Source organism: Staurois parvus, unplaced genomic scaffold, assembly GCF_062004578.1.
Source record: "Staurois parvus isolate SC_StPar_1 unplaced genomic scaffold, SC_StPar_1.0 ptg000081l, whole genome shotgun sequence".
NCBI lineage: Eukaryota > Metazoa > Chordata > Amphibia > Anura > Ranidae > Staurois > Staurois parvus.
In genome coordinates, this window is record NW_028317877.1 from 3,399,798 (window position 1) to 3,665,766 (window position 265,969).

The 265,969-nt window shown below is 40.4% G+C and overlaps 3 protein-coding genes, 1 long non-coding RNA gene and 1 pseudogene across 7 annotated transcripts; 3 read left to right on the forward strand and 2 right to left on the reverse strand.

Annotated features, from left to right (window-relative positions):
* Positions 1 to 5,430: 5,430 nt before the first annotated feature.
* GNPAT (glyceronephosphate O-acyltransferase) lies at positions 5,431 to 68,802 on the reverse strand. Of its 2 annotated transcripts, XM_089669716.1 has the most exons (16): positions 68,646 to 68,802; positions 54,915 to 55,106; positions 48,065 to 48,241; positions 40,783 to 40,912; positions 37,596 to 37,723; positions 30,455 to 30,530; positions 28,112 to 28,263; positions 27,883 to 28,013; positions 24,835 to 25,058; positions 21,365 to 21,610; positions 16,502 to 16,581; positions 13,285 to 13,425; positions 10,796 to 10,895; positions 9,125 to 9,218; positions 7,949 to 8,010; positions 5,431 to 6,176 (listed from the first exon to the last, which is right to left on the reverse strand). In XM_089669716.1, exons 1-16 carry the CDS (start codon positions 68,673 to 68,675, stop codon positions 6,133 to 6,135), a joined length of 2,007 nt encoding a protein of 668 aa, XP_089525842.1. In that variant the 5' UTR covers positions 68,676 to 68,802; the 3' UTR covers positions 5,431 to 6,132. The 2 variants fall into 2 exon arrangements, with proteins under 2 accessions (XP_089525842.1, XP_089525843.1); XM_089669717.1 differs by lacking the exons at positions 48,065 to 48,241; positions 54,915 to 55,106 and having other exon boundaries at positions 68,646 to 68,798.
* Positions 68,803 to 68,876: 74 nt separating this feature from the next.
* Positions 68,877 to 89,674, forward strand: FSAF1 (40S small subunit processome assembly factor 1). The gene is made up of 7 exons (XM_089669718.1): positions 68,877 to 69,054; positions 73,543 to 73,856; positions 78,063 to 78,116; positions 78,533 to 78,628; positions 81,869 to 81,952; positions 83,862 to 83,914; positions 89,078 to 89,674. Exons 1-7 carry the CDS (start codon positions 68,970 to 68,972, stop codon positions 89,205 to 89,207), a joined length of 816 nt encoding a protein of 271 aa, XP_089525844.1. The 5' UTR covers positions 68,877 to 68,969; the 3' UTR covers positions 89,208 to 89,674.
* Positions 89,675 to 99,755: 10,081 nt separating this feature from the next.
* On the reverse strand, positions 99,756 to 223,793 carry TRIM67 (tripartite motif containing 67). Of its 3 annotated transcripts, none has more exons than XM_089669721.1 (10): positions 221,619 to 223,793; positions 179,030 to 179,125; positions 163,261 to 163,383; positions 159,456 to 159,566; positions 136,079 to 136,232; positions 132,229 to 132,374; positions 116,665 to 116,803; positions 114,823 to 115,126; positions 113,517 to 113,679; positions 99,756 to 112,739 (listed from the first exon to the last, which is right to left on the reverse strand). In XM_089669721.1, the coding sequence occupies exons 1-10, from the start codon at positions 222,522 to 222,524 to the stop codon at positions 112,677 to 112,679; spliced, it is 2,205 nt and encodes a 734-aa protein (XP_089525847.1). In that variant the 5' UTR covers positions 222,525 to 223,793; the 3' UTR covers positions 99,756 to 112,676. The 3 variants fall into 3 exon arrangements, with proteins under 3 accessions (XP_089525847.1, XP_089525846.1, XP_089525845.1); XM_089669720.1 differs by having other exon boundaries at positions 136,073 to 136,232; XM_089669719.1 differs by having other exon boundaries at positions 132,229 to 132,386; positions 221,619 to 223,790.
* LOC149468654 (uncharacterized) lies at positions 161,655 to 199,029 on the forward strand. Its single transcript, XR_016311642.1, has 2 exons — positions 161,655 to 161,745; positions 198,843 to 199,029. It is a non-coding gene; the product is annotated as an uncharacterized LOC149468654 (long non-coding RNA).
* Positions 165,835 to 175,452, forward strand: LOC149468655 (uncharacterized; annotated as a pseudogene).
* Positions 223,794 to 265,969: the final 42,176 nt, after the last annotated feature.

Consider the following 265,969-nt stretch of genomic DNA (forward strand, 5'->3'; position numbering starts at 1 on the left):
GGAATCTATATATTATATTTGCATGACTTTTGCACTTTAAACGTCAGTACCAAGACGTTATTCACATTAATGGATATAGCCCTCCCCAGCGTATGTATTTATGATAACTACACCATATATAACAGTTTGATAGATTGATATTTATATCTTATACAAGCGCTGCATTTATATGTTTACAGGTATACTTTAACCACTTGCCCTCCAGAGGATCCCCCCCCCCCCCTTCCTGACCAAGCAATTGTTTGCATTATGGCGCTGCGTTATTTTAACTGACAATTGCGCGGTCATGCAACACTGCACCCAAATGAAATTTATGTCCTTTTTTCCCACGAATTGAGCTTTCTTTCGGTGGTATTTGATCGCCTGTGTGGTTTTTATTTTTTGCACTATTAAAAAAAAAAATTTTTGAGAAAAAAAAAAAACTTTTTGCTATTAAACTAGGCCAAAATTTATTCGGCTACATGTTTTTGCTAAAAAAAAATCCCAATACATGTAAATTAATTGGTTTCCATGAAAGTTATAGTGTTTACAAATAGCGATATACATACTGGGATTTTTTTTTTCTATTTTTACTAGTAATGGCAGCAATCAGCAACTTAGAGCAGGACTGTGGCGGGCATTCCGACACTAGGGGGAAATGACTTGGTGTCACTGACATCCCCAGTGACACCAATACAGTGATCAGTGCTAATAACAAGCACTGACACGGTATTAATGGCAATGGGCAGGAAGGGGTTAACATGTGGGGCAATCAATGGGTTAACTGTGTGCTGTTTTACTGTGGGGCTGTGTGTTAGTGCTTTAATGTAAGCACACTGCTTTGCACGGCTGAGCACAGCCATGCAAAGCACTGTACAGGAGCTGACAGGGAGAACTGTTTACAAACAGTTCTCCCCTCCATCGGAGATGCTCGGCAATCACCGGGACCCGGTGATTGACAGCCGCTGCCGTGAATAGTGGCGCAATGCAAAATCACTTGTGTGTGTATATATATATATATATATATATATATCACTGAGCTGCCAATGTTTCTGTGCTGAGAGTGTGCTTACTGCACTCTTAGCACAGATACCAAACTGTCAAAGTCGGCTCTCGGTCCAGACTAATGAATCAGTAGTGGCGGGACCAGATCATGTGACGACTGTATCAGCCATTCACAGTGGGCACATGTTTGCTGATCCTTCCTGCCCTCCACACATTCAGAACTTTAAAGGGATGCATTCTGGCTGCTATATCTGGAACTGTGTATACATTTGTTCAGCTGGTGACGGCCTTTCAGTCGCCTGGTCTCTCTCCTCTCAGCCTGACTGACCCTGCCATGTATCCCAGGCTCTGCTGTCCAACCAGCTGAGTATTTCTGCCTCTTATTGATTTTATCTAGTGATGGGCCAAACAACCCCCTGTTCGGTTCGCAGTTGAACATTCGAACCTAACAAAAGTTCAACCGTGAACTTTGAACCAGGACAATTCACTAAGCGGTGTCTTACCGCACAGCATTTAAAAAAAAAAAAAAACTACTAAAATACCACGAGTTATTTTATTAAGTCATGCGGTATTTTAGTAGTGAAAACATGCTTTAATGTTTCAGCGGGGAACCTCACCGACAGGAAAATGTAAAAAGAATTTTAAAAATTTAGCAAAAAAAAAAGGCCGTGGGGTACCCCCCATCCATATCAAGGCCTTCAGGTATGGATTTTGAGGGTACCCCCACGGCAAAATTTAAAAAAAAAAATTGGCATGGGGGTCCCCCCCAAAACCCATAACAGACCCTTATCTGAGCATGCAGCCTGGCAGGTTAGGAAGGGGGGGGGATGAGCAAGCGACCCCCCTCCTGAACCATATCAGGTCACATGCCCTCAACATGGGGTGGGTGTCCCCCTGCTCCCAAAGCACCTTGTCCTTATGTTGATGTCTCATAGGGAAACATGCACAACTGGAGAAAGTTAATCACCTTCTATGTGATGGAGGACGGAGGGGGGGAGGCGTTGGAGCCATCTCCCAGGTTTTTCTGGTGTCAGCATCGACTGTCAGAAGTAACTCATGCAGATAGTTTAAGAATGACAGATATCACTCTAGGTGCTTTGTGTTGAGGCAAGTACACACTATAGAAAGATATACTTTGTTAATTTTTCATTTCAGAGGTTTAGGTAAGGTAAAACATGCAGCCATCCTACTAGGTAAACATTTTAAATGTCATCTCCAAAGAAGAAAAAAGTGCCCAAGAGGTTCTAGGACTGTGATGTGAGTTCATAAAAAGTATTATATACACACTGCTCAGCATAAATGAGTACACCCCTTTTGAAAAGTAAGATTTTAATCAATAGCTCAATGAACACAAGAACAATTTCCAAAATTTTGACTGAATTTTATAGAACATTTGTTTAGCTCATTACATGAAAGTAAGGTTAATAATACAACTTAGATTACAAAAATTTTAGTTTTGCTCAAATTAGTGGCTGCAAAAATGAATACACCCCACAACAAAAACTACTACATATAGTATTTTGTATGACCTCCATGATTTGTAAGGACAGCACCAGGTCTTCTAAGCATGGAATGAACAAGTTGGCGACATATTGCAACATCTATCTTTTTCCATACTTCAAGAATTATCTCTTTTAGAGCCTGGATGCTGGATGGAGAGTGATGTACAACTTGTCTCTTCAGAATTCCCCATAGGTGTTCGATTGGGTTCAGATCACGAGACATACTTGGCCACTGAATCACTTTCACCCTGTTCTTCTTCAGAAATGCAACAGTGGCCTTAGATGAATACACCCCACAATAAAAACTACTACATCTAGTATTTTGTATGACCTCCATGATTTGTAAGGACAGCACCAAGTCTTCTAGGCATGGAATGAAAAAGTTGGCAACATTGCAACATCTATCTTTATCCATTCTTCATGAACGACCTCTTTTTAGAGCCTGGATGCTCGATGGAGTGTGATGCTTAACTTGTCTCTTCAGAATTCTCCATAGGTGTTCGATTGGGTTCAGATCAGGAGACATACTTGGCCATGGAATCACTTTCTCCCTGTTTTTCTTCAGAAATGCAACAGTGGCCTTAGATGTGTGTTTTGGATCATTGCCATGTTAGAAAAGTGCATGACAACCAAGGGCACGGTGTGATGGTAGCATCTTCTCTTTCAATATAGAGCAGTACATCTGTGGATTCATGATACCATCAATGAAATGTAGCTCCCCCACATCAGCAGCACTCATGCAGCCCCACAGAAGGACACTGCCACCACCATGTTTCATTGTAGGCACCATGCATTTTATATTGTACTCCTCAGCTTCGTGACACTATACAGTTTTGAAGGCATCAGTTCCAAAAACATTTATCTTGGTCTCATCATTCCAGAGTACAGAGTCCCAGTAGTTGGTCTTCTTTTTCAGCTTGGGCCCTGGCAAATTCTAGGCAGGCTTTTTTGTGCATGGGCTATAAAAGAGGGTTCCTTCATGGATGCTTTTCCTCTGCAATGTACGTCGTATTGTGTCATGGGAAACAATCACCCCAGTTTTGCTTCCTACTTCTTTAGCTAACTGTAGTGAACTTGCATGGCGCTTTTCTTCAACCATTCTCATCAGAAGATGCTCCTTTTGAGATGTTAAATCCGGGGATGGCCTGGACATCTCTGAGATGGTTGCAGTTCTATCTTTGTTAAATTTTTGTATCACTTTTGCTAAAGTATTCTGACTAATAAGTAAAGCTTTGCTGATCTACTTGTAGCCTTCACCTTTCTTGTGTAAAGAAATGATTTTCTTTCTTAGGCCTTGTGACATTTCTCTTCCATGTGGTGCCATTACTGACAGCATGAAATGGGAAGGGGTTTTCTTTGTTAAGTAACACCCTTTTATAATCAACTGTCTGCTGGACACCTGTTTAAATTAGGCTTACCTGAAGTTGACTTCTTGTTAATTAGGATTTTGTTGTCTAAAATTTAGCTTTTCGCCTAAGACTTTCATTGGGGTGTATTCATTTTTGCAGCATGGTCTTGAATAAATTTGTTATGAAAAATAATTTGTGTGTGCACGCAATTGAACAAATCTTGTTTGCAATCAATGGCCCGCATTTGTGGAGTATTTTGTAGTATAGTGTCCCATAGAAAATGTTGTATCTGAAAGGAAAGTAAAGGTTTTCTGACAAATGTGTTGGGGGTGTACTAATTTATGCTGAGCACTGTATTTCCAATATATACTGTATATAATTCATATATTTTGAATTGGCTCCAGTGATGGACATGGATGAACTCATGTCTGCAGGGTCATAAAAAAGTAAACTAGAAGAAGATTTAAAGGAGAAATACAGCCAAAGCTGTTTTTGTCTGTACTTCTCCTGTGGATCACAGGAGTGCAGTTCATTCTGCACTCCTGTGACCCGTTTTCAAATTCACAATCCACCAGAGTCTGGAGCAGCACCTGGCTCAGCTTCTTGGTGAAGTGCTGAGAGCCTGAGTCAGCAGCTCCCACCCCCTCCACGGCCCAGCACTCCAGTGAGTGCTGGGGGTGTAGAGCAAATAGCGGTGACTGATAGTCCTTGTCTCTGCTCAGAGCAGCTGTGAGAGCTCAGGGATCATGTGACCAATGTTGCATCCATCTAGGTAAGTATAACTGGGCCAAAAAAGGTCCTGTAGATCCATATTGGTTGTGTGATACTATCTAGACACTGGGACTTGGGAGTACTTCCCTGAAACAGATTGTGATTGTTGCTGGTGTTGGGTTACTAGGTGGTGCCCCTAGATTCCTGCTTTGTTAATAGTTGGAACCCTGACCCACGCACATTGACTACTGTGTGCTTATCCTTTGTGTGCCCTCTCTTTGCACTCCTAGTTTGTCACATACTCCTATCTATTGAGCCAAGATTCCTGACTTCTACGAGTACTGCGGTCTTTATGCAGTAGGTGTCAGATGCCTACATTCACTGAAGTGTGCTGTGGTTCCTTCCTCTGACCCCTACATCATGACAGGACTTAGCATTCACCAAGAGTTTGAAGGAAGGAGCTGCATTCATCTGGCATTTCCATAAGTGGCATAAGCCAAACACACTGGCAGTGCTGGAACAGAGGGGAGGTAAGAATCATGGGCCACTGAAGTGATGAGTATACTACCTCTTCTATTACAAGGAGATGTCCATTTCATTTCTCTTTAAACCTAACATATATCTGGTGTGGCCGTGCCAAGCGTGGAAGTCCAGGTTCATGATTTCTCATACATCAGTACACTGTAGACATGACTGCATATTATATCCAAAAAAAAAGGATGCATATTGCTAGTCAAGCATGTCGTTCCTAAAATCACTAGTACATAAAACAAAATTTAAACTATGCCTGAAAAGATACAGTTCCAAAATACACAAATTTATTACCAATTCAGTTCTGGTTTTTATGTGGTTTGTATTAATAAATCACTGAAAAAAAAGATCTGTTATAGTTTAAAGCACACATTTAATTTGTGTTTTCCAGCTTATACCTTTTTAGAGCAGACTGTACAGTAAAGTAGTATTTTATTCCCAAGGTCTTAGAATAAAAGAGAAACTGAAAAAAATACAGTAACAGGGGTGTAATTGAAATAAATATTACATTTTAAGAGCATTTGGGTTACATGAAATAGCAATATTCAACATTAAAAAAAAAAATATTGTATGGATCACTAAGTGATATGAATGAGGACCTGAGTTCAGAGTTCTGTGGTTCAGAAAATGATATATGCATGGTAGTTCCGGTAGTAGGAGAATTTTAAAAAATGTTGGGTGGAGGCTGTTATTTCGATATATAAGCCATCCACAAGCCTTCTTTAGCACCTCAATTTGCTATATAGCCTGTGAAAAGCTCATAACGAAAATCATTGTGCGAAGTAGCAGCAGTAACACTTGATCTTGTCGTTTCTTCTAATTGGCTTTGTTAGGTCATAAATAATGACCTGTCGTAGATGGGAACTAAAACAATTCTTCGGCTTACAAAATAATGCACCATTGTAATCACAATATCACATTATTTTATGGTTCTTTACTTTCAATTAGGTATCCAGATGCATCTTCTTTCATGCTGAAAGCAGGAGTTCACGCAAACGATGCAGTGGTTAGTCCATTGGCATACGCAATTTTGGCACACAAGATGTTTTGAAGTCTTAAAGTCGTGCCACTGGTGGCTTTTCTACTGGCACCTGCAATCCTAAAAATATAAAATTGTGCACTACAATAAACATTGTTTGAATAATGTATTTAAAGGGTAAGTTCATTGAAATTTCAATATTTGGTAGATGGAGGAGAGTTAATTCAGCACCCAACCATTTCTTATATCTCTGGGCCACTCTAATGGGAATATCTCTGCCTTTACACAATTCCCAGATCAATTGAAAGGGGGGTGGGGGTTCCTGGAAGATTTTCAGTTTATTTTATATTATAGAGAATGCAACAGGAAAATCCAAAACATCAGGGTGGTTGGACAGGGCTTAGTAGTATAGTAGGGGATTCCCATCACTTTAGCTCCCAGGACATACATATAAAACACACACACGCACACACACTAGACATTATATTGCCAAAAGTATTGGGACGCCTGCCTTTACACGCACACAAACAAAAATGGCATGGCAGTCTTGGTCCGTAGGGTTCAATATTGAGTTGGCCCACCCTTTACAGCTATAACAGCTTCAACTCTTATGGGAAGGCTGTCCACAAGGTTTAGGAGTGTGCCTATGGGAATGCTTGACCATTCTTCCAGAAGTGCATTTGTGAGGTCAGACATGAGCAGGCCTGACTTGCAGTCTCCACTCTAATTAATCCCAAAGGTGTTCTATCGGGTTGAGGTCAGGACCAGACCAGTCAAGTTCCTCCATCCGAAACTTGCTCATCCCTGTCTTTCTGGACCTTGTCACCTTATGTGTCTGTACCAAGGCCAAACATTCCAGGGTATGTAAACTTTTGATCATGGCCATTTGGGTGATTTCTGTTATCATTATGACTTAAAAAGGAGCCAAACAACTATTTGATAATAAATGGCTTCATATGATCATCATCCTTCAAAAAAAGCTTTTTTTGGCATGATCAGTCATATTTTCAATATCAATGCCAAAATTTCACAATTTCTGCCAGGGTATGTAAACTTTTAAGCACAGCTCTATCTATCTATCTATCTATCTATCTATCTATCTATCTATCACACATCCAAAGGCCCATCATACTCTGGTGCCCATCTAATCTTTGGATTCGCTGACCCCCTAATGTTGTTCCAAAATGTCTTTCCATAAATGTAACCAAAGCATAATTTAGGGTACATCTACAAAACATCAGGTATACACATTGAATAAAAATGCTCTATGTGTGGTGCGGTGTGGTGCCATTAATTCTGAATGGCATCCCAACACAGTGTACAGTACACATACTGTGAGTAGCTGTTGCTTTGCTAAAAGGGTCATACTACATTTTTTGATTGGTTGTGTTGCATTGGCAGCTTATTCATAATGAATGGGCTGCCTTAATGCAATGCACGTTAACGTGTGAACTAAGGCATGTAATGCTCCACAACAGATCACAAATGAATTGGCCTTCCTTCCAACTAGAGATAATTTTTCCAGGCTTGACAGATCCAGAAAGTATTGAGTCCTTCATTCTTCAAGGGACAGGACCCTCACACAGATTTGGAAAATCCCCAGATAATGGGCACAAATTAATTAAACAATGCTTTGTTTGCTAAAATAAGACCATAATGGCTTTAAAAGACTGATATGCTACAGCTCTTAAGCAGCAGACATCTAGTAGTACTGGAAGTTTCTATTGGCAAGCTAAAGCAATGGAGTGCCACTGACCTCACGTTCAAGAATTTGATAAATCTATACTATCCTTGCTAATTGCCAAACTGACCATACATGCACAAGCAATAGATGTATAGGTAATTAAAATATGTTCATACTCATACTCTAGCACTGTATATAATAAACTTACCAAGTTTTCCTGCAAAATCTGCAATTGCAGCCTCATTCACAGTAAAAGTGGACTGTCCTTCACTGAAATCAGATAAGCAAGCAAAAAAAGACAAAAAAAAAAAGAAAATTACATTTTAACAAGTACAATGAATAGGATTTATCGATTTTGTCTGTATGCGTTCTAATATGCCACGCACGTTTGTAAGCTTGGGTTTTGTGAGTTCAGAGAAGTATATGAAATATCTGAAACTTGTGCAGGAGTTAACATTTACATACTGTATACATCTCACAATGCTACAGTTAAGCTGCTAGAATTTCTTGAGAGGCAAGATGTAATCATCCGCTACAGGCGCTGATCCTCACTGATCCTCCGACACAGGGGGCTGACTCCCAGGAGTTGCTGCCCGCTCCACAAATAGACTCTCAAAGAGAAAGGGAACCCACACACCATTTAAAAGCCTTGATGTCAGTTTATTAAACTCTCCATCGTACAGACTGTGCCACCCGGTATGTGCAGCATTTAATACATTTCATTCCAATCAGAGCTTACTCACAGTGGTACCCTATGAGTAAGCTTTGAATACAGAGAAACAAGTTAGAGGCTGCACATACCAGTCTGTAAACCCAAAAGCAAACCCTTATTATAATGCAGCTGCTGCATTCATTTTATTTTTTAGGCTTTTTTCTATTTTCATCTGATGATCAAGCCAGTAGGTCTGTTTTTCAAAAGAACAAGCTCTACAGCAAAATACATCAGTTACAGAGATGGGACAACTCATTTTACATTAGCAGGGGTGCTTACAATGACAAAAAAAAAAACGGTTTGCTTAACAGTTTATCAGGGTGGCTAAAATATAAATTCACATGCCAGCTTCTTAGTTTATTATGGGCATTGCACTGACAAGGTATTTAGGAAGCCAATTTATGTCATCATCATGGATTCTCTATATTGCAGAATAAATGACAAGGGAATACAAGTGCAAGATGAAGACATATTCATTATATATTTACAAGTGGAAACAGAGACAAACTACTGTTGGAAAATCACTAGTTTCCATGAAAAATGTTATGCTTGTGGGTGGCTCAAACTATTTATAGAAAACATAGATTTGAGTGATGTTGGCTGGTTTTAGCTAAGATCACAAGAATGTGAGAAAAGCTGTAAAAGAATGGATAATTAATTCATTATACTTACAGTTTACCAACTTTCACAAGACCCAGATGTACAAATGATGCTAGTGCGTTCTTCTGCATATCAGAAGATAAGGCTTCATAACAAGTAGTGGTTCCTGTAAAATGTAGCATTAAATATTAAGCTAAAGCATCTTCCCTTTTATGAGTTATAATACAACACTCATATTTGCATCAGAACTGTGTCTGCTAACATATAAAAAAAAAAACACATCTAAACTCACCTAGGTGGAAGCAGCATCAGTCCTATGCTGCATCTGTCCCCCACAGCTCTAAAACCGAGAACTGAGTGATCAAAGACCACTGATTGCTCAGTTCTTGGTTTTTAGCGTCAGTCACTGGCTCTCTGCTCTGTCCTTCTCCAGCAATCACTGGAGCACCAGGCTATGGAGTTGGTAGAAGCGGCAGGCTCAGTCTCTCAGCAGCATGTCGAGAAGCTGAGTCAGCTACCGATCCAGTCATCTGGGTAGATCCCAACATTAAAGAGGATCTTCAATACCCCCCTCCAAAAAAAAAAATTAAAAGTCAGCAGCTACAAACACTGTAGCTACTGACTTTTAATATAAGGACACTTATCTGTGCAGGGATCCAGCACTATCCTCACCCAGCTGGTTTTTCACCAATCTTTAGGTCTCCGGCATCTTTTCTACAGGAAGTTAGCTGTGAGTCCTAGTGGCTTTATACAATGCATGTGCGAGCCGAGCTGTGCTTTGTGAATGGTTCCACAGCTTTCTGGGATCTGTGAAATCTGTCAAAGTCAGGTACCTGCTCCCCCCCCCCCCCAAAAAAAATATATAATGTGCAAAAAGTAGAAGTGAAAAGTAGGGGGAGAGGCGGCAGAAAAGTGGAACTTGCCCTTTTGGGTGAAGTTCTACTTTAAAGTCGGGATCCCTCCAGAGTCTGGACCAGCTCTGTGGGCTTTAGCTTGCTGTCGGCTGAAAACAGGTTAGAGGAGTGGAGAACGTAGCGCACTCCTGTGATGCCCAAGAGAAGTACTCTAAACTAGTAAACTAAAAGGAGAAAATAGGGGGAGTTCATTGTTAAGGGTTACCTACACTTTAAGTTGGTATTAAAGGTTGGGATTTAAAAAAAAAAAAAAACAACATGTCATACCTACCTGCTCTGTGCAGTGGTTTTTACTTAGCAGCCACGATCCTTTTCTTCTCTGATTCCCTGCAGGCTCTCCAGGCTCCTCCCCCTTGATGGGTGCCCCCAATAGCAAGTGTACTCTTGGGCCCAGCTCTATGCAATAAGACACAAATAGCTGTGGGTCAGCCCTGCCCCCTCATTGGCTCACTGGCTGTGATTGACAGCAGTGGGAACTACTGGCTCCCGCTGCTGTCTCAGCCAATGAGGAGAGGAAGTTCAAGGACAGCTGAGGCTCTCGTGCACATTGCTGGATCGAAAAGGGGCTCAGGTAAGTATTACGGGGTGTAGGGGGAGCAGCACTCAGGTTTCTTATACATTCATGCATAGAATGCATGAAGGTAAAAAGTCTGCCTATACAAACACTTTAACTGAAATGCTTACTGTAAACTAATATACAGTAGAGCATTTTCTTACTGTAAACTAATATACAACTGGTAGAGCATTTTCTTGGTCACAATTGTTTATGTTCGTGCCTGCGTGAGTCTTACAGTTTATATATAGTGTAATGTAAAGCTTCTGTGCTTACCAGCTAGGATACACTGCATTACAAAACTCCTCACAGTAGATACGTATTGCTGTTCTGACCATTTCTTAGACATGTCCTCTAATAGGTGCCTGAAGGCAAGCTGGAAAATGCAAACGGGTGCAAAGACAAAATGAGTATCATGTACATATTGGTTGTTTTCTAAATGGTCATTCTTTGAAATAAAAAAATAAAATGAAACATGCAATAGGGTTCATTACATTAAAAACATAATGTACTAATGTTTGTTTTTTTTTTTAATGCTAGCAAGTTACATTATAACTTATAACAGAAGATGTTTATATCTCACTTCCATCACATATCACAAAAGTTAGAGGAATATTTCCCAATTTAGGATAATATGCAGAGCCATGCTAATCCTTTCTTTATTTCCCTGCGCTAACTGTCCATCACAGGTTCCTTTTATTCCAACTTACCATAACCATACAATAGCAGTTCTAATTCATATAAGGCAGGCATGTCCAAAGCCTGGCCCGGGGGTCGGTTTAATACGGCCCTCCAACAGCCCTCCCTGCTCTGTGTAATGTGGCCCTCCCACGGCCCTCCCTTCTATGGCAGACAGTCTTCTGCTTGAGAGCAGAGGGCAGTGCGCATGCCTGACTGCGGCGCGTTCTCCCTGGTCTGTGTAAATGCGGCTGTCGCACGGCCCTCCCTTCTGTGGCAGACAGTCTTCTGCTTGAGAGCAGTGCGCATGCGTGACTGCGCCGCGCTGGGAGCAACAGAGGGCGGTGACGTCAGGGCCGGGCTTCCAGCGTGAAGTGTGTTTCTCTTCCCCTCCCGGCTGCCGAGCAGAGACTTCAGCTCCAGCTACCTTTTTCACCCTTCACATTAGTGCAGGTTATTTTTTTTTAAATTTATTTTCAATACATTGTGAAAACTCAGCTGTCAGTTGATCTTAATGTTATGAAATGAAAAGTATGTCGTTTGCAATTAACTTGGCATAAAATAATTTATTTGCATTTAATTGTAATGGTTCAAAGAATGTTCGGGAAAAATGTTCGGCCCTCCACCATGTTCACTTCATCCAATCTGGCCCTCTTTGAAAAAAGTTTGGACACCCCTGATATAAGGCATTGCCTCCAAGTGCTGCAGTCATGATGGCCAGCAAGCCTGCAGTTTGATATGAATGGTTCTACAATATTAGGCTGTATCTGTGTGACAAGAAAAGTGGTTCTGGACAGATAATCGTCCCAAAGGCATAAAGTATTCATTTGCATGGCCCCACCCACTTAGAAGAACGCAGTAACAGTGGAGATAGAGAGCAGAAACACTAAGGGATGAACAAATGAGAAATTCTATGGCTAGCTTAGCAGACACCACACCTGACCTCCATTCAGCTGTTTTTAAATTATTTAGCAACTACATCTGTGAATAAAAGCAGAACTAAACCCTCCTATTCTTTACAGCCAAGGAAGCTGCCATATTCACCTCTGTTTGATCTGCAGTTGCCATGGTGCTGCATATGTGATTAGCTATGACAGTAGCCATTTGATGGCCTGACATTTTGGTTGACAGCACGAGCAACTGTGACTGCCATCATTCAAAGCATACCTTGAATGGAAAAGTTTTAGGTAACAGGTAAATCAATGGGTTTAATTCCACTTTACGGCAAACAAAATGTTTTCTTTTAATAAAACGTTTACTGGCCAACAAACAGTTCAGGCATGTGACAGTTGTATGTCAGGGAATGGGAGCTTAAAATCAGAAGGGGGGGGGTTAAATCTGATATAGCTAGAATTTTAGGCCTCATGCATAACAGAGGTATGATCTAAGAGGCTCCACAGTCACACAGGATTTAAAGATGAAAGTGATACTAAACCTAAAAATGTTTTTTACAATAATGCATTGCTTGCATTTAGGTAAAAAAGTTTTTTTTTTTTTGTCTGTGCTCCCCCTTCCCTGTGTGAAGGGGAAGAGAGGGGAGAAGAAATCAGAGCTGTGCACGGCTGCATCTCCTATTCCTTCTCTTCCTCTTCACACAGGGACTGGAACAGCAGCAGGAGCCATTTGCTGCTGTCAATCAAATGTAGTGAAGAGGAAGTGGGGGGCGGGGCTAAGTCCTGCTGTGTATGTCTATGGAGTGCGGCTCCATAGACACACAGCTCGAGAGAGTGTATGCAGTATGTGTCCCCATAGCAAACAGCTTGCTATGGGGGACACACAAAGAAGAGGAGGTGCAGAGATGGCCAGCGGGGGACCCGAGAAGGGAAGGATCGGGGCCATTCTGTGCAATAACACTGCACAGAGCAGGTGAGTATAACATGCTTGTTATTTTAATAAAAAAAAAAGAAAATTCAGACTTTAGTAACACAGGTACTTCAAAATCGAACAAGATGCTGCGCTTTAGCACTTTTGTTACCTTAGAAATAATTTAGGTCAGCTCCGGTTCACTTTCACAAAAGTATTTACCCCCAATTTCCTACATGAACACATTGAACTTGGTTTCAAGTCCATACAGATATCATACCTACCCGGTATCCATCAAAAAAAGGCTGAAACATTCTCAACAAAAACGCAGCTGTATTGATCCCTTTCTCCGTCATAACCATTTCATGTGGACTGCCTTGAACCACATCACATTTGGATAGCAGAAAGCAGCCTTCTTCAAAATCCTGGTAATGAAAAACGACACTTAGGCTCCGTTCGCACTTGTGTGACTCCAAAGGTGCATCATTTCCAGTGCGACTTTGATGCCGTTCTTATGCGACTTTACATTCTCTAGAACTCAAGTTGCATCAAAGTCACATCAAAGTAGTGCAGGAACATATTCTACGTCGCATAGATCTGAACTGGTGCCATTGAAAACAATGGGCTGTAACTTGCCATACGACTTATGTTTCCAAAGTTGCATGACAAGTCGCACAAGTGTGAATGGAGCCTTATTATGTGACACATATTCACAATTGCTTGCAGTCTCCAAAATCTAACTCAAAATAAACTTAACTGAAGCATAACAAAATCAAAGAACAAAAATGTAATATATCACAGCTAACCAGTCCCTGCAAATGAAGTCCTTTAAAGAAAAAAAAAAAGAAATCTTAAAGCGAAAAGCAATGTAACCATCACATCCAAGAGCGCAAAACCTGCAATATATTACATTTTTGGGTTTAAGTAATGGGATTATTATATTTATTATTTATGTATTACAGTACTTATATAGCGCCATCAATTTATGCAGCGCTTTACATATATATTGTACATTCACATCAGTGGGGCGTACAATCTAAGGTCCCCAACTTACATTCATACATACACATACTGGAGTTTGCATGTTCTCCCTGTGCCTGCTTGGGTTTCCTCCGGTTACTCCAGTTTCCTCCCACACTCCAAAGACATGCTGGGAGGTTAACTGGCTCCTATCTAAATTGGCCCTAATATGTGTATGAATGTGAGTTAGGGACCTTAGATTGTACACCCCTTGAGGGTTAGGGACTGATATGAATGTACAATATATCTGTAAAGCACTGCGTAAATTGATGGCGCTATATACAGTAAGTACCTGAAATGAATAAATAAATAGGGTCAATTTAGAAAGGATACAATTAACCAACCAGCATATCTTTGGAGGGTTGGAGGAAACCGGAGTACCTGGAGGAAACCCATGCAGGCACAGGGAGAACATGCAAACGCCAGGCAGGTGGTGCCGTGGACGGGATTTAAACCTACTAGCCTAGTACTGCTAGGCAGAACTGCTAACCATTTACCCAATTTGTATATCGGCAACAGTTTGCGCAGAGCTTTACAACATGAGGGCAGACAATACAATTTAATACAGTGGGAAAAAGAGGGACCTACTTGTTAACGCTTACAATCTAAAAACATAGAACAGAGACAAGATCATCATTGCAAGTAATGTAAAGGGAGTAGGCAACATCAGTGACATACATTTAAGCTGCATCACCACAAAGCATTGACAATCACCTCCACCTGCTCTTAGCAGATTTTCTTTAATACACTGGGGACTATGGGAAGAGGGGCATAGGCATGGCTCACTCAAATTCCCATCTCCCATGGAGGGCATACGTTTCCTGCAGGATCCTCTAGTTTAGCAAAAATATTTTTGAAACAAGAGCATTCTCTCTTGTGGCAAAGACAAAAATCATTGGAAGAATCCAATAGGTATATTTGTCAGTATGTTTTTTTCCAACCCTCTAACTGCCACCTTTGCTGGACAGCATGGTGTATTACAGGGAGTGGAAAAATAACAGATCTACTGGGAGGATCAATATGTAATAAACTATGTTACAGGAGGACTCTGCTATGTGGGGGGCGAGTGTGTCCCCCAGGGCCGTCTTGCTGAGCAGGCTCGGAGCTCAGGCCGGATTTGTCAGTGGCACTGGGAGCCGTCAGACTGCACAATAGCTGAGTGCAGTGAAAGCAAAGGAAGGAGTGTGTGCTGTGCTCTTTGCCTCCCCCTAGAGTGCAGTACCTGGCTCTGTGAGTGAACAACGAAGTACTGCAACTTTTTATAGGGTGTGCGTGTGTGTGTCTAATTTCAGCTCACTCTGGTCACATGATCCTCTATGTCAGCCAGTGGTGGCTTCAGGGAAGAGAAGAGAGCACTTAACAGCGTGTGTGTGTGTATGAATGTACATATGTCTGTGTATGCATGTACATGTGTCTGTGTATGCATGTACAAGTGTCTATCTGCTGTACATGTGTCTGTGTCTATGTACATGTATGTGTGTTTGTACACATGTGTCTGTGTGTATGTATTTCTGTGTATGTACATGTATCTGTGTGTATGCATGTCTGTACGTGCCTGTGTGTGTATACATGTGTCTGTATATGTGTGTGCGTGTGTGTACATGTTTGTGTGTGCATGTACAGGTGTCTCTTGTTTGTGTGTGTTTGTTGGTGATGAGTAACTCTTAAGGCCTGGCTAGTAGCTCAGGACTTGAAATTTTAAGCCCTGTGCTATCTTATGCTATTAATAAACATAAATGTCATATTTGATTTTGTCCGTAGTTCCTATTTAATATAAGTTTTAGCTTTAAGGGCCCATTCCTGGGTGATTTTTGTGTGGCTCAGTATGGAGCAAATGACACAAAAAAAAGTAGTGTATGCACTACTTTTCAAAAAAATCACTGCACCAAAATGTATGGTACTATCATGCAATTCAGTGCAGGCAAATGCATCTGATCTGGCTTTGGGGTGTTGTAAGGAATATATTGACACCAGCAGCAGATTGCACACCCAGTGTGTTTTGAATGTGGTACAAGAAACATGCAGAGCGTGGGTTTCCCGCTCCGCCTTCTGGTGTGAATAAGCCTTAAGAGCCCATTCACACTTGTGAGACTTGTCAGGCAACTCTGGGGTCCAAAGTAGCAAAACAAATCACACTCCAAGTTTCCCAATGAGTACCATTCATATCTGTATGACTTCAAGTCACAGTGACTTGAAAGCAGCTCCTGCGCTACTTTGGTCTGACTTTCATGCGACTTGAGGGCCACAGAATTCAATGTGAACCCTTCAAAGTCGCATGAAAGTCGCACCTGAATGATATACATTCAACTTGTGTGTGACTTTGTAGAGCACAACAATCATCAAAAGCCAAAGTTGTCAAAGCCAAAGTCATATTGATCCAAAGTTGCATCAAGTGTGAAGAGAGCCTTAGTCAATGTTGATGTGCTCACACAATCATTTTTGTATAATATTACATACTGTAATGCTAAATAATTTTCTTACTTTCTTTTCAAAACCAGGAAAGAAGATGAACTCTTTGGAAAAAAGGTTTCGTAGAAAGTCAAACACTTTGTAAACATCCTCTGAAAAGAAAAAGAATTGTCAATAAATTGAAACAAATCAGCAATTTAAATAAAGACACATGTAAAACATTGTCAGTCCTATTCACAACCTATGTGTACATTTTATAAATTCTATTCCATTTTTATTTTCTGTAACCTCTGAAGCACCCCTAATGATAAGCAGCGTCATGGAACAAACAAGACGACCTGGGAATCATCAGGGAATAGTGGCAAAGTGCAATTACAATCCCGCAGGCCTCTTTATTGATCATGGCTAGCCGCTTCAATACCAGGCACTTATACCCCCTTCCTGCCCAGGCCAATTTTCAGCTTTCAGTGCTGTTGCTCTTTGAATGACAACTGTGCGGTCATGCAACACTGTACCCATATGAAATTTTTATCATTGTTTTCACGCAAATAGAGCTTTCTTTTGATGGTATTTAATCAACACTTAGTTTTTTATATTTTGCTAAATAAAAACAAAAAACTTTTTAAAAAAAACGCACTTCTCTTTGTTTCTGTTATAAAAGTTTGCAAATAAATAACATTTCTTCATAAATTTAGGTCAAAATGTATTCTGCTATATTTCTTGTGAAAATAATAATAATTTAATTTGTATTTTTTTCCACATTTTTCTATTTTGTTATTTTTCATTACATTATTTTTTTCTTTTTTTTACTATTTTTTTTTCAACACACTGACCAAGGCAATGCAATGTCACCATAGTAACATTGAACTACTCTGTGCAAGTGATCAGGATTTTCTTCTTTTTTTTTTTTTTAACACATTATGATTGCGAATACCAATGTACAGTATTTCATTGATATTTGCAATCATTGTTACTGAATGAAACTGATTCATTCAGTCTTTTGTTGTGATTAGCTGTGATTGGGTAAAGCTCAGCACATGATACAGATGGGCTGTGAATGGCCCTGTCTGCATCATGTGACTGCTTTGACCAATCACAGCCAACAACGCAATTGTATACAATGGATGGCATGGCAGGAAGCCATCCATTGTATACAATTGACATGTGATCTGCTGTGACTGGTCAAAGCAGTCACATGATACAGACAGAGCCAGAGTCAGATTGTGCCGCTGTGCGGCCCCGTGAGTGGCTCATTTTGACAGGACATCATAAGACGCCCAGTCACCATGGCGAGTGTCCCGCCTGGTCCTCATTCTGCTATAGGCCGGGAGGGAAGCTGCTAGATGAGTATCCCAGCAATAGTTTCCATACATTTTGTTACAGTTTCAGAGATGCTAGGACAGGCTGGGATTTTATAAACCACATCTGGTATTGTATAAATCACCATGTTTATATTGGCAAGGTACCATACAGGGTAATCTTTAAAAAGGAAGAGAGAAACTGATCAATTTATTAGCTGTAGTTATTATATTGGCAAACTGGCTGAACAAAATGATTGCCATTTTTTGTGTAGCTGGGTGTCACATATGTCCCTGTACCTTTAAGGAGGGGTGTGATCCTCCAGGCACACCTGCCCTTAAAGCAGAGTTCCACTCACGCTGTCAAAAAATAAAAGTCAGCAACTACAAAAACTGTAGCTGCTGACTTTTAAAAAAAACACACACTTACCTGTCCCTTGGTCCCACGGTGTGTCCCCTGCAGCCCGTTTTACCAGCCGTCTTCTCTCCCTTGGCGCTGGCATCTTCAGTGTGGGCACCCGGCTGCGACCGCTTGCGACTTCACAGCCGGGTACCCACTGCGTATGCGTGAGTAGCGCTGCGCTTCCGGAATGGTCCTGTAGTCTTCTGAGACCTGTCATGTGTCCCAAAAGACTACTGGGAGGGAGGACACCTTCCGCTTTCGATCGCCTACCGGACGTGGGAGCAGGTACCTGTCAAATTCAGGTACCCACTCCCCCCCCCCACAGCTGCCAGTCCTTAATGGGGAGCGGGGGACCAGTCTTTAAAGCGGAACTTTCCCTTTTGGGTGGAGCTCCGCTTTAACCTATCCATTGATACATGTTCTCCCACTATAGAGGTTTTGGAAGTTTTAGTTAGGTCCACAGTATACAGAGGACCCTTGATGCGCGACTGTGGCTTACACATGTATTTTCAAATGTGTGCAAAAAAACCCTCAGTTTTTAATGCAAACTATTAGACAGGGCCAAATTGGTTGTTTTGCAGGCTGGCTGGTAAGTGTTGCTGGGAATTCCTGTGTTTGTTTGTGATGTGCATTGCCCTTCCATGTGCACCTTACTGCTATTGCTGGCAATAGGTTGGGACAGTTGCCATTTTTTGTGAACAGAACGTACAGCCTGCAAACTGGAATTTTTGTGAAAACGATATCATATTTATCAATATAAATCATATTATCATCATCATCATCATGGTGGTGGTAAAAACAAAAAGCTGAGCCACATTTTTACCACCCCTCACAACTGCTGCCCCTTATGCTGTAAAGGCAGTGGTGGGAAGTATATATGTTGTGGCCACGATGCTTTGCATTACAGTAAAGCAACAATTATCCCCACAGCACGATGCAGCCTGTCAAATGATCTCTGAAGGGCAATCTGGACACGGATCACTCTTCAGACAGCAATGCTGGCATAAACTAGCCCTCAAAGCAGAACTTCACCCAAAAGGGGAAGTTCCGCTCATTTGCAGCCTTCTCCTCCCCACCTTCACTGCCACATTTGGCACTTTTTTGGGGGGATTGGGTACCTGGTTTTCACGTGTACCTGCTCCCAATTCCGGTTAGATGCGCAGCGGTGATCTGAGCCGGAAGTTCGCCTGCCCCGCCTCCTTCCCCTGCAGCCTTCTGGGACACTTCAGGTCCCAGAAGACTGCAGAACCATTCACAAAACACCGTGCACTTTGCCATGTGCAGTAGGAAACCGGCTGTGAAGCCGCAAGGCTTCACTTCCAGTTTCCCTTACTGAAGATGCCGGCACCTGCACCCGAAGCCAACTGAAGAATCGGCTCGGGTGAGGACATCGCTGGATCTCTGGACAATAAATGTCCTTATATTAAAAGTCAGCAGCTACAGTATTTGTAGCTACTGACTTTTATGGTTTTTATATGGGAGCTCCTCTTTAAGTGACACCAAACGCTATCCTTATTCTACAAAAATAATCCATACGCATCCACTACTAAATCCCCCTGTAATCTATTTTTCATGAAATTATTTCTTACTGTGTTTTTCTACCTCCTTGTAACATCCACCATGAGTTCCCAAACCTCTCCTTAACCCCTCACTTCCATTTGTTTGGAATGAGCAGTAGACATTAGTTGCGGATATATGCACCACTCGATGTACACTACAAATCCCATAGTCCATAGATCATAATCCATCTCGGAAGCAAGACAGTGAAGAATGAATGTAGCCACCCTCTAACAGGAAGTCAGACCACAGAAGCAAATAAAAGTAATTTGGAGATTAGAAGTTGGGTACTTTTAGTTAGGAATACACATGTGAATATTATTTTTCTGTAACTTCAACAGACCAAGGGACTGTGCAAAAAGATGCAAAAATGTAAAGGAAACCTGCATTTTGACAATCAAATAACAAAATGGTATGACAGCCAAGCCCTGCTCCAAATGATACTTGCCTTTTTCATGCTTCCCCGTGACTCTACTGGAGTCCTGAGTAACAGGTTGATATGATTTTGAAATTACATAGTATTAACCTCCCTAGCGGTCTGATTATGTCCATATTTCTGTGCTCAAAGTGGTACATTTTTTTGCATGGAAATATTTATTTTTATTGTAGGCCTGTAATTTTTAGGAATAACTCACTGAAATCTGTCCAAAGAAGAGTCTAGTAAACATCCCGGGTATGTTACAATTTGAAACACGAAAACATAAATTATAATTTATTAAATAATCATAAAAAATAATATAATAATAAATTTAATTCAATAATATAATCAAACCACAAATACTGAAATTTGAAATATAGCGCCAAGTTCGCACATCACTGAGCAAAGTCGCAGAATCGTTTTCAGTGTCTGATGACGAATTTCCCCACAAATCATTATCACTCAATTCTGCAAGTGGTTCTAATTTACTATCGCTGTTCTCTAGCTGGTCTAAAACCGCTTTTGACCTAAAGGGACGCTTTTTGGACGCCATGGACATTTCTCAGTTTCAAGGCAGAAAGAACAGTAAAAATGCAGGCAGGGCACAGGACAAAGCAGTCGGGACAAAATGTATGTGAAATGGTTTGATACAGTAATGTTTTACTATGTGATTTTAGTGTATTTAGTGAATGTTACTTTTTGTCATTTTCAAATTTCACACCAGTTCCGTCCCCTGTACGTCCTGACACTCGCAGGGGACGGAACCCAGATGACAGATGCTGGCATCGGCCGGAGGACATTACAGGGGACACTGCAGGAGGGACATTGCGGGAGTGCAGGACAAGGTAAGTGATCGAGGGATCGCGGAGCAGCGCCGCATGGTAAGCCCGAGTGTAGCTCGGAATTACAACTTGTGGTACTGAAACTTTACCCCGAGCTACACTCCGGAATACCTCCAGGGAGGTTAAAAACCCCACCAGCACCATCAGGCACACAAAGCTGAGAGTTTCTGCACTCCACCAAATTCCAGAGAAACTATCAAGTAGTTAACCACTGCAGCATCTACCAAAAACTGAAATATCAGTTTTGGGTGTGCTGACTCTTTAGAATAGGAAAACTATTTATTCAGGCCCTGCACCCTGAAGATACAAATGTTTCACCAACCTACTGGATTTTTACACAGTATAAAGGAAACCAACTGTTAACTAGAATTACACCTGCTGTTCCTCTCCCTAAACAAAACCAATAGATTTCCTCACCACTCCTGGAACTTTGTGCCATTTTCATTGCCAGGACCACCAGAGCAGGTCTTGCATATATATTAACCATCTGATTCCTGTAGGAGGCGCACATGATTACAGCGACTGCTCTGCTGAACACCAGCTCTTCCGTGAGTACGCCACTTGGGTTGTTGTCAAACAGGAAGACCTCACCATCGACAAGCTTTGTAATGTTTGCGTGAAGGTCTAGACTGGACCGCACCACTTTACTAGCAGACATGTTGTCTAAAGTTAAACAGAGAACAAATTTGTGGATTCATATTGGAAAAAAGGACATAGTGTGGAGTTACAAAGGGGTATCAGATATCAGCTGCAATAGCAATTAGTTGTTTCTTTACTGAAACTAAGCAATTCTTCTATGCAGTCAACTAATATCAGCTTGCCCTCCAGAAGATTTACCCCCCTTCCTGACCAGGCCATTTTTTGCAATATGGCGCTGCGTTACTTTAACTGACAATTGCGCGGTCATGCAATGCTGCACCCAAATTAAATTTACGTCCTTTTGTAATGCTGCACATCAAATGAAATGTATGTACTTTTTTCCCACAAATAGAGCTTTCTTTCAGTGGTATTTGATCAACCCTACGGTTTTTATTTTTTGCACTATAAAAAAACAAAACAAAAAAAAACCCGCCAATTTTGAGAAAAAAAACCAATATTTTTTACTTTTTGCTATTAAACATGTCCAGTAAAAAAAATGTAAAAATCTAATTTCATCATAAATTTAGGCCAAAATGTATTCTGCTACATATCTTTGCTAAAAAGGAATCCCCAAAAAACAGTCTCTGATTGGATGAGGTGGAGAATCGGGGCAGTGATGTCACTCAATGTGAATAATCTTCATTATGATAACCATACAAATTGTAACTGATCTGTGCACATACGTATGTAAGCCTCAGACATGAAATATGAACAAAGCATATCCCTCTATAGTGTGTACGTGTCTCAATGAAGAGCACTAAGTGTCATTTCTGTTTGCTGCTTTGTTCCTCTGCTATCTGCATTATTCAATTCTAACGAGTTTCCCTAATACCAAGAGAAAAACGGTGACAGGGGAGGGAAGCCTGGTGATTGACAGCCTCAGCTCTGTTCTCAGTAAAAAAGGTGTGTCCCTTTCCTCCAATCAGATGTAATTTCAGCTCTCTGCCCCCTGTTTTCAGAGCTGGAGGATCCTGTGTAAATTCTGCACCTTGAATGGGTGTAGGGGAAAGACAGCTATAGAAAGACAGGTACAACTTATGTAGTAGGATTTGTTTAATCTCTTTGCATCACCTGAGGCAAATCACTTCACTGTGTATACAGTATGTAAGGGTTTACAACCACTTTAATGCAGCAAATGAAAGACACATCATGCTTACTTCCCTTCAACATCAGAAGATGTCCAGCAGTGCCATCAGCACAGAACTGGTGGAAACCAGTGGGACCCAGGTACACCCATCTACTGGCCAGAAGTGGTCTTCATGGGAAAATTGTGGCCAAAAAGCCATACATCCGACGTGGAAACAAGGCTAAGTGACTCCACTATGTACACAAATATAGGAACTGGGGTGTATAAAAATATCAGCAGGTGCTCTGGACTGATGAGTCAAAATATGAAATACTTGGCTGTAGCAGAAGGCAGTTTGTTGGCCATAGGGCTGGGCAACGGTTCATTAATGAGTGTCTGCAGGCAACAGTGAAGCATAGTGGAAGTTCCTTGCAACTTTGGGGCTGCATTTATGCTAATGGAGTTGGAGATTTGATCAGGATCAATGGTGTCTGCAATGCTGAGAAATACAGGAAGATACTTATCCATCATGCCATAGGGACTCAGAAAGGGGTGTGATGGCCTCAAATTTAGTCTGTAGCAGAAAATGGTGTCAGGGGAGGGCACAGCCTCAGCTCTGTTCCTGTTTGAAAGGGAGTGTGTCCCTTCCCTCCGATCAGCTCTCATAGCGCTCCTCTCTAAGCTCTGTAGTTTTCAGTTTCAGCTCTCCACTCCCTGCTTTTCAAAAACGTAGACAAGCTTGTACAGGACAGACAGCTATAGATAAACAGGTACAACTTATGTAGGAGAATTTGCATAATCTTTGTCTATAGCCTCAGGCCAGTCACTTCACTAGGTATATGTAAGGGTTTACAACCAATGTAGCCTCCCTAGCAGTCTGATTATGTCAGTATTTCTGAGCTCAAAGCGGTACTTTTTTTTACATGAAAATATGTAGTTTTTTTTATTGTAGGTCTGTAATTTTTAGGAATAACTCACTGAAATCTGTTCGCACAAGAGTCTAGTAAACATCCCGGGTAGGATAAAATTTGAAACACAAAATCATAAATTAGAATTTAATAAATCATAAAAAAGTTCGCACATCACTGAGCAAAGTCGCAAAATCGTTTTAAGTGTCTGATGACGAATTTCCCCACGAATCATTATCACTCAATTCTGCAAGTGGTTCTGATTTACTATCGCTGTTCTCTAGCTGGTCTAAAACCGCTTTTGACCTAAAGGGACGCTTTTTGGACGCCATGGACATTTCTCAGTTTCCAGGCAGAAAGAACAGTAAAAATGCAGGCAGGGCACAGGACAAAGCACTCGGGACAAAATGTATGTGAAATGGTTTGATATAGTAATGTTTTACTATGTGATTTTAGTGAATGTCACTTTTTGACATTAAAATTTCCCGCCAGTTCCGTCCCCCGTACGTCCTGACGTCGCAGGGAACGGAACCCAGAAGACAGATGCCGGCATCGGCCAGAGGACATTGCCAGGGACACTGCAGGAGGGACATCGCGGGAGCGCAGGACAAGGTAAGTGAAGAAGAGATCCCGGAGCAACGCTGCAGGGTAATCCCAAGTGTAATCCCAAGTGTAGCTGAAAGTGCTGAAACTTTACCCCGAGCTACCCCGCTAGGGAGGTTAAAGTACATCTAAAGGCTCCTGTGTGACAGTGTAAATATGTTCCAGGTCCAGTTACTATGTGATGCACAAGCCTCAAAGTGAAAAAAGTGAAAACTTACTTTACCTCTCCTGAGTAAAATGCTTGCATTTCATAAACTCCCACTCACAGACACTGCAGCTCACAGTAGGAGGGTTCAGCAGCATAGGCAGCACTGTCAGTCTAGAAAGCAGTGGGCATGACTAGGTGTGGCCAGCTGCTGATTGACATGCTTCAAGCTTGTAAAACAGCAGTGACAATGCTGATAGCCAGGCCCTATGCAGCTCCTTCTTATCCCACTGTAGTGTAAGCAATGACAACCTACATGAGAGTGAAGCTGCATGGGGTACACTTCATTGGCAGGATCAGCACGTATTTGTGGGACTAAGGGAAAACTAAGTGCAGATTCACTTGTAATTCAATATTGTCGCACATTTTTTTTTTATATAATTGGGAGGTCATAATTAAAATTGTATGGTCTTCTCTGTGTATATGCATTAGACTACATCTTGTGCAAACTATTACACATACATACCAGGCCACTCTAGATATCCCCCAAAGGCCTCCGTTAAATCCTTCAGCCACAAAGTCTTGTCAACTAATAGATTGTAACTGAGTGACGGAAAATTCTGCAGCAAAATGGCGGCTATCAAGACTCCAGGGCTGAGTACCATGTTGGCTATTTGGTGAAGCTCTACTTTATAGGCCACATCAGAAATAAACTTCTGAATATCTTCTGAAGGTTTCTGAGAAAGATATCTAAAATAAAACAGCAAAAATAAAAATATACAGCTAAGGTATTGATCGTATACAACACAAACATAATGGTAATAAAAAGAGAAAAACCACAAACTCAGTGTTGTATTCTGGGTATTTTGGATCCGGTGATCCCTGATGCTTTTGTTAAGGAGGCAGTATCTAGAACTTTGTTCCAAGCCCAAAAGGTGATTTTGTTGTGCTAGAAGAGCCCCTCGCCACCATCCACGCAGGACTGGCTTGCCATTATGCACACTACTCTGCGCTATGAAAAACTCATATAAAAACAACATAGGGGATGCCCGGCTAAATTTGATAAAATATGGAATGGCTGGCTGTCGACCCTTGGCCTGGTTCCAGTGGAGCTGGTGATGCCACGTTTGTTAGGATATGGTTGAGCTCCTTGGTGGGGCTTTCTCCCTAGGACGGATCCATTTTGATTTAGAATTGGAGTAGTCACAATACAGTTCTAGATATGATTTTTTTAGCTTTTGCCCTGTTTACTTATCAGCGGAGGGTCAGGATGCTGCAAACTCTACTGTTTCCCACTTTATAATGTGTTTGTATGATTTCTAAGATTTTGTATCTTTATGCTGATTAATATCTTCACTGTATGCTGTGACTGTGGCACAGGTATTTTGGACTATGTTTCTTTGTTCTGTATAATAAACTTTCTTATTGACTTTTTTTTTTTTTAAAGAGAATGTAATATTTTGCAACTTGCCAGTCCTTAGATTTAGTGGCTGCATTATTTTCTTTTTTTCAGGCTGTTTTTCCTTAAAGGCATTATAAACCTTCCTACATTCACATTGTGTATTCACCCGCATAAGATGTGCGTTGATCATGTAGTTTCATGGTGGCATTAGCTGGCCTGTACACGCAGCCTAAAAGGAAATCTCATCTACCAAAGTACAAGTAACAAGTGGTTACATGGTTACATCAAGCTCACAGCTAAACTGGTGACCTTGGGTCCAGCTTTAAGAGCTGGCAAAGGGCTTTTCAATAAAAGCAATTGGGTGGCTCTAAAGCCGCATAATCACTTTTATGGAGTTTCAAAATGTGCTCCCCTTGCTGGCAGCACTCATGCGGGTTCCCGGGCTCTCCCATTCCTCCGGGAAACCCGGGACCACAGGAAACAGCTTGTATGGTGAGATCAGGAGGAAGTTGGCAAATATACATTCCCTGATCTCTCCTGAACAGATGTGTATTGCGTCTCTTCTGGGATCACAACTGTCATTCCTTGGCTATTGTAGTGGAGGATGCAACTATTCAAAACATGATCTGTGTTTGAACAGCTGCAATGGAGGCAGGGGAGACACTGGGGTCAAATAGACACCAAATGTCTCCATAAACAGTACCTGTCACCTGCCAATGTGATCAAGTAGAAGACTTTTTATCCTACATTAGAGTCCTCTTTAGCTGCACTGGGTGTGGTCGCTTTACTACAGTCATTCAAGATTCCCTGCCTCTTCTCTTGCAGACTCTTATTTAACCAGAGTCACTGAGATTCAATCGGATTCTGAGTGGCTCCAGTCTTTGGCTGATGAGCTTGCCCCTGAGGAGATGCTGTCCACTGCTGTTACTTCCAAATTAAAAGAGACCATTTTGGTTTTCTATCAATGCAGTGTGTGCCTGAAACTAAAGAATCAGCCTGTTGCTTCTTCTAGTGCTGTTTCCAGGTATGGGTCCTTTAAAACTCCTAAGGTCACAAAGACTTTCATGTTGCACATACCTACTTTTCCAACTCTTTCACTACAGGAGGCTGGAAACACTTAGACAATCTGTTTGCCCCTCTCAAGCACACCCAATAGCCTTGCACACATATTAGGAGGATCTTGTATAAAAAGTGCTCTATTCCCAATGTGGACCAGACATTGTGCTGCCTTAACAAGGCAACTGCCATACTGATGTAGGAAGCACTTATCTTTGCAAAGGACACTTTGGTTGAAGGTTTGAAATGCAGAACCTGCATTTAAGAAGCTTTTAATCTGCATGGCCTTTGAGGGATGTCTCTTCAGATCTACTCTTGATATCAATATCAAGTACATGACTACTGATGTGAGCACCCATCTCAGAAGAAGAAGCCTAATTATTAAAATGCAAAATCTTCATCTTCTTCACAGTTAGAAAACATCCTTTTAATTCCTCCACAAGATCTAAAATGCAGTCTTCCTAATCCTTCCTCGGCCTGAAGGTGCACACCCACTTTCCAAAGTGAGGGAGGCGTTTGTTAAACATTGTGGACATTTGGACAGCTTTCATCTCAGTTAGTATCCCAGGCTACAAACTGGAGTTTCACTCCCTGCCACCTCATCAGTTTCTCACCCCCATTCTTCCTGTGTCACCACACAGATTAGAAATTTTCACTGTGCACTCTTGGATCTTCCGGACCCAATTGTCACTACCTCAGTTGTGGTCGCAGAACAATTTCAGGGATTCTATTCCAATTTTCTTACCATTCCTAGACCCAAAGGAGGCATCTGAAAGATTTGTATTTTATTTATATATATATATATATATATATATATATATATATATATATATAAAAATATAAATAAAAATATATATAATTATATATTACCTCCAGCTACATTTTCTTTCCCAACTTCCAACTAAGCTTGGAATCCTTTAATCAAAAATGACAAGATAACTCCATACAAAAACCAGTACCTAATTAATTTCGCTTTAAAACTAAGTAGCTGTCATTATCTTTTGTTTTACCAAAATCCCGTTAACAACTTCCTTCCGATAGGATGTACATCATCTGGCTGAAGTGGTTAAGAAAAGTGTTGGCAGATTCAATAAAAGCATACAAAGAAACAAATACCTGGGAATGAGATTATAGTGGGATCTGTTCAGTCTTCCAGAGGCCAGAGACCTCAAAGACATTGGTTTTCCAAAAAACACATGAATGCTTCCAAAGTTGTCACTAAGAATTTTCCTAGCCTTTAGCAAACCCTAAAAAAAAAAAAAAAAAAAAAAAAAAAAAATAATCACACATAGCACACGCATACATTACAAATGAACAAAGACAAAAAAGGCGCAGATAATCTTACTGATGTAGATTCTTTGGGCTTGGGTACTCCAAGGAGCTCATAAGCATAAAGAGACTCCTCTAGTATTCGCTCATAGCTAATGCTGATTGGTACCAGATATGTATCGAACACTTCCCCTTTGAAAAATGGCTCCATGATTACACTAAGAAGACCTGCAAGAATTGCCCAAATAGATTACATATATAAACAAAAGACAATTCACTTAATAAGCAATTAAACAGAGGTAAGCTAATCCATTCACCTGATTTTGCCCTTCAACACCTCTATTAGTTCATAAGACCACCAAGCACATTTAGGGCCAGCATCAATGGGCTTTGAGCTTGTATCAATGGGAAAATACAGTGTGCTTTTGATATAGGTTACAGAAACTTCAGAATTCATTGACAGGTGCATATGACATGCAGTTGAAATCCTTCTCACCTGCATTTGACCTGCTTCAAGCTAGACTTGTATGCGAGGGAAGCTGCTCTGACCGCAACAAAAGCCCATCAGTACAGGCATAAAGGATGAAAAGCTGAACGTGGAACTCCAAATCGTCAAAGCCCCCCTCCCTGTATCTTTTGTTTTACATCTATGCATAACTGTAGTCCTCCAGCTGGTCTAGTTTTGTTTTCCTACAGGAGCTGATTCTTTTTCCTTGGTTGTGGGTAGACATTCCTTGGAGACAAAACGGAAGTCACAAGTGCTACTTGGTCCTGGTACTGCTAGCCCAGCCTGTGTGAAGATGCACCACCTGGGGGGAGGGGGGTGTAACTTACAGGCTCAACTCAGAGGAGGAAAATCATGTGATTGCAAAATCTTTCTTAACAATACGCTGAAAATTAAAAATATAAGCCCAGCCACAACTAGATTGTTCAATTACTTTACAGGTTTCATTACGATCTCCATTACAGGATTTCTGTTTGTGTTGCCCTTGAATATTTATCTTGTCTAGTGAAATCATTGTCAGCAGAACAGAAAGTGAGAGGAAATGTCTCTAATAAGTAGGAGTTGAACCCCGACTAGGCATGCACGTAATTTATTACACTATGTGTAATCCCAAAAACAAAAAAAGCATGGTACTTTTAAAAGGTGATGACATCTGCAGGAATTGACAACTTTAAAGATAAAAATCACATCAATTGTATTATCTCAAATAATAATTTAATATTTGATATAATAAAATTGATGTCATTTTATTTTTAACCTCCCTAACGGTATGATTATGTCCATATTTCTGTGCTCAAAGCGGTACTTTTTTTTGCATGGAAATGTTTTTTTTTTATTGTAGGCCTGTAATATTTAGGAATAACTCACTGAAATCTGTCCGAACAAGAGTCTAGTAAACATCCCGGGTAGGATAAAACTTGAAACACAAAATCATAAATTATAATTTAATAAATAATCTTAAAAATAATAATATAATAATAAATTTAATTCAATAATATAATCAAACCAAAAACACTGAAATTTGAAATAGAGCGCCAAGTTCGCACATCACTGAGCAAAGTCACAAAATCGTTTTCAGTGTCTGATAACGAATTTCCCCACGAATCATTATCACTCAATTCTGCAAGTGGTTCTAATTTACTATCGCTGTTCTCTAGCTGGTCTAAAACAGCTTTTGACCAAAAGGGACGTTTTTGGACGCCATGGACTTTTCTAAGTTTCCAGGCAGAAAGAACTCAAAATGCAGACAGGGCACAGGACAAAGCAGTAGGGACAAAATGTATGTGAAATGCTTTGATAAAGTAATGTTTTACTATGTCAAATTCATTTCTAAGGAAATGACAGTTTAAAAAATTTTTTAAATCTGCCGCCATTCCAGCACGATGCATCCAGCCGGAGGAGATGGCCGGGGATGCTGCAGGGGACACATCGCGGGAGCGAAGGACAAGGTAAGCGCTGCAGGGAATCCCTGAGCAACGCCGCATGGTGTGCCCGAGTGTAGCTTGGGGTTACCGCTTTTGGTACTGAAACTTTACCCCGAGCTACACTTGGGAATACCGCTAGGGAGGTTAAAGTTATCATACTCTATTTTTTGTTTTTGTGATTACTCTTTTGGGGATGTGGTGTGCTCAATACCCACTCAGGTCTATTTTGTATAGTACACTATATGTATCGACTTTATATATACAGGTATATTAAAATAATTAATTTATTTTTGTGATATAATTAGAAGGTCAAGAAGGGAGAATTTGGATATTGCATGAAACATACTGAATATCAAAAACACAAACCCATACTTTTTCACTGTTGCAGTGTCAAACAGAATATTAGCTTTTTAATGAATACACAATTGTCTATCATGTATCGTGGAAAAAAAAAAAAAAGAAAGAAAGACAAAACAAGACTAAAACATACCAAACTTTGGGTTTAAGGTCTTGCAGGTTCTGCTTCTTTGACCTTCAACAAAGAACTCCACTGGAGCATATCCATTCTGTGGGCGAGATTCTTGAAGTCATGACACAATGCAATTAAATGCAGCAGCTAGTTGCTACATAATGGGGTTGATTTACTAAAACTGGAGAGTGCAAAATCTGGTGCAGCTGTGCATGGTAGTCAATCCACTCCTAACTTCAGTGTGCATGAGGACTTAACTGAAAAAGCTGGACGTTTTGATAACGCTGGTAATGCTAGCTGTGTAAAGTCACGTTAAAAATGTGAGTTTTCAGCTTTTTTTAGCATTTTTGCATTAGCGTTTAACTGCGTTTGCGTTTTTTTTTCAAAAAAAAAAGTAAAAAAATTCTGGTTTGCGGCGTTTTGCCGTGTTTTTCAGTGTTAAAGCGTTTTTACAGCTAAAAAAAACTCCTCTAGAAACCCACTAGTCCTGGGTTTTTATTCCAGTCAAAAAATGTTGATTATAGCCTATGTGTCCATGGACACATAGGATAACATGCTGGGGGGTTTACTGGCTGTAGAAAAAAATGTCAAAAGCCAAAAATAGCCGCTGTAAAAATGTCAAGTGTGCATGAGGTTGCACTAAGGTTTGAGAAAAAAAACCCCAAAAAACTGGAAGCTGGTTTCTACGCAGAGCTTCACCAATTTTGCACTCTCCAGTTTTAGTAAATCAACCCCAATGCTTTACAAGTGTTTATTACTAATAATTAAATGCATTATATCTTATTAACATCATTTTTGGGACAAGTGCTGTAAAGCCAGGTGTGGAAAGTTTATATTGCAGCTGAATTTAATTAACATTTCCGGTAAAACACTGGTTATTCAATAATGTTGCCTGACAAAGTCATAACAAAAACCATAGCAGCAAACACTTCTATGGGGTCAGGAAAAATCGAGTGCTTTGCTGGACACTTCTTTTTAGGCTTGAAACCACTACTTACAAAATGTTTTATGGCTCCATGCCATGTTACTTCCTACCAAGTCATCTGTAATTAATCTAGCGACAACTTTTTTTTCTCCTTTCCTCTCCTCTAGAGTGAAAATTCTTTAACCTCTACACTTCAGCAGGGATATTTGTATGTCCCTATAGGGCAGGGCCATACATACTGTAGAGGTTACAGAATTTTCACCCTAGAGGAGAGGAAAGGAGAAAAAAAGTTGTCGCTAGATTAATGAAGACTTTATAGCTGGCTCTATAGCTGGCTGAATCTGCTGTCAGCTGAAGGTAAGACTTGGGGTACCAGAGATCAAAGAAGAAAAAATAAAGCTGCTTGTCCACTGCCCATCTCCAATAAAGCATTTGTGGCTCATAGTGGGTCAGGTAGCAACAAACATTTGAGATTACAATGAAGCTGCCTATGCCAATGCTTCTATTAATCCAGATTCAAGGCTGAATGAAAGTAAGCAGGTTTTAAAGTTACTTTTTTTAAATGGAACAAGCAGACTCACCCCTCAATCAAGTGCCAGTCCTCTTTTCAGTTGAATGACACCTAATGCCATTTAACCTACTTCCTGTTAGCCCAGGGTGTCACCCCCTCCCTCTCCCGTGGGCACCATCATCCTGCCCCGAGCTTACAGGAGAATGTTGCAGGGAACAGTGCCTCATTACATGGTGCCATTCTCTGCAGCATTCAGGACCTGCCCACTGTCAAAGACAGAAGAAAGGGAAGGGAACCCATGATATCACATGAGTGGACCAAAAGACCTTTTGAAAAAGATATCTATGGAGAACTTAAAAACTTTTTTATATTGGGGGTGCATTGGGGGACCAAAGGCTGACTCAAGGTGGAATTAAGGTTTAGGCCTTGTTCACAACATGGTGCAGAGACATTATTATTACTACAGGTACTTCTATAGCGCCATCAATTTTCACAGCGTATTATATTACATTCACATCAGTCCCTAACCCTCAAGCAGCATACAATCTAAGGTCCCTAACGCACATTCATACATACACATATTAGGGCTAATTTAGGCAGAATCCAATTAACCTACCAGCACGTCTTTGGAGTGTGGGCAGAAACCAGAGTTCCCAGAGAAAACCCATGCAGGCACAGGGAGAACATGCAAACTCAAGGCAATGACCAATGACCCTAGTACCTCCAGGCGCAAGTGCTAACCAATTAGCCATTGTGCTACCCACATTAGTTTTTTTGCATGAGTTCTGCAAGCATGCAATGAAAACAATTGTTCTCTATGTGCCCTGTTCACATCACAACACTAGTATCAAGTATAGATTTTTTTTTTCTGCGCAGGAATCTGCAATGCGTATAAAACTCACTGAAGGGCGCATGAAAACCTGATGCAAACTCGTGCTTCTGTGTGTGATTCTGCACGTTTTTTCCCACCAGTTCTTCTGCCCGTATGGTGTGAATGAGGCTTTAACCACCTCCCGCCTGCCATACAAGCAAATGAGGGACGGGTGGAGGTTCTCTCATTCTGGGAGAATGTCATATGACGTTCTCCCACTCTAACTGCACATGCGCGCCCCCCGGCGGCATTTGTGGCAATAGGTGGTGCGCGGTGTCCCTGGGACACAGCGAATCATTGATCACAGTAAAAAACTGATGAAGTAGGCTCTATTGTGATCAGCTGTGTCCAATCACAGCTGATAGCATGTAAATAGGAAATGCCAGTTATCGGCAGTCCTCTCCTCACGCTGACAGCGCAAGAGGAGAGAAGAGCCGGTAAGCAGCATTCTTTACAGGGGACATCTACACTGAGCATCAGTGCCCTAATGATCAGTGTAGCCCCATCAGTGCCACCTGTCAGTGTCCATAATTGCCACCTGTCAGTGCCCATCAATTCCACATAGATTGGGCAGCACAGTGGCTAAATGGTTAGCATTTCCGCCTGGCAGTACTAGGGTCACTGGTTCGAATCCCAACCCCGGCACCACCTGCCTGGAGTTTGCATATTCTCCCTGTGACTGTGTGGGTTTCCTACGGGTACTCCAGTTTCCTCCCACACTCCAAAATCATGCTGGTAGGTTAATCGGCTCCTGTCTAAAATTGGCCCTAGTATGTGTATGTATGAATGTGAGTAGGGAATTTAGATTGTACGCCCCTTGAGGGTTAGGGACTGATGTGAATGTACAATATATATGTAAAGCGCTGCGTAAATTGACGGCGCTATAGAAGTACCTGAAATAAATAAATAAAATACCAGTGCCTATCAATGCCACATACCAGTGCCCATCACAGCTGCCTCTCAGTGCCAGTCAGTGCCAACTATCAGTGTCAGTTAGTGTCAACTATCCGTGCCGCCTAACAGTTCCAATCAGTGCCACCTAACAGTTCCAATCAGTGCCGCCTAACAGTGCCATATATGAGTTTTCAGTGCCCATCAGTGATGACTGTCAATGGCCACCAGTGATGCATTGACGCCCATCAGTGCCGCCTATCAGTTAAGGAGAAAAATTACTTTATTTACAACATTTTATAATAGGAACTAAGGAATAACTTTTTTTTCAAAATTTTCAGTCTTTTTTTAGTTTGTTTGTTTGGGCACAGTGTTACATGACCGCGTAATTGTCATTCAAATTGCGACAGTACTGAAAGCTGAAAATTGGCCTGGCCAGGAAGGGGGTAAAAGTGCCCGGTAGGCAAGTGGTTAAAGAGATCCTGTCACAAAGAGGCTGTAACTTTTCTCATTCAGGCAATGTGACAGTGCTTGTGAATAGCCCCCAACTTACAGATACTCACCTCTTCAGTGATCTCATGTCGCTTTTTTCTCTACCTCAGCTGGTGCAAAATAAGTAATGTTTTTTGGAGTATGGAGGAACATATGGCCTCCTCCCATGTGACAATACTCATGCTTAGCTCCCAATTACTAGGAGGGAGCGATGACACTGCTCCCTCCAGGTTCTGACAGCAGGCGGCAATGGGTATTTTGGTGCCTGCTGTAATGGAAGAGAAAGTGACGGGATAGCTGGGGAGGTCATTATTGCGAGTTGGCCTTTTCACAGTTAGTGGTGTTAAAATATACAACCATAATGTCCATTTTTTCAATCGTACATATCAATATGTGTTAACAATGAAAAAAAAAACCTCACGGGTGTAACTATATTTGCTGTTTGGCACTGTTACTGTTCCTTCTTACAATACGTGTTTGTCGCTCAGCCAACTCACTGAGAACAATGCACTCTGTGTGGCTGATATCTCAACAGTTGTTAAGAGGGAGGAAGAATATTTGCACTGAGCCAGTAGAAGCTTACAATGGTGGCTAGTCTACACATCTCTGTAGTTAAAGTCGTTTTTGTGTTTATTAAAAGTCAACAGCTGCAAAAACTGTAGCTGCTGACTTTTAATAAGCACACGCTTACCTGTCCCGGGATCCAGCAATGTACCCTTCTCTCCTCCATGGCTCCATCATTTCAACTGTGGACACCAGCCTGTGACAGCTTGCGGCTTCACAGTTCGGTGCCCACTGCGCATGCGCAAGTCGCGCTGCACCTCCTGATTGATCCGGCAGTCTTCTGGGACCTGTGAAAAAGTTCCCAGGAGACTTCGGGAGGGAGGAAGGGGCAAAACGTCCAGCTCACTTCGCCGCAGCAAACAGAGCCGCAAGTGGGAGTGGGTACTTGTAATAACCAGGTACCCACTTCCCTCTCCCCCCAAAAAGGTGCCAAATATGGCAGTGGATGGAGGGAGGCACCAAAAAAGCGGAGCATCCATTTTTGGGTGGAACTTCGCTTTAAGACAACAACTAACATGTGATAAAGCAAGCTTAAAAATGTGAGTCATATAAAAATTTGCTTTAAGTTAAACACTACAATTATACCTAAAATATGAGCTCAGAGAAAACGCACTGTGTCTTCCTCTTAAAAAGGAGAAGTATGGCCAAACCTCTTTTGGCCATACTTCTCCATGTGGGTCAAAGGAGTGCACTTACCTATGCACTCCTGTGACCCAGATTCAGCTGACAGTGAGCTAAAGCCTTCTGTCATCTGACCTCACAGAGCTGGTCCAGGCTCGGCAGGGATCCCGACAATAACATCAGGATCCACCCAGATGCCTGACCTGCAGGCTGGCTCAGCCTCTTAGAGTGCTGTTGAGAGTCTGAGCAAGCTGCTCCCACCTCCTATACAGCCCGGCAGGCAAGTGAGTACTGGAGGGGCAGAGCACAGATCGCATACACACACACACATACATATATACAGAAGATGTTTGCGCTAGATGCGTGATGAAATCCAAATCATAAAATAATTTAAATAAATAAATAGTGATAATGTGTAATAAGCAATGCTGCCACTTCTAAACAAATTACTATAGTCAACAGAAGAACCCTCAAAGTGATTCAGTAGCGCAAAAATATGCATGTGAATAAATAAATAATAAAAACTGAAAAATCATTCAAGCACAAGCGAAAAATGAAATAAAACTAAATAAAAGTCCAAAAAAAGTCTTGTCCACCAAGTGAATCTTCTAATTCCCAAGAAAAAGAAATCACCACGAGCAAGGAATGGCGTCGCCCCTTTTGGATATACACTCACCGGATAGCGATGCCCCCCATTCTCATGTTTGGCTAGACTTATACATTGAATCCAAATGAGAAGGAAAATCGACCAAAATCGATATTGTAACACTCCTCTCTGTTTATCCTCCAATCTCCATGTCTATCATTCCCATGATCAGCTGGCATTACTTCACAGGTTAACAGATTAATAATAATGAGGAACTTATAGCAACATGGATAAACACTCTCCTTCTCCTCTCTCTCCGGATAGATGGTCATATAGGGACAAAAAAGAAATAACCCAATGGAGCAGTACGTAATAACACCTTTAAATCGCTATAAAGACAGCCACTTACAAAATATAAGCAGATAAAAAACCCATAGGTGTTGCAGTGAGATCTAAAACACTGGTGGGTATCAAGGCAATGCTCTCACCACCGCCGGATCCCAAACAATGGAGCTCCCACGTCACTTCCAGTTCCGTCACCTCCGTTCGCCACACAGCCCCATTCTGACACATTTTGCCATATCCAACTTAGTCATAGGGATACGAAATGCGTCAGGCCGGGGCTGTGCGACGACCGGAAGTCTGTGCCAATTTGGCCCTGTGCTAAACACATGCACTCTCCCAAGAAAAAAAAAACCTCTCTAGCAATACACACCAAACTGAGCATGTGTGTCTCCACACGATATATCTTATCAGGAGATAAGAGGGGAGCATTGGAAGGAGGAGAAGATCAGAGAAGTCAGGGTCAAACAGCATTTTTACACAATGCATAGAATTAACACCTTAGGTTCCATGGCGAGTATATCAAGCATGCTTTACTGCATATACAGACTTATTTTACTGTTGTAGGTTTAGTAACACTAACACATGTACAGGGGGGGGGGGAAGACAAAAATGGAAACACTACATGATTTGCAGGTGTGAAAGTGACAACATATTTCGCATTGAAAGTGTAAGTGATGTAACATTTGTTTGCTTCCGCTGTGTGATGAGACACCTAGCTAACCTAGATTGAGCTCTGCAGTCACTGTTGCAGCAGTTGTTTTCTTATTTCGAGTCACCATCCTGTGCAATGTCCTTTTCGGTCAGTTGACCATGGCGACCGCACTTCTGCTCATCAGTCGACGTTTTCCCAAAAACTGTATATGCCATAACTTTTGATACTGTACCTTTCCACACCGCGAATAAATTTGCAGCTTCAGTCACAGAGGCACCAGCTAAGCGGACACCAACAACTTGCCCTCTTTGAAATTCAGTAAGTGCTGACATGGCTCACACGGCAGTGAATGACGAAAGTGAGGCTTCCCACCAGTTAGCTAGGTGTCTCATCACACAGCAGAAGCATAGAATGTTACATCACTTCTGCTTTCAACACAAAACATGTTGTCACTTTCACACCTGCAAATCATATAGCATTTCCATTTTTTCCTTTAACCCCTGTACATGGCACAGCAGACATATATCAGAAGTATGAAATGTTGGGGGTCACATATTCTTTAATGAAAAGTAACAAACTGAGTGTCACGGGCCTTAGTAGCAAATCAAAACATATAAATTCCACCCTCTTTCCTATGATATTTATCACAATGGCAGCTTCTTTGAAAAGTATTGTTAAAGAAACAGATTGTTTCTTATACTGACCCGCAGCATAGTCTTCACATATTCAGCAAAGATTGCCCAGTACAATTTATTTCCTCGAAATGTACGTCGCATGAAAAAGGCACCAGACATACGAAGCAGCTCACCAACAATTTTCATGCTCATGAAGTCTAATAATAGAGAAAAATAGATTAAACAACTCATTACACACAAGAAAGGAACAAACTTTTCTCCCTCCCAACCCCTGACTACTGCTGAAGAGAATCACAAAGGCAACACATAAGCCCTGTGTACCTCAGATTCCAAACACTTCGTGGGTAATTCATTGGAAATCTGTGTAAACAATTAAAAGGGAAAGCAAAGAGTACTTTGTTTATTAACCTTTTCCCGTCCGGCCCATTGCCGATAAACGGATCGCTGTACGGGACCTCTGTATGAGGTCCCGATTCATGTGATCCCTGATTGGCCAATCAGTGATCACATGAACAGTAGTAAACAAGATGTCACTTCCTGACATCATTGTTTACTACTTGTGAGAGATCACATGGCACAAAGCTATTCACAACAGCCTTGTACCATGTGACAAGCTGTGACCAATCACAGCTCTTCAGAGTAATTCTCAATGGCTGCAGGAATGCAGCCAGAAAGAAATATAAATTATTGCTTTTACAACCTTCATGGGTATAAAAACAATCAGTGTTAAAAAAAAAAAAAAAAAAAAAAAATCATCACCCCCCACAAGTAGTACAGTGTCACTGACACTGTACTGCTAGGGTGACAGTATGTAAAAAAAAATAAAAACTACATAAGTAATATTAAAAAAAAAATGTAAAAAAAGTTTTGAAAAATTATATTTTTTTTTCACCAAAAAGATAGCCGAATACATTCTGGCTAAGGTTTATGTAAAAAAAATAATAAAAAACTACATAGGTAATATAAAAAATTAAAACAAAAATGTAAAAAAAATTTTTTGAAAAATTATAGTTTTTTGTATAAACTAATTTGGATTTTTTTACCAAAAAGATAGCCGAATACATTCTGGCTAAGGTTTATGTAAAAAAAATAATAAAAAACTACATAAGTAATATAAAAAAATAAAACAAAAATGTAAAAAAATTTTTTTGAAAAATTATAGTTTTTTTTTATAAACTAATTTGGATTTTTTTACCAAAAAGATAGCTGCATACATTTTGGCTAAGGTTTGTGAAGAAACATTATTTATTTGCAAAATTGTATAAGAAAATCACTTTTTTTTTTCAAAATGTTTGGTCTTTTTCATTTATTTAGCAAAAAAATAAAAATCCCAATGTTGAATAAATGCCACAAAAATAATGTTTTATCTGTCTCAAAAAATGCTAAAAATTTCATATGGGTACAGTGTTGCATTAATATCCAACAATGCAGCGCTCAGATAAAATGATCCATAAAATTCATCACATAAAAATAAGTGCATCGATGTATGACGTATTTATAAACGCATGCGAAATTAGCCAAATGCTCAGTCCAGTATGAAACCACATAGAAAATAAAATGGTGTATTAGTGACATATAAATCTTCAAAGAGGTTATTTATATGTCACTAATACACCATTTGACATCTTTAGACGCAGACTTGCACCCTTATGTGACACTTCCTAAGATTCTAAGATAACCATTTTCTATGTGGTTTCATACTGGACTGAGCATTTAGCTCATTTCGCATGCGTTTATAAATACGTCATACATTGATGCACTTATTTTTACGTGATGAATTTTTTGGATCATTTTATCTGAGCGCTGCATTGTTGGATATTATTGTTTATGAGGGTTGGAGGTTTAACCTTTTTATGCCAGCTGCTATTTATACATTTATACGCTTCTAGCGCTCGTTTACTATTTTTATCGGGTACAGTGTTGCATGACTGCGCAATTGTCAAAGTGTGACAGCGCTGAAAGCGGAGAATTGGCCTGGACAGGAAGGGGGTGAAAGTGTCTGGACTTTAAGTGGTTAAAGCCATTTATGTAGGACCAACAGCAACAGCACACACCAATTTAGACAGGAGCCAATGAAACAGCATGTCTCCGGAGTGTGGGAAGAAATTGGGAGTACCCATAGGAAACCCACCCAAGCATGGGTTTCCTATGGGTACGGTCCCTGGGAGCACGCGGAACACCAATTGCTGTACGGGATCTCTGTGTGAGGTCCTGATCATGTGATCACTGATTGGCCAATCAGTGATCACATGAATATTAGTAAGCAAGATGTCACTTCCTAACATCATTGCTTACTACTAGTGAAATCTGTGAAGGATCACAGAGGTCACATGGTACAAGCTATTCACAACAGCCTTGTACCATGTGACAAGCTGTGGCCATTCACAGCTCTCACAGTATTTCTCAATGGCTGCAAGAATGCAGCCAGAGAGAAGGAGAAAGGATTACTTTTACAGCCTTTATGGGCATAAAAGCAATCATTGTAAAAAAAATAATTAAAAAAATAAAAGTCTTCATCACCCCCCCCCCCCCCCCCCACAAGTACTATAGTATCACTATGGTGACAGTATGTTAAAATATATATATATATATATATATATATATATATAAAAAAAATGAAAATGCAAAAAAAATTTGGGTTATTTTTTTTTTTTACCAAAAAGATAGCTGAATACATTTTGGCCAAGATTTATGAAGAAAGATTATTTATTTGCAAACTTTTATAAGAAAAACACTTTTTTTCAAATTGTTTGGACTTTTTCATTTAAATAGCAAAAAAATTAAATTCCCAGTGGTGAATTAAATACCACTAAAATAGAGATTTATCTGTCTCCAAAAAATGCTAAACAACTCATATGGGTACAATGTTGCATGACCGCGCAATTGTCATTCAAAGTGTGATAGTACTGAAAGCTGGCCTGGACAGGAAGGGGGTGAAAGTATCCGAACTTGAAGTGGTTAAGGAAGGAAATCGTTTTAAATTAGTATGTATTTAAGTATCTATTTCAAACATCTCTTGAGGCATAAATTGTGCCAAAAGGGAAATGTTCAAATTCCATCAGTTGTCACAGAGAAATCAGAGACATGTGGAATGTTGTGTTACTGTAAACATTCATTAGAAAAAAATTAGAACGAGCTATAGCTCCCCCATAGCAAGATTCAATTATGTTTCAATAGTACAATGAGCCTGTAGAATTAAAATGGGATGAATGCTTAAAAATAAATAAATAAATATGCAGATAAAAGGAATACTTGCCCATCCCAGCTGCAATGACAGGAAGTGCAAGGTCATAAGTGTACAATACGTAGGACATCATCAAAAAATCAATGTAGCTCCGATGACTTGGTAGAAGTACAACCGGATGCTCATGAATAGCTTGAGCCAACTGCAAATAAAAAAAAATGTAAGCAAATAGGGATTTTAAACATTTTTTTTGATGTGCTAAATAAAAAAAAAATGCATAAGATCTGTAATACAGTCATGGCTAGAAAATGATAAAATTACATTCCATAAGTAAAAAGTAATATGCAAAGAGTGTGCTTCTAGCAATGGAATTGTGGTATGGTGTGGATTTGGCACAGGACCAGCAAGCTTTCAATACAAAGAAGCTGATGAAATGAGTAGCTAGAATTTGTTCATTTGTGTTGAGGACTGGTTTGGGAACATTAACCTCCCTAGCGGTCTGATTATTTCAGATTTTTGGTGCTGAAAGCGGTAAATTTTTTTGCATGGAAATATGTAGATTTTTTATTGTAGGCTGTAATTTTTAGGAATAACTCACTGAAATCTCTCCGAACAAGAGTCTATTAAACATCCCGGATATGATAAAATTTGAAACACGAAATCATAAATTATAATTTAATAATCATAAAAAATAATAATATAATAATAATACATTTAATTCAATAATATAATCAAACCAAAAACACTGAAATTTGAAATAGAGCGCCAAGTTCGCACATCGCTGAGCAAAGTCGCAAAATCGTTTTCAGTGTCTGATGACGAATTTCCCCACAAATCATTATCACTCAATTCTGCAAGTGGTTCTGATTTACTATCGCTGTTCTCTAGCTGATCTAAAACCACTTTTGACCTAAAGGGACGCTTTTTGGACGCCATGGACTTTTCTCAGTTTCTAGGCAGAAAGAACAGACAAAATGCAGGCAGGGCACAGGACAAAGCACTAGGGACAAAATGTATGTGAAATGGGTTGAAACAGCAATGTTTTACTATGTAAAATTTGTTTGGAAAAAAATGAAATTTTTTTTAAATTTTCACATTTCCCGCCGGTGGCGGCGGCGCCCGTACGTCCCGACGTCACAGGGACAGGAACACAGAAGCCGGATGCCAGCATCGGCCGGAGGAGATGGCCGGGGATGCTGCAGGGGACACATCGCGGGAGCAAAGGACAAGGTAAGCTCTGCAGGGACTCCCTATGCAGCGCCGCATGGTAAGCCCGACAGTAGCTCGGGGTTACCGCTTTTAGTACTGACATTTTACCCCGAGTTACACTCGGGAATACCGCTAGGGAGGTTAAGGCTCAGTTCACACTAGCTTTGTCAGCAGGCGTCAGACAGGCGTTTGGGAAGAGTTTTTAACGCTTCTCAAATGTCTATGAAAATTCTGCACATGGCAGCACACAGCCCTAAGGCTGGGAACACAGGCGTTTGGCTTTTTTTTTTGCCAGAGCAATCATCATCTAATCACCAGCAGTTGCCACTATATTAGTTGCAGACCCCATCAGTCAATAATGGGAACATTTTTGAAAGAGGACACAATGGCAGATATTGCCAGCAGTCTCATTCAAAATGTCCTGTGTCTCCAATCACATCTGTTAAATGTCCATAGTCCCAGACCATCTCCTCTAGTATGGCCCAATTATTACATATACTGAACATAACGTGCAGCCTGTTACTGTCAAGGGCCACAGGTCCCTTTTGTTTCACAAGTTGATTGCCACTATTGTAGTACATTGTTCCAATTTTTTTAAATTGATTGCTTCTATGTGCAACTGCATGAGTAGCGATCACGGGGCGAACCGGGTTAGGATTGCTCTAGAAAAAAATGTGTCCATGTGCACCCAGCCTATTGTAAACCACACAGAAGTTTTGAGCAATTTCAATGAAAGGATAAATTCACCTTTAGAATATGTTACATGTTGTTAGGGTGTAACATATAACATGCTACTGCACTTACCCCCCCCCCATTCCCCCCTCCCTGTGACAGCGGGAAGGAGATCCTGATCTTGTACCTGCTGTCACAATTTGAAAACAGCATAACCGTGCTGGGCTCCGCCCACACAGCTGTGTCATTCATTCACAGTTTCCTGTGAATGAATAGACTACAAGTACCATCAGCCATTAAGGCTGACAGCTTGTAGTTCTCAATGAACTTTGAGGGTACTGGTGAGGGATCTCATAGTTTATTGACTCTTCCTGCTCTCAAGCAACAGCCTATGTGATGTGGGAGATACAAGCATGCAGCTATCCTGAGAACCTGCAGGAGCCTGGCATTACAGGTGCAATGCTCTGCAGGCTCCTTAGGAAAAAAAATAATACATGCATATTTTTTAACTGCAAAAAAAAAAAAAAAAGTGTTATTTTTTGTTCAAAAGGTGATCCTTTAACCAGTTGCCACCCGGCCTATTGTCAGATGACGGCCGGGCGACCAGTTCGTCCCTCCGGGAGGGCATCATATGACGCCCTTCCCAGATTGTGCATTGCCCGCAGGCCGTGCTGTGGCGAGATTGGTCACTGGCTGTGTACCTCGGACATGGCTGATGACAGATCTGTGTACCGGCCCCGTTGCCAGTACCATGTGACCTGCTGTGACAAATCACAGCAGGTCACATGACAGTTGTATACAATAGATGGCTTCCTTTCATGGCATTCATTGTATATAAGTGTGTCTAGCTGTGAACGATCAGTGATCACATGCACAGGCTGGGCTATTCACAGCCCAGCTGTGGCCAATCACAGCTAATCACAAGAAAACAATCTGAATGAATCAATTTCATTCAGTTAAATGCTTGCTTGTACTGTCACCAGTCAGTGTCCCTGATCACCGCCACAACAGTTATATGCTGATGCTGTACTGCACTGGTGACAGTATGTAAAAAAATATTGTAAAAATATTTTTTTTTAATTTCTTCATTTTCCAAAAAATGATTACAAAGAAATTACAACTTCAAAAAACTCGCCATACCTCTTATGAAATACGTCGGACTGTCTACTTTGCAAAAAGGGGTAATTTGGAGGATATCTGTACTGTTTTGACATTTTTGGGCCTCAAGAAATTAGATTGGCCGTCAGTACTTCAGGATTGATCAATTTTCAGATATATCCGATAGTTTGTGAACTCTATAACTTTCCTACAGGCTAAATAATAAACACTGATTTGGGTTATTTTCACCAAATAAATGTAGCAGAATACATCTTGGCCTAAATTTATGAAGAACAATTAACTTATTTGCAAACTTTTATAGCAGAAACAAAGAACAACATGTTTTTTTTTCAAAATTTTCAGTCTTTTTTTGCTAATTTAGCAAAATATAAATACCCCAGTGGTGATTAAATACCACCAAAAGAAAGCTCTAGTTGTGTGAACAAAATTATAAAATTTTAGTTTGGGTACAGTGTTGTATGACCGCGCAATTGTCATTCAAAGTGTGAGAGCGCTGAAACCTGAAAATTGGCCTGGGCAAGAAGGGGGTAAAAGTGCCCGTTATTTAAGTGGTTAATTATTTCAACTAGGTTTTAATCACATAAATTACCAAAATGATGACTGTAACATAATTGCTAACAGTTTTTATCAACATTCACTTAAAGTGATGGTGGTCGATGCCTTGATCTATTCATTTCTTATGGATTCAAAGCTAGTTGAAATTGCCTGAAAATGAAAGTAAGAGGGGTCAGCATTATGGCAAGCATTGAAGCTCACCATACATTTTCAGTCAATTTCAACCACTTTCAGTCGTCAGTTCAGACCTATAGCCTCCATTTGTCCCATTTAACATTATTGTTGATATTGAAAGGAAAAGAAAAAATTTTGGCTTGTCCACAGAAAAGTAAAAAGGGGGGAATTTTCCAATAGACACTAGTTCTGATGACCTGGGAGGCGCAAGGGATTCCCTTAACCACTTGTCCTCCTGAGGATTTACCCCCATTCCTGCCCAGGCCATTTTTTGCATTACGGCGCTGCGTTACATTAACTGACAATTGCGTGGTCCTGCAACACTGCACCCAAATGAAATTTACGTCCCTTTTTTTCCCCTACAAATTGAGCTTTCTTTCGGTGGTATTTGATTGCCCGTGCATTTTTTATTTTTTGCGCTTTATAAAAACGATAATTTTGAGAAAAAAAAACTATATTTTTGACTTTTTGCTATTGTCCAGTAAAAAATAAAAAAAAAAAAAATCCAATTTCATCATAAATTTACACCAAAATGTATTCTGCTACATGTCTTTGCTAAAAAAAAACTCCCAATACATGTAAATTAATCGGTTTGCGTGAAAGTTATAGCGTTTACAAAAGTCGGTATATATACTGGGATTTTTTTTTTCTAGTAATGGCGGCGATCAGCGACTTATAGCGGGACTGCGGCGGGCATTCTGACACTGGGGGGAACTGACTTGGTTTCACAGACATCCCCAGTGACACCAATACAGTGATCAGTGCTAAATAAAAAGTACTGACACTGTACTAATGGCACTGGGCAGGAAGGGGTTAACATGACGGGCGGTCAAAGGGTTTTACTAGGGGGCGGTGTCTGTGTGCTTCACTGTAATCACACTGCTCTGGAAGGCTGCGCTGTGCACAGCCATCAAGAGCAGTGTGCGCGAGCTGACAGGGAGAATTATTAGTAAACAAAAAACAGTCCTCCTCCCTGTCGGAGACCTTCGGAAATCACCAGGCAAGGGCGAGTAATTACCAGCCGGGACCCAGTAATTGACAGTCCCAGCCGCGAATGGCGGCGTGGGTCGCTCGTGCGTGCCCCCTACCCGGAAATGAAAAATCACGTATATATACACGTGATTTTGCGCACCCGTGCTGCCCTGTAGCAGTATTTCTGCTATAGGGCGGACGGGAAGCAGTTAATTTGCAAGGATTTCCTCTCATTCCTTGTTTGGCTATGGGGCAGCAAATGAAGATAAATTTCCCCAATGAAAACACAGATGGCAAAAAAAAAAAATCATATGATAATTTATGACTGCTTTTTGCTTTTGAATGCCTTAAACTAGAACTATAAGCAACTTTTTTTTTCACTATCCAAAGTGAAAAAAAAAGTTGCTTATAGTTCTAGTTTAAGGCATTCAAAAGCAAAAATCAGTCATAAATCATTATATGAAAGGGTACAGAACCATAAAGAGAATTGTATTAGGCTTTAAACATAACTTAACTCTCCTCAACTCCACTTTCTAATTCTTGATTTCTCTGGCTATCATTCTGGACCTCTTTCAACTAGTGACAGAACAAAAATTCTACTATGCATGTCTCATCTTTTATTGGTATTATATAGTGATTGTTTTCACAATTGTTACCCTCCTTATCAAAGTTTACTATATCATTGAACTCTGACCACAGGATACTGAAATGGCCCTGCTATGATGGATCAAACCTTGCTGGATGTATCATTTCTGTTCTATTCTACCTATTATGTGGAAGAAACATGGCATTAACATGTATCAAGTTTCTCTTTGAAATCCAAAACAAAGTATTGCTAATTGCCTGGTTGGCAATATACTACAAATGATACGTTGACCTCTTACTTCCTATTGTACCATGAAGCTTGTTTCACCACAACCACGGCACCCTAAAGTCTATGGTCTCAGAATTCCATGTTTTTGTATTCGGCTATTATTACTAATTTTATTATTATACGCACAACCTGTATCTAATACTATTTTTATACGCCACAACTAGGGATGCACCGAAATTTCAGCCACTGAAACATCAGCCGAAAATAGCCCTATCTGCATTTTGTCGATAGGAAAAATTTAGCCGATACAGGTGCCGAGACAGGAGACTGTGCGTACTGCAGGCGCAGGTGAGAAAGGGGGGTGGCTGAGAAAGGAAGGAGAGGAGCAGTGTACACAGCGACTGGCTGTCGCTATTTGACAGTGCCGTTTTTTTTAAAGTAATTACCAGCTTTTTTTTCTTCACTAGTGCTGTCACTTTCCCCCCAGCTAAAAGAAACAAAGTTTCCTTTTAGTGTATTTCCCTGAGTTAAAAGAAACAATGCTTCCTTTTAAAAGTAAAACAGAGTGCAGCACTAAAAAATATATAAAGTGCAAAAGAAAATGGTCCGTGGTTAATAAATTGATTCATATGAGTAAGTCCCAATAAAGATAGCTGATGAAACCAGGAAACAATGGAAAGAATGTGCACTCACCAGACGCGCATGGAAAATGCGCATATAATTAATATCCACTGGAATCTTTATCGTAGATGAAGAAGGTAAACTTCAATCTGTAGATCAATCAGCCTCTGATGATGTGCTTTGGCACAAAAGGCCTTAGGAGGAACCGACAGAGCATGACGTCATTTCCCGCCCGGAGCCACGAGATAGCCCGGCGGCCATTTTAACTGAGGGATTCCTATAGTTTGACCTACCACCACCAGAGGGACGGAGTTTTGGATTCTGGCTGAGCACCATACCATCCTTAAGGGGACCTCCGGACTTCCTATACATTTTCCCAGGCTGATTGACCTACAGATTGAAGTTAACCTTCTTCAGCTACTATAAAGATTCCAGTGGATATTAATTATATGTGCATTTTCCATGCGCGTCCAGTGAGTGCACATTCTTTCCATTGTTTCCTGGTTTCATCGGCTATCTTTATTGGGACTTACTCATATGAATCAATTTATTAACCACGGACCATTTTCTTTTGCACTTTATATATTTTTTAGCGCTGCACTCTGTTTTACTTGTCATTTTATGGGTACACTGCGATTACCTTTAGTGCTTTAGCTGCTTACTCAGGAGCGCTCACTTTAAACCATTTTATCTGTTTCCAATGCTTCCTTTTAGTTTCTTTCCCGAGATAAAAGAAACAAAGTTTCCTTTAGCTCCAGGGAAAGTTACAGCTTATTCTGTGAGCTATAATGAAGAAAAAGGACCTGTCACTCATATGCGATCACATAGGGGACTATTGGTCCCCTATGGGATAGCAATAAAATCCTAAGTTTAAAAATAAATAAATATATATATATATATATATATATATATATATATATATATATATATATATATATATATACACACACACACATACACACATACATACATACACACACACGAAAGTAGAAATAAAAAATAATAAGAAAAGAAAAATTGGAGCCTCCCCACCCCCTCATACACAGACACTTCGGTTCGACTTTTGGCCACATACATTCTGAATTTTCAGTATCGGTTTCGGCACCAGAATTTTCATTTCGGTGCACCACTAACCAGAACGGTTACTGCTGTCCAGTTTCTTTCTGTACTCTGATATAAAACAAAAAACAATAAAACAAAGATCACACATAAACTCACCCCTTGTATGCCCTCCTCGTTGACACAAACTTTTTGGAATAGTGCTTTGAAGATCTTGCTCAAGCTGAGAGCAAACATTCGAATAGCTGCAAGATTTAAATTTTGACCCATTTCATCAAGGATCTCAGCTGCCTGATCCTGAATAACATCACATGATTCTTCAGATTCCAAACTGATCTGCAGATACAATACAGATGTATCCCAAATATTACACATATGAACCACGGCCTCTTTGCAGCTAGATCATGAAAGCCATATAATGAGCAAAAATAATGCACAAAGTATAGTAACATATTAAAGCGGAACTCCAGCCTTACCTTTAGTCTCGTACAACTGTACAGGCTCCTCTGCTACATTGAAATGACATACTCCGATTCCACTGCACACTGTGGGCTTCTCAGATTATACCTTGGAATGCCCAGTCCTCCAGACTGACATTCACCCATCAAGGCATGTTAATATTTGCATAATTCTCTCAAAAGCTAGCACACGGCTTGCTTCCTTAAACTGAACCTCTCCAAAACCGAGTTTCTTGTCTTCCTCCCAGCCCACACACCACCCCCCACTGACTTCTCCATCACATCCAACAACGCCACCATCACACCCGCCCCGCAGGCCAGAGTACTTGGTGTCATTCTGGACTCCAACGTATCCTTCCAGCACAAAGTCCAATCATTAACTAACTCATGCAGACTCCACCTCCGCAACATTGCCAAAATACGCACGTTCCTAACCCCAGAAACCACTAAACAGCTCATCCACTCCATCATCATATCACGACTTGACTACTGCAACTCCCTCCTCACTGGCCTGCGTCGCCGCTGGGTATCCCCGCTTCAGTCCATCCTGAATACGGCTGCCAGACTCATTCACCTTTCCAACCGCTCCATCTCCGCCACCCCCCTCTGCCAATCCCTCCACTGGCTTCCGATTGCTCAACGGATCAAATTCAAAATCCTAACACTGACGTACAAAGCTGTCCACCATACTGCCCCGAACTACATCACTGACCTAATATCCAAGTACCGCCCAGCACGCACACTCCGCTCCTCACAAGACCTCCTTCTCTCTAGTTCCCTGGTCTCCTCCTCCCATGCCCGCCTCCAGGACTCCTCCAGGGTGTCACCCATCCTCTGGAACTTCCTGCCCCAACCCATCAGACTATCACCTACTCTCCTCTCCTTTAGGCGCACCCTGAAAACCCATCTCTTCAGGGAAGTCTACCCCACCCCCTGCTAACTTGCCGACCTCCTCCACTCTTCCTACCACTCCATCCCCCACAGCTATCTACTCCTGTGTCACCATCCCCTCCCTCCTAGATTGTAAGCTCGAAAGAGCAGGGCCCTCAAACCCCTTGTGTATCACATTGTATTGTTATGTCACATGTTCTGTCCCCCTTTGTAAAGTACAGCGCTGAGCGAACTGTTGGCGCTTTATAAATACTGTATAATAATAATAATCATGGCTTTGGGCTCTTGATAGGGGGTACAGGCAGAGTGTTGTGACATTTTCAGGAAGCTATGCATACAGCAACTACCACCGTCCATGACATGCCTCCATTGCATAGAGAAGCACAGAGACCCAGTGATGATGTCGCAGGGAGTAAATTAAGATATATATATATATATATATACAGTTGTGGCCAAAATTATTCAACCCCCAATGCTGTAAAGGGGTTTAGGGACTATAGTGTACATTTGGAATTGTATTCAGAATCAAATCCTACAAGGACGTTGTAACTACCCAAATGCAACTAAAATGACATCAATTGTTTATGTAATACAGTAGTAAATGGTTCTTATGTGGTTTCTTCATTGCCACAATTATTCAACCCCTTAAAGACTACCACTCTGAAGAACAGAGGTTCATACAGGTGCTTTCCATCAGGTATTGAAAACACCTGTGGATGTCACCGAGCAGCAATCAAGCATAATAAGCACCAATTAGGCAGCTTTAAAATGACTGTGATACTCAGCTCCTTCTAGACATTTACTGGTGTGGTTACAAACATGGTGAAGGCAAGAGAATGGTCCAGGAAGACAAGAGAAGAGGTGATTTCTCTTCACAGGAAGGGCAATGGCTATAAGAAGATTGCAAAGATGTTAAACATACCAAGAGACACCTTAGGAAGCATCATTCGCAAATTCAAGGCAAAGGGCACTGTTGAAACGCTACCTGGTCGTGGCAGAAAGAAGATGCTGACTTCGACTGCTGTGCGCTACCTGAAGCGTAGAGTGGAGAGAAGTCCCCGTGTGACTGCTGAGGAACTGAGAAAAGATTTGTCAGATGTGGGTACAGAAGTTTCAGCCCAGACAATAAGACGCACACTGCGTAATGAAGGCCTCCGTGCCAGAACTCCCAGGCGTACCCCCTTGCTGTCTCCAAAGAATAAGAAGAGTCGACTGCAGTATGCCAAAAGCCATGTGGACAAACCACAAAAGTTGTGGGATAGTGTTCTGTGGACTGATGAAACAAAATTAGAACTGTTTGGGCCCATGGATCAACGCTATGTTTGGAGGAGGAAGAACAAGGCCTATGATGAAAAGAACACCTTGCCTACTGTGAAGCATGGTGGAGGGTCAATCATGCTTTGGGGCTGTTTTGCTTCTGCAGGTACAGGGAAGCTTCAGCGTGTGCAAGGTACCATGAATTCTCTTCAGTACCAGGAGATATTGGATGGAAACGTGATGCAGTCCGTCACACACCTGAGGCTTGGGAGACGTTGGACCTTTCAACAGGACAATGATCCCAAGCATACCTCCAAGTCCACTAGAGCATGGTTGCAGAGGAAAGGCTGGAACATTTTGGAGTGGCCATCGCAGTCACCAGACTTAAATCCGATTGAGAACCTCTGGTGGGACTTAAAGAAAGCAGTTGCAGTGCGCAAGCCTAAGAATGTGACTGAACTGGAGGCCTTTGCCCATGAAGAATGGGCGAAGATACCCGTAGATCGCTGCAAGACACTTGTGTCAAGCTATGCTTCACGTTTAAAAGCTGTTATAACTGTAAAAGGATGCTGTACTAAGTACTAAGATTGAATGTCACTTGGGGGTTGAATAAAACTGATAATGCTGTGAGCACAGAAAAGACATTTGTGGTTATTTCATTATAACTGTTATGTTATATTTGTCTGACCTACAAGTGCCTCTTTAATGTAAATGTAAGCAAGATGACTGAATGATCAAAAGCAATGTCAAACTGGCCAAAACACTCAATTTCAGTGGGGGTTGAATAATTTTGGCCACAACTGTATATATATATATATATATATATAATGAAAACAGAAAGGCTTCATTTACAAATTTCATTAGTATGTTGATGAGGAGGGAAAGGAGGAATCAGGAACAGCAATATTTAAGCAGTAAACTTCAGTTTTAGCCCTGGTTCACACCGGTGCGACATGCGATTTACAAATTGCACCTGAAGTCGCATCTAATGTATTTATAATGTGTTCAAAAGCACAGCGTAGCACAAAATACAATTCAGGAAATATAAAAAATAAAGTGTATTATTTTAGAAGTTTTACATTATTTAAGCCAATTTATATTGTTAAAAAAAGCGTGCAAAATAAACATAAAAAGGAAATAATACAATGTGCTGGGTAGTTAGAAAAAATTCTCAATGACGGGAAATTTTAACTCAAAAAAATAATAAAATATATATATGCATTACATTTTACGAGCACATCCAGTAAAGTCCATTGGAGCCAAAATGTATGACCACAAAACATGCTCCTGTACTTTTCCCAACCAGGAGCTTCAAGCACCACTATTCTGGGGTGTGAATGGGCACCTTTAAATATAATAGAAATTCTAGTGAAGGGCATTAAAAATAATGAAGATCTCCTGCGCTACGATTACGTGATAAATTAGGTGAGTGGGAGCTGCTAGCACCTAACCATATACCACGTGGAAATAAAAACGAACGAAACCAAAATGATGCAGCACTACCCGAATAATAAAATAATACAATATGGAAAAAACAAACAAAGTGACATAAATATATATATGTGACAAAAAATCAGTGGATTGATCCTCTCTGGGGATCTCAATATAAAGTGACTGATTTATTGGCATGTATATATATTTTATGTCACTTTATATTGAGATCTCCAGAGAGGATCGATCCACTGATTTTTTGTCACATATATATATATTTATGTCACTTTGTTTGTTTTTGCCATATTGTATTATTTTATTATTCGGGTAGCGCTGCATCATTTTGGTTTCGTTAGTGATGGGCATTAAAGCCTTTCTGGTGAATCTTCAAATCAAGCATCAAATATGAACAGGGTATTAACTCTGCACTTAAAATGTTTGTATAAACAAAACTTTATCTTTATTTTTGGATAGATTAGTGAAAGGTTAAAACCCAACAGGTTGGAAGATTTATCCTCACTTACCATTCTGGAATTTGCATCACTTTCTATCCTAGTGACACTGGTGATCAGGGCAAACAAATAGTGTGAAACTTGACAGGGGTTCCAGTCCTTCCCTACTCTACCCAAAACAAAAAGTTTGGGCTATACATTACAATGGGTGTAGATACCTGGCCTAGGGAAGATTGGTTTTTTTTTCCCATTAAGCTGGCCATACACTGTTCAAAATATGGCTGAGTCAGCAGTGTGCTGCTGAATTCCAATCACTGAGTGGTGGTCCTAACTCAACAGAAGTTGATCACTTGATCGACTTCGGTCAAAGGGACAAACTGGAAAACTTTTCTTGATCACAGACTACAGCCAATGGGAAGGGGGTGAGGGGAGGGGAGAATTCCTCCATTCACCTCATTTGTGTGGATGAAGGAATCTGTTGATTTTTTTTTTGTTCAGCCCACTGGTTGAATAAAAAAAAAACAAACAAAAAAACCCCTAATCGTGCATAGTGAGCTTTAAAGTGTTACTAAACCCACAACAGCAAAGCCAGTCTGTATATGCAGGAAAGCATGCTTGTTATGCTCACTGTGGAACCCAAGAGGTTAATCCTCTACATTGTGCAAAAAAGGCTGTCTGATCCTGTCTTCTAGGCTCATCATGCTCACTGCTGGTGTTGATTTCAAGAGACCTCGAGAATGTTTTTGTACCAAAGGCAAATATTTAGCGTAATTAAATGAGGCATTCAACTTTAACTACATATTTGTATTGTCAGAGCTGCTGTGTAATCCTGGTTTGCATTTACTTGATTAATCCTCTCAGCCTGTCATTGACTTCATGGTTTCTATCGGATTATGGCGGCTTTTAGTTTTCTGCATAAACTGGCCATACAATTGGTAGATTTTCATATGGATGTTCTTATGAAAAATCTTTGTAAAGTAGGCATTGGCTCCTTAAATCAAAATGCTTTTAGTATAGTATCCTAAATCAAAATGAAATAACAAAAGTGCATAACAAATACATAAGTGCAAAATAATCAATATAAAGTCCAAATGTATCTTGTGGAAAATTCCCAATCGCCCCTTTCTTGAAGATATAATTAGGTAAATACAAATCCAGTGTCTGCTACCCCTCTCTGCCAATCCTTTCACTGGCTTCCACTCGCCCAACTAATAAAATTCAAAATACTAACAACAACTTACAAAGCCATCCACAACTCTGCCCCCAGCTACATCACCAACCTTTTCTCAAAATATCAACCAAACTGCTCTCTTTGATCCTCTCAAGACCTTCTGCTCTCTAGTTCCCATGTCACCTCCTCCCATGCTCACCTCCAAGACTTCTCCCGAGCTTCTCCCATGCTATTGAACTTCCTACCCCAATCTGTCCGGCTGTCTCCTAATTTATCCACCTTTAGACAATCCCTGAAAACCTTTCTCATTAAAGAAGCCTATCCTGCTTCTACCTAGTAAATCGCCATTTATTTCCTCCATCAGCTCATCCCCCACAGCTATTACCTTTTGTATCACTCAACCCTTCCTCTTAGATTGTAAGCCCTAACGAGCAGCGCCCTCTGTTTCCTCTTGTACCAAATTGTATTGGAACTGTAATGATTACCTTCATTTTGTAAAGCACTGCACAAACTGTTGGCGCTATATAAATCCTGTATAATGATAATAAAATAATACTGTCCCCAATCCATTTCCTAATAGAACAGAGCCTTTGGGGCTGCACATGCTCAATTTTGTGTTATTGCTAGAGAGGATTTTTTTTCTTGGGAGGGTGCATGTGATCAGCACAGGGCCAATCAGCGCTGTCCAGACAGAGGGTGAAAGGTTATGCCACCTCACAGGACAATCAGGGGAGAATGAAAACTCCTCCTACAAGCTTTAACCAGTGCTCTGCTGGACACTGATAGACTGCTCTAACTGCTGATGAGAAAAGGTATTTAGCAGTTTATATTTACTAAAATAATTGCATTTCCATGTTCTGTGGGAAACCAGATATGTAGTGAATGTGGCGTCCTGGGTTTAGTAACAATTTAAGTCAATGTGGAGTTACTGTAATATCTAATGAAATTTTAAGGTTGGCACTCCTGCCTTCCAATTTCCCACATAGCAAGCGATTGCTATTGGAACACTCATGTAGGCTTGAACCCATGCCACACTAAGTGCGTGTATTGACACAGGCAGTGCCGCTTGGCCCCGCCCCTTCATCACTGGATTTGATTGACAGAAACAGGAGGCAATGGCTACCGTTGCTCTCAATGAGTCCATTAAGGAGAGAGAGAGAATAGAGCTGCTGCTCTTGGGCACAGTGCTGGATTGAGATCAGGCTCAGGTAGGTATTTTGGGGAGGCAAGGGGGAGCTGCACATAAAATTGTTTTAACCTTAATTCAGAGAATGCATTAAGGTAAAAAAAAAATTTGCCTTTACAACCACTTTAAGAAATAATAGTAAAATAACATTTTAAAAAATTACCTGTTTGATAACATATTGCAGCTGCTCGGAGTGCAACACCATGGTTTTCAGGGCACTTGCCTTGCATGGTACAAGACTTCTGTAGATCACAGGGGAAAAACATTTCATGGCGTATCTCAGGTCACTCGACTGGCGCCGCTCTTCAAGTATATCTTCGAAGACATCCCTTTTCTTGTTTCTGAATTCCCTTTGCTGTCAAGCAAAATATTAGCAGGTGAAATCTGACTTTAACATATCTTTAAATCTTGTGAAAAGTTGAACACTGAATTTGCTGAAAGCTGCAGTATTGTAGCACATGTTGATGTGTGGTACAAGACATGCTGTATGTGCATTGTGGTACAATAGCAAACAAATCCACCTACTCTCTGTAAAATACCGGGTTGTCTCGATATTTTGTTAACTTGTGTTGGTGAGAAAAGTCCAAAATAGAAAGTCCTTTCAGCTCTTGCATCAAACTCAAAAATTGATTTAATAATAATATTGCAAAAAATTAGAAATAAAATCTTGGAACACAGAATGTTTAGATAATGTCCAAAAAATATAGTTATGTTCTTGAGATAAAAAGTGTGTGTATAATTGTGTGTGTGTGTGTGATGTGAATCTGTGGGCTCCTTAGCCCAGCTTGTAAAATGTCCCACTAAAAAAGTCTTTGTTCTGCTCTAAAAAAAAACAATTCAGCCCCCACCTTCTCCTAAAAGTGGGCCGATTTTCCTTTCTGTCTCTTATAGTCCTACAATGATATCCGGTAACAGATGTATTGAACAAACCTTCAGTCTAACTCTCCTCCCCTAGGAGAGAGTCTGTAATTTAATCCTTGGGACCTCTAGTCAGAACTTCACTGACATTCCATCAGTCAGGGGGGATAGGATATGTCACAAATTATATATATATATATATATATATATATATATATAATCTTCCAAAAGTAATCTTAATATAAAGTTATATTGTATATAAATCTCCTAATCAAGAAATATTACAGTATAAATCTTGTATGCTTAACAAGATTCTTACAATACTTTTATTAGTGAAACTTTAGCTCCTACCCACAGAGATGGGGGGAAACGGGGGAGGAAAGCTAGCTAGCCAATTCATGACTAATTACTACCACATATTGCTAGAATGTAGAGAGGAAAACCAAGATATATATCCACATACATACATACATACACATATATATATATATACACACACACATACATATATATATATACATACACATATATACACACACACACACACATATATATACATATACAGTCAGGTCCATAAATATTGGGACATCAACACAATTCTAACATTTTTGGCTCTATACACCACCACAATGGATTTGAAATGAAACGAACAAGATGTGCTTTAACTGCAGACTGTCAGCTTTAATTTGAGGGTATTTACATCCAAATCAGGTGAACGGTGTAGGAATTACAACAGTTTGCATATGTGCCTCCCACTTGTTAAGGGACCAAAAATAATGGGACAATTGGCTTCTCAGCTGTTCCATGGCCAGGTTTGTGTTATTCCCTTATTATCCCAATTACAATGAGCAGATAAAAGGTCCAGAGTTCATTACAAGTGTGCTATTTGCATTTGGAATCTGTTGCTGTCAACTCTCAAGATGAGATCCAAAGAGCTGTCACTATCAGTGAAGCAAGCCATCATTAGGCTGAAAAAACAAAACAAACCCATCAGAGAGATAGCAAAAAAATTAGGCGTGGCCAAAACAACTGTTTGGAACATTCTTAAAAAGAAAGAACGCACCGGTGAACTCAGCAACACCAAAAGACCCGGAAGACCACGGAAAACAACTGTGGTGGATGACCGAAGAATTCTTTCCCTGGTGAAGAAAACACCCTTCACAACAGTTGGCCAGATCAAGAACTCTCTCCAGGAGGTAGGTGTATGTGTGTCAAAGTCAACAATCAAGAGAAGACTTCACCAGAGTGAATACAGAGGGTTCACCACAAGATGTAAACCATTGGTGAGCTTCAAAAACAGGAAGGCCAGATTAGAGTTTGCCAAACGACATCTAAAAAAGCCTTCACAGTTCTGGAATAACATCCTATGGACAGATGAGACCAAGATCAACTTGTACCAGAGTGATGGGAAGAGAAGAGTATGGAGAAGGAAAGGAACTGCTCATGATCCTAAGCATACCACCTCATCAGTGAAGCATGGTGGTGGTAGTGTCATGGCGTGGGCATGTATGGCTGCCAATGGAACTGCTTCTCTTGTATTTATTGATGATGTGACTGCTGACAAAAGCAGCAGGATGAATTCTGAAGTGTTTCGGGCAATATTATCTGCTCATATTCAGCCAAATGCTTCAGAACTCATTGGACGCCGCTTCACAGTGCAGATGGACAATGACCCAAAGCATACTGCAAAAGCAACCAAAGAGTTTTTTAAGGAAAAGAAGTGGAATGTTATGCAATGGCCAAGTCAATCACCTGACCTGAATCCGATTGAGCATGCATTTCACTTGCTGAAGACAAAACTGAAGGGAAAATGCCCCAAGAACAAGCAGGAACTGAAGACAGTTGCAGTAGAGGTCTGGCAGAGCATCACCAGGGATGAAACCCAGCGTCTGGTGATGTCTATGCGTTCCAGACTTCAGGCTGTAATTGACTGCAAAGGATTTGCAACCAAGTATTAAAAAGTGAAAGTTTGATTTATGATTATTATTCTGTCCCATTACTTTTGGTCCCTTAAAAAGTGGGAGGCACATATGCAAACTGTTGTAATTCCTACACCGTTCACCTGTAAATACCCTCAAATTAAAGCTGACAGTCTGCAGTTAAAGCACATCTTGTTCGTTTCATTTCAAATCCATTGTGGTGGGGTATAGAGCCAAAAATGTTAGAATTGTGTCGATGTCCCAATATTTATGGACCTGACTGTATATATGTGTGTGTATAGATTATAGAGAGAGAGAGAGATAGATACACATATACATACACACACACTTTTCCCAATCTAGAACAAATAGAAATATATCAACTCAATTATTCTATTAAGATCCAACACATTCATACATATGTTAGTAATGTTATTAATCAGATATTAGGTTATGGAAAGCTTCTAACACTCTCATGTCACTTCAACACAAGAAATACATACACAGCACAAAACATAACCTATGTAAGTTTTTTTCTTGGCCATCTGAAGGGAGATTTCCCTTCACCCCCTGTCCCATAGCCACAACCAGAAGTGAGAGCAAATCCCTTCAAAGTAGGGGAATCCCTGGTTGCCACCAGAACTAGTGTCTCCATTGGAAGAATTCCTCTATTACTTTTCTGGGGACAACCCAAAATATGGGTTTACTTTCACTTTTGTTGATAATGGTAAACATGACATATAGAGAGGGCAAATCTTCTTAACTGGGACACAGACAGCAATAAAACCTGACAGGTTATCTAATCCCTTTCCACTCTGTCCAAAACTAATACAAGAAAAAAAAGTTTTACTTAGCCCTCAGTCCCCTGGCTCAACTCTTCTTCCTGACGCTCTGGGCTGAAGGCAGGTCCCTCGGTGTCTCATACACAATGCATAGTACTTGATGACCTCAGAGTGCCTGGGATCGTGGAGTGCTTTAGAGGTGCCAGTGGTTGGTCTTATAGTGTGGAGATAGCCCGCCAAAGCCAGGGATAAGTAGGTATAGGTAAGCATAAAAGTCTTTTTTTACTGACATAAAGATTTAACTTTTTCAGTGCATGGGAAGCATCTTTGCAAGGAATTTTTTTTTTGTTTTGCATTCCGGAATATAGAAAATGAGTTGAGGGGCCCTAACACTGCAAGGGTTAAATGCTTGTTATGCATAGAGGGCAGAGGAACGGGCATTATTAGATAACCTATCCCCTACTCTGGAGCTGCCCTCTTCTCCCAGAAGTTTTCATCTGTGGATCATCCTTCAGCATCATCACATACAATGCAGGGCTATTAACTCAGTGTTGCACATGGTGGGGGAGAGCATGCAATCGCAGCTGGTAGCATCTTCGGCTGATTGTACAATCTCTTTTAGATCTACCATCCACTATGCACTACAAGAGCCTGCCTGATTTCATACCAATTGGGTGGATAGCTTAGGTTTAACCTCATATCATAAAGCTTTGGTAAAGTTAAAGGAGTCATATCAAATTGTATAGTGTATGGCCAGCACTGCAGGGGACTGGTCACACGGCTGGAGAGAGCCTGCTGGGATAAGGGAAGTATTTTTTTTCATTCCTCTATCCCTAGACATAATAATCAATTAAAGAATATGTAAACCAAACATTTCATGTTCTTGATACATTCTTGCTGTACCATATACGTGTATGAAAAACATATCCTGTTCTCTTGTATTGCTTCCTTTGTGTGAAATCCCTGGTGTACCTGCCAGTTCCTCTGCTTTCCTATTGAAAACTGACCACACTAGGCAGGGGGGCAAAGATCTCCTCCAGTGATCAGACTCTGAAGACACGCCCCCTCTGCACAATTATTCTGGGAGGACCAGTGTACTGCTGCTTCTCCTCCCCTAGCTCTCGGAGCTCCTTATGCAGCTGAAAGCACATTACGTGATCACTTACAAAAAAGGGAAAAAGGGTAATTAAAATGTTTTTTTTTTTATAGCTATACACAAATGTTTTGCCTTCCATTTATATTTTTAAATAAATGGGTTGTTTCACAAGGTGAGGGTTTACATACACTTTAACTTGTGCAGGGGTTGTACTTTTAAAGCTTTAACCCATTTCTTGCCACTGCCATGAAGGTGCTGCTCCCTGAATTTACAAAAAAAGAAAGCAGTTGACAAGAGCAAACTGCAAAAAGATCGGGATCTAAATCCATAGCATAGTAAAGAATACATCCAAACAGATGCAAAACAATCACTTTATTATGATCACAGTGATCCTCTTGAAGGATTAGCTTAAGACATGGTGGACACACAATAAATCAGACAATAAAAACAGTGTGATTAAAAACAAAAACAAAAGTCCAGTGAAATCACTTGAATAGTAGAAAGAAAGTGGGAGGCTAGGCAACCGACAACAATAACCTTCTGGGAGAAGTATCTTCAATATATGTTGCAGGCGGCAGAGCTGCAGAGATTCATAGAAAGTACATTTCTTATATGATCAAGATGTTTACGCTTCATAATGGGATATCAGCCACCCCTCTCTGCCAATCCCTCCACTGGCTTCCGCTTGCCCAACGGATAAAATTAAAAACATTAACAATAACATATAAAGCCATTTCTAACTCTGCCCCCAATTACATCACCAATCTTGTCTCCAAATATTACCCAAACCATACTCTCAGCTCCTCGCAGGACCTCCTGCTCTCTAGCTTCCTTGTCTCCTCCTCCCATGCTCATCTCCAGGACTTCTCCAGAGCTTCCCCCATCCTCTGGAACTCTCTACCCAAATTTATCAGACTATCGCCTACTCTGCTCACTTTTAGGCAATCTCTGAAAACCTATCTCTTCAGGGAACCTACCCTGCCCTCAGCTTATAATGGAATCTTCTACTCTTCCTACCAGTCCATCCCCCACAGTTACTACCTTTTGTACCACTAGCCCCTCCCTCCGAGATTGTAAGCTCCAAGGAGCAGGGCCCTCCTAACCCTCTTGTATTGAACTGTATTGTCTCCCGTTATATTGTAAAGCACTGAGCAAACTGTTGGCGCTATATAAATCCTGTATAATAATAACTTGCTGTTTTCCATGGATAACAAGCTGAGGAAGGATGAATAACTTCACTTTCCTAGTATAATCATCAATTCTGGGTGTGGAGGTAGCATATGGAGTAACTCCTGGAAAATCAATGATAGCGATGAGTGATATGTAAAGAAATAACCATCTCATAGGTTAGATCAAGGATAATGGAAGGTCAAGGAAATACAGGATAAATCTAATAATAGACCTGCGTGGATAGGACTCAATGTTAGCAATATTGCAAGTATTACCTTCACAGTGTCTCATCATTATTGAAGTAACTTGAGGATGAAAGATGTAGCAATGCTAAGCCAATCACTATCGGCCACTTTAGTGAAGTTGTAGCTATAAACAGCAATAAAAGGGCTTAGATCTATAGTAAATAAACATATATTGGTCAAATCATTGACATATAATAATCACATAGTGATTATCCTTGATCTAATCTATGAGATGGTTATTTCTTCACATATCACTCATCGCTATCATTGATTTTCCAGGATTTACTTCATATGCTTCCTCCACACCCAGAATTAATGATTATACTAGGAAAGTGAAGTTATTCATCCTTGCTCAGTTAAGTTATCCCATCATGAAGAATAAACATCTTGATCATATAAGAAATGTACTTTCTATGACTCTCTGCAGCTCTGCCACCTGCATCATATACTGAAGATACTTCTCCCAGACGGTTATTGTAATCGGTTGCCTAGCCTCCCACTGTCTTTCTACTATTCAGCTAAGTGATTGCGCTGGACTTCTGTTTTTCTTTTTAATCACACTAATTTTATTGTCTGATTTACTGTGTGTCCACCATGTCTTAAGCAGGCCATAGATGGGTCAAAAATCGGCCGAAAATTCGTCCGAAAGATTAATCGGCCGATTTTCGGATCGTTAGTAGGTGAATTTGTTGGCCGTTTTTCATGATTTTGACACTTTTTTTCATTGGTTATGTTGGGAAAAAAACGGCCGATCGACACGGCAATGATGGGCAAATCGGCCGATCTTTTTACCGATTAAAAAAAATGCACATGAGCCGTGACCTGCAAGAAGAAGGAAAAGAAGTAAAAGAAGAAGAAGATGAATACAAAGAAAAAGAAGAACATCTGTATCTATTTGTATCCATTTCGGATACAGATGTTTCTATTCAGATACAAATAGATACAATGTTGCAACTGCAATACTTTTAAATGTCAAAAATAATAGCGACGTGTCCCTGCAGAGAGCTCCGCTATTACATTTAAAAGTATTGCGGTTGCAACATTGTATCTATTTGTATCTGATTAGAAACATCTGTATCCGAAATGGATACAAATAGATACAATGTTGCAACTCTGCTATACGTTTAAAAAATATAATAGCGGAGCTCTCTGCAGGGACACCGCTATTATATTTGCCGGCCGTAGATGGGACGAAAATCTGCCAATTTTTTTTACCAATGGTGGTAACGTCGGCCGAGCCAGTTTTCGCCTCGTCTATGGCCTGTGTTAAGCCCATCCTTCAAAAGGATCACTGTGATCATAATAAAGTGATTGTTTTGCATCTGTTTGGATGTATTCTTTACTCTGCTATGGATTTAGATACTGATCTTTTTTCAGTTTGCCCTTGTCAACTGCTTTCCTTTTTTGTATAAGTGTTCAGTTTAGAAAATCCACACTTTTATATATGGTGAGTCAGAGAAATTTAATGGGTAGTTATACCCTATGATATGGCATTTTGTTTTTTGTTTAAATTCAGTTAGCAGCTCCCTGAATGTATACTGTTGGGGACACAAGCCCACATGGCTGTCAAGTTGGGACCAGCAGCTGTGTGCATTCAGCCACTGTGTCCCAATAGACATGAATGGCACTGCCTGTACGCAGATGCATGAAACACCTGTGCAATGCAGACAAAGATGACCCTCACGTGGGTGCAAGCATAAATATTCCCTGCATGAACGACGCATAATTGCACATTACAATCTATTCTAAACAATGTCAAACTACCCCATAGAGTCCTGTGTACAAACCTCAAAGAAACAGCTAGAAGTATAAGGCTTCATTTACACTTGTGATTGGGGAAAGTAAAAATAGGCAGTTTACCTGTGTTTTTACCACCCCAACCACACCTTTGAAAGTGGCTTTAAAGTCTAAAAGGTTTTTTTGTGCCCTAATATATTCTCTGTATTACGGTAAAAACACGCCATTATCTGTCCTATAGCCCCCATCTCTAAACACTTACATGGCTCACTGCTCCAGTGCTGTCTTGGCTAGAGGAAAGCTCCTCTCTCCCTGCTTTCAGGACACTGACGGCTGCAGAAGCCACAGGCTCCTGCTGCTATCAAGCAAAATCCTGAGGAGGGAGTGGGGGCAGGGCTTACCGGCACTGAGTGTGTCTATGGATGCACAAAGTTCTACTCAGGAGCTTGCCCAGCCAGGTGCCCCCTTAGCACAGGTCTTGCTAAGGAGGCACCTGGAAAAGTTGGCAGTACCAGTTAGGACTGACAGAAGAGAAGGTAAGGCACCACTCTGTGCAATATTGTTGAACAAAGCAGGTAAGTATAACATCTTTTTACTTAAGGGGAAAAAAAAAAAGTCTTTAGGTGGTGTAAACCTCTGGCATGAAAAATGAACAAAGCATATCCCTGTATGGTGTGTACCTATCTCAATCCAGAGCACTAAGTCTAGGTTCACACTATGTGCGATTGGTTGCGGGTGCAGGAATCACAGCTGTTCCCAAAACCAAAATGTGCTGCTCTGTAGAGATACTCAGGGCTGCCATTCATTCTTATTGGCACCCCAACACATCTCAACCCGTGGGTGCAGAAACCGCAGGGAAATTGCATGGTGCAAAAGCATCATGCCATTTTCCGGACCCTGTGTTTCCAAGATGGTATACGAACCTTTTTCCTTTGGTAAATGATGAATGGGTTGCCATGCCCACACAAACGTGCACAGATGTGAACCTATGCCAGGGCTCGACAAATACCAGGCGCCAGGTCACTATGGCGAATAGAAATTATGGCCTGGCACCTGGGCTTTTGTCAGCCGTCCGCTGTCAGGCACCAGGATGCCGATTCACTGATCCAGGGATTTTTAAATATCTTTAAAAATATATATTTTTTTAAATATATTCTTCAGATTTTTTTTTAACAAAAAAAAAAAAGTAATTTTAACATATTTTTACATATATTTTTAAATGCATTCCAAAAATGTAGATTTGTATTTTTAAAGACATACAGTATATTTGAAATGTATTTTTAAAAATATTTTTCATATATTTTGTAATAAAAACAACTTTTCAACATGATATATATATATATATATATATATATATATATATATATATATATATATATATAAACATAATGAATATGGCCAAAATTGTTGCATTTCAAATATTTGGCAAGAAAATTTTTAACCACTTGACCTCCAGAGGATTTACCCCCCTTAATGACCAGGACTCTTTTTGCTACTCGGCGCTGCACTAATTCAACTGATAATTGCGCAGTCATGCAATGCTGCACCCAAACGAAATTTACGTCCTTTTTTCACACAAATAGAGCTTTCTTTTGGTGGTATTTAATCACCTGTGTGCTTTATTTTTCACGCTATAAACAAAAAAGGCCAAAGATTTTGAAGAAAAACTATATTTTTTACTTTCAGCTATAAAAAATATATAGTAAACTCAAAGTTAGTTATAAATGTAGGCCAAAATTTATTCTGCTCCATGTTTTTGGTAAAAACAAAATCCCAATAAGTGTATATTGATTGCTTTGTGTGAAAGTTATAGCGTCTACAAACTATGGTATAGATACTGCAATTTACGCCATTTTTTTGCTATACAGCGCTGCGCTAGGTTAACCTCCCTAGCGTTATGATTATTTCAGATTTTTGGTGCTGAAAGCGGTACCATTATTTTACATGGAAATATGTAGTTTTTTTATTGTAGGCTGTAATTTTTAGGAATAACTCACTGAAATCTGTCCAAACAAGAGTCTAGTAAACATCCCAGGTAGGATAAAATTTGAAACACGATATCATAAATTATAATTTAATAAATAATCATAAAAAATAATAATATAATAATAATACATTTAATTCAATAATAAAATCAAACCGAAAACACTGAAATTTGAAATAGAGCGCCAAGTTCGCACATCGCTGAGCAAAGTCGCAAAATCGTTTTCAGTGTCTGATGACGAATTTCCCCACGAATCATTATCACTCAATTCTGCAAGTGGTTCTGATTTACTATCGCTGTTCTCTAGCTGATCTAAACCCGCTTTTGACCTAAAGGGACACTTTTTGGACGCCATGGACGTTTCTCAGTTTCCAGGCAGAAAGAACAGACAAAATGTAGGCAGGGCACAGGACAAAGCACTAGGGACAAAATGTATGTGAAATGGGTTGAAACGGCAATGTTTTACTATGAAAAATTTGTTTTAAAAAAAATAAAATTTTTTAAAATTTTCAAATTTCCCGCCGCCGCCTGTATGTCCCGACGTCACAGGGACCGGAACACAGAAGCCGGATGCCGGCATTGGCCGTAGGAGATTGCCGGGGACGCTGCAGGGGACACATCGCAGGAGCGAAGGACAAGGTAAGCTCTGCAGGGACTCCCTATGCAGCGCCGCATGGTAAGCCCGAGTGTAGCTCGGGGTTACCGCTTTTGGCACTGACATTTTACCCCGAGCTACACTCGGGAATACCACTAGGGAGGTTAACGGACAATTGCGCGGTCATGCAAAACGGTACATAAATGAAATTTACATCCTTTTTTTTCCCACAAATTGAGCTTTCTTTCGGTGGTATTTGATCGCCTGTGCGGTTTTTATTTTTTGCGCTATAAAAAAAAAAAGGCTGACAATTTTGAGGAAAAAAACCAATATTTTGGACTTTTTGCTATAAAACATGTCCAGTAGAAAAAAAAATTTAAAAATCAAATTTAGTCATAAATTTCTGCCAAAATGCATTCTGCGACATGTCTTTGCTAAAAAAAAAAAAACTAATACATGTAAATTAATTGGTTTATGTGAAGTTTTTTTTTTCATACTAATAATGGCAGCGATCAGTGACTTATGGCGGCAATCAGTGACTTATGGCGGCGATCAGTGACTTATGGCGCCGATCAGCGACTTATGGCGGGACTGCGGCGGACATTCTGACATTGGGGGGTACTGACTTGGGGTCACTGACATCCCCAGTGACACCAATACAGTGATCAGTGCAAAAAAAAAATAACCACTGACACTGTACTAATGGCATTGGGGAGGAAGGGGTTAAGTTTATTATTCAGGGAAAGGGTTAACTGTGTGAGGGGAGTGTTTTACTAGGGGGCGGGGGTGTGTACTTCAGGGATCACCGCTGATTGGGAGAAACTCTTCTGTCCCGATCAGCTTGTCCTGGAGCTGTCAGGGAACTGACAGAAAGCACAGCTACTGCAGCTGTGCTCTCTGTCAGCGATTGCCGCCGATCGCCGGGACATAGCCAGTAACGACCGGCTGTGACACGGCGACTGACATCCGCGGCTGTGATCGGCGGGACAGATAGGGCAGCGGCGTGCCTCGTGCGCACCCCCTAACTGGTTTAAAAACACACGTTTTAAAATGTGGTTTTGCCCAGCCGTGCTGCCCTGCTGCCGTATTTTTACAGTGGCTGGGCGGCATGTGGTTAAAATGTATTTCAAATTTATTTTTATTCCATATGGGCATCTTTTAAATTTTACAAAAAAATTGGGTAATGTATTGCTTTTTTTGTGCCCTAAAATTAACTTAAGTGTATTTTTTTTTCTTTTGCATTTCCTAGACTTCTGTGGTAATATCGTGTGACATAATAATTTGGTACCACCACTATTTTATTCTCTAGGGTGTCTGCTTTCAGAAAATATATAATGTTTGGGGGTTTTGTGTAATCTTCAGGCCTAAAATTATTTTTTAAACGTGTGCAAAAACGCACAAATGGCTCAGGCAGTGAAAGGGAAAAAGGATAAGCCTGGCACTCCCCTTTCCTGACAAACACCCAATCGGTGCTCATTACACTGCAAGGTCTCTTCCCTCCCTGCTAGTCCCCGGGTGCGGTGCTGGAGAGAGGCAGGGAGGGGAGGATGAGGCACACAGTGCAATGGTAAAAATATTAAAGGCTCCAGGTTTTTTTTTACCTTCATACATTCTATGCATGAAGGTAAACAACCGTCTCTGTGCAGCTCCCCCCCCCCCAATTAGGGTTGCCACCTCATCTTTTTAAAACTGAACACATATTGATTACACAGGTTCCATGGCTGATTAAGGTGATAAATAAACTCACTTGGTGCCTTATCTGGATTAAATTAGCCTCAGAACCTGTGTAATCAATATGTGTTTGGGTTGAAAGGGATGAGGTGGCAACCCTACTCATAATACTCATCTAAGCCCCTTCTCGATCCAGTGATGTGCACTAGAGTCTCGGCTATGCCAGGACTCCCTCTCCTCATTGGCAGAGATAGAAGCGGGAGCCATTGGCCTCCACTGTTGTCAATCACAGCCAGTCAGCCAATGAGAAGAGAGAGGGGGCAGGGTGGGGCTGAGCCGCAGCTCTGAGTGTGAATGGACACACGGAGCAGTGGATGCCCCCATAGCAAGCTGTTTGCTGGGTGTGCCCCCCAGCAAACAGCTTGCTATGGGGGCACCCACTGCTTTCAAATATACTTACGTGCCGTGACAGGAGCGCCGGCAGAAGACCCGAGAAGAGGATCCAGGCTGCTCTGTGCAAAACCAATGCACACAGCAGGTAATTATAGACATGTTTGTGTTTTTTTTTTTTTTTTTTTTTTAAATGAAGCCTTTACACCCGGGTCACATCAAGCCCGACTTTGAAATCGAGCGGCTAAAGCAGACCATACATGGGTCGAATTCCAAACGATTTTTTGACTGAAAACATAATTCGTTCTGTAATCCGATGGTGCCAACAATGATTTAGAAAATCGGTCGTTTTTCACGCATTTTCCAGCATGCCCAATAAACAAAATGGGGAAGAACCACGAAAATTGGCCGATGCCATTGCCCCACTAACAGAGCGAAAATCGGCCGATTTATTCTTAGGTCTAATTTTCGAACAAAAAATCATTCGAAAATTGACCCATGTATGGTCGGCCTTACAGTGAAGTCACACAATTTCAAAGTCAGGTGAGATGTCGATTTCAGGTGCGATTTGCAAGACATCTGACATATGTCTATGCAAATCGCACCAAAAGTAGTACATGCGCCACTTTAGAAATCGGTGCGGCTCCGATCAAGAACTTGATCGGAACCGCACGATTTGACAGCTCTAAGTACGGACAATAGGGTGCATACAATTTGCAATTCGCGGGACATGCAAATCGCATGCCAAGTCGCATCCGATGTAACTGGGGTGTTAGATTAAAATCACTTTAAACATTTAAGTCGCCATAAAGCCTCTTTTGTTTTTAAAAGCCCCAGACATTCCTTACACCTCGGTCACATCAAAGCCGATTTTGTAAATCGTGCGACTTACAGTGAAGTCGCGCGATTTAAAGAATTAGTGACCTGTCGATTTCATTGCGATTTGCAAGACATCTGGCACAGATATCTATGCAAATCGCACCAAAAGTGATACATGCACTACTTTAGAAATCGGTGCGGCTCCGACCAAGTCGGAATCGCACCAATATGACCGTTCTAATAGCGGACAATAGGGTGCGACCTGCCATATGATTTGCAAATTGCATGCCAAGTCGCATACAATGTGACTGGGGGATTAAAGCACCTCAGATTTAAATTTTTTTTTTAAGTTTTGGGGTTTTTTTTCTTTTTAATCAGGACAAGTAGACTGGGACCTGGATTTAGTTCCTGGACAATGAGTTTTTTCAGCAATTAAAGATCTTGGAATATTTCTGATGATCAGGCATGCTGTGTGATGGGAAGACATAACATACATGATGGAGGATTCTCCAATCAGACTGCCAGAGTGGAGATCCAAGTACTAAAGGAACAAGAAGACTTCCAGAGCTGTCATAGGAGACCAGCACTCCTCATTCATTCCTAATAGATGGAGGAGTCCCCCACTTACTAAATACGGGGTGCCCACAGCTGCCGCCATTGCTGCCACTATTCCCCTTCAGCGATCTGTCAGCTCAGTGATCATCGTCCTCCTCCTCTCCTCCACACACACCGGGTGAAGTGGTCGGACCCAGGCACAGGAAGAGGCGGGGATCGCTCCAACTGGCAGGGCGAGGGCCATTTTGACAGCTACGGGAGCAGTGCAGGACAAACCTAGTCAGATAGCGAGTGGACGGGAACTGCTGGGGACAGAGTCTGGGTACGGATCGGGGACTTCCGGTTAGCTCTTGTTCCACGTGTTTGTGTTGATGTGTTCCTGGATCTCAGTCCAGTGATGTCCGCTACAATGGCAGAGAGAGAGAGGGAAGGACATGTCCAGGATCAGCTGGATTCCGTTCTCAGCAATCTGTATGATTTCGGTAAGTGAATGACTCCATCAGCAGGGAGCCTCCTAATCCCCGATCTGTGCCACAACCCCAATATGATTGGCTCCTCTTTCCCTGCTGCTCCTTCTAGTAGATGTAAACCCCCAACTAAACTTTATGGGGGCCACACAAGGGGGGAGAAAAATGAACAATTATTGGCCAATTCGACAAAACAATCAAATTGAAGATCGAGCGAGATAAAAATGGCGTGACTGACAAGTACTGGCAGTTTTGTCCTAACCATGCTGATTGGTTATGGCGGGAAAAAAAAATTGTACGTGGTCAGTCAATGGCGATTTTTCTACACTTGTGCAAAAAAAAAACTCCAGTCGACTAGTACGGCTTTTTTTCCACCTCCAATGAACAGCTTGAAAGATCAATACCGTCATTATCTGTCACTGATTGCTCAGCCATAGCATTTTCATCTGGGGTGAGTAGGGGGCCCCATGAGATGCCCCTGGTACTTTTTTCATAGGCTTTTTTGAGTTTGGCCAAAGACACAGGGGCCCCATGATCCCCTATTACCCAGGGGCCCCATGAGTTGTCAGTCCGCCCCTGCATCTGGCTTGTCATTTTGTCAAATCCGACATCATATCTTTCAGTTTTATTTATCCATGTGAGGTCATCTTTATTTAGTTTGCTGAAACATTTCTGAGCACATTTGCGCTTTTTCGCAGTACGTGAATGTATGCCAAACACTCACAGTATATGTTTCTTTTATATATAAGTATGTATTTCTTGCACTCCAGAAATATTCTCATAGATTAAAGCAGAGCTCCACCCAAAAGTAGAAGTTCTGCTTTAAGTCTTCATCTCCTGCTCCCCATTTAGGATTGGCACCTTTGGGGAGTGTGGTGGTGGGGGGGTACCCAAATTTGACAGGTACCCACTCCCACTTTGGCTACGATCGACTAGTCCATTGCTCTCCAAATTGCTGTCCTTTGCTTGCTTTTATCTGGCACTTGGGATGCTACTTAATTCACTGACACCAGTGAAAGGCATAATTCCTCCTAATGCGATAAATGATGGGGCATAGTCCCCCCCCCCCCCCCATGACACCAACAGTGGGGTTCAATGACACCAATGATGAGGCACAATTTCTCCCACTGTCACACAATGATAGGGGATTGTTTACTCCCACTGATGCTGAGACATTTTGTTTTCCCATTGGCCATAGTCCAGCCCCCCTAAAGACTGAAGGACAGTAAACTGGCCCTTTGTTTACAAAGATTGGAGACCCCTGGACTAGGCGATCAGAAGCAGAAGTTGTCCTGTCCCCCCACCCCTCTCTATCCCCGTAGTGTTCTGGGACCCATGACAGGTCCCAGAAGACTACAGGACCATTCACAAAGTGCAGTGCCACTTACGTATGTGCACTGGGCACCCAGCTGTGAGGCCACAAGCTGTCACAGCCAGGTGTTCACATTGAAGGTGCCAGGGACACAGGATGGCCGGTGACCCCGGCTGGTTTGAGCACACTGTGGGATCGAGGGACAGCTGAGTGGCTGTTTTTTAAATGTCAGTGGCTACAGTTTTTGTAGCTGCTGACTTTTATTCATTTATTTATTTTACTTGTTTTAATTTTGACTGTAGAACCGCTTTAAATCCCAACTTCAGGCACAACAAAAAAATATCCATACAGTGAATCTCCCTATCCCGTAACAGGTGACCTGATATGGAACTAAACATTCTCAATCAGCATTAGCTATTTCCAATCCTTATGCTGCTAGTATTAATAAACAGATAGTAAGGTATACTATGTTTACTTTTAAACATTTTTTTTTTTTTTACATTTCCTCAGTTGCATCCTGTTTTCTGGCCTAGGCCAGTGACGTCATACATCCCAGGAGTTTTCATGGGCTTTTTTTTCTTTCATCTGAAGGAGGGGCTTTCAAACAAACAGAAAAGGGCGCACCAACCTAGTGCATTATCCCAAAGCATTTATTTAAAATCAACATAAAATATACTCCCAAATATGTGAATTAAAATCGCTGATTGAGCATTCATTTGTAGTCCAGTCGTCCTAGACTTGGCATAATCCAGGATACATTGGAACCTCACCAGGGTCCCTAACAGCTGACACGTTTTGAAGGTAACCCCTTCTTCATCAGACCCAAAACTTGCTGGCATGTCTGAGCTAAGGACAGATGGATTTCAGGAAATAAATGCTACATGAATCATCTGCAATTATTCAAGACGGCCACTGCCAGAAATGCTAAGGGGATGTTTTTTACACCCGCCGTTGCATAAAGGAGAATAGAGGGTCTGATCGAGTTTGCCTAAAAAACAAACAGGCAGACCCGATCGGAAACGCCTGTGAAAAGGCCCTAAGGCAGGCCATGGATGATGCAATATTCTTTCCTGCAACCACTTGTTGCAGGAAAGAAAATCACTCGATTTCCCTATCAACACAGTCAGTGTTGATGGGGGAGTCTCTCCCACGGAGCTATTGTGTTCTCTGGTTGGGGAAGGGGGGTGCTCAGGGAGCCGTCCCTGCCAGGAGAACACAGTGGTTATTGCTTGTGGCTATAGCCGCTTGCAATAATCTCATGCTATCTGACATGCTGGTTGTACCCAAGTCGATTGATGGATCAACTTGAGTACAATCGTCCTGCCCATACATGGTTAGAATCTTGACCAGTCCTTTCTGAACTGGCTGAGATTCAAACCCTCGTAAGCTTGTGATTGGTCTTTGATTCAACAGGAATTTATTGGTCATACATATACACTGCTCAAAAAATTAAAGGAACTCTTTTTAATCAGAGTATAGCGTCAAGTCAGTTAAACTCCTGGGATATTGATCTGGCCAATTAAGTAGCAGAGGGGGTTGTTAATCAGTTTCAGCTGCTTTGGTATTAATGAAATTAACAACAGGTGCACTAGATGGGCAACAATGAGACAATCCCGAAAACAGGAATGGTTTTACAGGTGGAGGCCACTGACATTTCTTTTCCGTACTCATCATCTTTTCTGACTGTTTTTTCACTAGTTTTGCATTTGGCTAGGGTCAGTGTCACTAGTGGTAGCATGAGGCGACACCTGGACCCTACAGAGGTTGCACAGGCAGTCCAACTCCTCCAGGATGGCACATTAATACGTGCCATTGCCAGAAGGTTTGCTGTGTTTCCCAGCACAGTCTCAAGAGCATGGAGGTGATTCCAGGAGGCAGTTACTCTAGGAGAGCTGGACAGGGCCGTAGAAGGTCCATAACCCATCAGCAGGACCGGTATCTGCTCTTTTGTGTAAGGAGGAACAGGATGAGCACTGCCAGAGTCTTCCAAAATGACCTCCAGCAGGCCACTGGTGTGAATGTTTCTGTCCAAAAAATCAGAAAAAGACTTAATGAGGGTGGCTTGAGGGCCCGACGTTCTCTAGTGGGCCCTGTGGTCACTGCTCGCATCATAGAGCTCGATTGGCATTAGCCATTGGCAGGTCTGCCATTGGTGCCCGTGCTTTTCACAGATGAGAGCAGGTTCACCCTGAGCACATGTGACAGACATGAAAGGGTCTGGAGAAGTCCTGGAGAATGTTATGCTACTTGTAACATCGTTCAGCATGACTGTTTGTGGTGGGTCAGTGATGGCCTGGGGAGGCATATCCATGGAGGGACGCATAGACCTCTACAGGCTAGACAATGGCACACTGACTGCCATTAGGTATCAGGATGAAATCATTGAACCCTTTGTCAGACCCTACGCTGGTGCAGTGGGTCCTGGGTTTCTCCTGCTGCACGACAATGCCCGGCCTCATGTGGCGAGAGTATGCAGGCAGTTCCTGGAGGATGAAGGAATTGATACCATTGAATGGCCACCACGCTCGCCTGGCCTAAATCCAATAGAACACCTCTGGGATATCATGTTTCAGTCCATCCAATGCCACCAGGTTGCACCTCAGACTATCCCTCCCGGAACTCAGTGATGCCCTGGTCCAGATCTGGGTGGAAATACCTCAGGACACCATCCGTCGTCTCATTAGGAGCATGCCCCGATGTTGTCAGGAATGCATACAAGAACGTGGGGGCCATACAAACTACTGAGTACCATTTTGAGTTGCTGCAATGAAAATTCAGCAAAATGGACTAGCCTGCTGCATCATTTTTTCACTTTGATTTTCAGGTGTCTTTGAATTCAGTCCTCTGTAGGTTGATAATTTTCATTTCCATCAAACAATGGGGCATTCCAGCATGATATTTTTCCCCATTGAGATCTGATGTGTTTTTAAAGTGTTCCTTTAATTTTTTTGGAACGGTGAATATTGATGGGCTATATGAAGCTTGATTAATAATCCAGTACACACTAAGCTGTAATAACCCATAACAAACACATATTATTTTTTTCAGCGGTTTGTATCTACCTGTGGATCAGTAGACTGCGGATAATGTAGCTGAGCTAATTATGTATGCAGAGATGTATGTAATTCTTTTTTTTTTTCTGTTTTAACTGTATTTTATTATGTATTTATATATTTTCTGAATGTTGACAGGTGATGATTTTGAGCCTTCCAAAGTGACAATATCTGAAAGTGAAGAAGGCGCTCCACTTGCTATTAAAACAAAAGAAGTGAATGGCTCTGGGGAACATCCACTACCTATTTTGGAAATTCACAGTTCTAGACGGGGAAAGAAAAATCCATCTTTTTTCTTTAACGCTATCAAGGACGAATTGAGCAGCCAGCCAAAAGGCACTGATATTCCGAGCAGTTCTGTCTCAAAATCTCATGTTGAAGTTGTAACATTTGTCAGTCGTAAAGATAAAAAGCAAGCCAAGAGCGGTGAAGTACAAGACAGAGATTCTAAAGTAAGCGAGCATGTAACTTTGTGCAGATATTTTTCGAGGACTGTTAAAGTGTAAGTCTAGCCAAGAGTTTTATGTTTTTTTGCTTTGGATATTGCGAAGGACTGTTGGATCCTCTGTCAGTTTTTTACTACTATCTTGGTTTTTTGTTTTTGCAAATTTACTTTTATTAAAAAGAAGGCAATATCCGTTACAGACAATATGTAGAATTCCAAATAGTAAAGCAGGATTCAGTCCTACGATCAGGTACAAGAAGTAGTAACATTAACAATCAGATCAAATATGCACATCTAGAATTCCCATATCATAGGAACAATTGAGTACTGATGCGATACTTTTTTTTATTTGCACTAACATACAATTTTGAGGACAAGCTTTCGGGGTATGTCCCCTTCAAAGTCCAAGTAGTACTGTAGAAATCACAAAGTTTCAGCAGAATGTTAGAAGAGATGAAGGGAAAAAAAAAAAGAGAGGCTAGAGATAAGATACAGCCCAAGCGAGGGGGGGGGGTACTACACTCACACAGAAGGAGTCAAGCTTCAGCTAATAGTTAGAAAACTTTTGGAAAATGAGTGAGGAATCCCATGTCCAAATTAAGGCGTTATCTCTAACTAAGTTCTTAAAGGAAATTTCAAATCCATCCAGGAAAGAAAAACTTTTGAACTAGGAATGATAATTCTATTTGACACAAGAGATAATGGCCTTAATTTGGACATGGGATTCCTCACTCATTTTCCAACAGTTTTATAACTATTAGCTGAAGCTTGACTCCCTCTGTGTGAGTGTAGTATCCCCCCCTCCCCCCTCGCTTGGGCTGTATCTTATCTCTATCCTCTCTTTTTTTGTTTTTTTTTCTTCATCTCTTCTAACATTCTGCTTAAACTTTGTGATTTGTACAGTACTGCTTGGACTTTGAAGAAAGGGACATACCCCGAAAGCTTGTACTCAAAATTGTATGTTAGTGCAAATAAAAAAAGTATCACGGACAGTACTCAATTGTTTCTGTCGCAAATGCACTAAAACAGCTACAATCACCTCAAACCATATCATAGGGAAACTAAAAAGTGCAGTGTACAAAAAACATCACTATGGAGGATCAAAATGTGTACCCTGGGTTACCGTAGCTCCGGATCCACAGAGTAGCTGACTGTAACTGCCCAATGGGGAGCAGAGTACTGCCCCAAACACTTTTTATTACCCATTACATAATATAACAGGCAGCAAAGAAGAGCTATAGGAGCGAAGATAAAAAGGTGGGGGGGGGATAATTATGGAGAAAAAAACTGGTTCAATCCACAGGAAGGTAGAGGATGCCACCACACTTAATAGGACTCAAATAAAAGAGAGCTTTGCCCTCCTCAGAATAGATAAACATATTCCACAGACTCCATGTTTTTGGAATACACTTCTTCAGGGGTGTGGACATTTTTTAAGAAAGTATTTGTCCAAGGACTAAATCAGGGTTCCAATCTACTTGTCCGTCATGACAATCTGCTTGTCCTGATAAAAATTTTTTGGTTTTTTTTGTTTTTAAAAAAAGCAGAGTCCCTAGAGAATAAATTGGTGGGTTCAATTTTTTTTTTTAATGTAACACAGTATTTGCGCAGCACTTTTTCAAACGCAATTTTTTTGGGTAAAAATACACTTTTTTGATTTTTAACGCAAAAAACACAATACTAAACCTAATTTTGTGGTAAAATATAAAAGATGATGTTACTCTGAATAAATAGATACCAAAACATCATGCTTTAAAATTGTGCACGCCCATGCAGTGGCAACAAACAACATACATTTTACTATCCATAGGCGACATTATGATTTACAGAGGAGGTCTGGTACTGGAATTACTGCCCAGTGAGCTGACATTTTAGGTGATGCATTACATGTGTGGACCGAATGCTGTTTGCATGTGTGCAGGACCGACACATGCGTTTGCCTTTGCGCACGGGGGTACTTTAAACATTTTTTTTAAATTCTTTATTATTTTAACACTGTTGCTGTCATTTTTTTTTTCTTTCTTTTTTGATCACTTTTATTGCTGTCACAAGGAATGTAAATAGCCCTTGTGACAGCAATAGGCAGTGACAGATGCTCTTTATCGAGAGCCCCCCAGATCCCTCCTCTGCCCTTTAAAAGGATTTGATCACACAAGATCGGTGTGATCAAATGCTTTCCATTTTTTAAAAATGCCACCATTTACTTCCGGGGAAACTGGAAGTGATGTATGCTCATCTCTTCCTGCTTCCTATATCAGAGGTGGACAGAGCGGTTCCAATCTTTGTCCATTTTTTTGATCAGCCAGGGGAAGCACCAGATGGTCGATCAGGTGTCCTGGTGCGACAGGACAGCTCACGCTTGTAAAAGCAATCCAGTGGATAGTTAGCCGCTCAGATTTCTTTTACAAGACAGCCGACCATCAGTTCTACTTCCTGCTGCTTGCCCGCAGCAGAGCTAAATATAAGGAAAAACCTCTAGCCCAGTGCTTGGAACTGCATGTCTCAGGCATCGGGCTATACATCCCTGTTCTTGTTTGTGTTGAGAAGTCAGGATTAAGTCCTCCATCTGATTCAAATCTTCTACTTTTTACTCCTGAGCCATTGTCTGATGGATGGAGGCTATCTGGGGTTCTATTTGGGAGATTTCCCCTCACTTATTGTTACAGTGACAATGGTCCAGACAGGAAATGAGGAAAAATCTGCTACAGGGACACACACAGGATATGGAGGTTCTAGTCTTCCTCAGTATTACTAAAAAAAACGTTTCAATTAGGGATGCACTGAAATTTCAGTGGCTGAAACATTTTGGCAGAAAACACCCCTTTCGGCAGTTGGCCAAAATGAAAACAAGCACCGATACAGGTGCTGTAAAAACACTGCTCCTCGCCGCCGCCCGCCGCTCGGTAGTTCTCAGCCTTACATGAGAAACCATTGATCCCGGCACTGGGGATAGAGATGAGTGAAGGTAAGATGGCCGCCACTCTTCTCTATTCCTTTGGAGGACCAGAACGATGTCACTTCCCATTCTGGCCATTTTTGTGCGCTAGATCAATGCTTTTTTTTTTATCCAATGATTTACATTGTAGAGGAGAGATATGGGGTCTTATTGACCCCATATCTCTCCATAAAGAGGACCTGTCACTAATTATTTCTATCACAAGGGATGCATGCATTTCTTGTGATTAGAATAAAAGTGATTACAATTTTTTTTAAATGGACCGTGCACAAAAACCCATTAAATAAATAATAATAAAAAAGTTTAAAGTGCCCCCGTCCCCCCGTGCTCACGTGTAGTGGTGAACACATACGTAGGCCATGCCCACATATGTAAACGGTGTTCAAACCACACACGTGAGGTATCGCCACGAACATCAGAGCAAGAGCAATAATTCTAGCGCTAGACCTCCTCTGTAACTTTACAATGCTAACCTGTAGAAATTTTTAAAGCATCCCTCATGGAGATTTTTAAGTACCGCAGTTTCACGCCATTCCACGAGCTTGCGCAGTCTTAAAGCGTGACATGTTGGATATCTATTTACTCTCCATAACATCCTCTATCATGTTTTACAACCAAATTGGGGTCTGTGTGTGTGTGTGTGTGTGTGTGTGTGTGTGTATATATATATATATATATATATATATAATTTTTTTTTTTTTTAATCGGTGTATTTTTTTCCAAAAAATATATATTCATTTTTAAAAACTGCACATTGCCTTTTCGGCCAAGTGCATTTTGAATTTATGGTTTTGGCAACAGCATTTCGGTGCACCATTAGTTTCAATCTGTGTTGTTGTTGGCAAGTAGTAAATCTGTAGTCTCTAGGAAAGTAAGTAAGGCAAATCTGCCTGGATATAGGTAAAACCTGACTTCTAATTCTAACCCTTCCCAAATCTATACCAAATTTACAAATAAAGTTTTGGCTGGACATACACTTTAAGGCCTCATTCACACGGATGCTGAGGTCCATAGTTGGTGAACAGGCCACGTGTTTTTGCAGCTTGAACCTCCAGGTGCTCTGTGCGGCATCCTGTGTAGGTGTATGGGGGTAAAGCAGCTTTACAGCCACTTGTCCAAATTTCACAGATGTGTGGCTATGCGGCCCTAAACAAACACTGTCTGCAATCCGGGATGCTCACCTGAACGTCTGTCAAAATTTAAATTTATATGTATATATAAATATTTATAATGTATCACATCTTTTTCCCTTTACAGATAATTATTGATTCAAAGGAGGAAGAAAACAATCCAACATTTGATTTTGAAAAGGTATGTTTATGTCTATGTCCTTTGTTTAACTCTTCTTTATATTGATAAAAAAGTCCCCTCTGGGTAACATATGTACTTTGAAAGGATTTTAACATATTTTGTTGGAAATTCCTTCCTTTTTCTGTTCTGAAGAAATAGCCATTTGTTTCACTATGTCCTTTGCTGGCTGATTCCTGAACAGGAGGGTCTGCAATTATCCTTATCACCTGAACAAATCTTAGGGGTCTTTGTATAATTATTCATCCAGTAAAACTGCATGTACCTTCCATTATGTGGGAATTAACTAGCTGTTGGGAGAATGGGGCAAAGTTGAATGTTCTTAAAGTATCTTCTCCTCTGGTTGAATGTTCTTAAGGCATTGTTTTAGCCTGCTTTGTCACAAATGCCCAATAGATAGAAATTTTTTTTTTTCACAGGTACGTTTGGAGGTTCACAAGTTTGGTATCACAGGTTTCAAGAAAGAAAAACAAAGGAAATTTGAACAGGAGAGGGCAATTATGCTTGGAGCAAAGGTAACTATAGACAGAAACCTTGGTGCTTATCTAATTTTCTTATTGGAAGGCCATGCCTTCCCTAGAGTCAATTTGTTATATCGGTGAATAGAGAAAATGTGTTACTGGATTTATCTTTCAATACAGAAATTCTTCTATGGCTCATATACAGGCATACCTCGGTTTATGAATTTAATTAGTTCTGCAGGACTTTTCGTATAGCAAAAAATTTGTAAACCGAAACGCCGTTTCCCATAGTAATGCATTGAAAACCAATTAATCCGTTCCGGAGGTCAGAAAAAAGTAAACGCTACTAAAATACCGCATGAGTTATTTGATCAAGTCATGCGGTATTTTAGTAGTGACAACCATGTGCTAATGTTTCAGCTGTCAGCGGGGTTCCTGAATGACAACTGAATGTGAAAGAATTGCCGGCAATTAAAAAAATAAACAGCGTGGGGTCCCCCCTCCCATCCATACCAAGCCCTTTGGGTCTGGTATGGATTTTGAGAGGAACTTCCACACCAAAATTAAAAAAAAAAAAATGACAGGGGGGTTCCCCCCAAAATCCATACCAGACCCTTATCTGAGCATGCAGCTTGGCAGGTCAGGAAAGGGGGGGGGGAGACGAACAAGCGCCCCCCCCCCGAACCATACCAAGCCACATGCCCTCAACATGGGGGGGTGGGTGCTTTGGGTGAAAAGCACGTTGATGGGGGACAAGGGCCTCTTCCCCACAATCCTGGCCGATGGTTGTAGGGGGCTTATCGGAATCTGGAAGCCCCCTTTAACAAGGGGGCCCCCAGATACCAGCCCCCCCCCCTGTGGATGAGTATGGGGTACATGATCCCGTGACTTATTCACAAAAAACAAAAGTGTGTGAGAAAAGACAGGACATGGTCTTTGACAAGTCCTTTTTTTAAAATAAAAGAATATTTGCAGTAGATCCAACGTCATTCACGATGTCTGCCGCCAACCCGAAAAAAGCATAAAAAAAAAAAAGGCTCCGCTTCCGACGATGTCTCCTAGCAGTCTGCCTGCTCCGGTGGTTTGACAGCTCTTAAATATGTAAGGGGTAGGGCCTCTTGCCCGCAGACCCCCACAACCACCAGCCAGGGTTGTGGGGAAGAGGCCCTTGTATCCATCAACATGGGGACAAGGTGCTTTGGGGTGGTCTTCCCCACCCCCCACCCTTTCCTGACCTGCCGGCCTGCATGCTGAATTTTGCCGTGGGAGTTCCCCTCAAAACCCATACCAGACCCAAAGGGCTTGGTATGGATGAGAGGGGGGGACCCCACGCCAGTTTTTTATTTATTGTGGTGCCGGTTTTTAAATAAATGTAATTACTGCCTTTTTTTTTCTTTACTATAGCTCAAAGATTCAGCTGTCACTTTTCTCCCAACTAAAAGAAAGAGAAAGTTTCCTTTTTAGTTTATTTCCCCAAGTTAAAAGAAACAATGTTTCCTTTAACTCTGGGGATAATGACAGCTAATTCTGTGAGCTATAGTGAAGAAAAAAAAAGCTGGAAATTGCGTTTAAAAATTGGCACCGACATACACTTCATATTGAGAATAAAAATTTGCAAAACATTTGTCAACCGAGGCATTATTTTCAATGGATTTTCATTTGTGAACCGAAAATTACGTTAACTGAGGCGTTTGTAAACCAAGGTACACCTGTATAGTCTTTATTCAAAGGTGAAATCAGTTGGTCACAAGACTAGAGCAGATACACAAAGCTTAAATTTGGAGAAAGTTGCATGTCAGATTTAACAGTAATTCTGATGCTACAGTATATGCTAATTTCCAATTTTTGCATATCTGTTTTCACCTCCCAAGTCCTTTCTGTCCTTTTTCAATGTATTGGTTGGACTAGCTGACCAATAGGTGTATTAAGTGGGTTGAATTAAAAAACAATGCATAGATTCCCCCATTCACTTGAACAAGGTGGATGAAGGAATTCCTTCCCTTCCGAGACATTGAATTGTAACAGTGGAGCTTGGCACTGTCAGAATACACTGACCATTGGCTGTAGCCACTGATCGACAAAAGATTTCCAACCTTTTAATTCAACACAAGTTGCTCTAATGATAAGACTTCTGTCAAACAGGGATGGCCACACATTGGCGGCTACAGCTGTCGATTACCGGGTCCCGGCCGGAGATTCCCTGCCAGCACCCAGCAATTGCTGAGGAACACTGACAGGGGAGAGGTCTATATGTAAGTAATACAGATCTCTCCCCTGTCAGCACCAGCATGCGGCTTTGTGTTGCTCTGCATAGCAGAGCAACACAAAGCAGCATGCTTACATAGTAAAACAGTTAACCCTTTGCCCCAGATTTTAACCCCTTCCTGCCCAGTGTCATTAGTACAGTGTTTAGTACTTTTTATTAGCACTAATCACTGTATTAGTGTCATTGGGGATGTCAGTGGCCTTTAGTTCCCCCCCAGTGTCAGAATGCTATAAGTCACTGATTGCCACCATTACTAGTATTTAAAAAAATTAAAAAAAAATTCCAGTATCTATACTGCCATTTGTAGACTCCATGACTTTCACATAAACCAATTAATTTACACGTATTGGGTTTTTTTTTTTAAGTAAAGATATGTAGCAGAATACATTTTGGCCTAAATTTATGACGTAGTTTGATTTTTCAAATTTTTTTTACTGGACATGTTTAATAGCAAAAAGTCAAAAATATAGGGTTTTTTTTTTTCAAAATTGTTGGTCTTTTTTTGTTTATAGCACAAAAAAAATAAAAAATGCAGATTTGATCAAATACCACCAAAAGAAAGCTCCATTTGTGGAGGAAAAAAAGACATAAATTTCAATTGGGTGCAGCGTTGCATGACCGCGCAATTGGCAGTTAAAGTAACGCAGCGGCGTATCGTAAAAAATGGCCTGGTCAGGAAGGGGAGTAAATCCTCTGAAGGGCAAGTGGTTAAAACCAAAAAGCCTATGGTGGAGGTTAAAATAAGATTTTTATTGTTGTTTTAGGCAGCATAGGTATTAGTACTTAAACATTGTTTACATGAAGAATATCAGTATAATTTAATGAAAGTCACAAGCAGCCTACCTTGATGTGGGATTTTCAATATAGTTATCATCATCATGTGCATTTAGTCATTTTCTGAAATTGGGATTCAATGTCATTTAATCTTTGGTTTGCTTCGTTTTAAAATATGGACATGAAAGCGCATAATCATTTCACATTTTACCAATAAAACTGTAAATGTCCTTATATACATTTTGTGTTGCCAGCCCCCCAAAAGAGAATATGTGAACTACAAAGTTTTCCAAGAGAAGATAAAGGAACAGGAACAAACAAAAGAAAGAAGCCTTACGGTTTGTGAAGCTCATATTACTGTATTTATTTCTATTAATATAATCTTGTTATTGAGAATCTTGTCTCTGTTCTCTGTAGTCTTTCTGCTCATCACTCTGTTGAAGTTGTATATTACCCAATATACTGCTGCAATCTATAGCAACCACTGGAGAATTTTTGTTTGTTTGTTTTTTTTCTTAGTTTTATTTCATAAATACTTTTTCAATTTGCTTTAGTTTCATCCTTTTGCTTGTCACATGTGTTCAGGTCTCTTAGAAGCAAATAGCCTGGCTTGCTGTTATTCAGACCCTCTGGCTTCAGTAGTTTGAGTCAGTGACCTACAGCATGTATGCAGATCAGGAAAGTTGGAGAATCATCGGAAGACCCTTTTTGCAGTTTTATGCTGGGTCACCTATTCAGAGTTCTGAATCATTGGGATCAGCATGACAGCTTGACAACTAGCATTTTCTCAAAACAAGTCAGCAGTGACAGCCCTTTGCTTCTGTCATGACATATTATTTTTCTTTAACCTCCCTGGTGGTATTCCCGAGTGTAGCTCGGGGTAAAATTTCAGTACCAAAAGCGGTAACCCTGAGCTACACTCGGGCTTACCATGCGGCACTGCAGAGCTTACCTTGTCCATCCCTCCCACGATGTGTCCCCTGCAGCGTCCCCAGCCATCTCCTCCAGCCGATGCTGGCATCCGGCTTCTGTGTTCCGGTCCTTGTGACGTCGGGACGTACGGGCGCCGCCGCCGGCGGGAAATTTGAAAATTTTAAAAAATGTCATTTTTTTCCAAACAAATTTTACATAGCAAAACATTGCTGTTTCAACCCATTTCACATACATATTGTCCCTAGTGCTTTGTCCTGTGCCCTGCCTGCATTTTGTCTGTTCTTTCTGCCTGGAAACTGAGAAAAGTCCATGGCGTCCAAAAAGTGTCCCTTTAGGTCAAAAGTGGGTTTAGATCAGCTAGAGAACAGCGATAGTAAATCAGAACCACTTGCAGAATTGAGTGATAATGATTCGTGGGGAAATTCGTCATCAGACACTGAAAACGATTTTGCGACTTTGCTCAGCGATGTGCGAACTTGGCGCTATATTTCAAATTCAGTGTTTTTGGTTTGATTATATTATTGAATTAAATGTATTATTATTATATTATTATTTTGTTATGATTATTTATTAAATTATAATTTATGATTTCGTGTTTCAAATTTTATCATACCCGGGATGTTTAATAGACTCTTGTTCGGACAGATTTCAGTGAGTTATTCCTAAAAATTACAGCCTACAATAAAAAAAACTACATATTTCCATGCACAAAAATGGTACCGCTTTCAGCACCAAAAATCTGAAATAATCAGACCGCTAGGGAGGTTAAAGTGGTTGTAAACTCTTACATATACCTACTGAAGTGACTGGCCTCAGATGATACACAAAGATGAAACAAATCCGCCTTCATACATTGTGCCTGGTTATATGCAGCCCTTTCACCATTACAACTTTGAAAAACACAGATCAAAAGATTTTTCTCATCAGTAGAAAGTAGGGGGTGGGGTAGAGCTAGAGCATAAGAAAAATTGGGAATTATACAGAGCTGAGGCTGTCATTCACCTGCTGTGTGCTAATGGGATGGGGGCAGGCAAGGTGGTTCATCTCCTGGGAGGCTGTGGAGTCGTCATAAACTATTAACAGTGACTCATGCAAATAGCAGAGGAAAGCGAGATCAGAGAGAAATGACACTTGGTGCTTTAGATTCAGGCTAGTACTCTCTATAGAAGGATGTGCTTTGTTTGTCTTCCATGTTAAAGGTTTACAACTACTTTGACAGGGAAATAATAATCTTTTGTTATTGTTTTGTTACATTGTTACTGCTAGTTGTTTTTCCCTAGTTTTACCATGATCTTCCTTATTCTTCAAAAATAGGAAAATATCACGGAACCAGTAAGAAAAAAACAGAAACAAGGACAGAATGTCAGGTGAGCCTGTGTGTGGTTTATGTTATCGTAGGAAGATTGTCCTCCATAATACTATTTAACTGTTTTATTCACACATTATAGATGAATTCCAAGTATGGATAATTTATACATAGCTACATTGCTGTATATACCATACCTGACCAATGACCCTAGAAACATGAAATCACTGAAGCAGTCAATGCTTGTACTCCAGTGATCGCCACTTCCTTTAACCATTTCAAGTCCGGACACTTTTACCCCCTTCCTGTTCAGGCCAATTTTTAGCTTTCAGTGCTATCACACTTTTAATGACAATTGCGCGGTCATGCAACACTGTATCCATATGCATTTTTAAATATTTTTTTGAGACCGATAAAGCTTTATTTTGGTGGTATTTATTCACCACTGGGATTTTAATTTTTTTTGCTATGTAAATGAAAAAGTCCAAAAATTTTGAAAAAAGTGTTTTTCTTATAAAATTTTGCAAATAAATAATATTTCATCATAAATCTTGGCCACAATTTATTCAGTTATCTTTTTAGTAAAAAAAAATAACCCAAATTAGTTTATAACCAAAAATTATAATTTTGAAACTTTTTTTTTTTACATTTTAATTTTATTTTTTTATATTATTATTTGTTTTTTTTTTTTTTTTTTTACATATTGTCACCCTAGCAGTACAGTGTCACCATGGTGACACTACTACTTGTGGGGGGTGATGAAGATGTTTGTTTTTTTTTACATTGATTGCTTTTACACCCATAAAGGCTGTAAAAGCAATCATTTCTCCTTCTCTCTGGCTGCATTCTTGAACTACTGTGTGAGCTGTGATTGGTCACAGCTTGTCACATGGTACAAGGCTGTTGTGAATAGCCTTGTACCATGTGACCTCTGTGATCATTCACAGATTTCACACATAGTAAGCAGTGGTCAAAAGTGACATCTTGCTTACTACTCTGCATGTGATCACTGATTGGCCAATCAGTGATCACATGATCGGGACCTCGCACAGAGGTACCGTACGACGATCGGTGTTCCACTGTGTCCAGAGGACACAGCGGGCACCAGATCGCGGTGCTGCATGCTCCCAGGGTGCGCACACAAGCAGGGGGCAGGGAGGCCGTTTATAAATGGCCACCCGACCCTGCACTGCCACCGTCCGGCCGTTTATATACAACGGCCGGACGTGAGGTGGTTAAAGTCCCATGCTGAGCATCTGACCTCTTGCATTCTGAATAAAGGTCAGTTGCTTGGCACAGGTGTCGGTCAGAGAATGCTTTGCATTTTCTAAATTAATGCAAAGTGTTCTCTGATTCGACAAGATGGAGAGTTGGGGCAGTGACGTTATTATTACATCATATTTAAAGTAAATCTAAACCCATGAATAAAATGTAATATTGCAGCTTAGATGTGACAACTGCATTCGTTTTCTTTTTTTTCAGGCGTTTAGCCCTTATTTTCAGCTGGTGATCCTGCCAGTAACTTCTTGTTCTAGGGTGATGATGCATACTCGCTGTAGTGTGTCTATGAAAGAGCAGCATTGTCACAGTAGAACAAAAAGTGTGTTAGGACTACAAATCACCTCCCACTCTACAATCTGCATAACATGGGGGGGGGGTGGGTTATGTAGCCTATAGGTAAGCTGTAAATGATGGAGACTGCAGCAGGGTGCACAAAAAATGAGCACACTTGATTTCTAGCAGGATCAGCAGGTATATTATGCACTTATCAAACATAGTAACAAACCAGTTTCAATAGTATGTTTAACAGACCAAAAGGGAGCACATACAAGAAGTTAATTGTTGGAGTTTATATACTCTTTCATTTGTTGAGCTAAACCACCTTGGAACATCAAAAGGTGTTTCTGTGTGTGTCCACAACAGAGCAAAATGCTGATCAGTTAAAAATATCTGAACCAAAACTGGATGATAGTTTGTCTGCTAAAGCGTTGTATATCATAAATAAATGCAGTTTGTTTTGTTTTTTTTTGTTTTTTTTTTAAAAAAAGGGTTTTTACTTTATTCATTCTAGTTTTGCCTCTCAGTTCCGCTGATCTCTTCCAGCCCTTTTCCGTCACTTTCGGTTTACATGCATGTGTTTTGTGCTAGGTTCTTCATAGTGACAGCAGTGGATCAGGCTTGTACAACATGTATCAGCATGGCCTCTTATTGCCACTATCCAGGGGATGTGTAAAAGGGTTACAACACAAATGGGACACAGTTGTCACTCCATAATGGGAAGTGCCTGAACAAGGAACCTAATTTCAGGGTCATCTGGTAAAAGTTTAATGAAAGCTGCTTATTTAAAAAGGTTGAAAACAACTTCTGAAATTATATTAATATGGGAAAGCTTGTTTAAGATATGAGTTATTTGGTTTAGATATACAGTACTTTAACCTCTTCCCGTCCAGCCTGATAAACAGCCAGACGGGAGTGCCGCCGAAGCGGGTGGACTTTTCTAAACATTCCCCCGCATCCATTGCCTGTGCACGCTCCCTGGTAGCACACAGCACCGTGATCGGTGTCCAGATGACACAGCGGAACACAGATTGCTGTACGGGACCTCTGAGTGTGATCCCGATTGATGTGATCACTGATTGGCCAATTGGTGATCACATGAATAGTAGTAAACAAGATGTCACTTCCTAACATCATTGCTTACTACTTTTGAAATCTGTGAATGATCACAGAGGTCACATGGTACAAAGCTATTCACAACAGCCTTGTACCATGTGACAAGCTGTGACCAATCACAGCTCGCACAGTATTTCTTAATGACTGCAGGAAAGCAGCCAAAGAGAAGATGAAATTATTGCTTTTATTGCCTCACAAGCTCACTATGGTGACACTGTACTGCTAGGGTGACAGTATATTAAAAAAAATATATATAAAAAAAATAAAATAAAAATGTAAAAAATTATTTTGAAAATTATAATTTTTGGTTATAAACTAAATGTGGGTTTTTTGTTTTTTTACTAAAAAGATAGATGAATACATTTTAGGCCAAGATTTATGAGGAAAGATTATTTGCAACACTTTTTTTGGAATTTGTCATTTATATAGCAAAAAAAAAAATCCCAGTGGTGAATAAATACCACCAAAATAAAGTTTTATCTGTCTCAAAAAAATTCTAAAAAATTAATATGGGTACAGTGTTGCATGACTGCACAATTGTCATTCAAAGTGCGATAGCGCTGAAAGCTGAAAATTGGCCTGGACTGGAAAGGGGTAAAAGTGTCCAACTTGAAGTGGTTAAGCAGAACTATATTCACCTCTTCTCTAGCGATGCAATATCCGCTAGCTGCCTCTCCAGCACTAGTATCCCCTATGTGGCTTCTTCCTGGTTTCGGCATCTTTGGCCATCTTAAAGAAGAAGTTTGGGAATTAAAAAATAAATAAACTTGCATACTCGCATAGGTAGTTGCAGCATCAGTCCAGTGCTGCATCTTTTCCACGCTGCCTCTGAGACTGGTAAGTGAGCAATAAAAAGCAGCTGATCGCTTGGTTCTTCAGTGAGAAAAAAGCCAGTGACTGTCAGTCACCGGCTCTCTGCTCTGCCTATTCACTGGAGTACCGGGCTTTGGAGGGTGTGGGAGTGGCTGGCTTAGGCTGTCAGCAGCTCGATGAAAGGCTGAGCCAGCTGTTGGGCAGGAATCTAGGTGGATTCCGACTTTAAAGTCAGGATTGCTCCAGAACCTGAAAGGGCTCAGTGACATCAGCCATCAGTGGTCTTTAGCCCACTGTCTGCTGAATATGGGTCACAGGAGTGCTTAACTAAGTGCACTACTGTGACCTACAGGAGAAGTAGGGTCAAAATAGACTTTGGCCCTACTTGTCCTTTAATTGGACAGCCCAGGATGATATAACTCCCACTCATGGGCATGGGAGTTTATTTAACCCTGTACCCGGCAGATGTTGGGATTGTACGGTGTACACACAAAGAAGAATACAAACAGGTACTGTAGTTGTGGAAGAGACCTAGCTTGTCCTTTCTGCTATAAAAACCTTTCTGTTTGTAATATTTTTGGAAAATGGCTATTTTTCTGCTTTAACCCCTTCACACCTAAGGGTAAAACAAATCTTAATGCCTAAGCACAATTTTGCAACGTTGACATGTGTTAGTAAAACCGTACATATCATCACAACTACTTTGTACATCCAGGTGAATTGTACCTTTTTTTTTTTTTTTTTTTTTTTTTTAGGACAAATTGAGCTTATATTTGGTGGTAAATGGTAATGGATATCTCCTGATTTTTTTTTTTTTTTTTATTATCAAAGGAAAACTGTCCCAAAATAGTAAAAAAAAACATTTTTTTTATTTAGCTGTGTGTTTCTTGTTACTACCATAACCTACCACCAAAGAGCAACCCAAAATAAATTTTCCAGCTCTTGGCGATCGCAGCGATACCATATATGTGTATGTTATTTGTTGTTTGTACCCGTAGTACAGCCCAGAAACAATAGTGCACATTTTGTTTACCTAAAACACACTGACACCAATTTATTTGGTGTCCCAAACACTTACCCTGGCACTGAACTAGATCAAACCTTGATCTATGTATTTTTTCTTTATTCTTTATTTAATTTTTTAATATTTATTTTATTTTTTTATAACAAACATTTTTTCCCTCTATGCCAGGAATTAGAGAGATACAATGTACCTCTCTCCTCCATTCATAGAGAGAGGGGAAAAAAAAAACATAGGGGGCCAGGCTGTACAGTGACTGATCACTGTGATAGCCAATCAGAGGCTATCACAGCAATCTTGTGACCCAGAATCGGGAGTCCCGGGTCCCGATTGTTAGAATGGGACCTGGGGCTCTCAGTGGCATCCCGGTCTTTGTGCTGGGACCGCGTCGCACTGCGCGCTCCCAGCACAAAGACAGGTACACAAATATGTGGCCCCACGGAAAAAAGCCCAGTTCTGTGAGGCTGCATATTTGTGTTACGTCAGCGTCAAGGGGTTAAGGTCATCAGTCTATACCAGGCCATATGATTGATGAATACATTAGAGTGGCTTGCAGAATGAACAGAAGCTTATTTTAAACCCATTCTTCAGCGCTTTTCTTGTGTTAAATATATGGCAGTGGAGAAGTGATGTTACTTTGGCAAAAATCATTTTAATAACTTGTCACTATATACTGTATTTCAGTTGTTGTTACTGTTTTATTTCTGTGTTTTACAGAAGGTCAAGGAAAGGAAAAGGATCATCAGGATTTGTGCCAGATGGCCAGGTGGGGAGGTTTAGAAATGGTGCGCTGATTCTGAGCAGCAAAGATATTCACAAGATTAAACAATCCAAAATTAGTAAATGAAACATGACTGTATATTCTACACAATGACTGAAGAATGACTCTTCTTATATCGGTGAATAAGTCAGTGCAAAATGTTGCATGAAGCAGGTTACGGAAGAATCAAGAGGAGCACAGAGTCTTCTGTGTGAAGTACTGAAAGTGTTTTCAGGTGGCCTTGCTGAAAAGGAGCAAACTTTTATCATTTTGCTATTGCCTACACTACTGAAGGGGAAGGACTGGTTGTTGGACCTCGTTGAGCATAAGCCTTCAACCAACCAAGCTTTAATGAACTGTTTGTAGCAATCTTTGGAAAATATTTTGGTGACCTACCAACTGGTCTCCTATTTTTATTTCTGTTCAATATAATAGAACTTTTTTTGTCACGACTATTCTGATTTTTTTTTTTTTTTTTTTATACATATCATGATGATTTTATTGAATCATACATTTCTCTTTTGTTCAATAAAGGACACAGCAAATCTTCATAATGGATGGGTTTGATGTCGCCACTGCAGTAGCTGGACACTCGGTGCAAACAAAATACACCCAAGGGGTAGCCCTCTGCTGGTGGCCAAACCTCCCATCTGCAACACAGAGCTCAGTTTTAGCTTAGTGTCTCAGGAGTGAGGACCTACAAATTTTCTTCTTTTTAGCTTTTTTGGTGGCTCTCCATGGCTTTTTGTTCCATTGTTATATTTGTAATAAGAGTTAACAAAAACTTTACTAAAGGGCAATACAAGCCAAGCCAAACAAAACAATACAGAGTTAAAACACATATAAAAACTGTTTTACCTCTAATCCTTTTCTGGATGATGGGGATGCCTCCTGTTACAACCCCATATAGGTCAGTGAGGGTTCAGGATTGCTGCTCAAGGTAATGTAAACATTCCACGGGTACAGTTGTCCTTTTAAGATATTATTTATATTGGAACCACTGAACAGTTCCCCGTGGCTGACTCCTGAACATAGGTGAAGTGTTGCATGTCAGAGTCCTAAGCCCTACACTCTGTACATCGCTATGCACATGGTGCAGACATGGGAAATGTTGTTCCTGCCCAACAGTGGAAAGAACAGCAAGAGCATGTTCATACATGACTCAAATATTATTCTGCTTTCTCTGTCCCCCTGTACAACAATATGGCACTTGTATGGCCATGATGTCTCTTGCTCCCCCACCTATGCACAATTTTGTCCTACACAATGCACTTTTATCCTGCTTTCTTTGCCACCCTTCCTCATTCTAGTCTGTTGACACTGCCCAGACATATATATATATATATATATATGCCCAGTTCTTCTCAAATCTCTTAACAGGTGCAGTGGGTATAGAAAAAAATCCCCCGTTTAAAATATTCACATTTTTTAAAATGCATGATACACATGATACAAATGATACTACCTGTGCCTTAAGTGAAGTTAACCAGTTCCTTCCGGTGGGCTTTAACGCTCAGAGGCTACATATATGATCCCTATATAAAAATTTTCCTGTCCTCAGAGTGTGTGCTCTCCCAGCACAGTTAGTGGGGGGTACAGGAAAGCTCCTGATGCATACATACTCAGGAGCTTTCCAATCATGTGACTGCAAATCACAGCGATCACATGACTGGAATGCCCACCTCCGGGAGGTGATGCCAGCGGGAAGGGGTTAAAGAATATGTAAACTGAGCATTTTATATTCCTGACATGTACATGCTGTACCATGTACTGGTGTTCCTGCCAGTCCCTTTGCTTTCCTATTAAAAACTGACTACACTATGCATGAGAGCACACTGTGGTCAGTTCCGTAGCCATGCTGAGAACTCATTGTGCTCTCCTCCTATGATCAGACTTCGGCTCACACGGGTGTCGTAAATCTCTCTCTCTCTCTCTCTCTCGTTTTACAAGGTGAGAGTTTACATCTGAGTTAACCGCTTACAGACCGCCACCTGTAAGAGTACGGCAGCAAAGCAGGTCTCCTGTGACAGATCACGTATCTAGTATGTGATCCGGCACTTCCGTGTAGGGTGCGCCGGCCAATGACTGACCGCTGGCACCTGCTGATCGGCAGGGAGGAAGACTGGGCAGAGCTGTGTCAAAGTAAACAATACAGCAGGGAATAAAAACCAGAGCATCCCTTAGTGAAAGCACCTCACAGTGTACACATAAACACTGGTTAGGCACACATTTAACCCCTTCCTAGCACGTGTCATTGGTACAGTGACCGTGTATATTTTTAACATTGATCACTGTTTTAGTGTCACTGGTTCTCACAAAGTCAGATTGCCCACCATACTATCCCAGTCCTGCTATAAGTCGCTGATCGCTGCTATTACTAGTATAAAAAAATATGTATATATACCAAGTATAGTTGCATATGCTTATTGGGATTTTTTTTTACCAGAAATATGCAGCAGAATACTTACTGGGCTAAATTTATAAAGAAATTTAATTTATTGAATGTTTTATAGCCGAAAGTAAAAAATGTTTAATTTTAAATTTTTTTTCATTTATAGCACAAAAATAAAAGAAAGCTTTATTTGTGTGAAAAAAAATACATAAATTTCATTTGTGTACAATATTGCATAACTGCACAATTGTTAAAGTAATGAAATGCCAAAAAGCAAAAAATGGCCTGGTCATGAAGGGGGGTAAATCTCCAAGTGGCTAAACTGACGCCCAGGTCGAGCCTGGTCTGAAGATATCCGAACAGGTAAGAAGCTGAGGCAGGCATAAGGGTAGATTTACTAAAGCTGGTTCACTTGGAATCTTTTGCACCTGTGCATGGTAGCCAATCAGCTTTTAACCTCAGGCTGTTCAATTAAGGTTTAGCAATAAAACCTGTAAGCTGATTGGTGTCCATGCAGAAGTGCACAAGATTTTGAGCGAACCAGCTTTAGTAAATAAACCCCACAGGATTAATCCCTACCCAAACTGTGTAAGCCACAAATTTGTCCCACTTTTGGCATATGCGTTATTTGTTGAAGACTTCCTAGCCTTCAGAGTCGAAATGACTTATTTTAGTGGCCCAGGGACTCAAACTTCCTCCTTTTTTAATCTCCATATTTGAAGGTCGAGCTTGTAAGGATTCAGAGGGCTGAACCTTCCCAGGTCAGAAGGTGAGAGTCAAGAGTAATCATCACCAGTGGGTAGGTATTGAGGCGCACTACAGGGAACCACAACCTTCTCGGCCAATATGGTAGGACCACTCTGACTATTATTGCTTCAGTTGCAAGTCTTGAGAGGAACTTTGTGGTAAGAGGCCGGGGAGTGAAGGCATAGGCCTGACTGCACCTCCATGGACATGAGAGAGAATCCACCCCCTCCACAAGGTGGTGGGGGAGGCATGAGAAGAACCTTGGAAACTTGATGTTACTGCGAAAGTAAACAAATCTGTCTGAGGAGGGCCCAAGAGATTGATCATCTGATTGAAGATGAGGGGCTAAAGGCCATTTGTTGTCTGGGAAAACTTGACATAAACCATCTGCTTCTATGTTCAGGTGGTCTGGTTGGTATACTGCTGTCATGTCCGTAAGATTTCTTTCTGCCCATAGCATGGTGGGCTCCACCTCTCTTAGTAAGTATCTGCTGTTGGTATTCCCTTGTTTCTGCATGTATGAGACCGCAGCTCTGTTTTCCAACTTTAAGAACACTGGACAATTCTTGATCTGAGGGCTGCCCAAATTACGTTTGATATGACTTCTGTGGAGGGAAATTACCACATCCCTGAACTCTCTTCACATCCCTGTACTATCTTCTCTAGGCAGTGTGTCCCCCAGCCCCTCATACTGGCATTTTACATAATTATCGTCCACGAGACAGGACATGACGGGCAAGTCTTTGAGAATACTTCCTTCTTGGCTAACCTAAGGGGACCTCTCTGCATGGCAGCAGTTTTCTGGATCACTTTAGAAATGTCATCTGTTGAGTTAGGAATCCCATCTGGAAATGTCTGAGGTGCTAGTGGGCCCACAGCACAAGTGGGATACAAATGAACATAATGCCTCTCAGACTTAAACAGTGTGTGGCCATTAGATGGGAATGAGTCACAACTCTGAGCATTCTCTGTAAAATACTTCATATTTTTTGTAGTGGCAGAGATACCGATTCTTTTGAGGTGTCAAACACTGCACCCTGATATACCATCTGTTGTGTTGGGTACAACTGACTTTTTCTTGGTTGATCAACTAATTCCTCAATGTCGTGAATTCCAGTTCCTCAATGTCGTTATAAGAATATCTTTCTGCACTGTGAGCTGGTCTGGACTTTTTGCTAGGTGCAGATTGTCATCTGGGTATACCCCTCTCAGGGAAGCTGAGACAGATATGAGGACTTTTGTGAATACTTTTGGGGATGTGCAGAGGCAAAAAGGCAGATATTGAAATTGTAGATGGACTAGTGTGACTGCAAATCTCATATACCTCTGGAATGCCAGCAGAATGAGATTATGTAAACGCAATAAGCCACTTTATTAGGTACACCTGTTCAATTGCTTAGTAACACAAATTGCTAATCGGCAAATCACATGGCAGCAACTCAATGCATTTAGGCATGTACACATGGTGAAGATGACTTGCTGAAGTTCAAACCGAGCATCATAATGGGGAAGAAAGGGGATTTAGGTGACTTTGAACGTGGCACGGTTGTTGATGCCAGGCGGACTGGTCTGAGTATTTCAAAAACTGCTGATCTACTGGGATTTTCACACACAACCATCTCTAGGGTTTGGTCTGAAAAAAAGAGAAAATATCCAATGAGCAGCAATTGTGGTTACTAAAAATGCCTTGTTGGTATCAGAGGAGAATGGGTAGACTGGTTGCAGCGACATTCAGATAGTAGGGTCAGAATTTGGCGAAAACAACATGAAAGCATGGATCCATCCTGCCTTGCAGCAACAGTTCAGGCTGGTGGTGTAATGGTGTGGGGGATATTTTCTTGGCACAAGCAAGGTGACCCTAATAAAGTGATCGGTGAGTGTAGATCGGCACCTTCCAATCCCCCGGTTGGACGGCTTGAAAAATAATCTTGAAGCTTTCAAGGTGCTTATAACAATGTAATCTATTCACAGCCTGCATCATCCATTTTTCTTTTGTGCCAAGAATACGTTGGAATAAACATCTGTAGACTTTTTGGTGGAGGGTACCTAATAGCTGCTCTCTGCACTTGTAGCGAGGTCAAAAATTGTTGAAAAACTGTATTGCTTTCTGGGAGGAGGATGACACCTCAGTGTGGGTGAATGAGTTATGAGGTGGCAGGTGTGAGGAAGTCCAAAACAGATTGTTGAGATCATCCAGGGCTCCCGACATTGATTTGCCCAGACTATAGCAAAATGTTTCAACCAGGAGAGTCTGGGCAGGCCTCGAATGAAAATGATTTTGTTGACTCTTGGGGGGGGTAGAAAGGGCCTTACAGTTGTGGCCAAAATTATTCAACCCCCACTGAAATTGAGTGTTTTGGCCAGTTTGACATTGCTTTTGATCATTCAGTCATCTTGCTTACATTTACATTAAAGAGGCACTTGTAGGTCAGACAAATATAACATAACAGTTATAATGAAATAACCACAAATGTCTTTTCTGTGCTCACAGCATTATCAGTTTTATTCAACCCCCAAGTGACATTCAATCTTAGTACTTAGTACAGCATCCTTTTACAGTTATAACAGCTTTTAAACGTGAAGCATAGCTTGACACAAGTGTCTTGCAGCGATCTACGGGTATCTTCGCCCATTCTTCATGGGCAAAGGCCTCCAGTTCAGTCACATTCTTAGGCTTGCGCACTGCAACTGCTTTCTTTAAGTCCCACCAGAGGTTCTCAATCGGATTTAAGTCTGGTGACTGCGATGGCCACTCCAAAATGTTCCAGCCTTTCCTCTGCAACCATGCTCTAGTGGACTTGGAGGTATGCTTGGGATCATTGTCCTGTTGAAAGGTCCAACGTCTCCCAAGCCTCAGGTGTGTGACGGACTGCATCACGTTTCCATCCAATATCTCCTGGTACTGAAGAGAATTCATGGTACCTTGCACACGCTGAAGCTTCCCTGTACCTGCAGAAGCAAAACAGCCCCAAAGCATGATTGACCCTCCACCATGCTTCACAGTAGGCAAGGTGTTCTTTTCATCATAGGCCTTGTTCTTCCTCCTCCAAACATAGCGTTGATCCATGGGCCCAAACAGTTCTAATTTTGTTTCATCAGTCCACAGAACACTATCCCACAACTTTTGTGGTTTGTCCACATGGCTTTTGGCATACTGCAGTCGACTCTTCTTATTCTTTGGAGACAGCAAGGGGGTACGCCTGGGAGTTCTGGCACGGAGGCCTTCATTACGCAGTGTGCGTCTTATTGTCTGGGCTGAAACTTCTGTACCCACATCTGACAAATCTTTTCTCAGTTCCTCAGCAGTCACACGGGGACTTCTCTCCACTCTACGCTTCAGGTAGCGCACAGCAGTCGAAGTCAGCATCTTCTTTCTGCCACGACCAGGTAGCGTTTCAACAGTGCCCTTTGCCTTGAATTTGCGAATGATGCTTCCTAAGGTGTCTCTTGGTATGTTTAACATCTTTGCAATCTTCTTATAGCCATTGCCCTTCCTGTGAAGAGAAATCACCTCTTCTCTTGTCTTCCTGGACCATTCTCTTGCCTTCACCATGTTTGTAACCACACCAGTAAATGTCTAGAAGGAGCTGAGTATCACAGTCATTTTAAAGCTGCCTAATTGGTGCTTATTATGCTTGATTGCTGCTCGGTGACATCCACAGGTGTTTTCAATACCTGATGGAAAGCACCTGTATGAACCTCTGTTCTTCAGAGTGGTAGTCTTTAAGGGGTTGAATAATTGTGGCAATGAAGAAACCACATAAGAACCATTTACTACTGTATTACATAAACAATTGATGTCATTTTAGTTGCATTTGGGTAGTTACAACGTCCTTGTAGGATTTGATTCTGAATACAATTCCAAATGTACACTATAGTCCCTAAACCCCTTTACAGCATTGGGGGTTGAATAATTTTGGCCACAACTGTATGTTTATTTGCTTACATGCTCCTCCAGGTCCTTTTGGAATGCTTACCCTTCCGAGACTGTTGGAACCCTGCGAAAAATGCGCTGGTTCGCCTTAATCTTCTCTCTTGTGGCAAGAGACCTGATTTACCTCCTGTTACGTGAGTAATAGCTTTCTCTAACGTCTCTCAGAAGAAGAATTTGCCATCAAAAGGAACCTTGCACTGGTTCTGTTTAGATGCCGTGTCAGCTGCCCATAGATGTGCATGCAGCAAATTTTCATTGCGTTTCATTTCGGATGCATTTGTTAATTTAAGAATTTCATTTCAGATGCATTGATTGATTGAACTGATTTATTTTTTAGAATTTGTTTCGTATCGTCAGCATTGGTTTTGTTTCATTCAAAATAGCTGGTTGTTAAGGAGCGGGCAGCTGCTCTGTCCTTAACAACCACAGCTCATCTGCTGTCAGTGGGATTCCCCGCTGACAGCAGAATGTAAACAAACAAATACCAGCATTAAAAAAAAAAAAAGGGTGGGGTTTCCCCACCCCCCAATCTATACCAGCTCCTTTGGGTCTGGTATGGATTTTGAGGAGAACCGCATGCCAATTTTTTTTTTTTTTAATAGTGTGGAGCCCCCCCCCAAAATTTATACCACCCTCCTATCCGAGCATGCCAGGAAAGAGAGGGGGCGAGTGAGTGCCCCCTGAACCATACCATGGCCTTAATGGGAGGGTGCTTTGAGGGAGGGAGGCTCCCCCCCCAAAGCACCTTGTCCCCATGTTGATGAGGACAAGGTCCTCTTTCCCACAACCCTGGCCCGGTGGGTGTGGGGGTGACTTATTGGAATCTGGAAGCCCCCTTTAACAAGTGATCCAACCAGATCCAAGCTCCCCCATGTGAATGAATATGGGGTACATAGTACCCCTACTCATAAACCAAATAAAATGTCAAAAGTCAACAAAAACACAAACACAGTTTTTAACAACTCCTTTATTTACAAAAAATAAAAACATGCCCTCCAATGTAAATCCATGCAGTCCCTTTGAGAGACACTCATCCAATGACAGGTAAACATGGAGGGGGTTACCTAGTGACATCACCAGGTCACCCTGCTCCCACGTTTGTCTGTCATTTGGCAAGTGTCTTTCAACAGGACTGGTCGTCTTCGGCTGGTGGCGCTTTTTTTTTTTTTTTCATGTGGGTCGGCGTTCATCGTGATTGACTCTGGATTGGGTGACTTTTTTTTAAATAAAGAACTTGTCAAAAACTGTGTTTGTGTTGTTATTTACTTTGACATTTTTTTTATCCAAATAGGGTAGAGTAGGGGTACTATGTGCCTGGATCTGGGGGGCCCCCCGGTAAAAGGGGTTTCCAGATTCCAATATGTCATTCTCCGCACCCGCAAAACCACCATGCCAGGGTTGTGGGGAAGAGGCCCTTGTCCTCATCAACATGGGAACAAGGTGCTTTGTGGGGGAGCACCCCTCCCCAACACAACCCCTATATTGAGGGCCTGGTATAGTTCAGGGGGAGGGGTATTCCCTCGTCCCCTTTCCTGGCCTTCTGGGTTGCATACTTTTGATAAGGATCTGGTATGGATTTGGGGAGGTACCCCACGCCAATTTTAAAAAATATTTTGGTGGGGTTCCCCTCAAAATCCTTACCAAGCTTGCGGAAACTGGTAAGGATTGGGGGGGACCCCCATGCTGTTTTTCTTTTTTTTAAGGCAATGTTATATTTTTGGATAAACAGACCATTATGGCATCGACTACAGGAGGTGTGTCCAAAGTCACAGTATCTGCCTCAGCCAGTGGATATAATTTTTTCTGTTTTTATTCCATTCCTTCTCTATGAGTTCTTTGATTTCCCTCATTAGGAGAAAAAAGGTGTATGGACCTGGTTGAGATAGGTCTGCATCCTTATTTTGACAAGGTTGAACCGAAGGCTGCGGGGGCATAGTAGCTGAAAGTTCAAAGAAGGAATCCCTAACAACTTTTTTAAGTAAGGCAGCAACGTATTGACATTCCAGCTCTCAACTGTGCAGTCTCTGAAGCAGTTCTTGCAAACCAACTTCTCTGGCAGAGGGGTGGCTCCACAAGACCAAAATTTTTTGTTTCTAGCCTGATCAAGAGAGGAAGAAGAATTATGCCCTCTTCTTTATCTATCTCTATCTGAAGCTTAGTGTTTGGACTGAGAGGAATGTGCTTGATTTGGGGATGACCTCGATCAACTCGTTATGATGCTTGGAAGCCCCCTTGGACTTCTTGGAGCATACAGTTCTGAAAATGAGAAACTTAACCAGCATCAGCGTAATCATTTCATTGGAAACCAAACTTGCCTGCATTGAATATCTTTTACCTAGAGAGCATGTGAGGGTCTTGAGCTGTTGGTGATCAACTCGTAATGATCGATAACAAAAAGAACAGCTGGAAGAGCAGAAGCAATACATTAACCCAACTGTTAGCAATTTACAGGTAGAATATTCCTGACCTAAACTCACCATCAGCAGAAAAATATGACCCAAGTGTATAAAACTTTAGCAGCCTTGGTCAGCATGAGCAGGAGTTCAGGCACCTGGGCGTTATGGTGCAAGAGTTTAAATGTATGAAGGAAGGGGCAGAGGAGCTTGTTTCTTTCTGGTCTTTCCGCACTAATTGCAGAGGAAGGGCAAGTTTGCCTTTATCCAAGATGGCCACCAAGCTGTTCCAGCATATCGCACATGAGTGGCATGTCATCAGGATGCACCCACCCTCCACAAAGGGGGAAGATCAAATGCCAAAGGAAAAAAACTCCCGAACTTCCAAAAAGTACTGCGCATGCGCAACGCAGAGCCAATCCCGTCAAGCAGATTGCAACCTGAGCCATGTGCTCATGCCCTAAGGAAAATCATAACAGTAAGAAAAGAAAGCAGACACCGAAATGATGAAAGGAGGAAACCTAAATAAAGATGGGAAAGCTGCTCTCCTGACCTTGATGAAAAACAAATAGCATATTAAAATGTTGGCAGAAAAAATGCTCCTAGTAAGGAGACTCCTGCTAACTCCAAAATCCATGCATTTAGCAGCTCAAGGGCAGGAAGAAAGAGTCTGAAGTGGAGCTCTGTCATGGTTATGCTGACATGGAGGTGCCTGGAAATTCTATTTGTATGTTTGGACCTTGTTGACTATAGTGTTAAAGCCAGCTTCCCAACCTTGACCATGTAGATTTTATTGAATTGCAGAACATAGAGGTAGTCCTAGGCATGAGAGTTTTCAGATGGATTGAACTGTGGTTATAATGGTACCTTCATCCAGCTCCTGCTAACCATTATGAGGAGATGTAGAATGGATTCACCAGACCTTCCTCAATTGCTATTGCATCCCAACATAAAACTCAACATCAGAGCTGACATACCGATGTTCCCTTTTTCCACTGGCTTAATGTAGCTTTAGCTGAACTAAGCACATAAGTTTATGATTCACGATTTGCTGCAGGTCAGTTGTACAGTACCTGCATGTCTGCCCTCCTAAATTATTTCATTCTCTTGACTGGTGTTTCATAGTTATTAAAGGTATCAGACTAAATATCATTGAAAAAAATAGACCATTTGATTGTTGGCAGTATTAGAAGAGTTTTATTCAAAATCTGTAAAACCACATAGATGAAACAGAGCTCTCATTCTTACAAAGTGAGAAAGGGGAAGAGAAGCAATTGAACTCTTCCAGTTAGGACATAAAAACATGAAGCAGTACAAAATTAGAAAAGACATTATCTATTTCCATAATGGTACAAATATGAAAGTAAACAATAATTCACTAATGACTTTAATATGGAGAAAGAGAAATGGAACTAATAAACAAAGGAAAAAAATTAAATATATCTAAGAGCACCTAATATCGCAACTGTACTATGTTTGTAATATATTCATCAAAGCAAACACCATACATTCAGCTATAAGCTGCTTTCCATTATCCAACATTGTCTTGTACTCTAATATTACTTGCAGTATGTTCACTTACACTTTGACCAGCACAGTCAATAAAACTATGGTTATTAATCAGGCCTGTACGCTTGGTGCTCTGTGATCATTTTCCTCTTTAATAAGCAAGAACAGTTTAGAGTAGACTCCAAATTTTAAACTAATAAAGTCAAAACCTTTAGCTTAAAATGGTTTCAATTTGAAATTATCTTAAACTTTGGGAACTAAATGAGGACCTACTCCAATGAAACACGTTAAATACATAATGTTGTAATGTAAAATCCAGCTATCATAGTTGACCTTTATGAAAGAATTCTTAATATGCCAATAAGAATAAAGTCCATATATATACTCCATAAGATTATGTTGTTTTCTTCTTTTTTTTTATTATTTTTAGTTTTCAGGGATAAGCATCTTCTTCAGTGTAAGATTTCAGTTAGGTAGGTGTTGCACAAAAGATTCCTGCCCCAACTGTAGGGCTTCCTAGGGAGCAGCGACTGATGCTTATGACAGTTGAAAACATTTGCTGCCATGCTCCGGGACATTCCAACTGGTTGGACAATCTCTATACAAGCAGGGCTCCATCCTCACTATTTATTAAAGCTTAACTCCAGGCATTTTTAAAGTCCTGGATCGAGTGGGGAAGGGTTACAATTTTCACTGAGTTTTTATTTCTTTCTGTAACTCCATTGAGGGGATTTTCCCTTGATTTCTGTGACACAATACAAGAAATGTTTGTTGTCACTGAGAATGAAAGTCTCAGACAGCAATAAATTCTTTGTCAAGTGTTTTAATCCTTCCTCATGCTCACTTACAGTAATGATTTTACTGGCTGAATGCTTATTGTAGGTCATTGACTTGTTAGATCAGAATTAGATTGATAACCTTGAACTTGTACCTAAAAAAATTTAAATCGGCAGTGGCAGCTCCTCTCTGGTCCACTTTAACAATGTTTGCAATATTAATCTCTGCAGGTTAAACTGATCAGATAATTGTGGTGGTGCCTAGTGAGTTGGAGGACAGGCATATGTCTAAAAGTGGCTATACACTGGTAGATTTTCATATGAAGGTTTGTATGAAAAATCTTGTCACTACATTCCATAAAGCCATCAGAGACTTGGCGAATGTTATTCGAAAGTAATTAAAAATTTAATTTGATTTTGGAATAAATGGAATTTTCCAAACCTGCAGCACATTTACTATTATAACTTCATCCTTTCAAGGAAAAATTTACATTTTACATTATTGCCACTACTGGTAAAAAAACAATCATTAATTTGACCCTGCTAACCATTAGAAATTAACGTTTCAAAAATGAAGATTTTTGAGTGAAATTCTGCTACTATGGTCAGCTTAATTTTCAGCTTAATTATCCCTTTTCTCAGTGAAACAAGATGCCGTAGAGTGCTGGATTCTGTCATAAGTGAGTTACCCAACTGGGTGTAAAAGTCTTTATCAGATGGAAGCCACACTCCAAACGGCCTTGGCCATAGTTTGTCCCTTGGAATAGTGTCTTTGAGTAAAAAGAGGGTGCCAAAAGGTTTTTAGTTGTAGAGAAAAATACTTTGTTACAAGAGTTCAAAGGCCTACTTCTTCAGTCTTAGTTGATTCAGCAGCCTTATTTACTCAATCTTCATGAGCAACACACCTGCCCATCCTAAAAATCATATACAGCTACCCTGAAATGGCTAAAAAACTTTCAAGAAGGGAGATATTCTCCTCTGCCACTTGGAATTCCCTAGAATTATCTGAGTGACCACTTTGGAGAATTAATTTGTCTGATTTTTATTTTTTTATCAAGGACAAAACACATGTAAAAAAATCCATAATTTATGTTTTGTTAGACGATAATAGCAACCATTTCACATAAAATAAAAGTGTAGAAAATGGAAATATAACTTGGATCAAAACTGGACAGCAAATATCAGGAAACCCACATGTGGAGATGTCAGTTTGGCATTTTATTCTATATATTTGAAGTTGTAGGTTTGTCGTCTGACCAGTTGCTGCTACAGATGCATATGGTAGGTTTTCAATATAGAACAATACAAGTTTTTTTTTTTTTTTAATTCTCCACCTTTTTCCTAAGGCTGAAGCATTTATGTCTTATGTTTATGTTGACCAACTTAATCAACATACTGTAATTCTGTCTATGACTGGTCTCAAAAAAAAGAACACCACCATGACCATCTTCATTGAGGCCATGAGAAACTATTACATGGAGATTTTGGTAACTTTTCATGTCTGCATGAATTAGATCTCTGACATGTCACAACAGTAACAGTATAATTTTTCAAACAATTGGTAAATTTTAACATTAAAAAGCAGCTTCTGAGCTTCAATCTAATGACTGCACCTAAGCTGAGATGATGTCATCAGCCTGCTGCAGGGAAGAGAAAGCAATTCCTCAGTCACCTCGTCCTCCCTGTGATCAGACTATATCATTGTAATTTTACAAGTCACCGTTGAGAAGCAGCACCAGTATGGCTGACCTGTGTCAGACATTTATTAAAGCAAAGAAGTGTACAAGCACCAGGATTTGCATGAACATGAAGGCATTGGGGTTGATTTACTAAATGCAAATAGACTGCTCATGTTGCAAGTGGATTTTCCATCATCCAATTATGTGAAAAGGAAAAATGCTGATTTTTATTTTTCTTACTTGTGATTGGGTATTCTTTACAGAGTGGAACTTTACCACATTCACTTACCCTCTGGGAAAGGTTCTTTCACAATGCAATTTCACTTGCAAAGTGAGCAGTCTGTTTGCCTTTACTAAATCAAGCCCATTGTCCATAATACGCTTACACACTGCTGATCATATATGCACATGAAAAATATCTAGGTGTCTATGAATTAATGTTGCCAGGTGCACTTTAATGCTTACTTATTAACACAACCCTATTGTGGTACAGTAATGGAAATGCAATGCGTGAAAGATTACACCACTTCCTTATTTTTGTCAGTTTCTTCATTTATTAAAAGCCCCAAAAAATATTTAAAAAAAAATCATCAGATTGCCCATCCAGGCTTGATCTCAATATTTTTTTTTCTTTTAAATTATCAAATTGTCCATCTAGTCTTAATCTCAGTAGAAACATAAAAAACTATCAGATGGCCAATCTGGGCTTAATCCAAAAAACGTCTAAAGATCATAATAAAATGTCAGAATAAAACATCATAGCTTGTGGAGCACATTGAGATTTTATTCTTATTCAAATACTGATGTATTATTAACAGAAAACAATCATGGTAAATTTTATAACAGCATCAGAAGATGTACTTATAAACCTTTGCATCAAAACACCGTCAATATGATAACTGGCATTTTTTTTTTCTGTCACTGCTGTCCCCATTTTCGCAATCATCAATGGTGAAAGCAGAAAAGGAGAGCAGATGTAATGGGACAGTAAAGAAACATTCAACTATGCTAAGCATTGCCATTCTAGTTGAGATAATTAGCAGAACAGCTGTGCAACTGGAGTATCTCCCTCTTTACATTTCTACACCTGCTCACCTGTAGCATTAGAAACAAGAAATAGGCATCCTCAAAGCAAACCCGTCAATAGAACATATAGTACAAAATGGCATAAGTGGAGGCACCACAAGGTGAGGTTGTCACGTTGCATTGTGGGGGGGAGGGGAAGAGGGATCTGAGCTCTGATTAGAGATTTGCATACTGAACAGGTTCTGGGTCTTGGGGGTGCACTGGAATAGAATTTTTGCTGTACCATTCTATGTACTTGCGCCTTGTTTTGCCTCCTATCTGAAAGCTGTACTAAAGCAGTAGAGGCTGTTCATTTAGCAAAGTGAAGGCTTATCTCCACCTACACCATGTATGTGGCACGAATCATGCAATTATTTGATGTTTCAACAATATTTTGTACACATTTTTTAATAATATGATTGTATCGTAGATATGGTATACTCCTTTTTTCCTCAGAGGAAGGAGTGTTCTTCGAAACACATTGGACCTTGTCCTGATGATATATTCACGTTGACCAAGTAGTATAAGAGCAAATCACATTGGGAAACCATGGACAATGGGGCATCCAAGACCATGGACTGTGTTATGTTGTATTCATGCAAATAAAAATCCTCAACATTGTTTTTGTACTTTTATTTGTTTTTTTTTTTTATAATTTCTGTAATAAAGATTGGCCTTTATTGCCTTTTACTTACTTTGTTGTACCGATGCCTGCAAAGTCACATGGGGGTATTATAACTATTTTGAATACCATGATTTATGGGATGTTGGCAATTTATTGGGAGGTACCATCCATTCTTAGTATTAATGAAGCTCCATAGGATGGGAGAGACTCTGGAGATGTCTTAGATGCAAGCTTTGAAGGAGCTGACATGAGAGATAGAATGGAATAGGATGATAATTTGAGAAGAGGATGGTGATATAGCTGGGGACAAAGTTGTGAATGGCTTTATATGTTGTTATTAGTTTGAATTTATATGTTGGGCAATGAAAAGCCAGTGGCGGGATTTACAAAGTGTAATGGCAGACACTAGGGGGTTGGTAGGGTAGATAAGTCTGGCAGTGGCATTTATGATGGACCGAAGAGGGGCTAGCCTGTGTAGAGGTAGGCCAATGAGAAGGGAGTTGCAATAATCAAAGCACCCTTTTCATTATGAATAGGATGCCTTACTGCCAACTGCAGTAGTGTAAAGAACACCTGAATGTTCACTTTAAAAAATTATGTTAGTGAACAGAATGAACCTGTGTTTACTTTGAATGCCCAGATAAAATATGTGCTAGAGAGAATGTATTTTGTTGCACTAACATTAATTTTGCAAAATCAATGTTCACTGTGCTAGGTGAATAGCCTCCACTTCTTTACAAATCAACCCCATTGTTTTGTTTTTTTTTTGAGTAATAGGTAACCTTTAAAGAGAAAATAATATCTTCAAGGGATTAATGCAAGGTTTTTAAATGTACCCCTTAATATATCTTGCCAACGATTATGACCATCATCCATGCGTTATAATCACTTACGGAAGGTAAACATCACTTGAACATGCATTTGAATTTACTATGTGATCCCTGTGTTCTCCAAATATGATACTTACTGCCTTGTTAGCATCATTATACACCAACATGACATTCTGAGTGGCCATCTGGGATCTTGCCACGGTTTAAAATGAGACAAGGAGACATTGTTGTTTAATATGTACAATGTGAAGCAATTACAAAACAATGACACACAATACCTTACATACACTACATTTACAATCACAAAAGGAAAAGTTGTATTCCAACTTTGATGGTAAGGTGTTGATAGAGATATGAACCCACCCCTTAAATAGGAGAGACTTCTCATGCAAGTAAAAAAAATATTACTCCTTTTTGTTCGGCACCTCACCAAGTTGTAGAAAAGCAGTTTTTTATATTTTTTTTATTTTTTATTTTTTACAATGAATTAAATAGATTTTTTAGAAAGGCCACTTCTCATGCTGTAGTACAATAATATCTGAATCACAGAGAGGCCTCTTTAATTGTAATGGGTTTCAGACAAAAGAAAAACATGTTTGGAGGTACATCGTTTAAGCAACTGGAGAAGATAATGCTTCCAGAAGTGCATGTATCACAGTGGTAAAAACGATATGATCCTTTGGCGAGTGCAATTCTGAAGCACTAAACGTATGCAACAATTTAAATGTAAGCTGAATGAAGATGGCAAAACATTTTAACACTTCCATGTCTGAAGTCATATGACCAAGACAGATTTATGTTATTTTATTATTTGAGTTATTGTGGTAACAGTAGGCCTCATATGAAATGAAGGTAAGGATAATCTTTTATCATCAGATACTCCCGTTAAAGTTTAACTGTGCTTTGCTTTGCCTGCCTAATGCCACCCCTTGGAGCTGTTTGTACCTAACTTTCGTTCACTTCCCCATTTGAGTAGAAAAGTGGAGCAAAATATCAGTACTTCTATGTATGAGGGAGCATACATGTGACAGTGTTAATGCTTGGTGATTGGCCATGCAAGAACTAGTGCTGCCAGATGGGGGTAAGGAATAGAGTCCTCAGCCATGTGTAATCTCCAACCTGGTCTAACCTGGAGCATACAAAGGGCTTCATCTTCTCTCTTCATACAGGTGAACAGAGTAGCTGTGGAGTAAGTAACAAGTAGCTGCTGGGGCCAATGAATCTGTTGCTTTGCCTGCACTGATATGCATCTTTAAAGAACAATTGAAATCAGCTAAATGCATTTCAGGTGCATCAAAACAAAAGGTGTGCAAAGTCTTAGGCTTTGTGCACACAAGGCGATTTGATCTGTGTCCCGTAAAGGGCCTTGTTTTACTGGCACGGGGATGCACAAATGTTGCGTTTTACAGATGGACCTGATCAGAAGCTCCATGCAGCTCTATGGGCAAACAGATGTAAACAAGCTTGTGTTCATTTAAATCCTCCTACCTCCAAGTCCTTTGGACTGCTTTCTTTTTCATTTTTCCAGACCTAAACATGACAGCTGACCATGGTGCCATAAACAGGTCCACCACAGTCTATTATCAAAATGTGAATACAATGAAACTGGCATGGATATCACAAAATTGATGATCAGGCATCCCCTGCTGAACAGAATGGAGCGGCACAGCACAAAAGGACCCTACAGCAGTAAAGAATTGCAGATGCTCAGCCCATACACAGCAATAATCAGTAGATAAGAACAGAGGATCATGACTGGATGCAGATAGACCACAGTCACCTTTCTCAACGTTATGGCTGGCTGTGTGAGCAGCTGTGAACACTCATGGATAGCTGTTCCCACCGTCAGCCGATCATTGCTTTGTTTGGGCTCAGCTCAGCTTTTTGCAAACACTTGCCATTCAAGCCCCAGAAATCTGCAGATTCTTGCCAATGAAATTTGTAGTGTGTGTAAATCACACAGTGCAAATTAGGCCCTAAGGGCCCTTTCACACAGGAGGTGTCCATTCCTGGTCGGACAAGCATCTGTTTATATTCTTTTACCTCCAGTTGGTCACATTTAGGTCCAAAAAAAAACAGAAATGCAAGAAAATCTTTTCTATTTTTTCATGTTCAGACCGAAATAGGCTTGGAGGTTATTGCATGGAAAGGACATCACATCTGTTTGCATCCGCCTGCCCATAGAATAACATTGAACTTCTGTTCAGACCACTTGAAAAACTGACAGTGGATATGATGAGAATGCCCATGTGAACAAACTCTAACTCAGATGATTAAATCCCACTTTCTCATTCATTTTTCATGAGACACGGCATGGTTTTTGCTCAGTTCCCTCACTAAAATGGAATTTTCTAGGGAAAATCCATATACTGATTCATATGGAAGATGAGTAGATAACATACTGAAAGCTTCTAGTTACAATCTGGATATCAAAAGTGTAAGTAAAGCCAAAACTTTTCTAATTTTAGAGAAGCAGATAAGGGAGAAAAACCCATGGAAAGTTTTTATTCCCTGCCTGTGTTCCACTGCAGAGATTTCCCTTCATGTCCTGAAAATGCAAAAGGAAATGGGAGTTAATCTCTATAAAGCAAACAGAATTACTATCTTACAGAGTTTCCTCCAGAGAGACACAAACAGCAATGAAAAACCTCATGGGGTAATCCTTGCTCTATCCTCTTTATCCAAAGCAAAAAACAAAAGTTTGCCTGTAAATACACATTAAGACATAAGAATTCATTTTCAGAGAAAACTGAATATGAATGCATTTTTAAAGGCTAACTCATTGCTCCCACACTGCAAGGGTTAACTGCCCACTTCTGCCTAGAGGACTGGAAGAGCAATGTTCCTTACTTGATCCTCCTCTTCCCTGGCAGACAGTGCTCCCCTATGCTCTGGCAGTGGACTGTGCCTTGGCATATTGGCCCTGCATCAATGTACGTTAGACCACCAGAGTGTAGGGAAGATTAGCCTGTGGGGACCAATATAGCAGTGTGGAGGAGCCAGTGAAAGAGGAGGATAGGAGGTAGATCTCTCACTACCACCATTCTCTGTGAGTGATCTTCCTGTGTTAGCCACACCTGTCTAAATACGTGTAGTCCCATACTTTGAGAAACACTTCCCTATCCTATTCCACAAGCACCATAACGATTCATTCTAAATGACACCACTGTTACCATTATATTATTTATAAAGGCAATAGGTCATTAAAACATTAAATTAATACAGAGACATCTCTGCATTGTAATGCCATTTGTAAATTCTATGCAGTGCACACATACAGGCGCACATAGCTTTGGCCATTGGGGAAACAGCTATATTCCCTCCACAGTTTATATTTAGTCTCTGTATCCTTTTTATACAAGCAAGCCAACTACATATCCACTTACTTTAAAAGGATTGGTTATACTACAATGTGCTTTTTTAATGCAATAAATAAAAACATAAGTTCACTTTTAATCTTTCTTTTTGTGCCCTATGCACAGAATTATTATGGTCTTAAAGTTCAACTCCAGGCAAGCAGCTATATACACAAAACAAGTATACATATTACCTGCTGAGCATTTTTATCTCCTTCCATCCAGTCCTACGAGTTACATAGCTCCATCATACAACTCAATCTAGTGACACTACCTATATTTATGGAATACTATGGTGTACTGTCTTTTCCTCTAGTCTGCTGATTTGACAATCAAAGAGCAGAAGATGACTATTAAGGGCATCATTCTGCTAACTCTGCTTTTTTCTCCTATTAGCATGTTCCTCATCAACGCACTTGCATGCAGCACAACTGACCTGCTACCTGTCCAGACCCTCCTTGTCGCAGTCTGAGTGCTGCTGCATAGACAATTGCAAAAGGCTCATACAAAGTTAAGCTCAGTTACTTATCTAGCTGCATTAACAAAAATACATTTACTAAATTATTATTTAGTATCTAGCAACAATGATCTGTGTATTTCATATTTGCCCATAGTTTAGCTTTAAATTGCAATTATGTTCAAGATATTATTAACTACTTCTACTAAAAAATGTCTTGTCATGTTATACTTCTTCAGCATGAGTAACATTATATCATGCCTTTTAAAGAAAGTGACAATTTCATAAAAGTTCTTTGTATAATGGTATCTGTGTGACATGCTTTTTCCATTATCCTATAAATGTGATAGCAAAAAGTAAGCCAGTGTTCTATTAACATCAAAAAGAAGCAGCCTAATTATCATCTCATTAAATCAGCAATTCCCTATCCTCTTGTTCCCAATTTTAAGCTTATCATTGAGCAGGGATACTCTTTAAGTTAAACTATACCCTTTTTATTTTTAAATAGAATTTTCCCCACGCATCTTTAATCCATTTTAAAATGCAGTTTTGATTACGCATTACTTCACGATGAGTTGAACTATGTGCAAAGTAGCTGTACTCGCACCATCCGACTGTCATAACTATATAGTATGGGTAGGTTGCTTTTGCTAGAACAAGTGTAAATATCATGGGGCACCTTATAATGAAAATTATAGTGGGGTTAAAGGGATATGTACATGTTGAATAAGAAAAATACATTTCCTAATCAAGCCCTATTATGGTGAAGTAAACCAAGTGTTATGGAGACATTTGTTGCCCCAGGCACACCTACCCACTGTACAGACGCCACTCCTTTAATCTCATTATTATGTTTGCAAACGATAAAACATGATATTATTATATGCACTGCTATTCTTTAAATGTATAGTCCACCCAACAAGAAAAAGGGAAGGTGGGTATGCATTGCTTGAGCTAGCGAAAGCCTTGTAGTACCTCTTAATGACTATTACACCCAGGTCTTCCCGTAATACGTCTTAATAGCCATCACAGCTAATTCTTCCTGCATTTTGCTGGGTTTACTCACAAGTGTACAAAAATGGCTACGCTATGGAAATATATTATAATGTAACCACAATATGCCATTTTTTTGGGCTCTATATTAGGGTTGCTCAACCTGTGGCCTGCAGAGCTCTCTGATGTGGTTAGCGACCAGGGAAGCACAAGCCTGTGGTTGGTAACCTATTGATCATGATCTGGGCTTACCAACCTGCCATCCCAGAGAAGTGCAGTCAGCGCTTGCAGCGGAGGGAGCAGGAGCCACATAAGCTGATGCTTCCTCTGTAGTGCCGGCTTCTATGATACCAAGTGCACTTCGCCTCTAATCCATTCTAGCAGCCTGAAGAGCAATGCCAGCAACAGCTGCAAGAGGAAAAGAAGGTCAGTGTATTAAACAACGCAATGGGCATATTAGCATCTATAAAAGGGTTAACTGCTTCCACATTGATCCACAGGTGCAGCGCAGTGCACCTGTGGTTTTTCTGCGGATTAGCTGCACTGAGCCATAGACTTATTTTATAACCTGTGGGTTTTGTGTGCTTTCTGAATGTGCGCCAAAACTCCTGGACGCAGTAATTTTGGTGTGCTTCCAGAAAGCGCGCCACACTGCAAAATGTAATAGAAGTCTATGGCAAAGTGGAGCTAACCCGCACGAAAGCCATAGGTGCACTGAGCTGCACCCGCAGTGTGGGTAAACCGCAGCACATCGGTGTGAAAGTGCCTTAATGCTGCACATTAGGCAAGCATACTTAGATAATATACATATATGGGAGCTGTTTTGCGTATTAAAGTTCTTCAGACTTTAGGGGGGCCGGACTGGAAAATTTCCCGGCATCAGTGAGAATAAACAATGCCCCATCTTTGGCGCTAGAATGGGGAATTGTGCCCAATCGATGGTGTCATTTGGATAAATTGTGCCCCATCATTGGGGTCATTGGGCTCCATTCTTGGTATCATTGGAATGAACTGTGCCCCATCGTTGGCGTCATTGGTTGGAATTGTGCCTCATTGTTGGTATCACTGGGAGGAATTTGTTGGTGTCAGAGGATTAAATAGTGCCCCAAGGGCCAGATAAAAGCTAGCAAAAGGCTGGTTTGGAGACCACTGATCTAGTCTGTTCCTAAATTTTACACAACTCTGTCAGGTTCGTGACCTAAGTTTTCTTCTGAAGCGTTTATAAAAACTGCTGGGTCACCTCCCTGACTTAGCTTGCGCCTGCAGACAAAGAGCGACTAAAGACTGGCCATCTCTCTGCCTTTTCCATTCAGAATGTTCCTTGTCATTACACTGTATACTGCAACACACCTGATTGGCTATTAGTGCTGCCCCTAACTCTCCAAGTCTAAGGTTTACTGTACAGGGAATTAAAAGAGACTGATGCTACATCAAATGACACTAGCTGTATTTTAATTAGATGTAATGATTCTTTAATGAATACACACATGCATTATTTGCTCTTTTATATCTGCCTGGAGTTTTGCTTTAAGATATAGACATCAATGGAAGGTAAAAGCTTTGACATTTTAAATGTAATTGTTCTTATCTTAGTAGAGGGCACAAAAATGAGTGACATGAAGTAACCTGTGGCAACCAATAGTATACTGTAGTCAGACTGATGAGATCTGATTTTGGATTGGTTTACATTACTGCTTTCTGTAGTTAATTTAAACTGTGATGCCTGAAACATGAAGCTTTCAGTTGATGAATCAGTGACTCTGACAGATGTAAATGTTCGCTTTTTTTTATAAAAAAAAAAATTCAGAGTATGGCATGAATTATTGTTGTGTTTTGTAGCACATTAAAATTGATGCACAGAACATTAATTACTTTATATATTTACATATATTGTTAGCACTTGGGGGTTTATATGAAGTCAGCCACTACATCAACACATCCCTTTCACTGTTGAAAATCTTTCTCGGAAAGGTTGCAATAACCCTGTATAGACTTACATCAGAAGTAAGTCACCCTGTATTTAAGGACGCCTTTAAGACAGCACAGGTCCTCCATATCCTGGAATCATCCCATATCCTTCAGGCAAAAGACAAACACTTGTACATGTCATACAGAACAGTTTAGCACCAAAGGCTGCTTTTCAATTCTCAGTTATAGTTCCACAGCCTCTAAAGACATAACATTGTATCACTAACTACACAAACTAACAAATTATCTTCCTATACATTTTTTAAATAATGAACTACTTTCAATAATTAACAACTTGGGCAAAAAGGTTATCATATGCTTTCCATATGCCACTGGGTAAACGTGTTTTATTTGCCAGGAACCAAGAGAATTTTATAATTTTTTACAATCTGTAAATGTATAAAATGGTTATATTGATGGATAATAAAAAAAAAACAGAAACAATAGAAAAGCCTACTGAAAATACAATATAGGTGTATGACCGGGAAAGGGGTGGTAGTCCCCAGCTCCGTTACTTGCTTTATACCTGGTATTGTCATGGCTAGGAAAAGATTTGTGTAGACTTGGTTCATTAATATTTACATACATATGCAATGTTAATATCCGAAGGGATACCATGCTTTTTTTCTTACATTTCCCATGTTTCATAAACAGCCATGGTGGCATTTCCTTCAACATAGGCATTCTAAGGATGTTAAGTAAACATCATGTGAAAACTATGAACAATGCGGGTGAAATGGCCACTTTAAAATCTTAAGCCATGGATGATAATGATACCCCACTTATAAACAGAGACAGGTAAAAATTATGCACCATTGAAAAGAGGACAAATTCAGCTTGGTGGCTTGCTTTGTCTGAAGATTGATGGAACTTCCAGCCCTGTATGGAGAGTAACCTGCAGTTGACACAACATTGTAATAATAGGTTAACATTTACATTTGGAGACTTATAAAGCATGTTTTGTATATTATGTACAAATGTAAAAATAAATATTTACCACAGTGTACTCTTTGTTTAGATGGAGAAATGTGTAATACTGCTAATAAATAATTAATTTTGTACGGTTTCCAATGAATAGGTGGAGCTCTAGGATACTAAGTAAATCTTAACTGCTGTGCTGAAAAATCCCTGTTGACAGAGCTCATCTTCCTTCACCCTACCTCTCTTCTTACTCTTTACACCTCCATAGAGAATTTCAATAAGAATGGGATAGTTTGAAAGCAAACAGTTACTGCTTTGCTCCTTTTTTTGAAAAAACATAATGCTCTCTTATAGCAGTGTCACTGGTGCACTCTTTATTAACTATTTCTTTGTAAAAAATATTTAACTTAAATAGAAAAAAAAAAATATATAAAATTTCTGTTTTAACACTTAAAGCAAAATTCAAAACCATTATAGTTTCCCTTTACTAACTCTGAAATTAGCCATACCAATAGGTATTACAAAATAATAGCTCAGTTCTACTGATTTCATCAGGAGTCAGCAACCCTTGAGAAGTACTTTATGAATCATAGGAATTCTGCAGATAACTCTGACTAACAGTTCTTGGAGGAAAGGACTGCTGGACAGGTTGAATTTTTTTGATTGAAAATAACTAGCCTAGATTAAGTAGGGTTTTGGAACTTTTGGCGTAGAGATAGATTGTTACATGGAAGGTTTTGTCATGACTTACTTGTACATTTCGGTTGAGACTTATTGCTGGCATAAACACACCATCAATGTTCTCAAAGGCTATGGGTCCTTGTTGCTTGCCATTAATATGAAATATTAGTATGTGTTTGTTAAGATCAAGGAGTATGCCAACCGTGGTTCCCTTGCTTACACCTCCTTCTGTTCTGTAAATGGAAACATATGTTAGTAGTTTATGCACAGCCTATGCTGTATATCTACACAGAAAGAATTTAGGTAACTGGTGGAGCAGAGTGCTATTTTACTGCAAAAATTCTTAGCATTATATAAAGGCTTTTGTCAATAACTTTTGGTTCACATTCAATCTACTTTTCCCCATACAAGTTTATGGGAATGCAAAGTTTGAAACAGGGAGGGAAACTGCAGGTGAAAATACCTGTCAATGAATTTTGAATGATCTCAAAAGCATCTCAAAGTAAGCACCACTTGCCCATCAACACAAACCCATAGCCCAAGAACACACGCCCTTATATGATTTTCAAACAGAAGGTAAAAACTATATCTTTAAAATGGTATTTACAATTGTATGGCACTATATTAAAAAAGTGATTTGCACAGAGGTCTTCAATGCCAGCATAAAAAGCTCTTTTATTCAATATACAAATTAGCAGTACAAATGTAAAAGTGCCATATTGAAAAGACTCTTACTCAATTTGGAGCATTGCATGAACTGACACAGCTGAAATATAAACTTCTGAAGAAGCAATAACCAAAGAGTGTTGATCACCAAAAATGACATTGTTTTCCCATTCTGGAGATTTTTCCTTATTTCCAGTCCCAGAGATACAAATGAAAGCCAGAAGAAATCTGTGGGAAAGCCAGCCTTTGAACGATATCACTGGAATAGATGACCCGATGGGAGATTTCTCATCTAATTCTTTCCTAACTGTAAAATTTTAGACTTCTTCTCATTTCCTTTCCTGGTAACAGTGGTCACCAGGACATTCAGTAGGAATGAATCTCCCCATTGGGGACAAACAGCATAAATAATGTATATATACACAAAGAAAAATATTGATGTGCAAAGTGCATAGCTTTACTTTTGACTGCTTATTCACTGCTATACATTACTGTATTCTACATATTGTTCTTTGCCATAATACATTAGCTTGAATATATGAAAATAAAGTCTGCATTTCTACATACATCTTCTGATTTTTGAATATGTGAATTTAAGTATAGAAATGAAGACTAGGTATGTAGATCGCATAAGAACTAGTGCCCTCCCAGGTTCCACTGGCTGAGAGTACAAGTGAATGAAAAAGCTCTTATCAGTTATTATGACTTACCGATTAGTATGAGAGTTGCAGTGCATAAACCAGCTTCGATTATTATCTACATACATAGCCCAGGCCTTGTCATCTTTTCCAAGCATCATATCTTTTACCACATTAATTCTGGCAACACCAAATGCTGGATCAGGATGGTTGTCATATCTGTCAACTTGTACCTCCCAATAATGGACTCCTTTGGAAAATGCAGCTGTACCCAAAACAACCCTGTCATCATAACTGCTACAAGAGGCTGTCATGTTGTCATTGGACAGTACAATATCCCGATGTGCAGTATTCGAGTCAAATGTGAAAAATGCCACTAGAAAAAAATCAAAGTTTTCTATTAGCAAGGACAGAGTTACTTCATAAATAATTCTCATTACTTAAAGTAAACTTGTGTTCTATCCTCACTAGGCCAAATAACAGGTTTGCTTTGTAGGAGGCACCATAGGCAGCCTGTACAGTACTTCACTTCATAGTGTGTTCACTGGCCTGCTCTGATGTCAGAGCAGCTAAATATACTTGTGCTTTGACTTTATGAAAGTTAGAACCTGCTTAGGGCTTAATTGTCTGCTTCTTTTCCCATGTGACAGCATTCTGACCTAGTGATTGGCTGTTCAGGTACTCAACGCTGCATTCTGGGTGGGCAGGGGAAATGTCATACAGTATATTACCTCATTATATTTGTAAGGTTTTGGTGATAGGGGCACAAGGCGCAGACTGCCTATGTTGCCTCTTGCAAAACAATGATTATTAAAACGGTCTAGTTTTGAAAAATAACAAGTTCACTTTAAGGTGTCCATTTATCAATATAATTTTCAACAGAGTTACATCTATATATGATTGCTATGTTTAAAGGGAATTGCAAGAAAGAAAAAACTCTTTTTTTACATTTATAATTTGCAAAAACAATTGCAATACAAACATTTAGGTAACAAAGTATAGAGGGACGTTATCTCTAAGATGTCAAAAGAGGGAATCATTTATTGTAGCCAAGATAATGTCAGAGGGTAGAAATCAGCTAAAACCTATTTTTTAGGGAGGCCAACTTAAAATAATATAATTATATTACCCAATGGAATTTTATCATTGGCACAGTCACATAGATCTTCCTCCATTTAATTGATGATACTGATCCATAAAGATAGTGGTGTGGTAGTGGTTGTTAAGCGGCATAGCAATTAATTTTTTCTCTGGGAGGCTATGAGTTCCGATAAAAGGTACTTATACACTGTGTGTGTGTATATATACACAGGACATATCCATGATATGTATATACACTATACAGTATGTATATATTTTTCTTTTTTTTCCTGTCATTTAACAATTAAAAACAAGGTTTTACAGTACATATGCAAACATGGCTTATAATTGACATCTGGTTAGACACTGAGTAACAGAAGGTGGTCATGACACTCAATCCATATGGCCTATATTTTATCATATTTCTCAGGAAAGCCATGCTCTTTTATGTCGGCTTTTACACAGGGAGTGCATTAGCAATCTTTTTTTTTTTCCCAGTACTTTTAGATGGACTACTAAATTATTTCAGATGAGGAATTTGTTTCTCTTGGCATAGTAAAACGAAGGGGCATATTTATACAGCAATGGATAAGACATGCACCAAATATTCACTGCAATTGAATCACTGTAATTTAAAACACATGCACCAGGAAAATTAATATGCAGTGAATGATTGGTGAATGTCACTTTGAGTGTTTTATAAATATGTTCCTTATAGTTTAAGAGGGTGGATGGGTCAATATTGATGTCCAACAGAATCAAAGCTCAGGGTCATAGCTAATGTGGTTAAAAAAAAACACATCTTTAATAGAATACATTCTTGGATTTACCTACCATCAGATGTCTGCAAAACTACTGTCTTACTATAAGGACCAAGCCCTGTTGAGTTAAAGGCCTTGACTCTTGCATTGTAAGTGCTGTTAAAGTGAAGGCCATCAATTGTGCACAAAGTTTCTTTTCCCACGTAAACTTCCTATTTATCAAACAAAAACATTTTTTTTTAATATTTTCACATATAAACATGATTTTACTGCATTTTCTGGACCTAACTTGTACATAGCATATAATAGTATTAGTACAATTTGCTTATGTAGTGTTTTCAACATGTATATTGTAAACCAACCAACAAGTAAGTGAATGGTGCTAACTACACTAGCATCGACTAGAACAGAATACAAAATGTTCTGAAATTCATCCAAGTTTATTGGGAACTGGAAATGAAAGGAAGGATACAAATACAGTTGTATTACCTGAAACCAAATGGAGAAATATCATCTTGAAATCCTTGAATGATTTTTCTTAATTGTTTACTTTAAAATGAACCAGGATGAAATCTCTGAATGATCTGTTTCAATAAGGCTGTTACTTATTCTTCTATTTTTACATTTGTTCCACACCATAAAAGTAATATAGCATATATATCAGCATAGATTGCCCTCATCTAACTTAGTACTGTTTATTTGAACTGGTTACCTGTGGTTTACACAATGAGCTAATGGTTTATGATACCTCTTACAGTTAGGGCCATTGTTGTTCACATCTGATCTGCTTCTCTCCCTCTACTAGTCTATAGAAACTCAAACTTAGCTTGAAGCAGGTCAAATTCAGATCAAAAAAGAAGTCAACTGCAGGTTAAAAGCATTTGTCATTAACGATCTTTGAAGCGTCTCAAGATGATCTGAAAAGCAGGCTGAGTTTTCCCATTGCCACAAACTCATGGTCAATTGACACAGGCTCCTACACTCTTTGTTTTCATTGCCTGATCTAAAGGAGTTCTTTTTATACATTATGAATCTGTTACTTACATTTGTATGCATGAAAACCTTTACAAATGGTATTGCTAAATGTACATAGGTTTAAAACCTTCAATAAATGTAAAATAGCGTTTTATCATTATAAAAAATGTAAGGCCCTCTTTCCTCCCTGGTCAGCTCCTATACTTCCTAGCTAAGCCTTTCCCAATGCTCTATTATCAGCTGTTGCACCGCTCTTCCTTGTTATGATCAGCTTATGTCTGCCTTCTTTATACACCTGTGGGGTCAACAACTAGTTTCCATTCTGCCTCCTCTATTCTCCTCTTCTCTTTCAAGTTCAATCCCCACATTTGCCTCCTCTTTCTGCCCTCTTGGCCATGTATCAGCTGCTGCTCAGCCTCCTCTCCCAGTGATTTGTGATCAGCTCCTTTATTGGTCTCCAAAATACTCCAGCTTCATGTCTTTACAACCTGTCTCACCAATTAAAGTGGTTGTAAAGGTTCAAGGTTTTTTACATTCATACATTCTATGCATGAAGGTAACAAACCTTCTGTGCACAGCATACCCCCCCAGCCCCTCCTACTAATCACATACACCCCCTCTCAATCCAGAGATGTGCACTGGAGTCTCAACTATCCTGGACTTCCTCTTCTCATTGGCTGAGACAGAAGCGGGAGCCACTTAGCTCACAGCCAGTGAGCTAATGAGAAAAGAGAGGGGACGGGGCCAAGCCGTGGCTTCATGTGTGAATGGACACACAGAGCAGCGGGTGCTCCCATAGCTGCTTGCTGTGGGGGCACCCAATAGGCGGGAGGGGCCAGGAGAGTCTGCAGGGGACCTAAGAAGAGGATCTGGGCTGCTCTGTGCAAAACCACTGCACACAGAAGTTAAGTATAGACATGTTTGTTACTTTTTCTTAAAAAAAAAAACCTTTGGAATCATTTTAATGGTTGTAGTGAAAGGGCAAATAATACATGTAACTAAAATATGTTCTGGCCAATCATTAATGCCCAATAATGTGCCACAAATCACTAAGAGACACACAGGCAAATTAAGGTTCTTCACAAGATTAGAATATTGCTTGTTTCGTCTCCAAATGTGGGGATACTTCAGCTCCTGCAACTGTATACTCTTTTAATGACCAGAGAAATCTTTACATTTCAGTTATGGGTCTCTTACATACAGTTTAGTATGGGGAAAACAAGGTTTTTATGGTACTATGGTCTTGGAAATATTATTGTATTTTAGGTGCAATCTCTAGGCAAAAAAGATATACCAAAACAAAAGAGGGGATGGCTTTCCTTTAGTCACCAGTGGGTGCCCAATCTCTGGAGGGTTTTATTCTTTTCTTTCTATTTACAAACTTGTGCATTTGCAGCTTTACTGGCCCTAAGACTCAGACTTTGGTGCTTGTGCTTAGCAGCGGCCCAATCGGAGAGCCTCCGTTGGGCTGGGGAAGTTGCTTTTTTTGCCTTTATTTTTTATATGGCCATCCTTGTGTTACACCACTATACTTTCAAATACCCTTTGCTATCTATTCTTCACCAATGGACAGGCATACACCTTAGTCACTGCATTATTATTTTCTGTGTCAGGGTACTAAGAAGAACAGTAAAAAAAATGATGTTTTTTTAAAAAGCAAATATATCAAATCAATATAAATTCCAACATCTATAAAAAATTATCGTAAACTGTAAATGAGATGCTCCCTACCTTTCAAGAATCCAAAGAGATTCTCTGTTATTAGATTATTGTCTGCCATCTATATTTTTTCTCTTAATATATCCTGCAACAATCTAAATACGGCAGAGGTAAGGCTTACTGATCTATAGTTTCCCCTATTCCAGCCTTCTAGAGTTAACCCAGTTGAAAGAGTCTGAGAACACTAGATACGTATAGTGGGCAATCAATAACGAACGCTAATTCCTTTAGATAGATGCTATCTGGGTCAGACGCTTTATCTAACATAATCTTGTTTGCGTGTAACTGCACCTCTTCCTGCATTAGGTAAGTAATGCTAAACAGGGAGAATTTGCTTCTTCTGCCCACAGTTTTATTTGATACTATTAATTCCTTTGTTAGGACAGATAGAAGACTTGTATCCACAAGCTTTTGTCTTTTACAGTTATGTTTCCTAATTTATATTTCAGAGGGGCTATAGTAACCAGATTTTTTTATTCAAGTTTATATACTTGCAGAATCTTTTGAGGTTCAATTTAATAGCCAATCATTAACATTTTTTAGGTTCAGTCTTCGCTAACTTAGTTTGGTTTTGCAACTATTATTACACCCAGTTTACTTCCTTAAACCTTAATGCAGTTGTGTATTTATTTAAAAAAAAAAAAAATTTTATATACGACTAGCATATTATCATCCTGTCAGCATTTGAAATTATATCAGTGCTGCTCCCTGCATCAGTATATTATGAATGCAGGGCACTCCCTTGGGTTCCATGAAGCCCTGCACTCACAGTATCTTTTCGGTCTGATTGACTGAGGACATCCTGTGACAGAGAGTAGGTATTGTTTGGGCAGCTCTGAATTTAGGGCTCATGTACACGGGGCGTTTGGAGAAGGTGAAAAATGTTAGTTTAGCCACGTTTGCATACCGCATTTATGCACGTTTGCGTTTAGAAGTGTTTTTAAAAGATAACCTCAGGAGACCTTCCCAAATGCCCAGAATGCACTGAAAACCAGTAAAAAATTAACTATTTCAGACATTTTGAGAGAAATTGAGAGGGCAGAAACAGACAGCAGTATATGTTGAGATTACCTGTCTTTTCTGGTTGTATTCACTATAGATCCCATCATGAGCATAGTGCAGCACGTTCTACCATTTTTTCCTTTACGCGAAACCTGGAACTGACTGCAATGGTATACTAGGTCCATTTGAGTACCTGGAAAATGCTTTGCATGCATTTCTGATGGTGAAAAAGGATCTGGACATGGAACAGTTAAAAAACGTTTCTAAACGCAAATGCTTATAAACACCGTTAACCGCATTTACAAGCGTTTGGCGTTTGAAACGCCAGTAAAATCTACTCCTGAACGCAAGTTTGGTGCGTTCAAAAACATGACTGTAAACTCAGCTGCCTGTAAATGACTATGTGTACACATAGGAAAACATTAGGGAGAGTTCAGGGGCTGCTAAAAAAAAAAAATATATACACAAAAAAGCTTCTGAACGTGAGTTTATCAGCTGTAGTGTACATGAGCCCTTAAGCTGAGTACAGCATCTAGAGCTACCGTATTTGCCGGCGTATAAGACGACTGGGCGTATAAGACGACCCCCCTACTTTTCCTGCTAAAATGTAGTGTTTGGGCTATACTCGCCGTATAAGACTACCCCTCTTCCAATGCACACCAGTGGGAGGAATAGTGCCCCATCATTGATGTCAGTGGGAGGAATAGTGCCCCATCATTGGTATCAGTGGGAGGAATAGTGCCCCATCATTGGTATCAGTGGGAGGAATAGTGCCCCATCATTGATGTCAGTGGGAGGAATAGTGCCCCATCATTGGTATCAGTGGGAGGAATAGTGCCCCATCATTGGTATCAGTGGGGGGAATAGGTGCCCCATCATTGGTATCAGTGGCAGGAATGGTGCCCCATCATTGGCATCAGTGGGAGGAATAGTGCCCCATCATTGGTATCAGTGGGGGGAATAGGTGCCCCATCATTGGTATCAGTGGCAGGAATAGTACCCCATCATTGGTGTCAGTGGGAGGAATGGTGTCCCATCATTGGTGTCAGTGAGGGGTGGAATAGTGCCCCATCATTGGTGTCAGTGGGGGGAGGAATAGTGCCCCATCGTTGGTGTCAGTGGGGGGGGGAATAGTGCCCCATCGTTGGTGTCAGTGGGGGGGAGGAATAGTGCCCCATCGTTGGTGTCAGTGGGAGGAATAGTGCCCCATCGTTGGTATCAGTGGGAGGAATAGTGCCCCATCATTGGTATCAGTGACACCAATGATGGGGCACTATTCCTCCCACTGAGACTTGCTGACCCTGTTCTCGTATGGTGCTGCTGCAGCCAGCATATGTGGTTGCAGCAGCACCTCTACACAGAGCACTTACCTGCTGCTCCGGCACTCAATTTTCGCGGGGCCGCTCGGCTCCGCCCCCTCGCCGGTGATTGGCCGCCTGTGTGCCTTTCCTGAGCTACAGTTCTGGCGGCCAATCACCGGTGAGGAGGCGGAGCCGCGCAGCTGCACGAACATCCAGTGGCCGAACTGAAGGAGACGCCGCGCTTCCTGGACCGGATCGTCGTGGGACTGGATCCAGGTAAGAGACGTCAGCCCCTGCAAACCCCTGTACTTAATGCCGCAGCCCCCCTAACATGTGTACCGGCGTATAAGACGACCCCCGACTTTTGAGAAGATTTTCAAGGGTCAAAAAGTCGTCTTATACGCCGGCAAATACTTTTTTTTTTAATCCTTTAGGGGGACTTAAGAAAATATTGTTTTCTGGACATGGGATTTAGCTCTAACAGAGAAAGAAGTCTCACCCCCCCCCCCCCCCCCAGCTGTTTTGTCTGACAGAAGTGTAAGAATCACAAAAAGTGACTGGACAGAATTACAAATTCTTTGTCAGATAAGACAGTTTACATATGTGTATTAATTGTGCATTTCTTCAAGGTCTTAAAATATATAAAACTCTGAGTTATACCAGTTTTATTTTATTCTTAGAAATATTGTACCTATGGGGAATATGCCCGACAATATCAAGGGTAAAGATCTTAACACTGTATAAAATCTAACCAGGGTGACTAGCAGTTTATACAGACTTTCTTCACCTGGCTTCCAACTACAGGTTCACTCTAGTCTGTATTTCTTCACTTTTATTTCAATACATTCCTTCTAGGTCTTAAAATATGTAAAACTCTGAGTTCTACCAGTTTTATTTTATTCTTATAAATATTGTACCTATGGGAAATATGTCCTACAATATCAAGGGTAAAGATCTTACAATCTAACCAGGGTGACTGGAAGGCAGGTGAAGAAAGTCTGTATAAACTGCCAAACTACAGGTTCACTCTAGTCTGTATTTCTTCACTTTTATTTTAATAAATAATACTACAAAGACAACATACAGAGATATAATTTGAATTCATAAAGTATCAAGCTAAAATTTTCCTTTGGCTTTCCTTAAAACTTCAGCTTAACTTTCTGGGGCAGCCACTAAAGAATTATTTTTATTTGTTAAACTATATTTCACATTACTAATTCCTTAATTGTCTGAAAGCTTTGTGATACTAAAGTCCTATTCCAAATAGTTTGAAATATCTCCAAATCCAGTGTAACAATATAAATCTCTGACACATGTCACTATCTGGATTAGTAATTATTCTTTGGCTGGTACTTCAGAGAGACTCACAGTGATGGTATTACTCTAATCCGAAATGGATTTTACAGTAGTTGTTCTCTTCTCCTGAAGTATATACAGAACTTTCATTAAAAGATAAACCAAGAAAGTTCATTGAGTAACAGTGTGTATGCTATTTCTTACTCAGGAATTAGAGCAGGTATAGCAACCCTGAGAACAATGTACACAACGCACTTACAGTTGCAAGAAAAAGTATGTGAACCCCTTGGGATTACGTGGAGTTTTGCATGAATTGGGCATAAAATGTGCTCTGAACGTCATCTAAGTCACAACAAAAGAAGAGCACAGTCTGCTGAACATAATACTACACAAACATTAGATGTTGCCATGGTTTAATTGCACATAACATGTAAACATTCACAGTGCAGGGAGGAAAAAGTATATGAACCTTTGGACTTAATAACTGGTTGACCCTCCTTTGGCAGCAATAACCTCAACCAAACGTTTCCTGTAGTTGCAGATCAGACCTGCACAACGATCTGGAGTCATTTTGGACCACTCCTCTTCACAAAACTGTTTCAGTGTAGCAATATTCTTGGGATGTCTGGTGTGAATCGCTCTCTTAAGGTCATGCCACAGCATTTCAATCGGGTTGAGGTCAGGACTCTGACTGGGCCACTCCAGAAGGCGTATTCTGTGCTGTTGCAGCCATTGTTTTGTTGAATTACTTGTATGCTTTGTGTCATTGTCCTGTTGCATCACCCATCCTCTGCGGAGCTTCAGTTGGCGGACAGATGGTCGTACGTTTTCCTGCAAAATGTCTTGATAAACTCTGGAATTCATTTTCCCATCAATGACAACAATCCGTTCAGGCCCTGAGGCAGCAAAGCAGCCCCAAACCATGATGCTCCCTCCGCCATGTTTCACAGTGGGGATGAGGTTTTGATGTTGGTGTGCTGTGCCTTTTTTTCTCCACACATAGTGTTGTGTGTTCTTCCCAAACAACTCAATCTTGGTTTCATCTGTCCACAGTATATTTTGCCAGTAGTGCTGTGGAACATCCAGGTGCTCTTTTGCAAACTTCAAATGTGCTGCAATATTCTTTTTGGACAGCAATGGCTTCCTCCGTGGTGTCCTCCCATGTACTCCATTCTTGTTTAATGTTTTCCTTATTGTAGATGTGTCAACAAAAATGTTAGCATGTGCCAGAGATTTCTGTAGGTCTTCAGCTGACACTCTGGGATTCTTCTTTACCTCATGCAGCATTCTGCGCTGTGCTCTTGCAGTCATTTTTACAGGACGACCACGCCTAGGGAGAGTAGCAACAGTGCTAAACTTTCTCCATTTGTAGACAGTCTGTCTTACCGTGGACACATGAACATCAAGGCTTTTGGAGATACTTTTGTAACCCTTTCCAGCTTCATGCAAGTCAACAATTCTTGATCGTAGGTCTTCTGAGAGCTCTTTTCTGCGAGGCATGGTTCACATCAGACAGTGCTTCTTGAAACCAGTAAACCCAAAACAGGTGTGTGTTTTTTAAGGGCAGGACAGCTGTCAGCAACACGTCCAATATCATCACACTGATTGGAGTCAAGGTTGGCTCACTCCTGGCTCCAATGAGCTCTGGGAGAAGTCATTAAGCTAGGGCCTCACATACTTTTTCCTCCCTGCACTGTGAATGTTTACATGTTATGTGCAATTAAACCATGGCAACATCTAATGTTTGTGTAGTATTATGTTCAGCAGACTGTGTTCTTCTATTGTTGTGACTTAGATGACGTTCAGAGCACATTTTATGCCCAATTCATGCAAAACTCCACGTAATCCCAAGGGGTTCACATACTTTTTCTTGCAACTGTATCTTCATATATTACCTTATAAACACACTTTCATTTATATATATATACACACACACTTATTCAATTATACACACATGATACTATTACATGATAAATATTATCATGTATGTTTCATGATAACATACATAATACACACATGATAATATTTTTAGGCTACATGCACACAGCAGTAAGAATTTTACTGATCATATAGGCAAGGTTTTTCTGGCACAAAAGTTCTTGTGTAACTGATCAGTAAATGCTTGCCTTTATATTTTCTTTTGAATACGTAAAATTGCAGTTCTATATTCTGCTTTTTTTCAATACCAGAATTCACTATTTGCATCTATTTGTATATGCATACATGCATTTAGGAACATTTACACACTCATAAGCGTGTAAAATTAATTCCTCATTTTTTATAAATTTTAGCTATGGATGTGAAACTTCATGCATGTTTATACACCTGTGTGTATGGCCCTTTTGAAATTAATACACTTTGAATTCAGATTAATAAAAAGAAATGGTTTGAAATGCACAAGGCCTTATATTTGTTTTGTGGTTGTACATTTTGTGTTGAATTTTTTGCTGTAATACTATTGGTACTTTGAAGATCATTTCTTATGTATTTATATATGATAACAGACCTGTGTATACACATCTCTGCTGTGAATGCACTTCCCTTATGGGTTGATTGTATAACACTACTGACAGTTTAGAGATAATGATCCCGATCATATCAGAACAGTGTTCTAATTAGAGCTTTGGTTGGTGATTTTCTATTAAAGGGTATTCTCCTGTCTGATGATGTCTTTTTGAAATGGGGGTTTTCCCATTTAAAATCTGCTTATGTTTTAGCATTTATTTTAATTTTAAGACTCAACCAGCAATTAAACAATAGGAAGTCCTGAAGCACAAAACATATTTGGTAAAGAATGAGGCATTATTGTAGACAGACTGCATATGTGCATTCACAGGTATATGTGATTGACAAAATATGGAAAACCAACATCAATAAAGTTCAGTTGTGTTGTATCTCAGTCTATTGTGTCCTCTGGCTTTAGGTGGGTTTATAGGTTTAAATTGTGATTGATTAGTGAGGTATTTGAGGAATGATGAAGGAAGTATAGTTGAGGTCTTGGAGGAAGTATAAGATTGTGTAGGACAGGTGGTATAGAAAAGGAACAATGGGAAGAAGGGTCAACACAAGTGGGAAGAAAAAGTAGGGTGAGGAAGAAATGAGATGAAAAAAAGAGTGTGGTGGGGAGGGAGATGCCAAGGGGTACCAAGGGTGCCATCATAAGGTCTACACTCTTCTAATCATCAGAACAAGATGTAGGGAAGGGGTTATTAGGCCTGTGTTCAGGTCTGCCTGGGTAGGGGATCATCTGAGCCTCTGGAAGGGCCAGAGTGTATGATTCACTGTCCAGTTATATTGTCCTGTATCCTACAATCATCATACAATGCATAAGATGCGGTAGTTGACAAGGCTGGGTGTCTACATGGTTTTCCTAATGTCTTGCAAAGAGTCTGCAGATCTAATGGGGAAACAACTCCCACTGGGGAGAATTCATAAAGGGAGCCAGAGACAAGTACATGAATCTTTCAGTGCACACACTGAGGTCATAGTGTCCACTGGGCCTTCCTTCCTTCCTTGCTAGGCACAGCGCCTATCACACTTATAGGTGTATGTCGAGATTTGTACTAGTAATGGGTGGAGTTTCATGGAGAACTCAAAGGCTAGTTCCCCATTGGGTTTACTTTACTTTTGATAGACAGAACACAGGAGTGGGTAGATCCATAGCCATTATTCAGTCCACTGTACAATGTCAACCAAAAGTAAAGTTTCCAATTTCTCCATCAGGCTCCCCCCACCCAGTGACAAGTAATTTCCCAAATTACATTACCATGGCATTGGAATATTTGGGTAGTGATTTCACTTGTATCCCTGTCTTCCTTGTTTACGTTTAGCTTTTGGCCAGGGAATCTCCCAGCCAACAGCTGAATAGGACCGGGCATAGAGCAATGTGTGGGATGTGAACACATACATGACAGCTGTTTAGAAAAGATGTGCCCCATTTTTGAGATCTGCCATACCTCTGTGTGCCTGCCCATCTTCCTAATCTGAGAAATGGTGGTATTTCTTAATGAATTTGGGCAGCACAGTGGCTAAATGGTTAGCACTTCCACCTGGCAGTACTAGGGTCGTTGGTTCGAATCCCAGCCATGGCACCACCTGCCTGGAGTTTGCATGTTCTCCCTGTGCCTGTGTGGGTTTCCTCCGGGTACTCCGGTTTCCTCCCACACTCCAAAGACATGCTGGTAGGTTAATTGGCTCCTGTCTAAATTGCCCTAATATATGTATGTATGAATGTAGGTTAGGGACCTTAGATTGTACGCCCCTTGAGGGTTAGGGGCTGATGTGAATGTACAATATATATGTGTAAAGCGCTGCATAATTGGTGGCGCTATATAAGTACCTGAAATAAATAAATAAAGAATCTGTCACTGGCATAGCAACAGGTTCTTAAACTGACAGACATATGAACTACCTGAATTTGCTACATGTGTCAGTAATATTATGGTCATTGGCGCAAATGCTTTCTGAAATAGGCCCAGGTAAAGGAAAGCTACTGCCAGAAAATTGTTGTTAAACCTTTATTGAACTCCCCTGATTGTCACTGGCTCTAACTTGCCCCCCCCCCCCACCCACCCTTCCATTTCTAAAAAGAAGCAAACCATGCTAGATTAAAGCTGATCATTGTTTCCTCAACAGAGATCTCCAATTTTATATTAATAATAGAAAGGAAATGCAGGTATTGAAGGTGCCAACTACAATATATAATGGTATTTTCATTAACCACAGGTTCATTTTGTATCTAGATTTAGAGAAACCCAGTCAGAAAGTACCATTTGTAAAATTCTGAATATCTGCTCTCCAGCAGGTAAGTGTATCATTATTTATTAATTGCTATAGCAGAGCAGAACTATCATCTAAGTGACAAGCTGTAATGCCCCATAGGGGATGACCAGTCTTCTGTATATAACAATATACAAGGGTGTTCAAGTCAAATCAGGACTTTTCATTTTACAGGCATAAAAAAGGGATGCTGGTTTGTTGGTACTACACGCAGTAGTAAGTGGCAAGTGTGTTGGGTCCCAGCCCACAGCAGTCATACCTGTGAACATTCAGAGCGTGGAATGCCTGACTCTGGATAATTGACGTATAACCTGTCGTGAAATTGCACAAGAGTCTAATCTTTCTGTGGGAACGATGAACACAATGATGACGCAGTGAAGCAAGCTGTCCTAGGACTTTATACCATATTTATAATTTTATATATAAAAAATGTAATATTTATATAATTTATAATATAAATAATTTATATGTAATTTATATTTAAAATATTAAATATAATAATATTATATTTTGCACATAATATACCACACTATGATGGTGGAGGCGTACTGACAAATCTTTCTATGCTGAAGCTTTCCAGGCATTAGTTGCTGGGATGTGAATAAATATAGAAGGGGAGTATGTTGAAAAATAAATGCAGTGTCCACTGCTTGAAAATTGTTCTTTTATTATATAAACGCAAATGTCCTGGTTTGACTTGAACTCTCCTTGTATATATAACCCCTTCTCCACACTTCAGATAGTTAAAAAATTCAAAGTAAAATAAAATGTGAACAAATCTCCCCAAAAATCACTGCTGCTACTTTAAACTTCTCTTTAAACATATATTATAAAGTAATTGAACAATATAGTACTCAAATCACTAGCAGCGCTGTGAAAACATACAGACAGGTCCATAAAATATTGGGACATCGACATAATTCTAACATTTTTGGCTTTATACACCACCACAATGGATTTGAAATGAAACGAACAAGATGTGTTTTAACTGCAGACTGTCAGCTTTAATTTGAGGGTATTTACATCCAAATCAGGTGAACGGTGTAGGAACTACAACAGTTTGCATATGTGCCTCCCACTTGTTGAGGGACCAAAAGTAATGGGACAATTGGCTTCTCAGCTGTTTCATGGGCAGGTGTGTGTTATTCCCTCATTATACAAATTACAATGAGCAGATAAAAGGTGCAGAGTTCATTTGGAATCTGTTGCTGTCAACTCTCAAGATGAGATCCAAAGAGCTGTCACTATCAGTGAAGCAAGCCATCATTAGGCTGAAAAAACAAAACAAACCCATCAGAGAGATAGTAAAAACATTAGGCGTGGCCAAAACAACTGTTTGGAACATTCTTAAAAAGAAGGAACACACCGGTGAGCTCAGCACCACCAAAAGACCCGGAAGACCACAGAAAACAACTGTGGTGGATGAGCGAAAAATTCTTTCCCTGGTGAAGAAAACACCCTTCACAACAGTTAACCAGATCAAGAACACTCTCCAGGAGGTAGGTGTATGTGTGTCAAAGGCAACAATCAAGAGAAGACTTCACCAGAGTGAATAGAGAAGGTTCACCACAAGATGTAAACCATTGGTGAGCCTCAAAAACAGGAAGGCCAGATTAGAGTTTGCCAAACGACATCTAAAAAAGCCTTCACAGTTCTGGAACAACATCCTATGGACAGATGAGACCAAGATCAACTTGTACCAGAGTGATGGGAAGAGAAGAGTATGGAGAAGGAAAGGAACTGCTCATGATCCTAAGCATACCACCTCATCAGTGAAGCATGGTGGTGGTAGTGTCATGGCATGGGCATGTATGGCTGCCAATGGAACTGGTTCTCTTGTATTTATTGATGATGTGACTGCTGACAAAAGCAGCAGGATGAATTCTGAAGTGTTTTGGGAATATTATCTGCTCATATTCAGCCAAATGCTTCACAACTCATTGGACGCCGCTTCACAGTGCAGATGGACAATGACCCAAAGCATACTGCAAAAGCAACCAAAGAGTTTTTTAAGGGAAAGAAGTGGAATGTTATGCAATGGCCAAGTCAATCACCTGACCTGAATCCGATTGAGCATGCATTTCACTTGCTGAAGACAAAACTGAAGGGAAAATGCCCCAAGAACAAGCAGGAACTGAAGACAGTTGCAGTAGAGGCCTGGCAGAGCATCACCAGGGATGAAAGCCAGCGTCTGGTGATGTCTATGCGTTCCAGACTTCAGGCTGTAATTGACTGCAAATGATTTGCAACCAAGTATTAAAAAGTGAAAGTTTGATTTATGATTATTATTCTGTTCCATTACTTTTGGTCCCTTAACAAGTGGGAGGCACATATGCAAACTGTTGTAATTCCTACACCGTTCACCTGATTTGGATGTAAATACCCTCAAATTAAAGCTGACAGTCTGCAGTTAAAGCAAATCTTATTTGTTTTATTTCAAATCCATTGTGGTGATGTATAGAGCCAAAAATATTAGAATTGTGTCGATGTCCCAATATTTATGGACCTGACTGTATACACAAAAAAAATTTACTGCATAATATATATTATGAAAAAAAAATATATAAAATAAAGTCCACCGTGCTCAAAGTGAAAAAATAATTTTTAAACAAAGCATTAGAGTCCAGTGCATTAAGTCCCAAGAAACTTTGAAGTAATTTTCTAAGCACAAAGTCCATTCCTGTGTCTTCATTTCATTTTGAACATACATCACCAATGTTGCCTTCAGTGACAACCACCAATCACCCCAATGTAGTGTAACTCACCAGATCATTTTGCCTCTCATATTTCAGACAGGCAAAAGCACTTTAGAACAACATCCAGACCTCCTCAACAAACACCTCTGCTTCTGAACTTCACTCTCAGTGGGATAATATGACGTGTAAAGAAAAAAAACACTTCCAATAGTGTAATAAAATAAAAAAACTCTACATTTTATTCCATATAAAATGAGGCTCACCAGACAAATTCTTGAAAATCAGCATAACACATATGACATAATTCACATGATCGCTGTACGTACATTGAATCAGTAAACCCACTCCCTGTTTACACACATCCTCAACCCAACATGTTTCATCGTTACCAACTTCTTCCAAGAAATCTTGGAAGATCTTGGAAGAAGTTGGTAAAGACAAAACATGTCGGGTCGTGGATGGGCATAAAGTGGGAGTGATTACAATATAAATATATAAATATGAGAGGCAATACGATCTGGTGAGTTACACTGGATTGGGATGATTGATGGTAGCCACTGAAGGCACCATTGGTGATATACAGTATGTTTAAAGTGGAAAGGCGACACAGGAGTGTAATTATAAAATTACTTCAAAGTTTCTTGGGACTGAATGCACTGGACTCTTATGCTTTGCTTAAAAATATTTTTTTCACTTTGAGCACAGTGGACTTTATTTGATATATTTTTTTTCATATTCATATTTCTTTTAATTTATGCATATGTTTTTCACAGCGCTACTAATGCTTTGATCACTATATTGTTCGATTACTTTATGATAAGTCTTCTGTGGCTCAGGGCTGATAACTAACAGGCTGCTCTGCTGGAGAAGAGTAAAAGCCTGTATCAATGGGCTTTTATTCACTTCAACCAGGTATGTATTCCTATATAGGTCTATGGGAAGACAAAACCTGCTTGCAGCAGGTCAAAATGAAGTTACAGCACAGTGGAAAAGTGGTTAGCACTTCCACATGCCAGCACTAGGGTCATCAGCTTGAATTCCAACCATAACACTACCTGCCTGAAGTCTGCATGTTCTACCTGTACCTGCGTGGGTTTCCTCCGGGTCCTCCAAAAGACATGCTGTTAAGTTAATTGGCTCCTGTCTAAATTGGCCCTTGTTTGTGAATGTATGAATGTGAGTTAGGGGCAGGGAGTGATGTGAATGTAATATATATATATATATATATATATATGTAAAGCGCTGCATAAATGGTCGGCACTATATAAGTACCTGTAATATGTAACAAAAAAGTCAAATGTATTTGCCTATGAATTCTGAGTGCAGAAGTTTCTAAAAGTAGAACCTTAGTCAGAAAATCATGTCCTGCTAGATCACTTCAGACTGGCCCCTTTTGCAGTTATAGCTATGAAAAATATTAAAGATAAGTGCCTATGCTGTTCAAAATCCAGTAATAGACTGTCTCATCCTGTTTGGCACATGCTCATTTGCTCTCAAATTTTTGTCACAAAAAATCTACTGACCGCCTAAAGATTTACTGCTGCTCACGGCGCTCTAGGCTTTAGTAAAATGGCAGCCACCAGCCAGAAGAAACAGGAACAATGCTGTAGGCACTTTACAGCACACACTAATTTTAGTAGCATAATTATTCATGTGGAATGTATATTCATCACTAAATACCATTATGTTTTATCAAGTTGTTAGGGGTAAAGTTCTGCTTTAAACCAATGCCATGGACACAAGCACAGGCCACACAACAAAACTGTTATGTTTCTTATCATTACTTAGCTCAGCCAGAAGAAACAGCTTTCTACACTGACATTATATAACTTAATGAATGAAATGAATTAATAAAATGTCCTTGCTTACCCTAAATAGACCTCCATCTCCATCATCCAGTTCGAGAATATATCCTTCTACAGGGTTGTGGGCAAAGGGTGGCATTCTCCATGCTAGAGTGACACTGTTATTTCTAGTGCAGCATTTCTCCAGTTGCAGTAATGGTACTGGGGGCACTGTAATGGGAACTAAGTACAGATTAGTTGTAATTCTGCCCTTGTGTCCCCAGCTGTTTTATACAGATGAATTCTTGTGCTAAGATATATCAACACACTACCAAAGGATTGATCATGAAGTCTAGAGACTGAGACAGTGGACACAATTTTTTAACTTAGGACAGCAAAGGTACAACCTCTCCAAATGTAAAGAATTCACAATGATTTTAATTATGCATAGACAATGAGACAACAAATTATACACCATGTGAATAAATGTATATTTGATAGGAAGCTATCCAGCCTTTGACCACTTTATTTTATCAATGCGTTCCTAACATTTCTCATAAATACTTAACAGCATTCAATATAGAGATGCAAAGTCACTATTGGAAGTAGGCTAACATAATATTTTTTTTGACACACAGCTGAACTAAAATTAATAAAACTCAACATATACTGTAACGTAAAGTGTTACTAAACCCAGGACCCTGCATTCACTACAGTATATCTGGTTGCCCACAGTACACAGAACATGGAATTGCAATTAATTTAGTACATATAAACTGCGAAATACCTTTTTGTATCAGCAGTTAGAGTAGTCTTGTAACTTCTATTAGTGTCTAGCCAAGCACTGGTTAAAGCGTGTAGGAGGAGTTTTCATTTTCCTCTAGGACAGGGCTTGAAAAAGCAGCTCGCCCGCTCGCCAAATGTGAGGAGAATTCCTCTGTGGCGAGCAGCGAGCACAGATGAAGCATGGAGCGACTTCACCTGCGCTTCAAGCCTCATTGTGAAGCCGACTTCCGGTTTACAACTTCCGGTTTCTGGCTTCTGCAGCACCGCTGAGGGGACAGATGCAGGAGAGGTCCGCTCTTCTTCCGCTGAGAGAAGACACCCTCTCCACCACCGCGGGGGACTCGGAGGGACTAGGAGTAAGTACTGTACACAACATGTCATATCACTATAATGGAGTACAGGGGAGTTGGGATATACATTACTGTATACATGTCATATCACTATAATGGAGTACAGGGGAGCTGGGATATACATTACTGTATACATGTCATATCACTATAATGGAGTACAGGGGAGCTGGGATATACATTACTGTATACATGTCATATCACTATAATGGAGTACAGGGAAGTAGTGCATAGGATTCCTATACAACAGACACATTGGAAACTTTTTCTTGATCAGCTGCTGCAGCAACTGATCAGTGTATTCTGACAGCAGGGGGTGCTGCTGTGCCAGCAGGAGGGGAATTTTTCCATCCACCTCGTTTGTGTGGATGGAAGAATCTGAATCCCTCTGGCTGAAGAAAATAAAACTAACATTTTATGGCCTGTATCCTTAAGAAAAATAGTGAAATGAAGACATTTTGATTTCAAATGATAACAAGGCAGTTCTGAATGTGCCAATTTTTATAAAAACCAAGAAAATTAGTTCAGCTATATTTCTAGAACACTGACTAAATTTATTTAACCCTGGCTCTTTAACCTCTTGCCGTCCGCCTGCTGTTTATAAACGGCAGGGCGGTGGCAGTCCAGGGGCGGGCTGCCGTTCCTAAACGGCACCCGCCTTTTCTAGCTGTGCGCGCTCCCTGGGAGCACGCACCACCGCGATCCGGTGCCCGCTGTGTCCTCCGGACACAGTGAAACACCGATCGTCGGACGGGACCTCTGTACGAGGTCCCGATCATGTGATCACTGATTGGCGAATCAGTGATCACATGCAAAGTAGTAAGCAAGATGTCACTTGTGACATCATTGCTTACTACGTGTGAAATCTGTGAATGATCACAGAGGTCACATGGCACAAGGCTATTCACAACAGCCTTGTACCATGTGACAAGCTGTGACCAATCACAGCTCACTCAGTATTTCTCAATGACTGCAAGAATGCAGACAGAGAGAAAGAGAAATGATTGCTTTTACACCCTATATGGGTGTAAAAGCAATCAGTGTAAAAAAAAAAAAAAAAAAAATCTTCATTACCCCCCACAAGTAGTACAGTGTCACCATGGTGACACTGTACTGCTAGGGTGACAGTATGTAAAAAAAAATAAAATACAAAATAATAATATAAAAATAATAAAATAAAAATGTAAAAAAAATGTTTCAAAATTATAATTTTTGGTTATAAACTAATTTGTATTTTTTTTTTTACTAAAAAAAATAACGGAATAAATTTTGGCCAAGATTTATGATGAAATATTATTTATTTGCAAACTTTTATTAAAAAAAACACTTTTTTTCAAAATTTTTGGACTTTTTCATTTACATAGTAAAAAAAATAAAAATCCCAGCGGTGAATAAATACCACCAAAATAAAGCTTTATCTGTCTCAAAAAAATGGTAAAAAATTCATATGGGTACAGTGTTGCATGACCGCGCAATTGTCATTCAAAGTGTGATAGCGCTGAAAGCTGAAAATTGCCCTGGACAGGAAGGGGGTAAAAGTGTCCGGACAGGAAGTGGTTAAGGGGTTTCAGATATAAGGAGGCGGGCGGGGTTTCTGATCATATGACCACCTTGATTGGCTGTCACAGCAGTCACATGATCGGAAAGCTCCCTTCAAAAGTAGAGATCAGGAGCTTTCCATTTGCCACCGATAACTGTGCCGGGAGCATGCAGGGTGTGCACTCTCAGTTCTGTTTACATTCTGGTATGCATCTATGCGGCCACTCAGCATTAAGGCCCACATGCTGAGAGGCCACATATATGCGTGCGACTGGCGTGAAGGAGTTAGGATGTAACACAAAATATCGGAGTAACTACTGTAATGGCATTCCACTTAGGGAAAATCAGTGGGTTGCTTTTAAGTTAATCAAGGCTATTAAATTGGTGAAAAAGTTACTGCTGGCTCCAACAGAAAGATGTCAGAACACACAGTGCATTACAATTTGTTGTGTTTGGGCATGTGTAGCTGCAGACTGGTCAGGGTGCCCATGCTGACCACAGTCAAAATCACATACAATGGGCACATGAGCATCACAACTGGACCATGGAGTAATAGAAGAAGGTGGCCTAGTTTGATTAATTCAAGAATGGTTTGAGAAATACAACAAGTTTGAGGCGTTGACTTAGCCTTCAAACAAGCATCTGTGGGATGTGTTGGAAACCCTACCTTGCAACTTTAATTGTGAGGTTTGAAGGATCTCCTACTGATGGCTTGGTGCCAGGTCTAGTGGAGTCCATGCCTCTACAGGTTGTGGTGGGCGGACATAATGTTATGGCGGATCGTTTTGTGTGAATATATATATATATATTCCCCCTTGGTATAAATATTTATTATACTATATATCATTTACTCAACTAAAATTGAAGATAAACAATACTATTTTAATATTTAGTCCTAAACTTCAATTGAACACAACCATATCTGCTTTCCAGGTGCATAAAGAAAAGATTTTACTTATGAGAGAAAGAAATCTTCTTTGCAGTCTTCTGAAGACTGACTGTTATTTGAAGTTGGTAAGTTAGCAGAGAAAATGGTTCACACTGTATTTATATATAGCAAAATGTCACTAAAGTTCTCAGAATCTACGTCTGACATGTCAGTCATTAGATATTTTCTATCCACCCTAGCATCTCTTCAGTCATGCACCTGTGTTCATTAAATGATAACAATCAGTCTCTTGCCATGGGTTTTTTTACATTTTCACCTTTCTCATAGACAGCACTCAAACATAAAGCGAATAAGAACTGTGAGCTCACCCTTACATTTCATCTGAATGAAATCCAGCTGGTGAATGGCCTGCAACAAAGGCTCGCTGTCCAATGTAAGGTCAAATTCAGGAGACACTTTGGGTTCCAGGGCTCCTTTTACCCACTGTTCTTGAGAGCCTTGTACTCGTTTTATCAAAGCATCTGAAATCTTCAGAAGAAAAGAAAAGCCAACATAGAAAGAAATCATAAGCCACATAATCCTGTAACTAGAAAGGTCTACCTGATTTTACATGTGCATTTGAGATAATATGATAGAGCTAGTAACTTACCTAATCAGTCATATCAGTAATTCAACAAATTCAAATACAGTGATTTGAAGAGAACCATTCATTTAAAAAAAACATCTGGAGGCATACATATCTGTAGCAGCTTCAGCTATCCAGCTTTTAGGGCCAAATCCTGGGCCAGTCTGACGGGCAAAGCTATGACATTTTCATGCAGTTTTGAAGTTTGCCTTTTAACCCCCACAATGTTACTGGCCCATGTTGAGGTGTTTTCAGCGTCAGACTAAAGCTCTTGCCCTCTAGAGGATTTACCCCACCCCCCCTTCCTGACCAGGCCATTTCTGGCGCTGCGTTACATTAACTGACAATTGCACGGTCATGCAATACCGCACCCAAATAAAATTTATGTCCTTTTTTCCCCACAAATAGAGCTTTCTTTTGGTGGTATTTGGTTGCCTGTGCATTTTAATTTTTTGTGCTATAAACAAAAAAAGGCCGACAATTTTAAGAAAAAAAAAACAATAATTTTGACTTTTTGCTATTAAACATGTCCAGTAAAAAAAATTAAAAAAATCTAATTTCGTCATAAATTTAGGTCGAAATGTATTCTGCTACATGTCTTTGCTAAAAAAAAATCCCAATACATGTAAATTAATTGGTTTACATGAAAGTTATAGCGTTTACAAATGGCGGTATAGATGCTGGATTTTTTTTTCTCTAGTAATGGCGGCGATCAGCGACTTATAGCAGGACTGTGGCGCTATATTTCAAATTTCAGTGTTTTTGGTTTGATTATATTATGGAATTAAATGTATTATTATATTATTTTTTATGATTATTTAATATATTATAATTTATGATTTCGTGTTTCAAATTTTAACATACCCGGGATGTTTACTAGACTCTTGTTCAGACAGATTTCAGTGAGCTTTCCTAAAAATTACAGGCCTACAATAAAAAAATACATATTTCCATGCAAAAAAATGTACCGCTTTGAGCACAGAAATACTGACATAATCAGACCGCTAGGGAGGCTACTATGTTAACCAAGCCCACCCAAATCTGCTAATGCACCTAATACTACCTTTATTAAACTTATTAAATTATAATTTATGATTTCGTGTTTCAAATTTTAACATACCCGGGATGTTTACTAGACTCTTGTTCAGACAGATTTCAGTGAGCTTTCCTAAAAATTACAGGCCTACAATAAAAAAATACATATTTCCATGCAAAACAAATGTACCGCTTTGAGCACAGAAATACTGACATAATCAGACCGCTAGGGAGGCTAGTATGTTAACCAAGCCCACCCAAATCTGCTAATACATCTAATACTACCTTCTCCCCAGATTGAAAATGCTGCTGTCCAAAGGAGTGTCTGTTGCTGCTCCATCCCGAGTGGAGACAGACAAGAAATGTATTACTGGCTGGATCACCAGTGGAAAATAAAACAAAAAAGCTTAAATAAAAGAAGACTAGTGCAGTCACCCTATTTAAGGGATGGTAAGCTGCAATGTAGTACATTTTTGTCTGGGGGCTTAATACTGCTTTAAATACCAAAATAGGTTGGTGAAATCAGCTAACTGAGGCAAGGGAAGCAAGAAAACCTGACTTGCGTCAAGCAGACACACAACACTTACGGTATCTGTTTCTTAACACTGTGTATACTGTATATATTGAGTATATTGTATATATTGAGTGCATTTGTGCTACCAGCAGTAAAATATTTTTGTATAGTCTCATACGTGTCTAATCGGAATTTATTCTTATTTATATCTCTGCAGACAATGGAAAACAATCTTTGCATTTTTGGGGAACTTTAAGCCAAAACACCACTTGCAATAATTGGCATTTACTGATTCAAGATTGAGTTGTTTTCAGAGTTATTCTAAATATATCTATTTCACTTTCTCCAGGGTGATTATGCCAGCAATTCATTACTAAATATAAATCAACAGAAAATAATCTGCTGTTTAATTATTTTCCTGCCCTGAAGCAGTCTTTTATTTTTTGGATAAACTGTGTTCTGTGTATTGTAATGGCAATCTGTGAGATGATTACATAAAGCTGCAAAAATCTAGTTCACTGATCTTTTAAGAAAAATAATTCTGACAGAGTGTATATTGACATAATTGGGTTTACCTGGTGTATATTGCATTTTTTTGTTTTTTTTTTGCCACAGGTAAACTAACGGACAATCAAAATTTACTGATGTCTGCATAGCAGCATTGCAGACAGGTGAAAAATTAAATAGTCCTGAACTATTCCTCTGCAGTCTGTTCCAAAATATATTTCAAAATAAACAATTACCTCTAGAAAACTGGAAATGACAGCTATTCAGCAAGAACTGTTCTCAGCTACTTTTGTTTTTTAAATAAGGCCATACAGTCTGAACTCCCAAAACTGTCTTTTAATGAGGCTACAATCAAGACAGGCAATCATGTGGTGATGGTGTAGAGACTTAAATAGACTGTGCACATTGCAATACAAGTTGCACTTTGCAAGAATTTTTTCCCAGAGGTTAGTGAATGCGTTGAATTTTCACTTTGCATCAAATACCCAATCACTTGCAAGGAAAATGTAAAAAAAAAAAAACAAGCAAAAAAGAAAAAAAAAAGCACAGAACAGCACAGTGGCTAAATGGTTAGCACTTCCACTTAGCAGCACTAGGGTTGCTGGTTTGAATCCCATGGCACCACCTACCTGAGTTTGCATGTTCTCACTGTGCCTGTGTGGGTTTCCTCCTACACTCCAAAGACATGCTGGTAGGTTAGTTGGATCCTGTCTAAATTGACCCTAGTATACACTCACTAGCCATTTTATTAAGTACACCTGTTCAATTTCTTGGTAGCACAAATTGCACATCAGCCGATCACATGACAGCAACTCAATGCATTTTGGCATCTAGACATGGTGAACATGACTTGCTGAAGTTCAAACTGAGCATCAGAATGGGGAAGATGGGCTGGTCTGAGTATTTCAAAAACTGCTGATCTCCTGGGATTTTCACGCACAACCATCTCAGGGTTTACAGACAATAATTTAAAAAAAGATAAAATATCCAGTGAGCCGCAGTTGTGTAGATGAAAATGCCTTGTTGATGTCAGAGGTCAGAGGAGAATGGGCAGACTGGTTTGAAATGATAAAAAGGTATCAGTAACTCAAATAACCACCCGTTACAACCAAGGTATGCAGAATACCATCTCTGAACGCAAAACACATTGAATCTTGAAGCAGATGGGTTACAGCAGCAGAAGACCACACCAGCTGTCACTCCTGTCAACTAAAAACAGGAAACAGAGGCTACAATTTACACAGGGTCACCAAAATTGGACAATAGAAGATTGTAAAAACGTTGCCTGTTCTGATGAGTCTCAATTTCCTAGAGATGGTTGTGTGTGAAAATCCCAGTAGATCAGCAGTTTTTTAAAGAATCAGACCAGCCAGTCTGGCACCAACAACCATGCCACACTCAAAGCCACTTGAATCCCCTTTCTTCCCCAATCTGATGCTCAGTTTGAACTTCAGTAAGTTGTCTTCACCATGTCTAGATGCCTAAATGCATTGAGTTGCTGCCATGTGATTGGCTGATTAGCAATTTGTGTTACCAAGCAATTAAACAGGTGTACCTAATAAAGAGGTGAGTGAGTGTATGTATGAATGTGAGTTAGGGACCTTAGATTGTAGGTTCCTTAACCTCCCTGGCGGTATGATTATTTCAGATTTTTGGTGCTGAAAGCGGTACCATTTTTTTGCATGGAAATATGTATTTTTTTTATTGTAGGCCTGTAACTTTTAGGAATAACTCACTGAAATCTGTCTGAACAAGAGTCTATTAAACATCCCGGGTATGATAAAATTTGAAACACGAAATCATAAATTATAATTTAATAAATAATCATAACAAAATAATAATATAATAATAATACATTTAATTCAATAATATAATCAAACCAAAAACACTGAAATTTGAAATATAGAGCCAAGTTCGCACATCACTGAGCAAAGTCGCAAAATCGTTTTCAGTGTCTGATGACGAATTTCCCCACAAATCATTATCACTCAATTCTGCAAGTGGTTCTGATTTACTATCGCTGTTCTCTAGCCGGTCTAAAACCGCTTTTGACCTAAAGGGACACTTTTTGTACACCATGGATGTTTCTCAGTTTCCAGGCAGAAAGAACAGAAAAAATGCAGGCAGGGCGCAGGACAAAGCACTAGGGACAAAATGTATGTGAAATGGTTTGATACAGTAATGTTATACTATGTGATTTTAGTGATTTTAATGAATGTCACTTTTTGTCATTTTTTAATTTCCCGCCGTTCCGTCCCCCATACGTCCTGACGCTCGCAGGGGACGGAACCCAGAAGACAGATGCCGGCATCCACCGGGTTACATTGCAGGGGACACTGCAGGAGGGACATCATGGAAGCGCAGGACAAGGTAAGTGATCGAGGGATCGTGGAGCAGCGCCGCATAGTATTCCTGAGTGTAGCTCAGGGTTACCGCTTGTGGTACTGAAACTTTACCCCGAGCTACATTTGGGAATACCGCCAGGGAGGTTAAAGATTAGGGACTGATATGAATGTACAATATACTGTATATGTAAAGCACAGTGTAAAGTGATGGCGCTACATAAGTACCTGTAATAAATAAAACATTTTTTGCTTGCATGTGATTGCATGATGGAAGTTAGCAAAGTTTCACCTCATTCACTAAACTCTGGGGAATAATTCCTTGCAACTTAAACAGTCTGTTTGCCTTTAGTAAAACAACCATTGGGGTTAGACATAATGCTAAACTTAATAAAGATATTTTTTTTCTTACACAAAATCAAGCGCTCTTTTTATTTTTGAAACCCACAAACATTGATTCTTTACTAACAGACTTTATGTTACACAGATGTTACCAGCAGCAATTGACATAATTATAGATTTACTGTACTTAAACTACTGCAGTACTCTGGCAGCTTTCAGAAAAACATTAAAATTTTCTAGGAAGTATAACTCTGTACAACTACATGTCCCAGCATGTATTGCTTCAGTCTTCACTACCTCTATACAAGTACAAATGCAGCTTTGTACAAAAATGTTTTCATGTCTTTGTAATATGCTGGATTCAAGACAACCTGTATTAAAAAATACTAACACCAACTCAGTCCTTGAATTTCTATGTCTTGAATGCTCCCTCTACTCCCACAGTAAGCTTTCTCCTTGTCAAAATCATCATCCATTTGGATGGGCATGATTCCAAAAGCTTAATCCAAGCTGGCTGGCCAAGGTCACAAGGGATGGGCTTAGTTAAAGGGAACTTGGAATGATGGCTCTCTGCAGTGTCTCTCCTTTGCTTATGAAAATCTACTTTTTACACTCTACTTAAGAAAGCCAGCAGAGTGTATTATAAGACCTCATCATAAAACTGAAGGCAAATCAACCAGTCATGGTGAATAGCATAAGATTAAATTTTTAATGTTATTGCCATTAAAGTGCACTTTCATGTTGTATATAAGTTGACATTCATATAAAGAACTCTTTAACTGCAGTCTAAACAAACCCTCCCCTCTCTCTCCCCCTCTTAGGCTGTGTGGTCAGGTCTGGCTGGGTGGCTCTAGGTTAGAATGCGTGGAGTTCAGGAAAGTGAGCGACATGCCCCCACTCAGTGTGTAGCAGGGAGTTGCTCAGTTCAGTTGAGGACAGCTTTGATCTTTTTTCCTTACTCTCCTCCTTCCTCCCCGATACCATCACTAACTGGCATGCCATGCACTGGAACTCATCCAACTACAAGTGAGCCTGGGGGGTAAAAGGGGTTATAAGAAGTTGATTATACAGTAAGAGAGTGGAGGGATTGTGGGTGAACAATGGGGGGGGTGTATGGAATGGAGTTTGGGGACATAATGAGAAGGGTGAAGGGAGTGGGGTGCACAATCAGGTAACTCAGGTAAGGCACAGAAATGTTCCTACTATGTAATATATATATATACACACATATATACACACACACACACACACACATTATATTGCCAAACGTATTGGGACACCTCTCCAAATCATTGGATTCAGGTGTTCCAATCACCTCCATGCATGGCCACAGGTGTATAATTCAAGCACCTAGGCATGCAGACTGTTTCTACAAACATTTGTGAAAGAATGGGTCGCTCTCAGGAGCTCATTGTATTCAAGCGTGGTACCGTGATAGGTTGCCACCTGTACAATAAGTCCATCCGTGATATTTCCTTGCTACTAAATATTCCACAGTCAACTGTTAGTGGTATTATAAGAAAGTGGAAGCAACTGGGAATAACAGCAACTCAGCCATGAAGTGGTAAGCCAAGTAAAATGACAGAGCGGGGTCTGCCCATGCTGAAGTGCACAGTGCGCAGAAGCTGCCAACTATCAGCAGAATTAATAGCTAAAGACCTCCAAACTTTGTGTGGCCTTCAAATTAGCACAACAATGTGTAGAGAGCTTCATGGAATGGGTTACCATGGCTGAGCAGCTACATCACCAAGTGCAATGCAAAACGTTGGATGCAGTGGTGTAAAGTACACCGCCACTGGAGTGGAGATGTGTTCTCTGGAGTGACGAAGCACACTTATCTGGCTGGCAATCTGATGGACATGTCTGGTTTTTGCGGTTGCCTGGAGAAAGGCATTTTCCTGACTGCATTGTGCCAAGTGTAAAGTTTGGTGGAGGGGGGATTATGATGTGGGGTTGTTTTTCAGGGGTTGGGCTTGGCTCTTAAGGTGTCAGCATACCAAGACATTTTGGGCAAATTCATGCTCCCAGCTCTGTGGGAACAGTTTGGGGATGGCCCCCTCCTATTCCAACACGACTTCGCACCAGTGCACAAAGCAAGGTCCAGAAAGACATGGATGAGCAAGTTTCGGATGGAGGAACTGTGTGTATATATGTGTGTGTGTGTGTGTGCATGCGTGTGTGTGCGTGTGCGTGCTTTATATGTATGTCCTGGGAGCTAAAGTGATGGGAATCCCTTACTGTAATACTAAGCCCTGTCCACCCACCCTGATGTTTTGGAATTTCCTGTTGCATTCTCTATAATATAAAATAAACTGAAAATCTTATAGGAGCTCCTCCCCCACCCCCCTTTCAATTGATCTGGGAATTGTGTAAACCTAAGAACTCAATTGAAGGGAACTCTTAAGGCATCAGCATACCAAGACATTTTGGACAATTTCATGCTCCCAACTTTGTGGGAACAGTTTAGTGATGTCCCCTTCCTGTTCCAATATGACTGCGCACCAATGCACAAAGCAAGGTCCATAAAGACATGGATGAGTGAGTTTGGGGTGGAGGAACTTGATTGGCCTGAACAGAGTCCTGACCTCAACCCAACAGAACACATTTGGGATAAATTAGAGTGGAAACTGCAAGCCAGACCTTCTCGTCCAACATCAGTGCCTGACCTCACAAATGCACTAATGGAAGAATGGTCAAACATTCCCATAGACACAGTCCTAAACCTTGTGAACAGCCTTCTCAGAAGATGTTGAAGCTGTTATAGCTGCAAAGGGTGAGCCAACTCAATATTGAACCCTATGTACTAAGACTGGGTTGCGTGTAAAGGCAGGCGTCCCAATACATTTGTCAATATATATATTATTATTATTATACAGTATTTATAAAGCGTCAATAGTTTGCTCAGCACTGTACATTACAAAGGGGGACAGAACATGTGACAGAACAATACCAATACAATGCAAAACATGAGGGGATTGAGGGCCCTGCTCTTTCGAGCTTAAATCTAGGAGGGAGGGGATAGTGGTACAGGAGGAGATAGCTGTGGGGGATGGAGTGGTAGGAAGAGTGGAGGAGGTCGGCAAGTTAGCAGGGGGTGGGGTAGGCTTCCCTGAAGAGATGGGTTTTCAGGGTGCGCCTAAAGGAGAGGAGAGTAGGTGATAATCTGATGGGTTGGCGCAGGGAGTTCCAGAGGATGGGTGACACCCTGGAGAAGTCCTGGAGGCGGGCATGGGAGGAGGAGACCATGGAATATATATTCTAATAGATGGCATTCGGGGAGTGCTAATGGTCCATGGGTTAGGGGGCGCATTACTTGCTCTGCCCTGGGCACTGGCAATGCAAGCTACACTGCTGGTGGTATTCCAGGAGTAGACTAGTGCCTCTTTATTATAATTCTAGCTGCTGCACTGCTGGCTGTATTCCATGAGTGACCTAGTGCCTCTTTAATACAATTCTAGGTGCTGATTAGATTGAAGAGGCACAATAACAGGCAGATCTCATGTTGGTTCAGTAAGCCATCCTTCAATACTTAACACATTTATTCTTGACCTACGTGCAGGAAGTGAAAAAGTTATACACAGTGTCAGCACTTGGCAAGCCAGTTTCTTTCTCTGCAGTGAAAATGTGAGTCTTGGCAATTTATCAGCTTATCCAGATGCTTTAATGCCCATGTTTTGTGTAGTGTGGACACATTTTGTTAGGCATTCCATTCATTTTGAATGCACGGCAATGCACAACTAACAATAGATACACTATTCTTAAGAATGCAGCATACCACAATGCATAGAGAATTCACCTTTGCGCTGTGGTGCTCCATCATGCACAATATATTTATATTGGGGTGCAAGTAAGAGTGAATTGTATTGCAGTGCACTTTCACAGTGCATTACTGTGTGTTGTATGTTGTTCTGTACATTCCCTATTCTACACCACCTAATTTTGTATGCTGAACAGTACATTCCATGTTTTACACTACCTCATTCCATAACAGTACTGTATGTTCCTCATTGTACTCTGCCTCATTCTTTATAGTGCACTGTATATTGCCCAATCTATACTGCCTCACTCTGTATACCACATCGTACATTCCCTGTTCTACACTACCTCATCTAGTGTGCTCCGCTGTATGTCTATCCACTTTGCCTTATTCTGTAAACTGCACTGTACATTGCCCATTTTACACCATCCCACTCTCTACACTGTACAATTCCTATTCTACACCACCTCATTCTTTTTTATGATTTGGTTTATATATTTTTATGAAAGATATATTGTGAGGAATATTTCTTTTAGACATTTATACATACTTAGAATTAGCGCAGCACCAATTACTCCTCATTTAGTATTTTCCCATTTAGTATATGGTAAGGTGTTAGCAGCTTTGCATATAGATTAGGAGACATAGAGCACAGGAGGACTATATAGATATATTTGTGCCTGGAGGGAGCCCACCCCTCCTTAAAGGCACGGGGAAGCACGTGACGCCCAGCAATAGTACAGAACTGTACGAATAAATGGCAACCACCCCAACCTATAACTGGCCTTTAACCACTTCTAGTCCGGACACTTTTACCCCCTTCCTGTCCAGGCCAATTTTCAGCTTGCAGTGCTATCACACTTTGAATGAAAATTACGCGATCATGCAACACTGTACCCATATGAATTTTTTAGCATTTTTTTGAGACAGATAAAGCTTTATTTTGGTGGTATTTATTCACCACTGGGATTTTTATTTTTTTTTGCTATGTAAATTACAAAGTCCAAAAATTTTGAAAAAAAGTGGTTTTCTTATAAAATTTTGAAAATAAATAGTATTTCATCAAAAATCTTGGCCAAAATTTATTCCGTTATATTTTTAGTAAAAAAAAAATAACCCAAATTAGTTTATAACCCAAAAGTATAATTTTTAAACATTTTTTTTACATTTTTTTATATTATTTTTTATTTATGTATTTTTTTTTTTACATACTGTCACCCTAGCAGTACAGTGTCACCATGGTGACACTGTACTACTTGTGGAGGGTGATGAAGATTTTTTTTTTTTTTTACACTGATTGCTTTTACACTCATAAAGGATGTAAAAGCAATCATTTCTCTTTTCTCTCTGTCTGCATTCTTCCAGCCATTGAGAACTACTGAGTGAGCTGTGATTGGTTACAGCTTGTCACATGGTACAAGGCTGTTGTGAATAGCCTTGTACCATGTGACCTCTGTGATCATTCACAGATTTCACATGTAGTAAGCAATGATGTCAGAAGTGACATCTTGCTTACTACTCTGCATGTGATCACTGATTGGCCAATCAGTGATCACATGATCGGGACCTCGTACAGAGGTCCCGTCCACCGATCGGTGTTCCACGGTGTTCGGAGGACACAGCAGGCACCGGATCGCGGTGCTGCGCGCTCCCAGGGAGCGAGCACAAGCAGGGTGCGGGGAGGCCGTTTATAAACGGCCACCCGACCCTGCACTGCCACCCTCCGGCCGGACGGGAGGTGGTTAAAGCAAGATGCACATGGAAGGGCATTGCACATCACAAACAATAGATTTCCCAGCACGCTTACCAGCCAGCCTGCACTGATAGCCCCACAGCCACACCTAGCTCCACCCACAGCTCTTTAGAATGACAGCACATCTCTATCTTGATTCATCTGTAGAAGTTTAGGGAAATTATGTGAAATCCCTGCTTACCCTGCCCCCTCAGCACTGTCTAGAAGGATGCAGGAGAAATCCAGATTCCAAGCTGCATTTACCACTAAAAACCTGATACATTGCAATAAAAAGGGTCGACTGAATTGTCTATGCCTAACTAGAGGCTTCAGATAGACTTTGAGCTGCTTCTATGTGGAATAATTATCTGACACATGTAATAATTTCAGGGATCCAATGATGATTCTTGGCCTATGCTTGGATGACATATAATCCACCACCTGAATAATACAAGTTTCAACGTTAATTACGTGAGAAAGAAAATCCTGCAGCATCTTTGTGTCTATGTGATCATCTTTTTTTCCTGTTATTTTCCTATTGAATGATAGTTACTAATTAGCAGTTAAGATTTGGCTTCCTGGTTTTCTGTTTTAACACTTCTAGTGCTTTTAATTATTGTTTTATGTTGTTTTTCTATAATTCTGACTGACAAAAACAGCTCAGTAAAAGATTTTTTGATCAAAAACTGAATTTACTGTACACTGTTAAAGGTAAAGTTTTTGATAGAGTGAGGAGGATAAAGAACACCTGTCAGTTTTTATTTCTGTTTGTTTCCATGTTATTGACATTCACCCTCTCTATTTGTCCTATTTACTGTTATCCTTGAAAATTAAAGTGAAAGAAAATTCAACATTTTGGGTTGACACCAGAACAGTAATACAGGGAAAATCTTCCAATGGGGATACTAGTTTGGGTGATTCTGGTGCCACTCTGGGATTCCCTCACTTCGGAGAGATTACCTCTCACTTCCTCTTTTGGCTTAAGGACAGGAAGTGAAATTGCCCCCATAGGACACAGATGGGGGAAAATGACAGGGGTTATAACCCTCCCTTACTCTATCCAAAATGGAAAAAAAGTTTTGGTTACACTTTATAGAAGAACCCCAAATATCATTGCAGACTCAATTAAATGACAAGCACCCTGTGTGGAAATGTCACCAAGATCACCATTGAATGTGGCAATTAACGTCACGTGCAGATCAAGAAAAAAAATCTCTTCCATCAATCATTTTATTTGCAGCTGCACACATTGTCAAGGAAAAAGTGAGACATATTCCTCCCATGAAAACCCTTCATTACAAATCTAAGTTCTGTTTATTATATTTTACCTGTAGGTAAGTGTGGATAGGGTAGGTTTCTTTTGTGCCCAGCCACTTGTTTACCAGCATCTTTAATAAACAGCAACTGGTAGAACGGGATTTTAAAACACACTACTGGCTGCTATAATATGGAAGAGTGTGTCTGTGCCCATCCCCAAAAAAGGCTTCCGTAGAAAATGGAAAATGCTGGTGGTGAGGATATTTTGGGGCACATGAAAAAACATAAGTAAAAAAAGGTAAAAAATCTATATAAACTTTATTGTTTACAGCTGGACATCCACAACAACAGCCATAGAGATGGATGTTAATGTACAGTGTTTAGCATTTATGGTATTTGTTAACCTTGTGTATGTTCTGTGGGATACACTTCCAAAGATATGGCCATTATTGTGGATTTTTAGCTGTACAAAAAAAAACTTTCATAGATTTTTTACTTTTTTTTTTCTTTCGGTTTTTATGTGTGCCCCAAAAAATCCCCATCACCCACATTTTTCAGTTTGTATATCACACCACAGGCTGCTATAGCAGCCAGGGCTATTGCCCCCTTGTGATAACAATAAAATAAATTGTAGAAAAAAGTTGAAAAACAGTTAACATATAAATAATAAAAAACACAAAAAAATAAAAAAAAATTAAAGTCCCCCACACACACAATAATGCTAGGGTCATCATTCACAGTTAACACTAAACTGATAACCTGTAAAGGCTTCTCATATGGGCAATGTTGGACACCAATGTTTGCCGTGTTCCCAAGGTTGTGCACAATTTTAAGTCTTGACATGTTGGGTATCTTTTTACTCATCCCAACCTCATTGAGTACTTTATTGTGTATGTGTGCACTAACAATAACTTTAGTGTTTAGTAAACATGTGAACTAATATTATGCCATATAAATAGTTTGTAAATATACTGGGGGTGTACCTAATCTTCAGGCCTACATTGTGCATATTAACATATGTTAATATAATGTATTTTAACATGTGTGAATAAAATGGCTCTAGTATGACCAAACCAGACAAATATTTTAGGGGTGATGTGCTGTTGCTATAAGTATGAATGCAAGTGTTAATGTGGTGTGTGACCACACCTATTGTGCACATATGGGTGTGTCCAAAAAGTGGGTGTTTCCCACAAGTGGGCATGGCCATCAAGGGGATGTTTCTTCATGGTCTATGGCTTTTAGACACTTTTCTCCCTATGTATAAACCAAACAAGACCTGGAGGTGAACTGAGGAGATTGTTTGAATACAAAAAAAACACCAGAAATTATCACCTCCAGCTTGTGTCATGTTCAGCAATAACCCTCAGCATAGCAAAATACACAAATCCTAGAACTCCACAATAATTTACCCACGGCAGGAGACAGTAATTAACCAGCTGCACAGCACAGTAATTAACCAGGGCATGGTTCAATGCTTAACATCGGCACAGTAACTAACCCTGAGCATTGCACAATAATTATCCCCAAACATTTCACAACAATCAACCCCCCAACATTGCACAGCAATTAAGCCCCCACACACAGTAAAACAATTACCCACCAACATTGCACAATAATTATCCCCAAACACTGCACAATAATTAACCCCAAACATTTCACAATAATTAACCCCCAACATTGCACAACAATTAACCCCCAGCACAGCACAACAATTAACCCCCAGAATTGCAAAATAATTCACCCCCAACATTGTACAATAATTAACCCTCTGCATGTCACAACAATTAACTCCCAAGATAACACAGTAATAAACCCCGAGCACAACACAATAAAAAATCCCAAGCACCGCCTGCCATCCGCCTCATAGTACTGCTACAGGGCGGCACAGCTGCGCAAAATCACGTATATATACATGATTTGTATTTCCATGTAGAAGGCACGCATGCAAGTGCGTGCCGCCCTAACCGTGCTGCTATTGGCTACTGGGGATGTTAATCACTGGGTCCAAGTCAATGATTCCTGGCCGAAACTCGGTGATCTTTGGCAGAGCTGACAGGGGAGAGACCTGTGTGTAAACAACACAGATATCTCCTGTCAGCATGGACATGCTGCTTTGTATCTCTCTGCTCAGCAGAGATACAAAGCAGCATGTCTCCCAAGTAAAACTACACACAGCACACAATGTAAAACACACACAGCACACAGTTAATCCTTTGATCACCCCAGATGTTAACCCCTTCCTGCCCAGTTTCATTAGAACAGTGTCAGTGCTTTTTATTGGCACTGATCACTGTATTAGTGTCACTGGGGATGTCAGTGGCAGTTAGTCAGTTCCCACCCAGTGTCAGAATGCCCAATCCTATAATGCTGCAATCCTACTATAAGTCGCTGATCACCCCCATTACTAGTATAGAAAAAATAAAAATTCCAGCATATATCCCGCCATTTGTAGACGCTATAACTTTCACGTAAACCAGTTAATATGCAATTATTGTGATTTTTGTTTCAGCAAAGACATGTAGCAGAATTCATTTTGGCCTAAATTTATGAAGAAATTTGATTTTTTAAATTTGTTTATTGGATATGTTTTATAGCAAAAATTCAAAAATATTGTTTTTTTTTAAATTGTTGGTATTTTTTTGTTTATAGCACAACAAATAAAAAATGTACAGGTGATCAAATACCACCACAAGAAAGCTCTATTTGCGGCGGAAAAAAGGACATAATTTAATTTGGGTGCAGCAATGCATGACCGCACAATTGTCAGTTAAAGTAACGTAGTGCCGTATTGCAAAAAATGGCCTGGTCAGTAAGGGGGGTTAATCCTCTGGAGGGCAAGTGGTTAACCTCCAGCACTACACAATAATTACCCCCAACATTGCATGATAATAAACCCCCAGCAGTATAGCAATCAGTGTGCTACCTTCATTATGCAACATACAACATATAGAGTGAAGAGGACAGCACTATATAGTGTGTGGGGGATAGGACTACGTACATTTGTTTCTCAGTGTGCCATCTTACATTGGTGGTTAGTGTGCCATCTGTACAATGGTTATTAGTATGCCCTCTGTATACTGGTAGACAGTTTTCCTGTATACTGTTGGTCATTTTCCCTGTATACTGGTGTTCAGAGCTTTTTTCTGGAAGAATAGGTGCAGGAAGTCAACCATGCCTTTGCCACAATACAAATTATCCCCTGCATCAAATGCTGGATCTGGCCAAATTCCACTAACAGTGGGAGGGCTTTAAAGGGCATTGTTAAATACTAGAAATGCTTTACACAAAGGGTGCAGGGTTCAGAAGTGCACAGAATGAAGGGTTGAGGAGTGGGCAGTGTGCCACATACAGATTGCAGAGCTCAGGAGTGCACTGCGTACAGAATGCATGGCTCAGGAGTGCACTACATACATAGTGCAGTATTCAGAAGTGAGCTACATAGAGGGTTCAGGGTTCAGGAGTGTGCTACATACAGAGTGCAGGGTTCAAGAGTGCAGAATTTAGGGGTGCACTATGTACACAGAGCAGTGTTCAGGGTAGCGCTATGTACAGAATGCAGGGTTCAGGAGTGTGCTATGTACACAGTGCAGAGTTCAGGAGTGCGTTATGCACAAAATGTTCAGGGGTGTGCTATGTACAGAGTGCAGGGTTTAGGAGTGCATTATGCTAGATTACGTTAGACACATAGTGCAGAGTCAAGGAGTGTGGTATGTACAGATTACAGAGTTCAGGTGTGCACTACGTACAGAACATGGGGTTCAGGAGTGCATTACGCACAAAGTGCAGAGTTCAGGGGTGCACTGCATACAGAGTGTAGAGTTCAGGAGTGTGCTGCGTACAGAGTGTATAGTTCAGGAGTGTGCTGTGTAGAGAGTGTATAGTTCAGGAGTGTGCTGCGTACAGAGTGTATAGTTCAGGCGTGTGTTGCATACAGAGTGTAGAGTTCAGCAGTGTGCTGCATACAGAGTGTAGAGTTCAGCAGTGTGCTGCGTACAGAGTGTAGAGTTCAGCAGTGTGCTGCATACAGAGTGTAGAGTTCAGCAGTGTGCTGCATACAGAGTGTAGAGTTCAGGAGTGTGCTGCATACAGAGTGTAGAGTTCAGCAGTGTGCTGCATACAGAGTGTAGAGTTCAGCAGTGTGCTGCATACAGAGTGTAGAGTTCAGGAGTGTGCTGCGTACAGAATACAGGGTTCAGGAGTGCATTACGCACAAAGGGCAGTGTTCTGGAGTGCATTGCGTACAGAATGCAGAGCTCAGGAGTGCACTGCATACAGAGTGTAGAGTTCAAGAGTGCGCTATGTACAGAGTGCAGAGTTCAGAAGTGTGCTGCATACAGAATGCAGGGTTCAGGAGTGTATTACACATAAAGTGCGGCGTTCAGGAGTGCGTAGTGTACATGTAATGGGCAGCAGCAGTATCACATGCTCTGACTCTCTCCTTGGTTGTCGAGTCCATACTGGAGCAGCACAGTCTGTAGTATTAAATTGAAATCACTGCAGAGCACACACATTCTAAGTTGCAGGATCATGAACCATTTACCTTAATTAATCTCTGGACACTGGGGAATTCCTTAGGAATATGAGCCTCCTCAGTCTCCAGAACGTATGTGTACAAGCTGCCTCCAGACTAGAGCAACTGTGTACATCCCCCCTCCCTGCTCTTCTTTGATAGAGATGTGCAGGGCAGGGAGGGTTCTGTGCCTCACAGAATATCACTCCGCAGCCCTGAGAAAGCCCGTGCAGCCGGAACTATAGGAAGATCATTGGGACCTGCGGCTCAGAGTCGCTCTATGCTTGCACCGCAAGTCCCTGCCCACTCACATTGCTTTGGAAGTTTACATCGATCCAGGTTGGACTGATATAGTTTTGCAAAGCAATGTGTGGTCCAAGCAGATGCATTCATAGGGGTGCCTTGGGGCTGCTGGAGGATATTTTGGTGGTGCTTCAGCAACCACCTAGAGCCGTCCCTGATCATAGAAAACTTTAACGTATAACTGAAGACAGTTGGCACAATTTTTTTTTTAATAGAAGAGACTTTCTATGTCTTTTCTGGCAATAAAGTGTTTTCCACATTTACTATTATGTTTTTAGTGCCCAGTCATACCAGTGCGATTTGAGAATTGAAATCGCACCTGAAATCACATCTAATGAATGTGAATGTCAGTGTTTTAACATTTGCCATTTGCTGCAGTTCGATTTCTAAAGTAGTTCTTGCATGACTTTTTCTGCATTTTTGTTGCGATTTCACACGCATAGAATATAGTGGAAATTGCACTGCAAATTGCAAGAAATCGTTGAAAATCTTCACAAGTAATCACACCTGAAATTGCGTTGAAATTGTACACAAATCGCGTGATTTTAACCTGCAGCGGTGTGACTTATTGTATACTGACTGCTGTAAATGCAGAATGGAGTGTACAATCTCAGCATTGGAAAGGTGCAGAAGACTGAAGTCTAGCGTCTGGATGTTGGTTTATCACTGGCTGCTATGGCTGAAGAAGGAAGAAGATGCAGTGAAGATGGAACTGGCATCTGTGGAGCGCTCACAGCTTTTCCTGTTACATGGCAAAGTCCTTATATATAGGTTTGCTAAAAAAAAAAGTGCAGGTATTCCATAAATACATTATGGCAAGAACTCCTGCCACACCACCAGCCCTAAGCTGTGCATCTGTTCTACCCCACTTTTATGTATTTTTACATCTTGTATGGATCTGCATTAGACTATCAATTTTCTGTAGTATGCTGATATCTAGTTGTGGTTGCTGACCACTACTACTTGTTTACTAATGTAATTTTGGTGTCTCTCTGTCCTCCCCTCCTGTTTAGTGCTAGTTAGTTTAGTTCTAGCTAAACCTTCCCCTCTTTTTCCCTGTTCCCTCAGTCACCATTAGTTATTCACAGAGACAGGACTTAGGAGTCTCATTGTCTTCTTACACTTCAAAAGACTGGAAAAACATCTGTACTGCAAAGCAAAATTGAGTTGGATTCAACAACATTTGAAATAGAACAGTAAAAAGACAGATTTCTGATCTGCTGCATCTGCTGTGAAGCTTTACATGTGCCTCAGTAAGCACATGGTCTTGTCTGCACTCTGCGTGAGCACATGCTGCATTACAGATTCTATACTTAGAAGCAGCTGTGGATCAGATTACATTCTACAATATTTTCATGTGTTTGCTCTCACTAATTAGAAGCAAACCTCTCTTCAGTTTGGAAAGCATGCAAGTTTGGATGAACTTTGATGCCCAGAGGCCTATTTAAAGCACTGCAAGACTCAGGATCATTTCTGAATGGTCATCAGCTCCTTCTGCCTGTGATCTGATCCTGTGTTTGCGTCTGTGCTCTGACCCAGCCTGTTTGGCGCCACTTGCTCCTGAAACTCTGTTACTGACTCCTGCTTGTGACCCAACCTTGCCTCCTGCTTGCTGTTCTGGTACCTTCTCTGCTTGCCCGATGCTAACCTTGGCCTGACTCTTACTCTGTTCCTGGTTCCTGATCCTGCACTTCTACAGCCTGCTTGTTGCCAGCTTCTTCCCAACTTAAGCCCTTTGTAAAGGTATAGAGCTATTTGGATATGTAGTCCTTTGCTGTTTAGGGAATATAGGTATTCTCAAAGAGATTTATACTATATTGCCAAAAGTATTGGGACACCCCTCCAAATCATTGGATTCAGGTGCTCCAATCACCTCCATGACCACAGGTGTATAAAATAAGCACCTAGGCATGCAGACTGCCTGGGACACCCTTCCAAATCATTGGATTCAGGTGTTACAATCACCTCCATGGCCACAGGTGTATAAAATCAAGCACCTAGGCATGCAGACTGCTTCTACAAACGTGTGAAAGAATGGGTCAGGAGCTCAGTGAATTCAAGTGTGGTACCGTGATAGGTTGCCACCTGTGCAATAAGACCATCCATGAAATTTCCTTGCTATTAAATATTCCACGGTCAACTGTTAACAGTATTATAACAAAGTGGAAGCAACTGGGAACAACAGCACAAAGTGGTAGGCCACATACAATCATGTGAGTTTCAGCACATGCTGAAGTGCACAGTGTGCAGAAGTCGCCAACTGTCTGCAGAGTCAATAACAAAAGACCTCCAAGCTTTGTGTGGCCTTCAGATTAGCACAACAACAGTGCGTAGAGAGGTTCATGGAATGGGTTTCCATGGCCGAGCAACTGCATCCAAGCCTTACATCACCAAGTGCAATGCAAAGCGGCGGATGTAGTGGTGTAAAGTACGCCGCCACTGAACTCTAAAGCAGTGGAGATGTGTTCTCTGGAGTGATGAATCATGCTTATTTGTCTGGCAATCTGATGGACATGTCTGGGTCTGGCGGTTGCCAGGAGAACGGTACTTGCCTGACTGCATTTCGCCAAGTGTAATGTTTGGTGGAGGGGGGATAATGATGTGGGGTTGTTTTTCAGGGATTGGGCTTGGCCCCTTAGTTGCAGTGAAGGGCATTCTTAAGGTGTCAGCATACCAAGACATTTTGGACAATTTCATGCTCCCAACTTTGTGGGAAAAGTTTGGGGATGGCCCCTTCCTGTTCCAACATGGCTGCACACCAGTGTCCTAACCTCAATCCTATAGAACACCTTTGGGATGAATTATAGACTGCGAGCCAGGCCGTTTCGTCTGACATCAGTGCCTGACCTGACAAATGCACTTCTGGAAGAATGGTAGTCTTTATACACATTTATAGGGCTCACTAATGTGAAAGTTAGACACATTTTGAAGACTGCAGCAGCCATAATCACACTCATCTGTGTTTCTTTATTTCTTATTTCTTTTGGTTTTGCCTGTGGTGCAGAGTTTTCATTGTTATTTGTATATAATTATATGGGCACCGATTCCACTCTAAATTCCCATATCAAGGAGGGTGCATCCTTATATTTGGTGCACCCTTTTGTACTGGGGTAATCTTTAACCGCTTACCCGCTGCTGTATAGCAGATATGCTGCTACACGGCAGCACGGGTGTGCAAAATCACGTATATATATATATATATATATATATATATATATACACACGTGATTTTGCATCTCCGGGTAGGGGGCACACGAGCCGTGCACACCCTACCCATGCCGCCATTTGCGGCCACGGATGTCAATCACCGGGTCCTACCCATCGGCGCCTTGTGATTACTGACAATCACCGATTTTGTTTACAGTCTTCCTCCCTCTCAGCTCGGGCACACTGGTGTGCACAGCCATCCTGATCAGTGTGCTTACAGTGAAGCACACACCCCCCGCCCCCTAATAAAACACTCCCTACGCACAGTTAACCCTTTGATCGCCCCTCACATTAACCACTTCCTGCCCAGTGCCATTAGTACAGTGTCAGTGCTGTTTTTTAGCACTGATCACTGTATTGGTGTCACTGGGGATGTCAGTGACACCAAGTTAGTTCCTCCTCAGTGTCAGAATGCCCGCTGCAGTCCCGCTAAAAGTCACTGATAACCACCATTACTAGTAGGAAAAAAATCCCAGTATTTATACCGCCATTTGTAAATGCTATAACTTTCATGTAAACCAATTTGTTTACACGTATTGGGATTTGTTTTAGCAAAGGCATGTAGCAGAATACATTTTGGCCTAAATTTATGATGAAATTTGATTTTTAAAATTTTTTTACTGGACATGTTTAATAGCAATAAGTCCAAAATATTGTTTTTTTTCCTCAAAAATTGTCGGTCTTTTTTTGCTTATAGCGCAAAAAATAAAAATGCACAGGCGATCAAATACCACCAAAAGAAAGCTCAATCTGTGGGGGAAAAAAAGGACATAAATTTCATCTGGGTGTGGCATGGCATGACCACGCAATTGTCAGTTAAAGTAATGCAGCGCTGTATAGCAGAAAGTGGCCTGGTCAGGAAGGGGGGTAAATCCTGTGAAGGGTAAGTGGTTAATAATGCATCCTGCATGATAGGCATATCTATAATACCATATACTATGTTATGATCCTATAAGGGGCGGACTGACAACTCATGGGGCCCCCGGGCAATAGGGGATCATGGGGCCCCTGTGTCCTTGCCCAAACTCAAAAAAGCCTATGAAAAAGGTACCAGGGGCATCTCATGGGGCCCCCTACTGACCGAGGGCCCTCGGGCAGTGCCTGAGTTTCTAAATGGTCAGTCCGCCCCTGGACCCTATATTTTTTTAGAAAATGTATATGCCTCTATATGCATTGATAATATTTTAGTAGTTATCCTTTCATTATCATATTTCTTTGCCTCCCTAACTGTGGTTCCTGTGGCCTCGTTGTATGTGTTTTACTGCTCTGGCTGGTGTTTCTTGGCATGCTTGTAATTGGAGGTGGACAGGTATCTTTGTGTTCCACTACTTTTATATTCAGTTAATCTTCCTTTGCCTTGAACGTCCCAAGGGAATTTTGTTGTGCATTTATTGCTGGGGATCTTGGGAAGTACATACATTTAGCCACTACCACTCCTGTTTTTTTTTTGTTGACCTCTTTTAGGTAGGACCTTAAAATTACAAAAGGTCAAATTAAGCATTTCCCTTGAAATAGGGTTGAATATCCCCCATACTCAGAGTGCAGTCTTCTGCAGTTCCCAGCACAACACAAATGTCAAGGTGATGGTATTTGGTAACTCTCTACTAAAAAGACAAGAAGCAATAGACCCAATGGTGGAAAGACACACAGATAGAAGTGCAGATAAAGCCATAGTGCTCTCTGTATAACGTAAACTAAATTTTTATTAAAAGTCACATTAGTCATTGCAGCCTTCATTGCGCACAAGATTTCAATGGAATACAAAATGTTGACAGGCTGAGAACAAGTAAAAACTGACAAGAGATGCTGCGGCTTCCTCCTGGGTAGGGGTCTACCTTGTTTCCATCAACTGCATCACTCTGCTCCACCTTACTCCTAATGCCATTCAGACTTCATCAACACTATATTTAAGTGAAGCAGTGCTCATTTGAATACCCAAAAATGCACAGGGGAATTACAAAAAAAAAAATCGGATTTTGCCTTGTATGTGAATGGATAATTAGAGAGAGCACACCTTCACATAAAGCAGAGCTCCACCCAAAAAATAAAGTTCCGCTTTAAGTACTGGTCTCTCATGAGGAATCAGCACCTAAGGGGAGTGGGCGGGAGAGAGTACCTGATTTTGACAGGTTGACTCACTCCCACTTCCGCTCTGACTGCCTAGGCCAGTGTTTCTCAACCTTTTTTTCAGTCAAGGCACCCTTTAAAATGATTGACAGTCTTGAGGCACCCTCTAAAATTATGGACAGTCTTGAGGCACCTCATTATAAAATGTAACAAACTATTCTAACAGTTTTATATAACGCAGCAGCATCCACACATGTAGGACACCCAGTGTTAGAGGTGATTTATTCTTCCAGATCAAATATACTTTTGCACACTGGTACTGACTAGTGTTCTAGTGTTTCTCCATCACTGAGCTAATGTGACCCCAGCACTGATGGAGAGGGGCAGGGGAGGGTCAAACTGGGAAGCTGTGCATTTCAACTGACATCCTGTTTATCAACTAATGGTGTCATTGGTTGTCAAAACACCTATGCTTAGGAGGTTGTAATGGCATACAATGAAGACCTGTGGCTTTGTGGCTTTTAAACATTTTGCCAAGGCACCCCTGAAGAAACCTCAAGGCACCCCAGGGTGCCTGGGCACCCTGGTTGAGAAAGGCTGGCCTAGGTGACCGGAGGCAGAAGTTGTCCCCCTCCCTCCCTGCAGTCCTCTAGGACACATGACAGGTCCTAGCAGACTATGGGACCATTCACAAGGTGCAGTACTACTCACGCATGCACATTGGACACCTGGTTGTGAAGCTGCAAGTTGTCACAGCCGATTGCCCACACTTAAGATGCTGGCACCGGGGAAAGAGGATAGCCGGTGAAATCGGCTGGGGTGAGCACATCACTGGATCATGGGACAGGTGAGTGGTTGTTTTTTAAAAGTCAGCAGCTACAGTTTTTGCTGCTGCTGACTTACATTTTTTTCTGCTTTAACTGGAGCTCTGCTTTAATGCACTAAGCTTAGTAAACATTCATTTTGTTGTGTGTACATTCTGTATTATTTTATAAAGCAACTTCAGTAAAGCTGTGCATTTCCCAGTATTAAGCAATGAAGGAAAAAAAGGAAAAAAAGAATGAAAATGAGAATGAGAAATTGAGAAATGTTTAATTTTTCTTTGGCTAGATTGGAACTGCATTGCTAAATTGCCATTTTTTTTTTAAGGGAACTGTCTATTTGAAAGATATAGCAGGTTGGCTTTGTGGAGACAGAAACAGACGGTGGATTTATAAGGAGTGCTGGAAAGAGGAATTGTTTATCCCGCTGGACTGCATATGATACTTTGTTATGTTTTATATTTCTTTAGCAATCCTGGAAAATATGGGAGCTATTGGGAGCTATTGTTTTCTGTGTGTAATTGATAAAAAAATGAGGTTGAAAACAGTTTCTGCCATATAAGATCCTGTGTATGTTAGTTAGCCTGGAGAATAATCCTGCCTGAGGTTCGGAGATTTCATATTGACCCTCGTGTTTGGTATAGAATCCTTATCAGTCACAGGTACATGAAACAAGAGACATGTGAATACCTTGCATGTTTTAACAAAAGGATTATATTGTACATTTACCTGTAAGAAACCAGAGGGATCATTTTCTTTAATGACTTCAAGGCAATATTCCATCAACCCAGTCGACTGGCGCAGTTTTAGCGTACAATGATTTATCTGGTCCCAGACAACCTACAAATAAACCACACATATAAAATAATCCCCTTTACAATGGATTAGAGTATTGTACTGGTAGGGCTAATGCAAGTTGAAAGCTCACAAGTGCATGTTGCCAGCAGCCACGTGTCTTTTGGTTCTACTTTATATGTCCTGTACAACACAGCAGACAAAGTAAGAATGTACTAACAACAGGTACAAATAATGAAAAAGTCTTCAGATCCTCTCCTCAACAATACTGCCAAGGGAAATGCATACTTTTCCACTAATCATTTCTATAAATAGTTTCAACAGCTGCTGCGTCTATCATTTCATTATATTCCTCTATGGCTCTTATTCACATATTTGTTTTACAACAAAAAACTTTCCTTAAAGGCTACGTTCAACTTTTGGGAAAAAAATACACATTTTTTGCAGGTAAAAAATATGCATTTAATAAATATTTTTTAAGAAGCCTGCAGAGCATTGCACCCACAATCAGCAGCTCATGTGTGCAAGGTCAGGCTCCTGCAGGCTCTCAGTATAGTTGTTGTCTGTACCTCGTACAGGCAGGTGGTTACTTGAGAGCAGGAAGATCAATGAACTACGAGAGCACTCACTAGTTCCCCTGTAGTTCATTGAGAACTACAGGCCACCAGCTGCAATGGCTGACTGTACTTGTAGTCTATATTGGGCAGCACAGTGGCTAAATGGTTAGCACTTCCGCCTGGCAGTACTAGGGTCGTTGGTTCAAATCCCAGCCATGGCACCTCCTTCCTGGAGTTTGCATGTTCTCCCTGTGCCTGCGTGGGTTTCCCAGAACTCCGGTTTCCTCCCATACTCCAAAGACATGCTGGTAGATTAATTGGATCCTGTCTAAATTGGCCCTAGTATGTGTATGTATGAATGTGAGGTAGGGACCTTAGATTGTACACCCTTTGAGGGTTAGGGACTGATGTGAGTGTAAAATATATATGTAAAGCACTGCGTAAATTGACAACACTATATAAGTACCTAAAATACATAAATATCCATTTACAGGAAGCTGTGAATGAATCATGCAGCTGTGTGGGCAACACCCTATAGGACCGTGCTGTTTTTAAATTGTGACAGTGAGAATCCCCCACCCGCTGTCATAGGGATCAGAGGAAGAAGGTGCAGATGCTGGAACATTTTACATGTTCCACCCTAAAAACTGGTGGAACATGTACTGTAATATGTTCCAAAAGTGACCTTATCCTGTAAGGCATGGATGTCAAACGGACGGCCTTCTAGCTGTTGACAAACTACAAGTCCCATGAGGCATTGCAAGATTGACAGTTACAAGCATGACTCCCAAAGGCAGAGGCATGATGGAACTTGTAGTTTCGCAACAGCCGAAGGGTTGCCAGTTTGACACCACTGCTTTAAGGCATTCTTTAAATTTAAGCCCAACTCCAGCCAAATGTTCTTTATTTGTAATTTTTGGATTCAGCAGGGAAGGGGTCAGAGCTTCTGTCATCTGTCTCTGTCCCTGTTAGGAAGTCGTCCACTCATTTCCAAATTCTGTGATGGTGACATAGACAAAAACATATTTAGTAGAGTGGGAAGGACGTCCACAGGCAAATCAAACTCAAATGAAACAGTGGGTTGAACTGAGTAAAATAAAAGTGGGTTGTGCATTATCTATTGAGGACCATACCAATTTTGTTTCAGAAAACAATTAGGGTGGTGACTAATATCATAGTAAACAATGGTAACTTACAACATGGACAAAAAGGACCAGAAATCATTTGATTCTGAAAATTAGCTTCTGTCAACTGGAGAACAGCTGGGCCCTCTTTCGGTCAAAATGCTTACACCGCTGAGAGCAAGTGACCGCTTGTGGCCCAAAAAAGACCAGTTTGACATGCCTGGGTTAGAGTGTCTTGAAATGGGGCCACAGACAAGATGTAAAATCTGACAAAAAATGTATGTCTACCCCTGCTTTATCCAAATCTAGAAAAAAGGTGAATTTTGGCTGGACTTTCATGCTACGTGGTCTGAATGAGTTTGCACTCATGAGTAATCATAAGAAAATGTTTATTACAGTATATCTAAAACATTTTACAGTATAATTATTATTTTTTCTTTGCTTAGAGTAGGGAACGGATAAAATCCTGCTGAAGTTTTTCAGTCATCTGTGTCCCACATGGGAGATTTCCTTTCATTTCCTATCCCACGAACACAACAGAAGGTAAGAAATAAAACCCTTTCAAAGTAAGGTAATCGCCCTGTTCTGATGGCAACTCAAAACTCTTGATTTTCCATTGCCTTTTAGTTACAGGTAACAGTGGTGAGTTGGACAAATAGAGAGTAAATTTCTTTGAGGGCCCATTCACACTATGGTGTTATGATAATGAGAGGGTCACTATGCGCTATACTGCATCATGTGTTCTGAATGGCACCCCAACACGCTTGCTCATGGATGTGTTGTAGAGCAGCCAATGCGTGGCAATGCACGAATGTGCTACAGAATGAAGTTTTCACAAACGTATGAGTATGCATAAACAAGTGTTCTACACAGGATAATGCCTTACTAATTCTGTTGACCCCCTGACAGGGTCACATGTAAACCAGCCATAGACAGTTCAAATCTCAGCTCTGCAGGAAGCGGCCGAGATTCAAACCATGTATGGGCAGACTGAATGTACCCAAGTTGATCGATCACTGTCTTCTCCTGGCAGGGACGGGTTCCCCCAAAGGAAGAACACGATGGCTCGGACAGTTGTTGCAGGAAAGAAATTTGCTCCGTCTATGGCCTGCCTAAGGACAGATGTGTGAGTGGGCCCTCACTGATGGTATTAGTTGAGTGGATGAGACTGAAAAGAGTGCCACTGGGACATAAAGTGATGGAAAAAACAAAATGTTAGTATTGTCACCATAACAAAATTCAATGGTAAATCTTCCGTTGGAATCTGTGACAGCTTTCTAACCCGGAACTCTCATTTTGAAGAGATTTCCTCTAACTTCCTGTTGCGTCTCCAGGACAGGATGTGGAGGAAAATCTTTCCAACAGGACACAGACAGCTAAAAATAAACTTATAGGGCTTTTATTATTCTCTACTTTATCCCAAAAAAATATAAAAGTATTGTTTATATATGGTATACATTGTGATAATAAGAACTCTTTAAAAACTCAGTTTACCTTGCGGTAAAGCCAAAAATTAATTATGAAATTGTGTCTCTCCCATGGTATACAGTCAGGTCCACACAAAAAAATAAGTATTTAGTATTTAGAATCTAAGAAAAGCTACACTCCACTTGTTCACACCATGGTGCAGAGGCGTCAGTTTTTCTGCACGAGTTCTGCAAGGGCACAACAAAATCAATTGTCCTCTATGTGCCCTGTTCACATCACAACACTAGTATCCCATGCACTGGAAACTGCAATGTGTATAAAAGTGTGCATGAAAACTGTTGTCTCTGCAAGTGAAATCTGTACATCAGTTTCCATCAGTTTTTCTGCAAGTGTGGTGTGAACAAGGCCTAAAGGAGATTATAAGACACCGAAGACAATTTGATACGTATACTAACTGTATTTAACATTAGTTTACCATTTTGTATTACAACTGTAGCTGAACTATCATAATATATTTGCCCAGAGTTAAGCTTTTAAATATGGTTGTAATTATATGACTTAATTATCATTTTACTACATTTTAAAATATTATCAATTGTTTATCCCAATGTCTGTGATGTTGCAGCTCACCTTGAATTTATGTTCACGTTCTTTTGTGACTTTGGTAAGCAATTTCGCTTTCTGACGGTTTAATGCATCAACCAGAGCATCACATTGCGCAACCAAGCATGCTTCATATTCCAGACCATTTTCCTAAAAGGAAGGCAATCGTGCGAGAGGTGTTAGCTAAGCTGTAGTACAAAGCTAAAAGAAAATCTGAAAAGAAAATTTTAATCAATCTTTGGTGGCAAACGTATTAGACTGCATTCATCAGTGCCGGGGAAAAGGTTTTAAAAAATTCCAACTCCACGTTAATTACAAACTATAAGGTATCAGTATTGATAAAATTGTATATAATAGACCAGGAAATGATTCCTTACGTAAAGCAAACAATGAACTTTCCATTTAAATACATTTCAGGTGTAGCAAAAAATATGTGAAAAGTTTTGTAGCTTGTTTTCTTTTAACCCATTCGCTGCCAGAGCCGTTTATGCAATTCTTTTTTGCATATGTTTAAAAAAATCAGTTTAGGCCTGAAGATTACATAAAACCCCCTATTTTCTGAAAGCAGACGCCCTAGAGAATAAAATAGTGGTAGTTCCAATTTTTTAAGTCACATGATATTACCGTAAAGGCCTAGGAAATGCAAAATTTCAGTAAAAGACACACTAAAGTAAATTTTAGGGCACACAAAGGCCATAAACTACCCAAATGTTTGGTAAAATATAAAAAATGAGTTTCCACCGAGTAAATAGATACCCAACATGCTGAACCCTAAAATTTGTATACGCCTATGAAATGGCGAAAAAACTTCAATACCCTATATTTTCTGTAGGTGACTCTTCAAAAGCCCCTATAGACCATCATTTTATGGTTATGGAGGCCTTATGCTAGAATTCTTGCTCTCACTCCAACATGTACGGCGATATGTAACATGTGTATCGCAATCGATGTTTTCATGCATAGGCACCTTGACATGTGTGTTTCTGTTCGTACATGCGTATATGTGGTGGCCCTCAAAAACATTTTTTACATTGTTACTAAATAAAAAATAAACAAACAAAAGTTTTTTCTACTTAACTTTTTTTTTCATCACATAGTGAACACAAAGTCTCCTATGTGATGGCTTTTTAGGTGACAGTTTTTCTTTATTGAGACATGCAGGGTCTAAAAGAACCTGCATGTCTCCTCTGGCCTCCTTTCAATGTATTGCAATGCAGACCGCACTGCAATACATTGCTTCTCGGCTGTGCTAGCTGAAAAAGTGACAGTGGTGGCGACATGTGTGATGTCACTTCTGTGTCCTCTCTCCCCTCCATTCACCAGCATCCTCCATGGTGCTCCCTGTGCCCACAGATGGGCAAGCGGGGCCGTATACATGGCGGGAGCGGGAGCACGCAGGGGGAGATACTGGGGGTTCTGGAAGTGATGGGGCAAGAGCGCAGCCACCTGACTGATTCCACCTGACAGGCAGGGGCCTGCCTGTTAGTTTTAGACACAATCCTGGTGGGTAGCATACATGCCAGCTGTTGACAGGAGAGACCTGGTATTAAAAATCATATAGTCAGGCTGTAAATTCTCCTTGTGGTTCCATCAGACAAAGTGCATTAACGTATCTCTAGCCCAAACATTTTTTTTGGGGGGAACACTTAGAACCGCAGTCATTTTTGATAGTTCTCTGTGGCCCTTTGAGTAGATTTCCCCTCAATTCTGGTATGAGTAACGACTTCATTAACAGAAAAAAAGTGCATGCAAAATTTCCAACAGGAACACAAACAGCAGAATAAGAGAAGGCTATAACCCTCATCAGTTGTTTATTGTTGTGTATGTAAACCCAAAACCAAGAATGTAATACATTGCAGCATACCACCCCTTAGATGTAGTAGCTGCATTGGTTTTTTCACTTATATACACACACTTACATATCACTTACATACAGACTAGACTAGACTTGCACCAAACACTTCAAATCACAGAGGGAGTCTTTTTAAAAAACTAAAACATTGTATGACCAAACAGGATCACATTTGGTGGGATATACAGTATTGAAGTTTGAGAAATATATTCAGTAGTCAATAGTCCCTAGACATATGAAATGGGATATTCCACCATGCGATGGTTTAAAGGATGAAGAATGGTTTTCCTTTTTTAATGAGAAAGGGATGGAAATGCTTCATTTTCTGATGAAACGGAAGCAGAGAAAGTTAAGACTAATTGAATAACAAATTAAGGAGATTAATGACCTACTAGAACCAGTGAAAGAAACACAAGATTTTTGAACATTATCTAAAGATCTTAAAAGTTTTATTGAGAAAGAGGATAATTAGGTTAAAAATAAGAAAAGAAGGAAATACTTGAAAGATACTGGGGATTATCAGTCCAACCAGGTTTTTAAATGGCAAAGTGAAATGGGGGAGGAAGGACTTCCTTCCTGCAATAGCAGTCCAGAGAGGAATCCTAAGAACATGGCACAAAGCCATGGGAGGCATCAGAATAATATGAAAACTAACACTAAGCCTGAGCAACCCAACACTTATGAAATAAGAAGAAATTGGAGTATAAATGGCCAGAATATAGAGTAATACCCAAGAGGGAGGGCCCTCTATGGATTTCCGAGGGGTAGTGTCCCCTGTGAACATTCAGATTGCCAGTATGTATCTAGAACCCCAAGAAGAAGAAATGGACCAAGAAGGGGTAATGGAGGAAGAAATGGTGGATTTGGAAGAAGATGTAGACCTAATTTTTATAACAGAGGATGGGACAGACTGTATATTGACTGGAAAATATCAGTCTACAACAGATTTTCCCCTCTGAGAGAAGAAGAGGAATATTATGATCAGGAATCTCATCACCCAGTCTCCCCATTTTTTTAGGTGGAACACATCAAGAACACAGGACATAGGTACAAGGAGGTTGGCAAGAAAATCTGAGAAAAAGAAGAAAGGGTAAATGAAGTGGAAGAAACTCCAAAAAAAGAAGATTCAAATAAGAGGAAGGCCACTGAAATTATAAATGCCTTCTAATAATGATCAGATTAAAGTGTTGGGTAGGGGGACTTAAATTTGCACTGAAAAAGAATTTAAGCAGGTTTGAGGCATATGTAGGAATCCAAAAATACATTCGATCTTTGAATGTTACAAAATCCTTTCTTACCAATTCTAGGACTGTAAATGCAAGTAAAGAATTATACCATCAAACTACATACTACATTGAGGAAGAAACAATGAAATTGTGGAAGTTTTTAGCTCTGGAAGATATAGAGATATTGGAATATAAAAAATGTAGAGATTGGGAATCTATCAAGAGTTTGGAAAAAAGGAAGGACATAATCATCTGCTCAGCGGATAAAGAAGGTGCAATTGTCTTAAAAAGAGGACAATGAAAAAGAAATGGAAAGGATCTTTACAGGTGATAGAACGCATAAGGTATTAAGAAAGAACCCACTAAGTGAATACAAGAGAGAGCATAAAGAGTTAGTTAAGAAAGGGAGGAAATGGAAAGTTTTGAATAAGAAGGAGGCTGAATATTTGATACCCTCTGCTTGCTGGATACCTGTGATCCACTATCTCCCAAAGATACACAAAGATAAAGACCATCCCTTAGGGCGGCACATTGTAAACGGAATTGATGATCTGTGTACACATTTGGGGGACTATACATAGATTGTCACATCCAACCATTAGTCGGAAGAACTGAAGTGTTTTTAAAGATTCAAAGCAAAATTATGTAAATGCCATTTATACTATTATCAGTCATAAACAAGCAGTTGAAGCAGTAAGATGGGCTTTAAATGGTTTCTCAGATCTTAAAAGAAAACAGAAGAAGTTTATTATTGAATGCCTGAAGTTTGGTCTAACTCATAATTATTATTGGTATGGATCCAAGTATTAACAAGAAATGGTAGGCATTGCGATGGGAGCTAAAATTGCTCCCAGCATCGCTGATATTTTCATGTCCAAATAGGAATTTGAAGAAATTTTTATTGATTGACCCCCTGAATTGAAGTGGTATAGGCACTTCATACTGTAGATGATATTAGGCTAATCTGGGAGGGGTAGGTAGCTCTTATGGATTCATTTAAACATTTCTTGAACATGAACATAAAGAATATAGTGTTGAATTGGAAGGTAAAGGACAGACAGATTTTTTTGGATCTTTTGATTGAAAAACATAAGACCATTTTACTGCAAGAACATTCATCAAAATGTGATAAAAATGGCTATATAGCTAAAGAAAGTTGTCACCATCAATCCTGGCTGTTAAATATACCAAGAGGGCAAATCATTCAAATGAAGAGGAAGATGCTGTATTTGAACAACAAGCAAAAGCCAAGAAGTTTACTGACAAAGGGTATAATAGGATATTTATTGAGAAAGAAGCAGAAAAGATAAAAAATATGAAAAGATAAGACCTCATTAAGAATAAAGATAGATCTGGGGAAAAGAATATGGACATGAACATAGCCATTATTCTTTAGTACAATGTTCAACATAGGGAAACAGAAAAAAAATCATAAAAAAACATTGGCACATTCTGAAAAAAGAGTATTAAAATCTATACTCCCTGAGAATCCGAAATACAATGTGGTAAAATCAGTTTTAGATCCTCCTAAACCTGTGACCTTTGATTTCTTGGGGATTGAAGGATTCACAGCCTGTCAAAAATGTAAGGCATCAAAGGTGAATCCAAGGAGAAGGAAGACTTTTAAAGTAATGGCTACAGGTGAAGAAAGTAAGATTAAAGATTTTATATGTTGTGCCTCGTAAGGGGTAGTGTATATGATCAAGTGTAGCTGTGGTCTACAATATGTAGGTTGAACGTTGAGAAGTCTGACTACAAGAATTCGGGATCATATACAGAACATTAAAAAAAGGATTTGAGAAAGTGTTTCAAAGCATTTCAAACTGATGCACAATTGCGACCACAGCCAAATGGCATTTTGGGCAGTGGAGAAAGGTGAATAGACACTGGAGGGGAGGTAATTTTATTATAAAATTGAGCCAAAGAGAATACTGGTGGATTCATAAAACAAAAGTATTGTCCCCAAGAGGATTTAAAATAAAGTTCGATTTGAATTGTTTTATTAGTAATTCCTGATTTATATGTAATTCCTGCTGTTCTCTTATATACACATATACATATATATATATATATATAATATATATATACTTTTTTGTTTTAAGGGATAGTTCTATTTTATATATATTCATAGTATACGGTATATGAGTTTAGTGTAATGCAGAGCATATGCCATTCACTCATGGAGTGATGTTTTGATTTATTTTTATTTTTTTAAGTATTCATTTAACTACTGGTATTTTTCATACATGATGCTTTATCCATTTTATGCTGTCCTTCATGATAGAGGTAGCTATTAGTTTATTGTTTTTTTGTTTTTTTTTCATTTTCATTTTATTTGCCATGAAAACTGGGAATTGTCTCAGATGAGAACCGCTTTTATGTTTTACCTAAAGTGGATCTATGGATAGAGGTCAGCTTGTGAGCCACATGTGATCTCCAAAAACATGGCTGTGGTATTGTGTAAAAAGGATGCTATGACAACTAATATGCAGTGAGTATATAAGAGCATGATGCCATTGACTAGCCTGAGCCTTTGAGAAAGTTGACTGGGGCGCAAAGCGTCAGGCAGGCAGTGACGTCATCATGTTGGGCGGAGCTTAGATGCCATTTTGTAATGTTTTGTGACATATCTCAGTTTTTTTTAACATGTGAGTGTAATTTTTTATTTTTTATAGAAACAAACTAGCGGTCTGTACTATTGGATGTTTCTCTTTTCCCTTTAATACCCTGCTTTAAAAAATTAAAGGAATACTTTTTAATCAGAGAATAGCATCAAGTCAATTAAACTCCTGGAATATTGATCTAATCAGTTAAGTAGCAGAGGGGGTTGTGAATCAGTTTCAGCTGCTTTGGTGTTAATGAAATTAACAGGTGCACTAGATGGGCAACAATGATACGACCTCCAAAACAGGAATGGTTTTACAGGTGGAGGCCACTGACATTTTTCCCCTACTCATCCATTCTGATTGTTTTTCACTAGTTATGCATTTGTCTAGGGTTAGAGTCACTACTGGTAGCATGAGGCGATACCTGAACCCTGCAGAGGTTGCACAGGCAGTCCAACTCCTCCAGGATGGCACATCAATGCGTGCCTTTGCCAGGAGGTTTGCTGTGTCTCCCACCACAGTCTCAAGAGCATGGAGGAGATTCCAGAAGACAGGCAGTTACTCTAGGAGAGCTAGACAGGGCCATAGAAGGTCCTTAACCCATTAGCAGGACCGGTTGAGCACTGCCAGAGCCCTACAAAATGACCTCCAGCAGGCCACTGGTATAAATGTCTCTAGCCAAACAATCAGAAACAGACTTCATGAGGGTGGCCTGAGGACCCGACATCCTCTAGTGGGCCCTGTGCTCACTGCTCGGCAACATAGAGCTCAATTGGCATTTGCCATTGAACACCAGAATTGGCAGGTTTGCCACTGGCACCCTGTGCTTTTCACAGATGAGAGCAGGTTCACCCTGAGCACATGTGACAGACATGAAAGGATCTGGAGAAGCCGTGGAGAACGTTATACTGCCTGTAACATAGTTCAGCATGCCCGTTTTGGTGGTGGCTCAGTGATGGTCTGGGGAGTCATATCCATGGAGGGACACACATACCTCTACAGGCTAGACAATGGCACCCTGACTGCCATTAGGTATCGGGATGAAATCCTTAGACCCATTGTCAGACCCTACGCTGGTGCAGTGGGTCCTGGGTTCCTCCTGGTGCATGACAATGCCCGGCCTCATGTGGGGAGAGTATGCAGGCAGTTCCTGGAGGATGAAGGAATTGATACCATTGAATGGCCCCCGCGCTTGCCTGACCTAAATCCAATAGAACACCTCTGAGATATCATGTTTCTGTCCATCCGACACCGCCAGGTTGCACCTCAGACTGTCCAGAAACTCAGTTATGCCCTGGTCCAGATCTGGGATTAAATACACCAGGACATCATCTGTTGTCTCATTAGGAGTATGCCCAGACATCAGGCATGCATACAAGCACGTGGGGGCCATAGAAACTACTGAGTACCATTTTGAGTTGCTGCAATGAAATTTCAGCAAAATGGACTAGCCTTATGCATAATTTTTTCACTTAGATTTTTGAGATGTCTTTGAATTTATACCTCTGTATGTTGATAATTTTAATTTCCATCAAACGATGGGGCATCCTTACATTCCAACACATTACTAAGTCCATATCAGTATAGATATTCAGCATTAAATTTTTCCTCATTGAGATCTTATGTGTTTTCCTGGGAGACCAGGTATTATTTGGTGAATGCTGAAGAGGATCGAGGTCTTATATAATAAAGAAAAGCGTAATTTACCCCCTCTGGAGATGCCTATGAGGTGTTGTGAAGGGCACAGGGGTGTTCATTCACGCTGAAGGAAGTTAAGATTGTTTTCTTGGCAAAAATTGATAAATCGATTGAGGATTGCACAAAGCTTGGTTTGTGTATGAGACTTTTTATATTGGAATACACACTTTCATATTTTTTGATATATATATATAATTTTTTTGCATATGCACACATGATGTCAATATTGAGGAGATCATTTTTGTGATAAAGGAGTACGTTATTAAGATATATGAATTGTGACTTTGTATGCTATATTGGAAGCGTTTCACCATTATTTGATATAGAATAATTAAAGCAGAACTAAACTCTCTCAATCAACACAAACTATTTTAATCCTTATGCTGCTAGCATTAGTGAATAGATAGGAAGGTATGATATATTTTCTTGCTTTAAACTTTTTTTTACATTTCATTAGTTGCTTCTTGGTTTCTGGCCTAGGTCAACATTATGTCATACATCCCATGAGTCTTCATGGGCATTTTTTTTCTTTCATTTGGAGGAAGTGAGGAGGAGCTTTCTCAGCTCAGCACACCCTCCTGCCTGCATGCCTGGGCTAAGAGCAGATGGATTCCATGCATGAAGTAAATGCTACATGAATCATCTGCCTTTACTCAAGATGGTTGTGACTAGGAAGGTGTTTTTAAAAGTGATTTCTCAACAAAATAAAGCATGGATGCATGAATCAATGGGTCAGTCTGCTTAGAGTATTAAAAATGGATTAAATAGCATTCTCAGTTTGTGGTACTCAAATACTGTTAAAGTTTTGCTAGGCTTTTTATTGCAGAAAAGACATGCAATGTCTCTTCTGCAATAAAACACACCTTCCTGCCTGCTCACAGTGATCCCCGTCATGCAAACTGAGCAGCGCGGGCGCAGCTCAGCTTACAACAGCTGGCCCAATACCTGCGTGCCGGGATGACTAACTTCTGTGCTTACACAGGAGTAATGTCGTACTGCGCCAGCCAGTGAAGATAGATGAAAACCAGCACACAAAATAGGATGCCAGCGCCGGCAAGGGACAGGACTGTTACAGGAAAGGTCAGTATTCCTCCTCCCTTTAGTTCTGTTCTAATATTTTTTAACTCCCACTTTCAACTGATTTTTTAGAATCAAATCGAACATAAAAAAGTGATCAAATAAATAGAAATCATTTTCAAGCTGATTGTTTGATGTATGACTCTGAAGCAATCCCTTTTCCTTTTTTGAATACTTTTTTACAATTGACATAGCACAGAAAGCAACTAGATTAATGTTGGTGAATGTATTGTGTGCAGTATTGAATGATCCTTCAATTCATTCGATTGATTAAAATGGCTGGATCCAACATATGATCACGTAAAAGTAGAATAAATGTGTGGACATAAATATAAAACCAAGACTAATAGTTCTTTACAATAGCAACACGTTGTTGATACCTTCACAAGTGGTCTGACCTGGAAAAGGTATATTGCTATACACATCTGGGGGTGATCAGCTTTGTATTTATTTTTCTTTTGCTACAGAAACAACCAAATGTGATACTGTGCATACTGCGGGCTATAGTTTGATATATGGCAGCATTATATTAATATATACTCTTTTTTAAAAAAAGAGACATTACTAATATTTTCTGGTCAGCCTTATGTCAGCACACCTGGATTTACTCCTCCTCTGAACCCTCAGGACCACCTTCCCTAGCAGAAATAAAGGAGATCCTCCCCTCCCCTCCCCTCTTGTTCTCTTTTTTTTGGTCAAATCCAGACCACCATCAATGAAGAGTAAGAATTTCACCCCCCTGCCAAATCCCTCCCCCCTGGTTCAGCCTCTCCTACGATGGAAGGTCCACAATGGATAGAGGTAAATCTTCTTAGAAACTGCACGCCCTGTGGGCCGGGTCAATGGACATGGACTGCTTAAAAAGCATAAATTAATGTGGCTACAATGACGGATGGCTAAGTACTTTCTCTACCTGTACCTTTCCTGTCCCAAGCTCCTCTAGGAGCTGCACGCAGTGCCAAACAGCAAAAAATGGCCTGGTCAGGAAGGGGGGTAAATCCTCTGGAGGGCAAATGGTTAAGGCATGACCTATGTATAAGGGAGGAGGGTGTTTAAAGCATCATATTTTCTGTGCCTTTAGTCTCCAAAATTATAAATCTCGCCTTGTGTATTTTAAAGGTTTATTAGTAAAACAAACTGTAAATAGCAAAAATATATTAAAAACATTATTAAAAACAAAATAGTGATCTGAAACCATTACAGTTTTCTTAAAAAGCAGCCAGCATTTATTTTTGCATTTTTTCCCCATTTCCTGTGCTGACAATTGATAAAAGTTTTAAATAAAATCAAAAGAAAGGCAAATAGGCACTGAAAAAGTGGCTGAATGCCACCAATAAAATAAGGAAAAAAGCTATGTGTACTTGTGGTCAAAAATCATTTCCACAATTTCAATATTCATTTCCAAATTGTATTTCAATTACTTCTAGTATACTGCTATTAATCTAAACAATTCTGAAGTTTAAAAACTGTGAAAAATCCCACACTTTACTTCCTTGAATTCTGTGACGCGTATTTACTATGCTTTCTGAATATGCACTGCTGCATTGCGCATTTTACAAATATGCATGCACAGGGGTGTCTGAGCAGTTGCCACATTTTTTTTTCTTCCCAAGGAGTGTGGAGGAAGAGTAAAAGAAAAGTAAAGCTGGGCATACACCGAGTGAACTTCATTGGGTACCGGCTAAAATTCTGGCAGCAGGGTGATGACGTCACGGAGGTGGGCAAAGCCAATTCCGGAGGAGCAGGGGGCGTCACCTAGCAATCCCTCCAGCATAAAAGCCCAAACTGTTGGTGCTAATGGCCACAAACAGAGACACACCCTGTATTGGTAAGAGCACTGCAGGGCTGCTATTAGGAGGGACAGGGGGAATTATATAAATTATCCCTGGCAATAATACTTGCTACTTTCTCCAACCTTTACATAGGTTTTCCCATCTGCTTGGTCTCCAGTGAGCCTCCAGCTCTGCTGCCACCGTAAGTATCAGCTGCCTTACTGTAAGCAAAGATTAAGGACATTTTAAAGGGGATGAACATTTTTTTCTTTTCCTTTCTTTTTCTCCTAAATCTTACCTTTTCTTTATCACTTAGCCATGAGCTTCCCACGAATGGCACAAAGGTCATTGAAAAGGTAGGAGGGGGCTGCGGGGGACTAAAGAAGACAAAAGAGTGCTGGACACCAGACTAACAGGGTGTCTAATCTTTAATTTTAGGAGCAGAAGCTCAAAAAGAGACATTCCCGGAGAGAAAAGTCCCGCCAATGCTCAACCTCTGCATATATATCTGAGTTGTATTCAAAACATATGCTGCATTAACCTGACAGCCCAGGCTGCAGTAAATCTACAGCTGCACAACCAAGAAAGGCAGAAGGACAGCCTGCTGAAGGCCTGTATTGGACTTGTTCAGCTCCATCTTTGCCCGGAAAGCTCTTATGCACTGAATGCATGAAGGATGTAGCCACAGACAAGGAAGCAGAAGCTGTAAGATTCAAGGATTATATTCATGATTTGGTGGCCAACAGTATACAACTGGTCACAGGCGTAGATACCTCTAAAAGCAGGTCAAAAGCCAGAAGCACTCTGGTACACAGACAAAGTCCACCGTTGATGTTGGAGATATTTTTTGAGACTTCATCGGAAGCGGAGAAATTCACCAAACACTCGTTTGATTTCCAACTGATAGAACCATACATTATGATGATTAAGGAAGCCATAGAATGTGAACTGGACTCTCAGTCCCTGGAAAAAGTAAAGAGATACCTCCCAAACCTAAAGAGGCAGGGAGCTGTGTTTCCGTTTATGACGGAGATCCGCAAACTATTCGAGGACGAATGGGAGAGGCCAGGAGAGAAAGCGAACACCTAAAATCGGTTTGCAAAGCTGTATCCTCTTAAAACCTCAGATGTCGAGTTCTGGGAGACTGTGGCTAGCAAGACATATGTCCGTTCCTTTAGAGGACTTCACCACATTTAGGGACCCAATAGCTGGACGGATGCCGCCCTCCGAAGGATCTATTCTGTTGCAAGTGCGGCCTGCCTGCCAACCATAGCGCTAATTCCCATTTCAACAGCATTAAAGATCACATATGTGGAAACAGCCCTAAAATCAGGAGTGGAGGCAACCAGAAATATTACAGCGTTAGAAGAACGGCATTCCTAGCCGAGGCATCCATAGATCCAGTAAAACTGCTGACAAGGCTTATGGCACAGTCGGTGACACAGAAGAGGGCCCTTTGGCTGTTTAATTGTGTGGCAGATGGTGCATCAAAACAGGCCCTTTGTAATATCCCATATAATGGCAAGATGTTATTCGGTAAGACCCTAGAGAAGGCCATTAAGTGGGTTATGGGAGGAAGATCAGGTCTTCTACCGCAAAGGAATAAAAAAAAAGACCTTTCGTTTGGGACAGGCGGACTTCAGATGAGCAAGAGAAGCCAGATCATATAGACTGGGCTGGGAATACATCAGGGGCCAAAGGAGAGGAATGCAAAGCTCCTTTTTAGAGGGGTGTAAAGTCAAGAGCAGCCCAGACGGCTAGAAAAAAGTGAGAAGTCCTTTTGATGATACAACGGTCCAACCCCTCCAAGTGGGTGCAAGGCTTTTTGGGGGGTGTGGACTATGAATATTGAGCAAGAAAAGCCAGATCATATAGACTGGGCTGGGAATACATCAGGGGCCAATGGAGAGGAATGCAAAGCTCCTTTTTATAGGGGTGTAAAGTCAACAGCAGCTCAGACGGCTAGGAAAAGTGAGAAGTCCTTTTGACAGTATAACCACTTTTTTTTTTGGGAAGTGTGGACTATGAATATTGTAGACCAATGAGTCCAGAAGATGGGAAAGAATGGTTACAAGATAATTTTTTGGGAAAAGCCACCAAATATATTTGTCAAGACAGAATGGCCTCGGTATAGGAAGAAGAGAGAGTGCTTAATCGAATATGTAGTTGAATTACAGCTGAAAGACACAATTTCACTGGTGCCCCCAGACCAACAAGGGAAAGGCGTTTATTTGCCAATCTTCTTGGTGTCAAAAGCCTCAGGGGACCTCAGGCCAGTCCTAGACCTGAGATCTTTGAACCTTTTCATCAATCCCAAATGGTTCAAGATGGAGTTAATATATACATTTATATCAGTAATACAACCAGACCAGAAGACTGGCTGATATAACTTAATTTGGCGGATGCATATCTAAATGTTCCAATCAACAGGCACTACCAAAAATATCTAAGGTTCACATTAGGAGAATACCGTTATCAATTCAGATGCTTGCCCTTCGTGATTAGTACAGCTCCCCGAATCTTCTCCAAAATTCTACTAGCCACCATTGCGGTTAAAGAAGATAAGGATCTTCCACTATTTGGACGATATCCTAGTAGTAGCCCGATAAAGCGAAGAACTGGCGCATCAGCGCGAACTGGTGTTGAGAAGCCTTTCTGACTTTGGATAGCTTATAAACAATCAGAAGAGCCAGCTGATTCCAACCTAGAAGATGGAATACCTGGGCCTAATATTTGACACACGAAGGCCAAATCTTCCTGCCCAACCGCAAAGTAGCCGAATTAATAGCTTGTGTCAACAGCGTGATGAGTTTGGCTGCACTTTCAGCAAGAGACTGCATGGCGGTCCTGGGGATGTTCACGGCAGCAACACCTGCAGTGCCCTGGGCAATATTTCACACAAGGACTTTCCAAATGTCATTTCTAAGCCAGTGGAAAAGGTGTATCGCTGGCCCAGAAAATTCGTTTACCAGTGCGGATCCACCAAAACTTAGCATGGTAGATGTTACGAGCTACTTTGTCACGGGGCATTTCCCTCAGTACAGAAGACTGGATTTTGACCACCTCAGACACCAGTCTCCAGGGCTGGGGGGCTCACTGCCTCAGCAGGTAAGTGTAGGGAAGATGGCATACAAAAGAAGCCAGACACTCCAATCTGACACTCCGAGGAACCAAGAGCCTGCCATTATTACAGCTAATAACCCAGATTTTTTCCTGGGCCAAGATGCACGTGGAGGCCTTCACAGTGGCCTATATTCTAGGCAAAGAGAATCGCATTGCAGATCAGCTAAGTTGGATATTCCCCACCAACAGCAAATGGGTAAGTAACAGACAATACCTGAAGCTAACCTTTTCCAACTGGGGGATGCCATCCGTAGAGCTGATGGCAACCCCAGAGATTGCACAAGTTCTGAAATTTGTCACAAAATACAGGGATGCCAAAGCAATAGCATAGGATGCATTTTCGATCCCGTGGAGTGTCCCCTTAGTATACCTCTTCCCTCCTGCCCCACTGATCATGAGGACCTTGTTAAAGATTGCGAAGAAAGGGGTCCATGCAATTCTGATTCTGAATTTCTGGCCATAAAGACCATGTTTCCCCACTGATCCTACAGATGGTGTAAGCCCTGCCAGTATCTCTGCCCCTGAGGAGAGATTTACTGAAGCAAAGTCAATGGAGTCATCCCAATCTGGGGAGATTGCAACTTGCGGAATGGCTTCTGAATCAGCCAGACTGCGGTCGCAGGGTCTTTCGAAAGAGGTAGTGTCTACATTGTTGAAGGCAAAAAGACCATCTATAAACACTACGTACTCCAGGTTCTAGCAGAAATTCATATCCTTCGCTGCTCAACAGAAATTCCCCCCACCAACTCCAGAGGTCCCAAATGTGCTAGATTTTTTACAGTCAGCACTGGATAAGGGATTAGCCTACAACACAATTAAGGTACAGATATCAGTAATATAATCATTTATAGGTCACAAATGGGCAGATGAGCCCTTGGTAAAACAATTTCTTAGAGCAAAAATAAGAATACAACCTCCTAGAAAGAACTTCTTCCCAGCCTGGGACTTAGGCATAGTGCTAAGGGCTCTGCTCCAGCCCCCATTTGTTCCAACAGATTCATGTGGTTTCTAACTATCAAGCTAACCTTTCTCACGGCCATTACACTGTTGAGAAGAGTGCCGGAGCTAGCAGTCCTATCTTGCAGAGACAAGATAAGGTTATTTTGCAACCTTCACCAGCCTTAACCTCCAAGGTAGTCTCAAAATTCCATGTAAACTGGGAGTCTATCTTGCCAAGTTTCATGCAGCCACCAGACATTTGACCTAGACTTAGACCACTGGATATGGTCGCCTTGTCTACAACCTATTTCCTTTGCTCCCAACGGATTTGTAAATCTGATAACTTATTCATTTTATCAGCGGGACCTAGGAAGGGAGAAGCAGCTGCAGCAAGAATCATAGCCACCTGGATCAATGAGACAATCAGCCTGGCATATAGACAACAGGGCCTTGCTCCTCCACAGATGGTAAGAGCTCACTCATCAAGAGGGGTGGCAGCCTCATGGCGGTTCTCACTAGTGTGTTAGTAGAAGAAATATGCAGGACAGCCAGCTGGAGTTCTTGTGAGACCTATGCCAAACACTATAAATTGGACATAAGGGCCGTTAGGTTGGCTAAATTTGGAGCGGCAGTTATGTCAGCACCTTTTCAGACTCTAGTCCCACTCTAGATTAGCTATAGTATATCCCAGGTGTGCTGACATAAGGCTGGACAGGAAAACAGAAAATTGTTACCAATACTTACTATAATTTTCCTTTCCTGGCTGGTCCTCAAATCAGCACAACTTTTTCTTCCCTCCCTAGTTACCTGTCGTTGCTACAAACAGGAGAGAACAGGAAAGAAGGGAAGGATCTCTCTTTTATTTCTGATAATGAAGGTGGTCCTGAGGGGTTGGAGGAAGAGTAAACCCAGCTGTACTGACATGAGGACCAGCCAGGAAAGGAAAATTAGGGTTAGCAATTTTCCATTATTTTGCTATGGAGGAAATACTCACTATGACAGATGTCTTCTCTGTAGAAATAAAATAGCATTTATTAAGTTTTTTTTTTTGCTTTTTGTGTGCACATCATATCACATCAAGTATATTTAAGAACAAAACGTTAATTTGATAGAGTAGTGTTTTTTTAATTTGCTGTCTGCATCCCATTAGGGAGATTTCTCTTCGCCTCCTGTTTTGAACAGTTCAGAAAACAGTAAGTGAGAAAAAATCCTTCCAAAGTGATGGAAATCCCCTTTTAGATAACTTTCTCTGGAACAGGTGTCACTGTTGGTACGGTAAGTGTCTCATCACTTTTCTCAGAGAAGGTACATTTTCTTAGTGGGGATACAGACAGCAGTAAAAAAAAACAGTTTAACAAAGAAACAAAAAACTTTTGGTTTTAGTTACTCTTTAACAATTGATTTTATTTTCTGACCAAGAATTGCAGTCCCAGATTTACATCCAGGTTTCAGAAGAAGTGGATGTACCAAAAATCAGATTGATAACATTTTGGATAACTATACCTGGACTTGTTGTAGAATGTTCTTTAATTGAACCAAGAATTCTTTGGCTTCTTTTGCTTTATCAGAAACTCCACTTAAAGCCTGGGAAAGCTGAGCCTGTGAAGGAAAATAACAGATGTGAACATGATTTACATATATTAGTATTCAAGAAATTGCTAGTGCTTGATTGCTATACCTTGCATGTAAATGTGTAAACTCACAAATGTAACCATTTCAACACATACATTTGTATCATAGAATCAAACTTTTCCCGTCTTTCCAACTCACAGGGTAAACCTCCTAATTTTATCATTTCTATAACTGTCAAATTACTATCAGTCCAAATCCAACCAAAACCATTACACTTTACAGAGAGCAGAGAAGAGTTAAAGCCTGTTGTCATTGCCATCTCTAACCCTACAGGAAAGATGTGCACCTACTGCACCTAAGTCATAAGAAACCTGCACATGCGCGTGGGAGTCCAGGGCCACGGCACACTGCTCTGAAGGAATGGCACGGGTATGCCTTTCCTCCAGAGCGCATGTTCCGAAAAGGGCTAATATCTCCTAAACGGTTCACGTTTAGGAGATATTAATTTTACCTACAGGTAAGCTTTATTATAATCTTACTTGTAGGTAAAATTATTAAAGAAGAGTTTACTACCACTTTAAAAGTGGATAGTGTAAGTGAGTTAGTGGACAACATGTGGACAGTGTTAGTAGGGCAGTGAAAGGTGTCAAGTCAGTAAAACAATGGACTCTTACATATTATATTGCTTTGGGTAATGCTCAAACTAGAGGTGAAAGTATATCCCTGTGTCCCAGAGCATGGGATTGGATAAATGGATAAAAGTGCAAGGGTTGGGAGAGTTGCAAAATAGTGTAAGAGTGTAGGAGTCAGGAATAAATAACGCACAGAGTGCAGAGGTTAGGTGTATGTAATATACAATGTGCAGGAGTCAAGAGCGTATAAACAACAGAGTGCAAAGATAGGGAGTATATACACCCTAGTGCACAGAAGTACCCCTATGAGGCATTTCGCACATACATATATACACACACATACATTAAACATTCACTTATATACATAAAACCACCCATTTATGTACAGTACCTGTCTGACCCAAGTGTCTTCTCTGTCTTTCATTATAAAGGATTAAATCCCAACTCCAGAAAAATAAAAATATGGGGGCCCCTGGACTGTATGGGTTAGCTGCTCATTTAGTCTAAAGACAGAGGACACAAGTGGTATTAAAGGCTAAATTCACCTTTTTTTCTATCAAATCCAGCTCCCCTATGCACCAGTATACCATTAATTTACCTCAGCTGCAAAAATATTCAAGCTCTCTTTGATCTGGAGAGTAAGGCCTTACCTTAGCCCTTGGTAAATTTCTTAAAAAGCTTTTTCAATTCCTGGAATGTAGACAGAGGACAGAGGAGCCAGTAAAACTCCAGAAGCAGATTACCAGCTGATCTCATAGTACACATATCCTGCACTGACCTCATTAGCACCCACCCTTCACCCTTCAACTATTTTTTCACAGCATCCTCAGGATCTCTCCCCATGTGCCTTTGCCTGGCTAGCTCAACGTCCCTTCAAACAGGCTCAGGCTGCATGCAGCCCATGGGACACCCCTGATGTAATGCAAGGGTCTGCGTGATTGGATATAGAGTGATTGGATAGATGATGTGTCCTCCTATTATATAGTTTTGGTAAATCTAAAGGAGATTGTACTATCAGATTCTATATTGTATGGCCACATTTAAACACCTAAAAATAAAGTGTTACTAAACCCAGGACCTATATCTGCTCTCCCACAGTTCACAGAACATGGAAATGCAATTATTTTAGTAAATATAATCTGCTAAATACCTTTTCTCATCAGCAGTTAGAGCAGTCTTGTGGCTTCTATCTGTGTCCAGCCCACCACTAGCTAAAGCTTGTAGAAAGAGTTTTCTTTCTGCTCTAAGAAGATGGAAATCCCCCGACCTCTGTCTGACCAGTGCTGATTGGCCTTGTGCTAATCACATGCACTCTCCCAAGAAGAAAAAAAAACTCTCTAGCAATGCACACCAAACCGAGCATGTGCTTGTGACCACGGGTTCAGTCTGTATCAGGTGGTCATTTCAACAAGAGGAGGGGCAGGGAAGTCAGGATCAAACAGCCTTTTTACACAATGCAGAGGATTAACCCCTTAGGCTCCACAGTGAGTATAACAAGCATGCTTTACTGCATATACAGACTGATTTTACTGTTGTGGGTTTAGTAACACTTTAACTATTTGCGCTTTCAGTGTCATTAATTGTTAATGGCACACCAAAGACAGAAACAAGCACACATTTTGCCACATGAAAAAATGGGTGACAAATGCAGCAAAACGCACAGTAAAAAATGTGCAACACACATCACACCAAAATGTCCCATGAGCTACTTTGCCCTGTGTAGCACAGCCCATTGAAGTCAACCGGCTGCCTTATGTGTGTCACTGGAAAAACGAGCCAAAAACCATGCTCTCCCTCTACTCTCAGTGTGAATGGGGCCTGAAACTGAAATTGGTGTGTTTACACAGAACAAAGAGGCTCCGTTCACATCTGTGTGAGTCCGAACACATGGCAAACTGCACAGAAAATGCACACTTTTGCCATGCGTTTCAGAAACATGCTATAAATGTGCATCATGTTTGTGTTGTGATTACATAGTTAGTCTGGCTGAAAAAAAGACAAAAGTCCATCCAGTTCAACCGTAGAAAAAAAAATATAATCCTATGCCCACAGTTGATCCAGAGGAAGGCAAAAAAATCCCCAGCAAAGCACGATCCAATTTGCTCCTGTTGGGAAAAAAAATTCCTTCCTGATCCCCCGATAGGCAATCGGATATTCCCTGGATCAACTTTACCTATAAATCTTAGTATCCAGTTATATTCTGTGTATCTAAGAAACAAGTACGTATTAAAGGCACCCCAAATGCTGCAATCACACCAAAAACTTCAGTAACGCACCATGCTCTGCTCCAAAAAAAATGGTCTGATGCATTTCTAGGGTGATTGTTGCATGTAGAGCAGACCGTTCATGTGAATGGACTGCTCTATGTGTGACAAGTGAAAATGCTCCAAAACACCCAAAACAAACACATGCGCGAATGTGAGTCTTCACTACATGGAGATGTCTAATTGGGGTGGAGTAGAATGCTCATTTGAGCATCTCCCTATAAATTTAGATCAGCTCATGGGGGAGATCTCTAATGGGGGGCACAGTCTCTGATGGGGGTGCTGCTTCAGATTGAGTGCGGTTTAGAAGGAGTGCGAAGCAGTTAAACACAGCAGTTGAACTAAAGCAGGAGAACTTAAGCAGCAGGAAGACACAACAACAGCAAGAAGCTCTACTGCACGCTGGACAGACTGCAAGCAAACACCCTGGGAAACATCTCTTACATACCTGAGTCCCACTCCGTGTACCTTTATATAATACGCCCCCTCTTCTCATCATATTACTATCCTCTGTTCCCAAATCTCATTTCTTTACCCCTCTGCTCCACCCCAAAACTTGTACATCTCCCCCTCACTGCTATCATCTCCCTACTATTGCTCTCTTCACCTCCCCAAAATGCCTCTTCCACTCCTCCTTCTCATTTTCCTCTCCTCCGTTCCCAAAATCCATTCACTATATCCCTCTGCTCCTCCCAAACAATTGTATATTGTGTCCTCACTGCTTCCTTCACCCCTCTACAGCACCCACCACCTCCTCCTATTACTCCACTCTCCCACTGACCCCAACACCTCCACTAGTAGTTTCACACGCTCCTGCACATCCCGCTCCCATGCCACCTTTCTCACCCTTCTCCTCCTCCTAGCCGCGGGGGACATCTCCCCGAATCCTGGCCCTCCACCACCTCCCTCACCCGCACAACACCCTCCCGCCTCCACATCCTACTGCAACCCCCACAACTTAGTATCTGTCCCCCTGCTCCCTAAAATCTCCCCCCGTTTTCATGTGCACTCCTGAACGCCCGTTCGGTGTGCAACAAGCTTACCGCCATCCACGACCTCTTTGTTTCCCGCTCCCTCAACCTCCTAGCAATCACGGAAACCTGGATCCAGCCCACTGACTCTACCTCCCCTGCTGCACTCTCCTATGGAGGTCTCACCTGGACCCACTCACCCAGGCCTAACGGTCGTAAAGGTGGTGGGGTTGGTCTGCTCCTGTCACCGCAGAGCACCTTCCGAGTCCTCCCAAACCCCCCCTCCCTATCCTTCTCCTCCTTCGAGGCCCACTGCGTCCTACTATTCTCCCCAACCCCCGTGAAGATTGCTGTGATATACCGGCCTCCTGGATCCATACCCCGCTTCCTGGATGACTTCTCCTCCTGGCTACCCTTCTTCCTCTCCTCTGAGCTACCCACCATCATCCTTGGGGATTTCAACATCCCTGTAAACCTCGACAACCCAGACACATCCCGTCTCCTCCACTTAACCTCCTCCTTTGCACTTGCACAGTGCATACAATCCACCACCCACTCTGACGGTAATATCCTTGATCTCGTCTTCTCCAATCGCTGCGCTCCCCACAACCTCACTAACACCCCCTTCCCTCTCTCTGACCACAACCTTATTACCTTCTCTATCTCCTCGTCCTCCAACACCCACCCCTCCAAATGTCACACTACTACCAGCCGTAACCTCCGCAACCTTAACCCTGCCTCCCTCCACTCTGCAGCTGATCAACTCCACGACCGCATCCTCCGCCTGTCCTGCCCCGACTTGGCTATGACCGCCTACAACAATGCGCTCTCAACAGCCCTTGACTCACTAGCGCCTTTAACAACACGCAACATCAGACCCCGACCGCTCCAGCCCTGGCAGACTGATCACACCAAAACCCTCAAATGACAAAGTCGTGCCCTGGAGCGACTATGGCACAAAACCAAATCCCAACAGGCCTTCACCGGCTACAAATCTGCCTTCCTCACCTACACCTCCTCCCTCCATGCTGCCAAACAGGCCTACTTCTTGACCCTCATCAAGGCCCTCTCCTCCAATCCTCGCCGACTCTTCTCTGCCTTCAACTCTCTACTCTCTCCACCCCCACCTCCACCCAGCACCTCACTCACTGCCCTTGAGATTGCCAATCACTTCAAAAACAAGATTGACACAATTCGCAAGGACATTGCCGCAACTCACACACCCTCTCAACCCGTCCCCTCTCACACAGCTACCCCCTTATCCCCCCTCCCCCTCGACATAACCCGCAGGGACTTCGTCGCTGCTCAAACTCTCTCCAACCCCCTTCACCCTCACTCACCTACCCCCTCATCACCCCTCTCCCACGGCCCCACCACTGCTCTGACCTCCTCTTCCACCCCACCCTTCATTCCTCATACTGAAGCTCTCCCCACACTCCGCACCTTTGACCTTACTACCATCGAGGAAGTCTCCAAGAGCCTCTCTGATGCCCGCCTCACCACCTGCCCCCTCGACCCTATCCCCTCACAACTCCTACGACCTTCCTCCTCCTCCATCCTACGCTCCCTCACCCACATCTTCAATCTCTCCCTCTCCTCAGGCACTTTCCCCTCCCCTCTGAAACATGCACACATCACCCCCATACTTAAAAAGCCCTCCCTGGACCCCAATGACCCGAACAACCTCAGACCCATATCCCTGCTCCCATTTACATCTAAACTCCTCGAGCGCGTAGTCTACACCCGCCTATGCTCTCACCTCAACGACAACAACCTCCTCGATCCCCTACTGTCCGGCTTCCGTCCCCTACACTCCACCGAAACTGCCTTACTCAAACTCTCCAACGACCTGCTAACCGCCAAAGCTAATGGCCACTATTCAGTGCTCCTACTCCTTGACCTCTCCGCGGCCTTCGACACAGTCGACCACCCCCTCCTCCTCAAAAAACTACACTCCCTCGGCCTCAGAGATTCTGCTCTCTCCTGGCTCTCATCCTACCTGTCACAACGCTCCTTCAGCGTTACCTATAATGCTACCACCTCCCCCTCACTCCCCCTCTCTGTTGGGGTCCCTCAAGGCTCTGTCCTCGGGCCCCTTCTCTTCTCCATCTATACCTCCTCCCTTGGCCAACTCATACACTCTCACGGCTTCAACTACCACCTCTATGCCGACGACACACAAATCTATCTCTCAACCCCCCACCTCACCCCCTTGGTCTCAGCCCGAATCACACACCTACTGAGCGACATATCAGACTGGATGTCGCTCCACTTCCTTAAATTGAACCTCTCCAAAACCGAGTTTCTTGTCTTCCCCCCAGCCCGGACACCACCCCCCATTGATTTCTCCGTCACATCCAACAACGCTACCATCAAACCCAGAGTACTTGGTGTCATTCTGGACTCCAACCTATCCTTTCAACCCCAAGTCCAATCTTTAACAAACTCGTGCAGACTCCACCTCCGCAACATCGCCAAAATCCGCACGTTCCTAACCCCAGAAACCACTAAACAGCTCATCCACTCCCTCATCATATCACGACTCGATTACTGCAACTCCCTCCTCACTGGCCTGCCTCGCCGCTGGCTATCCCCGCTTCAGTCGATCCTGAATACGGCTGCCAGACTCATTCACCTTTCCAACCGCTCTGTCTCCGCCACCCCCCTCTGCCAATCCCTCCACTGGCTTCCGATTGCGCAACGGATCAAATTCAAAATCCTAACGCTGACGTACAAAGCTGTCCACCATACTGCCCCGAACTACATCACTGACCTAATATCCAAGTACCGCCCAGCACGCACACTCCGCTCCTCACAAGACCTCCTTCTCTCTAGTTCCCTGGTCTCCTCCTCCCATGCCCTCCTCCAGGACTTCTCTAGGGTGTCACCCATCCTATGGAACTCCCTGCCCCAACCCATCAGATTATCACCTACTCTCCTCTCCTTTAGGCGCACCCTGAAAACCCATCTCTTCAGGGAAGCCTACCCCACCCCCTGCTAACTTGCCGACCTCCTCCACTCTTCCTACCACTCCATCCCCCACAGCTATCTCCTCCTGTACCACTATCCCCTCCCTCCTAGATTGTAAGCTCGAAAGAGCAGGGCCCTCGATCCCCTCATGTTTTGCATTGTATTGGTATTGTTCTGTCACATGTTCTGTCCCCCTTTGTAATGTACAGCGCTGAGCGAACTATTGGCGCTTTATAAATACTGTATAATAATAATAATAATAATAATGTGCATGGGCTATGACAACTGTGTCTCACCATCCACTCCCACCTACAGTGAGGAACAGAAGTATTTGAACACCCTGCGATTTTGCAAGTTCTCCCACTTAGAAATCATGGAGGGGTCTGAAATTCACATTGTAGGTGCATTCCCACTCAGAGACAGAATTTAAAAACAAATTCAGGAAATCACATTGTATGATTTTTAAAGAATTTATTTGTCTTGTCTTTATTTTATTTGTCTCAGAGTGGGAATGCACCTACAATGTGAAATTCAGACCCCTCCATGATTTCGGAAATTAAAAAATTAAAGAATTTGACATTCACTCAATACACTAAAACCTGACCATTTCACATACATTTTGTCCCTAGTGCTTTGTCCTGTGCCCTGCCTGCATTTTTACCATTCTTTCTGCCTGGAAACTGAGAAACATCCATGGCATCCAAAAAGCGTCCCTTTAGGTCAAAAGTGGTTTTAGACCAGCTAGAGAACAGCAATAGTAAATTAGAACCACTTGCAGAATTGAGTGATAATGATTTGTGGGGAAATTCGTCATCAGACACTGAAAACAATTTTGCGACTAAGCTCAGTGATGTGCGAACTTGGCGCTATATTTCAAATTTCAGTGTTTTTGGTTTGATTACATTATTGAATTCAATTTATTATTATTTTTTATGATTATTTATTATATTATAATTTATGATTTCGTGTTTCAAATTTTATCATACCCGGGATGTTTACTAGACTCTTGTTCGGACAGATTTCAGTAAGTTATTCCTAAGAATTACAGGCCTACAATAAAAAACAACATATTTCCATTGAAAACAATGTACCGCTTTGAGCACAGAAATACTGACATAATCAGACCGCTAGGGAGGTTAAGGAATACTTAGGCTGGGACACATGCATAGTTTTTTCTTTTGTTCAGCCAGCGAGGTAGATGTAGAAATCCCCGCATAAGGACATTGTATTTTGACAGTGGGGACTCTGCTGTCAGAATACAATGATCTGCACTGTAGCTAATTGGCATAGTGCAGATAAAAAAGTATCATGGACGATAATTGTTTCTGAGAAGAAGGATAATAAAGGTTGCCTTCATTTTTCTCAGGTCAGGTTTACTTTAAAAAGATTGTGTAACAGGTAAAGTGTTCACGTAATGACAACAAAAAAACAGACATCAACAATCTCTGCAGTATATTTTTCTTTCTTGGGCTATTTTGGGAAAGGATATTAGATGCAGATACTATAAATACCAATACAATTTACAACTGAAAAAGAGGATTCTTAGAAGGTGTCTTTCTTCAGTTCCATAATAGTAATATGCACACTGTGCTCTTGGAGGCACTGTTGAAACAGGAGCCTCTTCTTCCTGTGCCCAGCCATGATCAGCATTGTGCAGGACTAAGCTGTCAGTTTGACAGGTGGGTGGAGCCTGGGGAGGAGAGTGTGGCCCATGGAGTGAGTGGAAGAGGGATGAATGTTAGTTGGGGGAAAATAGATTGGCAAAAGCTAAGTAAGTGGCATGGTTGGAGAAGGGTTACTCCTTAAAGTGCTCCAATGTGAAGAAAACCTGGTTGGGAGAAGAATGCTCCCCCCCCCACCTGGGAGAGATTTAGTCTAAGTTGATTTGCCCTGGAGGAGACTATTCCAGCAATGCAGTTACATTTTTTAGCAAAGTTTCCTTTTTGCTACTGTACCCAACTAGACATTCCCTTGCTGGGCTAAGCAATGTTCGATATGTACTTAGCAATGGGTCAAGGTAAAGATACAGGAGCTGGACTGTGTGTGCAGTTTGTTTGGGCCTGGATGGTATCCTCCCTGTGTCTGTGATTCAAAACATGTGGATGCTGGAGCTCACACCCTTGTGTTCTGCATGCATAACTTGGGACCTAGAGTTCCTGTGTTGAAAGATTTTGGGGTGCTAGGATATGCCTAAATGTATGCTGCCAAAACTTGCCTTGGGGGTTGCAGCTTCTTTCGTGTGACTGTACCCGGGTTTTCAGTTCAGATTTTGAACCACCAAAGCAAATTCAATAATCCTTTAAAGCAGTGGTTCTCAACCTGTGGGTCGTGACCCCTTTGGGGGTCAAACGACCCTTTCACAGGGGTCGCCTAAGACCATCGGAAAACACATATTTCCGATGTGTAAAGAGCAGCTACTGTGTAGGAAACAGCTGCTGTGTTGAAAGCAGCTACTCTGTTAAAAGCAGCTACTATGTTGAAAGCAGCAGTATTGGAGGTAAAACAACACTTCATGAATTATAATTACTGGGTTAATAATTTTATGGTTGGGGGTCATCACAACATGAGGAACTGTATTAAAGGGTCGCGGCATTAGGAGGTTTAGAATCACTGCTTTAAAGGGTTAGTGATCACCTTTCATTTAAACTCAAATCATAGTTTTGTTTTCAACACATCACATACGCTGTGGACAGGCATATATATCCATGAGCATTGCAGCGACATAGTAAATTATTTTGAAAAAAATTATAAATATATATTATATTTTATATATTATATTTTTATATATTATATATTATATTTTGAGGATGTGATTTTGAGGATGTGACTTGAACCACCAAAGTGAATTCAATAATCCTTTAAAGGGTTACTGATCACCTTTCATTTAAACTCAGATCATAGTTTTGTTATCAACACATCACATACGCTGTGGCTAGGCATGTGTATCCATGAGCATTGCAGCAACATAGTAAATTATTTTGAAAAAAATTAGAAATATATATAATATTTTGAGGATGTGATTTGCTTGTCTGCACACAATCAATGCAGTGTACATGCATAAGCATTAGTATGTTCTGTATGTATGCAGCATTTTAAACCTAAATGCTTTGATGATTTATATAAAGCAATAATATTAATGAATGAATACACTGTATTGGTTGCAAAATTAGGTTAGTAAACTGTGCAATAACTCTACTACTTGTGAATTTATGGAAAATATGATTACTAGTTGTTCTGTATGCTACATATATAGTTGATATTAACTTTTGCAATCCTCCTTTCTGCATGCTAATGCTGTGCTATGCTTGTGCTGTCTCTGTTCACTATGTCCCTTTTATTGTCCATCCACTATAGTCTGTCCATCATTAAATGCCGTTTTCTTCCCCTACCACTTCTATTTAGGATATTGCCCAAATCAATCCCAAAATGTTTACAGATTTGTGTTAATTATCAGGCACAGAAACCTGTATTCAAATCCAAATTTGCAATTGCGAGTGTGACTAAGGAGGAGGTTGCTGAAATGATCAGAGCGAACAATGAAAGGGTAGAAGATTCTCTAATTAGTACATGTGTTCATGCAAACTGTGTTATTAAGCTGTGACCTTTAGTTTAGATATACAATGTGCACAGATAATTTACAGGTATGCAACAAAGATCACTTCTGCGTGAGACTTGATAATGGTTTTGTGGGTTTGATAATGTCACAAAGTGCAGGTGGCAAAGACATGAAAGCGATGTATCAGTTTTTTTTTAGGATCTCATTGTCTAATAACTAAAAAAAAGTACACACGCAATGATAAATATAAGGGACATTTATGTGTTTAAATTTTAACATAAAACTAAGTATACTTAATATACAGTATTAGGGGGACATTATACAGGGGACACACAAGGAATCGAGATTTGAGACATTATAAGGAAATGGATTAGTTAGAGAATACAGTATCTCACAGAAGTGAGTACACCTCTCACATTTTTGTAAATATTTTATTATTCTTTTCATGTGACAACACTGAAGAAATGACACTTTGCTACAATGTAAAAAGTGAGTGTACAGCTTGTATAACTATAAATTTGCTGTCCCCTCAAAATAACTCAACACACAGCCATTAATGTCTAAAGCGCTGGAAACAAAAGTGAGTACACCCCTAAGTGACAATGTCCAAATTGGCCATTTTCCCTCCCCAGTGTCATGTGACTCGTTAGTGTTACAAGATCTCAGGTGTGAATGGGGAGCAGGTATGTTAAATTTTGTGTTATTACTCTCACTCTCTCATACTGGTCACTGGATGTTCAACATGGCACCTCATGGCAAAGAACTCTCTGAGGATCTGAAAAAAATTATTGTTGCTCTACATAAAGATGGCCTCGGGTATAAGAAGATAGTCAAGACCCTGAAACTGAGCTGCAGTATGGTGGCCAAGACCATACAGCGGTTTAACAGGACAGGTTCCACTCAGAACAGTCCTCGCCATTGTCGACCAAAGCAGTTGAGTGCACGTGCTCAGCGTCATATCCAGAGGTTGTCTTTGGGAAATAGACATATGAGTGCTGCCAGCATTGCTGCAGAGGTTGAAGGGGTGGGGGGTTAGCCTGTCAGTGCTCAGACCATATGCCGCACACTGCATCAAATTGGTCTGTATGACTGTCATCCCAGAAGGAAGCCTCTTCTAAAGATGATGCACAAGATGATGCACAAGAACAATGCCTGCAAACAGTCTGCTAAAGACAAGCAATACTGGAACCATGTCCTAGGGTCTGATGAGACCAAGATAAACTAATTTGTTTAAGATGGTGTCAAGCGTGTGTGGCAGCAACTTGGTGAGAAGTACAAAGACAAGTGTGTCGTGCCTACAGTCAAGCATGGGGGTGGGAGTGTCATGGTCTGGGGCTGCATGAGTGCACTTGGGAGCTACAGTTCATTGAGGGAACCATGAATGCCAACATGTACTGTGACATACTGAAGCGGAGCATGATCCCCTCACTTCGGAGACTGGCCGCAGGGCAGTATTCCAACATGATAACGACCCCAAACACACCTCCAAGACGACCACTGCCTTGCTAAAGAAGCTGAGGGTAAAGGTGATGGACTGGCCAAGCATGTCTCCAGACCTAAACCCTATTGAGCATCTGTGGGGCAACCTCAAGTGAAAGGTGGAGGAGCGCAAGGTCTCTAACATCCACCAGCTCCGTGATGTCGTCATGGAGGAGTAGAAGAGGACTCCAGTGGCAAACTGTGAAGCTCTGGTGAACTCCATGCCCAAGTGGGTTAAGGCAGTGCTGGAAAATAATGGTGGCCACACAAAATATTGACACTTTGGACCCAATTTGGACATTTTTACTTGGGGTGTACTCACTTTTGTTGCCAGAGGTTTAGACATTAATGGCTGTGTGTTGAGTTATTTTGAGGGGACAGCAAATTTACACTGTTATACAAGCTGTACACTCACTACTTTACATTGTAGCAAAGTGTCATTTCTTCAGTGTTGTCACATGAAAAGATATAATAAAATATTTACAAAAATATGAGGGGTGTACTCACTTCTGTGAGATACTGTGTATCAGTCTAGGATGTAAGGTCTGTGTTGATAAGCTTACTGCAAGCTACTGTTGCAAGCCCAAAACATGTCAACAAAGACCCTTAAAGTGGTATCATTGTAAAAAATAAATCCTTGACGTATGTAGATTTAAAAAAGGAGAAAGATACAATCAGCTCTATAATTTTATAATATTTTAAAGGAGAGTTTGTCTTTAAATTCCACCCCTGGGATGATGTACAGAAAATAACAATGTTCAGCTCTTTTTTTCCAGTTGTTCATACTACTTAAATGAAAAAAAAAAAAAAAATCAGAGGAAACGTTAGAGATAACGAGATGTTTAATAAGGTTATACAATAGAGTCAAGTGGTCAAGTGGAGAAGAAATAGATCCATTACCAGATAGAAACCATTGTCAGGTCTAGTTTAGATATCACAGAATAATATTGAGAGTATGGGATTTAGAGTGGTATTAAACCCAAAACCAAAAGTGTAATATGAGGGGTGTTCAAGTCAAACCAGGATTTTTGAGTTTATATAAAAAAACAACAAATTTCAAGGAGTGGAAATTGCATTTATTTTCTACATACTCCCCTGCTACATTTATTCACTTATCCCAGCCTTTAACTAATGCCTGGAAAGCTTTGTCAGTACGTCTGAACTATCCTAGAAAATTCGTGAATGATTGTGTTCACTGCTCCCACAGAAAGATTAGTCTCTTGTGCAATTTCACAACAGGTTAAGAGTCGATTATCCAGGATCAGACGTTCCATGCACTGAATGTTCACAAGGAATGACTGCTGTGAGTTGGGAACCAGCATGGCTGGAATCGTCACTGATGGATGGACGGCCATCTTTGAAACATTTACACCATTCAAATGTCTTACTGTGGCTGAGCATCTCATCACCATGCTGTGTTTGAGGTCTTCTGTAGATATCCATGGGTTTTAAGACTTTGTTAATAAGAAACTTCAGAACCATATGCTGTTCCATGTATGCACTAACACTGTTGTCTGCCATCTTGATTAACGGTCTCTAGACTGGCATGTGACATGTGTATCAGTAATAGGACACACTTGCCACTTACCACTACGTGTAGTACCACCATGCTAGTATCCCTTTATATACCTGTAAAATTAAAAGTCCCGGTTTGACTTGAATGTCCCTCCTATTTTGCAGCTTTCCACTCATTAAATGTGGTGGCTCCATTCGTTTTTTTTCTAGGCCCCCACCCCCAGTTTTTACCTGATGATCTGGCCAGTAACACACCTCCAGTATTAGGGCACCTACACTCTGAATAAGGGAGAATAGGGGGCACCTTTGGGCAGCCACATTTTCAGTCTGGGGGAATGGTATTGCCAGATGTACTACCAGAGTAAAATGCACCAACAAATTTAAGCCAAACTCTAGCTAATATTTTGTAATCAGTTACAGCAACAATATTTTTCCTTTTGGGATAAAGGTTTTATATAAATAAATAAAAGCTGACCGGTGTAAGCACTCCTGTCAGTGTTAAATGGTTTGTAATGTCCCTCTAACTGCTACTACCTGCAGAACAGCCTTTCTGGTGAAAAACAACAAATTTACTGACTGGATCACCAGGTGAAAATCAAGGAAATGATGGACGAAAATGGCAACTATGTCTTCCTGCAGTGCAAGTTATATGATCTTGATTTGATTTGCTGCTGTATATATACCTCCCCACCCCACAATTCAGATGTGCTTCACCAGCTTGTTTATTTTGTGGAAGTGTCTCCCCTAGTACCAATTCTAGTCATTGATTTGGGGCGGGACAGGTTTCCAGCTCCTAGATCTCTCTCTGTTGAAGGTCTTCCCTCTTTGGGGAGGCTCTGCAGGGAATTAGGGCTAAAGGATACGGGGAGAGTTTCACCCTGATGAATGTGCTTATACATGGTATTCTAAATCTCATAACTCTTTGTCCAAAATTGATTTGGTTTGTGTTCTAGAGAGTTCACCCCAACCCTTGTAGGGGTTAATATAAAACCCAGAGGAATATCTGACCATTTCCCTCTGTTAGTTTTTTTAATATCTGGGTGCCTGGACTAATATTCAATGGAGATGGAATCCTTTCTGGCTGGATTTGTTCCCCAAAGAAGTTCTCCTGCCTTCCTCTATTGAGATTTTTCTTTCTCTTAACGTGGGTTCAACTTCCCCATAGGTGGTATGGCATGTCCTCAAGGCTTTCCTCCGAGGTCTGTTAATCCAACAAGTCAGTGCCAAGGTGGAGACCTCTGCGGCGGAAGGCAACTATATTTTGAACTCTACCCTGGATAATAGACTTGAATGGCTGTTTTTTCAGAGAAGGTTAAAGGAGCTGTTGGAAGACAGGGCCAGGAATAAACAGTTTTTCTGAAAGAGGCTGACAAGGGCTGAGGGGGAGGCAACTGGTAGGTTATTGGCCCAAATTGTCCAACCCCAATCTAAACCTACTTATGTTTTGGCTATGAAGAATTGCGAGGGAGAGATTTGTACCCAGGCGAGTTCTATTGTGTCCATTTTTCAGTCTTTTTATCAATAAAATAAGGCTGATTATACTGCGGCTAAACTGACTTCATTCTCCTGCTCTGTCTTGGGCAGATCAGAAAACTCTTGATGCTCCACTTGGAATATGAATTGGAAATTGCTGTAGCCAATTTCCTTCATTCTAAAGCTCTGGGGGTCAATGCTAAGAAATACAGTGAAGTGTTGCACCCGGCCCATCTTAAAGGATAAGTCCCCCTTTCGTAATATGTTACATGTTACACCCATATTCAGGGTGTAACATGTAACATGTTACAATCAGACCAGCCCCCGTTCCCACCCCGGATCCCTGCTTTGACAGCTAGTGGGGGATCTTCTCCCCCCTCGCTAGCTGGCAAATGTTTAAAAACAAGCCGTGTGGGGCTCTGCCCACACAACCAAGTCGCTCATTCACAGTCTTCCGTGAATGAGAGACTGCAAGTCCCAACAGCCTTAGCGGTTGCCAGCTTGCAGTCCTCAATGAACTACTACGCATGGCGCTGTGAAGTTCATTCATTCTTTCTGTCAGTATATCTGCTTGCTCAAACATCCCATATGAGCAAGCAGATATACTGATAGATCTGCAGGAGAACTGCATGACACCAGCGATCTGCTGATTACAGGCTGGTTTACAGGCTCCAGCAAACAAAAATAATAAATACATATTTTTACCTACAAAAAAAATGCGTTTATTATTTTTTTCTAAAAGGTGAATTTATCCTTTAATACATTTAATGAGTATTTTTCTGTGGGTCGGCTCCCACATTCTATGGGTGAGGCCACTATAGTAGTTATACCTAAGAAAGACAAAGACCCTTTGTAAACTGAGCCTTTTAGGCCTATTTCTTTATTATCTATGGATGTTAAAATACTCTCCAAGGTACTTGCAAACAGGCTGAATAAAGTCATCATACATATTATTCACCCTGATTAGGCTGGTTTTATGCCCAACATGTCAACAGCTGTCAACATCAGGCAGGCCTATTTAAATATGCCAGTGCTGGTTTCGGACCATACAAATCATGCCTTTATGGCATTAGACGCCATTAACGCCCTCAATAGTGTTGAGTGGCCATATTTGTGGGCCATTCTCAAAAAAATTGGTTTTGCTCCCACCTTTTGACAGTGGGTCTACCTGTTGTATATTGCTCCTAGGACTTCATTTAAGGTTAATGGCATCCAGTCTCCCCCTTTTAGACTCTTTTGTGAAACTAGACAGGGATGCCCATCGTCCCCCCTGCTTTTTGCCATTGCCATAGAGCACCTGACGTGCCTTTTGCAGACTTCCTCAGAAGTTACTGGCTTGGTTAGAGGTGGTCTCAAAGAAAAGATTGTGCTGTACGCAGATGATGTCCTTCTGTTTTTACCTAATATTTAGTCAGCACTAATGAAGCATGTTGATCATTTTGAAAAATTTCAGGGCTTGGTATAACTTGGGAGAAATCTGTTATTGCCACTAGACCCCCTGATAGTCTCTTTACCATATACATTGTCTCATCTTAAGATTGAGTTATTCATGTACTTGGGTATACCAATGTCTGCTGCCTTCCAGGCATTAATTCCAAATAATAATGTCCCACTTTTGTCTAGATTTCAAATCCAAAGTAAAACCTGGAGTAACTACCCTTTTCTGTAGTGGATCTATTACTTACTCAAGATGATATGGATGCCTCAGCTCCTGTATTTTTTATATAATTCCCCCGTCTGGATATCCCTGCAGATTTATATTAAGATCAATACCATATTTAAGTACTTAATTTGGCGACAAAAGGCCCCTCGTATAAATTATGAGATATGACAATAACCTAGGGATGCTGGAGGATTAACAGTAGCTACCCCGAGGATATAATTTCTTGCTGGTCATCTACAACATTTTGCAGGATGGGATTCCAAGTTGCCTCCTAATTCTTCTATTGTTTATTTTCCTATGTGTTTGGGGGTCGGCCACCACCCTGTGTCCTGGATGGGGCATTGGGGGGTGTTTCACTTACCACTATGCTCACTCAGGTGCTAATGTGTAAAATATGGGATGATGCCAAGAAAACAATAGTGATCTCCAATCCTACTAGATACACTCCAATTTGGGGGAAATTATGAGCTTCCTGAGATCTCTATCTTCCAGGGCATTCAGAGATGGGGGAGAGCATGGGTTCCTACCTTAGCACAATTATATGATAATGGTTTCTTAAAACATATGAGCAGCTGAGGACAGAGTTTTCCTTATATTCAAGATAGTTTGATCAGTTTCTTCAATTGCACCATGCACTATGAGTCCAATTTTCCTCAGTTGCAGTGTCTTATTCTCTCACTCATGCTCTGGATAGAACAAGTATAGTACAAGCAACATCAACCAAGAGACTTATTTTTAATACGTTTATTGTCCTACTATATACATTTCTATTGAGGTTTCCTATTTGGTCCACCGCAGGGTGGCAACAGGATATTGGCCTTATCTTGGAGGAGGTTAGGGAGGAGATCCTTCTGTCCCTCCCTGTTATTTCTCTTTCCTCATGGCATAGAATAACTCAGAATTTTATTCTTCATAGGGTGTATAAAATTCCTGAATTTCTTTATGCCATAGGTTTCAGATCTGACCCATCCTGTGCCACGTGTGGCAAAATTGGTAGTCTTGTCCGTCTTCTGTAGTGGTGCCCTTAACTCCAGAGATATTGAGCGGAGGTGGCTAGTACACTTAGTGGAATTTTAGACGTGAATATTCCTGTTTAACCAATTACATCTCTACTGGGCTACGTAACTCTTTTTACACACCTCCTATGGTGAATACTATCTTGAGTGGTCTTTTTGTGGCCTGTAGACCAATTGCCCTTAAATGGACCTCTCCACACCCTCCTACTTTCTGATTTGATTTTTGATACTAACAGGCTTACTTCTTTCGAAAAACATACATATATTTGAGAAATTCAAAATGCTAATGAAATGCTATGTTGCTCAGGTATGCTGAAGTTATTGTATAGCTGTAACTTTTCATCAATTTATTAGTATGCTCTTGGTGTTATTATGTCTGCTCTTTTTTTTCCTTCTCTTTTTTTTCTTTTTCTTGTGTGGTGTGTTTTGTATGTTTTCTTTTTGTAAGAGTGGAAATTTATCTAAATAAAATCTGATATAGACAATAAAGGAAAGAAAGACGAAAATGCTCTTAATTGGTTTACTTTCAATGGCAATGTTTATACATTTGTAAATTAACAACAAAAAGGAGGATGTTAATGTACTATACTGTAGATGCACAAGTTCCTATTGCATAGAAACTTAAAGCATTTTATTCTTCATCAGGTATACCACTGACACTATACTTGGCCAAAAATGTTTATTCCAGTGGATGTTCATTGGTTCTTATTTGGTAGAATGTAATTGACACCTAGAAGTTGATTTACTAAAAGCAATAAAGACTGTTCACATTGCAAGAGAAGTTGCACTTTGCAGGGGAATTTGTCCCAAATGTATCTTTAGTGGAGAATATATCTTTATTTAAGAAAGAGTTATATATTTGGACTACAATTAGTGGACTTTTTTTTTTATGGCACAATATTGACACTTTATTTGGTGGTAGTTTTGGTTTTGTTTTTTTTTGTTTTTTTTTATTTTGTATGTTTATTTATATTTATATATATAGTAGCTATATAATTTTTAATTTAAGTGTATTTGAGGGTTGAGAGCACTATCTGTGGTATTTCCATTCACTTTACATATTGTCCCAAAGTTTAATAAATGAGGTGAAGCTCTACTGACTTCCACCATTCCATCATGTTCAAGCAAAAATCCTTTTTTTTTAATTCCATGCATATTATTGGGTATTCTTTGCAAAGTGAATTTTCACCTCATTCACTAAGTTCTAGGGAAAACTCCCATGCAAAGTTCAACAAAGTTTACAGCTTATTTGCTTTTAGGTTTGACCATAGTGAAGTGTTATTTGTTTCACTAAGAGTTTTATTTTATTTCTTAAATTTCAAGAAGGTATACAAAAGTGTAAACTTTAACATTGTACGGCCTCATGTACACTGTTGCTTCTATATGTGAGTTTAGGATCTTTTGGCATTTTTGCCAAAGCCCCTGAACTCAACTCAGTAAAAGCCTATGTGTCTATGTACACATAGGCTTTTACCAGAGTTTAGGAGCAGCAGAGTTTAGGGGCAGTTAAAAGAACGCAGAAGAAACGAGAGGAACGTTTTTCCCAAAAAACCTTAAAAGCTTCAAAAACATGTGTAAACAAGGCGAAACACATCTAAACACTAACCACGTTTAGCGCTTGTGCATTTATCCATGTCAATAGGAAATAATCTGGCCAATCAAATGAATAAACGTCCAAGCGCTAAACTCGGCTAAACACATTTAGCGTTTTTTGACTGCCAAGAGAGCTTAACGTCTAGGGGAGTTCATGTGTACATGAGGCCTCATAGTACAGAAAAATAATATTAGGATTATACAGCAGTATTACCTAGTGGAGTGTTTTGATTGGATAAAAGATAGCGACTATTACAGGTTAACTAAAATTTGGGATGGTAAAATAAGGATACACGTTTTCATTTTATATTCAGATGCAGACATGCATGGAGCATAAGGTTCCAAAATCTCACAACAATTCAGGATTGTTTTAACATGAGTTTTAAAAAAAGCTTTAATAAAGAAGGAGTTTTAATAGTAAGAGAGTGCCGGCTGAATATTGAATTACCATAATTCATAATGCATTTGGCTTAGCATAATGTATCCTTAAAGTGCTCACTGACTAGGTTTTAATGCCATGTCTAAAGTTCACATATCAAGCCTTCTTTTAATTTAAATGCAATAATAGTATATTGATTTACCCCTCTGCTGTAATACTACATTCTTACGCAGGTTTTCCTAAGGAGAAAGAACAAGCAGTAAATGAGCTCATTGAATGTGGATCGCGGAGCATCATGTGACTTCTAAGAAGTGGCCATTAATTTATGTCTTCTATCTGACATTGAAATCGGTATTCGAACAACTTCTTCACAAAGTACCAGAGTAAATAAATGTGACATCATGGCTCATGCCTGTAGGAGGCTTTTGTGTTGCAATTTTTCCAAGTTTCAAATAATATGTTACACTATAAGGCCAGCTAGGGTATAAACCCAAGGTGTGCTGGGGCAACCAATAAAATGGCCTAGCGGTCATCCATTTATCTTTACCAATCACCTACTCGCATATCCCATTCTCATCCCATTTATCCTACATCTAGCTTTATACTGTCTGGACCACAAGTCATAAGATTTCTACAGACTTGTACAAACGCTCAGTCAAGTGGAGTCTGAAGGAGCAAGCGCTCAGAATGGGAACATAACATTTCTGAATCTTGGAACTGGAAATAGAAATGTTTGCTGGAGATTTGTCTTAATAAATAATATTTCACAATATAAGGCCAGCTATGGTATAAACCCAAGGTGTGCTGGGTTTAACCAATAAGATGGTCTAACGGTCATTCATTTATCTTTACCAATCACCTACTCACATATCCCATCCTCCCCCATTTATACTACATCTAGCTTTATACTGTCTGGACCACAAGTCATAAGATTTCTACAGACTTGTACAAACGCTCAGTCAAGTGGAGTCTGAATGAGCAAGCACTCAGATTGGGAACATAACATTTCTGAATCTTGGAACTGGAAATAGAAATGTCTGCTGGAGATTTGTCTTAATAAAAATGCTATAGGGTAGAAGGGACAGACAGTTCAAAGATTTAGAAGTGCTCCCTTCCACGACAAGTCAAGTACCTGTGTAGCAATAATGGAGGCATTCAAAGCAATAAGACTAACACACAGGGGCGGACTGACAACTCATGGGGCCCCTGGGCAATAGGGGATCATGGGGCCCCTGTGTCCTTGCCCAAACTCAAAAAAGGCTATGAAAAAGGTACCAGGGGCATCTCATGGGGCCCTTTACTGACCACGGGCCCTCGCGCAGTGCCGAGTTTCCAAATGGTCAGTCCGCCCCTGCTAACACATTAGATTAGGAGGTACACAAATATTTTGTACAATTGAAAAAACATTTTTTTTAAAACATTTATACAGCAACATTTTTTCATTTTTCCCATATTAGCTTTTTGTTTTAAAAGTGGAGGACAAGTCAAAACACTTTCTAGTTTAGGGCAGAGTAAGGAAGGTTAAGAACTCTCTTGCTAACCTGCTTGCTGATCACTGTCACTAGGATACAACGTGAAGGGAAATTTCAAATTTGCCACCAGAACAGTAGAAAAGGGGAATCTACCAAGGATAACACCTGTCAAAAGTGAGAATGTTTTTCATTTTAAGTCCCTGGGACAGGAAATGAATGGAAAAGAGAGAGAAAGACAGAGAGAGAGAGTGTGAGATACTTGTTGGAAGGGGCAGATGACTTTGGTATTTTTTACTGGTTTTATTGTAGCAGAGTGTACTTCTACCTGTCATGCCTATAGGCAGACATGAGGTTCCCACAGTCTCCTACAGTCCTAAACAAGCACAGGAGATATACAGTCAGGTCCATAAATATTGGGACATCTACACAATTCTAACATTTTTGGCTCTATACACCACCACAATGTATTTGAAATGAAACTAACAAGATGTGCTTTAACTGCAGACTGTCAGCTTTAATTTGAGGGTATTTACATGCAAATCAGGTGAACGGTGTAGGAATTACAACAGTTTGCATATGTGCCTTTCACTTGTTAAGGGACCAAAAGTAATGGGACAATTGGCTTCTCAGCTGTTCCATGGTCATTTGTTTGTTATTCCCTCATTATCCCAATTACAATGAGCAGATAAAAGGTCCAGAGTTCATTTCAAGTGTGCTATTTGCATTTGGAATCTGTTGCTGTCAACTCTCAAGATAAGATCCAAAGAGCTGTCACTATCAGTGAAGCAAGCCATCATTAGGCTGAAAAAACAAAACAAACCCATCAGAGAGATAGCAAAAACATCGGCGTGGCCAAAACAACTGTTTGGAACATTCTTAAAAAGAAGGAACGCACCGGTGAGCACAGCAACACCAAAAGACCCGGAAGACCACGGAAAACAACTGTGGTGGATGACCAAAGAATTCTTTCCCTGGTGAAGAAAACACCCTTCACAACAGTTGGCCAGATCAAGAACACTCTCCAGGAGGTAGGTGTATGTGTGTCAAAGTCAACAATCAAGAGAAGACTTCACCAGAGTGAATACGGAGGGTTCACCACAAGATGTAATCCATTGGTGAGCCTCAAAAACAGGAAGGCCAGATTAGAGTTTGCCAAACGACATCTAAAAAAGCCTTCACAGTTCTGGAACAACATCCTATGGACAGATGAGACCAAGATCAACTTGTACCAGAGTGATGGGAAGAGAAGAGTATGGAGAAGGAAAGGAACTGCTCATGATCCTAAGCATACCACCTCATCAGTGAAGCATGGTGGTGGTAGTGTCATGGCGTTTCTTGATCATAAAGGGTTTTTCCCGTGTAAATCTTGCTATGCCTGTAAGGCCACTAGGGGTCTTAATCGTAGATTGAGTTCATTCACAGCTACTAGCAATGGAAGGGCCTTTCAGATCGAAGACTTTATATCTTGTAAAACAGAGGGGGTTGTGTACGTCCTTCAATGCGGTTGTGGTCTGCAATATGTAGGACGGACAAAAAGGCCCCTGTGGGTTCGGCTGAGAGAACATGTTCAAAATATAAAAAAGGGTTTTCCAAAACATAGTTTATCCAATCATTTCCGGCTTTGCCATAACCAAGATCCCTCTAGTCTTAGATTTTGGGGAGTTGCAAAATTCAAAAAACATTGGAGAGGGACCCATAAAGTGAGGTCTTTGAGTCAGGTAGAATCTAGATATATTTTTTTGATGGACACGTTTGCCCCTATGGGACTTAATATTGAGTTCGATTTGAATTGCTTTATTAGTGATCGGTAATTTACTTTTATATATTTTATATTTTTTATGCTGGTTTATGTCTGTTATTATGCATTAGGAGTGAGAGTCCATGCATGATCATAGGGGAGCTATATATGTTATATATATTTTTGTTCTTATTTTCTATTCTTTGGATTCACCTTTTTTAAGGTATTTTTAGTAATATATTTTTTATGTATTTTATTAGTTTTTTATATATATAAATATTTTCTTTATATATATATTTTTACACACATTGTTTAATGTGTAGTGTATTTTGGCATGTCATGTATTGATGGACATGCGTTCAGATCGTATCTTATTTTTATCCCTTTTTTAATAAAGCATGTGGTTTCCACATCTGGTTTTAATGTTTGTGTCCCAGTATTAACATACCTTACAGAGTAATTGGCTTTTTTTCCCAAATTACTATATCTTTGGTCCTATTGTGATTATTAGACACAATGGGAAAGTATCTGTGTACATTGGACTACAGTAATATGGCCGCGATGGAACCGCCCCTTGTCCTTGATTGGTGCGGTCCTCGGTCTTTATAAGGAAGTACTGTCGGCCAATCACGCTGTCCTGACGAAGTCACGAGTTACGTGACGCAACGCGTCGACGTTTATAGCGTGGTGACGTATTTCCGGCGTGGCGCCATTTTGGAACACCTTCTGATCATGCTGTACACCCAATCCATGGGGAAAGATACTGCCGTTATGTAAGTGTATGTTTCTCCTGTTTTTCTTGGCTTACTGTGATTGTCTGGCCATTAAAATCAGTAATACACTATGAGGATTGTGTTTCTCTCCTCATTTCTGAGCATACGAGCTTTCTGACATCTGAGGAGGGCACACTCTGTATGTCCGCTGGTCCGGCTGGAGGTTATTCTTATTCATGTGATGTCCGCCCATGCCATTTCTCTTTGAGGAGCTACTGGTTGGAAAGGACCCAGAGGTGATCTGCAATATGCTTTGTGGCCCTGTGGGGTCATAGAGTGGAGGTGAGAGGCCATTGCAGCCAGACTGCCTTGGATCACGTTTGGAGTGTGCTGTGATTCACCTGCACGTTTTAAAGATATGAACTATGGACACTGCATTTTGCACTAAGCCACTATTATCTACCTGTTAAGGGTTTTTTGCCTGTTCCCATATCCCCCGGTGGATGTGGGTTATTTGCTATCATATTTAGTTTATTATATGTGTTTTCTGTTAGCGCTGCATCATTTTTATATATTAGTTCTCATTGTCCTTTTTTTTGGTATAGGATAGATGCTGGCGGCTTCTTTTAGCTGAATATTGTATCCACCATAAAAGCGCAGGAGGATTTATATTTACTTGTTTGTGTCTCTTACCATCCTACTTTCTGCTGCAGATTATGGATATCTTTGGATTTATTGATAGTAGACCCATTAATATTGAAGAGGTTTTCTCCAAATCCCCTGATGATCTTAATAATAACCTAGACACTCAGTTTAGGAGACTAGGTCATCTTATGGAGAAAAAAGTCACCACCTGGTGGGATATGATTACACATGAGAGATACCTCAAGGACAAACTAGTCCCTAGACGTCTTAGGTGGGATGTCCCCATTAGTGATGGGTTGCTAGATGCTGAAGATAAGGATGAGTGGTTTAATTTCTTCCAAGAAAGAGGGTTAGAATTGGTCAAGTTCCTCATTAAGAGGAAACAGAAGAAAATGAAACATTTAGATACATTAATTTCTGATATTAAATGTGAATTAGACCCCCTCAAAGATAATCCGGAGGTTATTAACCTTACGAATAGATTATATAAGGACTTGGAAAGAGTAGACCAAGAGGTCAAATGCAGGAAAATTAAGAAATATCATAGAGACCTGAATGACTTTCAGAAAGATCAGGTCTTTAAGTGGCAAAATACCTTGGCTGAGACCGAAGTAGCGTCGATTAGTACTACACCTGTTAAAGAAATTAGATTCACTACGAATCAGGGATCTCAAGATAATGGTCCAAAGAATCCCCATTACTATCCGCCTAATCGACCTAAGAATTACACCCCTCAAAAAGGGTGGCAACCACAGAATGGTGGGACATATAAGAAAAAACCTTTCAAAAAGGGGAAACAATGGAAAAATAATAATTTTACACAGGGAAATGATTACCAGCCACCCTATCGGGAATTCCCCAGACATGATTATAATATACCCCCTAGACATAATTACCATCCCTATGAAGCTCCATCCCGATCATATCATGGACCCCCATATGGTAGAAGCCCTGGACCTACACATGGAAGAAATTCCGGCTCACATTATGGTCGAGGGAACTACCAGCATCCCTATACCAGTAGCCCAATACCTACGTACAATCAATACGAACCATTAAGAACTCAATATATGGAATCTTCAAAACCTCAACAGAATGAAGGTTTTTTAGAGAGGGGCAGAGCCAATCTCAGCCCGGTTCGGAGAAGTTTCGACAGAGGAGGGGATGTAGAGGGGGCTGGAAGGCCAAAAAGAAAAAGAGAGTTGTAGGCGAAGGGGTTTTCAACCTTAGCCCAGTTACACTCACTACGGAAGAATTGCTATTGTTAGATAAAGGTCTGAAGTATGCTCCCCCGAGAGCCGCCAATATCTTTAATGTTTATGTAGATACCCTTAAATATGTTAGAAAACTCAATATTAAGAAACACTTTGTTGGCTTGCCGGGAGCCAGTAATGTTATATCCAGGGCAAGTAGTGATGCCTTTATCCATACTGGATTAAGGAACAAATCTCTATTTAATCCCAAAATGACCAACAATAACCAAATAGAGGTTTTTAAAAAAATGGTTAATAATGATATGAAAAATCTGAATCTTGGGAAAGTAGGGCAAAATAAAGCACTGTATATCGGACAGCAGAGGTTGTCCAAGAGGGATAATATAGTCATTAGACCCGCCGATAAAGGGGGGAGCATAGTGATACTCTCTAAAGAATACTATGAGAACGAATTGGAATCCCAATTAAGGGATGCCACTACATACCTCCCCTTATCAAAAGACCCCACTCATCAATTTAAAAAGGATCTTGTCGCATTGGTCAAGAAAGGAAAGGATAATAAGATACTAAATAAAAAAGAAGCCCTTTATCTGGTTCCAGATGTATGCAGATTACCAGTTATCTATACTTTACCAAAAGTGCATAAAGATCCTTTGCATCCACCTGGGCGACCCATTGTTAATGGGATACAATCTGTTATGTCTAGGATGGGTCAATATGTTGACACATTTCTTCAACCCCTTGTGATTAAAACTAAGGCCTATCTGAGGGACACCAAGCACCTCATACAACTTCTAGATGGTATTAGTAGCAACGATGGTATGTTGCTTGCGAGTGCAGATGTGTCTGCTCTATATACCATCATTGACCATGAGGATGCAATGGACTCAGTGGGATGGGGTATCGGTACATATGGGGACCTTCAGTGGTCGCAGAGGAAATTTGTCTTGGAAAGTTTAGAGTACTGCCTCTCCCACAATTATTTTTGGTATAGTAAGCAATTCTATAAACAAATGAAAGGAGTGGCTATGGGGGCAAGGTTTGCCCCCAGTGTGGCCAATCTGTTTATGGCCCACTGGGAGGAAGAGGCTGTATACCGTGATCCCCCTAGACAACTACTCCTGTATAAAAGATATATTGACGATATTGTCATTATTTGGGATGGAGTGGAATCTGATCTATTGAAGTTCTTGAATCAGTTGAATAGTAATGACAAAAACATTAAGCTTTCATGGGAAGTAAGCGGTACATCTATCAACTTTCTGGATTTGTGCATTTCTACTAAAGATAATATCCTGCATACTAAAACTTTTTTCAAAAAAGTCGATCGGAATGGATATATTCCACTAGATAGTTGCCATTTCCCTCCGTGGCTGATGAATATTCCGAAGGGACAATTGGTAAGACTTAGAAGGAACTGCACAGATATTAAGGATTACTATGAGCAAGGAACTATTATGGAAGAAAGATTCTGCAGTAAAGGTTATCCTAGAGTTATTGTTAAAAATAAGATTGCTGAAGTGGGAAAGATGGAGAGAAGCAATTTTCTTTTGGATAAACCCAAAATAAAAGGTTCTGAGGATTATATGGCAATTATTTTGGACTTTAACAGCAATTATAAACAAATAGAAAAAGTATTTAAGCGACATTGGCCGATTTTAATGACAGATCCTGTTCTTTCAAAATTATTACCTCCGATACCGAAATTCACATATAGGAAGGCTCCTTCTCTTAGGTCTAAACTAGTCCGTAACGTACTAGACCCCCCCACTAAGAGTCCTAAAGTTACGTTTCTTGATCATAAAGGGTTTTTCCCGTGTAAATCTTGCTATGCCTGTAAGGCCACTAGGGGTCTTAATCGTAGATTGAGTTCATTCACAGCTACTAGCAATGGAAGGGCCTTTCAGATCGAAGACTTTATATCTTGTAAAACAGAGGGGGTTGTGTACGTCCTTCAATGCGGTTGTGGTCTGCAATATGTAGGACGGACAAAAAGGCCCCTGTGGGTTCGGCTGAGAGAACATGTTCAAAATATAAAAAAGGGTTTTCCAAAACATAGTTTATCCAATCATTTCCGGCTTTGCCATAACCAAGATCCCTCTAGTCTTAGATTTTGGGGAGTTGCAAAATTCAAAAAACATTGGAGAGGGACCCATAAAGTGAGGTCTTTGAGTCAGGTAGAATCTAGATATATTTTTTTGATGGACACGTTTGCCCCTATGGGACTTAATATTGAGTTCGATTTGAATTGCTTTATTAGTGATCGGTAATTTACTTTTATATATTTTATATTTTTTATGCTGGTTTATGTCTGTTATTATGCATTAGGAGTGAGAGTCCATGCATGATCATAGGGGAGCTATATATGTTATATATATTTTTGTTCTTATTTTCTATTCTTTGGATTCACCTTTTTTAAGGTATTTTTAGTAATATATTTTTTATGTATTTTATTAGTTTTTTATATATATAAATATTTTCTTTATATATATATTTTTACACACATTGTTTAATGTGTAGTGTATTTTGGCATGTCATGTATTGATGGACATGCGTTCAGATCGTATCTTATTTTTATCCCTTTTTTAATAAAGCATGTGGTTTCCACATCTGGTTTTAATGTTTGTGTCCCAGTATTAACATACCTTACAGAGTAATTGGCTTTTTTTCCCAAATTACTATATCTTTGGTCCTATTGTGATTATTAGACACAATGGGAAAGTATCTGTGTACATTGGACTACAGTAATATGGCCGCGATGGAACCGCCCCTTGTCCTTGATTGGTGCGGTCCTCGGTCTTTATAAGGAAGTACTGTCGGCCAATCACGCTGTCCTGACGAAGTCACGAGTTACGTGACGCAACGCGTCGACGTTTATAGCGTGGTGACGTATTTCCGGCGTGGCGCCATTTTGGAACACCTTCTGATCATGCTGTACACCCAATCCATGGGGAAAGATACTGCCGTTATGTAAGTGTATGTTTCTCCTGTTTTTCTTGGCTTACTGTGATTGTCTGGCCATTAAAATCAGTAATACACTATGAGGATTGTGTTTCTCTCCTCATTTCTGAGCATACGAGCTTTCTGACATCTGAGGAGGGCACACTCTGTATGTCCGCTGGTCCGGCTGGAGGTTATTCTTATTCATGTGATGTCCGCCCATGCCATTTCTCTTTGAGGAGCTACTGGTTGGAAAGGACCCAGAGGTGATCTGCAATATGCTTTGTGGCCCTGTGGGGTCATAGAGTGGAGGTGAGAGGCCATTGCAGCCAGACTGCCTTGGATCACGTTTGGAGTGTGCTGTGATTCACCTGCACGTTTTAAAGATATGAACTATGGACACTGCATTTTGCACTAAGCCACTATTATCTACCTGTTAAGGGTTTTTTGCCTGTTCCCATATCCCCCGGTGGATGTGGGTTATTTGCTATCATATTTAGTTTATTATATGTGTTTTCTGTTAGCGCTGCATCATTTTTATATATTAGTTCTCATTGTCCTTTTTTTTGGTATAGGATAGATGCTGGCGGCTTCTTTTAGCTGAATATTGTATCCACCATAAAAGCGCAGGAGGATTTATATTTACTTGTTAGTGTCATGGCGTGGGCATGTATGGCTGCCAATGGAACTTGTTCTCTTGTATTTATTGATGATGTGACTGCTGACAAAAGCAGCAGGATGAATTCTGAAGTGTTTCGGGCAATATTATCTGCTCATATTCAGCCAAATGCTTCACAACTCATTGGACGCCGCTTCACAATGACCCAAAGCATACTGCAAAAGCAATCAAAGAGTTTTTAAGGGAAAGAAGTGGAATGTTATGCAATGGCCAAGTCAATCACCTGACCTGAATCCGATTGAGCATGCATTTCACTTGCTGAAGACAAAACTGAAGGGAAAATGTCCCAAGAACAAGCAGGAACTGAAGACAGTTGTAGTAGAGGCCTGGCAGAGCATCACCAGGGATGAAAGCCAGCGTCTGGTGATGTCTATGCATTCCAGACTTCAGGCTGTAATTGACTGCAAAGGATTTGCAACCAAGTATTAAAAACTGAAAGTTTGATTTATGATTATTACTCTGTCCCATTACTTTTGGTCCCTTAACAAGTGGGAGGCACATATGCAAACTGTTGTAATTCCTACACCGTTCACCTGATTTGGATGTAAATACCCTCAAATTAAAGCTGACAGTCTGCAGTTAAAGCACATCTTGTTCGTTTCGTTTCAAATCCATTGTGGTGGTGTATAGAGCCAAAAAAGTTAGAATTGTCCCAATATTTATGGACCTGACTGTACATTTTCCTTTTATCTACCCTCAGGGGTTCAGAGAGACCACACTTGATGAAGAAGAGGTGGCTAGGAATGTGATCTGCGCTGTGATCTGTGGTTCTTCACTATTAGCCTAGATGTTGGGTCAGCTGGGCAGGAACCCAATAGAATATAGCTTCTTTTAGAAGACAAAGTCACTTCAGAGAACACTTCTCCAATTTCTACTGCCTTTAAGTAGGGTGGATCTGTGCCTCCAGTCACCTCCCTGTGCTTCCTGCCCTGAGATCCCTCCAGCTGTTTGTCTGTGTTGCCAAACCTTGCCTGGACTCTGGTGTGAAGAACTTTGGCTGTGAAGATAAACGCAAGTATCGGTGTATTGTTTAATGAACTAATGATTTTTTTTCCACTATAGCGCCTTATAGGGACTGTGCTGTACTTTGAGGAGCTCCTGTTTGAACAGCTTCATATTGTGTTCAACTTTGTTCAGTACTGTATGTATGCATGTGCATGTGTTCAGTACTGTATGTAGGGCCATTCTGGCTCTGTCTGCATTGTTCATCCTACTCTGCCTCTACAGTATTTAGTACATTTCAAGTTACAGGCACTCTCTGTCTGATCATTTGGTTAATTTCTCATAATGTTACACTAAATTTAAAAAATCATATTACTTTTTCAATTTCTGCCACTAGTCCAGCTCCCTTGTTTAAGAAAGGAACATTTTTAGGTCTTCCCTAATCTGTCTAATAAAGGCATATATAGACACATGTTGACCAGTCACATCTGCCAAACTTACAAGTCAATTACTATCAGAATAGTTCTAGTTCCAGTAACAGGAGCTATTATAGAGGCATTAGTAACATTTCAATCAATTGCTCTTCTGATTGTTTTTCCATGGGCAAATTTGCCTTTATTTTATGTAGCATATTAGTTACTTATATGTTTCCTGTAGCTAGCCACTTTGATTTTGCAAAAAAAAAAAAAAAAATGCAAACTCTTAAATATAATACACATTAGGATTGATTTACCAAAACTGGAGAGTACAAAATCTGGAGCTGCTCTGCACAGAAACCAATCAGCTTCCAGGTTTTATTGCCAAAGCTTTACTGAACAAGCTGATGTTAGAAGCTGATTGGCTTCCATGCACAGCTGCACCAGATGTTGCACTCTCCAGTTTTAATAAATCAACCCCATAGTTTATGTTCTGCAGACATAACACAAAGGGATTAATTCAGAAAGTATTTTCTTTAATGTGTGTTATTTGCTTTATTTTAGGATCAGTAATGATTTTTTCAGTTATTACTAAATGGATTAGTCAAACTAATACCATACATGTTTTCTCAATGTTTTGTATTTTGACTATAAAAGTATATCACAAAGACTGTTGTGTGGGTATCACTCATACTGTCAGCTCTTGCCTAGTAATAACTGTGAGCCTCAATGAGGTGTCTATTAAGGACAGTAGGAGTAGGTGGTAATAAAGTGACACCCCCTAGATAAAATTAATGATTAATGAGAGACTTAAGCAGGCCATAGACAAGTCAAAAACCAAACGTTCTGTCGACTGAAAAACTAATATTATGCATTTGATTGTGCCATCATTTGTTCCGTTTTTTTAAACAAAATCCAGCATGTTAGATCAGGTACTCGATTGCAACACGAAAATCATGTGTTGCAGCTGGCACATTAATGATGTGATAAACGAACAGCAAAAAATGTTCATTTGGTTTTCAACTCATCTATAGCCTGCTTAAGGTTTTTTACAGTTTATAGGCAATTTGATGATAAAAAATAATTCCACACTAGAAATCCTTTTTACACAATGCAGAAGATTAACCCCTTAGGTTTCACAGTGAGTATAACAAGCATGCTTTGCTGCATATACAGACTGATTTTACTGTTGTGGGTTTAGTAAACTTTAACCCTGTCCTGACACCATTTCCCAGGGCTTTGTCCCCAACTTTTGTACTTACCTATACATCTGCCTGCCTATCCACCTCCCTTCCCCCCATCCTATGTTACCGTGTTCTAAACGTCCCCCTTAGTTATTCCCACATGCCTTCCTCCCTTTCCCTACCTTCATCATGTGATGGGGGCTAGTATTACCCCCAACACACACATCATCTAACATATCCTCCTCCTTTCCTGCCCTTTCTTCACCTTTTTCCCTTCCTTCCCACACACCAGTTTTGCCCTATCTCCCTTTCTCCCTTCACACCTTCCCATTGCTCCCCTCCCAGCACACCCTACTGGCAGCAGTCTTTCTTGTCTTGTTTCTTTTTCCACACAACACTTTTCCTCTCCCATAGAGTAGTCTCCCCTTTTAGTGCATTATGCCTGATAAATTACCCATGTCGGATTGACTGACATCATGGTTCTATGCAGTTGAATCTAGTGACCCGCTTTCTCTCTACCTAGCCTTCGGGCTTTTGCCGTCATTCAGAGGACACACATTTTGACAAGCTGCCTCTCAGATTTCTCTTGTAAATCACATTGTATTGTTACATTCCTGTGCTGTTGTCATATATGGTCACTACTTTTTACACATTGCACTGTGATTTGATACTGTTTGCATTGGAAAAAGAATGAAAACTGAACATAAAGCATGGACCAAAACCCGGCAGTCATTCATGCTTCTTAGTTTAACTGTGATAGCATGTAGTTATGACAATACAAATCAAACATATGTCTAAAGGTTGCCTTTATTTTTGGCTGCACTGGGCAGTGGATATAATGTGTGTGTGTTCCACTGCAGATTCAGATAACTCTATGCAGTTAGTACATAGCGAATATCCAGAGTATAGTGGACATCACCTGTTATACCTGGCAGTCCTGAGTGCACCAGGACAGAAAAAAGTGTCAGCTGCTGTGTTCAAAATTATTCAACTAGAAACACACAATATACACTCTTCAATATCCTGCTTGCAAAACAGACCATTGTGGCTTTAAATAGAAATAAAATATAGTTTTTATTTCTCTGTTAAAAGAGCCAAGGGGCTAGAAATATAATGTAGTTTTTATTTCTCTTTAAAAACAGCCATAGAGCAAATTATTACATGTAATGATTATATTTAGTATTTGTATTCCTTTTTTATTTCAGTTGCTAATAATTATATTTTTCTGCACATTAACATGCTGACTAATCTGTCAAGCAAAAGGGACAGTTACAGGGGTTGGGATAAACTATAGCACTGCCAAAAACAATAAAACCATTTCTGCAACTGTTAAAACATTCTCGGCAATACTATAGTTTATTCCAGCCCCTAAAACTTTTTGACAGCTCGGTCTGCATGTAAATGCGAAAAAACTATAAATGGTGGCATGAGAAATAAAAACACTGTAAGGAGTTTAATTAATGTGCATATGATCTGCATATAGTTATCAGAATACAGTCATTTTCATTGTCGTGCTCATATAAGACCTTCATTTCAGTTATTGATTTTCTCTTTAATCCATTGACAATGAGTAAGCATGAGTAAAACATAGATGAACATTAGTTTGCAGCACCTAGAGAGTCTGATGCAATATTATGAAATGTTAAAGGTGTCCTCATCTGCTAAGACTGCGGCTGGGAATATCTAAAGGATGCTACCAGAACTGTTCTAACAATCAAATTCTATGTGGATACATATCAAAGCAAATTATTACAGAGGATGGTAAATGTTCAGCATCAAGCAAACACAAATTACTCCCAAGCATTACATGGAACCTTAAAGCAGTAATAAGCTCAAAAGCAAACATTTATTATATTACAGCTTTCCAATTCTTAGATGTAGTGGCTGCATTAATTTTATTAATTTTTTTTTTTTCTTTTATTTTCATCTAGTGATCCTGCCAGTACGTCTGTTGTTTCTCAACAGAACGAACTCTCTTGCAGTTACAGGCATGAAAAAAACACTGGCAGGGGTGCATAGAACGATCAGGTTCTATAGTTTATAGAAAAAAAGGGGGGGATTTGGGTCTATATATTCAAATATACATAGACTGTATCAACCAGTCTGGACTTTACACATTAACTACCTGGCTTCCCACCCCCATATTCACTTTTTCATCCAGACCTGATCTTACTTCAAGTGAGGAGGAGTCCCCTTGATCTTTTGTATGGTAATATTCTTAGATTTTTACCCTTATTTTAGTCTCATTCAGGTTTTTTGGTAGTTTGATATTTATGTTTCATATTTATACACCTTTAGAATCATTTACTACTGTGGATACATTTCCATTTGGGGTGGCTATCCAGGAAGGCCATATATCCATCCTTTCATGATGGTCAAGTTTATGAGAAGGTAATGGAATAACATATATACCTGTCATGGGGTTGTTCTGTTATTGCATATGGTTAGTGCATATATCCTATTTTTTGTTCCCTCTACTATGATCCCTTCTTTTCTGGTTTTCCATTTCAGGAGGTCATTCTATTCACTGTGGTGGCTACCAAAACAACTTTTTGAAGAATGTTCCCCTTATGCAGATATCATATGGAAAATATGAACATTCTTTGATCAAGTAGTTAGGAACTTCATTGCCTTATGTGGATTCCTGATTGCCGAATAACTATTAGATCTGGAGACGCCGAATGTTTTTAATTTAGTGATTTTATAATGACTTGTTTACCGTGTCTCTGTCTAACCTCCGTATGATCCATGTGATCGAATAAAACTTGTTTGTAAATACTTATTATATTACTCCGCTTGGATTTTCTAATAACCACTCTGTGTGAGCAGTATTGCACTTGTCATACTGCTATGTTTTATGCTATAGTTTATAACCTTTATCCCAAAATGAAAACAACCTGTTTGCTGTAACTGATTATAAAGTATTAGCTGGAATGCACCTTCAATTTGCTACAGTATGTAAATCTGCTAGTGTATCTAACACTCCCCTAGCCCCAGACTGACAATCAGTGGCATATTTAGGTTTTGTGCTGCCGTAGGCAACACTAAATTGTCCCCCCCCCCGGAGAGAGCCTGACATTGACCAACAACACCCTTGCCCCCTCCCCACCTGAGAGAGCCTTCCACTACCATTGCCCCAATACACCAGCAACTCCCCTCCCAGCAAGAGAGAGAAAGACACTCACCTTCACAGCTCTGGACATCCCCGGAAACTAGTGTCAAGCAGCCCACAGCCTCTCTCAGATCCCACCTGCATGTGACCCCTCTTCCATCCCTTCTCTCATGGGGGCAGTGCTGCCCCCTGAAAAATTCCGCCCTAGACAAATGCCTTGTTTGCCTTGTGGTAAATAATCCCCTGCTGACAATGCTGCTGTCTAAATCTGCCCCTCTACTCATGCAGAGTAGTATCTCTTTAATACAGGAGGAGTGTTACTTCACCAGATCACCAGGTGAAAACCCAGGGACAAAAAGAAATCTAATACAGCCACCACCTGTAGTAATTGGTAAACTGCAATATATATTATATTACATTTTTGATTTTGGGTTTAATACCGCTTTAACCAGAAAATTATCCTAACAAAAATACAAACTGCACAGTCTTCCTGTGAAAACCAGAACAAACAGATATGAAGAAAATAGCTGTAAGTTCTAATTGTTTGAATGCCAAATGCATATAAATACCCACCCAGTCCAGTGATTAAAAACTACACAGATCATAATAACAGTAGTCCTAATATAACTTCTTCCAGCGTTTGGCATGGATCATATACTGTGGCATGCAATAAATCAGTCCCAGTTCTGTACTCTGCCCTGGAACAAGCAGCACTTCAGAGAGCTGTGCAGTGATGTCCACCAGCACTGAACTGGGTTAACAGCCATGACAGATAACAGCTATCTTAACAGGTTCCCTTAAGTGGTAATTTATAGACTTTTTAAAGCTTTTGCGCCATGTATGATCAGTTTAAACAGTAACACAGGCTGGTAAGATTATTTTCATTAAAGTGATTGTACACTTTCATAGCAAAAGTCCTCTCTTATAACTGACACCACACAACGCCCATTACTACCTGTATTAGCTAGAAAAGACTCTTCTGAGAACCTCTCTGGTTTAGTTTCACTTTGTTACCGTGGTTTGCCTTTCCCCTTTCTCATGACAAAGGCCTGCTGACTGTAAATGCCATTGAGACTTCCTCAGTGACCAGCAAGGATACTTTCACCAAGCTGGAGGATGGCAGTTGTTAAAGTTTAAGCATTAAGGTAAGGCAGTGTTTCTCAACTCCAGTCCTCATGGACCCCCAACAGGTCATGTTTTCAGGATTTCCATTATTTTGCACAGGTGATTTGATCAGTTTCACTGCCTTAGTAATTACCACAGCTGTTTCATCTGAGGGAAATCCTGAAAACATGACCTGTTGGGGGTCCCTGAGGACTGGAGTTGAGAAACACTGAGGTAAGGTAACAATGTAAATTAGAGGGGGGCACAATATATACTTTTCTGGTTTGTAAAGGACAGATAAGACACCTTGTAATGGCTGCTCTTAGTCAAGACCTTTACTTTTAAAGTTTTAAATTGGAGTACAGGTTCTTTTCTAATGTATTGTTCTTTGTTTCTTGTTAGTTGTTAGTAATAATATTACACAAACCAAGCAAATTTGCTAATTATGTACTTATGCTTCTTATTTAGTAGGGAACTAAATTGATTGTGCTTTACTGTTCCTCATTACGCGCCTCAGTGCAAATCTGCGCATCAGCTCAGGCTTGCTGATAAAATGACCACTATTTTTGGTTTACCCTGTCATTGATTGTTTTTAATTTAGCAGCTTGCCACTAGAAGAAGAATCTTCAAATCCAGAAATATATATATACAGTATATATATATCTACAGTCCACGCCTTTGATATGTGGACGTTTCTTCTTGATCGAATTTTCACTCTCAACTCTCAAAACAGCTACATTTATAGGAGATGATTATCTGATGTGTATCCAAATTGTGGTTAATTATATAATTGATTCCAATTATGATGTCCGTATAAACTGATCATAGTTGTATTTCTCACTTCAATATGTGTTCTGATCTGAAGAAGGGTGTTGACATAATAGCACAAAACTGTTTGCTGAACACTATTATATATGGCTTGGTCCATTTTTGATCACTCTTTTGTATGGTGGTTTTTCTACATTATTATTATTATACAGGATTTATATAGTGCCAACAGTTTGCTCAGCGCTTTACAATATAAACTACATTAAAAAGTTATTTTATGTGTAGCAATCCATTTTTATTTTCTCCATCTCTCTCTCTCTCTATATATATATATATAAACACACAATACATAAGTGCTAACTTAACCACTTCAAGCCTGGACACTTTTACCCCCTTCCTGTCCAGGCCAATTTTCAGCTTTCAGCGCTGTCACACTTTGATTGACAATTGTGTGGTCATGCAACGCTGTACCCATATGAAATGTTTAGCATTTGTTTGAGACAGATAAAGCTTTATTTTGGTGGTATTTATTCACCACTGGGATTTTTATTTTTTTTTTGCTATATAAATGAAAAAGTCCAAACATTTTTTAAAAAGTGTTTTTCTTATAAAATTTTGCAAATAAATAATATTTCTTCATAAATTTTGGTCAAAATGTATTCAGTTATCTTTTTAGTAAAAACAAATAAACCAAATTAGTTTATAACCAAAAATTATAATTTTTCAAAAAAGTTTTTTACATTTTTATTTTATTTTTTTTATATTATTATTCATGTTTTTTTTTTTAACATACTGTAACCCTAGCAGTAGAGTGTCACCATAGTGACACTGTACTACTTGTGGGGGGTGAGGAAGAATTTTTTTTCTTTACACAGATTGCTTTTACACCCATAAAGGCTGTAAAAGCAATCCTTTCTCTTTCTCTCTGGCTGCATTCATGCAGCCATTGAGAAATACTATGAGAGCTGTGATTAGTCACAGCTTGTCACATGGTACAAGGCTGTTGTGAATAGCCTTGTATCATGTGATCTTTGTGATCATTCACAGATTTCACAGGTAGTAAGCAATGATGTCAGAAGTGACATCTTGCTGACTACTATTTATGTGATCACTGATTGGCTAATCAGTGATCACATGATCGGAACCTCACAGAGAGGTCCTCCGGACACAGCGGGCATCGGATCGTGGTGCTGCACGCTCCCAGGGAGCGCGCACAGGCTAAAATGCCAGGTGCCGTTTATGAACGGCAACCCGGTCCTGCACTGCTCCTGTCCGGCCGTTTATATACATGGGCCAGACGGGAAGTGGTTAACTGATAAAAAAACACTTAAAAGGCACATGATGAATGACGAAAGTCACATGATAAGGCAACCTCTCAGTAATGCCAGTAATGTGGTATATTATATTGGATAGTGGACATGTAAACATCATTAATGTAAGCTCAGATGTTCAGGGTAGGACCCAGGTCCAGCAAAATCACATGTGAACAGTAAAGCAGCAGGCACATTAGGACAGAAAAATTCTCAAGCATATAAACACAGAAATATATGCAATAACATAACAAACAAATATAAAAAAATGTCCAGAGCAAAGAGAAAAAAAGAGTGATGAAAAAACTAGTGCCACAGCAATAAAAACAAGGCCCAGTGTATGTGAGAGAGAAGCTGATTGTATGCTGGTATGTATGTAAAATAACATTGACCATTTATATCTCAAATGATATTCACAGGCATGACTTTCTTTATGGATCATTTGTTCATAATTAGAAATGATACCACTGTCATGAAAAAAAAAAAAGAAATGATCTTTTCTACATGGTAGCTAGCCAATCGGAGCATACTATCAGTTTCAACTGATAGGCAACCCTGTGCCAGAGCTGTGTGGAATAATAAAATTGGTGATTTTTATAAAACTGTTTTCAGTGTATTATTTCCTGAGGGTGAATTTACAGCACCTTAAAAGCCTCATTTACTATTTTTCTTTGTTTTGTTGTTTTTGAGTTTTTGGGGATGTGGTGCTGAGTAATCAGCTGTACCCATTATCTTTTGTTTCGAGAGCTGTGTGGAATACTTGCTACTTCTAGCTATGAAGAGGCAAGTGACCCTGTTTCTAATGCTCTGTCTGATCAATGTCACAGGCCAGCTTACACAGTGCTTTCAACTTGGGACTCTAGAAGGTGAATGACGCTTGGGGAAGGTATGTATTCTGTAGTACAAGAGGTAAACTCTCAAGACAGCTAACAAAGAAACCTGCTGAGGCAAATGATAGGTGTATTTTAGGAAAATGAAGAAAATGATGAAATTGTGGAGGAGTGTTTTTTTCACATTTCCAACTATGTTTAACAAAAAAAAAAAACCTCTGATCTTGTTCAACTAAGAATGCAGCCTTAAATAAGGTCTTTATGGGCCGTCCTAAGGTTGCTGATCTTTGCCCACAGATCTACTTTTGTCTCCTAATATTTTCAGTTAAAGCTGAGAAAACTTATAGCTCGCTCACCATTTCTAAGACTTTCTGTTGTTTTATCTGTATTTGAAAGATTTCCCTTTATTTCCTATCCCTGTGATAAAGCTGTCACTTGGTCAGGAAGTGAGGATCTAACGTGTCCCTACCATGTCCAAAACCACAAATGTTTTTGCAAGAATTAAAGAAAAATAACTGTCTTCAAACTACATATTTCCAAAAAGCCACCTAAAAGAGTAAGTACCCAGTGACACAATAAATATGAACTGGTGAATTTGAATCCAATTACTTTTTTTCATAAGAGGTAGTCTTATTACTTTCCCTTTTATAGTATTTTTTTATGCTAACCCCAACCCTTCCAGCAGCTATATAAAAAGTTATGTAGGGAGGTGAAGGGAGGGGTAGAGGAGCTGGGCCATCATTATTATTATTATACAGTATTTATATAGCACTAAAAGGTTTGCTCAGCGCTGTACATTATAGTGGGGGACCGTACATGAGACAATACAGTAACAAAACAAAACACGAGGGGTTCAAGGGCCCTGCTCTTTCAAGCTTACTATCTAGGAGGGAGGGGATAGTGGTACAGGAGGAAGTGGCTGTGGGGGATGGAGTGGTAGGAGGAGATCGGCTGTTAGGTGAGGGCGGGGTAGGCTTCCCTGAAGAGATGGGTTTTCAGGGTGTGCCTAAAGGTGAGGAGGGTAGGTGACAGTCTGATGGATTGGGGTAGTGAGTTCCAGAGGATGGGGGAAGTCCTGGAGAAGTCCTGCAGTCAGGCGTGGGAGGTGGAGACCAGGGAGCTAGAAAGCAGGAGGTCTTGTGAGGAGCGAAGATTACGGGTAGGGTGGTATTTGGGTATCAGGTCGGTGAGGTAGTTTGGGGCAGCATTGTGAATGACTTTGTATGTCTGTGTTAGTAGTTTGAATTTAATGCGTTGGGCAATCGGGAGCCAGTGGAGGGAATGACAGAGGGGGGTGGCAGAAGCGGAGCGGTTGGTAAGGTGGATGAGTCTGGCCGCTGAGTTCAAGATAGACTGAAGCGGGGATAGTCTGTGATGAGGTAGGCCGGTGAGAAAGGAGTTGCAGTAGTCCAGACGTGAGATAATAAGGGAGTGAACGAGTTGTTTAGTAGTGTCTGGGGTTAGGAACAAACGTATTTTGGAGATGTTGCGGAGATGGAGCCTGCATGAGTTTGCCAACGATTGGACATGGGGTTGGAAGGACAGGTTTGAGTCTAGAGTGACACCTAGGATTTTGGCTTGCGGGGTGGGACTGATGGTGGCGTTGTTGGTCGTGATGGAGAGGGTGGGGGGGGCACGGGCTGGGGGGAAAATCAGGAGCTCAGTTTTGGAAAGCTTCAATTTGAGGAAATGGAGCGACATCCAGTCTGATATGTCATTCAGTAGGTGGGTGATATGGGCGGAGACTGAAGGGGTGAGGCGAAGGGTGGAGATCATAAAGGGTAATTACAGAGTCCCAGTAGAGGAGAGGACTATGACAGGAAACAAGGGAGGGTTTGTGCCAGGGAACTGACTGGTCAAATTTTCTAACAAGTTCAAAGGTACATTACCAAAAAAACAAATTCATGGAAGGAAAAAGTACTGCCAATAAGCATGTAAAGTGCGTGATTTTTTTTGTGCTTTTCCCTGCAGGTTTGTAAGTTGGTGACAGGGTCTCTTTGAAGAACAGCTGTTAATTCACATTACGTTGTTAACAAGCGCTGCACAAAGGCAGCTCATTTATTTTGGCAGCCTGCCATCTGCACCAAAATGTAGCAGTAAAAGAACATGCACTTTTTTTTGTAATGCAGCACACCATGTGCTGTGGCGTGGTGCAATGCACAATAGGTGCATTGGGGTGTCATTAAGAATGAATTACACCATAGTGCACCAATGTGCATAATGAATGCTTTGTGCATTGCAGTAAGCGCAAAGCTTAACCCAGCCTCTACGTTTCATGTCATACATTTAGGGTTTTTTGTGCTGCCCCAATAAAAAAATTTGTTTGACATTTTATCATCAGGAAACTACAGCATTAAGAATAAATTCATATTGAAGTACTTTTAGTTTTTAATAATTCACTTGTGAAAAATTAACCTATATACTGTTTAAAGTGGAACTACAATCAAGTTTTTTTTCTCTGTCTACATAGGGCTGGGAAAGGTTACAACCCATGTCAGGTTTTTATAGCTGTGCCCCCAGAATAAGGAATATCTTGACTTTAACATTTGTCACTGGATCAAATGACCCAGTGAGGATATTTCCCCATGTTTCTTTTTCAGTGATGCTGCTGGGGACAGCAATAAAAACCTTACAGAAGGTCTAACCTTTCAGAAGTCTTCCTTAAAGTCTTGGCTGATGTTCCTCTTTAAACAGTTATGTAGTGTTCCCCGAAATTATAAATAGCTAAATATAAAAGTTATTACTTATTAGTTATTACACAACATCCTACAATTTTCATCTGCTATAAAGCTGAACTCCAGGCAGATATAATAATCAACACTGTCTTACACAATTAAAAAAGTGCAATTTTAAATGTAGTGAATCTGTACTGATATCAACCCCTGTAGTCTTCTCTACAGCCGCTCCCAATAGCTAAAAGAAGGAGCATGCAGACTCTGCTACATACAGTACATGAACATGTGCTGACAAAGATACTGATTAGAGGAGTGACATGACCATATCAGTCTGCTGCTGCTCCTTCACTGTCCACTCACAGGCTGGAGAAGGGAGGCAACCAAGTAGTATTGCTTAAAGTGGTTGTAAAAGGTGAAGGTTTTTATCTTCATGCATGAAGGTAAAAACCTTCAGTGTGCAGCTCCCCCCGCAGCCCCCCAATACTTACCTGAGCCTGATCTTGATCTAGCGATGTGCACGAGGCAGTGGCTCTCCCAGGCCTTCCTCTCCTCATTGGCTGATACAAAGCAGTGGGGGTTGTTGAGGGGGAGCAGGACTGAGCCACACACTCACTGTGTCCCATAGACACACAGAGCTGGCTTGGGATTGAGCATGCACAATTGCCCCCACAGCAAGCAGCTTGCTCTAGGGCCACTCGGCAAGGAGGAGAGGCCAGAAGCGCTGGTGGGGAACCGGAGAAGAGGAGGATCCTGGCTGCTCTGTGCAAAACTATTGTACAAAGCAGGTAAGTATAATGTATTTATTATTTTAAAGAAAACAAATCGAACCCTTAGAAACGCTTTAACTGCTGTCTAGGTCACCAGGCTGGCTATGCAGCCTAGCATGCTGTGGGCTGGTTGAGTGTGTGTGGATCAAATCTATCTTTCTCTTGCGAGACATGCAGAGGATGCCATTCATTCTAAATGACACCCCCATGCATCTCATCCCACATTGTGACCATGGGTGGGAACCGTACAGACACCACATGGTTGACTATGTGGTTTCCATGCGGATGCTCTTTGGGAAAGGTGCATGCACGTTTTCTTTGCAGGAAATGCAGGCACAGTAGCCCATTAAAAGCAATGGACTGCCATGCCTGCACAAAAGTGCACGGTGTGGCCAGTACTAGTGTGAACCAGCGGTCAGACAGTGCTTTAGCAGTTTGCCTGGAGTTCAGCTTTGAAGGAACTAATTCCAAGCATAAACAGACAGAACTCATCAACTGACCTTGTGTTGCTTCCACATAATCCCAAGTGCTTTCATCTCATGCTTGGTATGCTTTCCTTCCTGCTGACACTGGTAGCACACAGGTGTCCTACAATTCAGACAATACATGCTGTAGTTCTCCAGCTCATGGTCAGTGCAGGTTGGGAATTTTCTTGCTGCGTTAGGTGGCGCTACAGCTGTGCAGACCGGCTTTAGTCTGTTGATGCTGGAAGGCACTAGCTGAGCGGGTGACACCAGCCTGTGCTTGGCGAAAGGTCCTCGGATAGGGTGACACTTTCTCTGGCAGGAAGAACAGTAAAGAACATCACATTGCTCACACATAACCGCAGCCTCTGCTGGGTTTGTGTCACACAGTTGACACCTGGCATTGCTCAGTCCTCCAGCTGCCTCCAGCATGCCGCTGCTGCCCTCCGCGTCTGCTTGCGCTGCCCCGCGTTCCTGCTGATACCTCTGCACTATGGTCTCCAACAGTCTATTGCGCTGAAAGCCCCGCAGTCCCCGCTCATCCAGTGAGGCGCTGCGATGGCACTGCGGACAGGTGATGGAGGAAGAACTACACAGGCTGCCATGTAGACCTCGGGAGGATGCTCCAGCAGTGGCACCCAAGCTTGGGGCAGGAGCCGGAGGCAGCACCCTTACCCCATTAGGTGACTTGAGGCTGGGGGTGTAGGAGCCGTAGCCGCTGTCTGTCTCGCTGTGGAGGCTCATTTTATCCAGGTGATCCGGGTAATCGTAGTCCGCCCCCATCAGCAGCATGGGCCTGGCCGCATGAGGTAGGTGCTCGCTTTCTGGGGTCTGCACTACAATGGTGCGGGCGCAGGGCAGGCACACGTTGTGAGAACAGGGCAGGATCAGCGGCTCCCGGAAAAAAGAGCCACAAACTGGGCATTTCAGCTCTTCCTCCATGGCCGGCGTGTGGATGAGTGTGTGTGTGTGGTCGTCTTCTATAGCCGCTCCTTTACATACACTGATGTCATGAGAGGAGACAGGGGCAAACCCACCGAATACGGCTCTACACGGATGACAGGCAACAGCGCAACATACAAAATGAATAACACGCCAATAGGGGAGGAGAAGCGCTCATGTACGCCTGCTAATAAATTCCACACTCGGCATAGGAAACAATGAGCTATTAGGTGTCACATGAGAAAAGCATAGTGTGCCAAAATAAAGGGATGCTATGGGGGGGACAAAGAGGACATGGAAGGGAAGGTGGCAGGGATGGCAGGGAGAGGATTGCCTGCCTTTGCCAGTGCGGAGATCCTCTTGTTCTTCTCTACACGCCTCCTCCACAGCGCTGCACGGATAGAATGGACGCGGCCGGCTTCAGCACCTCCAGTGGCAGCACTCAGCACAAGGGGGCAGATAGAATGGACGCGGCCGGCTTCAGCACCTCCAGTGAACAGCGCCTTAGACGGCTACACTCAGCTCCAGCGTGCAGATAGAATGGATGCGGCCGGATTCAGCACCTCCAGCGGACAGCACTCAGCTCCAGCGTGCAGATAGAATGGATGCGGACGGATTCAGCACCACACATCAGCGGACAGCGCCTTAGACGGCTACACTCAGGTCCAGCGGGCACATAGAATGGACTCGGCCGGATTCAGCACCTCCAGCGGACAGCACTCAGGTCCAGCGGGCAGATAGAATGGACGCGGCCGGCTTCAGCACCACGAGCCCTCGGACAGCGCCCGCCTGCTACATTCAGCATCACACATCAACGGCCGAGGCAGAATGGGCGCTACTGGATTCAGCAGCACCCGCCCGTGGACAGCGCCTCCCTGCTGAATTCAGCACCGCCCGCCCGTGGACAGCGATAGAATGGCCACTGCTTGATTCAGCACCAGCGAGCAGCGCCTTACTGATAGCTTCAGCACCACCAGCCAGCGGACAGCGCCTTGGCCAAGCCGACAAGTTGATCGCCCTTCTTCATCAAGCCGACACCTGAAAGGCTCCGCTTGGCTAGGAGAAAACAAATCCTTCTTTTTTTTCCCCCCCCTCTGTGATCTCCCACCAGATAGCCTCATAAAACCATCCAGCCCGGCAGTGATGAGTACAGCTGTTTTGATTTGCCTGGCAGGACAGATGAGAAAAGGAAAGGAGGAGAGAGAGAGGAGGAGGAGGGATCTTGCCGGGGGAATAAAAATAAAGAAGAGGGAGGGAGCAGGAATGAAATGCTGTTGGCACTAAGTGTGAGGCTTGCTACAAATAGCCCTGGCCTGGAGATTAGACAAGACATCGGTTCATTATTCATCTACATAGCAGGGGTGGACGTCTGAGGACTTCATTCATCAGGCAGCAATGCTCTTGTCCGTGGAAATAGTATTTGTGGTACATAGGATTGTCATGTCAGTTCACTATCAGTCTACATAGCAAGGGTTTGTCTGTAGATTTCATTCATCAGGCATCGTTTTACTTATTCCATGTAATAGTATGTTTCGTACATAGGATTGTGATGTCAGATCATGACTAATCCACATAGCAAGGGTTTAACTCTTTGGATCATATTCAGTAAGCATCATTTCGCTTTCTCCATGTAATAGAATTGTTATACAAAGGTTGGTGAAGCCAGCCCCTTATTAATCTACATAGCAAGGGTTTAGGTCTGTGGATTTCATTCATCCGGCAGCAATTTACTTACTCCATGTAATAGTATTTCTCCTACATTGGATTGTGATGTCAGATCATTACTAATCCACATAGCAGGGGTTTAACTCGTTGGATCCCATTCACCAGCTCTCACTTGCCTACCCCATGTATTATTAGTGTTCATACATAGGGTTGTGAGATCAGTTCCTTACTAATCTACATAGCAAGGGTTCAACTTTGTGGCTTCCATTCATCAAATACCATTTGCTTTACCCCATGTAATAGTATTTTTCCTGCATAGGGCTGTGAAGTCAGTTCCTTACTAATCTACATAGCAATGGTTTATGTTTGTGGATTCCATTCCTCAGTCATCATTTTGCTTACACCATACAAAGGTATTTTTCATACCTAGGATGGGGGTATCAGCCTTAGAGTAAGCATCTACAGATAAAATATGCTGAAAAGTGTCATAAACAATTAAAACTAAAAGGGTTGTGATGTTTTTTAACATTGTGACACTTTTTTCTGTCTAGAATTTCTATGGAATTTGTGGATTCTGGGTTTGCATGCATACAGAAATTTTATGACTGTTTGGCAGACAGAGCTTTGGCTGAGCTCCTCCTAATTTGGCTGTAACACTTGTGTCCCTTATAATGTTTCTTAACCTAGGGAAAAAATCCTATTCAACAGTATAGTATGGTAGCTGTTACTCCAGTCATGTATTTGGCAGAGCCCACCCTTTTTTAAATCTGCATTCTGATTGGTGTCCCTGTGAAATGCCCATCAAGTGCTGTGCTCACTTACAGGGTGACATCACTTTACACACAAACACACAGAAACAGCTCCCCCTTCTCTCCGCAGGCTTAGTGATTGCATATAAGCCATGAACTGGATTATTTATTATGTTTAAATCCATGCTTTGGAGCACACAGTCATTTCATTTCATTGCTTTTTTGGTGTTTTTATTTTATTTTTACTTATAGAAATACATTCATTTGAAATATGCCTATTGTTTTAGATCATGCACAGTTTTATAGATATGTTGTGATTCTGGTCCAAGGGTGCTTGAAAAAAATAAGTTATTGCCGTACGAACCAAGTCAAATTAATAAAACATTGCTTTCAAATCACCTTCTGTTTCTGTTCACTGATGTGCGCAATAAAATATTTAAATGCATCATAATAAGATTTAGGATTTTTTCCTAATAATGCCTAAAGCAAACTTAAGCCAAAATGTGCTTTTTGTTTTGAATAGAGTGGGGAAGAGTTACAATTTTGGCACGTTTTTAATTTTTATCTGTGATCTTATTGGGGAGGTTTTTAACTCTTTTTTTTCTGTGATGCCTAACAAGAAATGGGGTGGATGGCATATAGGCAGACATGAAGACACAGACAGCATTTAGTTCTTACTCTTTCTCATTCTACTAAAAATGCCTTATTGTGCTTGTCTGTGTCTCCACTGGGAAGTGAGGAGAATCTTTCCAACAGGGAGACTGACTACAATAATAATTAAAAAGGCTCTAACCATTTCACGTTCCTTCTAAAAAAAAAAAAAAGTTTTGGCTGGAGATGGCTTTAACTCTTTCTTTCAAAATTCAGACATAACATGTTGATAATAAATTTACCTTTCAAAAGTGAATAGAAAGTGCAAAGATAGTTCTTTGCAGTGAAATACTGTATCAGCTTTCAGTGTCAGCAGATCAACTCTAGTAGTTTTTAAAGTAAGAGATTCCTGATCCTGCTACCCTAAGGCCCCCTCACACTGACCCTTACTTTAAAGGAAAGTTATAAGAAAAACATGGAAGCTGCCACTGATGACTTCTGAAAATATTAGTTGCCTGGCCAAGATTGATTTTAATACTGGGAGTCACTGTAGCAAGTAATACATACACAGCAAATAAGTCAGACCTCCAAACTTGCCACTTATCTGTATGCCTGTAAGAGGTCAGTGACTTATAGTTCTGAGTTCATTAGATTAGCAACATAACAGCAACTGACATTTTCAGAAGGAGAGGTGAGCAATGGTAGTTTCCATATACAGTACCTTCAGTACCCAATTCCTATAACATCAACCCTCCCATTATTATTATTATTATTATTATATAAGATTTACACAGCGCCAACAGTTTGCATAGCACTTTACAAAATGAAGGTAGTAATTACAGTTACAATACAATTTTGTACAAGAGGAAACAGAACCCTGCTCGTTAGAGCTTACAATCTATTAGTAAAGTCAACAGCTTGTTTGGAAAAGGAAGGGTGATCTTCAAAGCAGATGACCCTGGAACAGAAGAAGTAAGAGCAAAGATAATGCTGCTGCTGTATCTACTGCTCCTGTTTCACCTCTATTGATACTGGAATACCACAGGAGCATTTTTTTGCAATCACATTTTAACTTGAAATACCTGAATTTGTATATAATGTACTGTGCTGGCCAGTGTTATAAAAAAAAAGGAAATGTGACTTTACAGGAGATATTTAGTTATTTTCAGCTATATTAGGCTATAGTTATAAGAGATCAGCTTACAGTAAATAATGTTATGAAGATGTCTCAATCTCCCAAAAAACTGAGTGTTTATGTAGTGGTGGAGTAGGTGATTATTGGTCCCCTGGCTGTTTTTCATTTATGGAGGAAGGCATAAAGCATGTCCAATTTGTTCCAACAGGGAAGAAAGTCTGCTTGATCCCCCAAGGCATTCTGATATTCCCTGGATCAATAATCTTTGTTGTTATTACTTGAAGCATAACCACAAAAATGGCTGCTTTGTATAAAACAACATATTTAGTACAACATACCATGAAGATCAAAGCAAAAATATGTACCAAACTATACTAGTCAGGGGTGTATTTCAACTGCAGAGAAATGAATGTGGTTCTGATCTCAAGGCAAAGCAGGCTCAGCCAGTTAAATACTGGGCTTGAGGTTGAACCTTAAAATAAATTTGCAAAGAACTGGAGCCTACAAAATAATGCAAATGGATCTGTTGAGTGTTAATCTGTTGTTATAAGCAAAAAACTATATTTAAAGCCTGATTTTTCAAATCTTCATGTGAGCTGCTGATGATTTGGATGTTATGTTGCTGACACACTTGAGCGCAACACTGTGGAAAATCTGGAAGATGACAATTGATATGCAGGTAGGACCAAATGTGGTTCAAATTTGTTTGGTCAGAATAGAGTCAGTCAGGCCAGAGGTCACGGCAGGTGGAAAGCAAACAAGATCAGAAAACAGGCAGAAGGTCAGGGTGTATGGCATACAGAATCCCTGTGTTGGTAGAAGTGGGTGGGGGGGTATTTAAGGCATACACCTGTGGCAAAGCCCATGAGGGAGAGGTGTGTGCATGTACTGTTCAAGGCTGAATGACGCAATTAAAGATAAGACATAATAATTAGCATCCGCCTGCAAATGTACACCCCAGAGGATCCCCTGTGTCTTGGACTACAGCAAAGCTGCAACTGCAGGCTGTTGAGCTACGTGTTTTAGTAAGGTGAAGCCACAGGGAGCCAGATTTTACCAGTTTGTGTCAAATCTTCTCCTACATAAAGAACACTGAACTTGTGTCAGAAACGTTATGTGAGAGCAGTAACGGCAGTAAAATTCATTTTACAGCAGGACATACAATGAGCATGTGTCACCTGCAGAGAATATAGCTAATATAGACACTACAGGAGCAAATTATGTCTGGCTGCTCAAAGCCTTGTGAACAACTATCTACTTCTAGTGTTAAGACCATCCTTTTGTTCCGGTGAAAAGGGAGAGGAGGTATTACTTGTTCTATCCTAGTTGACAGGAGCAAAGTCCAGCCCACTAGCTATCCAAAATAGCATTCTACCCATTTAGACTTCTAAGCTCTCACTCTCATGCTCAATTCACTAAGCTCTTCACCTCTTACATTTTTAGGTCCAATCTTACTGAAAGAATCCAGGAGGAATACTGTACATTTTTTTGAAACTATGCTCTATTAGGAGCTTTAGGCCAGCACTCAGTTTAAAATGATAAATTGCCATAAAACGCACTCATAATGTGAAAGAATTAGGCCATCATATATGTAGACCTGGGAGTAAAAGATTTGGCTCTTAAATTTAGTGGCTGGAAATTGGAATACCAGAGAGATTAGCTAGTGACTACATTTTTCGTAGTTGGAGAACTCTGAAAACAATTCTCTCTAAAAACACAGTGACAACATACCTGCTCCACAATACAAAAAACTCTCATACATCTCCCTCTATGTATGGGAAGGGCACAAGACAATAATCAGAGGCTAGCTTATCCACACAGCTTCATGTCTCAAAAAGGATACATTGCTTCACCTCCACCAATTGGAACATTAATTCCACCGATGCAATACATCATTTAAAAATTACCTTTGGCTCCATAACAAACTTATGAGTGCTCACAATCCCCCAAAATTTGCTAACAAACTAAGCTAAATAATAGCTCAGATGCATATCCCATAAATACTATTTGAAGGGCAGCAAACAGGATTCAATTTTAGCCACTAGACATAGAAATATTGACTCCTCCTATAAACCACTCAAACTCTGGACTAACAAAGACACTTATATTAGGAACCTTCCTAGCCCCCATTAGCAGATGCCTATAAATATATGAAAACATGAGGTTCCTTTAGTCAGGAATCTCTGTTGGCATCCGTCAACATGATCGTTAGATCCAATCCAGACACCGCTGGTCTTTTTTCCCTCATAAACATAGATGTGAAGTTTCTAGCTAATATACTTTTAGATTAAACTCTTCATTTGGCCACTTAATTGGAAAATACCAGGTAAACTTTATTTTTACTTGCCAAGCCAGTAATAATATTGAAAGAGTAGCATTACCTATGCACATGGCTTGAGCATGTAATATCCATGCTTCCATCTATAGATATCAAGAAGGACTTCAATTGCCTTTCCTGGCTATACCTGTTCTATATCTTATGCATATGGGGCTTTAACCCCTACTTTATAAACTGGATTTCTTCCCTTTACCGATCTCATAAAGACATTGTCAGAAATTCAGGATTAAAATCTGCCCCTTTTAACATTATGAGAGGAACAAGACAAAGCTGCCCCTATCCTCTCTTCTTTTTGTGCTTGCTATAAAACTTCTAGTGCAATTGATCAGATACAATCCCAACATATAAGTCATTGAATTGGCAGGCTTAGCACGAAAGCACTGCCTTTTGACAGTTGATGTGCTACTATTTCTTCCCATCCCTCCTACATTAATACCCAACATAATATATTCCCTTTTTGATTTTGCCAAAATTTGAGGCCAGCTTTTAGATTCCAAAGCATCTAATATCCCTTTCTCTATCCCTAATACAATCCTTACAAAAAAGTTTTGAGTTCAAAAGGACCAAGGAAAAATTACAATATCTGAGCATATGCCTAACCAATTTGTACAACAAACTGTTTTCTGCAAACTTTCATCTTCTGCAAACGCGTTTAACAAGATAAAACAATTTCTTCATGCTTGAAAGGGAATACAACTTTTCTCAGTTTGGCTGAGCAGCTGCAGTAAAAATTTCTATACTACCAAAATATTTTACCTATTTTGAGTTCTCCCAGTACATGTCCCCTCACACATCTTTAGAATCTTGCAGACTCATGTTGGACACTTCATCTGAAACCAGCAAATAACTAAGCTCATTGGTAGTCTGGAAATCCCTACTTAAAATAATTTTAGCAGCACAAATAAGCCGTCGGACAAATAAGCACACTGCTTTTGAAACCACCTTGTGGGTGAGTGTCAAGATGCTGGAGATTGGTCCCTTTAGTATAAACAATATACTCTTCCAAAAGACAGACCTAAACTACATAATCTACTTACAGCAATCTTGTTTAGAACCTGGGATTCCATCAGATTCTCCAGAACTTTCATATCACCCCACTTTCCACTCCTATATTATGTATATTATCATTCCTTTCCACCTGGTACCTACTTTCCAGAGTCTTTCAGGCTTGGGATCAGCTCTAACAACATGAACTTTCATAAGCTATACTCCCTTAAAATGCTGAAACGCGTCGGGCGGGACTTCTGGTGATGTAATTTCCAGGCCCATGGAGCTCACACAGCAGCAGAGCTTCTGGGTCTAACTGTGATCCCTTGTTTTATCTAAGTGAGTGTAATGGCAATTTATTTTTAATGAGTAAAATTACTACACTATGGTGGTTCCCCCTTTTGTTCCCCTATTGTCTGTTTGAGAAACACAAGCTTCCAGGAGGGTCGATTCCACTGCTGTGGCTGGAGGAGAGAAAGACTTCTATAGGAGTGGAGAAAGGGTGACATCTACTGACCACTACAGATAATTACCCAGGAGGGTAAAATCCACAAGTGCAATTTGACTCATTGCTGAAAAGCATAGGGTCAATAGCTTTGTGGTAAGTGTGGGGAAAGCACATGTTTTCTTGCATGAAGCACGGAAAAGTGTGTATGTAACACAGTACAGCACTTGTGAGCGGTTTTGGCAAGAACATTTCTCATGAAATGGGGCTTGTTATATTCACTCGGGGACTGTAAGACCAATTGTTTCTGATTTAGTGTATAATTTTGGGTCATTAAGAGGTGAAGACATCACTGTGTATTAATGATGGACATATTCTCCCTGGATGGTATACATTCCTTTCAATAATATCTGGAAAATACAAAATCCCTGCTTCTAAATATTATACAGGATTTATATAGCACCAACAGTTTATGCAGTGCTTTACTACATAAGGGCAGACAGTGCAGTTACAATACAAATTAATAAAGGAGGATTCAGAGGGCCCTGCTCAGTAGAGCTTACAATCTAAGAGGGAGGGTCGAGAGATACAAAAGTTAGTAATTGTGGTGGATGAGCTGATGGACAAAATAGATTTCCAAAAACTCCAGATTAGGAACTTTGTCACTAGAATCTCTAAACCATAAAAAGGTTATGAAATGTGTACTATATTTGAGTTTAGGTGCCAAGCTGAGCTGCATAGTCCAGGTCTCATCTCAGTTTATTTTCTACTGCTACATTCCCTCTCTAAGAGCTGATTCACACATTTGTGGTGTAGATTGAAGCTCAGGTTTCACAGCTAATTGATACAGTAGTTGTTCAGTGGCTCATGTCAGGTTTACATCAGGTTCAGGACGGGATTAACTCAGAATTTTATCCTGTTCACACATATGCGGTTTAGAAACGGTTCCCATAGAAGTCAATAGCCTGTAATCCGCACCTAAACCTGAAGGCACTGCTCAGAAATCGAACATGACTCTTTTTCAAACTGCACTGAATCTGCACTGCCAGTGGACAAGAGATATGTGAACAGGCACCATAGGAAGCAATATTTTTTCACGTCATGCAGATTAGATGCGGTTCAAACCGCATCCAATCTGCATATATGTGTACTGGCACTAAGATTCCTCCAAAAAATGTCATGAAATGGGAAGCAGATATTGTGCAGGCCTGTAAATGGAACCTGTCATCATGTTAGTGGTGCATGGGCCAATAAATCACAAATAGTAATGAATACTTTAAATCCTTTTTGGACAGCATAAATTATGTTAAAATATGTTTATTGGCAAGAAGGTATTGAACTGAAAGTATGATTTTAATAAATGTGAAATAAATGTCCATTTACTGATGTTGCTATTATTATATACAATGGAGATTTTTGAAGAATGTATTCCTAGTAAAAAGATGCGATATGTATAAAATCCCATGAATATAAAATAAAGTAATATGGCCTTGCCTTGAATCTTACAAGAGATCCACCTCTTTCTACCATATAAAATCAACTAACCCACTGAACATACACACTAAGCACCATTAAGCAGTTAAGCCTCTTACAGCAAAACAAATAAACTGATTTAAGACTGATTTAACATATTGGAGATGATTGACTGGCTAGCAGAGTTTTTTTTTTCATTTAGCCAACATAACCTTCATTTACCCAATTGTGTGCATCAGAATTAAAAATAACACCGTTCAACAGGTAAAAAGTTTTGGGCATAAAATTAGCTAATCTTACATAATTTTGGGGTGCTGAAAACGAAAATGACCCTAAAAAATGTTGATTGGCTCTAGTTTCCATGATATATTCACCCATCTAATGAGGTAAGCCATTCAAAATTATGATGCAACTTCAGCTGCATATTGCGCAATTGATACTGGTGACCAATAGAAAATTGCATGTATACTGAGATGATGAAATATTAGCCTTTAATTGCATGACTTCACTGCATAAAAGCTGCAGTATCTGTAGCTGATTGTAGTTCGACAGCGTCTTTACATTTCGTTTTATGCCGATATAGGCTACTCAGTAATGCCTCGAACTTGTGTGAATAAAGCAGATAATTTCTGCTATATCTGCGGTGAAATAACTTTTATCTCACAAAAAAGGAGGATAACAGGAATGATTAAGAAAGCCTACAACTTGTATTTTGGCTGCAAGATAGGAGACCAGGACAAGAGCTGGGCACCACATATATGCTGCAATTCTTGTGGGACGGCACTGGAGCAATGGTTGAATGGGAAAAAAGTCATCTATGCCTTTCGCTGTGCCAATGATTTGGAGAGAGCCAACAGATCATGTTAGTAATTGTTACTTTTGTATGGTGCCTCCAATTGTAAAAGGGCTAAATAAGAAGAAAAAGTTATCTGTGCACTATCCAAATATTCCATCGGCAATACGTCCAGTTCCTCATGGAGAGGGGCTACCAATTCCTAAAGCACCAGAATCCTTTGTGGTTGAGTCAAGTGAGGAAGAACCTGAAGCGTGTAGTCACGTGCAGTTGTAAGAGATAGCCCTTTCCTCGAATACAAGAGAAAAGCCAAGAGAAGCAAAACCGACACAAACTGAAGACAAAACTAGTGAGAATCCTAAGTATTAAAATGATTCAACTTAGCTTATGGCTATAATTTTTCTTGGTAATCCTATGCAATATATTATGCCATTTAGGCTTTGTTATGTAGTCAATATCACTTGCTTTATATTTGTGGAAAGACATCTATCTATATAATTATTGTGCATTATGTAGTCATTACGCCTATAGTAGAAAACGTTCCGTTTACAGAAAAACTAGAGCCAATTGACAAATTTCATTGTTATATTTGAACTCAGAATGTGAAATTCATTAAGAAATGGATCCTTTTGTTTCCAAAACTGGCAAAAAAATAAAAATTTGTTGAACAGTGTAATTGAAACTTTTTCTGCACACAATTGGAGGCTCCTGGCAAATACATGATCCATGTGTGAAAAAAATTCCTTTTGTTAATCAACCGGATAGCTATAGTATGGTGCCAGAGAAGCTGTATTGATGAATTCGGGAAATAATTTGTCTTCAGTTTTTTATATAATATATGGAAAATTACACATTATGATTATACATACAATTTTATAAGATTAGCATGACCAGAAAATCATGCATTGTTAAGGTGTATATAAATTTTTTTCTCTCGGAGTACAGATTGGGGAATAGAGAATGGAGAGATAACGCGTAAGGGTAAGAACCTTAGGTTTGTTTGCTGTGTGTCATGAAGGGAGATTAGCCCTTTTTATTGGTCTTGGTGACCACTGTCTCCAACACAGAAAGTGATGGGAAATCTTACATTTTTGAGATTTCACAGGCACAGGATGTGAGAAGAAATTGCCCAATGGGAAAACTTGTTTCAGTGACAAATGTCTAAGAGAGGATGTCACCTTGATTTGGTGAGATCCCTTTTCACTTCCTGCTCTGTCCTTGGATAAAGTACGGCAGGGTGGAGGGGAGATGATAGAGAGAATTATATTGTATAAATAATATTTATATTGCCCCCCCCCCCCCTTTTTTTTCTTCTTTCTTTTCTGACTAGTTTGGGGATTGGGTTTATGGAGCATGAGTTGCTAAAAGAAGTCTCTTTATTAGAGTCTTTAAATGTATAGGCAGGCCTCCTGATTATAATGTGGGTTGTGGTTGGTGTATTTAGGAATAGAGAGACACATAATTGAAGCTTATGTGGAAGATTTTGTTTGTACTGTTATTGATGTAGAATTTCAATAAAAATTATAATAGTAAAAAATAGTCACTTGAAGTGAAAATTCCCAAGTGCATTATTAGTGCATATAAGAAAGTGCAGCGCTTATATATTAAAACATGCAAAATATCAAAGTGCAAAAGTATATAACTGGAAAACGCAGGCAGGGTATAATATTATGCTGTCCCTTATAGTCTCAATTGACACAAATATTTAGTTCACAATCTCCCAGTGAGTAGGGTGAGGTGAAGGATCAAATGGATCCCTGTTGACACATGGCGATAGCCAAAAAAAGGTGATATATGGTGATATCCAAAACTGGTAAAAGATTGTGCACTCACCAGATGCACAACCAATATGCGCATGTAAGAGATAACCCCTCTCAAGGTATGATTCCAGGACTCATCAAAGGCAAAGTCTGGTCAATCTCTGCGTTGTAGACCCTCAGCTGTCATGCATGGCTCTGTCCCCTATTGCTCTTTGCTCTACAGGTAGTTGGAAGCTCACCAGAGAGCCCCAGAGAGAAACAAGGAGGCCAGAATAGCGTGATACTGCTTAAACATGCGTGCGTTTATTTCATCCAGCAAAAAGGGTATAATAAGACAATACTGACCAGACAAGAAAGTTGGCCGCCGGGACCCCAGTGGTGCCGGCGGTGGTAAAACGTCACTGTGCCGCAGTTCCTCCCTAATATTAGTGCATACAAATCAAGTCCCCAAAATGTTGACTTAGGGAGGCTTTGCTACCTTGGCATACCAAGAACATACATGGGATGTTGAGGTGATACAGGAAGTGTCACAATGGCAAACATCTTGTGAGACATTGACTGGGAAGTTGGATATTGGCCGTTATCCTGCTTACTAAGGAAACCTACTGTATTTGGTTCTGTAGGAAGGAGGCATCTTAACCAGTTGCCAACCGCAGGTAGCCTAATGAAGGCTGCACTGCGGCCAGCCAGTTCTGGGAGGCCATCATATGAAGTCCTCCCAGAACGCGCTCTCCTGTGCACCCCCGGGGGCGCGCATCTGGCGACCGTCATGATCGCTGTGTCCTACAGACACAGCTGATCACGTGATGTGGTAAAAGGCCAATCACAGCGGCCTTTTACCACATGATCAGCCATGTCCAGTTACTCGCTGATCACCGGAAAATGCAATTGCCAGTTTTCAGCTGCACTTTCCTCACGCTGTCAGAGTGTGAGGAAAGTATGCCGAGAACCGGCAGTTGTCAGAGCAGAGATCAGCACTGATGATCAGTGTACAGCAGTGCCACTCAGCAGTTCCACCCACAAGTGCCCATCAGTGCCGCCTACAAGTGCCCATCAGTGCCGCCCACCAGTGCCACCCAGTAGTGCCGCTAGTCAGTGCCCATCATCAATGCCAGCTCATCAGTGCTGCCTTTCTGTGCCACCTCATTAGTGCTGCCTATCAGTGCTGCATAATTGTCAAAGTGTGACAGCGCTGAAAGCTGAAAATTGGCCTGGTAAGGAAGGGGGTATAAGTGCCTGGTAGGCAAGTGGTTAAAACATACCTATACAACTTTACATTGACAAAGACAGAATAAGAATGTCATACACTTCAAGTGTTTCTTATTAGTCATTCCTCACAACCAAGCTTTGACTTTCCTTGCGCTCTTTACACTACCACCTCATCTTTTTAACTCTTACCCCATGAACAATGTTGATCAGTTCCACGGTGTTCACTTCTACAGCTGTACTGCTAGACTTCTCATATGTGTACTGGAAAAGAGATACAAAAAAAAAGAAGGAGAGAAAATGTATATTTTTAAAAGCCTGACTGTCATTATGATCCAATGGCTTCACTAACATATTAAACACTGGCATAAAACAGGTATGCGGATAAGGTTTGACTTCACTTTAATATTCTAAACTTCCTGTTTTTTTCAGGTTAGTGACTCAAAATATTGAAGCTACCAGCAGTCAGGCAACTAATATTCTTAGGAAATCAACAGTGGTAGCCCCCATATTTTGCCACAGGTTTTCTATAAATTTCTTAGGGTGCACTCACACTATGTATTGCATTAATGTACATGTTTTCAAGGCCTATTCGCACCCACAGTACAATAACAATATTGGTAATAGGTTCAAGAAGGAGACTCTCACCATGCCACATCTAAATACAGCTATATTTAAACAAAAACAAAAAGAACAAATGTTCCCAAAAAAAGGTAGATTTTAAAGGCACAACATGAGGACCATACCATATCATAAAGTTTATTACAAACAATTAAAAGCATTTCAAAATAAATAAAAGAACAACACCCCGAATCATGCAATTTATTGTAATGAAAATTGCTACCCGACCATGGAATGGAAAAGGGACACTGTTTATTTGAATAAATACATACAGTATATCCTGTACACATGCCCCTTAAGTCAGTGTCAACATAATTCTCCAAACTCCAGATGTCAATGCATTTTGCAAAGATTATTGCTTCTTTAGGACTAGTTGGGTTTGTATGTACAAAATGAACAAAAAGGAACACACAAATTTTTTCTACACACAAACTACACTTAATATGACTACATTCAAACAGAATTGTTATAATCACAGACTACTTAAAAACAGCTCTTTGGGCCGGACACAGGAGTTAGAAAAAGACTGACACACCCACAGACGCCCCACATAAACCAGCAAGGGGTGTTTCTTACATGATCCTATGCAGGCATCTATTACAAATAAAGAGATCATTTAAATGCATAGTAGAGTAAAACAGACTTTCGATCCCCACTCCTACTTCATTCACAACACGTTAGACCCCAGTGCACTCACTAAATAAGTAGACTATAAGTTTGTCAGATAAGCACCTCCCTTGGAGATAATCCATCACATCCTTGTAGAGAGAGGGGGGAGGAAAAAGAAAAGAGGATAGAACTCCAAAAATTCTGTAGAGATGGATCAAGATGTAAAAGGGGGGATCTGAGTCTTGTTCAGGCTCAGTCTGTAGATTGTGGACCCCTCCCCCTTATTAAGAAAAAACTCTGATAAATATTCCCCACTATAGACAAACCCTAACATCTAGGGCTTTACTTATGCAGGTATGTAAAAAAATCAAAAGCCTTATCATACAGGGATATACTCCAGGCAATCTTTCTACATCACAAACCCAGGCCTGTTGAGATCTAGGCAAAAATGAGGAAGCAGTGATAAAACCCTCAGATAAGGGTGGGAACATTGTCCGGATGGATAAAACACAGGATATAGTTGATGGGTTTTATGAGAAATTCTCTACGTTATTGCTTGATGTGTACCTCCAGGGTGTCCTAGATAATCAAACGTATGAATCAATTTGTGTAAAACTACCACATTTTGTGCACTACCTAAGATGCATAAAGACCTTAAGCAACCACCAGGCAGACCTGTGGTGTCTGGTATTGAGTCTCAGACGGAATTGGCAAGCCATCTGGTGGACACATACTTATGTCCACATGTGACCTCATTACTCTCATACATTCAGGACACTCCAGATTTATTTTGATGACTTGAAAGGGATACATGTTCCTCCTGGCATTTTGGTTGCTATTGATATGGAAGAATTATATAGTAGCATTATCCATTCTTCTGGTCTTGCCGTCATACAGAGTTTCTTAAAAGAGGGAGAGCAAAGCTCATGGGTGTTTAGCCAATCTATCTTTTCACTTTTGGAACACATCCTTATGAGGAATGTGTTTACATTTGATGGCTCCCACAACCTCTAGGTACAGAGGGTTGTGATGTGCACAATGTGTGTGCCATTATATTCTAACTTGTACCTGGGGTGGGAGCGGACAGTGTTCTCTGAGGAAACATATGCCAAATTTAGGAATGATATCCTAATATGGCATCGCTATATTGATTTTTTCCTACTGTTGTGGACAGGTACGACAGATGAACTGTCTGAATTCATGGTGAGTCCTGGTGACAATAACTTTAACATAAAATTCCCCATGCAATATGACTATAAACTAATATCCTCTTTGAATATCCAAATTCTCATTCAAGATGATGGTATGGTAAAGACAACATTCTATTGATTGACAACTGCAGGGAATACTTTGTTACATGCCACTAGTGCTCATTCCAAACCATTAGTAAATAGCATTCCATATAGCCAATACCTCAGATTGTGACATATCTGTTCTAACAAGGCACATTTCAAACAGGAAACAGATCTGTAAAGAGATAGATTGTAAGTGTGGGGATTCTCATGCACAATACTAATTGTGGTAACACACAGTAAGACATCTTTTACTGTGCCTTAAACTGGTATTAAACCCAAAAGCAAACATTTAATATATTGCAGCTTACCAATTCTTAGATGTGGTGGTTGCATTAGTTTTACTTTTTAGGATTTCTTTCCTTTATTTTCATCTGGTGATACAGCCAGTAAGTCTATTGTTTTTCAGACAGAACAAGATGTCCTGCAGATTAGCAGTTAGAGGGTTGAGAAAAAAATATTTAATTCTGACTGGTACTTACAATGATCATCTTTTATTCATTTATTTTGAACAGATTGTATTTTTTTTTCAGTTACATACACATGTACAAACAATAACAAAAACAGAAACTCACCCCATCCCTGCACAGCGCAAATCCATATATAGAAAACAGACACAAAATACAAATGAGACACATGAATTACAGGGTTTCTAAAAATAAGGAATCTAATCAGCATTTCCATAAATTTAAATATGGCATTATGTAAAAAATAAGTTTGCTTCTCATATGCAATACTCCTATTCTGTAACCATTTAGGCATCGTATGGGGGGAAGCTGAAACCCATTTAACTGCGATCGTTCTTCAGGCTGAAAAGAGTCATCTGTGATTATTATACCTAACCTGTGTGTTATTCAATAAACCTTCATCTGTTAAAAATAGAAAAGAGTGATCTAGAAACCACCACAATGTATACCCATCCAGGAGAGAGGAATCAAAATATCCTGAAATACATGCCAGTGGGTCTACACTGAGAGAAAGGCCTGTTACATTATTAATAATTTGGATAACTTCCATCCATAAGCTTAGGACAGTGCCACAGCAAGTGGATCAAGTCTCTTTGAGATTGATTACGTCTGCTGTAGCATGGATCTTGCAGTAGACCTATACTACAGAGAAAATGCGGGGTCCAATATACCAAATTAATAATAAACTATTACAAAAACTCGTACGATGGGGAAGAGAAACAAGGGGAATCCCTTGAAGAACCCGATTCCAAACATCATCAGAAATAGGGCCCAACACGGTCTCAACAAAAATTTAGATAAAAGTTGCGCATGAATCTCAGAAATGAGACCCTTTGAATCATGGGTCCCAAAAATGTTATCAAATAGCCCCTTCCTGACCACCCTATAGCAGAGGTACGGTCGTTTTGGTGTAAAATCATGTACTGTATATATACGTGATTTTGCACTTCGTGGTGTAGGAGGTGCACGCGTGTACCCAAGTGAGCCACTTCTGCTCAAAGTTGATCAACGGGTGCCGTCCATTGGATGAGTGCTGGCACTCGTTGAAGATGAAGACAGTGACAGTACAGAAGGCAGAACTATGTCCTGTCAGTAGCGATCTGCTGGATCTTTTTTCCCTGCATTCTTCTGCATGAAGGTAAAAAAACCTTGTGTGCTGCTGCCCCCCACAGCCCCCTAATACTCACCTGAGCTTCCTCTCGATCCAGCGATCCCACTACTGTCAATCACAAGCAGTGAGCCAATGAAGAGATAGCAGGGGGGCAGGTCAGAGTGGCAGTTCTATGTGTCTTATGAATGCATAGAACGGGCCTAAGGAGCCAGCATGCACCAGTGCGCCCATAACATTTCTATTGGGGGCACTGGTTAAGGGGGGGGAGCCAAGAGCACCAATGAGGAACCTGAGAAGAGCGAGAAGAAGAGGAATGGGGTCGAACGGCTTTTCTCTGAGGTAGGTAGGGTGGCTATGAGAGGAGAGAGAGCAGGGTTCGCTTGCTGCTCTCACCCTCTGTGTACTTACAGTTCAAACATCCTAAGCAAGGTATCTGCCCAAAAAAGACAGCTTCTTCTTCCCCTTTGGTCATGTGATATTTCACATGGCAAATGGACACAGGAAGAACAGCAGTTTGCCCTCACTCTCCAGCAGGCACCTGTGCTCAGAAGGAGGTGTCTTCTTAGTGAGAGCCTGCCCTGTCTCCTCTCTCCTGCCCACAGTAGACTGCTGTTGGTGGGAGGAGGGAGCAGAATCCTCCCTCTATCAGCTATTGTAGCCCCTGTTCTGTATTTCATACTCCAGCTGCCTGAATGACAGGAGTGATGGAGTGACAGGAGAATGGAGCACTAACAAACTCCCAGTGCTCCCCTTTGTATATAATAACTTTGCACTTTTTTCAGTTATATTACCCTTTTTCTCCTTAAGGTCTTATATTTGTTCTTAATTTTGTTGAGGTCTCAGTAGAGAATTGGCCCCACATTAACAACATCTTGTCTGAGAGGCCCAAAGGAAGAGGCAGAAGTGGTTCATGTTCAGCTATCAGGGGGCAGATAGCATCTGTATCAACAAGCCAAGGCAGTGGTTGAGGTTTACCAGCTAAGAAAGAGGAGGATGAGTATGGTTGCCAAGGCAATATTCAGGATGAGGATGACAACATGAAGCAGGCTTACAGGAGTTGGTTTCATGTACCTTACAAAGCCCAGGAGTTGTATGTGGCTGGGGGGAGGTAGATATCTCTTTAGTAACCCCAAGGACTCGGGTTTCTCCACCTTCAGTAACTTGAGACAGATGGGCTTGTTCATGTTCCAGAGCCTGTGAAAGGACCCTAGAATTTGTAGCACCAAGAGGGTCTATTACTGAATGGCAACCCCCAAGGTCTGCATTGAAAAGTTGCAGAGGCCATCCTACCCTCTCAGAAACAAAATTATAAACCTTCTGGGATCTGTGATAAGGAGACACCTGATTTCCTTCTTTCCAGAAGCTGAAAGTATACTGTTTCACAGACAAAATGTCTCAGAGCCTGCTTTTATTGAAAGGGAGATTTAAGGGCAGATGTTGACAACCTTACAACAGATGATTCCCTTGATTATTCAGTAATGGAGATGGACCACTAGCCAGAGCCCACACAGTATGCAATTGAGCTCTTAGGTGGCCCTGCAGCTATGTGATCTTTGAATGTACATTTAGATCTTCTGGGGTTTTGTGACAGACGAAAGACTACTTCTGCCCCCAGACACAAGTGACTGGCTGAAATTTTTTAAACTAAACCAGGCCTGGATGAACAACATTTACCAAGCCCTTGCTGCAGATGTTGTAGATTACATTTTTTGAGGATTCAGCCACATACAGTTTTTATTTTTGTACAGCCTAAGCCTCTTCTTTCGTCCTACCTCTTGCCACCGTTGCCATCTCTTGGCCCCTTGAGCACACCAGCCACCATTAATGCCTCCATCTACCACTGCTGTCCCGGCACTGTTAACATTTACTACTGTAGGACTGCCACTGTTACATTTCATACTGGGCACAATGCTGTTATTCATTGCAAGAAAACTTATAATTTGCACAATCAAATAGCTGTTGTCAGGGCTCCCAGGTATGACCAGAGGTGTGTGACTGATGCAGGGAAACGCAGACTTCAGATATGTGATAAACAATACAATTTATTAACACTAACCATACAAACATAAACGCAGTGCAATACTAAACATAATACAGTGCAAACAAACCCAACCAATCACCCACAGATAACAGTACATACAAGCAAGCGTCGTCAGGCAGGCCGGGTCAATATCAATTGGGCAGGTAGGTACAGGGGGAGCAAGCAGAGAATGGTCGGGGTCACAGGCCAGGTTCAGCAGGTAGCAAGCAGCGTAGTACAGAGGGTCAGGCAGAGGGATGGTCAGGGTCACAAGCCAGGGATCAAAACAGGTAACAAGCAGCGTAGTACAGAGGGTCAGGCAGAGGGACAGAAACAGGATTCAGGACAGATACAGGGCCCAGGACAAACACAACACCAAGGCAGAGTCTGTGGGTCTGGCCATCCCTTAAATACCCCAGCATCATCAGTTCCAGGTGTTAGCTGGCTGAAAGGTTGAGTCTCTGATTGCTGGGAGCACCCGCTGGCCAGCCCTGGTACTGCAGATCAAAAGGCAGGTGAGTCCCACCATTGCTGGCCAGTCCATTCCTGACAGCTGTTTTGCAGTTGCAAAGCATTTCCATTTTTTTTCCAGGTAATATCCTGTGCTTTGTACAAATATTTCATAAAGTTATGTTGTTTTAATACCATTAATAACCCAAATCCAATGTTCCACAGGCACTACTGTAGTTTTTTTTGCACTAAATTCAATATGACTAATCAACCCTTAAGATATTGCAGCCTGTCCAGAAAGGCTTATTAGGTGTGGTGCTAAACTGAACATGCCCTGCCCCTAAGAGTTGCTTAGAAATTGCAGCCTCTCCACACAGGATTGAGAAATGTGGTACAAATCTAATATTTTTCCATCTTCAGTGTGCATAATTTTTTTTGTTTCCAGAAACAATGTGCTCTCTCCTTCAGAAATTTTGGCATCCGTCCTTTTCCTGAGGAAGTGGTTGTGATGCCACGCATTGAGAAACGGAGGCTGTTGACGTTATTTCCGGTCTAGATCGTAGGACTGTATGTAGTATCTGCTCTTTACCAGCTTATCTTAGTGACCAGATGACCACTTAATACACAAGCAATATTTTACCTGTTTTTATGTAAATTTTTAAGGTGAGGGCGCAATTAATATGGTGGAGGTGCACGAGGTGGTTTCACCGAAATTTATTCTCGCACAGAAAAGTTTGGAGCCTTATTTAGTTCATTCTGATTGGACTTTACTCACTGAACATTGTGTGGCACTTTATTGTTTTTTAAGTACCAATTTACACTTATCGTTTCACTTTATTGTTTGGCACATATTTATCTCTGATTATCAATTCTTATTTTTACTTATTTATTGTACTTAATTAATTTTTTTTTTGGGGGGGGGGTTAGGATGTCTTTTACTTCTTTACTGCTTCTCTTCTACTCCCTGTTTACACTCGATAATTATCAATCATTTATTTATTCATGGCACTGTGATGACTTTTGGACTATTTATTAAGAAAAATTATATTATCCCAAATAGGGAATTCTAAGCTGACTGTGATGGGTTAACATCGTTGGTTGATTTCAGGTGACCTTCCAGGAAGCTACCATAAACAATGAGTGGAAGAGACCTGTTTAAAATACAATAAGATTAAACACTACTATTTGAGTTTTTGCAGATGCTCAAACACAGTACCATAGTTTGTTAATGGTAAGACTAAAACCTTATTGACTCTAGTTCTCCCAAAACCTTGGAAGATGTGTGATCACCAAATAAAACCTCTGAGCTATCACAATCAGCTATTGAATACTCAAGGTTAAAATCCAGTCCAGTAAATAACAACTCTTAGGGAGGCTTAAAATGTCTGTTTACCCTAATTACCCAACAATGGATGGGGTCTTCTATAGGTCATATCTCCATGAACTGTGCCCTCAGCTCATAAGGAAAAAACTTGGTTCATTTTAGATTACAAAAAAATAAGCTTGGTATATATCTAAACTGAAATATTATCAAAGGTATATACCACACAGCAAGATCTATTTAACAAAGTTGGGTACTGTATGCCACTCAGCTGAAGCTCATGAAGTTATAAAATATAAGAAGGTTTGTGAGTTGGGTAATTTACATATCTCCAAAGGAAATCAGCAATCCCAATACAGCTCATATCAGAAAAAATGAGACACCAAATATATTCACATATTTCTATGGTCCTTATTCGAGAGTTAGTGGGGAAATCATTTATACCTGAATAGGACCCATATATTTTATCCATAAAGACATACTGTTTATATCAAAGGGTGAGTCATCATTAAGATCACCAGTTCATTTGTGATACCTGACTGTCCCCGGTGGACAGGTAAGGAACTTCTAAAGGTAAGCAATCTTCTTAACCGTCCAATCAACAAGCCTGTTGGGAGGTCCTTTGGAACAAAGGACTTGTATACTTGTATGATATAAAAATGCCACACACCTCAAATTGGGGAGGGCTTCACTAAACTAAACTACTAAAAAATCACTTCTTGATCACTTCTGAGCTACTTCTGAAACAACTTCTTAACTACTCTACTACTACTATATACTGCACTATACTCACTTGCTTCCTGCTACCTGCGGCCATCTTGCTGAGAACTTCCAGCTGCCATTTTGAAGGAAAAGAGTTTCGCCAGAGACGCTGATGCTCATTTAAATTCTGGTGCCTGACTGACCAGAAACATTTTTTTTCCCAATTGCATCCCACTGGGAGACCTCAAAAATCGAAATTCTGTGAGCGGTGAGACTGTGCCAAAATACTGACATTTTCTTTTATATTTGAAATTTATTAAGATTTACAACATTTTATTGTGTGGTTAGGAGTGTACTAAGGTTATTTCAATAATTATTAATGTAACTGTTTGAGTATTAGTACTGAGATCTTATACTGCATACTAACTAATTTGTAGTATCTTTGGTGGTGCTTATCAGAGATACTTTCTTATTTCCCTACAGCCACGGGAAATTGGAAATAATATCTGAAGCACTAAGTTGCAACTAACCCATCTAAAATTTGTTTTAAGTCATTTGATAGACATATATTGTGTTATACCATAGAGATTAGCGCACTATAGCTTTGATTGTGTGTACGAATATATTCATTACCAGTATTTCACATTTGTATTAATATATATATATAAATATTTGTACATAAATATATTTATTTATTTATCAAAAAGGCAAATTTTGTGTATATGGTAACGAAATCACATTGGTGAAAAGAACTCAAGGAGTCGTGATCAAATTATTAAGGTGTCCAAATTATTGGTTTATTAAATATTTTAAAGGCTGGAGGCACTGCAATATTTTGTTTAAGGGAGAGGACACCGCCTTAATTATTTAGAATACATTTTATCATAAACCACCACAGCACTTAGCACTTTTTGGGTTTATAAGGATTGTTGATTTGTGAATTGATTTTATTTGTAAGGGTTGTTGTGGGAAGTTATTTCATTTCACTTTTGTATGGTGTATGGAAGCGCAACACTTCTTTTAAATTAATTAGCAAGTGGGAACACTTTTTGGTGTTTGCAGCAGTCTCTTATATTAATTTATATTTATTTATTCACCTTTATTGTGTGGGTGACAGCGCATTTGAGTTTTCATTTTTTAATCTATAGGTAAAATCGCACTCACATTTAAAAGTGCGTTAATTACTGGTGCACAACAGACAACTCGCATGTGTAACTATTCAGACCTCCATAGGGGGCATCACCATTAGAGGCTGCAGATTGTGGCTAGATAATACATCACTGTCCCCTTAAGGCTCTTGTCCTCCTCACTGTGAACGGATATCTTCAATGTATTCTTCCACCCAGACTGTACAGACATCTTGTGGCACCGGCTCTGCCCCTTACGCGTTACACCTCCAGACGTAACTTCTTCAGAGGGATAGGAACCGCAGTGACACATAGCTGGCAATATAAAGGCTCAGTCGACATGTGCCATTCATTTCATTCCGAATTTTTGACAAAAATTTTCATTATTTGTAGATTTAGATGTATGCAAATTTCCAAAATTTCCAAATCACAATAGTAACTAATTCCAATTAGTCTGATATAAATCTGGGACAGACTAAAACATTTAATGTGAAAATGGCTTAATGTAGCTTAACGTGTAATAAACTGCCTAAATCTCAATCAATTGACTTGAAACTTTGCACAGATCAAGTTCTCAACCTCCCAAACATGTCCTAGAAGTTTCATAGATTTCAGCTTTCCACAAAACAAATGGGGGACATTAAGCTTGTTTTTTGGGGAGCTTAATGTGGCTTAACGTACAAAAAAGAGCTTAGATGTTGACCAATATTCCCCAAACTTCCAACAATAGAAGACTCTATCTATGGCAACATATTCTGAAAATTTCAGATTATTTGGTAAATCACACCAAAAGTTATTCACATTAAGCTATATTTTACAGTGCTAAAACATTTAATGTGAACAGCTTAATGTAAAAAGAGCTTAACGTACCATAATGTGCCTAAATATCAATCTATTGACTTGAAACTTTGCACAGCCCAAGTTCCCAACTTACCAAACATGTCCTAGAAGTTTCATAGATTTCAGCTTTCCACAAAGAAAATGGGGGACATTAAGCTTGTTTTTTGGGGAGCTTAATGTGGCTTAACGTACACAAAAAAGCTTAGATATTGACCAATCTCCCCCAAACTTTACACATTATAAGACTCTATGTCAACATATTCTGAAAATTTCAGGTCATTTGGTAAATCACACCAAAAGTTATTCACATTAAGCTATATTTTACAATGCTAAAACATTTAATGTGAAGAGCTTAATGTAAAAAGAGCTTAACGTACCATAATGTGCCTAAATATCAATCTATTTGCTTGAAACTTTGCACAGAGCAAGTTCTCAATGTCCCAAACATGTCCTAGAGGTTTCATAGATTTCAGCCTTCCACAAAGAAAATGGGGGACATTAAGCTTGTTTTTTGGGGAGCTTAATGTGGCTTAACGTACAAAAAAGAGCTTAGATGTCTACTAATTTCCCTCAAACTTCACACAATAGAAGACCCTATCTATGTCAACATATTCTGAAACTTTCAGGTCATTTGGTAAATCACACCAAAAGTTATTCACATTAAGCTATATTTTACAGTGCTAAAACATTTAATGTGAACAGCTTAATGTAAAAAGAGCTTAACGTACCATAATGTCCCTAAATATCAATCTATTGACTTGAAGCTTTGCACAGCGCAAGTTCCCAACTTCCCAAACATGTCCTAGAAGTTTCATAGATGTTAGACTTCCACAAAGAAAATGGGGTACATTAAGCTTGTTTTTTGGGGAGCTTAACCTCCCTGGCGGTATTCCCGAGTGTAGCTCGGGATAAAGTTTCAGTACCAAAAGCGGTAACCCCGAGCTTCACTCGGGCTTACCATGCGGCGTTGCTCAGAGATTCCCTGCAAGGCTTACCTTGTCCTTCGCTCCCGCGATGCGTCCCCTGCAGCGTCCCCGGGCATCTCCTCCGGCCGATGCCGGCATCCGTGTTTCGGTCCCTGTGACGTCGGGACGTACGGCGGCCGTAAACGGCGGCAAATGTAAAAATTTTAAAAAATGTAATTTTTTGTAAATGAATATTACATAGTAAAACATTGCTGTTTCAAACAATTTTGCATACATTTTGTCCCGAGTGCTTTGTCCGGCGCCCTGCCTGCATTTTTACTGTTCTTTCTGCCTGGAAACTGAGAAAAGCCCATGGCGTCCAAAAAGTGTCTCTTTACGTCAAAAGTGGTTTTAGACCGGCTAGAGAACAGCGATAGTAAATCAGAACCACTTGCAGAATTGAGTGATAATGACGTGTTTCAAGTTTTATCATATCCGGAATGTTTACTAGACTCTTGTTCGGACAGATTTCAGTGAGTTATTCTATATATCTATGGCAACATATTCTGAAAATTTCTAGTCATTTGGTAAATCACACCAAAAGTTATTCACATTAAGTTATATTTTACAGTGCTAAAACATTTAATGTAAACGGCTTAATGTAAAAAGAGCTTAACGTACCATAATGTGCCTAAATATCAATCTATTGACTTGAAGCTTTGCACAGCCCAAGTTCTCAATGTCCCAAACATGTCCTAGAACAGGGGTGGGCAAACTTTTTGACTTGAGGGCCGCAATGGGTTCATATATTGGACCCGGGGGCCGGACCAAGAGTAGATGAATGATGTGTATGTGTCATCCATAGTAAGTATAGTAATATTCCCCCATATAGTAATTCATCCCCCATAGTAATTAATCCTCCATATAGTAATTCATCCCCCATAGTAATTCATCCCCCATAGTAATTCATCCCCCATATAGTAATTCATCCCCCATAGTAATTCATCCCCCATATAGTAATTCATCCCCCATATAGTAATTCATCCCCCATAGTAATTCATCCCCCATATAGTAATTCATCCCCCATATAGTAATTCATCCCCCATATAGTAATTCATCCCCCCTATAGTAATTCATCCCCCATAGTAATTCATCCCCCATATAGTAATTCATCCCCCATAGTAATTCATCCCCCCTATAGTAATTCAGCCCCCATATAGTAATTCATCCCCCATATAGTAATTCATTCCCCATATTAAGTCCCCAAGTCCCCCCTGTGTCAATTCACTTACCTTTGCTCCACGCGTTCCTCTCGCCGTGTTCCCGCGCCGTTCCGGTGTAGCATGAAAATCTGTCTCCTATGAGGATCTGTCCCCCTCGACGTATCTGCGCATGTGCCAGTTTCAGGCATTAGCAGCCGATCGGCGATCTCCGGCACATGCGCAGATACGTCGAGGGGGACAGATCCTCATAGGAGACAGATTTTCATGCTACACCGGTCTTCAGAGCGGACTGTGAGAGGAGCCTAGCGGGAGCCTAGCTCCGCGGGCCGGATTAAAAGGTCCGCCGGGCCGTATTCGGCCCGGGGGCCGTAGTTTGCCCATTGCTGTCCTAGAAGGTTCATAGATTTTGATTTTTCACAAAGCAAGTGAGTGACATTAAGCTTGTGTAGCCCCTACCACCTTGTTTAGTGGGCGTTGCGTGGGACAGCCAATGGGGGCATATTATGAGTGTGTGTTTGTGGCTCATCACTGGAGGTTTCTTGGCTTGTGGTGCATGCTTGGGAAGTGCATACTTTCATGTTCCAAATACCTGTCAATATCGGCACAAAACCTTCTGGCTTCTGCTAGAAAGCTGAACATGAAGAGGAACTTCATCTTTCAGCATGACAACGACCCAAAGCATACATCCAAATCAAAAATGGAATGGCTTCACCAGAAGAAAATGAAAGCTTTGGAATGGCCCAGCAAGAGCCCAGACCTGAATCCAATCGAAAATCTGTGGGGTGATCTGAAGAGGGCTGTGCACAGGAGATGCCTTCGCAAAATGACAGAAAGTTTGAGGGAGATTGGTGAACATCTAAGCTTTTTTTTGTACGTTAAGCCACATTAAGCTCCCCCCAAAAAAGTTTAATGTCCCCCATTTTCTTTGTGGAAGGCCGAAATCTATGAAACTTCTAGGACATGTTTGGAATGTTGAGAACTTGGGCTGTGCAAAGTTTCAAGTCAATAGATTGATATTTAGGCACATTATGGTACGTTAAGCTCTTTTTACATTAAGCCGTTCACATTAAATGTTTTAGCACTGTAAAATATAGCTTAATGTGAATAACTTTTGTTGTGATTTACCAAATAATCTGACATTTTCAGAATATGTTGCCATAGATAGAGTCTTCTATTGTGTGAAGTTTGGGGAAGATTGGTAAACATCTAAGCTCTTTTTTGTACGTTAAGCCACATTAAGCTCCCCAAAAAACAAGCTTAATGTCCCCCATTTTCTTTGTGGAAGGCAGAAATCTATGAAACTTCTAGGACATGTTTGGGAGGTTGAGAACTTGGGCTGTGCAAAGTTTCAAGTCAATTGACTGAGATTTAGGCAGTTTATTACACATTAAGCTACATTAAGCCATTTTCACATTAAATGTTTTAGTCTGTCCCTATAAATCTTAATTTGTTTCATTCGGATTGCATGATGACATAGTTTGGGCCTTTTGTTAATGTTTGAAGCATCCAAAATAACGCAACAACATAAGTTAATCCGAAATGTATTTTGTTCCATTTGTTCTTTCAGATCCGTTAACATTTTGCATTATTTTTAAAAATGCACTACATGTGAAATGTAAACATATTGCAATAAACACAGTAAGGTTTAAAAGTGAAAAAGGATGAGGATTCCTACTTAGTGTGTTTTAGTTTGATGGAGATGGATTATCAGAATCCCCGAATCATAACATGAATTGATCTGAAATTAATTTTGTTGCATTCGTTCTTCAGCATCCATTTTGTTTTTATTTGGCATTAACAATTTTCACTATAAATATATATATATATATATATATATATATATATATATATATATATATATATATATATATATATATATATAAGATCAGCCTTCCCCATTTCTCTTTGTGGGTTAGACTAGCAGGGATGGCTTCAAGTGCATAAGTAATCTCCAGAAATAATGAATTAACACATTAAAACGAATATAGCCAATCTTCCAAACTATACAAAACAAATCCGATTATAGAAAACAAATTCCAAAAACAAATCATTTTAACATAACTGATTAACTTAATGAATGAATGAATAATGAATCTGAAACTAAACAATTTTTACATTGTGCACATCTCTACCACTCACATTGATACATGTACCACAGCACATTTTGTTACAGCTGACTTCTTTAGGAATGTAATCTGTATATATTAGGATTGTATTTTCATCTACATATTACTATTTCATTACATACTTACTGTATGAGTGATTTATCAACATTGGATTGAGTTTACAGGTTTTTTTGTACAGTTAGCATCATATGAATCATGTATTTATATATATTAGGGACATTGTAGAGTGCAGTGCATGTTTCTTTCATTGGTCATGTCCCTTTTGGTCAGTAATGCTGTCCAGAATCTCTGGAGGTTTGTTTACATTCTAGCACTCAGGGATTTGTGCAAAAAAACTAATTAGTATGAGTTTGTTTGGGGTTCGGAAAACAGACTGGATTAAAATAGAACTCACATTCGACCTGAACCTGAATCTCAGCCTGAATACTGGAGCCTGTTGCAGGGAGGGGACAAATACAATTCTGGCTGAATATTTTCATGCAATTACTACTGTGTCTGAGTAATTGCCAATAAAAAATTTTTTTTAATGATTATAATGGTTACACAACAACTGAAATCAGATTGGTTAAAAAGGTTGGCCTGGACATTATGATTCTTTCTGGTATTAAAAAAATGCTTTACACCAGTATGTCTCCAAATGACAAAAGGACTGCTGGACATCTCTATTGTAAATAAAAGACCACCCAAATGGCTGTTTGACACCACAAACACTTAGAATTGTTGGCCAGGAAGCTGGATATGTTGTGTTGTATTTGATAAACACCAGAAGGGAAGCCATTTTCAAGGAAAAAAAATAAGGGCAAGAAACCAAAATAATTTTTTATGTGGACTTGCATGCATATTCTTGATTTCAATGTATGCTTAAAACAGGTGTGCTTGAACTGTTATGCTTTCTATTGCAATCTACTAGTGACCTCTCATTATATACAGAAGAAAAGAGAATAAGTAATGAGTCCCTTCCTGGAGAGGTGGGGTGGTGATGTCATGATCTCCACCTCATTTAACCAGAAAAGGATTTGTACAAGGTGTTCTTTGAATGGTGGCCATGCCAAGTGAGTGTGTACAGTAGGTTTTTACATCTAAAAGAGCATAGAGAACAAAGAGAAGGATAGGCTATAAACAAGAGGTGCAAAAAAAAAGGTTAACATTCCTGCCATAAAATGCCTAGTTAGGAATGTCATTACAATATACAGTTAGGTCCATATATATTTGAACATAGGCACAATTTTATTATTTTCCAGGTATTTACCAAAACATATTCAAGCTATAGTTATATAATGGATATGGACTGAAAGTGCACACTCTCAGGTTTAATTTGAGGGTATGTACACCCAAATTGGAGGAAGGGTTTAGGAATTACAGCTCTTAAGAGTAGCCATCCCCCCTTTTTCAAAGGACTAAAAGTAATTTGTTTTACAGAAGATGTTGTGTACTTTGGATCATCAGCTGTTCCAAGTCTTCTCCACACTTTATTCTTCCGGTCATTCTGGTACAGATTAATCTTAGTTTCATCCGTCCAAAGAATGCTTTTCCAGAACTGGTCTGGCTTTTTAGATGTTTTTTGGCAAAGTCTAATCTGGCTTTTCTATTCTTCAGGCTTATGAATGGTTTGCACCTTGTGGTGAACCCTCTGTATTTGCTCTGGTGAAGTATTCTCTTGATTGTAGACTTTGACAATGATACACTCACCTCCTGGAGAGTGTCTTTCACTTATCTGGATGTTGTGAATGGGTTTTCCTTTACGATAAAGAGGATCCTGCAATCATCCACCACTGTTGTTCTTGCTGGAAAAAAATATTTTAAGCAACAGACAGCATGGATTCATAAAAGACAGAAGTTGGCAAATAAACCTGATTTCTTTTTATGAGGGGGTGAGCAAAACCTTGGACAGAGGGGTGGCAGTGGATGTGGTATACTTGGATTTTGCAAAAGCGTTAGACACAGTTCCCCACACATGGCTAATGTGTAAGGTAAAGTCTAAGGGCTTGGAAAAATCCGGATGTAAATTGATAGAAAACTGGCTAAAAGATCATGTTCAGAGAGTAGTGGTTAATGATTCATACTCTGAATGGTCTGGGGTCATCAGTGGTGTACCCCAGGGTTCAGTGTTGGGACCCTTACTTTTTAATATATTTCTAAACGATATAGGGTCTGAGATTAAAAATCCCATTTTCCCAGATGACACCAAGCTGTGCAATGGAATAACATCCTTACAGGATATCTTCAACTTACAAGCCAACCTCAATGCACTGTTTAATTGGGCAACTATGTGGCAAATGATGTTTAATGTTGATAAATGTAAGGTTATGCACTTGGGGGCTAAGAATATACATGCATCATACATGCTAGGGGGGGTACAACCGGGGGAATCAATGGTGGAGAAGGATCTGGGAGTTCTGGTAGATCACAAGCTTAATAATGGCATGCAATGGCAAGCTGCGGTTTCTAAAGGGAGCTAAATTCTCTCTTGTATTAAAAGAGGTATAGACTCCAGAGAGAGAGAGAGATATCATATTACCCCTGTACAAATCATTAGTAACACCTCATCTGGAATATGCAGTTCAATTTTGGGCACCAATTCACAAAAAGAACATTGAGGAACTTGAGAAAGTACAGATCAGCTATGAGGAAAGATTAGAGGAACTGAATTTATTCTCTCTTGAGAAGAGGAGATTAAGGGGGGATATGATCAACATATATAAATACATCAGTGGTTCATATAGTGAACTCGGTGTAGAGTTATTCACCCTGAGGTCATCACAGAGGACAAGGGGACACTCTTTACATCTGGAGGAAAATAAATTTAATCTCCAAGCACGGAAAGGTTTCTTCACAGTGAGAGTTGTGAAAATGTTGAATAGACTCCCTCAAGAGTTGGTTCTGGCCAGCTCAGAGGATTGCTTTAAAAAGGCCTGGATTCTTTCTTAGATACACAGAATATAACTGGATACTAACATTTATAGGTAAAGTTGATCCAGGGAATATCCGATTGCCTCTCGGGGGATCAGGAAGGAATGTTTTTCCCAGGAGCAAATTAGATCGTGCTTTGCTGGTATTTTTTTTTGCCTTCCTCTGGATCAACTGTGGGTAAAGGATTCTAACTTTTTTTTTCTATGATTGAACTGGATGGACTTTTGTCTTTTTTCAGCCAGACTAGCTATGTACCTATGTTGTCTTCTGTTGATGTCCATGCCTTTTTATGTTGCTGAGCTTGCCAGTGCGCTCTTCTTTCCTTAGAATGTACTAGACTGTTGATTTGGCCATTCGTAATATAGCTGCTATCTCTCTGATGGGTTTGTTTATCTTTTGAGGCTTTACAATGGCCTGTTTCCCTTGCATGGACAGCTCCTCTGAACGCATGATGTAGATTCACAGCAATAGATTCCAAATGCAAATACCACACTTAGAATCAACTCCAGACCTTTTAACTGCTTAATTGATGAAGAAATAATGAAAGAGTAGCCCACACCTGGCCATGAAACAGCTGTTGATTAAATTGTCCAATTACTTTTGGTCCCTTGAAAAAGGGGGGGGGGGTGGCTACTCTTAAGAGTTGTAATTCCTAAACCCTTCCTCCAATTTGGATGTACATACCCTCAAATTAAACCTGAGAGTGTGCACTTTCAGCCCATATCCATTATATAACTATAGCTTGAATATGTTTTAGTCAATACCTGAAAAAATCTAAAATTGTGATTGTGTCCAAATATATATGGATTTAACTGTATATTTTTCTACTGTTATTAAAGAGTTTCTAAACAAAAAAACATAGTGCAGCTCAAAAGACCCTAGCTGTGATGGGTACATTTTTTCCCTTTTATAGTAAAGGTGTTTTTTTCCCTTTATTTTAACCCGGTGTTCCTTCAAATAACGAACTTCCTGTCCTCTCGTGTCTACACTTCACTATATATAAGTGAGTCATGGTGAAGTTGAAACATTTCCACCTTTGTACATCTCCATTACATGGATGGGAATAATAGGTTAAAAAATAAGGATGATTATACATTCTTTACAGATCACAGGAAGGGACAAAAAAGATTTCTGGAAAGCTCAACAGGTTTTTTTTATACTTACTAAAAATGTTCTCAGCTTGAAAAATAAAACAAATATATTTTGCATTTTTATATTTAGGTCTAGATATGCTTTAATCTAGTGAAAAGAAGGGTGAGAAAGTCTAGGTGGGCAGGACCATAATGTTGTTTACCCTTGTGAACCTTTGTCTAAACGATGAGGAAGTATTTTGATTCCACATGTTTTAGATGCACAGCACTGGCTCAGTGAGATGCATCAACCATTATTTCAATTTTCTTACAGAGCATAAGGTGTAGGAGAAATGCTTTTGGTTCAGTGGGGTGCTATCCCAAGTGTGTAGAAGGGTCCCTTTTACAGTATTATATTGTATCACCAGCCCATATCAGACATATAAAGGAAATAGTTTGGTGGTCACTAAAGGGGTCCTTGACCACTTAGTCATGATTTTAGAGTTAGTCTAGTCTAGAATTATTTGTTACCAATGAATACCTTTTGGTTGAAAAAAATAGGGTCCACAGGCTTTGGTCCTTTAGAGAAAGTAAACTGTATGTCACTTACCCATTTTTATACAAAGTAGGGTTCAGGTAAGGATTTATGTTGTAGAAGAAGCAAGTGCCCCTCTTTATTGCTACTCTTCCTCTGCACGATATATAGTAATCATTATTTACTAGCAGTGCCAATATAATAAGAGAGGGCACACACTAACACCAGGATGTTATGTCAATCATTTAATCTTACTGGTATTTAGGATCTGTCATTTTTATTTTAGCCTATACTAATCATGAAATCTTAACTGCTGAGCACCAGTATTTTGCAGTTATGTTCAGTATATGCCTTTTTCCCACTCAGAAGGATATTAGAATATATATAGATGGCATATTTCTTTTCTAGCTTGCCTGTAATTTTAACATTTTTTTCTTGGATAATCGAATAGTGCAATCTATCAAGAACATGATGAAATCTTTCCCCTTGAGGAAGCCACGTGATCTGTAAAGATACACATCAGACGGAGCCAGTGACGTCTGACCCCCCCAGGGTCTGAAGGTAAACTCGCCCTTTGTTTATAAAGTTTGGAGACCCCTGGTCTAAAGGTTATGCGAGTATCTGAAACTCCTTAAGGGGGCAATACACTTATCCTTCTGGCTTTTTTTTTTCACTGATGTGCACACCTCTTATTGTGAGTAGTTTTCTTGTTGCACTTTAATAAAATTATTGGTTTTAAAGACAAAAGCATGATTATGGCCTTAGAGTACTGTGAAAAAGTATTTGCCCTCTTCCTGATTTTTTTTTTTGCATATTTGTCACACTTAAATGATTTTGAACACAACTGTACATATACATAACTTTATTTGAAATTTTAGAAGAGTTAATGAGTCTCTAATGCTTCCTCCCATTCCTCCTCTTTGATTAAGCCAGGATATTTTCTTGGAAAATGCCAAATTTCTGGCCCTTGAAGTAATGAGTATAGAACAAAGATGGAAGGTTTGTTTTTGGGAAGAGGTGGCATATATGATGGGAATCATTGGCATTGGATGATCAGGAACTGATGTCATTCTGAGGAAAATGGGTCGTTCCAGATATTGTTCAGAAGAACAGCGTAACTTGATTAAAAAGTTGATTGGAGAGGGGAAAACATATAAAGAAGTGCAGAAAATGATAGGCTACTCAGCTAAAATGATCGCAAATGCTTTAAAACGGCAACCAAAACCTGAAAGACATGGAAGAAAGCAAAAAACTACCATTCGAATGGATAGAAGAATAGCCAAAATGGCAAGGACTCAGCCAACAATCAGCTCCAGGAAGATCAAAGAAGGTCTAAAGTTACCTGTGAGTACTGTTACAATTAGAAGACGCCTATGTGAAGCCAAGCTATCTGCAAGAAGCTCCCGCAAAGTCCCACTGTTGAAAAAAAAAGACGTACTGAAGAGGTTACAATTTGAGCACATTGACTGGCCTAAAGAGAAATGGCGCAACATTTTGTGGACTGATGAAAGTAAGATTGTTCTTTTTGGGTCTAGTGGCCGGAGACAGTTTGTCAGACGACCCCCAAACACTGAATTCAAACCACAGTACACTGTGAAGACAGTGAAGCATGGTTGCGCAAGCATCATGAAATGGGGATGTTTCTCATACTACGGTGTTGGGCCTATTTATCGCATACCAGGGATCATGGATCAGTTTGAATACATCAGAATACTTGAAGAGGTCTTGCTGCCTTATGCTGAAGAGGAAATGCCCTTGAAATGGGTGTTCCAACAAGACGACGACACCAAACACACCAATAAACATGCAACATCTTGGTTCCAGACCAACAAGATTGACGTTATGGAGTGGCCAGCCCAATCCCCAGATCTTAATCCAATAGAAAACTTGTGGGGTGACATCAAAAATGCAGTTTCTGAGGCAAAACCAAGAAATAGAGAAGAACTGTGGAATGTAGTCCAATCATCCTGGGCTGGAATACCTGTTCACAGGTGCCAGAAGTTGGCTGACTCCATGCAACACAGATGTACAGCAGTTCTCAGAAACAGTGGTTATACAACTAAATATTAAGTGATTAAAAGGAAAGCAAAATCTTCAAACATTTTTCAGTTTATATAGTGAATGTTTGCGTTTGTAAAGAAGAATACAAACACTGCTATTTTTTTGAACTGTCTAATATTCACTTTTCTTCAAATTTTCTAGAGGAACAACACAAATTTGATATATTTTTCTTCATGTTTTGATTTGGAATGGAATGTGTAGTGTTCCCAATGCATTTGTGTGTATGGAAATAAAAGCTATTAGAAGGATTTTGAGCTTTATTCTCTTTTTTCAACACACTGCTATTATTTTGAACACAACTGTACACCCTTCACAGAATTTATTTAATGCCAATACTTCTATCTAAATGTAACCCCTCCCATAACCCACTATGTCCAAGATGCCAGGAAATCACAGGCGTGCTCTACCATATGATTTGGGATTGTCCAGTTATGCAGGTTTACTGGAAGTAGTTCAATTTTCACATAAGATGGGGTCACCTACTTAAATATGTCTCCTGGGTATAATGGGAAATTTATAAAACTTAAAGAGATAAGACATGACCTTTCCTCCAGGAAAGGGTCTGTGTTGTCCTCCTGTGTTGTCTGTGGCAAGAAGGGCTATTACTGAAATGTGGATGACAGTGTTGCCTTCAAGATTAGAGCAAAGGATGGCAGACATTAATGCTAGTAGTCCATATAAAATGTCTTTACACCCACCGGGGATGCCCAGCCAAATTTCAGTACTGCAGTATGGAAACTGGGGTAAAGGCAAGTATATTAACCTTTTTCTTTCCCCCATAGGTGTTTGATATTTTTGTGCAACAATTAGGATGGGGGAGGGGGCTTTCAGTGAATAAGCAGACCTTGTAAGAAATGCAAGGTCAGCTTTAAGTACTTGAATTTGATTTGGCATCAGCTTCTTGTATTCATCTAAACAATAGAAGACTGGAAGTGGAAGGAACAACACTAACAGTCAATCAAGTGTCCTGCATGCATGTGCTGACAAAGAAGGAGGCTGACAGGAGATAGCAGAAGGATGTGCTTATCAATATTCTGCTCTGGTCCTGTTACTGTCCAATCACAGGTTGGGGGCATGGAAGTGACCTAGCCCTGTTACTCAGCTGCAATAAAAACTCAGGTCAACCTGATTCTCCTGTGTGGTAGGAATGTGTAATTTTCAGGACTGGATAGATGAATTCAAATTGTTTGCCCCATAAAACACCTTCCACATCTATTTTGTAATTGAGTGTTTAGCTGTTTGCCCGGAGCTCCATTTTAATTTTTATAAAGTGCATGGTTTTCTCTGTACAGATCTTCTGCAATTTGCACTAAGCAAAAGTTTCTTCCAATTCTCTGGGAGATATTACCAACAGATACATGGTACCTCTATGAGTGCACCATGGGCCCCAGCCTACGTATGCCTTCATTTAGGCATGTGGGAGGAACAGGACGTTTATACCTCATCGGTTTACCAACGCCATGTATATACATGGTTGAGGTACATCAATGCCGTATTTGTCCTTTGGAATGGGGACATTGGGATCTTCTGTCAATTTATGGACTATTTAAATCAGAATGATAGAAACAGCCACTTAAAGGTATGCATTTGACAGCAGACAAATATCCTTTCTTGATCTCTCTCTCTCAATAGAAGGACACTGCAGCGAACACTCTGCTACAAGCTGATAGCCATCAATCAGCCTGGTTGAAAAATGGGATAACCGTGGGTCAATTTCTTCACATCAAGCAAAATTGCACAAAGAACACTGACTATAAAAAAAAAGAGGCTAGAGATCTATATGCCTGCTTTCAGGAACAGGGATATTCACATAGGCAACTACGTAGAGCTAAAAGTTATGATAGGAACAACGTCCTAGTTAAAAAATCCCCTAAAAGGAAAAAAAAAAAAACTGATCGCCCGGTAAGATGAATTATCTCATTTGGTTCCCAATGGGATAAGGTAAGAGGGATGCTCCAAAAACACTGGGGCATACTCTCTAATAGCCCTGGGCTAGGTACCATCGTGGGGGAATCTCCACAGATGGTGGCTAGAAGGGCGCAGAATCTTGGAGACATTTTGATCCACTCTGAATTTAAGACTTTGTCTAGTGATTGGCTCTTTGGACACCCTAGTACAAGGGAAATGTTCCCATGTGGGAGATGCCAAATATGCCAATATGTGGATCGGACTAATGTCTTCAATGACTCTGAAAGAAAAAAAAGTTTTCAAATTAGCGATCTAGTTAATGGCTCAACAACCAGGGTAATCTATATGATCACTTGCCCCTGTGATAAAATTTATATTGGTAAGACCAAAAGACAATTAAAAATTAGGATAGGTGAACATATACGGGAAATTAAAAGATAAGGATCCCAAAAATGTGGAAAAGCCACTTACTAAACATTTTAGGAAATTTCAAGGAGGTAGCCTAGAGTGAATGAAAATTAATGGTATCTTTGCCCTTAAGCTATCTCAAAGACGTGGAGATTTTAACACAGTTTTACTTAGGAAAGAAAAATGGTGTATATATAAAATTGAGATCATAGGCCCCATTGGGCCTTAATACAGAACTGAATCTTCAGGTCCTCCTTGAAGAATGATAGCATGTGATCTCTCCCCTTCTGCTTTTCCTTCATTCCCCCCCACCACCACCTTTTCCTCCCTTTTTCCCTTTCTCAATTTCACCCATTTTTGACATCTTGATATAAAAGTTAAATTACTATGAAGGTGGCGTAGTGATCATCTTATCTTTTGAAACCACTATTGGGCCAAATTAATGTCATGTGTTATGTTAAAAGATTTAACCAGCTGACAAATAATATCCTTTATTAGGTCAGGTGTAAATAACACAATGTCCTCTTTAAGAAAATTACATCCTGCGTATATGGGCGTGATGAGTCCCCATATAAAAAGAGCAACTACGTGGTCCACATAATGTCCTGATGAAGCTACGCTTGTACGTAAGCGAAATGCGTTGACATCACATGGCATTAAATGACCTCACACTTTCACACCCCCAAGCCCAGCCGTGATGGCGATGGATCATGTAGAAGGAGAGATGACCGGCAAGCTGGGGCTTTGAATTTCTATTGCATCAACAGCAGATTTTTGACCTAATTGGATTGGGATCATTAGCTGCATCTTAGATGTATTATTCGTCAACCACTATTTTACCAGCCATTTCCTGATCTTTTCCAGCTCTTATTTTTTGGGATCACCGTCGGTGAACTTGGGACTGTTTACAGTAGCCCCCAAAATATTTATTACGCAAGGAGTAATCCCCCTCTATAGAGCACAATCATTATTGGAACCATCTACTGCTCATGGGCCCTGGATGTATATATTTTCTGCAGTGCCATTTGTACTGAACTACTGCTAGTCACAAACATGCATTCACGTGATCAGCATCTTGCAGGGGATATATACATACATTGTATATGATGTCCGGACATCTCTACATAGACATACAAAGAAAATGATAAAAACAATGTCAATGTATATATTGTGGGTGTTGAGCACTGAACGCCACTACATTTTTTCTGCATTGTCATTTTTCTGCCACGAATAAATAACATTTAACTACAATTTCTGATACAAGCCTTGTTTGCTGTTGGATTAACCACTTGTCTCATATAGGGGGCTTTACCCGCTGTATTCGACCTTGTTGTATTTTGTCTGATTGCGGTTTAGACAGCAACTCTAATACAGTGATAAGGCAGCCAGTGTTTTGAATATTACCTCTCTCTTGTATAGTGCTATTCTCCATATTGGTTGCCAGAATTAAACTGAATGTACAGTCACGTGATAAACGAAGTACACTCCAGGGAAATTGTTGACTTTAAAAGGATTAAAAAGACAATTAAAGAAATTCCACACAATATTCCAGACAACCAGAGTAGAATAATCATGGTTTAATAATCGTTAAAAAGGGAACAATAATTTAAGAAATTAAAAAAAATGTATTTTTCTCCAATTTATACTGTATAAGCCAACATTTAAGCAACGTGCATACTATATTTCTAAACACAACTTTACTGCTTATGTGCAAAAAAACCCCAAAAAAAAACAAACAAATTTGTATCATGGACAGCTGACAAGTATGGCTTGTCACCTTGATATGTTGCTGAATCTTGTCAGGATCATTCAAGCAAGAATGTGAAATATTAACTTACAAGTCAATTTAAGTTTTCATTTTTTTTTTTTTTTTTTTTTTTTTCTTTTAACAGTTTAGAAATGCAACATAAAGCCAGGCATGAACAGTCTACAAGACATCTCCCATTGGCTATGACCACAAATGAAATGAAGCCTCCTCTAGTGTCCATTTTATTATATTATATTAAACATATTTCAGATAGTGGTGAACAAAAGGCAGGCTGCTCTTATAGCATATTTATCTTGGCAGTTGTATTTTTCATACCTAGTGCTGTGGCTTTCTTTTTTCAAAGCACTCTCCTTCTGCTCTTCCCACCTGAGTGGTAGAGGGAGGATTCCTCTTGAAAGTGAAAGGGGCTACCAACTAAAGCAGACCAGCTGGAAAAAGCTGCAACAGTGGAAACATATCACTGCTGCTGTTCATGGCACTGTAAATAAATTATGGGAATATTAACATTAGGACATATAGTGGACACGGTGGCTCTAATTTTATTATGAGGCTAACTGTATGCATCAGGCCTCCTTGTTTTGCAAACTGATACAGTTAGTAGTATTCTAGAATTCCCTTTTCCCAAGCCTACAATTATACAGTAAAAACCATAGAGTGTGGAGTTTCAATTCTTTATACCTATGTATAAATACATAGGAGTAGCATATACATCAGAAGGCACTGTATATCTAATCTTGCAGCTATTCCATAATAATAAAATGTTTTGACCATTAAAAAAATATTTACATCACACCCAAGATCTGCTGTCCTTGCAGTCTCCAAGAAGCCTTTGACCAGTTGAGGACAGTGTGGTACACACATCTAAAAAAAACTTCACCATAGTACACAGGACGTGTAGCACATCCAGTTCTTCTGTCCCTCTGCTGTATCTCCCCTCTCAATTTCCAGCAATTCTAATCTCCTAAAATGAAGCCAGGAGTTGCCCTATGTACATACAGCAGCTACAGCTGTAAAAAAAAACTGACTGTTCAGTAACATTTTAACTTTTGTCTCTACTCCGTTTCATTCATCTGCAGATCACAGTGATAAATGTTGATCTGGAGAGGCTGTTGAAGCTACCTGACAAGTTTAAAAGAAAAAAAATGTTTCTATTTAACCCTTAGTCTCCCATAATCAGCCCTAATCAACCCATTTCCCCCTTTAACTATTACTTTCCTGCTATTGTCTTTTTATTTTATATTTTTTCCATTTTTATTTTTGCTTGCTCATTTTCAGGTCACATTTTAAAACGTGCAAAAATGAAAAAAAAAAAAAATCAAACTTTATTTTACAGTAACGTTTATCTAAGGTTCATTTTAAAATAAAAAAAATAACAAAACTAAAAAAAAAAAAAAAAATACACTTTTCTTTTATTGACTAAGGATTGTATACAAAATTTTATATTTGTAAGACTGTCACAAATAGAAAGGCTTGTTTGTCCTTAAACAAACATGCAGTATGTATATTTTTTATCTTAAACAATAAATTCACCTTTTAAATAAAAAAAATAAAATTATAATAAATGTACATCTTTTTGCAGGTAAAAAAATGTATTTATTATTTTTTTACACTCTGCAGCCTGTAAAGCATTGCATCGGCGATCAGGGGGTGCAATGCCAGGATCCTGCAAACAGTCAGCTGTCTGCCAGTGCCTCTTAAGTGGGCAGACAGTTACTGAATGGCAGGAAGTATCAATGAACTATAAGAGAGCTCACAGTTCACTGAGAACTACATCTGCAAGCGGTCGGTTGCTGCGTCTGCCGGTAGTTGTAGTTCATTCATTCACAGAACGACTGTGTGGGCACTCTTTTTAAATTGAGACAGCGGGTGCAGGGAGAAGGTCATGAACATGGAACATGTTCCAAAGGTGAACTTACCCTTTAAGTAATGACAAAGTTACTGCTGTATAAATAGGACCATAGTAAAAATGTAAAAACAGCTCTGGTCCATAGCGAGTGCAAAGGGGCGAGAGGGGATGTGGTTAGTGTGAAAAATGGCCAGCTGGAGGACAGGGTGTTACCCAAGAGCCATTTGAAATTCCTGCTCAGTAAGGGAAAAGTTATTATTGAAGCTCACCAATTTTTACATGTGGTGGTTGCATTAGTTTTTTGGGCCTTTTTTCTATATGTTTAGTTCCCAGTTGTGCTCCCCAAGTGTTTTTCAACTTCATTTAAGGTAGAACTAAACCTACCAATTTAACGGTTTCCCAAAATGTTTACATTTAAGACATGCTTTGGATTATAACTGTTTCAGCTACTGGTGAGCTTATGTTAGCCCTCAACCAAATTGTCAAGCCTTCAAATGGCTGGTGTAATTGCTGATAGCATGTGCAGCACCATGGCAACTACACATCAAAAAGAGGCAATGATGGCAGCTTCCTTGGCTAAAAAGGATAGGTGGGGTTAATTCCACTTTAACAGATAAAATTGTCCAGCAATGTAGCAGTTAGAGAGTTTAGACAAACCATTTAACACTGATATGGGTGCTTACAACGGTCAGCTTTTATTAATTTGTGTAAAACCTTTATAATCATTTACAGCAAAGAAAGATTTTCCCTTTGGGTATAAAGTATTAGCTGGAGTTTGACCTTAGCCATCAAACTCTGCTAGTGCATCTAACACTACCCTCGCAGTTGTTCCTCCATCCAGAGTGGAGACATCATGAGACAGGAAGTATGCTAGTGGCAAAATCACCATGAAAATAAGAAAACAAAAGCCTAAAAACAGAAATCTAAGACCCTTTTCACAAGGGGGGATTCCATTCCAATCAGCAGGGGATCAGCACACAGATCCCCTGATCACAGCAGAGCAGTCAGATGACATATCCATGTCCCCTCAGTTTATGCAAAGAGAACAAGGACACTGCCCGCTCTGCTCTATGGGTGATGAGGAGTAAATGGACTTCACTGTTTGTTTACACCCCATCCTTCTGAATACCTTCTGATCTGTACCGCCTGAACAAAAAAGGATAAATACCCTTCCATTATTTTATTTTTTTTTTTTTTACCAAATCAAACCTTGAGGTAGGGCGGGTGTAAAAAGACACAAGTTCATCTACACCCATCTGTCCATAGGGATGAATGGACCTTTTGATCAGGTCCATCTGAAAAACGGACACGCAGACCTGATCCAAACAGCTGTGTGAATGGAGCCTAATGCAGCCAGCACATTTAAGGATTGGTAAGCTGCCATTTATTTAATACTTTTCTTGGGTTTAATGCTGCTTAAGTATCCTTATGCATACTGCCTACACTCAGATTCTAAACTAAAGGTAAAGTAGTTTATGGAAGAGCTGACATTTAAGATAACTAGTGCAATTTGCCAGGTTTGTGCCTTCATGACTGAAATGCTACCAGTTGTTGTTTGCCTATATATATATATATACAGTCAGGTCCATAAATATTGGGACATCGACACAATTCTAACATTGTTGGCTCTATACACCACCACATTGGATTTGAAATGAAACGAACAAGATGTGCTTTAACTGCAGACTGTCAGCTTTAATTTGAGGGTAATTACATCCAAATCAAGTGGACGGTGTAGGAATTACAAGTTTGCATATGTGCCTCCCACTTGTTAAGGGACCAAAAGTAATGGGACAGAATAATAATTATAAATCAAACTTTCACTTTTTAATACTTTGTTGCAAATCCTTTGCAGTCAATTACAGCCTGAAGTCTGGAATGCATAGACATCACCAGACGCTGGGTTTCATCCCTGGTGATGCTCTGCCAGGCCTCTACTGCAACTGTCTTCAGTTCCTGCTTGTTCTTGGGACCTTTTCCCTTCAGTTTTGTCTTCAGCAAGTGAAATGCATGCTCAATCGGATTCAGGTCAGGTGATTGACTTGGCCATTGCATAACATTCCACTTCTTTTCCTTAAAAAACTCTTTAGTTGCTTTTGCAGTATGATTTGGGTCATTGTCCATCTGCACTGTGAAGCGGCGTCCAATGAGTTCTGAAGCATTTGGCTGAATATGAGCAGATAATATTGCCCGAAACACTTCAGAATTCATCCTGCTGCTTTTGTCAGCAGTCACATCATCAATAAATACAAGAGAACCAGTTCCATTGGCAGCCATACATGGCCACGCCATGACACTACCACCACCATGCTTCACTGATGAGGTGGTATGCTTAGGATCATGAGCAGTTCCTTTCCTTCTCCATACTCTTCTCTTCCCATCACTCTGGTACAAGTTGATCTTGGTCTCATCTGTCCATAGGATGTTGTTCCAGAACTGTGAAGGCTTTTTTAGATGTCGTTTGGCAAACTCTAATCTGGCCTTCCTGTTTTTGAGGCTCACCAATGGTTTACACCTTGTGGTGAACCCTCTGTATTCACTCTGGTGAAGTCTTCTCTTGATTGTTGACTTTGACACACATACACCTACCTCCTGGAGAGTGTTCTTGATCTGGCCAACTGTTGTGGAGGGTGTTTTCTTCACCAGGGAAAGAATTCTTCGGTCATCCACCACAGTTGTTTTCCGTGGTCTTCCGGGTCTTTTGGTGTTGCTGAGCTCACCAGTGCGTTCCTTCTTTTTAAGAATGTTCCAAACAGTTGTTTTGGCCACGCCTAATGTTTTTGCTATCTCTCTGATGGGTTTGTTTTGTTTTTTCAGCCTAATGATGGCTTGCTTCACTGATAGTGACAGCTCTTTGGATCTCATCTTGAGAGTTGACAGCAACAGATTCCAAATGCAAATAGCACACTTGAAATGAACTCTGGACCTTTTATCTGCTCATTGTAATTGGGATAATGAGGGAATAACACACACCTGGCCATGG

Coding starts and splice junctions, on each gene's coding strand:
- TRIM67 (XM_089669719.1), bottom strand. CDS start 222,524: ATGGAGGAAGAGCTGAAATGCCCAGTTTGTGGCTCTTTTTTCCGGGAG. Junction 163,384..179,029: donor ACATTCTACAACAAGTCCAG/GTATAGTTATCC, acceptor CCTTCCTTTTAG/GAAAATGGTCTGGAATATGA. Junction 159,567..163,260: donor AACGTGAACATAAATTCAAG/GTGAGCTGCAAC, acceptor GTTTATTTGTAG/GTTGTCTGGGACCAGATAAA.
- GNPAT (XM_089669716.1), bottom strand. CDS start 68,675: ATGGCGGCAGCTGTGGGCACCCCGTATTTA. Junction 37,724..40,782: donor TGTCATTGCAGCTGGGATGG/GCAAGTATTCCT, acceptor CTCTATTATTAG/ACTTCATGAGCATGAAAATT. Junction 10,896..13,284: donor CTTTTTTTGATGGATACCGG/GTAGGTATGATA, acceptor TGCATTTTCCAG/CTTGCCTTCAGGCACCTATT.
- FSAF1 (XM_089669718.1), top strand. CDS start 68,970: ATGTCCGCTACAATGGCAGAGAGAGAGAGGGAAGGACATGTCCAGGAT. Junction 78,117..78,532: donor CAACATTTGATTTTGAAAAG/GTATGTTTATGT, acceptor TTTTTTTCACAG/GTACGTTTGGAGGTTCACAA. Junction 78,629..81,868: donor CAATTATGCTTGGAGCAAAG/GTAACTATAGAC, acceptor TTGTGTTGCCAG/CCCCCCAAAAGAGAATATGT.